The 288,358-nt window shown below is 37.8% G+C and overlaps 6 protein-coding genes, 1 long non-coding RNA gene, 1 other non-coding gene and 2 pseudogenes across 23 annotated transcripts in view; 4 read left to right on the forward strand and 6 right to left on the reverse strand.

Annotated features, from left to right (window-relative positions):
• Positions 1-47,643: 47,643 nt before the first annotated feature.
• On the reverse strand, positions 47,644-50,538 carry LOC147823090 (uncharacterized). 4 transcript variants are annotated; one of them, XR_015444520.1, is made up of 4 exons: positions 50,476-50,538; positions 50,082-50,226; positions 48,157-48,334; positions 47,644-47,787 (listed from the first exon to the last, which is right to left on the reverse strand). It is a non-coding gene; the product is annotated as an uncharacterized LOC147823090 (long non-coding RNA). The 4 variants fall into 4 exon arrangements; XR_015444519.1 differs by having other exon boundaries at positions 50,070-50,226; XR_015444518.1 differs by having other exon boundaries at positions 48,157-48,346; positions 50,070-50,226.
• Positions 50,539-50,609: 71 nt separating this feature from the next.
• Positions 50,610-61,792, forward strand: Prdx6 (peroxiredoxin 6). The gene is made up of 5 exons (XM_004853421.4): positions 50,610-50,822; positions 54,984-55,140; positions 58,161-58,307; positions 59,036-59,182; positions 60,771-61,792. The coding sequence occupies exons 1-5, from the start codon at positions 50,728-50,730 to the stop codon at positions 60,897-60,899; spliced, it is 675 nt and encodes a 224-aa protein (XP_004853478.1). The 5' UTR covers positions 50,610-50,727; the 3' UTR covers positions 60,900-61,792.
• Positions 61,793-75,711: 13,919 nt separating this feature from the next.
• Slc9c2 (solute carrier family 9 member C2 (putative)) lies at positions 75,712-163,374 on the reverse strand. Of its 3 annotated transcripts, XM_021265410.2 has the most exons (28): positions 160,669-163,374; positions 159,422-159,626; positions 156,963-157,063; positions 153,258-153,386; positions 148,602-148,767; positions 142,969-143,085; positions 140,863-141,024; positions 137,672-137,771; positions 137,185-137,328; positions 130,833-131,001; positions 128,537-128,618; positions 126,991-127,157; positions 126,110-126,217; positions 121,894-121,991; positions 120,797-120,916; positions 118,687-118,885; positions 115,501-115,689; positions 112,860-113,009; positions 106,200-106,251; positions 104,394-104,542; positions 98,360-98,485; positions 88,578-88,676; positions 85,678-85,845; positions 84,345-84,476; positions 81,926-82,111; positions 80,049-80,130; positions 78,213-78,268; positions 75,712-76,291 (listed from the first exon to the last, which is right to left on the reverse strand). In XM_021265410.2, the coding sequence occupies exons 2-28, from the start codon at positions 159,567-159,569 to the stop codon at positions 76,256-76,258; spliced, it is 3,435 nt and encodes a 1,144-aa protein (XP_021121069.1). In that variant the 5' UTR covers positions 159,570-159,626; positions 160,669-163,374; the 3' UTR covers positions 75,712-76,255. The 3 variants fall into 3 exon arrangements, with proteins under 3 accessions (XP_021121069.1, XP_087050454.1, XP_087050455.1); XM_087194328.1 differs by lacking the exons at positions 78,213-78,268; positions 80,049-80,130; XM_087194329.1 differs by lacking the exons at positions 148,602-148,767; positions 156,963-157,063; positions 159,422-159,626; positions 160,669-163,374.
• On the forward strand, positions 131,114-131,831 carry LOC110350885 (KATNB1-like protein 1 pseudogene; annotated as a pseudogene).
• Positions 163,375-163,493: 119 nt separating the features above from the next.
• On the reverse strand, positions 163,494-199,174 carry Ankrd45 (ankyrin repeat domain 45). 4 transcript variants are annotated; one of them, XR_015444521.1, is made up of 8 exons: positions 199,058-199,157; positions 196,678-196,744; positions 192,157-192,493; positions 185,286-185,453; positions 175,152-175,246; positions 169,727-169,865; positions 165,413-165,542; positions 163,494-163,802 (listed from the first exon to the last, which is right to left on the reverse strand). XR_015444521.1 is itself a non-coding variant. In XM_087194331.1 (7 exons), exons 1-7 carry the CDS (start codon positions 199,087-199,089, stop codon positions 165,532-165,534), a joined length of 849 nt encoding a protein of 282 aa, XP_087050457.1. In that variant the 5' UTR covers positions 199,090-199,157; the 3' UTR covers positions 163,494-165,531. The 4 variants fall into 4 exon arrangements, 3 of the variants coding, with proteins under 3 accessions (XP_087050457.1, XP_087050456.1, XP_004853476.1); XM_087194331.1 differs by having other exon boundaries at positions 163,494-165,542; XM_087194330.1 differs by having other exon boundaries at positions 163,494-166,869; positions 199,058-199,145.
• On the forward strand, positions 181,836-186,347 carry Tex50 (testis expressed 50). Of its 2 annotated transcripts, XM_004853418.3 has the most exons (3): positions 181,842-182,238; positions 183,314-183,509; positions 185,963-186,347. In XM_004853418.3, exons 1-3 carry the CDS (start codon positions 181,915-181,917, stop codon positions 186,052-186,054), a joined length of 612 nt encoding a protein of 203 aa, XP_004853475.1. In that variant the 5' UTR covers positions 181,842-181,914; the 3' UTR covers positions 186,055-186,347. The 2 variants fall into 2 exon arrangements, with proteins under 2 accessions (XP_087050458.1, XP_004853475.1); XM_087194332.1 differs by lacking the exon at positions 185,963-186,347 and having other exon boundaries at positions 181,836-182,238; positions 183,314-183,523.
• Positions 195,279-195,385, reverse strand: LOC147823091 (U6 spliceosomal RNA). Its single transcript, XR_015444599.1, has one exon. It is a non-coding gene; the product is annotated as a U6 spliceosomal RNA (small nuclear RNA).
• Positions 199,175-218,706: 19,532 nt separating the features above from the next.
• Klhl20 (kelch like family member 20) lies at positions 218,707-267,830 on the forward strand. Of its 3 annotated transcripts, none has more exons than XM_004853416.4 (12): positions 218,707-218,862; positions 219,796-219,859; positions 235,690-236,263; positions 245,689-245,847; positions 246,899-246,993; positions 249,700-249,815; positions 252,238-252,421; positions 256,281-256,424; positions 257,540-257,673; positions 258,624-258,832; positions 262,669-262,775; positions 266,114-267,830. In XM_004853416.4, exons 2-12 carry the CDS (start codon positions 219,837-219,839, stop codon positions 266,196-266,198), a joined length of 1,830 nt encoding a protein of 609 aa, XP_004853473.2. In that variant the 5' UTR covers positions 218,707-218,862; positions 219,796-219,836; the 3' UTR covers positions 266,199-267,830. The 3 variants fall into 3 exon arrangements, with proteins under 3 accessions (XP_004853473.2, XP_004853474.1, XP_087050460.1); XM_004853417.4 differs by having other exon boundaries at positions 218,739-219,087; XM_087194334.1 differs by lacking the exons at positions 218,707-218,862; positions 219,796-219,859 and adding an exon at positions 219,891-219,909.
• Positions 267,831-274,472: 6,642 nt separating this feature from the next.
• Positions 274,473-275,871, reverse strand: LOC101698875 (ubiquitin carboxyl-terminal hydrolase isozyme L5 pseudogene; annotated as a pseudogene).
• Positions 275,872-284,303: 8,432 nt separating this feature from the next.
• The window catches only part of Cenpl (centromere protein L), a 17,640-nt gene continuing 13,585 nt past the window's right edge, over positions 284,304-288,358 (reverse strand). For all 5 annotated transcript variants that reach the window (XM_021265406.2, XM_087194343.1, XM_021265405.2 and 2 more), the window contains 2 exons: positions 287,150-287,692; positions 284,304-285,301 (listed from right to left, as the gene is read on the reverse strand). In XM_021265406.2, the coding sequence (XP_021121065.1) occupies positions 285,230-285,301; positions 287,150-287,692 (615 nt within the window). In that variant the 3' untranslated portion in view covers positions 284,304-285,229. The remainder of the gene's footprint in view (positions 285,302-287,149; positions 287,693-288,358) is intronic.

Here is a 288,358-nt window from a genome sequence, read left to right on the forward strand (position 1 = left end):
ATATCATCAACAAATAATGAGAGTTTAACTTCTTCCTTTCCTATCTTCATTCCTTTTATTTCTCTCTCTTTTCTAATTGCTGTGGCTAATGTTTCCAGAATTATATTGAACAGGAATGATGATAGTGGGCATCCTTGGCTTGTTCCTGATTTTAGCGTGAAAGTTCTCAGTTTTTGACCATTTAGTACAATGTTGGCTGTTGGTTTTTCATAGACAGCCTTAATCAGGTTGAGATAAAGACTTTCTATTCCAATTTTTGTAGCGTTTTTATCATGAATGGGTGTTGGATTTTTTCAAATGCCTTTTCTGCATCTATTGAGATGATCATATGGTTTTTGTCCTTGACTCTGTTAATATAGTGTATTACATTTATTGATTTATGAATGTAGAACCATCCTTGCATCCCTGTGATAAATCCAACTTGGTCAGGGTGTATGATCTTCTTGATGACCCTCTGTATTCTGTTTGCCAGTATCTTGTTGAGGATTTTTGCATCTATGTTCATTAGGGAGATAGGCCTGTATTCTCTTTTGGGGTTGGGTCTTTCCTTGGTTTTGGAATCAAAGTAACACTTGCTTCTAGGAATGAATTTGTAAGCCTTGCTTCCCTTTCAATTTCCTTGATAAGTTTAAAGAGTAATGGCAATAGTTCTTTAAATGTCTTGTAGAATTCAGCAGTGAAGCCATCAGGAACTGGGTTTTTCTCTGTTGGTAAATTTTTTATTACATTTTCAATTTCACCCATTGTAATTGGGATGTTTAGAATTTCTATATCTTCTTCATTTAACTTTGGCAATTCTTGTGTATCTAGGAATCTGTCCATTTCTTCTGTGACTTCCATTTCATTAGAGTACAGGTTCTCAAAGTAGGTATTGATGATCCTCTGGATTTCTGCTGGATCTGTTGTGACTTCATCTTTTTCATTCTTAATTGCATGGATTTGAGCCTTTTCTTTCCTTTTTTTGATAAGGTTGGCTAAAGGTTTATCAATTTTTGTTTATTCTTTCAAAAAACCAACTCTTTGATTCATTGATTTTCTGTATCATTCTCTTAGTCTCCATTGCATTGATTTCTGCCCTGATCTTTATAATTTCCTCTCTTGTACTAGCTTTGGATTCATTATGCTCTTCTTTTTCTAGGAGCTTGAGGTTCTGCATTAGGTTATTTATCTGAGTTCTCTCTGTTTTCCTAATATGGGCATTCACTGCTATGAATTTCCTGCGTAGTACTGCTTTCATTGCATCCCATAGATTCCTGTATGTTGTACTGGCATTATCATTTACTTGTAGAAACTGTCTAATTTCTTCTTTAATTTCCTCTGTGACCCATTGGTTGTTTAGGAGGGTGTTATTCAATTTCCATATGTTTGTGGGAGTTTTGCAGTTTCTTATGTTATTGATCTCCAATTTTATTGCACTATGGTGTGATAATATACAGGGGGTAACTTTAATTCTTTTACATTTACTTAGACACGTCCTATGAGCTAGGCTGTGGTCTATTTTGGAGAATGACCCATGTGGAGCTGAAAAGAATGTGTATTCTGATTTTGTGGGGTGGAACACTCTGTAAACATCTGTTAAGTCTATTTGTTCAATAACTTTGTTCAGTTCTAGAATTTCCTTGTTAATTGTTTGTCTAGATTATCTGTCTATTTGTGATAGTGGGGTATTGAGGTCCCCCACTACAATTGTATTAGTCCTTATTTGGTTTTTCATGTCCATTAATATTTGTTTGGTATAGTTGGGGGCATTTATATTTGGTGCATATATATTTAAGACTGTCATCTCTTCCTCTTGGATTGTTCCCTTCACAAGGATGTAGTGACCATCTTTGTCTCTCTTAATTAGTTTTGGTTTGAAATCTACTTTGTCTGCAAATAAGATTGCTTTGCCTGCTTTTTTCTGGGTTCCTGTCGCATGGAGAAGTTTTCTATCCTTTTACTTTCAGTCTATGAATTTCCTTTTGAGTTAGGTGTGTTTCTTATATACAACATATTGCTGCATTTTGCTTCTTCATCCATTCTGTCAGTCTGTTTCTTTTGATTGGTGAATTGAGGCCGTTAACATTGATAGTTATAATTCATAGATATTGACTCATCCTTGTCATGATGTTTTACTGTTGTTGGCTCTTTTATTTCTTATTTTTTCTGCCTTTCCCTTTAGATTCTTACCTTGCCTGGTGACTTCCCTCTGTTGGGCTTCATGGAGTTGTGACCTTCATTGTCTTTTTCTAGGATATTGCTTAGAATTGTTTGGAGTGCTGCTTTGGTGTTCATGAATTTTCTCAGGTGTTCTTTGTCATGGAAGTATCTAATTTCCCCATCGATTTTGAAAGATAATTTTGCAGGATACAACAGTCTAGGTTGGAAGTTATTTTCTTATAGGGCTTGAAATACTTCACTCCAGGCTCTCCTTGATTTGAGGGTTAGTGTTGAAAAATCTGCCGTGATTCTGATGGGCTTTCCTTTGTAGGTGATTTGTTTCTTTTCTCTAAATGTCTGTCGGATTTTGTTCTTCTGTTGGGTTTCTGGGATCTTAACTATTATATGTCTATGTATAGATGTTTTTTAATCATCGCTAGTTGGAGTTCTATATGCCTCACTTATCTGTATGTCCAATTCTCCACCTTTATCTGGGAAGTTTTCTATTACTTCTGTGAACAGTTTTTTTATGTCAATTGTACTTTCTCTTGCTTTTTTGTGGAACTCCTATCAGTCTTATGTTATTCTTCTTTGCATCGTCTAGCAATTGCTGGATTGATTTCTCGTGGTCCCTTAGTATTTTTAAGAAATCTCTGTTTTCATGGTCCTTAACCACAATCCTGTCTTCTATATCTGATATTCTATCTTCAGATTTCCTTAATCTGCTCTGCATGCTTTCAATGGAGTTTTGAATCTCCTGAATATCTGTTTGAATCTGTTTCATGGATTCCATTTCTTTCTTATGTTGGGCAATCATGGTTTCCATTTCTTTCTTGTGCTGGGCATTCATGGCTTCCAGCATATTTCTGATCTCATCTATTTTTTTATCTGTTTCTGTTCTAGAGCCTATAATCATGTCTTTCACTTTCTCACCACCTCTGTAGTTATCTCAGAGATTATTTCTATTTTGAATTTTTCTAGAGCCTCATTCATCTGTTTTGTTACTTTCTGTGCTATCAGTTCAGGGTGTCCAGGTGGTTGATTATCTGACTTTTCCACCTCGTTTCCCCCAGAATTTGCTTTTTGTGGGGTGGAAGTCTGAGTTTGTGCCTTACTTAAGTGTCTTCTCATTTTTCTTTTTGGTACTGTCCTTGGTTTAGTTCCTGGGTTGATACTTTGAAGTTGTTTATTGTAAGTATCTTTGTTGATGTATTTAGAACCCTTATGGAATGATTGCTTTTCAGAGCTGTCTTCCAGATATAGCTGGTCTTTAGGTTTTGAGTCTCTAATGACTCTGAGGCTATCTCATTTTCATTATACCAGGAAGGAAAACTGATTAGATCAATCACAACTCCTTAGCCCAAGTGATACAATCAGCAACACAATAGCATCAAGTACCTCTTAGATAATGACAATTTGTGGTAGTTATTAATCTATCACCTTTAACTGCGTGAATTGAATGAAAATCAAGGACCAACCCAACATATGTTTATAGTGAATAAACTCTTCAATATAGCAACTTTACCCTTCGGAATGAGGAGTTAGAGGGAGTTGGGGAGGGAGGGATAGGTAGGTAGAAGGATAGAGGAAGCTTACCAGTGAGGCCAGAGGACACAGGTGAGAGAAGGAAAGAGAAGACAAGAAAAATAAAGAAGAAATATGAATTAGGGCCAGAACAGGAACACAAAGGGAGATGAAGAACAATGTGGGACAGCAAGGGAGTGAGGGAGAGAGAGAGAGAAAGAAAAGAGAAAAGAGAGAAAAATAAAAGTTTTAAAAGAGTAGAAAAAGAAGGAAAAAATTACAAATAAGAGTAAAAAATAATGGTAATTTTGAAAATAACAAATAAAAGATAAAAATGAAGGGCCTCCTTCAGGGTATGTCTCTGCTGTCACAATAGATAACTTGGGCAGCAGTGTGCAGATATAAGTCAATGAGTTGCAGACCTGTGAGATTCAGGCAGATTTCTGGCTGGAAGTCCCAAGTTGAGCTCCCTGTCCTCCTGCAGGTTTGAACTCTGCAAGGTTCTATCGCAGGTTCCAGCCCCCCTTTCCTTGAAGATAGTCCAGGTTCTGATGGGAGGTTATGATCCCTCCAACCTACCAAGTACAGTGGTCTGGTTTGCCTTTATTGCAGAGATTCTCTTCAGTTTTCCAGCAGGCTTCAGTTATCATCAGGAAGCCTGAGAAAGGCCCTCTCTCTCTTGTTCACTTCTGCAGCTCCGGACAATGGCCTTTATGTCCCCCTGTGCCTCTGTAGTGTGGGACCAGGTAGCGGCTCCTGGTCACAAGTGGACGTGGCCAGCTGGACAGAGCTGGGCTCAGTCAGTCCTGGGTGCTCTGCCCAGGCGGCTCCACCAGTGCGGCTCCACAGGCAGTTGGTGGGCGTACCCAAGGCAGCCATTTGAGTTTTTTGAGATGTTGAATAATTCAGCACATATTTATCAGTTAGTTGTATTTTTGCCTTGTGAACTTTGTATTTTGCCCATTTTCTATATTAAGAATAATAATACTTTGACTTACTAGGTAATTTGTAATATATAATTTGCCTTTTAATTTTGTTTATTATATATTCTGACTGCCATACATAACTTAAAATTTTTTCATCCTTTGCAAATGTAGTCTTTGTGGTTTCAATAGCATGAAAGTTTAGGAAATATAAATATTTAGGAAATCTAATTCAAATATCATATAATATTTGTATATATTTTTTCTATTCACTTGCTTTATATCTCATGTTTAAAATTCTTTCTTTTCTAATATGATACTGGGGATCAGGGCTTTACATGTGCTAAGCACGTACTCACATTTAAATTTTAATTCCCTAATCCACATGGAATTTATATCACTTTGTGATGTGAACTATAGACTGGGTTTTCTTTTGAATGCTAAGGGTGGGTTAGTTTTTCTGTCAATTGAACCATGACATCTTTATGGGGCTTATTCTATGCCAAAACCATTTAGTTTACTTAGTAATTTTTTTATTTGTTTGTTTGAAGTACATGATGTTTACATTCCTTATAGGGAATTGGTATATGTACATGACACATCTTAAATCCTTTTTCTACCCTCCCCCTTCCATCCATCTCTTGATTCCTTTTTTTTTTTTTTTTTTGACATGTTGCACTGCTTAGTAATTTTTAAGGACAGAATTTCTTGTCCTCACATTCCTCAGCTAAGTAATAAAATATTCTCATTATAAAAGGAATTTAAGTAATTATAGCTAGTAGTTGGTATAGCTTGGATCTGGACTGTACTCTAAAAGTCCATGTGTTAAAGATTTGCTTCCTAGTTTGGCACTAGTGGGAAGTAGTGGAAACTTTAAGAGGTGGAGCCTAGTTTACGGAGACATGAACTAGTTCACCGAAGTCACAACATCAAAGGGGATTGTGGACACTGGTCTCTTTGTCTCTCTCTCTCTCTCTCTCTCTCTCTCTCTCTCTCTCTCTCTCTCTCTCCCTCCATCCAAGCCATGAAGTGAGGTGATGATATTCTGCCTCACCACAGGTCAAAGCAACACAGCCATTCAGTCATGGACTGAAACTTCTGAAACTATGAGCCAAAATATGCTTTTTTCTCTTTATAAGTTAATTAATCTCAGATATTTGTTAGAATAATGGAACGCTGACTGGCACACTAGTGTATCTAACAGGATACATTTTACTTTAAAGAATGATGAATACTTCAGCCAACTAGTGTCAATTTTCGGAAAGGCTGTGTAGAGTTAAGCAAGTTATTTTACCCAGCACAGTCTAAAAATGGGTTGCTAAAATTCACTTGGAAGTATCAATCACCCAAAGGTACATATTATGAATTTTTAACCACAAATTTGGAATTCTTACAAAAGAGCTGTTCGATTTAAAGAAAATACAACCCTCTGAGAACATCAACATGTTTGGCAGATGTGACCCAAGATTCTAGAAGCATACTATCTACACAGCAAAATCAAGGAACAGGAAAACTGTCTCTCAGAACCAGATATGGTTGCAATAAACAACATCAAATGTGATGTCTGAAAACCTGGACTGGAGTCCTTGCACAATCTCCAGGTTTGACCTTGATTAAATCACTTAAAGAGTCTCAATTTTCTCTCTTATGAAATGAGTGACCCCATGGGATTATTGCAAGAAATGAGAAAAATCTGGTTGTAGGCATTGTGTAAGCTGTAAAGCATTGTTCAGTCACTGGTAGTCATTAATTCACTTGCCTGATCTAATTTTTAATATTCTACTCCTCTTGCTGTGGAGGAGTTGGTGGCACCTGCTGCCCTTGGCTGAGGAAGCACTGTCTGGATTCCCACTGCTTCCTCGACAATCACACCCTGCTTCCAGCCTGCAGCATTCCCAGACAGTGTGCACACTAGCTTAAGTGTAGGGCCTTCAGGAAATTAGGTGCTGCCTCTAAGGAGGAAACAAAAGAATGACATTTTTTGAGCATCTACCATATGCCATATGCTGAAACGTTGTGCTAGTAAAATAGAAATGGGTAAGGACCACCCTTATTCTTTTCTTGTAATTATCTTCTGCTTGGACCAGGCTTGTGAGATCAGTGATGAAACAACATTCAGCACAGGCCAAGCATGTGTTCAAAGCAGTAACTGCATTTCCACCCTTGGGAAGTGTTCGGAGTGACTGGGACAGGGAGAGAATATTACATGAAAATTAGGTCGGGATCGATGGAATACTGGTACAATGATTCAAAGGTTGAACTGGTTCAAAGACCTGCTTGTGCAATTGGTAAGACTTTAACACTCTTTATATGCAAAAAGTTTATTCCATCTCTTTTTCTCTCTCTTAGGTGCCTTTATTTCTTCTTTTCTCCTTCCTTTTATCAGATTGCAGCTTTCTGCCCTTTAGAAGTCCCAGCATCTCCACAGGTCCTTTTTTAACTGATGCATAATAACTGTAATGATTTGGGGGGCACAGAGTGATGATCCCATACACATACACAATGTATAATGGTCAAATCAGAGCAATTAGCACTTCCATCTCCTGAAACATTTAGCATTTCTCTGAGCTTCAACCTTTGAACTCTTCTTTTCTAGTTTTTATGTCAAATATATAATAAATTGTGGTAAACTATAGTCAATCTATTGAACTGCCTAAGACTGAAACTCATTCCTCCTGCCTAATTATATTTTGGTACACATTTTCCCACCTCCCTCTACCCTTCCTCTCCTCTGCCCATCCTAGCTTTTAGAGAACACTATTCTACCTTTCACTGCTAGGAGATCAACTTTTTGCTTCCAGGTGTGAGGAAGAATGTGCAATATTTGACTTTCTCCACAGGTCAGTTTGAAACTAATTTTTTCCGATTGAAAAAGTAACTAAACATATAATTTTTAAAATTCAGGTACTACAAAAGATTATACAATAAAATGGAACTCTTCCACCCAAGAGTAATCACTGTCCTTTTTTCCTTCCATAAATTTCCCCTGTGTACATGTAGGGGCAGAATTGGGTTTTTAAGGTCAGAGAGAATCTCCTGCACATTAAAAAAAAAAAAAAAATGGCAGTTTCCTGTTTTGTAAGTGGTATTCAGTTAGTTAACCCTGAAATTTTTTTTTTTTTTTTTTTTTTTGGGTACCGGGGATCAAACTCAGGTCCTTGCGCTTGCGGGGCAGGTGGCAGAACCACTGAGCTAAATCCCCAGCTCACCCTGAAAATTTTAAAAACTAGTTTTAAATAGCATTTAAGTTAAACCTACTTTAAAATTTTTAAATCTTTTAAACACTTCCATTCAAATTAAGATTATTCTTGTTCTATTTTTAAATTCAATAACATTGGTATAAAATGGTAATTTTGGTTTTTTACCACTTCTTAGACATTTAAAATTGTGTCTGCAAGTTTAATGTATTTGGTCATTCCAACCCCTTCTAATTCCTGACAGGGCAATCTTAGAAGCAGAAAACTAGCCAGGGATGGTGGCACTCGTGAGCCTGAGGCAAGAGGACTACTCCAAGTTGGAGGCCAGCCTGGGCTACATAGTGAGTTCAAGGTAGTGAAACCCAGTCTCCAAAATAATAAAAATTAAAACAAAACAAAAAGAAGCAGAAAACTGTCATTCCACTTGAGCTACTCCTATGAATCTAAAAAACAAACATAAATGTGACCTATCAGGTCATTCCAAACATGTAATCATTTGTTATGAATTTAACCTTTTTATATATTTCAAGTTATAGTCATTAATGTAATATAAAACACTTGGAAATATTTTATATTAAAATCACAACTGAATGTTTGATGATAATGACAACTTTTCAATAATCTTCAATAATTAACAAGAGAATCTTACCACATAGATTATCAGATTATTCTTAATTTAGTAAAAAATGTTAATAGCAAGTGTTTGTTTTACTCCTAGATGTGGTTTGAATCTTGTGTTCCCCAAAGATCCATGTGTTGGTCCCCAGCTTCGTATTCTTGGGACGTGGAAGAACCTGTGAGAGGTGGGGTCCAGCAGGAGGTCTTTGGGGCATCTTCGGGTCCCTGAGGGAGTGGGGACTCTGGTCTTCCTCTTTTGCTCCCCAGCCATGAGGTAAGCGATTTTCCTCGGCCACACACTCCCCACCCACTACTGCCACCAGGACCCCACGGAGACCCAAGACCAACAGGTCTGACTGATCAGAGACTAGAACCATAAAAGGGAAAAAACACCTTCCTCTTTATAACTTGGGTATTTGGTATAGGAATAAATTTACTTATGCACCTTCCCAGAATGGCAGGATCCTCTAGCAAACAAAATTTTCCTTCCAGGAGTTGCTGAGGTCACTCAGCCAGATTCAGAGCTCAGATTGGATCATGGATTCAGGTTTTGATCCAAAATTCTGGATAAGAGGCCAGAACCAGGGCTGGGCTAACCTTTGAAGATGTCTCTATCCAGGTCGTGATAAAGTCAAAGCAGTCAAGAGGAATTGTGGAGGGCAGGGACACGATTAGAAGTGTGCCTTTAAGATATGACTCTGGAGATTCATGAGTCATGGTCATGTCTCGGCACACTATCCCCCCCACACCATCTGACAGGTATGTACCTGCCTCAGGCACAGTCATGGGAAATTTTTCTTTTTTTTTGTTTGCCACATGTGAGGCTGTGCTTCTTGCTGGCTGCAACCTTGGGAGCTCCTGGTAAGATAAGCTAGTCACCAGAGCAGGGAAGTGTCTTTGGGAGCAGCCTGGGGTGAAGACCCCATGGAGCTGTGGACCAGTCTTGCAGACCCAGCTTCCCACACTACCTTTCCACCCTGCTTCCCCTGAGGTGTTGTGTCGGTGGGAGAGGGCAAAGGAGAACCTTACAGCTCCACAAGCCTCTCTTGGTTTATCAGAGCCTCACTTCCTAGCCACTGGCTTGTAATGACAAGGGAAGCACGTTGCTCCCACTCGGAATCTGTGTCCCAAGTCATTATGATAATGATAATAAAGATGATGACAACTGCAGGCAACAGGCCATAGTCCTCCTCAGACACTTGACTTTCTGCTGTCAGCATGGTCTCTCCAATAATCTTTCCAACTGAATGACCTATGACAAATGAATGGTGAAGCTCGAATCTTCCTCCCAGGCTCTCGGCAAGGTCTTATCTAGATGTCACCATTTCAGATAGGCCTGCCCTGAGCACCCTGCCCCGTCTCCTTACCTCATCTTATTTTCTTTCATCATGTTTAACACAGTCCACAGTCCTTAACTCCTCTAGGCACTGAAGGGGCTCATCCCTTCCTAATGCTTGACTCATCCCCTCTCTATGGAGGCCTCTCCAAGGTGCATCCCTTAGACCAGCTGTTTTACTGCCTTTCTGTTCTGTATTTTCAGCTTCCTATAGGACAATTTCACTTACTGGCTCAGAATAGGCCAGGGCCAGTAGCTGGGCTGCATATGGCCTATATGTTTGTTGCTAGATCAATCTTTGCAACAGTGAAGGAATTAATTGACAGCTTGCTTTCTGAAACTGTGAACATATTGCCACAAATTCTGCTAGTAAGTGGTCTGTACTACTTAGCACAATCCACTTGGAAGATTCACTGAGAGAGTCTGATGGGAAAAGGTGGCAGAGAAGGTAAACTCGGACTGTGTTAGGTATGTGGTAGTCTAGTCATCATGTCTGATATTGCTTATAAAAATTCAAAGTATTTCATAGCCATTAAATAAATTTTGTGAACTTTCATCTGCCCATCTCCTTATCTCATTTTAAAAGCCCTGTAAACATGATCCAATGTAAATGGCAAATAGTAATTATGATCATGTTTCTAGATTTTTAATGTATCTATTGTAAGTCCTATGTATTTTATAACTTCTCTTTGCTTACCTAAAGTTAAAATATCTTTCATTCTCTAGGTACTGATTCATAAAAATGTGGCATGTTTTGGCCCCCAAAAAAAGTGTTTAGTGTTTTCATCATTTACACGTGTTGTTTCCTAGATGTTTTTAATTCTTCTACCTTTCCATAAAATCTCAGTTTGATCCACTTAACCTTGAAGGATATTTCCTAAAATAAATATTTCATAGTTAACCACATCTTAAAAGTGTGAGTTCAGTGAAGAAGGACTTACCTTCATTTAAGATAATTGCCTTGTATTTCATGGGATCTCTTTCCTGCATTTCAAGGCTATTCACGCTAACCCTCCATCAAATATTATTTCATTATTATATGGAAAGCATTCTGCTAGCTGTTGTAGCAAAGGTGAGTAAAGGAGAATCCTTTCCATCAAGGAAGCAAAAAAAAAAAAAAAAATGATGGTTGAAACAAACGGAAACAGTTTGCATTAAGAAATGCCTTAAAGGGCCGGGGATTTAGCTCAGTGGTTTCGCCACCTGCTGCGCAAGCACAAGGACCGGAGTTCAATCCCCAGTACCGAAAAAAAGAAAAAAGAAAAGAAAGAAAGATATGCCTTAAAACAAAGAAATGCCTTAAAACATGGTATAAAATGATAGATTAGTTGAAAGATAATTTGAAAATTTGACAGGAAAGGAGTAGATTGCAAGCAAGATATCAACATGAAGTTGAACAAATTGTAAAGTGTTTAGTAGAAAGTCATGAGACAACATTGCTTTGTGAGTCATGTATACAGGGTTTGGATGCATAAAATGTATTTTAGGCTTCAGGAAGAAAACTGTTGCCTTTGTGGGACATGGATTGGCAAGCAAAGGGAATTACTGAAGGCAGGGTGATGGCTTGACTCCTACTACTATTACCATGCTCCCATTGTAAGATCATAGGGTTCTTTAAAAAAAGAGAGAGAAGTGGATGGATCTCACCAGTAACTCAGAATAAACTGGACTTGATGATTATTGAATGATAAAGAAAGAGTTCAAGGTGACCCTGAAGTCTTAAATAGGTAATGGTTTTTGCAATAAGGAATACAGATAAGGGTAAGAATAAAAAAATATTCTGGGAGTGCTGCAAGAAGGAAGTAGGCACGTCTAAGGGGTGGTGTGCTGCTGCTGCTGCTCTCTTGTTCCCAAACAAGAAAGTCAACCTATGCACGTGTCTTCCTACTGCTAAGTTCAGTGGCACCATAAGGGTGGGTTGAGCTAGGCTATAGTGTGAATACCTACACCAAGGAAACTTGCAAATGCTACAGTCGGCCTGCCTCTCTCCACATGACTGAGTTTACCAGCACACCACTGCCTAGGAGGCTTCTCCGTAGACCCGGCAAGAGGGCCAATGGCTTGATCTAGGGCAACCGCAGTGGAGGCGAAGGCACACACGTGGATTTGAAAAGAAATTTGAAGAGGGAATTGGGAGGATTGATTACAGGATTTAAGGTTGGTGCTTAGGTAGAGGGGAAAGATGAGGATATCCTCATGGTTGGATGAATATGTGCATGTGGAATATTTTGAGACAATATTTTGAGTTTGACTACAAGACAGAGAATGTTGTGGGCTCCAACAGTGAGGTGATTTTGAGGCTACACACATCTCGGTTTTCAGTCACCCTTGACCTGGTCTCAGTCCACTCCTCCTGACTCACCCACCTGGGCTGTTCTCCTCTCTGCCCTAGATTCCAACCCCACCTTCCATATTTCAGTCTCCTTTAGAAGACTCTTTCAGCCTTGGGTCCCTCCCACACCCTGTTCTCTGCCCAGAATGTTCTTATCACAGCTCTCTGCGTGGCTGGCTTACTTTCTCCTTCAAATTCTTGCTAATAGAGGACTCTAAGTGCTTGAAGTATCTCTCTTGCCAACCTTATCCACCATCACAGCACCTGATTTGTTTCCTTCCTAGCATTTATCATAATTTTTCCTTTTTTGATTACATAATGAATATATTTATTGTTAGGAGTTGGTACATATACATATCACATCTTAATCCTTTTTATTTCCCTTTCCCCTCTCTTCCTCCCTGTCTCTCCATCCCTAGATCACTTTCAATCTCCAATAGATCTACCTCCCTGTTTCCTGTCATCTATCCTTTACTTTGCTCTTTGAGTTATTTATACTTTCAGTTTCTCATGTAAGAGAAACCTTGTACTATTTAGCTGTCTTCATCTGATTTATTTCACTTGGTATTATAGTCTCAAGGTGCATCCATTTGTCTACAAATGTCTCAAATTTATCCTTTGTGACTGAGTAGTACCCCATTGTGTACATTTCCCATATCTTATTTATTTATTCATCTGGCAATGGATATATCACAACTTATAATCATGTGTTTATCTGTCTACTTGTTTGTTCTGTCTCCCTCATTGAATTATAAACCTTTTTCAAAATATTCATCTCTGAGTCCCTAGCATGTAACATAATTTCCTGAATGAATAAATAAATAAGCAAGGAAGTTGATAACCGAGACCAGTTGTACCACCTCTACAGTGTGGATCTCTAGATGTCTGTAATAAAAATCTTTCTGTGAGAAAAGTGAAGATGCTGCACATGGCTCATCCACAGAACAGGGTGATGACAGGCAGGGGCAGGGCCAGGCCTGGGGCCAGTCACACGGCCTGGGCTCTCTCACTTCCCAGGGTCTAGATCTAGCTAAAACAGGGAAGTTTTCACTGTGCCAGTGACAAGTTAATGAAGACCTACAGGATGTGTATGGTAGTTTCTGCTCACATTTACATTTCTATGAATTCTTACATTAATGGTAAACTATGAAGGGCAGAGCTCACTATTTGTGCAGTGACAAAGAAGCCGGAAGGTCAGTGCATTGCCCAAGTTCCTGGGGATGACAAATATAAACTGAATCAAAGTCCAGGCCATCTGTCTTCAAATTCAGAGCTCTTTGCACTGTTTCCATTTAGCACGTATTTTCACATACCTACTATGTGACAAATAAATCGGGGCGGGGGGGTGGTCCCACAGGAAATATAAAACACAATCCGTGGCCTAATAGAATTAAACTATTGCACCCAGAAACAAGATGACACCGCCCCACTCCATTCACAGGAGCTGAGAGGCCTGGCTAGAGGTACAGGTTGGAAGAGCAACAGAGGTGAATCTTAGCTCTGCAGACCCAGTCTAGAGAAATAGACCGAGTACACTGTGTCCCAGCCAAGTTCATCTCCTTGCCTTTCACTGATGAAGACATTCCAGAACAAATAACTTGTTTTCTAATCAACAACACGATGTACACACAAATGGCAGCAGAATTCTCCTCGCTCCATTTACTCCATGATTGGTCTTGTATGCTCTTGTTTCTTCTGCCCTCTTCCACCCACAACATTCAATTCTTAGTGACTCAGCAGCATGCAACACTTTTCATCTCCTGAAACCCCTAATGTTCCAAAATTAAGACTGCCATGGTAAATCACAGCCGCCTTCCTTTCAGCACTGTGCTGGCAGCCCAACCTCTGACTGCTGCAGCAGGTGCTAAAGGGGACACTGGTGGCCTCTATCTTAGTGACTCCTCTGCCTTCCCCTCAGAGGGTGGAAATGCCCTGAGTGACAGCCACAGTCCTGCCACCCTTCACAGAAGTCAGAAGAAAGAAACAACAAAAGGAAATAAGAGAGTAAAGTTGAGAGTGATCAGAAGTTAAATACCACCAAGTATTGCTGGAGGTGCCTTCAGTCAGGGACACCTAGGACTCAGCCTAGGTCAGTCAGAAACGAAGCTACTGAATGATACACCAGCTTTGCTTAGGGCGGGAAGTAGCGGCACAATCCCTCCTCCATCACTTCCACCAAACATATGCCTAGTAAAAAGTCCGGGAAATCTACCCTCCTCCTGGGTGAGGAACAGTTCTGTCCATTCTTAATTCCACCTTGCTTGAAGATGACGCTAGTCTTCCAGATTGCAGGAGACAGAGTTGTCTGAAAGCAGAAGCGTCAAAAAACACATAATTTTCATCCTGGTAGACTATTGGTCCTTGTTCCCTTCTTATTCAAGTTAGAACCAAGCATTTTTCTCAAAGAAGATAAATAATTGATACAGTAGTAAAGCCTCCCATTGAAGTGTCTGTTCTCATTTTATTTGCTTTATTTACATTGTGTACTCCTCACACCAAGTCCAAAATAGACTAAAATCAGATTTATTTTTAAATAAACATTGTCTTCAGATGCAATCTACAGACATTGTGAAATGTGGCATTCTAAATTTCTCTTTAAATTAATCTATCAGTTTCTAAACCCAGGCTATATTTCCATTATTCTAATACAAATTACTAATCTGATAAATTAATACATCTTGAGATCTAAGTAATTTTGTCAAAGGCTAAAGATGTTCAAAATCCCTTGCAAAAATATCCTGACTGGCAAAAATAAAAAATAAAGATGAAAGTAAAACCAAAAGCTACTTCTCAAAATATGTCTTGCTGCTGCTAACACTGTAGGGTACTGGTCAGAACAGGGTCACCTCCTCTCCAGCCAAAGCAGCTGGACTCTGACCACCACCTGCACCCCTAAGCCCAGCAGGCTCCTCAACTTTCAGTCTACTCTAGCTTTGCTTCCACCCACCTTTTCCAGGGTTTCCCTCCCTGTTTCTTTTGCTTCTCTTCCTTTTCCTCTTTTTCATTCCTTTCATCTCCCTTCTCCCCCCTCCCATCTTCCTTACTGTTTCTTTTTCTTCCCTTGCATTTTTTTTCTCAGTGCATTTTGGTTATACAGATAATGGGGTTCATTTGGCAGATTTCTACATGGAGTAACATACTTTAATCATTTCCCCCCATCACCCCACCCTATGCCACCCTCCCTCCTAGTTCACATATGGGGGGTTCGATGTGTATAATGTGTTTTGATCATATTCATCTCTCCATTATTTGCCCTCATTCCCCTTTCCTCCTTCTTATACCCTTTTTTAGATTCCATAATTAGGGAGAACTTGCAATATTAGTTTTTTAGTCTGGCTTACCTCATTCAACATCATGGTCTCCCAATCCATCCATTTTTCTGCAAATGACAGATTTTCATTCTTTTTATGGCTGAATGATACTCCCTTGTGTGTATATGCCACATTTATTTATCCATTTATCTGTTGATGGGCATCTAGGCTGATTTCATATCTTGGCTATTACATATTGTGCCACAATAAAAATGGATCTGCAGGTAGCCCTATCATATGATGACCTTAATTCCTTCATGTATATATACCAAGGAGTGGTGTAGCCAGTATAGAGCTAAGAATGGTAGCTCTATTTTTAATTTTATGAGGAATCTCTATACTGATTTCCATAGTAGCAGTACTAATTTACATTCACACCAGCAGGGTAGCAATGCTTCTCTTTCCCTGCATTCTTGATAACATTTATTATTATTTTATTGTTGATGATAGATATTCTGACTGGAATGAGAAGGAATCTCAATGTAGGTTTGATTTGCATTTCTCTAATGGCTAAAGATGTTGAACTTTTTCATACACAGTACTTATTGGCCATTTGCACTACTTTTTAGAACTGTCTGTTCAATTTTTTTGTTCATTTGTTTATTGGGCTATTTGGGTTTTTTGTTGTCAAGGAGTTTTTTAGTTCTTTATATATTCTAGAGATTGACTCTTTGTCAGAAGAGTAGCTGAAAAAGATTTTCTCCTATTTTATTGACTGTCTCTTCATTCTGTTGATTGTTTCCCTCACTGTGCAGAGACTTTTTTTTTTTTTTTGCAGAGACTTTTTAATCCAATGCAGTCCCATTTGTTGATTCTCACTCTGACTTTCTGTGCTGCTAGAGTCCTGTTCAGGAAGTCTTTGCCTTGCCTATGCCTTCAAATGTTTCTCCTATATTTTCTTTCAGTAGTTTCAGAGTTTCAAGTCTTATACCTAGCTCTTTAATCTCTTTTGAACTGATTTTGGGATCTACTTTAGGGATCTAGTTTTGGGATCTAGTTTCAATCTTCTACACATATATTTTCGGTTTTTCCAAAATCATTTGTTAAAGAGGCTCTCTTTTGTCCAATGTATTTTGGGCTCATCTGTCCAGAATTAGATGGCTGCAGTTCCATGGGTTTGTTTCTGTGTCTTCTACTCTGTTCCATTGATCTACATGTCCATTTTTGTGCCAGTACCATACTATGGGGTTTTGGGGGGGGGCAGGGGGGATTACAATGGCTCTGTAGTATAATTTGAAATTAGCTATTGGGATGTGTCCAGCTTTGCTCTTTTTGCTTAGAATTTTTTAGGTGATTCTGGTTTTTTTGTGCTTCCATGTGAATATTAAGATTTTTTTTCTAGTTTTTTTGTTTTGTATTTTTTGTTTGTTTGTTTGTTTTTGGTTTTTGGTTTTTGTACCAGGGATCAAACTTGGGACCTTGCGCTTGCGAGGCAGGTGGCAGAGCCACTGAGCTAAATCCCTGGCCCCTTTTTTTCTAGTTTTATGAAGAATGTCATTGGTATTTTGGTGGGAGTTGCAATGAATCTGGACATTGCTTTTGGTAATATGATCGTTTTAACAACATTAATTCTGCCATTCCAGGAACATGGGCAGTCTTTCCATCTCTCAGTGTCTTCTTCAATGTTCTGAAATTTGCATTATAGAGGTCTTTTACCTGTGTGGTTAGATTGATACCTAGATATTTTTGAAATTGTTTTCCTGATTTCTGTCTCAGCTAGTTCATTATTGGTGTATAGAAAAGCTACTGATTTTTTTAATGTTGATTTTATATCCTGCTACTTTGCTGTCTGTATTAGCTCTAAAAGTCTTTTGGTGGAGTCTTTCTAAGTATAGGATCATTTCATCTGAAAACAAAGATAATTTGACTTCTTCCTTTCTTATTTGTATTCCTTTTATTTGCTTTCTCTTGCCTAATTGCTACAGGTAAAATTTCAAATACTATACAGACATTCGTTGGCTCACAACCAAGTTTCATTCCTATGACTAGGTCTTTAAATGAACTGGTCGCTAAATGGGGACCTGTATATAGCATGTACATTACAATGTTCAGAACAAAGAAATGGTCAAAGAAAACTCCAACTTGATGACTTTGCTTTTATTTGCATACCTCTTACATGCAGTACTGTAATGTATAACAGAACATAAAACTACAGTATTGTACGGTACAGTACAATCAGCTAAAATCACAGTTCAGTGCTGTACTGCAGAAGAAGCCACCATAAGGCTACACTGTTGCTCACCCTCCTGCGTCCTAAGTCCAAGCAGTCATTAAATGGGTAGGTCATTAAACAAGGAATATCTGTGCTGAATAACAATGATGAGAGTGGATTTTGCTGCCTTGTTTCCTCCCTTCTCTTCTCTTTTCCCATTTTTGTCTCATATTTATTTCCTCTCCATGTTTGTGCTTCCCCTCTCTTGCCATTAAAAGGCTACAAAATTGGGGCCAGGGATTTAGCTCAGTGGCACCGTGCCTGCCTCACAAGCGCAAGGTCCTGAGTTCAATCCCCAGTACCAAAAAAAAAAGGCTACAAAATTAAATCCAAAGATAAATCATTATTCCTTGTTTGGGGAATTCTTGTTTTTCCTTTTCAATGTGGGTGCTTTGAACATTTTCTATTTTCCACTTTTTTATGTGTGAGTGTACAAGGCTGTGTGTTTGTGCCTACATTGTTCTTGATGTTCCCCCTAAAGATTAGTGGACCCTGAAGGAAAAGAAGGAGTCCTCACTCTAGCTATTTTGGACAAATCCTCTCAAATATGCTTGAACTTAATCTGTGTATAAAGATTGTACTTCTTCAAACAAAAATACCTTCTCTGAGCCTATAATGCACCAAACATTGCATCTACCACCAGCTCATCACCTTTGCCAAGGCCCTCTGACATCTTGTACCTTCATCTCACCTCCAGTAACTTCTACTTCATGCATGATGATTTAATCATTGTTCCTCAGCACAAATCATCTTAGCTTCATTTGATCAGGCTGTTCTCTACTGAAATGACATTTTGCTTTTCTCCTTCCCAAATCTTGTCCACTTTTCAGAGACTCACTCAGATCCTTTTCCTTCCTTGGGGTCTTTTCTGACATCTCAAGCTTCAGGGTCAGCCTCAAGTTTAACTGCAAGTTTCGTAACCTGTATTCCATGCATGCACACCCAGTGTATACTTTCTTCCCAAACAGATTTCTAGATCTTAAAGGAATGTGTTAGAACGTGCCTTTCTGTAACAAAGTACCTAAGATAACTTACAAAGAGAAAGGTTTATTTGGGCACACAGTTCTGGAAATTCCAACCTATCATCAGCTGACCTTGTTGCTTTTGGGCCTGTGGCAAAGCAGCACATCACAGCAGGGAGTGTGCAGAGGAGCAAAACCATTCACCCATGGCCAGGAGAGAAAGAAAAGAAAGGGGATGGGGATCCACTGTCCCCTTTGTGGGCACACTCCCAGTGACCAGAAGTTCTCCCACGAGGCCTCACCTGCGAAGGTCACCTCTGTTTAATAATGCCACTCTGGGAACCAGCCCTTTAACGTGCAGTCATTTGAGGGATATTTGAGATCCAAACTACAGTAATTGGTCTCTGTTTCTATTAGCTCTTCTCAGCATAGGTTTTACTTCATCTATCTTGGTATTGGACACCTACTAAGACCTCAGTAAACACCTTCTATTCTCTGAAAAGGGCAACTGTTGAGTTGTTTCCCTAACTTTATCCCTAAGTTATCCACATCCCACTGATTCACCAACAAAAGGAATGATTATACTCAAGGATGATTTTCACCCAATATTTACCTCTACATCCCTACCAGATGGTAAATTCCTTCGCCCCCCCTATTCAGTGTCTCTATTCCTCCATTCCAACCATTCAACCCTTCCCCTTGGTGTCCCCTACATCTCTCTCCAATCCAGCAACCAAGAGTGGTTTTAAATGTACCTGAAGTTTTGCTTTTACTCAGGTATGGTGAGGTCAAAAAAATCAAGAGATGATTACCAATGAAAAAATAGTTGCTACTCACAGTTCCCAAGATGATAAGTTCCCAAGGGGCTTTTCACGAAATGCAAGTTTATATGGGGCGGTGCCCAGGTGAGGCAGGGAGCAGAAGGCTCTAAGGAAAAGCCTGGGCTAAAGCCCTTATTGTGCTTTTGCAGGAAGGAACAGATGAGGCAGGAAGAGCAGATTTGGGCTTGGATAGTTTGAACGATTTCATCACATAGCGGGCTACAGGAGTGCTCCCTAATTATCCACTGTCTGTCCTGGAGTGGTTTAGGGCAAGGGGATAGTTTCCTAGATTCCAGGATTCTGATAAAGAAGGTATATGGAAATACACCTTGGGATTGATTGATTTGTATATCAAAGGTATGCAAGTTATTTGCTATCTCCAGGAATTAGCTAACCCTGAGAAAGGCAGATTCTCCCAGGTCTGCAAGGTCCAAAGGTGCCAAAGGATCATGAAATGCAGAAGAAAAAGATAATTAATGCAAAGAGGATAATGCGCAGCACAACAAGGGGTGTGTCTCCCACAGACTTGCCCCAACATTTGTTGTGCCTTGGGCCAGAATACACAGAGAGGCTCTCTCATAAAAGTCCAAATGCTGTAAAATTACAAATCAAGCTCAGTTTTAAACAAAATACATTCAATCTCCTTCCTTGACAATTTATATCATTTATATTCTTGATAATCCCTGTCCAGGATCCTAATTGTAATCATGGGAATCTGACTCACTTCCATAGTATAAAAAGTTTAACCCAAATTGTTATTTTACTTATGATGTGATGGCAGGAGTTAATAAAATACGCAGTTTCTTTGCTTTGGATTCGAATTCAAGTTCATTTGATAACACTATGTACAAGCATATTGAGTAGTAAGTTTGCTTGACAGTTATGCTATTGATTATTATCTACATTGAAAAGCTAAGTTAATGTATTTGGGAAAAATAACTGATAAATTAAAACAAGAGCTGATATTTTCAATGAAAAGTAAATTCAACAAAACTTTGGTGAATATGACACCACCACTCCCAAAAAGAAGAGAGGGAAACGTGTACATAACATCATATATAGAGAGTACAACCACAATATGGTGAACATTCTAAAGCATTTAAGATGTAAACATAATGTAAAATTACACTAAATTTGAATCTTTAAAAAGTTATTTAGTAAGGTTACCAAAATTAAAGGGGTTAGAAAAGAAATCTATAACCTGAGAAGAAACTGAAAACATTGGCTCCAAACTTTCAGATCTGAAGGTTTATCATACCGTATAAAAATAGGTATGGGCCAGGGATTTAGCTCAGTGCTGCTGATGCCAGCCCTGCAAACGCAAGGTCCTGAGTTTGATCCTGGGTCACCAAAAAAAAAAAAAAATAGGTACAGTAACTCCAGGTATTTAAAGTGGTTTGCACACAAAACAATAAAAGAGACAATTCATGAATTTTAGAATGTGAGCTTAATGCTAATACCAAAATTTAAAACAAGTAAACCATTAACTTCTCTCAGTTACAAATACAGCTATAAAAATCCCACAAAAATATTGGCAAGCCAAAGCCAGTGGTGTATTTCAAGGTCAAATACACCAAGAAAAGTGCATTTCTTTTTTAAACTGAAAGGTTAGTTAAATCAAAAAAAAAAATCATATGATTAGCTCAACAGATGCTTACAATTCATCTGTTAAAATTCAATATCCATTCTTATAAAAGGCTAAGTTAGAAGAAATGTTCCATAATGTAATAAATGACCAAAGTAATGGCATCATTAAAGTTGTGAAAAGATAAAAATACCCACTATCGAGGGCAGACTGGTACAACCACTGTGGAAATCAGTATGGAGATACCTCAAACAACTAGGGCTAGAGGTCCCATTTGACCTAGCTATTCCCCTGCTGGGTATCTTCCCAAAAGTATTAAAGGAATCATACCACAGTGATATATGTGCACCCATGTTTATAGCGGCACAGTTTGCCATAGCTAAAGCTTGGAAACAGCCCAAGTGCCCAGCAACTGGAAGCTGGATAAAGATGTGGGGGTTTTTTTATAAAATAGAGTACTACTCAGCCATAAAGAATGAGAAACTAGAGACATTTATAGCTAAATGGATGCATATTGAAGCCATACTCTTAAGTGAAATAAATAGGACACATATGTGTAAATACCAAATAGTTTCTCTACTGTGAGAAACTGAAAGTGTAAATAAGGATTAAAATGATTAAAATGAATAATTGACAATTTGAAATAGGAAGGAAAGGTCCAAAGACAAAGGGGTGAAGGGAGGGGAAGGGGAAAGGAAAGAAGGAAAAGGAAAAATTATGAGAAAAGAAAAAAAATGGAAATGAAATCTATGTAAATAGGGAAGGGTGGAGCGGGTGAAGGGCGCACAGGTAATGGGGAAAAAATAAGAACCAAAATACATCATGTACAGGTACAAGCACCCAATGATAAATGTAAATGTATTGTATACCTAAAATATACCAATAAGATAATTTAAGAAAAAAAATGAAAAAATACCCACTATCACTGCTGTTTTCAATATTGTTTCACAGATTGTCTTACAATACAATAAGAAATATTAATGATATATAGATTGAAAAGGAAAAGATCAAATTACTTTCTGCTGACATTATTATTTCACAATCAGAAAAGCCAAGAGAATAAACTGAGAACAAGTAAACTAAAAAAAGATTTTAGTATGATAGCCATCTGTGAAAAAACTGTATACAAATAAATGGATTTCCTGTAACAGAAATAACCAATTTTTTAAAAATGGAAACAAATCCTTTTCATAAAGGCAACTACAAAGAGACAGAACAACTTTGAGTAAATATGACAAGAAATATGAAATCCCCATATAAATAAAATTGTTTTATCGATAAAAATTTAAAAACAGAATAACCTACCAAGTCTTCAACTATGATTATGGATTTATCTATTTCTGTATAGATTTTGGATCTATTTCTGTTTCAAGTTTTCACTTTAGAAAGGAATTTGAATTATAGAAAATTTGTGTTTCTAAAATTAAAAATAGAAAGAATTTCCCAATAAACAATCCACCCAAAAAGGAACACTTCATGTTAGTCAGTATTTCTGAGTGAAATTTTAAATTTTAAAATTTAAGTTCTATTTCTTAGAAAAAATTGAAATCATACAAAATGTATTCTAGGATTATAATGGAGTTAAATCAGAAATTAATAAAATATAGATATCAAGTAAACCTCCAAATAGTTGGAAATCAACATCTTTCTAAATTACCCATGGGTCAAAGGGAAAGCCAAAAAGGAAATTAGAAAAAAATGAATGAAAATGAAAATATAGCATGATCAAAATTTGTAGGAGGAACTAAAAGCAGTGATTTAGGGAAATTCATAGCATTAAATGCTTATATTGGGAAAAAAATCTCACATCAATGATCTAAGCTTGAACCTTAAAAAACAAGAAAAAGGAGACTATAAAGAGTTCTGCAAGACACTCAATGTCATAACCAGAGACATTCAAACTGCAAAACAGGATGAAAATTTTGTTGCCTCTATGCTGTGGACACCAAAATTTCCCTAAGATGTCCAAACAAAATTCTGCATTAAAATAATACTCTTATTCTCTTAGCCTTTCCTTACTTTTGCCTATTTTTTTCACTCAGCAGGATAATTATGTAATTAGAACTTCACAATTAGTAGCTTGTGCGGGTAACTTGCAAAATGTCACTCCCTGCCTTACTCTAACCAGTCTTAGGATGCAGGTGATATCATTACTACCTACTTGAACAGGGAGAAATCTGTGCTGACACTTGTGGTACATGGATGAACACATAGGGTATTATAGAGACTCCACTGCAAGGAATGTACAAACAGGAAGCTTGGTTAAAATAGACTCTTTAACTTGGTCATTCTTTGATCTGTTCTGTTGCACTTGGTTTGGTTCATGGGGACCCTGACTAAGAAGTGTTTTTCAAACTCTTGGTATCATCCTCCTAATAATCACAATAGTAGACTTCTTTGTGCATCGTATTCTCTCAAAAGTTCTGAATAATTGCATGCAGCAATCTATAGAACATCAAATGGTCTCTGTTTGACTAGAATGTAAAAACCTAATCAAAAAAGGGAAATTGTCAGACAAAATTAAGAGAAATTGTTCTGGACTGAGCTTCTGCCCACAGACTAAACCCAACCAAAATGGAATCACTTATGGTAAATGCAATACAATGAAGATGCTAGAATCCAAAACAGATTAGTTCTTTTCTTGAAATCAGAGGTTTGAGCCTACCTGAGTCAACATAATGAAAAAGCTCCTTCTGATTTAACTTCCAAAAGTTGTAACCTAAAGTAACCTGATGTTGACCAGGTTTCTTCCTACTATTGATTTCTTTTTTTCCACCCTACAAAGTCCACTGTTCTATTGCCCAGTGGGAACTGAGACCAAAGAATTCCATAGATGATGTTTATAGAGTGGGGTTTTTTTTAACAGCTAACTGCAATTTTAATTCACCTAAGTATTGGTATCAAAATCTTAAGAAATCAGTGTTACAGCATTGGTTTTCAACAATAAGCATTTATAGTTGTAGTAAAATAAAGCTTCACAAAGTTAAATGTCCTTAGCATTTAATTTAACCTAACCCTTTATGGTCGACCACAGTGGTAATGCTTTGCTCTTCCCTTAAGTATTTCTTCTTAAAGCGAAATGCTAGTGTGGGCCCCAGAAGATCCCAGCCTGGCCTCAGTCTGGGAACCTTGGAATAAAACACTCACTATCAACACAAGCAGGGCTCACAACAAAGGAGACATACAAGTTCATCCTGTGACCAACTTTGTCTCTCTTTCTTTTGTTTTTTGAGACAGGGTCTCACTCTGTAGTCCAGGCTGGATTTGAACTCGCTGTGTAGCCCAGGCTGGCTGAAAACTCACCAGCAATCCCTCTGTTTCAGACTCCCGGGTGCTCAGACTCCAGGTGTGTGCCATCTGCCTGCCGACCAACACAGTCTAAGCCCCTGCTTTCTTTGTGCTTTCCTTTGGCCTCACCACTTCAGAAAACTCTGAACATCATTGGTTGAATGGCAGCTCTATCACCCAGAAACTATGTTTCTATACCTGGGAAACTGCAGACACATCTTGGTGAACGGGAGCCAATAATAATGAACATATTAAATATTTTTTAAAGTTTTTGTAGTGTTTGGATTCAACACAGGACCTCACACATGCCAGATAAGTGCTTTACCACTAAGCTATACCTCCAGACCTGAAAACGTTTTACACTTTTTTAGTTTTGTGATGGGTTCTTGCTATATTGTTCAGGCTAGTCTAGAACCTGCAGGCTGAAGCAGTCCTCCTGCCTCAGCCTCCCAAGTGGCTAGGACTACAGGCATGAACCACTGCACCTCACTGATGATTTTTTTTTAAATCTTTGTTTATGCTAAGATCTATATTCTCATGAATTAAGTCTCAAAGCCAAGATGTTCTTAGTAAATGGAGCTTCCCAATAAACTGAAGGGAGAAGCCTAGTAAGTGGAACATCATGGGGTGCAGGGTGTCATCACAGAGGATGAGAAAGACACATTGTCCTTCTATCCACGCTTGCAGGATGGGCTGGGCGATAGACACGGGGACATGTGTGCACAGTGACCCTACCTGCAGATACAAGGGGGAGCCAAGCATGGAGCCCTGCCTGCAATCCCAGCGCTCTGGGGGGCTGAGGCAGGAGGACTGTAAATTCAAGTCCAAATTGGGCAAATCCACTTAGTGAGAACTTTTTTCAAATAAAAAATAAACAAAGGGCTGGGAACGTAGCTCAGTGCACAGGCCCTACATTCAATCCCTAGTACCACAAAAAGAAACAAAAAAGACACACGGGCTATGGTAGAGTCCAATAGCCAGTGAGCCATTGCGAAGCATTCGCCTAAGGCTCGTGTGGTGAGAGTCAACAGCACAAAAAGGCAGTTATGACACACAGGGCCTTGTGCTAAGCTGGCTAGGCTTAGTCATTTTGGACCTTTCCTAGGGAGTTTATCCACTTTCCAGACTCTTCCACAGAGTGCACAGACACAACAGGCTCTGTCCTAAATGCTGTGCAGACACGCGTGCACTCGACCCTCATAACCGCCTCGAGGTAACAGGTAGGACCTTCCTCTCATTTCCCACAAGAAACAGGCACAGAGAGATGCAGCAACTTGCCCAAAATCACAAAGCTTGACCATGTTGATCTTGGATTTGAGAGAAGGAATAATGATTTTTCCCTAAGAATTTCTCCTGGGAAGAGATATTTGACCTAGAAAAATCCCAGCAATCTGCCTGAGGAAAGAAAAAGCAACCAGAACTGGTAGCCCACCTGCTCAGCACACCCTGAGGATACAATCTCTACAACAACAATGCATTTTTTGTTTGTTGGGGGGGGGGGTCTCACTGTCTCCATAGGTAGCCCAGGCTGGCCTTGGACTTGTGGTGATCTTTCTGTCTCAGCCTCCCACCATGCTACCATGCTGGCAGACAATGTATTTTTAACAAGACAGAGAAGTGCACAGATGAATCCAGGGTTTCTCCCATTCTCAGTAAAGGCCTTTGGCAGGTGCAGTTTGTTTTGAAATGTTTGTGCAAAATCACACTAATCAACACTGCCTACTGGGTAAGCCAGCTATGAGCCGATTCAAGACAACTTGCTTCTCTACCACAGAGTCTGGCATAAAAAAGGCAGTAAATAAATAGTAAGTTGACTATAAAAAGTATTTTCAAGTAGGACTTAAGAATAACCTTGGAGGCACTTCTTAGAAGTTGTCAAATTTATTTCAAAAAAGATTTTTGTGATATGCTTTCTATACCCTTTTAAATTCTGTAAAATCTGTGGTAATGTCCTCCAAATTTTTATATTGTAATTTTTTTAAATGTATAATTGATATTGTATAATAGGAAGAAAAGGTCTAAAGGAGTAGGGGAAGTGGGAGGGGTCGGGAAAAGGAAAGAAGGGAAAAGAAAAAATATGAGAAAAGGAAAAAAATGGAAACAAAGTCTTTGCAAATAGGGAAGGGTGGAGGGGGTGAAGGGAGGGCAGGGGAATGGGGAAAGAGCAAGAGCCAAGATACATCATGTAAAGGTCCAAGATCCCAATGATGAATGTAACTGTATTTTATACCTAAAATGTACCGATAAACTTAATGGAAAGAAAAAAAAGAATAACCTTGGATATCCCAATTCACTATTTTGGCATACTCTTTAATTCTTTGCTTTATGTGAGAAAGTGTACCCTTGAGGTAATCACAACATTCTTTTTTTTTCAGAAATGAAGGATCATTCTTCTTCTTAAAACTCTTCATGGATTTTGGAAATTCTTTCATGTTCCCACATCCTCTTCCCAATGTTTTGTTTTGTTTGGTTTTGGTTTTGGTTTTGGGGTTTGGTTGGTTGGTTGGTTGGTTGGTTGGTTTTTTAAGACAGGGCCTCGCTATGTAGCTCAGGATGGCCTCAAACTCATGGCGATCCTCCCACGCTTCCGTGGTGGACCAGGACTGAGCCTGAAGACCCCTGGCCAGGCTAAGAAGTTAACTTCGGGTACAGCCAACCCTCTACTTTAGTAAGGACTGGAGGAGACGCTGGTGACACCTGCAAGACTGTCACTTGGTTACTCGCTGGCTGTGTCACGTTACAGACCCTCGGAAATGACTGGCTCACAGCACAGGAACATCATACCAGCCCCTCAGCTCTGCAGCACCCAGTACCCTTCCACCTGCCAAGCCACCTCCAGGTGGGAGCACATACGGTCCAAATCAAGTCCACACCAAGTGCACAAGCACAGACCTTGGGCCCTGCTCCAAGAGCATGCATCACAGCCCGGCCTCTGGCTTCGGTCCTCAGACAGCCTCCACCGCCCTCCCAGCCTTGCTCATCTGTATACAGCGAATTTTTAAATTGAGAGGTTAACCAAAAGGCAAGAAGCAGGATTGCTACATTTACTCTAAAGCTTTCCCATGCATTTTTTGTTGTTGTTGTTGTTTTTTGGTACCAGGGATCGAACTCAGGTCCTTGCGCTTGCAAGGCAAGTGACAGAACCACTGAGCTAAATCTCCGGCCCTCCCATGCATATTTTATGTTTGACCTGAAGGGAACTATGCTTGAACACAGGGAACTTTACCTAGCTTGATGTGTAAAAAGACTGAAACCTACTCTTAAAACAGGCAGCTAAGACTCAGCCAATCACAAGAGGGTTCATTCAAACCACATTCAAATAGGACAGATGTAAGATATAACCAATCATGGGCTGGGGATTTAGTTCAGTGGCACCATGCCTGCCTCGAAAGTGTAAGGACCTAAATTTGATCACCGTACCAAAAAAAAAAAAAAAAAGATATAACCAATCAGTTTGTCCCTATCTCCCTTCTGTTTTCTATATGTCACTTCCTTTTCTCAGGCTATAAATGTAACCTGCCTATTTAGTGAGGTGAATCTTTCTGAACTATTTTTGAACTAGACAGCTGCTTAATTTTAGAGTTACAATTAAAGCTAATTAAAATGTACAGAAGAAGCACAAGGAAAGAAAGAGGAGGAGGCAGAAAGGAGAAAGAAGAAGAAAAAGAGAAGAGCAAAACAAGCCCAAAGCAAGCAGTAGAAAGGAAATGACTGAGAACAGAAACCAAAGATACTGACAGAAGAAAAACAATAAAGAAAATGAAGCCAGAGCCGGGGATTTAGCTCAGTGGTTCCAGCGCCTGCCTTGAAAGTGCAAGGTTCCAAGTTTGATCCCTGGTACCAAAAAAAAAAAAAAGAAAATGAAGCCAAAAGCTGATTCTTTTAAGTTTTCATTACAATTGATACTTGGGATGAACAAGAAAAATGGGACAAAAATTTCCAACATACAGGATGAAAGAAAGATTATCACTACTAATCCCATGAACAATTTAAAAGGTAATAAGAGAATACTATGAAAAATCCCGAGTTTATAAATTTGACAGCATAGATGAAGTAGACCAAATTTCTTCAAAAAACAAACTACCAAATTTACTTAGGAAGAAACAGGTGAATTTCTATTAAACAAATCTAATTTTTTAATATATACACAATATAGCTATATAAAAGAAATTGAATTTGTAGTTGAAAGCCTTCCATAGTGGATAGTCTAGGCCCAGATGACTTAGAAGTCTAGAAAACATTAATGGAAGAAATATCAATTCTACACAATCATTATCAGAACAAGAAGAGAGAGGAACACTCTTTATTTCAGTTTATGAGGTTGGCATTACTCTATAAAACCAATGACATTATAGTTTTTAAAAATTAAATCAATATTACTCATGAATAGAGATACAAAAATCTTACAAAATATCAGGAAATTGAATCCAGCAATATATTAAAAGGATTATATGTCATGACAAAGTCAGGTTTATTTTAAGAACATAAAGCTCATTCAACATTTGAAAAGTAATAGGTGTAACTCAGCATATCAACAAGCTAAAGAAGAATAACCACACAAGCATCTTACTGGATGCAGAAAAAAAAAAAAAACAGAACAAACCCAATATTCATTCATGACTTGAAAAATAAAAACTTTAGCAAAAGAAGCAAAAACAAGAAATAAAAAGGAACTTACCCTAATAACAGGCATCTATGAAACACCTACAGCTAACTTCATAGTCAATGATAAAAATCTAAATGTTTTCCCCTAAGATTAGGAACAAGAGACAGTAACTTGGTCTTTTCACACTATTAAACAATGTACTAAAAGCCAGCATAAGGCAATAAAAAAGTAAAGTACATATATATTGGAAGAGAAGGAGCAAAAAATCTTTACTCATACATATTATTTGTCTATGTAGAAAATGTCAAAGAATCTACAAAAAAATCTCCTGAAACTAATAAATGATTTGGCAAGGTGGCAGGATACATATAAATCAACACAGAAAAGTCAATTATATTCCATATACCAGTAATGAACAGTTGAAATTTGAAGTAAAAAATATCATTTATAATACCACCAAAAATGAGAGAAGTACTTAGCTATAAACCTAATAAAATATGTGCATAATCTGTCTGCTGAATCAAAAGATTGAGGAAAGAAATCAAAGACTAAATAAATATAGGTATACATAGTATCATGATTAGATGATTCAATATTGTTAAGATGTCAATCCTGACTTTGTACCTGCCTCACCTCATGGCTTTGCTGTATAAAACACCTCTGAAAAGCAGGGTGGGTGGGCAACCCACTTTCCAGTCCCCCTTCTGTCTCTTTTAGACAGAAGTTTTCTCTGAATAAATTGTTCCTACTCTTCACCTCTGTTGTTCCTAGAATTCATTCTTCAATTTTAGAGAACATAAGTTTGCATTTTGGATGTCTAATAGGTTTGGGAGTTACATCTATTCCCCCTATAACATTTTGGAGGTTCCACTGAGATTACTTTATGAAGCTTGCTGCTTGCTGCCTTGCTGCCTCTACCATCTACTGCCATGGACTGTTTCACTTCTGTGATGCCCCTCTGCCATGCTGCCCTGCCTTAAAGCCAGACAACTATGAACTGAAATCTCTACAAACTGTCAGCTGCTATGAGAGTGAACCCATTGTACAGCTGGCCCTCCTGGAAGACCTTCTTCAGTGACTACACTAGAGGTCTGCAGAAGAAATAAGGCATTTTAAGAGAAGGTGAGCCAGTCCCAGCAACTGGAAGGAAGCTCACCCACTGCCATCCCATGCTCCTAGGGCAGAGAGGGTGAGCCACATGGGTAGCAGAAGCACCCCATTCCCCCCGTGGAAATGAGAAGACACATAAACAAGCCTCAAAAACAGACTTCTGGGTCACCTACAGCAACCCCAAAGGGAAAAGAGATGGAACAATCTGATTCTCAACTACCTGGACTCCCTGAACTGGCAACAAAAAATGATCTGGGAAAAATGAAATCAGAAATAATTACTCAGATAACAGCAAAGATTGTGCTCATAGTGCAAGACATGATTAATAAATCTAGAGAGGACACAGATAAAAAAAATAGAGGATCTGAGGAACATGATGGAATCCCAACATAGGAAACAAATGGAATCCATAAAACAGATGCAAACAGATTTCCAGGAGATTAAAAACTCCATCAAAAGTCTGCACAGCAGAATAAACCAATGTGAGGATAGAATTTCAGATATAGAAGATAAGATTGCAATTAGTGACCAGGAAAAGAAAAATTGCTTTAAAATTGTAAAGGAATACAAGAAATCAATCCAGCAGCTGCTAGTTGATGCAAAGAAGAATAACATAAGACTGATTGGAGTCAATGAAGAAACAGGAGAGAATGCAGATGACATAAAAAAAAACTGTTCACAGAAGTGATGGCAGAAAACTTCCCAAGCACGGGAAAAGAACTTGACATACAGATAAGGGAGGCATATAAGACTCCAACTAGCCTTGATCAAAAAAAATCTACACATAGTCATATAATAGTTAGGATTCCAGAAATCCAACAGAAGAACAAAATTCTACAAGCAGTGAGAGAAAAGAAACAAATCACATACAAAGGAAAGCCCATCAGAATCACAGCAGACTTCTCAATGCAAACCCTCAAGGCAAGAAGAGCTTGGAGTGATATATTTCAAGCCCTAAAGGAACACAGCCTCCAACTCAGATTGATGTACCCTGCAAAACCATCTTTCAAAATTGATGGAGAAATAAGATACTTTCATGATAAAGAGCACCTCAGGAACTTCATGAATATCAAACCGGCACTCCAAAAAATTTTAGACAATAACCTAGGAAAAGACAATGAGGATCACAACCCCAGGAAGCACAGCAGAATGAATCCATTGGGCATGACAAATTAAATGCAAAGGGGGGGAATCCAACAAAAAGAAAAAGTCATGACAAGGCTTTTAAAACTTTTAACTTCATCTCCCTAATGAGTGTATAATTCAATCTTGTTATTGTACTGATTAGTATTTTTCTGATTCTAGAATTGCACACCTTTCCTTGTGCTATACTGGCTATTTATCATCTTCTTATGTCTACTTTTTAATTGGGTTGTCTATTAATGAGCTCTAAGAATTCTTTATATATTCTGGTCATAGGTTATATGCATTGTAAATATGGTCTATTTAAGGACTACTTTTAATTTTAATGATGTCATTTAAAGTTCTAAATTTTGATGGAATCTCATTTATCAATTTTTTTCTTTTATACATCATGTCTTTTGTATCCTAGGTAGTTCTTGCCTACCCTGAATTCATAAACATTTTCCCTTATAATTTCTTCTTAAAGTTTTATATTTTTAGGCTTCCATATTTAGGTTCATAGATCCCTTCAAGTTATTTTCATGTATGGAAATAAAGAGTTGAGGTTAATTTTTTATATACGGATACCAGGTGTTCTAGTGCCATTTGCTGAAAACACTATCTCTTCCTCGGCTCTTGAATCGAGTTTATATTCTATAAAATGCTAATGTTCAATAATCTTTCAAAACTCAGTGGACCATATATGTGTGGTTCTATTTCTAGACTCTGTTTTATTCCAATGATCTATATGTCTTTCCTTACACCAACACTGCCTTGATTACTGTAGCTTTAGAATAAGTCTTAAAATTAGGTACTAAAGGTCTTCCAACACTGTTTTTGTTTTGTTTTGTTTTGTTTTTAACTTTTCTAGGTCCTTTGTACTCCTACATAACTTTTAAATTTCAATATCCAATTCTTCATTTATAGCAAGTATACACAGACTTGAATGTTTATATATACCTTGTGTTTTCTAATCCTGCTAAATTCAAATACAAGTTCTAGGAGCTCCTAGAGATTTCTTAGTATTTTCTCTGTAGATGATCATTTCATCTACATATAAAGATTTTGCTTCTACCTTGACAATCCTATCCTAGTTGTGTCATTTTATTGCCAGACTATTTTGGTTTAGGCCTATGTTTCAAAGTTTAATGGACAGATAATGAGTAAGCATATCTGCCCTTGTTCCCCACCTTAAGGAGAAAGCATTGTATCTTCTCCATTCATATAAGGCATTCTCACTGGAAGTATGGCGTACATGTCTTTAATCTGTTGAGAAGGTTCTGTTCTACTTCTAGTCTCCTGATAGCTTTTACCATGAACAGCCGTAGAATTTAGTCCAATACTTTTTCTCCAACTAGTGACAGGATCATATGGCTTTTTCCTTTCCTCTGTTAAAATGATGACTTTTGGGGGCAGACCTTCCAATGCTGAACCAACACTGCCATCCCTATAACAAAACCACTTTCTACATACTGCCAGATCTGACTTCTAATAGTTAGTTTTGTTAAACAAATTTCTATCTACGTTCATACTTTTTTCTTCTATTAGCTTTATCTAGTTTTAAGATTAGCAGAATGTTGAGTTCCTAAAATGAGGGGAGAAGTGTTCCTTCTTTTTTCTGCTTTACTTGTTTGATATAATTTATCAATTAAAATGTATATGAGCCTGCTGTTGTCATATAGGTAGGTTTTCAAGCTAGGAATATACTTTCTTTAATAGGTGCTATTCAAATTTTATATTTCCTCCAGAGTTAGTTTCATTAATTTGTCTTCCAAGATACTTCTTAGAAGTTGTCAAATTTATTTCAAAGATTTTTGTAATATGCTTTCTATATCCTTTTAAATTCTGTAAAATCTGTGGTAATGCCTCCTAGATCTTGATATTGTAATTTTAAAAATGTATAATTGATATTGTGTAACAGGAAGAAAAGGTCTAAAGGAGCAGGGGAAGTGGGAGGGGTAGGGGAAAGGAAAAAAGGGAAAAGAAAAAGTATGAGAAAAGGAAAAAAAATGGAAACAAAGTCTTTGCAAATAGGGAAAGGTGGAGGGGGTGAAGGGAGGGCAAGGGAAGGGGAAAAAATAAAAACCAAGATACTCATGTAAAGGTACAAGATGCCAATGATGAATGTAACTGTATTTTATACCTAAAATGTACCAATAAACTTAATGGGAAAAAAAAGATGTCAATCCTCTCTAAACCAATCTGTAGAGTCAGTGCTATCTCAATCAAAATTCAGTCATACTTTTTTGTAGATTCAGACAAGCTGATTCAAATTTTATGTGGAAAAACGAAGGAACCAGGATGCCAAAAAGAGAAAAACAATGTTAGAAGTCTCATATCACCTCATTTTAAGACTTACAGCAGTCAAGATAGTGTGATTTTAGCAAACAGATAGAAATATAGATCAATGACATAAAACTGAAAGTCCAAAGATAAACCATTTTATTGTGGTCAACTGACTTTTGACAAAGGTGCAAAAGGAACTTAATGGATAAATTATAGTATTTTCAACACATAGTGCTGGAACACTTGGACATTTCAATGCAAACAAGTGCATGGATGGACAGACAGGAAGGTAAGTGAGTAGACAAGATAGGCACATGCTTACTACATACATTCTCTTGAAATATAAGCCTGACTTGTACTTTATACCTTACACAAAATTAACTCAAAATGGATCAAAACCTAAATATAAAATCTAAAGCTAAAACATTTCTAGAAAAAAAGTTAACTTGCCCTTTTATTTCTAAGAACTTTCTCTGTTTTTCCCCCTCAAAATTCTAGGACTACTTCAGGTGGACCGTGTGACTCACAAAATGGAGGATCCCCACTCTCCTCAAAACTACTCCAGGGGCTGGGGATTTGGCCTCAAGGGCACAAGGTCCTGAGTTCGATCCCCAGTACCAGAAAAAAAAAAACCTACTCCAAATGCTCCTTACTGCCACCAGCCCCATAATTATGTAGGGTCAAATTTCAGTGTGTGCCAGTATCTTGGAATGGGCAGCAGGTCTCTGAGTATAACTCAGGCACTGAGCCCAGTTCCCAGAATTGCCTCTTCTTTGTTTGATTAAGTAGGAAGTTACTACTTGCTCTGCAGAGTATGGGCCAGTATAAGCTAAAGGTTGTAAGCTCATAAGCACCTGTTATGAAACAGCCCAAGGTGTGTCTGATACCTCTCATCCCTGGCCTTGTTTTCAATGGTTGCTTCCTTCTCTGATCTAGTTTCTGGCTCCACTTTAGGACCCAAAGCTGAAATACACAAATCAATCCCAGCTTGAAAAGGAAGGTGAAAAAGTCAATATTATTTGTTTGTTCTTGCACAATGTGTCCACCTGACCACTGAGCTATCTAGCTTAGCTTCTTAGTTTTCATTCATTGCTATAGGTAAATATTTATTAAATAAGCACAAGAGATCATTTCAGCAGGCAAAAACATCATGTGCTGGGAAGCCTTGAGAAAATACAAGGCCAAAGTCCCCTGGTGTTCAAGAGGTTCTTCTAGATTAATACGAAGCACATACCTTTATGTTTTCACAAATTATCTTTACTAGAGCAATTTCAAACTCTTTTCATTTCAGTGCACACCTTTGTGTAATTAAAATTTTCAGAGTCCAAATGGGCAAGATAGTTGGGCAGAGAGAATTCCCTAAAACTAAAATTGTTTCAGGGAGAAGGAGGGGTTGTATACAGGCTGAAAAATAGACAAAGGTAGACTTTGAAAGAGAGGATGATTAGAGCTTTGAGTCCAACATTCTGAAAGTAACCTTAGTAGGAAATCTAGCATTGCTCGTGCTATCCTTGTGCCCCCAATCTTCCCCAAAACAAGAACTGTTAGTGTCAAAGACCAGGCATGCAGCCCAATTTTTCTAGAGGGACTTGAAACCTATATCTTCCTGATTTCAGTTAGCTGAATTTTAGTAGAAAAAAAAAACGTTTTATTATATACTCTAATAGTATTTTTTTTTAAAAAAGGATGGGAAAATGGGGAAAGAGAATGGCAAAAGATGAGAAAATAGAGAAGAATTTAGAGAAGAGAACATTTTATTAGAAGCTTTTTGAGGCTTTATATCAACACCTTCTGCACAAAGAGCAAAATGTTTGTTGAATGAAAGGATGAGTCAGTAGAGAAAAGGTACACAAATAATTTAACTTTTCAAATAGTATTAAATAAGTCTGTTTAAATATTTCATAAATCTATCTATATACAAAATGGTGATACCAATGACATTTCTTCTCAATTCCCCCAAACAGTATAAGTACTTGCAATTGTTTATCCTCTGTTATAAATGCTTCTCTGTGAACAGCCACTTATCCTACCCCAACTCCCTTTCTGATCACAGTCTTGATCTCAAAGACGGGACAATGCAACAGGGCAAAACTACCAAATGCCCACTAGACCTGCAACATTGACTTGGTTTTCAGAATCTGTGGTTTGGCTCTCAACTACTCTGAGATAGAAATAAAGGCTGAGTAGTTACTTACAAGAACTGACTCCATACTTAAGAAGGCATATGAGGGCCGGGGATTTAGCTCAGTGGTTCTGCTGCCTGCCTCACAAACACAAGGACCCAAGTTCTATCTCCAGTACCAAAAAAAAAAAAGAAGAAGAAAAAGAAAACATATGAAAGTATAAACCAACAATAAAAGATTAAATTCTGAGCCTCCACCAGTCAAAATTACACAAAAGGTTTTGATTGTCCATTGTGAAATAAACCTATCTGACCAGAGGACTTTTCCAAAGGAGTACCAGTCATTTGATGAGCCAGCAAAATACTCTGCTTGCTTAGCCTTGATTGTTTAGCCCTCTGTAAAAGGAAAGAATTTAGTTTACAGACACTTGAGCTCAGTTGCTAAGGGCTAAGACAAACCCACACACCTCCTCCTCAGAACATAAAGAGATTCTCTCTTTCAACACCCTAATCCCAGCCATTTGCTAAATCTCAGAGCTCAGAAAGCTGAGGAGGACAAATCTCAGAGATAAAAAAGATTGCCTCTCAAATGCCTCATTTCTTTCACCCAAGATTTCCATGCCACTCAAGTATCACCCATACAGTAAGAAAGGTAGAAGTGTGTTTATTTTGCAACTGGAAAAGTGAGGAGACAATGCTAACAAGTCCAGAATTGGACAATAATCACTATGGAATCCTTTCTTCAGAAAGAATTCTTCTACTTAACATGACCTCTAAAATTTAGTTTATGAAACCATGATTTTGAAAGAGACTCCTTTAGGCTGGGAGGTTGTCTTGGCCCGTACTCCCTGGGTAGAGCACATAATGATTCCAACAGTGATATTGCCTACAGAGAAACTTTAGATAGATAAATCCAAGAAATGTATCCTGAGGAAAACCAGCACTTGGAAGAGAAGGGATGAAACCATGAGAGTAAACAGAAGAGAGGAAAAACGGGAGAGTTTGGTTTGTGGAAGCAGAGAAAGAAGTGTTTGCAAAAAACATGAAGTCAATTGTCAAATGAATTGAAAGTGAAGAACAGCTTCCACTGGATTTAAAGAGATGAGTTTCAGTGTGTAGAAGAGGAGAGAGAGATGAATGGAGAGGTGAGTTGTAACAAGAGGAAATGTTGGCTCCAGGCAGAACTTTTAAACATGAAAAAAATAATAAAACTGAGTTGTCCCACATGGCAGCCACTAGCCACAAGGGGCTGCGAAGCACCTGAAATGCAGGTCACTTCTCTTTACCAGCCCCTTCCATCCCTCTCACTCTGCCCAGAGCCAACCCACACCCCCACACTGCCTTCTAACAGCACTGATTGATACTGGCTCCTTTTGTACTTTATGTACAAGAGATCAAACAATATGATCTCTTCCCTGTCTCACTTTTTTGACCTAACATTATGTTTGTGAGCTGTATCCACATTTTTGTATGTAGCTACAGATGCTCCATCCTTCTTGCTGTTTAATAGTTCATCATGCAGCTATATTACATTTCACTGCCTTTCAAATATGAATGGGTGCTTTTAATTTTAATTATTATGAACATTATTCCCATGAATATTCTAGAATAATCTTTTGGCAAATATGCATCCAATTTCTGATCATATACAATGAGTGATCAAAATATATAAAATTTTAAAACACCCTATTTTTTATCATACTGCATCTGTTTTGCCTACTTTGTGAGAAGAAATTATTGGGCTTTTAAGAATGTTTTTCAGTTTCATCAATAAGAATGTAACATCCACCTCTTATCTTAATGACAGGCATTGGGCTGATCCTCAACTGATTCTGACTGGGTAGTTAAAATAGACTATGACCACCATCAGATTTGATCAGTAGACCTGTTACACAAGTTGGAAGATCACTCCTGGATAGGCCTAACTTATTATTCAAAAGAAAGTTGATTTGATTTGAGAGCTAAGGAAGATACATATACTCATGCTCAATGTATCCTGTTGCCTGCCTTACTTTCCTCCCACCTCTTCTACATAATTATTTTCAAAAATGATCACAAAATAAGATTATAATAACAGAAAAGAAAAACTGAAATTTCTTATATTGAATATTATATATTTATAATGAATGAGATATGCACTCATTTTGCAGTATTAAAACCTGCTTCTAGTTTTTAAATGTTTAAATAAAAAATAAAATAAATCTGACAGTATAAAGAAAAAGACAGCCACTATATATTCAACACATTTTTATATACCTAACACTTTCAACTTTTTACTTCGTTTAGTGATGTTATTTTTTTTATTGTTTTCTTTAATTCTAAAGCCATAACTAAGCCAGGCATGGTGGAACAAGCCTGTAATCCCAATACTGGGGAGGCCAAGGCAGCAGGATCACTGTAAGTTCAAGGCCAGTCTGGGCTACATAGTGAGTTCCAGGCCATCTCAACTGCACAGAAAGAGCTTGCCTCAATAAACCAAAAAAAGAGCCTGCTGCAGACAGGCAGGTCTGCCCATGCCCGGCCCAGGTCCCGAGTCGCGCAGAAGATGCCAAATCACCCTGCTGCAGACAGGCAGGTCTGCCCATGCCCTACCGAGGTCCTGAGTCCCGCAGAAGACACCGAATCACCCCGCTGCAGACAGGCAGCCACCTGGTTCCACACTACGAAGATGCAGAGGACACCAGACCACCAGACCAAGGTACTGAGTCCCGCTGCTCCCAGCCCAGAGGTAGGGGCTTCTGAGCCACCATCCCACTGCTCCTGGTCCAGAGGAAGGGGCTTCCCAGCCACCATCCCTCCAGCTGCTCCCAGCCCACAGGAAAGGGCTTTTGGGTCACCATCCCTACCACTGCCTGGCCCCTGTCCCACCTCTCTCAGCTCAGAGGAGGTAATCCGTGCAGGTGCTAACAGCCCCCCCCCCAGTTGAAATGAGAAAACACATAAATAAGTCTCAAAACCAGACTTCCAGATCACCTAGAGCAACCCCAAAGGGAAATGAGATGGAACACTCTGATACTCAACCACCTGGACCCACTGAACTGGCAACAAAAGGGAATCTAGAAAAAATGAAATCAGAAATAATTTCTCAGATAACAGGAGAAATTGTGCCCCTAGTGCAAGACATGATTAATAAATCTAGAGAGGACCTGAGGAACATGATGGAATCCCAAAATAAGAAACAAATGGAATCCATAAAACAGATGCCAACAGATTTCCAGGACATGAAAAACTCCACTGAAAGTCTACACAGCAGAATGAGCCAATGTGAGGACAGAATTTCAGATATAGAAGATAAGATTGCAATTAGTGACCAGGAAAAGAAAAATTATTTCAAAATTATAAGGGAACATGAGAAATCAATCCAGCAGCTGCTAGATGATGCAAAGAAGAATAACATAAGACTGATTGGGCTCAATGAAGAAACAGGAGAGAGTGCAGATGACATAAAAAATCTCTTCACATAAATAATGACAGAAAACTTCCCAAGCAGGGGAAAAGAGCTTGACACACAGATAAGTGAGGCATATAGGACTCCAAATAGCCTTGATCAAAAAAAATCTACACATAGGCATATAATTGTTAAAATTCCAGAAACACAACAGAAGAACAAAGTTCTACAAGCAGTTAGAGAAAAGAAACAAATCACATACAAAGGAAAGCCCATCAGAATCACAGCAGACTTCTCAATACAAACCATCAAGGCAAGAAGACCTTGGAGTGACATATTCCAAGGACTAAAAGAAAACAGCTTCCAACCCAGATTGATGTACCCTGGAAAACTATCTTTCAAAATGGATGGAGAAATAAGATACTTTCATGACAAAGAGCACCTTAGGCACTTTATGAATACCAAACCAGCACTCCAAAGAATTTTACACAATATCCTAGGAACAGACATTGAGGATCACAACCCCAGGAAGGAAAGCAGAATGAGCCCATCTGGCATGACAAGAAATTAAATGTAAAGGGGGGGAAGCCAACAAAAAGAAAAAGTCATGGCAATGACAACTCAATACGTTTCAGTTATAACTATCAATGTTAATGGTCTCAATTCACCAATCAAAAGAAATAGACTGGCAGAATGGGTCAAGAAGCAAAATCCAACAATATGCTGCATACAAGAAACACACTTCATTCAAAAGGAAACTCATAGACTGAAAGGTAAATGGTGGAAAACAATACTCCATGCGACAGGAACCTGAAAAAAAGCAGGAGTAGCTATCCTCTTTGCAGATCAAGTAGATTTCAAACCAACACTGATTAAGAGAGATGAAGAAGGACACTACATCCTTGTAAAGGGAAGAATCCAAGAGGAAGAGATGACAATCATAAATATCTATGCACCAAACACTAGTGCACCCAACTATATAAAACAAATACTAACGGACATGAAAAGTCATATATGCACTAATACAATTGTCATGGGGGACCTCAATACCCCACTGTCACAAATAGATCAACTAGACTAAAAATAAGTACTGAAATACTAGAACTCAATCGAACTCTTGAACAAATGAACTTAACAGATGTTTACAAAGTCTTCCACCCCACAAAATCAGAATACACATTCTTCTCAGCTGCACATGGGTCATTCTCCAAAAGAGACCACATACTCACACATAGAACATATTTAAGCAAGTGCAAAGAAACTGAAGTTATCCCCTGTATATTATCAGACCATAGTGCAATGAAATTGGAGATCCATAGCAAAAGAAATTCAAAAAATTTCATAAACACGTGGAAATTGAACAACACACTTCTGAATAACCAATGGGTCACAGAGGAAATTAAAGAAGATATCAAGACAGTTCCTTCAATTCAATGACAATGACAACACAACATATCGGAATCTATGGGACACAATGAGAGCAGTCTTCCGAGGGAAATTCATAGCAGTGAATACGCATATTAGGAAAACAGAATGAGCCCAATTAAACAATCTGATGCTGAACCTCAAGCTTCTAGAAAAAGAAGAGCAGGACAACCCCAAAGCTCATACAAGGCAGGAAATTATAAAGATCAGAGGAGAAATGAATGCAATGGAGACTAAGAGAACAATACAAAAAATCAATGAAGCCAAGAGTCGGTTCTTCGAAAGAATCAACAAAATTGACAAACCTTTAGCCAACCTTGTCAGAAAAAGGAAAGGCCCAAATCCATGCAATTAGGAATGAAAAGGGTGAAATGACAACAGACCCAGCAGAAATACAGAGGATCATCAATACCTACTTCCACAACCTATACGCCAATAAGACGGAAAACACAGAAGAAATGGACAGATTCCTAGATACATATGAATTACCAAAGTTGAACGAAGAAGACTTAAAAATTCTCAACAACCCAATATCAACCAATGAAATTGAAAATATAATTAAAAACTTACCAACTAAGAAAAGCCCGGGCCCTGATGGCTTCACTGCTGAATTCTACAAGACATTTAGAGAGGAACTGCTGCCACGACTGTTTAAACTCTTCAATGAAATTGAAAGGGAAGCAATACTCCCAAATTCATTCCTGGAAGCAAGCATCACCTTGATCCCCAAAGAATAGAAAGACTCAACCAAAAAAGAGAACTATAGGCCAATCTCACTAATGAACAAATAGATGCAAAAATCCTTAATAAGATAATGGCAAACAGAATGCAGAAAATCATCAAGAAGATCATACACCCTGATCGAGTAGGATTCATCCCAGGGATGCAGGGATGGTTCAACATATGAAAATCAATCAATGTAATACACTATATTAATAGAGCCAAGGACAAAAACCATATGATTATCTCCATAGATGCAGAAAAAGCATTTGACAAAATCCAACATGCATTTATGATAAAAACCCTACAAAAAATTGGAATAGATGGTCTCTACCTCAAACTGATAAAAGCCATCTATGAAAAACCAACAGCCAATATCATACTAAATGGTCAAAAACTGAAATCCTTCACACTAAAATCAGGAACAAGACAAGGATGTCCACTATCACCATTCTTGTTCAATACAGTTCTGGAAACATTAGCCATGGCAATTAGACAAGAGAAAGAAATATAGGAATAAAGATAGGTAATGAAGAAGTCAAATTGTCATTATTTCCAGATGACATGATACTCTATATAGAAGACCCCAAGAACACCACCAAAAGTCTTCTAGACTCAATAACCAAATTCAGTCAAGTAGCTGGTTACAAGGTCAACACACAAAAATCAATAGCTTTCCTCTACACCAATGACAGACTCACTGAGAGAAAAATAGGGCAAATAATTCCTTTCACAATAGCATCCAAAAAAATGAAATACCTAGGAATCATCCTAACAAAAGAAATCAAAGACCTCTTCTCTGAAAACTATGGCACTCTGAAAAGAGAGCTTGAAGATGATATCAGAAAATGGACAGATATCCCCTGCTTCTGGGTAGGAAGGATTAATATAGTGAAAATGGCCATACTTCCAAAACTGCTATATAGATTTAATGCAATTCCAATTGAGATCCCAGCAGCATACTTCATAGACCTCGAGAAAACAATCCAAAAATTCATTTGGAACAAGAAGAGACCCAGAATAGCAAAAGCAATGCTAGGTAACAGAGACATGGCAGGGGGTATCACAACCCCCAATGTGCAACTATACTACAAAGCTACTGTGATAAAAAACAGCATGGTACTGGCAAAGAAACAGACTTGAGGACCAGTGGAACAGATTAGAAGATGCAGAAACAACGCCAGACACACTCAGCTATCTCATCTTCGATAAAGGAGCCAAACACCCTCACTGGAGGAAAGATAGCCTCTTTAATAAATGGTGCTGGAAAAATTGGGCTTCAACTTGCCAAAGATTAAAACTAGACCTATATCTCTCACCATGCACTAAACTAAAATCAAAATGGATTAAAGATCTAAATATTAAAATAGAAACTCTGAACCAGTTGGAACAGAGGTTAGGTAGAACCCTTGCAGACATTGGTGTAGGAAAAGATTTTATGAACAAAACCTCAGTTGCCCGTGAACTAGCACAAACAATCAACAAGTGGGATCTCTTCTTATTAAAAGGCTTCTGCACAGCAAGAGAAACCACCAGCAGTGTGAAGAGACAACCCACAATGTGGGAAAAAATCTTCACCTGCTCTTCCTCAGACAAAGGTCTACTCTCTCCAATCTATAAAGAACTTAGAAAGATCAGACCTCCCAAATTTAAAGACCCAATCCGAAAATGGGCATCTGAAATGAACAGACATTTCTCAGACAAAGAAGTAGAAATAGCAAAGAAATACATGAAAAGATGTTCAGCATCACTGGTCATTGGAGAGATGCAAATGAAAACAATGCTGAGATTCCATTTCACTCCAGAAAGAATGGCTGCTACCATGAAATCAACCAATAACAAATGCTGGCGGGGCTGTGGGGAAAGAGGAACCCTGCTCCACTGCTGGCGGGAGTGTAGACTGGTGCAAGCACTGTGGAAATCAGCATGGAGATACCTCAAAGAACTAGGACTGGAAGTCCCATTTGACCCCACTCTTCCACTGCTGGGGATCTTCCCCAAAGAATTAAAAGAATCATACCACAGTGATATATGTGTGCCCATGTTCATAGCAGCATAGTTTGTGATAGCTAAAACTTGGAAACAGCCCAAATGCCCATCAACTGGAGACTGGATAAAGAAAATGTGGTTTTTTTATAAAATGGAGTACTACTCAGCCATAAAAAATGAGAAATTACAGACATTTATAGCTAAGTGGATGCACATTGAGGAGATACTCTTAAGTGAAATAAATAGGACACACATGAATAAATACCAAATAGTTTCTCTGGTGTGAGAAACTGAAAGTGTAAATAAGGACTAAATGTATAATAGGTAATGTGAAATAGGAAGAAAAGGGGCAAAGGGGAAGGAAGTGGGAGGGCTAGGGGAAAGGATAGAAGGGAATGGGATTAATATGAGAAAATGGAAAAATAGGAACAAAATCTTTGTAAATAGGAAGGAATGGGGGGGGATTGAAGGGAGGGCTGGGCAAGGGTGAAAAATAAGAACCAAGAGAGATTATGTAAAGGTGCAAATTTCCAATGATGAATGTCATTATATTGTATACCTAAAATGTACCAATGATTGGAATGAATAATTGATAATGTATAATAGGAAGAAAAGGTCCAAAGGGGTAGGCGTAGTGGGAGGGGCAAGGGAAAGGAAAGGAGGGAAAGGAAAAATTATGAGAAATGGAAAAAATGGAAATAAAGTCTTTGTAAATAGGGAAGGGTGGAGGGCATGAAGGGAGGGCTAGGAATGGGAAAAAAATAAGAACCAAGATGCATTATGTAAAGGTACAATTCCCAATGAGAAATGTAATTGTGTTGTATACCTACAATGTACCAATAAAAGAATTTAATTTAAAAAACCAAAAAAAAAAATAATAAAGCCATAACTAACAACTCCAAAGTAAGAATAAATGTCAGCATTAGATATACAAATCTAATAAAATATTTCATATATGAACTAAAATTTGCACTTACCAACCTCCCTCAAAAAAACTATTGTACTATTTTACTGTTTTACATTTTTAAAATAATTTTGTTTTTAAATTATGATTTTAAAACCCTAAAGATTTACTCTCAGCAATTTTTCAGTGTATAGTTAGTGTTAAGTATATTCATGTTGTACTCCAGATCTCAAGAACTTTTTCATCTCACAAAACAAAAATTCTATATGCAGTAAGCAAATCCAATTTCCCACTCCCTCCAGTTCCTGGCAACCGCCATTTTACTTCTCATGTCTATGAATTTGACTACTCTGTCTACCTCATATAAGTGGAATCATATAGTATTTGTCCTTCTGTAACTGGCTTATGTAATTTTGCATAATATACTCAAAGTTCATCTGTATCACAGTATGTGTCAGAATTTCCTTCTTTTTTGGCTGAATAATACTTCATTCTATGTATATGTCATACTTTGCTTATCCATTCATCCACTGGTGGACATTAGGTTGCTGCCATCCCTTAGCTATTGTGAATAATGCTGCATTGAACACACCTCATGCAAATATCTCTTCAGGATACTGCTTCCAGTTTTTTAGGGCCTATATTCAAAAATGGAATTGCTGGATCATATAGTAATTCAATTTTTAATTGCTTGATGAGCTAGAGTGGCTTCACCATTTTACATTTCCAACAGTGCACAGGGTTTCAATTTCTCCACAACCTCACCAACACTTGTTATTTTGGTACCGGGGATCTAACTCAGGTCCTTGCACTTGCACAGCAGGAGATGAAACCACTGAGCTAAATCCCCAGCCAACACTTGTTATTTTGACAGCAGCCATTCTAAAAAGTGTGAGGTGATATCACATTGTGGCTTTAATTCACGCTTCCCCAGTGATTATTGATGCTGAGCATTTTTCATAGGTTTATTAGTCATTTATATATCTCCATTGGAGAAATGTCTACTCAGGCCCTTTGCCCATTTTTAAATGGATTATCTGTGGTTTTGTCATTGAGTTGTAGCTGCTCTTTTTGGATATTAATCTCTTGTCCCACACATGATTTACAAATATTTCTCCCACTCTAATTTCATCCTGTTGATTGTGTCCTTTGAGACTTAGAAGTTGTTAAATTTGATACAGTCTCATTTGTCTATTTTTGCTCTTATCATCTATGCACTTGGTGTCATTTCCAAGAAATCATTACCAAATCCTATGTCATAAAGCTTTTCCTCTATACTTTCTCTTAGGAATTTTCATGCTATTAATTTTTTACATTTACTTCTTTAATCTATTTTGAGTCTATTTTTACATATAAGGGTCTAACTTCATTCTTTTGTGGGTAGATAACCAGTTTTCACAGCACCATCTGTTGAAGACACTATCTTGTTCCCATTGAGTGATCTTGGCACCCATGTTAAAGATAATTTGACCCTATATTTGACGGTTTACTTATGGTATATCTTTTCTATTGGCCTACAGGTCAGTCTTTAATACACTATTTTGATTATGGTAGCTTTGTAATATGTTTTAAAATCAGAAAGTGTAAAGTCTCAAATGTTCTTTTTTTTCAAGATTTTTTTAGTTATTCAGGGTCCTTAGTATTCTATACAAATATTAGGATAGATTTTTCTATTTTTGAAAAAAAGTGAACTTAAGGTTTTCTTTGTTTTGTTTTGTGTTATTGTTTTTTTGTTTGTTTTGTTTTGTTTCTGGTACTAATGCTTGAATCCAGAGCCTTTGCACTGAGCTACATTCCCCAATCCTTTATGCTTATGTTTTATTTTGAGACAGATTCTCACTAAGTTGCAAAATTGCCTGGGCTGAGCTCAAATCTGAGATCCTCCTACATCAGCTTCCAGAGTGCTAGGATTGCAGGTGTGTACCAATGTGCCCAGTTTGAGTTTTGTTTTTGGGGGGTACTAGGGATTGAACCCAGAGTCTTGTGCATGCCGAGCAAGCTACATTCCCAGCCTCTTTTGAATTTTGAGATAAGGTCTCACTAAGTTCCCCAGGCTGGCCTTGAATGTTCAATCTTCCTGTCTCAGCTTCCTGAATAGCTGAGATTACAGGTGTACACCACTACACCTGGCCAGATTTCGAGAGGAATTGCATTGAATTTTCAGATTGCTTTGAATAATATTAACATAGTAATATTGACTTCCAATCTATAAACATGGACATCTTACTTTTATTTATATCTGCTTTACTTTCTTCTAACAATGTAGATTTAAAAACACAAAAATTCCCAGTGCTCACTCAGAATGAAATAACTTAAGTGGCCTTACTTTAATTTTACAAACATTAACTTATTGTTATTTATTTCAAGTCTATTGTTTAAATGCATGAAGTATGCATTTAACTGAAAGACAGTTTGAACCATATTCAAATTACTCTTAACATGAATGAGGTTGCATATTTTCATGATTGAGTATACATCAAGGAATGCTCCAAATTAATTTATATGCAGAACACACAGCTTATTAAAAAATAATCAATTTAAATGTCCTGATCTGGAGCTTATATACGCATTATAAAATCATCAGTAAATGCAGCAATTTTGCCATGGTGGCAAACCTATGGCACATGTACCACAGAGGGCTATTTATTTCATTGAAAGCTCTAAAACGTTTGTCATCACTGGTTGAGAATTTAGACCCATAAGAAGATTCAGGAATAGCTTATCATCAACATTATTTGGAACTGCCAAGTCTTGGTGATAATAACAAGCAGACTAATGTCATTATTATCATCTTTGAACTGTCAGACAATAAATAGTTTTATTGCCTGTATCCAGGCATATTTCCCCCTTGCCTTCCTTTAGTTCACCCCAACACTAGCCCTCAGAGTTGGAGTCTGCCAGCTAGTTGGCTGTTGGTATCCAATGCCACTTTAGTGATCAGGTGGGTTACCTGGTGCTCTCCGGCATCAGTCATCTGCTGCTCTGCATCTAGAGTTCCTGCCACTCCCCACTCTATTCTCCTGGCTGTCAGGATTTGTGCTTATTCTCTTATCTGACCATCTTTCAGCTTCTAACCTGACTATAAGCTATTGACTGAATCTATGCTCTTGAATTCCAGTCACAAAGACAGGATCCAAAAATCAAGCCCTATGTGCCAGGTGCCCTTCTAGGGGGCCTGTTAGCCACTTTGCACACTGATTGTCTTTGAGTCAGACAGCCAGTCCTGTGCAATCATTGATGACCAGGAATGGCAGGGCCATGTGGCCCTTTCCTTAGAAAAGAACCTGTGCAAGACAGGCCTTCAAATAGGGTTCCTCTCCAAAACATGTTCTTTTCTCCCACTGTTCCTTCCCCTCTTTCCCCAGCTCTTGTGACTTTGCTGTCTGCTTTCTCTCTTTTTTCTTCCTCTTTCCCCTTCCTCTCTTTCTTCTATGACGGTCTCTACAGATATAGAGATTTGAAACTTCACAATTTTAAAGGCACTGTCAACTGTGTAAAAATTATAAATTCTTTCCTTGGTAGCACGGACCTCTTTTGGTTAGCTAAGAGCAAATGAGAGAACTGGCTCACTTAACTTACCAAGAAAATTTAACTTTTCAAGAAAATTTCAACTAGGCTTTTGGTCTAGTTATTTAAGTATTATATCATACTTTTAAGTTGAGTCTTATAACCTTTTATGAGCAAAATTTTTATCCTAAAAATTATTGTGAAATAAATAGGCAGTAAACTTCCACTGTGCTTTATTTGGGAAAAGAAACATCAGAAGTTACACCTCTAAAGCTGGTCTGAGAGTTATTCATCATCCTGCTGTCTTTCACCTTTACTTGTACATTTTCTGCTTTGGTTACTTTCTGCATTGTTGAAGTCCTGTTGTAGATATAATAAGGAAGAAGGACCACATTAGACATGAGAAATAAGAGCAGTAGAGGTACCAGGTCACTCACACAGCAGATCAATAGCACTACCTTAAAATGCTTGGACAGTTTCATGTGCCCTAACAAAAAAACATGCTCCCCTCATCCTAATATTAATTTTGGGTTTCAAATGTCTCCTACCACATGCACAAGGATTTTTATCTAGCTACAGTTTTACTCCCAGCTGTAGGGTTTCATGAAATTTTGCTGTTGTGGCTGCAGGAAGGTAGCCAAATGTTTCCCTAATAATTAGTGCAATCTAGTCCTCATGCTCATTATGTCTAACAGATCATAAATACTTATCAGTAAGATATGGCCAAACCTTTGGGGTTCACAGCCTAGTGAGGGAGATATTCATCACACTGCATTGTTGTTCTTCCAAATGGTCATCGCCAACCCTTTCTCCTTTTCTTCACAGAAGTAAGGACAGAAGAGACTAGGTGAACTGGCAAAGATTTATATTCCTCTGAAAGTCCCTACAATTCTTTCTTCTTATCCATCTGGAGACAAAACTAAAGACATCAGTGTTCTCTCCAACCATTTAAGCTGCTTGAAAACATTATGGTTTTTTTCACAGTCATTAGCCCCTCTTTTGGTACCCTAGCTCTCCCTTTTCCACATTCAGGCCCTCTCTGGCATACCTCCTGCGTCCCTTTTTTTGTCTTCCTTTCTCATTCCATTTCTCACCAGTCCTTGGGAAAATCATGTTAATGTTCCCCCTCTGGAATGGGCCTCTCCTCAGAGTACCTACCATGGGTTTAGGTCAGAGGTTAAACTCAAGTACCTAAGTGTTGTTCCGATTTTGTTCACATATTAAGTACATGGAAACATTCTCTACTTTTACAAAGTAATGTGCTATACTTGGTTTTTCCTTGAAACAGGTGACCCTCTTTCATTTTTTAGAATTTTTACAGCGATATAGAGGCAAGAACTATTTCATTTCCCTCCTAATTCTAAGCTAATGTCAGTAGGTGGTCGAGGTCCTTCCTAATAATAGGAAACATGCAGAGTCTACAAAGGCTACCCTCCAGCTACTGTGGAACGTGGGCCTGGTTGCTAGATCTTCTGACTTTTCAAGAGACAGAAATCCAGGTTTTTGTGAAAAAAATTATGTTGCTAAAATGTTAGCCAACTAATTTAAAAGGATTTAAAATGTTGCAAAGGCTAAAGCAAACAAGTCCACAGAATACAGGAGCTTGACCTGTATGCAGCTTCTGACACTATAAATTCTCACAGGCATTTATCTTATATTTACTTGCTTTGCAACAGACAGTTGTATAATTATGCCTTTGCTAGAGACCAGTAATTTTTTTCGTATTCCTTTCATGTATTTATGTTGTATCCTCTTTTCTAGCCCATCTCTACAATGTATAGTTAATAATCCCTTAAAATCAAACTATCCTTTCCAATTCTTCTTTCTCCCCTTAGAAAGGAATTACAGTGCTTTCAAAACCAAAGCTTCAAATCAAATTATGAATTAAATTATATTAGTTTTAAAGAGTTTTCTAAATGGCTAAAAATTTTACCAATAATCTTACTGCCAACCTTCCTTCAGTGGAGAAGTGACTGAGTATGTATAACTGCATGAACACACACATACACACAGAGCACAGCGCTATGATGAAAACTCAGATCAAGGTATACAAAACAAGTTACTACTCCCCACACAGTCATGCACCTTCCTTAAGGGAGCCCCCTTCCTGGGAGCCTCCTCTGAACTCCCACCTCTGGCACCTTCCCCTCTCAGACATACCCTACATTGTATCATAATTGCATTGTATCATAATTGCACAGCATAGGGCCTAGCACACAGTAGACAGAGTTAAGAGTTATTGCGTAAGCCATTATTATCATCAAAATAAGTTACTATTTTCAGAGCAGGTACTATGCACTGAGTAGTTTGCCTCTATTGTCCTGAGGGCTTTCCCAGTCCAGACCACAAAATCCAAAGCAGCCCCCAGTCATCCTCTCTAGAACACAGCCTGACTAGGACTTATGGCTCTCTAAAATAGTCTTAACTATGTGCAGATTGTCATCTGTCACCTGTCAGTAGAAAGTGCTAGAACAAAAATGTCATCCACCTCATGCTTGGCACACAGAAGGGAAATTAATGGGTCTAAACATCTGGCCTCCTGAGGTGAGGGTGTACTTGCACACAGCAGGTCCCAACAAGTTCTGTTTTAAACTATATATTCAGATTTCAAGATAATTGTGTTAAATATTTGGTTACATTACCCAGGTACTGACATAGACGTGGGAATTTCTGCCGCAGTAAGAAAAACCACTTCCTATAACGTAGCGTCCTCTACACGTCTGGGCCTTGCCACATCCTGACAAGGACAAGACTCTCAGGCAAAGGTGGCTGGGGCAGTGCGCACCCCAGACGCTCACACTAAAAGAGAAGAGCGAGTCGGGGTCGGCCGCCGGCGGGAGCGCAGCGGGGTCTGATTGGGACAGTGTGGTGCCCTGGCGGCCGCCGGGCGGGCCCCTGACTCTCCGCCTCAAGAGACCCCTGGTGCTCCGCCTCCTTTTATCCCGAAATCCCACCATCCCAATACACAAGGTTTGATCGTCAAGGTTCCCCGAGCTTCCAGGAATACCGGGCCTCAATACCCACTAGCTGCGAGCCCAGGAAACCCACCTGACCGAGCTCCAAGTGGTCCCGCTAGAGACGCGCCCGCCTCCCGAGGCCCCGCCCCATTCCCCGCCCAGCCGCTCCGGCCCCGCCTCTCCCAGACGCCCTGACTGGGCCCGCCCTGCCTCGCCCCGCCCCGGTCCCGCCCATCCGCCAGAGCCTCCCAAAGTCTCTCCGCGCGAGCCACCCGCTCAGTTGTTGCGGCGGCTGCGCCTTCTTTGCCTACGCCTTCTTTGCCTACGCCTCGCTACTGCCGCCATGCCCGGAGGGCTTCTTCTCGGGGACGAGGCTCCCAACTTCGAAGCCAACACCACCATCGGCCGCATCCATTTCCACGACTTTCTGGGAGACTCGTAAGTGGCCCCGCCCTGGCCTCCGTGCGCGGGGACTCGGCGGTGCCTTCCCCAGCTCTCCCTCCCGTCCTGCGCGGCCACGGCCTTGGCCCTGGCGTGGCTGGGCTGGCTTGGGAAAGGGAGGCGACACTGGCTTCCGCAGGCCTGGGAACGTGCAGAGAAGGGCTTGCTGTCCTTTACACTGGGTTTGGTCACCTGTCCGAGGAGTGCGGCGGGCTGAGGCCCGGTGGGCAAGGGCAGGGGGTTATGGGCGGCCACTGCCCGGGACTCCTGCCCGGGGTCGCACCTTCCTCCCGCCTCGCTCAACTCTGGAATTTGCTCCCTGGAGAAGCCGGTTGCCTAAGGCTAAAGTTGTAGGAGGGCATGTTAGGGAGGCCCCCAACGTGTTATCTGAGGTTTCTGCCTGTTGCAGTGGTATTTACAGACTTCTGGACACAAAATGTAACATTTAAAACCACCAGCTGCCAAGTAAGTGGCTGACATTTTGTCCAGAGCCGCCTCCAATGGCCAAGATAGGATTTGATGTAACACCTTTCAGGGGAACCAATAACATTGTGTGTGTAGTGTGTCCTTCATTCCAGAACTTGCAGCAATTTGAGGGAAGGGGTGTTCAGCTGCAGTGACTTATCTTGCCAGGGTAGGCCGGTTCTGGCGCCAGGAGACGCGTACCTCCCCACGTCCAGGCCCTTTTGTTTGCCAGCAATCCCCTCCCCCTCCTGCCTTGCATCCAGCACACGGGCTTGCCATTGAGAGCAGATTGGTGACCTGTAACAGTCTTACCATAATGAGAAGTAAGTCGGTGTTACCCTTGCTGATAGCTCCTGAATCAGCAAACTGCAAGTTGCTAAGTTTCAGTAAGAAGTCTTAATTACATTACGGTTCTGCAGCGCCAGGTCCCACCACACTGGTGCTCCCAGGCTGAACAATTCCTCCTGGCTTTGTGTCCTTTTTATATATCCAGGATCCTGGCATATATTCGTAGAGAGACTGAGAGAGAAGCTTATGAAATTAATCATTGACTGGACAGGGCTGTACAGAAAATCTGGGAGAGATTCTTACACATCAAGCCTAATCAACCCTTTACAATCTCTTAAGTCCGTTTCCCAGCTACTGAGTGAGAGAAAATCAAGCTTTGCAAAAGGTAGCAGGGGGGTGATAAATGGAACTCAGGCCTCGCAAGCAGAAGACTTTAGGAATACAAATGATGTCTAGTCTCATACTCAGAATCTAGATATTAACATTTCTCCAAAACTCCATAGGATTTTCACAGTGTGTTCCTACCCATTTCTGTCTACAACCCTCACCTCCAGGCAACAAAATCTTGCCAGAGCTCTTAATTTTTGTATGGATTAGGGATCAGTATTGACATGAAGCATATTTACCATAGCAACATTTATAAATGCTGTCACTGTTAAAGCTAACCATATCTTTTGGGTCTTTGTATTTTGTTTGTTGACCTCTGGATCTAGCTAGCTTTGATTTAACCTTCTCGGGGAGCCACCAGTAGGAAGATGAGAAAAATATCTATTGTATATACAAGGTTTGCTTAGGTATTCCCTGCCCTGTCTGGAAAGAACTTTCAACCCTTTGTGTCACTGTAACTTGTGGATTTTTGGCTAGTTTTTCCAAACTCCATTCCATATATTTCAGGGGTACACTAATTTCTAATCCAGGTTATCTTCAAAGGAAAACAGTTAAAATACTGTAATTTCAAACGTTAGAGTTAATCTATCCCACCTGTGATGTTTGGAAACAACTAAAAGGATTTGGGTTCTGCATTTGGTGAGTTTACTGAGCCTTACTACAATTTCTGTGTGTGGTAGCAGCTTCTTCATAGCACAGCTTCAGTGAGCAGAACTCCTTTACCAGGATTTTTCTGGGCTCAGTAAATGGAGACCATTCTCTTAAAAGGAGGAAACCTTTTGTCTTTTGAAAATGAGGAAGGAAGGAAATGGATAATGTAATTGAATTACACTTAAGAGCAGCAGTCTGGAAACAGTGGGGAAGGTAGGCCTAGGTAAGACGTTCTTGGAATTTACCCTGTTTCTAGCTCTAGCCCTATGGTAGACTGAAGTTTGTCTTCTGAGGGAGGGGAGGATGTGAAACAGCTTAAAACCAGTTCCCCAGCATGATTCAGCAAAACAGCTTGTATTGGTCCACCCTGAAAAGTCTTTCTCATTCATTGCCCCTTTGTCAACACAGAAAGAAATGGCCAGTTCCACCCCTACCCTCTCCCATTCTGGGAATTTTGAGGCTCTTGTGACCCTTAAATAGGTCACTCCCATAGAATCTGAGCTCAAAATTGTACTCATAGCTAGATTACTTATTTCAAAATATATAAGTCCCTCGTGTTCCCCTTTATTAAAAACAAGCATACCACATACCTCTCTGTTTCCTCCCAGTCTTGCCCTAAGACCTCTCATCCTTTTTGTAAGGTCTTTTCCTTTACTAAAGCCTTGGGAGTTGAATGTTATATGTGTGTGACAAGATTTGGATGGGAAGGTAGTGCCTCTGTCAGCTTTGTTTGTTATGCTTAGTGAAACATGCCAAAATTTTAGTAGATCAGACTACACTTGGCGATCTGGCCTAAAATCTTGACACTTGATGGCTTAAGCCAATGGAAGTATAGAGAACTGAATGTTAAACTTTCTTTTACGGTTGAAATAGTTTCTGTGGACACGGAGAAGAAAATGGTACTCTAGAGTTTCTTGGAATGTTTCTTGGTAACTCAGCTTGAAGCACGCCCCAAATCTATACATGTTTAACCTGAGACACTGATAATTTAGATATTTGTGTTTACCTAAGAATTATAGTAGCTGTAGCAATCTCCATAGTAGGCTTTCAGTTTTTCTACCTGCTTGGTCTAAAACAAGAAGAAAAAGACACTGCAGATGAAGAGATGGATAAAACTGGAAAAGTGTTGTTGCTTTGTCCCCTTGGGTGTCCTTTTTGGCAGGTTACTTTACAAAGATTTTTATATCCCCTCGATTCAAAAAGCCAAGTGCCAGCCTTAATGTTACTTATAAATAGAGCATAGAAACTTGTTTGTTCCAGTTACATAATCTGTTTATTCTTAAAAATCAGGCATCTGCTTGGATTCAGGGCATATTGAGGACTGAACATTAAGATCTGTGCTAGAAAAAAAAATAGGTTAGAAAAGAAAAAGAAGAAATAAAAAGCTATTTTAAGCTACTTGGCTTGAGTAACAGATTTTATTAGCTGAAAAGGAGTCAGGGAGGCTCCATAGTTATTAAAAGAACCAACACCCTAAAATTAATCTTTTTTTTTTTTTTTGGTACCGGGGATCAAACTTGGGTCCTTCGGCTTGCGAAATCCCCGGCCCTAAAATTAATCTTTTTAAATACTTATCATCTTGAATTTTGTGTCATTGATTGAACTGACCTGTCAATGTAGGCTTTCTGGAGGGAAGATTAAAATGGACTTCTCAACTGAAAAGTTTAAAAGGTTACAAGCATTTATTTAAAAACAAAAGCCAAGCTATCCTGGCTTTCTTCCCAAAAGCCCACCCTGCTTTTCCAAGGTGTCCTTTTATCTTGCTTTTTCCTCTTTTCCTCAACCCAAGCTCACTCTGCAGAGCCAGTTTCTTACTCACTCTTCACTTCTACTTTTTCAAATAAACTTTGCCACTGCTTTTTACACATTTCATTCACTTCTTTGTTCAAGACAAGAAGAACCTGGAATCTAACACCAGAAGGAGAGGCGAGCAAACCAGAATCCAGTAACCGTTTAATTGGCGAGCCACCTTTAGAAGGAGCTATCCGATAACATTTCATAGCCAGTAGATTCTGATAACAACCAGACGTGGTGGCACACATCTGTAATCTCCGCACTCTGGAAGGCTGAGGCAGAAGGATCCCAAGTTTGAGCCCAGCCTGGGCAACTTAGTGACTTAGTGAGACCTTGTCTCAAAATAACAAATAAAAAAAGGGCTGGGTATGTAGCTCAGTGCAAAGGCCCAGGATACCACAAAAACAAAACGACCGTAAATACATACATACATACATACATAAAAATATATATTGTTTTGTTCTGTTCCATTTTTAAAAAATAAAAGCTGATTTTAAATGCAAATGTTGCTTTTCCTTCTGTATAATGTTGGCAATTGTTCATTCAGTTGTGACCTTCTTTTCTGTTTTTCAGATGGGGCATCCTCTTCTCCCACCCACGGGACTTTACCCCTGTGTGCACCACAGAGCTTGGCAGAGCAGCAAAGCTGGCACCAGAGTTTGCCAAGAGGAATGTTAAGTTGATTGCCCTTTCAATAGACAGTGTTGAGGACCATCTTGCCTGGAGCAAGGTATATACTTCTGTAATATGTGAAATATATTTTTGTCTTCCTTTCCTGTTTCCTTCCACACAACTCCTAAAATCCTTGAAATCTTCCAAGTAAGCAGTGTCTTTTTGTATGCTAATGAGTTGACTGACAGCTGACATGCCTTGGGTAGCCTCAGAGGCATTCAGGCAGGTCTTGGAAGGAACAAGGCAAGATTAAAGGGTTGGGACTTAGAGGGGCTTAAGGTTGAGCTGATCACTAAAGGCCAGTGATTTAACTATTCATGCCTACGCAGTGAAGCTTGCATAAGAACCCAAAAACATTGGATTCCTGGAGCTTCTGGGTAGCTAAACACATGGACATTCCTGGAGGGTGGTATGCCTGGAGAGGTAAGAAGCTCCAAACCTCACCCTATGCATCTTTTCATCTATGCCTTTGTAAACATAAGTCTTTCCTTGAGTTCTGTGAGATACTCTGGTAAATAAGCAACACCAAGGAGTAGGTCATGGGCATTCCAGTTTATAGCCCATCAGTCAGAAGCACAAGTACAGCAACCTGGAGCTTGCAGTTGGCATTGGAAGTGGAGAGGCAGTCTTGTGGGCCGCAACCTGTGGTATCTGACACTACTATCCAGCTAGAGAGGGTCCAAACTGAGCTGAATTAAGAGGGCACCCAGCAGGTGTCCAGTGAAGAATTGGTTGGTTGTTGGGTGGAAAATCTCAGCCACTTCTTGGTGACCAGAGGTCACAGAAGTCATGTGTTATTTGGGTTTTTTTCCTCTGTGTCATCAGAAATATTGATTGGTATAGGCTTTGAGCCTAAGGTATATAAGAATTATAGAGAGTAGCTTATTGTTGTTTTCTTAGATAAAAGTACAAGGAAACCTCAGGTTCACAATTAACTAGTTATTTGAAAATCTGGCTTGGACTTCATAGTAACCTGAGTGATCAGTTCTCAACCACCATTTTTCTTGACCTGCCTGCAGCGTTCAGCCCAGCTGATCACTATATCCTGAAATATGTTCCATGGCTGGCTTCCTGGATGCCACATCTTTGCAGTTGATGCTCATGCTTAGCCTGGTTTTTGATCATCATCTCTCAACTCCTAGTTTATGCTGAAATTGCCTTGAACTAGCTCTTGGACCGCTTTTCCATCTCTCTTCTTTTTCTTGGTAAGCTTATTCCCTCATATCTTTGAGTAATACCTGTATGCTCAGATTTCCATCTCTGGCCAGATACTACTGGCCCCCAGGTTGGTAAAACCACTGCTTATGCAGGATCTGCTCTGGGCTATGCAGTCTTCTCAAACTTAGTTTGTTGAAATTTGGGCCCTACTCTTCCTCCCAGCATCTTGCTCATCTCAGCTAATGGCAACTACATTTTTTGTAGTTGATCAGGGTGAAAGTCCAGAAAGCCATTTTAACTCCTTTTTTTTCACATCACTTCTGATTCGTCCACAAACTTCTTGACTCTGCCTGCAAAGTATATCCAGGCTCATGTCTGGAAATCCTGCTCCCCAGGTATGTCTTTGTGGCTTGGCCTTAGCCTCTAGTTATGTAGGAAACTTCAGGTTCATTAACGTCACTTTTATCTGATCTCTGTTGAGAAGAGCAAGAAGGTTTTGTGTCTACTATGCCATTAACCCCCTCTTTTACTTTCAGGGTCCCACGTGAATGTAAAATAGACCTTTTCTGAAATCCAATTTTAAATCCTCTTTTCATTACTTCCTCAAACTACCACACAAAGTTCGTCACTCCTGTATAATAGTTTATGCATGATCTTGCCTACATGTTCCATTAGTGTTGTTCTCCACAGAATGCCTTCCATTTCCCAGTGAAGTCTTACCCGTCCTTCAAGAGCTCAGGAGAACTTTACCCCTTTCTTGAAGCCTTTCCCAGTTCAGCAGTCCTATGTTAGCATATGTGCATTTTTAGCGCCACTTAAACATTACAGTCTTGTATCTGCTATACTACTTCATATAGGGATTAGAAGTTCCTTTGACGTTAGAGCCATGTCTACGTATCTGTATTCCACATATGCTTAATATAAGAATTATGTCAATACTTGATCAAATAATGAAACTAGTTTTTTTTCCTCGGAAAAATCCTCCAGGGCCTGGGACTTAGCTCAGTGGTTCCGCCGCCTGCCTCGCAAGTGCAAGGACCTGAGTTCAATCCCCGGTACCAAAGAAAACCCCTCCAGGTTTAAGAAAAGTTGAAATAAATGAATAAATAAAGTTTTATTAGGGAAGGAGGGAAGTACATCATTTTCTTTTAGTTCAGACTTAAAATGCTTTTCACCCATTTACTTTTTACTTGTCCTTAACATATACATTCACCTCTCCATTCTTATATTTGCTTTAAGTTTTGTGACCTCCCACACACACAAACCCCCCTCGTTTCTCAGTGTCTGTCTTCTAGCCTAGGGTCTAAGTCAGGGTGTTTTTGAGGCAAGGGCCAAATCCACAGAATTTTCTTTACATGCAGCATTATTTCTAGATGTCTGGACCTAATAAACCCATTGTTTCTGATGTTTTTAATAGGATTTGAGTATCCAGAGTTGCCTTGTATTGGAGTCATATTAAATCTTTATTAGTCACCTTTTAAAGAGTTTACTGATGATTTCTCAAAGCAGTAAATGCATGTTGAATTTAAGAAAATTGTGTGTGGAAGGGTTTTGGTCTGGGCATACTGTACTCTGCTATTATTCCTGCCATTAAATTATTGAGAGAAATGTTCATTCTTGTTTGTTTGTTTGTTTGTTTTTTGAGACAGCATCTCGCTATGTAGTTCGGGCTGGTCTTAAACTCACTGTGTAGCCCAGGCTGGCCTCAAACTCATGGGAATCCTGCCTCAGCCTCCCAAGTACTGGGATTACAGGCATGTGTCACCATGCCCGACTTCATTCATTTTTTAATTAAAATTGCTCAGAGAAATTATCATAATTATGACTTTCTTCCCTGTCTTGCAAGGTGATGGCTATTGACTCATGAAATTCAGAAATGTGTCAGGTTTAGAATTCTTTCTCCTTTTTCCTGCCTTTCAGGATATCAATGCTTACAACGGTGATGAGCCCACAGAAAAGTTACCTTTTCCCATCATTGATGATAAGAATCGGGACCTTGCCATCCTGTTGGGCATGCTGGACCCAGCAGAGAAGGATGAAAAGGGCATGCCTGTGACAGCTCGTGTGGTGAGTCCTAGCAGTCCACTTGGTAGTCAGCAGGGCTGATCAGGCTTTATGTAATTACTTGACCTGACTAGAGGAAATCGAGGAATATCTACAATTATTAAACAACTGTACTGATGATATTATTATTATCAGTAATGCTGATGCAAAGTGGCAAAAATATTCAGCTAAATTTTCAAACTAGTTAATCCATTACTCTCAGAAACCTACAGAAACCTAAGTAATTTATCCTAAGATGCAATATAGAATTAATAAACCTTTTCTGTAGCTCTCCTGAGAGATCTGTCTTTAAAGTGGTGCGCCATATCCTTCTTCATAGATCAGCTCACTTTTTTCATTGTTTGTTCTGTCCTCTACCCAGTAAAAAACAAATTCACTCCCTCATCTGCATGAATGTACAGTTATTTGAGACCCAGCATCAACTCCAGTTACTATTATTTTTATGAGGATCATCCCTAGTTGGAATAGTACTGTACCTTTGTGGGGCCTTTCCCAGGTTAAACTTATGTATCCATTTTTCTTACTGAGAGAGCCAGGGCCAAATATAATTTCCTTCTAAGTATTGAAGTAATGGGAAAGAAAATTATACTTTGTAGGTGATTTGTTTTGTTTCTGTTTTTATTTTTATAACCTTGCATGTTTTTAATGACTACGGAACTTTCTGAGTAGCTTTAATTTCAAAAGCACTGGAAGGAACTCTTCCTAATTATGCCTCTTGATGTGCTTTGCAGGTATTTGTTTTTGGTCCTGACAAGAAACTGAAGCTGTCCATCCTCTATCCAGCTACCACTGGCAGAAACTTCGATGAGATTCTCAGAGTAGTTATCTCTCTCCAGCTGACAGCAGAAAAGAGGGTTGCCACCCCTGTTGATTGGAAGGTAAAGATATTAAAAGGGCAGATACTCAACTTGTCTGGAAGGCCTAAAGTACCAGTGTCTAAATGGTTACCTCCAGGGTCAGTGTTACCTAGAACTAAGTTTGTAGCAGTCAAGTAGGGAGGATTTTTCCTCACGGCTGAGTTTAAGATTTGCTGAGGTCTTTCACAACTTAAAAAACACAACTTCTCCCTACTGCTTCCTGACTTGTAGAGAATTTGGACAAATTGGTCAGAATGATTCTTTTTCCCTATGTAAGTTGAACAGTCCTAATCCTAAACTCCAAAGTGCTCTGAAGTCTTGAAATTTCTTGAGGGTATCATGGAATTTCAGAATTCACATTTGGGGGTGGGGAAACTCAATTAGTGAAGTCTATACAAATATTCCAGAATCTGAAATATTCCTCTTCCTAAGCATTTCAAATTAAGGGATACTCAGACTATAAAAGATTTTTTAAAACACATTTTTTTTTCTGGCACTGGGGATTGAACTGAGGACGTTGTGCTTGCCAGGCAAGCATCGTGCCACTGAGCTACATCCCCAGCCCTAAAACACTCTTTATCTAACCATTCCCTGATGCCAAAATATTTATAGCAAAACCTTGATTGCCTATTTTTTTAAGTCATGGATATAAAATTATTGGTGTGTTAATGTTATGAAGCATTGTATTTCTCCTAAGCTTCAGTCTTTTAAATGTGCAGAAGTCTCTAAAATTTGTTCATAAACTTGCAATCCCTTAAAATCTTTTTAAATGTGTAGGACATAGATAATATCCTAAAGAGTATCCTCATGTTGCCACATTTTTAAAAATATGCTTTCCTGAATACCAGGAGTTAAATAGTTGGTTAGTTGGTTTTTCTGACAGGCAAATTATTTAAATTCTGTATCCAGTAAGGGAACACAAACTTATTGACCCCAAGCAGTGCACACTGAGGATCTAGCAGTGAATGAAGTTCTTGCCTTCATACTTACATCCCAGTGGGTAGGCACAAACTATACAAGTCTGTGGGCTATTGAATGATGATGAAGGTGCTACAGAAAATAGTCAAGTGGGGTGGGAGAGTTGGTTTTATATTTGACTGTCAAGGAATTTCAAGGAATGCCTTTGGGAAGGAACCTTTGGAAAGGATAGGAAGTGGGTGACCAAGCCATGCCCAGTAGTGAAGGATGAGCACCAGAGGCAGCTTTACCTGCAGTGAGGACTAGAAGGAAGCCAGTGTACCTGTGAAAGGAGGTGAGTTGAAGAAGTAGAGATGAGAGGAGGCCAGATTCAATCCACGGGGCCTGTAGTCCATGGACAGACTTCAAGTTAATCTTTGAAGTGTGATAGCAAGCCATTGCTGGGTTTAAAACAGGACTGTCTCTGGTTAAGATGGGGAATCTTAAGATAGTAATCTGCTATCTTAAGATAGTAATCTGCAGAAAAGTGTCAAAGACAAACTTGTGAAAACAAAACCCCTCAGAGACAAGAGAATAAAAAGATACTCAGTTATTCTCATTAGCACCTGTACTACTTTTCCAAAGTTAATTCTTGGAATACCTTTTAGCATTACTGTGAGTTTGAATTTCAATTTTCAATGTCTTTCAATAGGATGGAGATAGTGTGATGGTCCTTCCAACCATCCCTGAAGAGGAAGCCAAAACACTTTTCCCTAAAGGAGTCTTCACCAAAGAACTCCCATCTGGCAAGAAATACCTCCGCTACACTCCCCAGCCTTAGATGTGAGAAGCTGAGGCTGTAGCTACTTGCTCAGCATAGTGAGCCAGAAGATGCCAGCTGCCAATCATGGTCTCCTGCAACAGTTCCATAAGAACATCCTAGTGTGATTCAGCCAAGGTCTTTAGATTGCTATACTACTGGCTTATTAAATGGAAGTGGCACTAAAATTTTCTTGGGATTCTTTACTCTGTGCCTTCACCAGCACTCTGTCCTGTTCATATATCTCAGCATTCTGCGGCTGGCTAGCTCTCCTCGACATTTACTCTATATTTGAGACAAATCTTATTGGATCTCTGCAGGGTTTATGATCAACAAGGTAGTATTTGTTGATGGTTGAGGAAGCTTACCTTGCTCCATCCTCCATCACAGAATGACTATCATTTTTGTAGCTGTCTTAATCAAATCTTCTGTTCCCATTTTGGAGAGCAACAAAACTTGAAATTCACCTTCCTCTGTAAATAAGTGTGTAGTCCAGGGACTCAGAGTAACTCAGATATTCTTTAACATTCAGTCTTTTGATGAAAGCTGGAGAAGAGAACTTTTCAATTCTGTATCTTTCTAGTAGATAACTAAAATTCAGGTGGGGGATAATATTTTACCAAAAAAAATTTTTGTGATAAATTTCTGTGAAAGGAGGAAGGCTGCAGAAAAGGCTTCCTTTCTGGGCAGGGAGATGCACCTGAAGGCATGAGCATAGGTGCCATGTGCCTTTCACCAAGTATTGCCATATATTAGCCTGCTCTCTGAAGGTTTGTGCATGGAGAGGAGCACGCCTTGTGAAAAGAGGAGAGGATAACTGAGAATGTGTTATAGTACTCTTCTTGCAGTGGGTTGCTATTTTCTGGATTTTGCTTTCTGGGGATCAATAAATAAAATCCTTTGTTGAAACTGGATCAGAGAACTCTCTTGTCTCATTTTAAAATACTAATTTAAACTCATGCTGTGAAGGGCAGTGGCTTCCTTCTGGCTAGGATTGGCATGAGCAGTTTCTCCAAAGACAGATATATAAAATGTCTTATAATAAAACGGAGAAAAAGCTAAATAACATGATTTCCACACATATCTTAGCCCACTTCTCACTTTCTTCCTTTATGTTATTTGCTTGGCTCACATAATCCCATGACTAATTTCTGGTATAAAAATCACAATCAAACCTAATGCCTTAATGAGGTAGCTGGACTTAAAGATACAAGCTTTGAGGATAACGATACATCTACTTCTCACTGCCCTGAACTCACAGTCTCTCAGACTTGTATTACATCATGTTAATAAGTCTTGGGTTTCCAAAGAGGTCTCTCACTCATGAGTCTCAGTCTATAGGCACATACAACAAAGAACCATAGACCAAGTGGCTTAAACAATAAAGGTTTATTAGTTCTGCAGGCTGAGACGTCCAAAATCAAGGCAAATCCCTTGTCTGGTGAAAGCCTGCTCCCTGGCTTGTAGAGAGGACCATATTTTTATTGAATAGAATAATGTAGAACATGAACCTTAGCTATGTGCGTAACAGCTCATTAAGCCTTTAGACTCCTTGATTTCTGTACATGTAAAATTTGGGTGATGCTAAGAAGACTGAAAAGGAAGGTGAAAATCCCAGGGGATTTGCTGGCCTGAAGATTGAGAAGAGCTGGTCACCTACTATTGCCCAACTTGGTATGTTTTGCTTCTCAAGAACGGTTAACATTACTGTCCCCTGGTATCTTCTGACCATTCCCTAACTCTGTCTCCTGTCATTTCCTTAGCATTAGGTTCCTCACTGCTCCCTTCCCCTTGACATTTGCCCTCTAGTCCTTGTCTCATGGAGAGTCACCTTTCTTTTGTTGATCATTCAAAGCTTCAATCTCCAGTGTTAATTACTTAAAATTGAGTCTTACACTCATTCACTGATGGAGCATTTCCCATTAGCAAATTCAAAATCAAATTCATCAACTTTTTCCCCAACATTGTAAACTTACTGCCCCACACCACTCACTGTCTATGCTATATACATGATGCTGTCACTAAAAATGTTGAAAGAGTTCAAAGAAAAGAGGTCATGTACCCTCAAGTTCAATTCTAGTGCTTTCATTGAACTGCCTTGAAACCATGAGACTATAAGTACCCCTTTCCAAATATAAAGTATTCCATAATGAATTTTTTTCAAGGTAGAAGTGATCCTAAGTACATTCTTAAATACATGATTGGGCAGAGGAAGTTCCCTTGAGAACTGCTGCCCTCACTTTCCATAAAATGAATGTTAGGCATCCATTGATTTACTCTGTGAATTAATGTAAAACCATCATGGCTCTAAGGGGAAAGAAGGATTTGAGAGGCATTTCACGTGACTTCTCAACAATATGGAAATGCCTTAGCTAAAACAGTCTTTAAGATACACAAAGTAATTTGTGGCTCCTAGTCTGGTTAAAACTGGTCTTACCTCTTTAGCCAAGGCTAAAGATGTTAAGAGAAAAGTTTAGCAAATGGACAGGAGAAAGAATGGTCTTGTCTAAAGGACTAAGTCATGATGCCAATTCCTGCATGCAGTGCAGTGGTATAGTGATTAATATTTACTCCAATGTCCATTGACCCTACCTCTTTGAAGCCATGCAAATTGAAGAAATACAACTTTGTGGGTTATAGGGCATATTAGCTGGTGAAAAGGTCCTTGCCACCCTCTTGTCACTGACTGGTTCAGAATGAGCATGTGTTTCACTTCATGCCCATGAGACAAACAGAAGATTGTTGGAGGTATCTAGGAGAATTCTTTTTCTGAGGAATAATTTAAAACTTTTCCTTTTGTTTTTGTCCCCTCCTGGATTCAAACGAGAAAACAAAGTGCTAATTGCTGTTAGTGGCAATCTTAACAACCTTGGAGTAGGGGAACCAATCCCAGAAAGTTGAAAAGGTAAATAGCAGAGAAGAAAGGAAAAAACTCTGGTCTCTGGTAATTTTTACTGAGTCTACCAACTGCAAACCTGTCCTACCTTATAATAAACTTCCTCAGTGCCTAAGCCTTTTGGAGTTGGATTTTCTGGTACTTGAAGCCCAAGTTCTGAATATACAGTAATACGCCTCCTAAGCAAAACTGTACCGCAGACATCTGTTTTCTCCTACATCTATACCACCTACACTGGTAAGCCTCAAACTTCTGTATGCACTAAGTTAGCCAAGGAGCACATTGATGTGCAAAAGCCCAGGGGCCCATCCCCAGAGCTGGGCACCACAAGTAGCACTAACTCCATTTTTAACTACCCAGAGGACAGCAGTACAGAAAGTTCCTCACCAATATCCACGCCCCTCTTAGGCCTGATGAAGAACACCCACGTTGTATTAAAGTAGCAGGGTAAGATGCCAGTTCTTCTCAAGATGAGTCTTGAGACAGTTGGGACAGTTCTGGCCTAGGTGGTGGGGTCCCTTCCTGACCCAAGAGCCAAAGCTTCATAAGGAGAAACTCCCTGCCTTGCTCCTGAAAAGCCAATGGAATGCTTGCCGTGAGGACAAAACGCCAAGGATGGAGGAGGAGGCTGGAAGGAGCCCAATCTATAATTCTGTCTCAGGCAGCTACATGAGTGCTATCTGGATTTCCAGACATCTTGTTACAGGATATAACCTAATGTAATATGCAGCCACACTTGGTATTTCCTGACACACAAACACTGAAAACCGCCAAAAGACACTGCCCAGAGAAGGGTTTTTTTTTCTTAGTTTATTAATACCCATTTGCAGTACATGTTTACATTCCTTGTGTGGACTTGGTACATGTACATAACACATCTTAATTTCTTTTTCATTCTCTTTCCCTTCTCTCCCTCCTCAACCCAACCCTTGCCCTTTTGTACATGTTTTCAGCACATAATGTTTGCATTACTCGTGTAGAGTTGGTACACATACACAACACCTCCAATTCCTTTTATTCAACCCTTATCCCTTCCCTCCATAACCCTCTTCCCATCTCTTGATCCCCTTCCGCTTTGAGAAAAATTGATCTCCCTACTTTCTATTATCTGTCTTTTATTTTGCTCTTTATTTTTACTCTGGGTTTCTCATATAAGAAACCATGTGATAGTTAAGCTTGTGTATCTGATTTATTTCACTTAACATGATGGCCTCAAGGCTGCCGTTCCACTGCTCCAAGCCCAGAGAAAGGGGCTTCCAGGCCGCTGTTCCACCACTCCCAGCCCAGAGGTTGGGGCTCCTGGACCAGCATTCCACCACTCCCAGCTCAGAGGAGGTGAGCCACGTGGGCGCCAACAGCACCACCACCACCACCTCTGTTGAAATGAGAAGACATGTAAACAAGTCTCAAAACCAAACTTCCAGATCACCTACATCAACCCCAAAGGGAAATGAGATGCAATACTCTAATACTCAACCACATAGACTCCCTAAACTGGCAAAAAAAGAGGATCTGGACAAAAAGGAAATCAGAAATAATTTCTCAGATAACAGCAGAGATTGTGCTCATGGTGGAAGACATGATTAATAAATCTAGAGAGGAGCTGAGGAACATGACGGAATCCCAACATCGGAAACAAATGGAATGCATAAAACAGACACAAAGAGATTTCCAGAAGATTAAAAACTCCATTGAAATATTACACAGAAGAATTAGCCAATGTGAGAACAGAATTTCAGATATAGAAGATAAGATTGCAATTAGTGACCAGGAAAAGAAAAATTGCTTCAAAATTGTAAGGGACATGAGAAATCAATCCAGCAGCTGCTAGATGGTGCAAAGAATAACATAAGACTGATTGGAGTCAATGAAGAAACAGGAGAAAGTACAGAGCAAATAACAAAACTATTCACAGAAGTAATGGCAGAAAACTTCCCAACCATGAGAAAAGAACTTGACATACAGATAAGTGAGGCATATAGGACTCCAAATAGCCTTGATCAAAAAAAAAAAAAAATCTACACATAGGCATATAATTGTTAAAAGTACAGAAACCCAACAGAAGAACAAAGTTCAACAAGCAGTTACAGAAAAGAAACAAATCACATACAAAGGAAAGCCCATCAGAATCACAGAAGACTTCTCAATGCAAACCATCAAGGCCAAACGAGCTTCGAGTGACATATTCCAAGCCCTAAAGGAAAACAGCCTCCAACCCAGATTAATGTACCCTGCAAAATGATCTTTCAAAATTGATGGAGAAATAAGGTACTTCCATGACAAAGAGCACCTTAGGAACTTCATGAATACCAAACCAGCACTCCAAAAAATTTTTGACAATATACTAGGAAAAGACAATGAGGATCAAAACCCCAGGAAGCCCATCAAAATGAATCCATTGGGCATGACAAGAAATTAAATGCAAAGGGGGAGAATCCAACAAAAAGAAAAAGTCATGACAATGATAAGTCAATACATATCTGTTATAACCATCAATGTTAATGGTCTCAATTCACCAATCAAAAGAAATAGTCTAGCAGAATGGGTCAAGAAGCAAAATCCAACAACATGCTGCATATAAGAAACACACGTAATTCAAAAAGAAACTCATAGATTGAAAGTTAAAGGGTAGAAAACAATACTCCATGAGACGGGAACCCGAGAAAAAGCAGGAGTAGCTCTCGTCTTGGCAGATCAAGTAGATTTCAAATCAACACTGATTAAGAGAGACAAAGGAGGACACTACATCTTTGTACAGGGAACAATCCAAGAGGAAGATATGACAATCATAAATATCTATGCACCAAACACTACTGTGCCCAACTATATAAAACAAATACTAACAGACATGAAAAGTCATATATGCACTAATAAATACAATAGTAGTGGGGGACCTCAATACCCCACTGTAACAAATAGATAGATCAACTAGACAAAAAATAGGCAACAAAATACTAGAACTCAATCAAACTCTTGAACAAATGAATTTAACAGATGTTTACAGAGTGTTCTACCCCACAATATCAGAATACACATTCATTTCAGCTGCACATGGGTCACTCTCCAAAATAGAACACATACTCACTCATAGAACATGTTTAACTAAGTGCAAAGGAATTGAAGTTATCCCCTGTATATTATCAGACCACAGTGCAATGAAATTGGAGATCCATAGCAAAAGAAACCACAAAAATTTCATAAACACATGGAAATTGAACAACATACTTCTGAATAACCAATGGTTTACAGAGGAAATTAAAGAAGAAATCAGACAGTTTCTTCAATTAAATGACAATGACAATACAACATATCAAAAGCTATAGGACACAATGAAAGCAGTCTTACGAGGGAAATTCATAGCAGGGAAAACACATACTAGGAAAACAGAGTGAGTCCAATTAAACAACCTGATGCTGAACCTCAAGCTTCTAGAAAACGAAGAGCAGGGCAAACCCAAAGCTCCTACAAGGGAGGAAATTATAAAGATCAGAGCAGAAATCAATGCAATGGAGGCTAAGAGAATGATAAAAAAAAAAAATCAATGTAGCCAAGAGTTGGTTCTTCAAAAGAATAAACAAAATTGACAAACCCTTAGCCAACCTCATTAGAAAAAGGAAAGAAAAGGCCCAAATCCATGCAGTTAGGAATGAAAAGGATGAAATAACAATGGAACCAACAGAAATCCAGAGGATTATCAATACCTACTTGGAGAAACTATATGCCAATAAGATGGAAAACACAGAAGGAATGGACAGATTCCTCGATATGTATGAATTACCAAAGTTGAACGAAGATAACCTAAAACTTCTAAATGACCCAGTATCAATCAATGAAATTGAAAACATAATTTAAAAACTTATCGACCAAGAAAAATCCAGGTCCTAATGGCTTTACTGCTGAATTCTACAAGACATTTAGAGAGGAACTACTGCCACCACTGTTTAAACCCTTCAATGAAATTGAAAGGGAAGCAATACTCCCAAATTCATTCCTGGAAGCAAGCATCACCTTGATCCCCAAAGCAGAGAAAGACCCAACTGAAAAAGAGAACTATAGGTCAATCTCACTAGTGAATATAGATGCAAAAAATCCTTCATAAGATACTGGCTAATAGAATGCAGACACTCATACACCTTGAGCAAGTGGGATTCATCCCAGGGATGCAGGGATGGTGCAACATAGGTAAATCAATCAATGTAATGCACTATATCAATAGAGCCAGGGACAAAAACCATATGATCATCCCCATAGATGCAGAAAAAGCATTTGACAAAATCCAACACACATTTATGATAAAAACCCTACAAAAATTAGAATAGATGATTTCTACTTCAATCTGATAAAAGCCATCTATGAAAAACCAACAGCCAATATCATACTAAATGGTCAAAAACCAAAATCCTTCACACTAAAATCAGGAACAAGACAAGGATGTCCACTGTCACCATTCTTGTTCAATATAGTTTTGGAAACATTAGCCATGGCAATTAGACAAGAGAAAAAAATAAAAGGAATAAAAATAGGAAATGAAGAAGTCAAATTGTCATTATTTGCAGATGACATGATACTGTATAGAGAAGGCTCCAAGAACTCCATCAAAAGTCTTCTAGACTTAATAACAAAATTCAGTAGAGTACTGGGTACAAGGTCAACACACAAAAATCAATAGCTTTCCTCTACATGAACAACAGACTCACTGAGACAGAAATAGGGCAAACAATTCCTTTCACAATAGCATCCAAAAAACAGAAATACCTAGGAATCAACCTAATGAAAGATATCAAAGACCTCTACTCTGAAAACTATAGCACTCTGAAAAGAGAGATTGAAGATGATATCAGAAAATGGAAAGACAACCCCTGCTCCTGGGTAGGAAGGATCAACATAGAGAAAATGGCCATACTTCCAAAACTGCTATATAGATTCAATGCAATCCCAAATGAAATCCCAGAAGCATACTTCATGGAGCTCAAGAAAACAATCCAAAAATTCATTTGGAACAAGAAGAGACCCAGAATAGCAGAAGCTATTCTAGGTAACAGAAACATGGCAGGGGGTATCACAATCCCAACTTGAAACTATACTACAAAGCTACTATGACAAAAACAGCATGGCACTGGCAAAGAAACAGACCTGAGTACCAGTGGAACAGATTAGAAGATGCAAAAACAACTCCAGACACACTCAGCCACCTCATCTTTGACAAAGGAGCCAAACACCCTCACTGGAGGAAAGATAGCCTCTTTAATAAATGGTGCTGGACATGAATAAGTACTGAATAGTTTCTCTGGTGTGAGAAACTGAAAGTGTAAATAAGGACTAAATGCTTAATAGGTAGTGTGAAATAGGAAGAAAAGGGACAAAGGGGAAGGAAGTGGGAGGGATAGGGGAAAGGATAGGAGGGATAGGGGAAAGGATAGAAGGGAATGGGATTAATATGAGAAAATGGAAAAATAGGAACAAAATCTTTGTAAATAGGGAGGAATGGAGGGGTTGAAAGGAGGGCCGGGCAAGGGTGAAAAATAAGAACCAAGAGAGACTATGTAAAGGTGCAAATTTCCAATGATGAATGTCATTATATTGTATACCTAAAATGTACCAATTATTAGAATGAATAATTGATAATGTAAAATAGGAAGAAAAGGTCCAAAGGGGTAGGGGTAGTGGGAGGGGCAGGGGAAAGGAAAGAAGGGAAAGGAAAAATGCTGAGAAATGGAAAAAATGGAAATAAAGTCTTTGTAAATAGGGAAGGGTGGAGAGGGTGAAGGGAGGGCTAGGAATGGGGAAAAAATAAGAATCAAGATGCATTATGTAAAGGTACAATTCCCAATGAGAAATGTAATTGTGTTGTATACCTACAATGTACCAATACAAGAATTTAATAAAAAAAATACATTTTAACCAAGTAAAAAAATAAATAAATAAATAAAAATTTAAAAAAATAAATGGTGCTGGAAAAATTGGGTTTCAACTTGTCAAAGATTAAAACTAGACCTATATCTCTTACCATGCACTAAACTAAAATCAAAATGGATTAAAGGTCTAAATATTAAAATAGAAATGCTGAACCAGCTGGAACAGAGGTTAGGTAGAACTCTTGAAGACATTGGTATAGGAACAGATTTTATGAACAAAACCCCAGTTGCCCGTGAACTAGCACAATCAACAAGTAGGATCTCTTCTTATTAAAAAGCTTCTGCACAGCAAGAGAAACCACCAGCAGTGTGAAGAGACAACCCACAATGTGGGAAAAAAATCTTCACCTGCTGTTCCTCAGATGAAGGCCTACTATCTCAAATCTATAAAGCATATAAAAAGATCAGACCTCCCAAATTTAAAGACCCAATCCAAAAATGGACATCTGAATTGAAGAGATATTTCTCACGTAAAGAAGTAGACATGGCAAATGAAAAAATGTTCAACATCACTGGTCATTCGAGAGATGCAGATGAAAACAACACTGAGATTCCACCTCACCCCAGTAAGAATGGCTGCTATCATGAAATCCACCAATAACAAATGCTGGCCAGGCTGTGGGGAAAGAGCAACCCTGCTCCACTGCTGGTGGGAGTGTAGACTGGTGCAAGCACTGTGGAAATCAGTATGGAGGTACCTCAAAGAACTAGGCCTGGAAGTCCCATTTGACCCAGCTATTCCCCTGCTGGCTATCTTCCCCAAAGAATTAAAAGAATCATACCACAGTGATATATGTGCACCCATGTTCATAGCAGCACAATTTGTAATAGCTGAAACTTGGAAGCAGCCCAAATGCCCATCAACTGGAGACTGGATAAAGAAAATGTGTATTTTTTTATATAAAATGGAGTACTACTCAGCTATAAAAAATGAGAAATTAGAGACATTTAAAGCTAAATGGATGCACATTGAGGCAATACTCTTAAGTGAAATAAATAGGACGCACGTGTAAATACCTAATAGTTTCTCTAGTGTGAGAAACTGAAAGTGTAAATAAGGACTAAAAGGTATAATAGATAAGGTGAAATAGAAAGAAAAGGGGCAAAGGGGAAGGGGAAATGGGAGGGGTAGGGGAAAGGAAAGAAGGGAATGGAATTAATATGAGAAAATGGAATCAAACTCTTTGTAAATAGGGAGGGATGGAGGGGTGGGATGGAGGGGTTGAAGGGAGGGCGGGGGAAGGGGGAAAGATAAGAACCAAGAGAGATTATGTAAAGGTGCAGATTTCCAATGATGAATCTCATTACATTGTATACCTAAATTGTACCAATGATGAAAATGAATAATTGATAATGCAAAATAGAAAGAAAAGGTCTAAAGGCATAGGGGTAGTGGGAGGGGTAGGGAAATGGAAAAAATGGAAACAAAGTCTTTGTAAATAGGGAAGGGTGGAGGGGATGAAGGGTGGGGAATGGGGAAAAAAATAAAAACCAAGATACATCATATAAAGGTGCAAGTTCCCAATGAGAAATGTAAATGTATTGCATACCTAAAATGAACGAATAAAAGAATTTAAGGGGAAAAAAAAGAAAGAAAACAAAGTATTATGGTCTCAAGGTACATCTATTTTCCTCCAAATGACTCAAGTTTATCTTTATTTATGGCAGAGAAGTACTCCATAGTGTGTAAATACCACATTTTCATTATCCATTCATCTGCTAATGGATGTATGGGCCACTTTCAAGATTTAGCTATTATGAAGTGTGCTGCTATAAACACGAGTGTGTATGTGTCTCTGTAATATGATGTCATTAATTCTTTCAGGAAGATGCATAGAGGAGGAATAGCTGGGTCAAATGGAATTACTAGTTTTAGTTTTTTGAGGAATCTCCATACTAATTTCCATGTGATTGTACTAGTTTACTTTCCCAGCAACACTGTAGAAGAATTCCTTTTTCCCCTGCAGCCTCACCAGCATTGGTTATTATTTGATCTCTTAATGATATCAGGCCATTCTTTCTGGGGTAAGGTGGGATCTCAGTGTTTCTTTAATGTCCAGGGATGTTGAGCTAAAAAAAAAAAGTGAAAATAGAAGGAAAGAATGGAAACAAAGCTTTGTACATAGGGAGGGGAGAGGGCTGGAGGGGAGGAATGGGATAAAACAAAATTTATTTTTAAAAACCAGCATGGTACTGGCACAAAAACAGATATGAGGATCAGTGGAACAGAATAGAGGATGCAGAAACAACTCCAAGTGCATTCAACTATTTGATCGTCAACAGAGAGGCCAAAAACATACACTAGAGGAAAGATAGCCTCTTTAATACATGGTGTTGGAAAAACTGGCTATCCATAAGCAGAAGATTGACTATAGATCCATATCTTTTATTATGTACTAAACTAAAATCAAAATGGATCAAAGAAGTAAATTTTAAACCAGAAACAACCTGCTAGAAGACAAGATAAGTAAAACTCTTGAAGCATAAACATAGGAAAGGACTTTATGAACAGAACCCCAGTAGCCCAGGAAATAATTCTGAGAATCAAAAAATGGGATCCTATTAAATTAAAAAACTTTTTCACAGCAGAGGGAACAACCAACAAAATGAAAAGACAACCTAAAGAATGGGAAAAAAAATGCCAGTTATTCCTCAGACAGAGAACTCATATCTAGAATACATAAAGAACTCAAACAAATTAAACCCCCAAAATGAAAGCCCCAATAAAAAAAAATGGGCAAGAAAATAAGTAAATCCTTCACAGAAGTACAGATGACCAATAAATACCTTCTATTTTCACTTTTTTCTTGTCCCTTCCTTTCTTCCTCCTCCTCCCTTGTTCCCCTTCCCATTTGAACACTTTGTTCCCATTTCCCAACATCCATTATACATTTCAGTACTTATTTCCACTTCTGGTTTCTCACACCAGAGAAACAATATGATATTTAAACGTGTGTGTTCGATTTATTTCACACTAGGAGTATGATTTCAAGGTCCATTCATTTAGCTATAAATGTCTCAAACTCATCCTTCTTTATGGCAGAGTAGTACTCCATTGTATAAAAAAAATTTTTCTTTATCCATTTTTCAGTTGATGGGCAATTGGGCTGTTTCCAAAATTTAGCTATTACAAACTGTGCTGCTATAAACATGGGTGCACATTTATCACTGTGGTGTGACATTTTTAATTCTTTCAGGAAGATACCAAAAAGAGGTATAACTGGGTCATGGAACCTCTAGTTTTAGTTTTTTGAGAAATCTCCACACTGATTTCCACAGTGGTTGTACCAGTCTACATTCCTACCAGCAGTGGAGCAGGGTTCATTTTTCCCTACAGCCCCTCCAGCATTTGTTATTGGTTGATTCCTTGATAGCAGCCATTCTTTCTGGAATGAGATGGAATCTCAGCATTGTTTTCATTTGCATTTCACGAATGACCAATGATGTTGAACATTTTTTCATGTATTTATTTGCTGTTTCTAATTCTTCATCTGAGAAGTGTCTTTTCATTTCACATGCCATTTTTGGATTGGGTCTTTAAATTTGGGGCTCTGACTTTCTTGAGTTTTTTATATATTCTAGATAATAATCCTTTATCTGATGAATAGTAAAAAAATTTTCCCATGCTGTAGGTTGTCTCTTCACTCTGTTGGTGGTTTCTCTTGCTGTACAAAAGCTCTTTAATAAGATGAGGTCCCACTTGTTGATTCTTTGTAGTGTTTCCCATGTGGTCTGGGTTTTGTTCATGAAGTCTTTGCCTACACCATGCTGTTTTTATCACAGTAGCTTTGCGATATAACTTCAAGTCCAGGCTTGTGATCCCTCCTGTTTTGCTCTTCTTCCCCAAGATTGCTTTTGTGGTACTTGTTCCATGTGAATTTTAGGATTGCTTTCTCCAGTTCTATGAAGAATGCTGTTGGAATTTTGATTGGTATTGCATTATATTTGTATATCAATTTTGGAAATACAGTATGACCATTTTGACTATATTGGTTCTGTCTATACAGGAATAGGGAAGGAATATCATTCCCATTTTTGGATGTTTTCTTCAATTTCCTTTTTCAGAGTACCATAGTTTTCATTATAGAGGTTTTCCCTTCCTTAGTTAATTCCTAAGCATTTAATTTTTCTTGGTGCTACTGTGAATGGTATTTTTCCCTAATTTCTTTATCAATGAGTTCATTTTATTAGTGTACAGGAATGCTATTGATTTTTGTGTGTTGATTTTCTATCATACTACATTACTGGATTTGGTTATTAATTCTAAGGGTCTTTTGGAGGACCTCCTATGTAGAGGATCATGTCACCTGCAAATAACAATGATTTGACTTTTTCCTTTCCTATACATAGCCTTTTTATTTCTTTTTCTTGCCTAATTGCTCTTGCTAATGTTTTGAGTACTTTGTTGAACAGGAGTGATGACAGAGGACATCTTTGTCTTGTTACTGATTACAGAGGAAGAATGTACAGTTTTTTCCTCATTTAATATGATGTTGGAAGTAGGTTTGTCATAAACGGTTTTTATTAGATTGAAGTAAGCCCCTTCTATACCTATGTTCTTCACTGTTTTTATCATGAAAGGATGCTTGGTTTTCGTCAAAGGTTTTTTTCTTCATCTGCTGAGATGATCTTGTGATTTTTATCCTTGCTTCTATTTATGAGATATATTACATGTATTGATTTGTATATGTTAAACCATTTTTGCATTCCTGGATGAAGCCTACTTGATCATCATGCATGATCTTTTTGATGACTCATTGCATTCTGTTTCTCAGTATCTTGGTGAGGATTTTTGCATCTGTATTCATTAAAGAGACTGATCTATAGTTCTCTTTTTTGGTTAGATACTCTGTTTTGGAATCAGGGTAATGGTAGCTTCCAGGAATGACTTTGGGAGTACTCATTCCCTTTCGATTTCATTAAAAAGCCTGAGAAGTATTAGTGTTAGAACTTCCCTCAAGTTTTTGTAGAATTCAGCAGTGAACCCATCTGAACCAGGGCTTTTCTTAGTTGGTAGGTTATTTATTACCACTTCAATTTCATTACCTGCTGTGAATTGCACTCAGGGCCTCGCACTTGCTAGGCAGGCACTTGCCTGGCAGGTGCTGTGCCGCTGAGCTACATCCCTGGCCCTATTCTGGGTTTTTAAAACTTCTTGGTTCATTCTTGGTAATTCATATGTATGTAGGATCCATTTCTTCCAAATTCTCCAATTTATTGGCATACAGGTTTGCAAAGAGTTGTTAGTAATGTTTTTCATTTCCTCAATATCCATTGTGATTTCACCTTTTTCATTTCTAATTGCAATGATTTGGGTTTTTTGTCTCTCCTTTTTTTTGTTGTTAGATTGGCTAAGCATTTGTCTATGTTGTTTATTCTTTTAAAGAACCAACTCTTTGATCATTAATTCTTTGAGTTGTTTGGTTTGGTTTTGTTGGTATCAATTTCATTGATTTCTGCCCTGATATTTATAATTTCCTTCCTTGTACTTGCTTTGGGTCTGGACTGTTCTTGTTTTTCTAGAACCTTGAGGTGCATTGTTAGGCTTTTTATTTGGCCTCACTCTATTTTTTCGATGTGTGCATTCACAGCTATAAACTTCCCTCTTAGAATTGCTTTCATTGTGTCCCATATATTCTTGCCTGTTGTACTGGCATTATCATTTAGTTCTAGAAAGTGTCTTATTTCTTCCTTGATTCCTTCTGTAACCCATTGTTTAGTTAAGAGTATACTGGTTAGTTTCCTTTCCTTTGCATGACTGAGAAGGTTTCTTTTTTTTTTTTTTTTTTTGTACTGGAGATCGAACTCAGGTCCTTGCGCTTGTGAGGCAGGTGGCGGAACCACTGAGCTAAAGCCCTGGCCCATGAGAAGGTTTCTAAATGCTTTGAGAGCTTGATTGTTCTTCTTGTATTTCCTTTTATTCTTACCCACTATAGTGATTTTCCCTAAAGTATAGTGTATTTTTTTAAAGTCTTATAAGGATGAAAAATAAATAACATATGCTAAAAAATTAATATCATCCATAATGTTCAATTTTATTTGACTTTTAAAAATAAATTGAAAAGTGACATTAAATAATACTATGTAATGCAAGAATGTTAATTCCTCCTAAACTTTGCTTTTAGTAACCAAGATTGTAGAACATAGTTCCACTTTTCAACACTTACTGAACTTTGGAGGGAAGAAAAACTGTACTCTGGAAAATATCAGGGTGGCACTAAGTATAGCAATTTCACAAAAATTACAGATCTTCTGCTATAGTAGTACATTAATAATGTAATACAGTTAATAATTTATTGTAACTAGCTCTTGGGTAGAAGCAGGGTTTCATTTGGTAGCCTGTAAGTTTTACAGCCTCTTAACCTTAAAATTTTGAACATCTCAACTACACTGCACATATTTAAAATCAGAGTTTTTAAACCAGTACATCAATTACTTATAAAATAAATGCAGCAATAAACTATTTCACCAGTTTCAAGTAAATTCCTTGCCAGGTAATCCTTCAGCATTCAAGCCAGGATGTTAGCTTAGTCTTTAATCTGACTCCACACATCATATTTGTATCATTAACGTGGTTTTCTGAAATGATGTCCGGTTTTGTACTATAAAAGAAAGTCAAAAGACAAATATTAGAATATGAGCAGTTTAGGAAAAACTTCTTACCTGTTAAAAAGAACCAGAAAATATATTGAACAGTTCCTATTTTATAATCTGAAACACTCCCCCTTAAGAGACCTTATATATTAAAGGCTTTAAGTGATGCCCTATAATAAATTACATGTGTATCTCCACCTTGTAAAGAGATACTGTATCAATTCAATTAGTCTATCAAAGGAGTGCTTAAGGAAAAGAGAAGTGCTATCAAAGTTAAATTCCAGTTAACTTTGTGGTTGATTACAGAATAACTACAATTTTTTTTCATACACTGGACAAAAGAGAATTTTTTTTAAATAATGGGGCCTCTGAAACTGGAATGTAACTCAGTGTGAAAGCACTTGCCTAGGATGAGTGGGGCCCTGGATTTTATCCCCAGTACAGCAAATAATAGTGATCATGATGATGATGATGGCAACAACAGAGCCTGGGAAAGTTAGTAAAAAATGAGAAGCTCAATTATTTGACTCTCAGTTAGTTTTCTTACTTGGGAAATATACTCCCTTTAAAAGAAAAGAGAAAATGGCATTGGAAAAGCTACCTAAAAAGGACTAAGTTGCTTTATTTAAAGGAACTATTACCCATGACCTTGACCAGTGCCACTGTCCTTCCCCTAACAAAACACTGCAAACTACCTTGATGATCATAAATGACAATGGCAAACTAAAAATTCTTTTAGAAAGTCTTAGGGTTGCTCTCTGGTCTCAAACGGGATTTAAAAAAAGGACTTCTCTCTTAAAGCTGCACTTTTGGAGAAAATCATTTCTTTTAGAGGCATGTTTATTTGGGGTGACTTGGCATGTAACTGTTAGAAATTGGGGGAGAGATGATGTCGAAGGTCCCTGAAGCTCATCCTTAGTGCCATCACTGCCACACGACCCACTTCTGCATTTGCCTAGCACTATGTTGCCCTGTCCTGCTCCTCCACTCCACCCAGGAGTGCACACAGGCCCAAGTGAGCCCTGTTCAGGGATCTAGCAGATCCCTAGAGGCATGAGCAGGGTAGGCAGCCTCCACCACCCTACCAGACTTGCCCCTACTCTACCCAGTGTGATAAGTCCCTTTTTTTTGCCAGTTCTACACTTGATCTTAGCCAAAAGGCCGAGAAGCGATCTCTCTCCCCAGTTCTAGACATGGCTCTCAACACTACTCAAATTTCTCTAAATTAACTGTGATAGCTACAGAAAATAGAAGATGTTTGGGTAAAAATCTATATGGCTTTCCATTTGTAAAAAAGGTTTTGAAGTCCCTTGTTTTATCTTAATAACTGATGCAAATTTGCTATCCTACTCCATAATGTTCTTTAATATAAAGTGTTTAAATAACCTAAGAGTCAAAATATCTTCAAGTAAAACTAATACTCTAAGAAGATGCCCATGGTCAGTGTGTGGCTCTACACACTCCCAGCATAGCACCCATACATTGAAAGGGAGAAGCATAGACATTTAGACACTGATGTCTAAATCTATACATGCTATATAGCCCTCCTTATTCCTAATCCCAAAGATTCTTACTTTGTAAATTAAATACAAAGGGAAGAGAATGAAAAAGGGAGAAATTGGGCCTGGGATTTAGCTCAGTGGTGACGCACCTGCCTCGTAAGGACAAGGTCCTGAGTTCAATCCCCAGTACAGGGAGTGAGGCAAAATTATAAAAATATTCTAAATACTCAAAATGTTCAGAAATATTCTGTAGTTTTAATTTCTAAATAATCCAGATGACCTTTATCTCAATTTGTCCAAAAAACAAGTTGCAGTGAGGAGTGTTTCTACCACCTGCATTTTACTCCTTGACTTCACAATTTATTTTAGCTCTCCACTTTAATATTCACAATAAGAAAAATCTATTCCAATTGCCAACTTTGTTTACCTTATCTGTTTTCTTCGACTGATATTCTTTCTTGACTGTGCGCAAACCAGGGTTTACTGAGGTAAATCAAACACATGCATTGAGCAAAAAAAATCAAATTAGGAATTTAAGGGTAAAGGGAGCAGGAGAATATTTTGAAATATCAATTTTGCTTTATAAGTTTCCCCTTTCCCTTCCTCTTTTCCAATGAATTCTCTACTTTCTTCCTTTAGAGGTTCTTAGTAGGCTCCCAAAAGCCCAATACAAGAGCCAAAAACATCAAATGAGACTAGGAATATACAATGGAATATGCTGTGTCAAGGTGAGAGAGGGCAGTGTGGACAGTGGCACACAGGAGAGCATCTGCCCCCTACAGAAACCAGCTCATTCTCAGCTAACTTTTGTTTTATATGGGAATGAGGGCTGTGTGTTGGCAGACCTTCTCAATTCTCATGAAAACTTCAAACTCTGCATTTTTAAAATGCAAAACTTCTATCTGTTTCTATATGGCAACCAATTCTTAAAGAAAATATGTGTGGGTGGCAAACCCATCTACTGGCTAGATCCAGTCCGTGGGCTTACCATTTGTGACTCCCGTCTAAACCTACAGGAATACAGTGATGTATTTCCCTCGATCTAAAAATAATTCCAAAGGGCCTGATGAAAGTGGGAGGCCCTAGTGCCAAGAACAGCAGGGACCTCTACCCTGCTTCCTGGCACCACCTCTGATTCAATCACCCTGAGAGTGCCCCAAGGCCCTAAACCTCCAGACTGACCAGACACCTGAAATCCAAAGTGGTTTGAAAACAGTAATTCAGCAGAACTTGAGAGACTACATGGGCTGAGGTAATGGTCATTTCAGTGATGCCAGCTTGGACAGTCCCCAAAGCAGGGGGACATCCCTAAATTGTGGTGCTGCATAGGGCTCCAGAAGAGTGGATGGAATCTGAGCCATAAGAATCTCTGATGTTCAAATTGTTGCTAAGGAAAAAGCAAAACTATTTAATGCCTGTTTGTTCTCTTCACAAGGCTGGAAGCCTTGTTAGGCTTTCTCACCAACCAGCACTTGGCATGGTGTGCACCACACAGTGGAGTTGCATCATTTAAGAATTATGGAAATGAGATGGTGAGATATAAAATTTTAACAAAATCTCACTTTTATGCATATAATTAGAAATCAGGCAAATCCTCCTCCCAAATTAACAATTCATTAAGAATTGCATAATATCTTAACTACCAGGTCTTGTGAATTATAAACACTGAGATGATGCAGATTCAAATTACAAATCAATGCCAATTCTGTGTATTCAAGCTAGGGCAGCTGGAAGTGTACAGACACTGAGCATTGAATGAAATGCTTTGCAACACGATACTTGAAGGTGGATGCTAATAAACAATGAGTGGCTGCAGTTACCTAAAGCAAGTCATTTGACTGGTGGTCGTGACTTAGTTTGGAATACTCAATGAATGTGTGTCAGACTCCATATTCCCTTCTGGAAGCAAACCAGTTCCCCATCCCGGGCCCACTATGGGACTGCCTGTCCTCTCCCGGTCCTGCACTGGCCCACAGTGCTATGTGTCTCCAGGACAGGAAGAGAGTACAGTAGAAAAGCTGCTTTCCTCTAGAAAGCATATGGAGGAGGCCCATAAAAGAGGAAGAAGCCATGTGAATTTGAGTATCTGGAAGTCTCTGATGACCTCTCAGAAGCAATCTGGCAACCAGCTTGGGCCTGAAATGGGGTCTAATGATTAACCCTCACAGTGCCCTCTCAAATCACTTTCTGGGAATTAAGTGAATTTTACATGTACTGAAGCCCCTTCTCAATGGCTTTCCTACCTCTAAAAGGCTACCCTTACCTAAGGAACTCCTATGATCAGCTGTGCTGGCCTCAGATGATTGAATTATCAGCAGCTTGCTTACATCTGCAGTTCCCTGAATCTAAAGGAAAAAACCCTAAATTAGTTAAAAGGAGCATTATTTGATCCCTAAGCTGGCTGCTTCCCGATCTTTCCAAAGAATATAAAGAAGCCAAAACCTAGAACTTGGTCTCCAACATAAACCCTGTCTTTTTCTTGGAGAAGCAAATTATGAGTATTTGTAGACAACAGAATTGAATTTCTACACCTTACCTGAACTACACTGGAAATTTCCAGCTTGTAAAGAGGAGAATCCCCAGAAAACAATGAGTTACTTTTATTCCTGCATGAAGATCAAGGATTTAAAGCCCAGTCTTCCCAGGGTAGCAGGAACTGTCTTCCTTTCTTACAGCTTTTGCTCCACAAGCCACAAACTCTGTGTCCCAGAATCCACGTAATAAGCAAGCAATAATTACAGATATCATTTCTGAATATCATTTAATCCTCACAACTAACCTACAAAAATGACTTCTGCCATTATCCCCAGCTTGCTAAGGAGAAAACTGAACATCAGAATGGGGGAGCAGTGTCCCATACATATCCATGCACCTGGTAAGCACAGAGGTCAAGATTTAATCCCAAGTTTGCCTGACCCCGCACCTGGTCTCTTTAACAAATTAGATAGTAAATATTGCTCCTTTGGTCACCTCACCTCTCATCCCCACCCATTGTTTCAAAGCCTCTAAATTATTGAAAGGTGCAAAGTAAGAATGTTATGAAAGGGGAAAAAAATCACTTACCAACTTTCCTAGGACACAAAGTTTCATTTACATGATTTAAATAGAAAAAAACAGCTTCTCCTGAGAAGAAACTTAGTAAAAGCCATCGACTCTCTCAGAGCCTCTTAGTCCTCCCCGTCATCAGCCCCTAACTCTAACCCTGACATTGTGCCACAGGCCCAAAAGCAGGTGGCTTGGCCCATTAGGGACCTTGTTTCTTCTACTTTCCCCACACCCTTTATGCCCTAGGGCAGCGGTGGTGAACCTATGGCATGCATGCTGCAGCAGACTGTTTATATCACTGAAAGCTCTACAAGGTTCACCATCCCTGCCCAGGGTGTATACATTTTCCTCCATCCTCACTTACAGAGGTGCGGGATGAGGAGGCCCAGGGCCCAGTGCATACCACTATCAAGATGCACCTATCACCCCTAGTGTGACCACAAAGTAATACAGCCACTACTCAACAAACGTCTCATCAACCACTGCAGAAACTTCCAGAGCTACAGTAGCATATGGCATCATTGTTTTGGTGTCAATTTGGAAAAAATGCACTGTACCCCCTCCTTCCTCTGTGAAGATTCAGCCTTTGAAGATTCACACTTGAACAGATTCCTTGCCTTCTTCACACACCCTTGTGAGGGGCACCTGTACCAACACAGAACCCTGGTATGTTTCTACTGTTTTGTTAAGGGCAGGTAAGAACTGCAAGATCTTCCAGGTTCAATTTTTTTTTTGAGGTGGTTGAATGAAGTTCTTTTTATTTGTTTGCCTTTTTATTTATTGGATTTATTTTCTCTTAAGGTCTTTATAATTTTATATATCTTTTAATTTTTAATTGACATGTAATAATTGTAGATTTTCATGAGGTACAGTGGGACATTTCAATACATGCATACAATGTGTGTAAATGATCAGACCAGGGTAAGTGGCATATCCATCAACTCAAACATTGATCGTTTCTCCATATTAGGAACATTCAAAATTCTCTCTGTTAGCTATTTTGTAATACACAATTAATTGTTGTTATTTGACTTTTAAAGTCACTTATGGAACACCACAAAAAGAAAATGACCCTGTAGAAATGATGCTTCTTACCTGCTCACAGGTTTTAGGTATAATGCAAGGTGCAAGATAGGGCTCCTCCGTCTCACTATTTATCACATTGCCATACACGATAATAACAAGTTTCATGGTCACGTTGTTAAGAGTCATTTCATTATAGATTAGTAAATTCTCCACATAGGCATGTTTGCTCATCACACACTTCTGAAAATCTAAGTCCTACAACAAAATTACATATCTTTCTGCAGATCATACAAATTGATGCATGGTATAGAGAAGAAAATAAATGAGTGATCTATCCTAATTCTTTCATAGTGTCAGAAGGCATATTGACCCTGGTTCCAACAGACATAACTTATTTAGAGGTTGGAATGGCCTCTGACAAGTTTCCAAATTCAACGGTTTTATGATAGTAGATGAGGTTGCCAAGCACTGATTTGTGACTGTCCCACCAGCTGCAGCAGGGTGGTCAGCTCTGCCTTGTTGAGTTCTTATCTACACCACACCAGGCTTAAAGATTCATAGGTTTTCCCTAGCAGTAAACAAACAAGCCATTTCACAGTTAAGCAAACAATAACAAAAAGCCAAAATTAAAGCAAGACAGAGTCTAAATGTTATTTTGAGGCTCAGAATCACAGATTTTATTTATTGATCTATTTATTGTTTATTTGAATCACAGACTTTAGAGCTGGAAGGGAGCTGTTATGGATTGAGACTTCCCTACCACCAAAGTTCTTATGTTGAAATCCTGACCCTTGGTGCCTCAGAATGTTACCTTATCTGGAAATATGGTCAATACAGATGCGATTAGTTAAGATGAAGCCATACAGCAATGGGGCGAGGGGGGGGTCCCTAATTCAAAATAACTAATGTTATCATTAACAGATAAAGTCTGGAGACAGATTTGCATTTAGGGAGAAGACTTGAAGGCAGCCTTCTACAAACCAAGGAAGGAGCCCTGGACCAGATTCTCCCTAATCTGCAGCTCTCTAATCTTTATTTCCTATTTCTAGACCAGTATGTGGTACTTCAATACAGCTGCACTAGCAAATTAACACTAGAGCTTAGTTAGCAGTCAGTGCTACAGTAGGAATGAGCTGGGCAGTGCCCAGACAGGGGCCGTCAGCCTCATCTGAACATCTCCACCCCTTGGGTGTCAGTCACTGACCAGCAAATCAAACTCCCACATGCTGAGAGCACCAGCACAGCTGGGCCACTAAGAACATAAGAAAATTAGCAAACTTTCTATCTAGAATTTTCCAGTCAGGAAAATATTAAAAATAAGCTGTTTACCTTTGAAACTACATATATAATCTGAGGTTTGTAACTTGGGGTCAAAAGAGTATAATTTCATCAGTGCCAGAGTGTTCTAAACTCTTAACTGGCCAGTTTCTTCATAAAAAGACTAAAAGGAAATAAACCCAAGCACTCAGTAGAAAGTCTGGGGAATAAGATTGGGGGCATAAGGTCATTATTAATTTTTAATGTTTTATATCTGTATTTTCTCATTTATATGATGACTTTATGTTGTTTGTGAATTTTTAAGTATATATATATATATGTATATATATATATATATATATGTATATATATATATGGCATTCACCTTATCACTGAGTTAAATCTTCTCCACTGGTCCTAATTTTCCTCTCCAAGGAAAAAGGGAAAGAAAACAGTCTCAATCTCCTTACCCTTCCACTAAAATTTTTCTGGAAGTTACTATTGTCACAGAAAAAATAAAGCCGATGGACCTGTATGACGTGCTAACTTTGTTTTTTTCTTCTCTGTACCAGGGATTGAACTCAGGACCTTGCACTTGCAAGGCAGGCACGGCACCACTGAGCTGCATCCCCAGCCTACATGCTAACTTTTTAACACAACATTTATATCCAGTCGCTCAGCTCAGTGAGTATTGTTGAACTTCATGTCTGTCACTCCCCCAGATTCCAACTCATAGTTTGGTTGAGAATAATTATTAGATAAGATACAAATACAGAATTATAAATTGTGCCAATCCAGGAACAGACTTGAACCACTACTCTTGGGAAGGAAGATTCATGGAAGGGGCTTAGTTATCTCAACAAAGACTTTGAAAAGGTAGAAGATTTATGTTAAGGTAGGTATAGTAGACCATAAGAAACACCAGCTTGAGTAGTCATTAACTTGTTCTGGTTATTGGTATGCTTGGCTTGGAGTTATCTTCCTACCGAACATCTTTTAAATCTGTCTTTTTATTCCTTTAGGGATGATGTAGGTAGCCTGGGAAAATCAACTGTGACAAAGAGTGACGACGTGTAGGAAATCAGAATAAAAGAGTGGATAAAATTCTAGCGTCTTATTTTAGAAAACCAGACACAACCTTCCTTGCTATCTTTATCTGGAAAATATGGAATACATTTTATAAAGAATACAGTAACTAAAAGTTCATTCACACTTTAATCATGCAACTTACCTCATCAGCTATATTTGGTTCAAAATACTGATAAGCAATATGGAGAGCAAGATTGAGCCATATTTTATATTCCAGGGAAGGCCAGAAGATATCAAAGCCTTCATATAAATCCTCCACTGAGATAAAGAAGGCCTGAAATGAAAAGATACCAGGCCACAGCCAGCTGCATTTGGAACTAAATTATAAGATCATCATAAAACAAGATGCCTGCATATTTAACCTTCTGAAAAACTGATGATCAGCTATAGCATGACTATGATATTTTCCCATTTAACAGCAATTGTATTGTGGAAAAGTTGTTTGTTATGTATAGATGATAAAATTTATGGTCCAATTAAGCTACAACTTACTAGGCCAGAAACATTCATATTAACCAATACATAGGCTGAGAATTGGGGTTTATGAGCCCCAAACTCAGGAACCAAGCTCTACAAACTTTTATTGTCCCAGTAGGTGAATCCACAGTAGTAGCTATTTAGTTATAGTATTTGTTTCTGGATGCAAACAGGTTACTTAACTAAAAAAGTCCACTTTCATAATTCAAGTTAAATGACCCTTAATGAATCCATTCAGCCTTGTGACTAAATTCATTCCTTTAGTCCGCTTCCAGAAAGGAAATGATATAAAATTGGTAAGACAACAATCCCTTCTGCTCCACATACCCTTAAGCCCCTGAATCCTGTTCAATTGTATCTAACACCACTATCCCCCACAAATGTTGAGAACTTTAGCGAAGTACTAGGAACTTCGGTTCATGTCTATTTGAATTCTCTACATCTATTAAAACACCAGACCACTTATTTATTGAACAGATAACTTCTTACTTGGCAAGTGAAAAATGAAAGGAAGGAAATTTAAAAGCAAGCTAATATTCTTTTAAAACACTGCTTTCAGGATGGTGGCCCATTATTGAGCATCTATATGTCCCAGGCCTACATAGATACTTTTCTAATTTTTAAAACATCAAAAAGTGGGTATTCTCTCTACTTAATAAACAAGAAAATTAAGACACAAGAGGGATAAGTAATTCACAGAGGTCCTACAGCCGGAAGTGGTAGAGCTCAGCATAGGCCTGTAAATGAAATATGAAAGCTGCCTTCTCAGCTACTCTACACTGCCTCCCTGGTTGGGTGACTAAATAAACTACCAGAATCCAAAGAAAGAAAAAATACTGGGGCAGGGGTTTAGCTCAGTGGCACTGCACCTGTCTCACAAGCACAAGGTCCTGAATTTGATTCTGTACCAAAAAAATTAAAAAAAGAGAAAAGATACTGACATCCTTATTACTGGAGGAAGAATTAACTAGTAAGCCAGATAAGAACAATTGCCTTACCTGTAGCGTAGTTTCGCAGATGGCGGTATACTTAACTTCCTCCCTGAGCAGACAGCTCAGCTCTCCGAGGACCTCCCCACTAGTGCAGTACTCTGTAAACAGGGTTTCCTGCATTACATCAAGCCGCTTCATACAGTCTATGCCAAAGGTAGGAGACGAGCTATGCAACTGCAACGCAGGGGGAAATGTGCAAAGGGAAATAAAACATTCAAAATTCTGTGAATAAGCGATAGGAACTCCCACTATTTCTTACAATTATTCCAAGAAAAGGTAAAGATTCTTTGTGAATTCTGTCAGGTGTGAAGAAAAAACTAGCCTTCGCTAAAGCTATGGTTCCTTTTACATTCCGACTCCTCAAGGTAAAGATTTTTTTTCATATGAAAATGGGATTTGAATGCAGATTAAATGGCATAACATATTGACTTAATACTCTTTTAAAAATTACAACGAGGGGCCGGGGATTTGACTCAGTGGTTCTGCCGCCTGCCTCGAAAGGACAAGGACCGGAGTTCAATTCCCCGGTACCAAAAAAAAAAATTACAACTAATCTCTTCATGTTTCTACCACCGTGTTATGGCTTGTGTTTAGATGTCCCCACAAAGCCTCATGTGGTCATAAGTGGGGCTTTTTCAGAGGTGGCTGGATCCAGTGTGTGATGCTGGGATTGAATCACTGTGCAATGCTAGGCTCAAGGACACTAGGATTAAGGGTGTGAGTGCTGCCCACCCTAAGAAGTCTGGATAGATACAAATCTGAAATCCAGATTGTGGATTAAATTAAAATGTGTTTAAAACTGTAGGAAGAGATGTAGATAGAGACTAGGCTGGAGCTCATCAGTGGTTTGGGAAGGAAGAGTCACTGAGATCAAAGGAGAGAAGGGTATGTTTCCAGTAGAAGCACATACAGCTATGTACAGTACCCAGTACTCCATAGTGTGATAAATAACTGCTACTGTTTTAGGTACTCATCATAACATGGTGTGTTTTTCATCCTTTAGAGCATAATCCTACTTATATTAAAAAGTTTACTGTAAAACAGTGTGCTGCTATGCCAGTGGTAGCCTCATGTATCTCATGTTTAGCTGCGTATTTGGATAATATCAAGGGGCCATCACAGATGCTTGACGTATAACTTTTCAGTTTGCACTTAGAAGATGGCACTCTGTGTGGTATTTTGCGATACACAGATGAAATTGCCTAATAACATATTTCTCAGATTATATTTCCATCACGTGTCACATGACTGTATTGAAATTTAAATTTTTAAAAATTGGGCCTATGTGGAGTCTACTAGTTAATTAGAATTTTTTCTCCAGACCACTATTTGTTCAATATTAGTTTTGAAAATCTTTTTAAAACAAATCACATCTTCTGATGTCTTGTTAATGTTTGAGGTTTTTTTTTAATTATATGGAAAAATGTTTAAGTGCTTTTCAGTTTTGCTTTGGTTGAGTTCTATTACATTTGAATATTATTATAGTTTTTTTCCCTTCCACTGCTTTTCTTTGAATAATTTTAATTTTTGTATATGTGTGTGTTTAGTGAATGATAATAAAGTTATACATTAAAAAAATTATGAAATCCAAAATGCTCCAAAATGAGTGCCGACATGACACTACACGAGGAAACAATCCACACCTGACCTCTTAAAACTGGTCTCAATCAAAATACTGGCACACTAAAAATATAGTATAAAATTACCATCAGCCTATATGTGTAAGGTGTACATAAAAGCAAACAAATTTAATCTTAAACTTGGGTCTTAGCCCCAGAATATCTATTTCAAAATCTGAAAATAATCTAAAATCCAAAACACTCTAGTTCCAAGCATTTTTTGGATGCTCAACTAGAATAGATTCAATTTAATTATTTTGTTCCTCATTCCATCTCCTTTATCCCTTCACCAGGGAATAAGCTTCAAGATGGCAGAGACTTTTGCTGATTTAGTGAACCCTGGGCCTAGAATAAACAGTATCTGCTCCATGGTAGTAATAAAGTATATGTTTGTCAAATAAACGAATGAATGAAACTGCTCAGAATAGTGCCAGATACTTAATTAGTGCTACATTGTGTTGGCATTATTTTATCATAACAGTTTGTTTCCATGATATTTTTAGGATCTGAAAAGCTCATTCTAAAATCAGAAAGTCAAACATATTATTTTCTCTGTGATAAGACTTGTCACATAAGACTATCATCTAAGGTTGGAGCTCATCTCTATATTCAGTTACTGAGGTATTAGCAAGACAATGTAGAGGACTCTTGTCCCAATCCCTCTCTCTCTCACACACGCACACTCTCTCTCTCTCTCTCTCCTTCTCTCTCTCTCTCTCTCTCTCTCTCTCTCTCTCTCACACACACACACACACACACACACACACACACACACACCTCCTACTGGACTGGCCTGATTAAAAGTTGTATTTTTGCTCTTCGTCCTACTTGACCTCTCTAAGGGTCTGATTGCAGCTCATCTCCTCCCTCGTTCCTAAACTCTCATGTCCTTTAGGTAAGTAATTTAAACCACTCTAAGTATTATTTCCTTGTCTGAACCTCCTAAAAAATATTGCTTCCCCTCAGGATTTTTGTGAAGAATAAGTAATAACTACAATATTTTGTAAAACAGTAAGCACATTCAGCTGTTAAGATTCTTATGCTTACTCTAGACAGGAATAGTTTCATTTGGCTCATAAATTACTCCTGACTTGACAAGTATATATGAATACTTTTTCTCTTTTTTCAATCCAGACTGGCCTTGAACTTACTATGTAGCCTACGCTGGCCTCAAACTCATGGCCATCCTCCTACCTCGGCCTCCCAAGTTCTGGAATTTCAGGCATGCACTACCATGATTGACTTATTTCAAAATACATTTTAAGTAAAGAATCAATAGTTTCTTACACTTGCCATTCCTGAAATAATTAGGTAGATTCCTAGTGGAATTTCACCTTCTTTACAAATAACATCTCCATAGTCAAAATAGACAAGTTTGGCTCTTTCCTGTGTGGAGGAGAGGGGTAGAAAAGAGAAAGAAGGGAAGGAAGGATCAACACAGAAGTTTCATACTGTACTTTTCTAAATAGAAATAAGATTTTAAAGCTAAAACTGGTTTTCAAGTAACATAAAAATACAAACTATATTCCTGGTTTGTTAATAAATGACAACATGCAGAGGTACCACAATAATTTTTAGAAATACAGAGATAAGCAACCAAACTATAAATTCTGTGATTAGTACCTAGTACAGTGCAATAAATGATATAAACACTGAATAAATATTTATAGAACCAATGATTAAGTTAATGAATAAAAACATTTTTAGCCATCATTTGGAGCTTGGACTATGGCAAGCGAAACAAATTTCCTGCCTCCAGATCTTTTACTTAGATTGTGTAGATGTTTACAATAAACTGTAATGATTATGACAAACAGGACAGGAGGTGATACTATCGAGTAGTACAGAAAGCACAGAACCTCTTGGCTGTTCAATGGGATCTTTACAGAGGAAGTAATAACTAAACTGAGACGAGAAAGAGAAATACCAACTAGAAGATTCACAATATGCAAAGACCCAGAAGCAAACATAATGTCTACAGTTGAGGTAACTGAAAAAAAATTCAATATGCCTCAAGCAGGAAGTCATAGAAATCACAGGCCTCAAGGTCTAGGGTCCACTCTTCCTTAGAGACTCACACAACATTCTAATTTCTTTTAAAATCAGAAGAGGAAAAGGAAAATAAAAAACTTTTAGGTTGAGAAAAATGTTTTAATATATTCATTTTTATACTAATACAGACAAAGTACAATTTTTAAATACATTTTGATGGAGGAAGAGGCCCAGTGAGGCAAACTTGCCAAGGGCCCACAAGGGTCACAGTGCAGCCCTCCCTGGTAGAGACCAGGCTGGAGAGGGGGCCAGGGCCAGGCCTTGAAGGGTCTTGTGGACTTAATAAAGAGTTTGGCTCTTTTTAAAACAGGGGAGGGGCCACTGAAGGGATTGTAACAGAATTATGGTGACAGAATGGCTTTTGGGGGGGGGGGGTACCAGGGATCGAATTCTGGTCCTTGCACTTGCACAGCAGGTGGTGAAACCACTGAGCTAAATCCCCAGCCAGAATGGCATTTTTGAAAGATGCCAAATTATCCATAGTGGTTATCTCAGGGCCAGAGAGCAAGGTAGAAGGGGAATAGATCTGATTTTTCACTTTACATAGTTCTGAATTCTTCGACAATGATACAATTTTTAAAAAGAAAAAATAAACACCTCTCAGATACTTTCTTCCACGTCTAAGCCCACTCCACTCTGATTTATTTGGGATCTACTTTCCAAACTACCGACAGCAGCCCCTGCCCCTGAGGGTTTCCCCTCCACTCGACAGCCACACTTGTACACCTGAAGGCTGACAGCTGATTCAAGTTAAACCAGTTGGATTTCTTCCTCAAGAATCTTGACAGACTCAGAGTCTGGACATGGGAGCTTAGAATGGAGTTACGCAGTAGAGGAAGAGTCCTCAAATTCCTGTCACTGATCTCCCAGAGGTGACCTGGCCCCACTTTGCTCAGCATCAGTTAGTGTTATAAACTGAATGTTTCTGTCTGTCTAGAATTCATGTTTTGAAATCTTAAACCCTTATGTGATGCTATTTAGAGCTGGACTTTGGGAAATGATTAGGTCATGAGGATGGAGCCCTTGTGTATGAAATTATAAAAGAGACTCAGAGAGCTCCCTTGTCCTTTCTGCCATGTGAGGACACAATTAGGTGATTATTTATGAACCCAGATGCAGGCCCTCACCAGACAACAAATTTGCCTGTGCCTTCATCTCGAACTTTCCAGCCTCCAGAACTGTAAGAAATGAATTTCTGATGGTTCTGATGTTTTGAAGCCATTCAGTCCCTGGTACTTTGTAAACTCTTTGTTTACATATACCACCACAGTACCTTTTCGGTAAATTTTCCTTTGCTTAAACTAGTTGAGGTAAGTCTCTGTCACTTTCAACCAAGAGTCTTAGTTTAACTAAATTTGAAATCAAATTCAAAAGAAAATTTAAATTTTCTGTCACAAAGAGAAAGATATAAAAGAAATCAGATATTCAAAATTATAGAGCCTTGACATGATTTCTTTCTAGAAAGCAAAAAAAAAATCTCTATGATGGGAAAACAAACACCTTATATCTCTAGTTGTCTAATATCACAAAGTATTGCACAACCAAACTTGTAATAAACCAAATACCATGCATTGTCACAGAGTTTTTCTGATTCCAAAAATATTAACCAGTTGATGAGAAAGCTGTAACATAGTAGTCATTCGAAACTAAAGCCTCAAAATTGTGGTCCATGGTTCACATCCTGCCCCTGAGTGTACATTTTTTGGCATACACAATGTTTTAAAATTTTTAATTGGTTGCCAAACATTTTAATTTGGAAATTTCACCAAAAAAATTCTTATTATGGTTTTATTGGGAAAAGAAAAAAATCTGACCTCAACATTATTAAATCCAATTGTCATTTTCATTGTTAACATTATTTGAGCTCTTAGTCTCATTTTACATAGCTGATCACTTTATGTTTCGTTTTTTTCTTAATCTTATTTTATTGGTACATTTTAGGTATACAATATAATGACATTCATCATTGGAAATTTGAACCTTTACATACTATCTTGGTTCTTATTTTTCCCCCTTCCCCTACCCTCTCTTTAACCCCTCCATCCCTCCCTATTTACAAAGACTTTGTTTCCATTTTTTCATTTTCTCATATTGATTCCATTCCCTTCTTTCCTTTCCCCTACCCCTCCCACTTCCCCTTCCCCTTTGCCCCTTTTCTTCCTATTTCACATTATGTATTATACCTTTTAGTCCTTATTTACACTTTCAATTTCTCACACAAGAGAAACTATTCAGTATTTATACATGTGGGTCCTATTTATTTCACTTAAGAGTATCACCTCAATGTGCACCCATTTAGCTATAAATGTCTCTAAGTTCTCAATTTTTATGCTGAGTAGTACTCAGTTTTATTTTAAAAACCACATTTTCTTTATCCAGTCTCCAGTTGATGGGCATTTGGGCTGTTTCCAAGTTTTAGCTATTACAAATTGTGCGGCTATGAACATGGGTGCACATGTATCACTGTGGTATGATTCTTTTAATTCTTTGGGGAAGATAGCCAGCACGGGAATAGCTGGGTCAAATGGGACCTCTAGCCCTAGCTCTTTGCGGTAGCTCCATACTGATTTCCACAGTGGTTGCACCAGTCTACACTCCCACCAGCAGTGGAGCAGGGTGCCTCTTTCCCCACAGCCCTGCCAGCATTTGTTATTCGTTGATTTCTTGATAGCAGCCATCCTTTCTTGGGTGAGGTGGAATCTGTGTTGTTTTCATTTGAATCTCTCGAATGACCAGTGATGTTGAACATTTTTTCATATGTTTATTTGCTATTTCTCCTTCTTTGTCTGAGAAATGCCTGTTCATCTCAGATGCCCATTTTTGGATTGAGTCTTTAAGTTTGGGAGGTCTGATTCTTTTAAGTTCTTTATAGATTCTAGATAGTAGACCTTTGTCTGAGGAACAGCAAATGAAAATTTTTTCCCACATTTTGGGTTGTTTCTTCACTCTGTTGATGGCTTCTCTTGCTGTGCAGAAGCTTTTTAATAAGAAGAGATCCCACTTGTTGATTGTTTGTGCTAGTTCACAGGCAACTGAGGTTTTGTTCATAAAATCTTTTCCTACACCAATGTCTTCAAGAGTTCTACCTAACTCTTGAGCCAGTTCAGCATTTCTATTTTAATATTTAGATCTTTAATCCATTTCAATTTTAGTTTAGTGCATGGTGAGACATATAGGTCTAGTTTTAATCTTTGGCAAGTTGAAGCCCAAGTTTTCCAGCACCATTTATTAAAGAGGCTATCTTTCCTCCAGTGAGAGTGTTTGGCTCCTTTGTCAAAGATGAGGTGGCTCAGTGTGTCTGGAGTTGTTTTTCCATCTTCTAATCTGTTCCACTGGTCCTCAAGTCTGTTTCCTTGCCAATACCATGCTGTTTTTATCACAGTAGCTTAGTAATATAGTTTCAAAGTAGGGGTTGTAATATCCCCTGCCATGTCTCTATTGCCTAGAGTTGCTTTTGCTTTTCTAGGTCTCTTCTTGTTCCAAATGAATTTTTGGATTGTTTTCTCAAGGTCCATGAAGTATGCTGCTGGGATTTCAATTGGGATTGCACTGAATCGATATAGTAGTTTCGGAAATATGGCCATTTTCACTATGTTGATCCTCCCTACCCAGGACCAGGGAATGTCTTTCCATTTTCTGATATCATCTTCAATCTCTCTTTTCAGAGTGCTATAGTTTTCAGAGAAGAGGTCTTTGATTTCTTTTGTTAGGTTGATTCCTAGGTATTTCAGTTTTTGGATGCTATTGTGAAAGAAATTGTTTGCACTATTTTTCTCTCAGTGAGTCTGTTGTTCCTGTAGAGGAAAGCAATTGATTTTTTTGTGTTGACCTTGTATCCAACTACTTTACTGAATTTTGTTATTAAGTCTAGAAGACTTTTGGTGGAGTTCTTGGGGTCTTCTATATAGAGTATCATGTCATCTGCAAATAATGACAATTTGACTTCTTCATTTCCTATTTTTATTCCTTTTATTTTTTTCTCTTGTCTAATTGCCATGGCTAATGTTTCCAGAACTATATTGAACAAGAATGGTGATAGTGGACATCCTTGTCTTGTTCCTGATTTTAGTGTGAAGGATTTCAGTTTTTGACCATTTAGTATGATACTGGCTGTTGGTTTTTCATAGATGGCTTTTATCAGATTGAGGTAGAGATCCTTTATTCCAATTTTTGCAGGGTTTTTATCATAAATGCATGTTGGATTTTGTAAAATGCTTTTTCTGCATCTATTGAGATGATCATACGGTTTTTGTCTTAGACTCTGTTGATATAATGTATTACATTGATTGATTTGCATATGTGAACCAACCCTGCATTCCTGGGATGAATCTCACTTTGTCAGGGTGTATGATCTTCTTGATGATCTTCTGCATTCTATTTGCCAGTATCTTATTAAGAATTTTTGCATCTGTAGTGAGATTGGCCTATAGTTCATCTTTTTTGGTTGGGTCTTTCTCTGCTTTGAGGATAAGGGAGATGCTTGCTTCCAGGAATAAATTCAGCAGTATTGCTTCCCTTTCAATTTCATTGAAGAGTTTAAACAGTAGTGGCAGTGGCTCCTTTCTAAATGTCTTGTAGAATTCAGTGGTGAAGCCATCAGGACCTGGGCTTTTCTTAGTTGGTAAGCTTTTAATTATGTTTTCAACTTCATTGATTGATATTGGGTTGTTTAGAATTTTTAGGTCTTCTTCGTTCAACTTTGGTAATTCATATGTATCCAGGAATCTGTCCATTTCCTCTGTGTTTTCCATCTTATCGGTGTATAGATTCTCAAAGTAGGTGTAACGATCCTCTGGATTTCTGCTAAGTCCATTGCAATTTCATCCTTTTCATTCCTAATTGCATTTGGGCCTTTTCTTTCCTTTTTCTGATAACATTGGCTAAAGGTTTGTCAATTTTGTTTATTCTTTTGAAGAATCAACTCTTGGCTTCATTGATTTTTTTGTATCATTCTCTTAGTCTCCATTGCATTGATTTCTGCTCTGATCTTTATAATTTCCTCCCTTGTATGAGCTTTGGGTTTTTTCCTGCTGTTCTTTTCCTAGAAGCTTGAGGTTCAGCATCTGGTTTTTTAATTGGGCTCATTCTGTTTTCCTAATATGAGCATTCAGTGCTATGAATTTCCCTTGTAAGACTGCTTTCATTGTGTCCCATAGATTCTGATATGTTGCATTGTCATTGTCACTTATTTGAAGGAACTGTCTGATTTCTTCTTTAATTTCCTCTGTGACCTATCAGTTATTCAGAAGTGTGTTGTTCAATTTTCATGTGTATATGAAATTTTTGTGATTTCTTTTGCTATGGATCTCCAATTTCATCACACTATGGTCTGATAATATACAGGTGATGACTTCAATTACTTTGCACTTACTTAAACATGCAGAACAACCCGTGTGCAGCTGAAAAGAATGTGTATTCTGATTTTGTGGGGTGGAAGACTCTGTAAACACCTGTTAAGTTCATTTGTTCAAGAGTTTCATTGAGTTCTAGTATTTCATTGCTTGTTTTTTGTCTAGTTGATCTATCTACTTGTGACAGTGGGGTATTGAGGTCCCCCACTACTACTGTGTTAGTGTTTATATGATTTTTCATGTCTGTTTTTTGTCTAGTTGTTGTATCTATTTGTGACTGGGGGATATTGAGGTCCCCCACTACTACTGTATTAGTGTTTATATGATTTTTCATGTCTGTTAGTATATGTTTGATATAGTTTGGCATGCTAGTGTTTGGTGCATAGATATTTATGATTGTCATCTCTTCCTCTTGGGTTGTTCCCTTTACAAGGATGTAGTGTCCTTCTTTGTCTCTCTTAATCAGTGTTGGTTTGAAATCCACTTGATTTGCAAGAGGATAGCTATTCCTGCTTTTTAGGGGGTTCCTGTTGCATGGCGTATTGTTTATCACCCTTTAACTTTCAGTCTATGAGATTTTTTTTGAATTAAGTGTACTTCTTGTATGCAGCATATTGTTGGATCTTGCTTCTTGACCCATTCTGCCAGTCTATTTCTTTTGATTGGTGAGTTGAGACCATTAACGTTGATGGTTATAACCGATATGTATTGACATACTGTTGTCATGACTTTTTCTTTTTGTTGGATTGTCCCCCTTTGCGTTTAATCTCTGGTCGCGCCCAATGGATTCATTTTGCTGGGCTTCCTGGGGTTTTGATCCTCATTGTGTTTTCCTAGGATATTATCAAAAATTTTTTGGAGTGCTGCTTTGGTATTCATAAAGTTCCTCAGGCGCTCTTTCTCATGAAAGTATCTTATTTCACCATCAATTTTGAAAGATAATTTTGCAGGGTACATCAATCTGGGTTGGAGGCTGTTTTCCTTTAGGGCTTGAAATATGTCACTCCAAGCTCCTCTTGCCTTGAGGTTTCTCCACTGAGAAGTCTGCTGTGATTCTGATGGGCTTTCCTTTGTATGTGATTTCTTTCTTTTCTCTCACTGCTTGTAGAATTTTGTTCTTCTGTTGGGTTTCTGGAATCTTAACAATTATATGCCTATGTGTAGATTTTTTTTGATCAAAGCTATTTGGGGTCCCATATGCCTCACTTATCTATATGTTAAGTTCTTTTCCCCTGCTGGGGAAGTTTTCTGCCATTACTTCTGTGAAGAGTTTTTTTATGTCATCTGCACTCGCTCCTGTTTCTTCATTGACTCTGATCAGTCTTATGTTATTCTTCTTTGCATTGTCTAGCAGCTGCTGGATTGATTTCCCATGGTCCCTTACTATTTTAAAGCAATTTTTCTTTTCCTGGTCACTAATTGCAATCTTATCTTCTATATCTGAAATTCTGTCCTCACATTGGCTCATTCTGCTGTGTAGACTTTCAGTGGAGTTTTTAATCTTCTGGAAATCTGTTTGCATCTGTTTTATGGATTCCATTTGTTTCCTATGTTGGGATTCCATCATATTCCTGAACTCCTCTCTAGATTTATTAATCATCTCTTGCACTATGAGCACAATCTCTGCTGTTATCTGAGAAATTATTTCTGATTTCATTTTTTCTAGATACTCCTTTTTTCCAGTTCAGGGAGTCCAGGTGATTTAGTATCAGAGTGTTCCATCTAGTTTCCCTTTGGGGTTGCTGTAGGTGATCTGGAAGTCTGGTTTTGAGGCTTGTTTATGTGTCTTCTCATTTTTATGGGCTGGGGATGCTGCTCACCTCCTCTGTGTTGGGAGCAGTGGTACATTGGGCTGGAAGCCTTCTGCTCTGTGCTGGGAGCAGTGGCACACCAGCTCGGAAGTCTCCTCCTCTGTCCACTTTCTCTTTCTTAAAAGGAGACACCGTTCAAGACATCACCCACCTAACAGATTGTTCCTCAGTTCTTTCTATCAATTCTTCCTCCCTGCCCTCCTCTAAATGCTGGGCATCTCAGGATGCATTCCTTGGTTGTCTGTCCTCTATCCACATTTACTCTTTAAGTTATCTCATCAACTATCATTAGCTTAAATATTACTTCTATACTGAAAACTCGAAAGTGTCTTTCTCCAATCTTGGCATCCCATCTGAATTCAAGTCCTGTACCTTATCTTGAATGTCTAACTCAAAAGTACACTTGGATGTCTAAAATCTTTCTGAAACTTAACTCTCTTGGAATCAAACTTTTGGCCCCTGTCATATAAATCTTCTCTTTCCCACCTCAGTAAATTGAAACTATGTTTTATTTTAAGATTAAAATCCGAGACGTTTCTCCCTCCCTCTCTTTTCCTCTTTATTCCTCTTCCTCCTCTTCCTTCTTGTACTCTTCTTACTTTTCATCCTTCTTATTCTTTCTCTCTCCTTTCACTTCTCTCCTCTCTTTCTCCATCTTCAAAATATATCAAGTCTGACCACTTCTCACCACTTTCACTAGTCCAACTTGCCATTGTCTCTTCCATCCCTTATTGTAATTGTCTCCTAACTTGTCTCCCTGGCTTGCCCTTGACCTCTTATAGCTTATTCTCAACATGGCAGCAGAGTGTCACTCTGATATCTAATATCATGTCATTTCTCAGCATAAAACTTTCCAATCCCTTTCCATTCAGCTCAGTGTAAACACCAAAGTCCATACAGTGGCATAAAACATTTTACACAATCAAGCTTTCTGCAACTGCTGAATACATCTCCATCCATCACTGTTGCTATCACAGGGACCTTTGTGGTACTCCTTAAACACATGAGGCACCTCTGCCTCAGGGCCTTGCACCAGCTCTTCCCTTTGCCCAGAATGCTCTTCTCCAAGACATCTACATGCCTTGCTTCCTTATTTCTTTCAAACATCTTTGAATGTCACCTTATGAGAGCCCCTTTCTGACCACTTATGTAAAATGACTATGTCATCATATTTGCTTTTCTCGTCTTATTTTTTTCCATAGTTCTTCTCACCCCCGATACAATATACATTTATGTGTTGGCTTGTATTTTGTCCATCTTCATCCATGTAATATAAAGCCTATGACAGTAGGGACTTCATCTGTTTACTGCCATATCCTAAAGCTTACAACAGTCTCTGATATATAGAGGATATTTGATAGATATTTGTTGAAGAGAGCCAGATTCCTACAGCAAAATTCAGCTAATTTTATACAGAGCATAAACTCTTAAATACACTGCAATCCTCACTGTTCCCTAGTTGGTTTTACTTTTATATTATCTGCCTGGCCTGTTTAATAATTTAAAATTGAGACCCTCATTGTAAAAAAATAAAATGTTTCTTTCAGAGTATGTACCTGGAAGTCTAGTACTGTACAGCATAAAATAAAATAGGTTTGGTGATAATCAGGGACCATAGATAGCTCTTTTTAAGTAGGCAAACTACTGTGGAAAAACTATCTCCCCTTTAGTTTCAGAAAGAAATCTGCTCTTCCTTTGGGCTTTGCTGGGCCTCCATTTTAGTTTTCCCTGAATTGTCAGTACAGGATTTGTGCTTTGAATGTGCTTTTCTGTTAATCTTGCATTAGGTAGTGGAAAAAAATAGGGAAGAAAATGTAGATCATATTTGAGCCAGAATAGAAAATAGAATCCTTACCTTGAAGAACTCAATGAGAACATCTTTATTTTCCAGCCAAACAATATTAGAGAGGTATTGACCAGGAGTAGGAGGTGGGGCTACTGTTGGAAAACTATTCAGGGCTTTGATTTTGTTAAGAAATACCTGAAAGCAAACAAGATGATGGTGATCAGGTCCTACAACAGAAAATGGACACTAGGCAAAAACTAAGGAAATCTAAATTTAACCTTGAGTTTGACTCATACCTTCTTGAACCCTGTGTAAATCCTCTTTTGCCTCTATTCTCTTCTATTTTCTATATTCACTGATTTATTTACTTAGATCAAATTTGTTATTTTATAATCCAGTTAACATTGTATCTTACCTTGCCTCAAGCTTCAGTTTTCAAATTTTATATTGATTACCATACAACCTACTGCAACGTTCTCTCAAATTTTCTTGTGTGGGTATGATTTGCTTCTCTAAATCCTTCTAATTGGAGAAAATACAGTTCCAGCCAAAGGCCTCTGAGAAGCCTTCTCTAGCTTCTCTGAGGTAATAGAAAATCTTTTTATTTCTCATATTCCCATAGCTTTGCATATATGTCTCCATTGTAGAACTCATTACATTGTAGGGTTATTTTTTACTTATCTGTATCATCCTTCATGTTACCTGGCTATTATTGGTTGGATAAATAGCTAAGTGAAAACAAAGAAGAGCACAAGGTCTTGGGGTCTGTGTTGCAGTCATTAAGCTTTCCAATCTGAAGAGTTCAAGACATGTTTTAGTGTGTTTTAGTGTGTTTCCAATGTATACTTTGTCCGTTGAATTGAATAAACTTGCCTGTCTCTTTATAGCCTGGGATAGATAATTATGTCTTTTCTGCTCATAATTAGGCAATTATTGGTCATTTATTGAGTAACAGGTGATTATTTTTTCTAAACAAACATATAGGAGAAAATAAGTCTGTCTATTCATATGCACTATTATTTATTTATCTTAATTCAATTGTCATAGACAGACTTCAACATGATAAATGAAAAAAATAAATACAAACCACAATGTTTTAGAGCTGTAACTTGAGAAACATTATAAAGTAGGCCTTTTCTTCCCTCAGATAGACATTAAGGCAAACTCATATTGTCCATTTAGTGATGAGATAGACCACCAGAGGAGAAAGCTATTTTGTCCCACATGCATTTCTCTTCTGAGGCCAGAAAGAAGGGACAAAGTCCAGGAAATGAACAGAGTCACAGTGTACTGTGGGCCAAGACTCAGAGCTACAGTGACAAGGAAGAGCAGGTAGCATCTAGGAACAGTGTGTCGCTGGGCAACACAGACAGAATCTGGGACCAGAACTTCCATCATTCTGACACATGCTACCAAGACACCACTGAGAATAGGCCTGACAGGAAATGGAGAATCTTTTTCCATAGGGAATGGAAAGCTTTATTCAAGTTCCTTCCTAAAGCCTGACCACATTACTACTGTGGGTTCTGTAAGACACTCTGTGTTCTTTTAATAAGTCCCCAATCCTATTTCTCTTTTTTTTCTTTTCCCATTAAGTTTATTGGTACATTTTAGGTATAAAATACAGTTATATTCATCATTGGGATCTTGTACCATTACATGAGTATCTTGGTTCTTATTTTTTTCCCCTTCTCCTGCCCTCCCTTCACCCCCTCCACCCTTCCCTATTTGCAAAGACCTTGTTTCCATTTTTTTCCCTTTCTCATATTTTTTCTTTTCCCTTCTTTCCTTTCCCCTATCCCTCCCACTTCCCCTGCTCCTTTAGACCTTTTCTTCCTATTACACAATATCAATTATACATTTTTAAAATTACAATATCAAGATCTAGGAGACATTACCACAGATTTTACGGAATTTAAAAGGATATAGAAAGCATATTAAAAAATCTTTTTTGAAATAAATTTGACAACTTCTAAGAAGTACCTTGGAGGACAAATTAATGAAACTAACTCTGGAGGAAATATAAAATTTGAATAGCACCTATTAAAGAAAGTATATTCCTAGCTTGAAAACCTACCTATATGACAACAACAGGCTCATATACATTTTAACTGATAAATTATATCAAAAAATTAAAGCAGAAAAAAGAAAGAACACTTCTCCCTTCATTTTAGGAAATCAACATTGTGCTAATCCTAAAACTGGATAAAGATAATAGAAGGAAAAAGTATGAACATAGATGAAAATTTGTTTAACAAAACAAACTATTAGAAATCAGATCTGGCAGTGTGTAGAAAGTGGTTTTATTATAGGGATGGCAATGTTGGTTCAGCATTGGAAGATCCACCCCCAAAAGTAATCATTTTAACAGAGGAAAGGAAAAAGCTATATGATCTTGTCAGTAGTTGTAGAAAAAGTATTGGACTAAATTCTATAGCTGTTCATGGTAAAAGCTATCAGGACACTAGAAGTAGAACAGAACCTTCTCAACAGATTAAAGACATGTACTCCATACTTCCAGCAAAAACGCCTTGTATGAATGAAGAAGATACAATGCTTTCTCCATAAGATGGGGAACAAGGGCAGATATGACTATTCTTCATCTGTCCATTAAACTTTGAAACATAGGCCCAAACCAAAATAGTCTGGCAATAAAATGACTCAATTAGGATAGAATTGGCAAGGTAGAAGCAAAATCTTTATCTGTAGATGAAATGATCATCTGCAGAGAAAATACTAAGAAATCTCTAAGGAGCCACTAGAACTTGTATTTGAATTTAGCAGGATTAGAAAACACAAGGTATATATAAAAATTCAGGTCTATGTATTCTTGCTATAAATGAAGAATTGGATATTGAAATTTAAGTTATGTAGGAGTACAAAAGACCTAGAAAAGTAAAAAGAAAAAAAGCATTGTTGGAAGACATTTATTACCTAATTTTAAGACTTCCTCTAAAGGTACAGTAATCAAGGCAGTGTTGGTGTAAGGAAAGACATATAGATCATTGGAATAAAACAGAGAATCTAGAAATAGAACCACTGATATATGGTCCACTGAGTTTTGAAAGATTATTTAGCATTAACATTTTGTAGAATATAAACTCAATTCAAGAGCAGAAGAAAAGATAATGTTTTCAGCAAATGGCACTAGAACACCTGGTATCCATATATAAAAAATTAACCTCAACCCTTTATTTACATACATAAAAATAACTTGAATGGATCTATGAACCTAAATATTAAAGACTAAAAATATAAAACATTAAAAAGAAATTATAAGAGAAAATGTTTATGAATTTAGGGTAGGCAAGAACTTCCTAGGACACAAAAAACATGATGTATAAAAGAAAAAAATGCATAAATGAGATTCCATCAATATTTAGAGCTTTAAATGACATCATTAAAATGAAAAGTAGTCCTTAAACAGACCATATTTCCAATGCATATAACCTATGACCAGAATATATAAAGAACTCTTACAGCTCATTAATAGACAACCCAATTAAAAAGACACAAGAAGATGATAAATAGCCAGTACAGCACAAGGAAAGGTGTGCAACACTAGAATCAGAAAAATACTAATCAGTACAATAACGAGATTGAATTATACACTCATTAGGGAGATGAAGCTAAAAGTTTTTAAAAGCCTTGTCATGACTTTTTCTTTTTGTTGGATTCTCCCTCTTTGCTTTTAATCTGTCACGCCCAACAGATTCGTTCTGCTGTGCTTCCTGGGGTTGTGATCCTCATTGTCTTTTCCTAGGATATTGTCTAAAATGTTTTGGAGTGCTGGTTTGATATTCATGAAGTTCCTGAGGTGCTCTTTATCATGAAAGTATCTTATTTCTCCATCAATTTTGAAAGATAGTTTTGCAGGGTACATCAATCTGGGTTGGAGGCTGTTTTCCTTTGGAGCTTGAAATACATAACTCCAAGCTCTTCTTGCCTTGAGGGTTTGCACTGAGAAATCTTCTGTGATTCTGATGTGCTTTCCTTTGTATGTGATTTGTTTCTTTTCTCTCACTGCTTGTAGAATTTTGTTCTTCTGTTGGGTTTCTGGAATCCTATATATTATATGCCTGTGTAGATTTTTTTTGATCAAGGCTAGTTGGAGTCCTGTATGCCTCACTTATCTATATGTCAAGTTCTTTTCCCCTGCTTGGGAAGTTTTCTGCCATCACTTCTGTGAACAGTTTTTTTACATCATCTGCACTCTCTCCTGTTTCTTTGTTGACTCCAATCAGTCTTACGTTATTCTTCTTTGCATCATCCAGTAGCTACTGGATTGATTTCTCATGGTCCCTTATAATTTTAAAGTAATTTTTCTTTTCCTGGTCACTAATTGCAATCTTATCTTCTATATCTGAAATTCTGTCCTCACATTTGTTCATTCTGCTGCATAGACTGTCAAAGGAGTTTTTAATCTCCTGGAAATCTCTTTGTATCTGTTTTATGGATTCCATTTGTTTTCTATGTAGGGATTCCATCATGTTCCTCAGCTCCTCTATTTTGTTATCTGTGTCCTCTCTAGATTTATTAATCATTTCTTGCACTATGAGCACAATCTGCTGTTATCTGAGAAATTATTTCTGATTTCATTTTTTCCAGATCCTCTTTTGTTGCAAATTCAGGGAATCCAGGTTTTTGCGTATCAGATTGTTCCATCTCTTTTCCCTTTGGTGTTGCTGTAGGTGACCTGGAAGTCTGTTTTCGAGGCTTGTGTATGTGTTTTCTCATTTTGATGGGGGGGCAGGTGGGGGGGACAGTGCTACTGGCACCCTCGCAGCTCACCTCCTCTGCCCTGTGAGAGGTGGAATGGTGGCCAGAGAGCCTCCTCCTGGGCACTGAGATTCGCTCACCTCCTCTGCCCTGTAAGCGGTAGAATCGTAACTGCTAAGCACTAAATTTCAATTCTCAGTCTCAGCACAATGCTCTCTCTTCAATGATCTATGCTGATACGTAAGTATTTTATTTCCAAGTATTTTCATTCACTTTAAACAGAGAAAGTAGGGCCGGGGATTTAGCTCAGTGGTTCTGCCACCCGCCTCAAAAGTGCAAGGTCCCGAGTTCGATCCCCAGTACCCAAAAAAACCCCAAATAAACAAAAACAAAAAAACAATACAGAGAAAGTATTAGAGGTGATCACGCTCATCTACACTACTGTTTTTCAAATTGAGGGCTTTAATCCATTACTGTGTAGGTCATGAAATCAATTCAACAAATGACAAATGAAACTTTAAAAAAAAAAAAAAAAAGAGCTGAGAAGACATAACAAGACATTACAAGCTGAATATCCCTTACCTGAAATGCTCGGGAAAAGAAATAGCTCAGATTTTTTCAGATTCTGGAATACTTGCATATAAATAATGTGCTATCTTAGGGGTAGGACTGCAGTCTAAACATGAATTTCATTTATGTTCTATAAAGGCTTTTTACATAGCTTGTTGCACATTGGTTAGTGTTGCTGCTGCTTGTCTTCTGTTCTGCGATGCCCCGCTGGCGGGCCACCCTGACTTGGAGTCAGCTTGATATGGACTGAAAACTCTACAAACTCAATGACAAAACTGAAACAAAGAGTTTGAGAGCATTGGAATTAGATCTTCCTTGAAGTTCTTGTAGAATTCATTGGTAAATCCATCAAGTCTTGGGCTTCTCTTCATAGAGATAATCATTATCGCATGTCCCGGGTGCCCGGCAGGCTCGGGCAATGCGTCCGGCGCTCGCTGGGCCCGGGACGCGCCAAGCCCAGTCCCGCCGAGGACTGGCCGCGTCCCTGCGCCGCCCGGGCCGCCCCGCCTGGAGCTGCGTGCGCCTCGGCGCCCGGCCCCCCCCGCCCCACCCCCACCCCCGATCCTATTTCTTTACTAAACCTAGCTCCAACTTTACTAAACTTGCAGCCAAGTCGTTTTGAGTAATAGCATCTACCGGCCAGCATGGACATTGGTTGTCCTTGGCATTAACAAGGGCTGCAGGCTATTACAGAGGTTACAACTGTGGTTAAACACCTTGTCTGATCAGCCTCCTTTATACTTTTGTGAAAGTAATAGTGCAGGCTGGGGTGCTGGGTTGATGGAATCAAGCAGCATAGGAATTGCCTTATTACCTTATTCATACTGTTGGCCTCATGTCTATCCATAATACCTCTTGACCAAAGGAAGGTGAGACGTTTCTGAGCTTTAGCAAACACTCTCCGGACTGCCTGCTTGGTCTTTAAAGCAATGACAACATCACGATTCTCATGCTCGATGAGTCCTGAGGAAAATTTAACTTGGTAAACAATATGCAATAACACCAAGGATAACCAATGTTTGTATAATAGTTTATAGTTTCCAAAGCATTTACACAATATCTTTTCATTCTAGTATCACACAGAACCCGTGAGGCTGGTAGGATAAAAGTTATTTTCGTCTGCGTTATATGGATACGAAAATTGAAAACTAGCTTCCCCACCAGCTAAGGGAAAATCAGTCTCTCTGCCATGCTCCCACAGCATCTCCTACATATTTCTAGGATGCAACTCATTATAGTATTACTCCCTGCCTCATCCTCTGTATTACATCATTTTTGTTGGTTAGATAAATAAACGACTAAATGAAAGAATGAAAGAGCCCCTGGACTTTGACTGGTGGATCTTTCTGAGCGCAAGTCACCTATTCTTTCTACTCTACTAAACATGAGAAATTATGGATTAGAATGAGGCAACGTTCAAATATCATCTATTTCATCTCGGGAATCCTAACATTGAGTACAATGCCTGATATACGGAAGGTTCTCACACATTTTTTCATTGACATGAGCTGGCCAGCAAAATTAAATGATCAAGAGCATAGGTTTTAGTGTTAGATATATCTGGGTTGATGGAGTGACTCACCACTTACTGGCAATGTGGCCTCAGGCAAGTTAATTATAAGATTAAACGAGATAATGCATATAAAGCACTTTATAATCCCTGACTTAATAAGCATTCCATAATCAGTTGCATTAATCATATGGAAAGAGGCACTCCATTTCACAGGACTAAATCAATAAAATGTTCTAATATTCTATACTGATCTAAAACATAATACAGAAGTTCCTAGGCCCCTCTTCTTTAAAATCACAGAAATAAAAATCTGCCAATACATGAATGGTGACAATGGGTCCTGGGTTTTCTGAAATGGTGCCAAAATATTCTGACCTATTTTCTCCAAATTTACAATTTCATTCAATAGATGCTGTTCTTTCCATTTAGATTTGGAAAATATGGCCTCTATAACCCTATATGGCATCTTATAATGAGCACAAAATGTTCCTACTTTCTTCAGGTCCAATTGTTAAGAGCTCATGATATGCCAGGTGCTTCTGCACCCACTGAGGGCCTGACCATAGTCCACTTAAAGGAAAGCAGACCCAATACACTTAGCACAAAATCCTTAGGCTCCTGCTGTGTGTTTCAAGTAAAGTTCAGTGACAACAGATGTTCAAGAAACAGCATTCCTGTTGCCCTACCCTCTGGAGTATCCTTACAAAAACAAAACATTTTGTCAAAGGCAACCTCCATGTGTCTTTTTCTTACAACTTTAAGGACTCTAGACTTGCTACATTAATACACTCCCATGCTCCTCTTATTCTTTCTTCTATATTCCCACAGCAAACAAAATAGGACTCCCTTAATTTTCTACATTACCTATTTTCATGTTTTCACCTATTTTTACCTTTTTACCTATTTTTCATGCTTTCAGACGCAACTTTTTTCAGTGTCCAGATCTACCCATACTTTCTTTCCCTTTCTTGGCCAATTACATGTGCTCACAAAAAACTGGTTTAATGAATGAATGAATGAATAAAAATCCACAAACTTTTCTTCCCCCAGTTAATTTTTGGAACCGTAAGGTATTATTTCAGGAAACCAGATACTCCAACAACTTACCAAGCTCTTTGATAGCATCTTGTTTGTTTTTTTCCAAAATGTCATGCAATTTCTATAAGAAATTAAGAAAAACATGCATTTCTAATTGCGTCAAGTGCATTTCTGGCTTTAATTTTTTTTTTTTTTTTTTGGTACTGGGGATCAAACTCAGGACCTTGAGCTTGCAAGGCAGGCATGGTACCACTAAGCTAAATCCCCAGCCCCCTGGCTTTAAATTTTAATGAAAAGAAGTTTGGCAGAGAAAATTTCACTTAGTTTGATTTAGGACAACTATGTGTCTCAATTCTTCCCTCTCGTCAATTTTACTGCTTTTCCTGTGCTGAGACCCAAATTGCAATGACTATTGTGCAGTCAGTATTTCACATAGTTATGGTATCTAACAGTTCCCAAAAAGAATTATATCCACTCCACTGTGCAACACTCAGAATTCTCACAAGCAGAGCCCGATTTGGGGAACCAGTCTGTGAGGAGCACCAAAAACAAATGGAATAACAAGAAAATAAATTGTCAGTTAGTACCTTCCTGTAGTAACTCCTTACCTAGCTGAAGAAATCACTCTAAGGCTAACCAATCAGTCCTACAACAGACACTTGCTGGCTGCTCATTATGTCCCAGGCATTGCTCCTCATGAAGCTTACTCTATGGCTTTAAGTCTTTCTGGAGCATATATTTGTCCACACCAACAGTTCTGTGACAGTACAACTGACAAAGACTGTTCTATAGAGCTATTACAGGTGTCTGAAACTCTGCACTCAGATAATGCATGGCACAGTGCTACTTATAGGAAACAACTGGTCTGTTGTTTAACCCAAGTTTGTTTGTTTGGAGTTAGAAAAATCTCATGTAATAGATCCCTCATTTTGAATACAAGAATGAGCTACACAATTTTTATCAAACTGTTTCTTCTCTCTTAATAACATTGAGGAGTCAATATGGGGGAGGTACCAAGCAATTAGACTACCCATGGCACCAGTGCAGCCAAGTCTCTCATACTGAACTGGCTCCTGCTACAAAGAGACTATAATCATGGAAGGAGAGACATAGGCTAATTCTGCAAAGGTAAGCTGTCATAGGCCAGTTTCAAAATCAAGTCACTTTCAGAACACCACTAAAAAGCCACTTAAATCAAAAAGCCACTTAAATCTGTATTGAAGTTTCCTTCAAAAATGTCAAAGGAGATTTATTTTATCCCTAATATGTCAAGGCAACTGCTCCCAAATCTTGGTATCTTCTGCCAAACTCCTCAAAACATGCTCTTAACACATCTCATTGGCTCTTGTTTCTCTTCTCTCATCTTCCTGCTTTTAAAGTCCTTTTTCCCAAGACTCTACATTCTTCTAATATAGATCAATCTAGCCTTAGGACGGCTCTTTCCATTTTATTTTCCATCTTCAAGGTAAATCAACAGGATAGAATTCTGTTACACATTAATGTTTGATCCAATAAAGGCAGGTAACTACACAGCCTCCTTCCCTCTTCTGACCTCAATAAGGAAAGTGCTTCACTTTCCTGGCTAAGAGCCTGAGGTAACTAACACTCAAAATCAGCACCAAAGCCAGGAGACATAAACTCCAGCCCACCCATGGCGCTGTACAGCACACACAATCACTACCATTACAGCTGTAGTAATTAGTAGTTAACTTCATTGTCAGTTTCAAAATCAAGAGGTTGGGTTGAGAAAAATCCCTTTCAATTATTGATACTGTTCAGTTTAGGCCTTCATTTACCCGTACAAAAATGTAACTAAAATCACCAGACACTGGGGGGTAGAAAGCAGAAAGAAAGACAGGAACCCGAAACAACATATATATACATATAAAGAGCAAAATAGAAGATAAATAGGATATAGGGAGAAGTTCAATTAATTCTATAAATTACCAATTCCATTGTTTCAAATATTGTAATATATATGCTAATTTTTTCACTTATACAGCACTACTAGATTCTCTTAGTTCTTTGAAAAGAAAATTTTGTGCTATTACCTGTTTGTTCTTTAAAAGAGAGAGTATTTTTGTCTATATCATGTACACTGAGTAACTACTTTCAAGATTGATACAGTGTACTATTGATATTTTCTCATTATTTTGTTATGAAATTTTGTTTTATTTTTTCATAAAATGAAAAAGAGTGAACCTCACAGAAGCAGAACTAACAGAGGAAACAAATTTTTAAAATAAATAGATTCAAGGCCAGGCATGGTGGTCCATGCATGTAATGCCAGCACCGAGGCAGGAGGATTGCCACATATTTGAGGCAGGCTTGGGCTACATAATAAGTCCAAGGCCAGCCTGAACTACACAGTGAGACCCTCTCTCAGAACTCAAAACAACCCTGCTGGGTATTTTCCCAAAAGAATTAAAAGAAGCATACCACAGAGATACGTGTGTACCCATATTTATAGCGGCACAGTTTGTAATAGCTAAAGCTTGGAAACAGCCCAAATGCCCACCAACTGGAAGCTGAATAAAGAAGATGTGGTTTTTTTATAAAATAGAGTACTACTCAGCCATAAAGAATGAGGAACTAGAGTCATTTACAGCTAAATGGATGCATATTGAGGCCATACTCTTAAGTGAAATAAATAGAACACACATGTGTAAATACCGAATAGTTTCTCTAGCGTGAGAAACTGAGAGTGTAAATAAGGACTAAAAGGATTAATAACTAGCAATTGATACTTTAAAATAGGAAAAGGTCCAAAGGGGTAGGGGTGGTGGGAAGAGATGAGGAAAGGGAAAAATGGAAAGGAAAAATTATGAGAAAAGAAAAAAACATGGAAATGAAGTCTATGTAAATAGGGAAGGGTGGAGGGGTGAAGGGCTCACAGGGAATGGGGAAAAAATAAGAACCAAGCTACATCATGTACAGGTACAAACACCCAATGATAAATGTAAACTTATTGTATACCTAAAATGTACCAATAAAGGAATTTAAGAAAAAAAAACTCAAAACAAGAAAGAAAGAAAGAAAAAGATTCAAGAAATATTATATTAAATTTTTTAAAAAATAAAAGGAAATAGTTGCTGTGAAAAAGAAGCAATTGTAATTCTCGAAGATCAAAAAGTGGCTGTCAAAAATTTTCAAAAGGTTTAGTAAGTGAACTAAACAGCAGAATAATCACAACCAAAAACTAATTTAATAACCTGGAAAATCAAGTTGAGGGATTCTCACTCCAAAGAGCAAGAAGTTGAAAGTTATAAGAAACTGAAACAGAGACTAAATCCAGAAATTAAAAAATCTGTTTAAACACAGGGAAGGAAATTTAAAAGTAGTGGAAGAAATGGGAGAATCTTCAGGTCAGAAGCCCCAAGTGCTATGTGGAATAATTTTTTTAAAAATCACACCTGGACATATCCTGATGAAATTTCAGAACTCAAAAGATAAAGAGAGAAAATCCTAAAAGCCTCCAGAGAGAGAAAAAAGCCAGAGCAAAAATAAAATCGAACTTATATCAGAACCTCTAAAGACACAGGGACAATGTCTTCAAGTTTTGAGCAAAGGAAATGATTTTTTGAGAGTCAAACTAGTATTTATAATAGCAAAATAAAAAAATAATTTTGGACATATAAGTACAAACATCTAATGAAGAAAATACAAGCATAATCAACATAATAACATGAAGAGTAGTAAAGAATAGAAGGTTCACATGGGACTCAAGAAAAAGTGGCTAAGAATACAACAAGAAGAAAGAAAAGACATTTAGGAAAAATGTTTCTTAATCTATTTGTTTCATTGAGGAGAGTTTCAGTAGTAAACTTCTACTGGCCTGAGATTATATTTACTTTTTATGAATTGAATCTGATAGTTTCTGTAAGTGAATAATTTTATATGCTCATAAGAAAAAGATTTTTAAAATTTCCATTTATAGACATTTATTTAAAAGAATGAAGACTTAATGATACTTATAAAACATAAATGTTATAAATATTTTCTCTATAAAGATAATAGCTCCAACTGGATAAAGAAAATGTGGTTTTTTAATAAAATGGAGTATTACTCAGCCATAAAAAATGAGAAATTAGAGACATTTATAGCTAAATGGATGCAGACTGAGGAGATACTCTTAAGTGAAATAAATAGGACACACGTGTAAATACTGAATAGTTTCTCTAGTGTGAGAAACTGAAAGTGTAAATAAGGACTAAAAGGTATAATAGATAATGTGAAATAGGAAGAAAAGGGGCAAAGGGGAAGGGGAAGTGGGAGGGGTAGGGGAAAGGAAAGAAGGGAATGGAATTAATATGAGAAAATGGAAAAATAGGAACAAAATCTTTGTAAATAGGGAGGAATGGAGGGGTTGAAGGGAGGGCTGGGCAAGGGTGAAAAATAAGAACCAAGAGAGACTATGTAAAGGTGCAAATTTCCAATGATGAATGTCATTATATTGTATACCTAAAATGTACCAAGGATTAGAATGAATAATCGACAATGCAAAATAGGAAGAAAAGGTCCAAAGGGGTAGGGGTAGTGGGAGGGGCAGGGGAAAGGAAAGAAGGGAAAGGAAAAATGATGAAAAATGGAAAAAATGGAAACAAAGTCTTTGTAAATAGGGAAGGGTGGAGGGCGTGAAGGGAGAGCTGGGAATGGGGAAAAAATAAGAACCAAGATGCATAGTGTAAAGGTACAATTCCCAATGAGAAATGTAAATGCGTTGTATACCTAAAATGTACCAATAAAAGAATTTAAGTAATAATAAAAATAATAATAATAATAACAATAATAATAATAATAATAATAATAATAGCTCCAGGGCTGGGGATTTAGTTTAGTGGTTTCACCGCCTGCTGTGCAAGTGCAAGGACCCGAGTTTGATCCCGGTACCAAAAAAAAAACAGTAGCTCCAAAAATGTAAGATGCAGAGAAAAAGCAAAGCGTAAAGGAGAGGAATGTTCTAACCTCCTTATACTTTATAGTGGATAGTACATAAACAGTTTAAAAATAATAAATCAAAAGTTAAGTGCATATGCTTATTATTTAAATTATCAGGGCAAGAAGTAGAGGAATTTAACACAGGAAAGGTTACTAGGGGCTGTATCTTGGTAACGGTAGACTAAAGCACTGGGAGGGATACCATTTTTCCCCACAAATAGGGCTTTTCATCACTGCTAAAATCTGAATTTTACACAGGTCTTGGACTGCTGGCTCATATCAAACAGCTCTTTGAACTTGAGCTCCCTGCTTTTTGTCTCATCGCCAGTAGCTATTCCAAAACCACTACCTTCACATGAAGCCCCATGAGCTCCCAATTCAAACGTGGGATTCTTCAGCATCTTTCACTTTTCTAATGAAGGTATATCATAAAGAGGATAAAAGAGATTGGCCATTCTTTTCTATATCTTTTTCAATATTGTCTGGAGTCAATTTATTAACCACTTCGTTCAAGTCATTTATCTGCAGCATCCTAGGCATAATTTCTATCATCTTCTTTCAGATCTGAGAGACTTAGAGACACAGAGCATAACAGTCTTCCCTACCTAATTAGTAAAACCAACACAGAACAAGCAATGCAAATAACATAGTCATCTTGACATCAAGAGCTTCTATCATGCCCTGCCATTTTTTGATCACGGAGCACACTGTCCAGTGCCATCAAAGTTACGTAGTTTTGGCCCTGAACATCCTCAACAGTCAGCTTGAGTTTTCTAAATGCAACATCTTCCTTCTGCAGATTAGCAAGACTCACTTCAAACATACAACTACTGAGGCCATCAGATGTGATTTTGGTTCATTGAGTTCTCCTGACTAGTGTTTTCACAACACTTCTTTTACCGGAGAGAACGCATTCTTTCACATCATACGAGTCTTTCTCAGAAGAGGGCTCTCTTCTTGGCTCTGTTTGCCACCTTCTGTAAGGTACTTGTTCTTTCCAACTGCAGTGGTGCTGCTCAGAAAGCCAAAAAGCTTGAGAGGGGCTGCTTTACTTCTGTTGTTACATTGTTTTTCAACTTGTAAAATTATGAGGGACTTTTTAAATTTTTACTTCTTTTGTTTTGCATTCAAAGACCTTACCCAGTGGGCCAAGAGGAGTCGCTAAATATTCTGAAACAGAAATTACATACAAAATTTAAAATAGTTTTTTTTGGAACATTATTAAATTGCAAAGAGAGGCCTGGCATGGAGCCTGGGGTGAGGGAGGCTGGTTAGTAGATGATCCTCTCCATCTCTGAGCTTCCATTTGGTACTCGCTGTGTACTGCATGAAATGAGGAGCATCTTGAATGGCAAAAAAATAGATGCTTCTATTCACCCACTCTACAGTACCATTTTAAGATTTAATTGACAAATCTTTGTTCTCTTTTCCTCTCTTTCTCTCCACTTATGACTTACCCTTTAGATGAAGACGTGTTAAGTCTCAACTCTTGCATAAAGCCTTTTCCCAGTGCCCTATCACTGAGAGCAAATTTCAAAGATAGACTCTCTTCCTTATTCTACACTCAATAAATAAGTCATTTATTTTCTGCTATGAGAAATATAAAGATCCAAGATTGTTCTCCCCTACTGCCCCTTGTACTACATAATAAACAATTGAATTCCCTTCAATTATTGGAATTTGTGTATTTGGTCAAATACATGTAGAAATAATCTTAAAATAAATCACTTATTGATATATAAGTAACAGCCCCACCAAAAAAAAAAAAAATGACCAGCACTTGTTTCTCACCTGATACACTGATTCATGGCCAGAAATTTGTTTTACTAAAAGTTTGGCATCTTCTTGACTTTTGACATAGCCTTTTGTAATAGTATACATCAAGCTGAGATGCTTTTTGATATGTCCATCTATAATATTTATCAGTACTGGTATTACTATCTGGAATAATAGAGGCAGCAGAAAACTTGTAAGTTTCAACAGAACAAGCACCCAGAAACTTGTTAGAAATGCAGATTCTGAGCTGCATCCCAGTCCTCTAAGGTGGGTCCCAGCAATCAGTTTTGTTTTCTTTTTCAACAAATTCTCCTGGCAATTCTGTGCAAACTTGGGTTGGAGATCTACTCTTTAACGAAAGTAAAGTTTAATGAATAACTTTAGATGGAGTCTCTAGCACACACCTTTCCATCATTCTCTGTGCTCCCATGTTTCAGGAAACAAAAGGGGAAAACTCATAAACTGATTCTTAATTACCAACCGAATAAATCATTTCTCTGCACCTTACTCTTCACTTGTAAAATAAGGAATTTGGGATATCTAAGATCTTTCTTACCTTCAAATTTCTCCAATCCTAGGCTAAGAAAGGCTAGGATAGTGACCTAAGAGAATGAGATTTTAAATATAAACCTCTGTAGGTTTAAATGCCACCTGTTCTATTCACCAACTCTGTGACCTTGAGCAAGCTACTTAGTGACTTTGAGGACTCTGTTTACTCAAGTGTAAGATGAAGACAGTGACATTAAGTACCAGAACTCCAATGGAGTTGTCTCAGTTCATAGCCAGGGAGGTTCCCACAGAGTTCTGTCCCAGCCCTGGGGCAGATGGTGAGGAACTGGGTAACAAGGAAGAAAAAACTGAACAGGAAAATAGCATGCAGTGAAGTGAAGGAATTACAAGAGCAGAGAAAGGAGACTTTCTTTAGCTTCTATTTTGATTGTGAAATGCTGTGCAAAGGGAAAGCTATTTAGAGGACTCTTTCGCAGCTTGCCTCTGTGGGGCACTGACACCCCTGACCTGTCCCGTTGAGCATCTGGTACAGGTCCCGATGTTCTCCCAAGCTTTCCAATGCAGATTTCTTTTCAAGGCTACTGCACATTGTACTAAGTCCAGCTGTTAGGGCACCTAACTTTACGTAGTGGTGACATCTGCCTCACAGAGCTGTTAAAATAGTTTAACTAGATAATGTATTTAAAATGCTTTATTCAGTCCTTGGCAAATAGAAGTGCTCGACACAAAAGCTGACCATAACAATATTGATTCCTTAAATCTACTCCATTGAGATTTGTCCAGAGCATGCTTAACAGATAGGCCAACTGGTTCAGAATCCTTGCTGACCACATTCTAAATAGATTTGGCTTTGATACTAATACACCTTTAAATCTTTATTCCATTTAAAATTGTTCTCACTAAGTATTGCTTCCAAAATACTTACCTTACATTTATATGCATATCTGTATGAAAACTGGTTACCTGAGAAAATTCTCTTTCATTTTAAGTCTTTGGCTCACTTCTGATCTCTAGAGGAGTCGTAATTTACATGAGCACTTAGCTCTAAACTCAGCTCAAAAATCAAAGATCATAGAATCAAAATTGCCCATGATAGCAGGTTTTGCATGTACGTACAACTCTGTACAGCAATTCTTATGAACACTAAAGTTTAGTAACAGTAATGTTGATTAAAGGAAAGAACAGAGGAGAAAATCTAAAACACAAGCTGGCCATTCAAATAATTCTGGGATTTTTTTAAGATTTGGGGAAAATGATAGCAAATTTCTCAGACGAATAGGCACTAGGTAGAGGATTCTAATGTATGCATTTTGCCATTTGGGTCTAGAGCAAGTTTTTTAATTTTAATTCTCTATAATTTCATTTCATACTAATAATCTCTTTTGATGTGATAAATATTAAAAACAAAACTTGAAATAGCAAGTGAAACCTTATAGCTTGCAGGTTAAATGCTTATATAATGTATCTCCATGGGAAAGAGAAAAAAGAAGGCATAAAGAGTTGAGACTGAAAATACAAAAATCTACTTTCAGAGTTCAAGCCAGACCCATGGAAAGAAGGAATAATAATTGTAAGCCACAGTAAAAGGAAACTCCACAAGCAGCATGCCACATGAGTGTGGGGCTACAGAGAAAATATTTTTGTTTTATAGTTTGGACAATAAGAACAAATATTACCAAACTTTGAAGAGCTTATTTCTAAACCACCCTGCTTCTAGTGTCATTCATATTTTTATTCATTCTTCAACAAATACTTCTTAAGTACTTAACTATATTCCATAGGTCACACCAAAACAAGAAGGCCCCACCTCATGGAAAGCAGGTACAATATATAGTAAACATGTGATGAGTGTTTTGGGGAGAAAAATAAAAGTTAAGCAGCTGGAGGGGGACTGAGAGGATGCAAAGCTGGGGTGCAGAGGTGAGCTGCCATTTTTCATGGGACAGTTAGGAAGGTCAGATTTGTCAAGGTCAGATTGGAGCAATGGCTTAAAGGAGGCAAGAGAATGAATCAAGCAGATTCCTACTGAAAGAGATTTCCAGAAGAGACAACTCCTTCTCTCATTTTACTCAAAACAACAAGGTTTCTTAAATAATTTAATAAATAAAGTAGGAAAAATACAAGATTTTAAAATACAAAGTCTTACCTTGAAGAGAGGAAAAAGCCTAATTATTCTTAAATACCCTAATGTCACTGTTAACTGGATAAGAAACAAGTTGCCTGGTCTCAAGGTGACAAAGTATAAACAAAAGACATCAGTGAGTCCAACAAACATGATAATAAAATCCAATATATTCCAATGTTGTTGAAAATATTTATTTCTCAAAATGATTATCTGTTTAGAAAACAAAAAGAATATATGTCATTTTGTAGCACCTACACATTGATGGAGGGGGGAAAGCTTCAAAACTAACAGTTATGTCCTCAGCCACAAATGATTTGTATTCCAAAAGCTGTGCTTTAAGTTTATTCATTTGAAATTCCTAAAAATTCTTTTTAATCACCAATATCAAATTTTTAATGTGACTGAGTCTGGAGTGCCCAAAAAAGAAATTTAAAATAACAATAAACAGGCTCATTGTAATGTCATTAATAATAATCTATGAAAACAGTAACCATCTTTGAAGCATTTATCTCGTAGTTTAACATTACAACAAGGACCTAACAAGCCAATTTGATTTTTGTTGTCGTTATTGTTGTTTTTAAATTTTTATTTTTGTTAGTTTATGTCTGCAGTACATAATGATTATATTCACTGTGCACAGTTGAGACATGTACATAACATATCTTAATTTTTTTTTGTCCCGGGGTCAAACTCAGGACCTTGCACTTTTGAGGCAGGCAGGGGCACCACTGAACTAAATCCCTGGCCATCTTAATTCTTTTTTCATCAACCTTTTTCTCCTCCCCACCTCCATTTCTCGGTCAGCTTCCCTTTTGTAAAATCTCAATCTCCCTCTTTCTTAGTATCTGCCTTTTATTTTGCTCTTTAATTTATTCATAATTGGGTTTCTCAAGTAAGAGAAACCATGCAACATTTAAGCTTGTGTGTCTGATTTATTTCACTTAACATTACAGTCTCAAGGTGCATCTATTTTCCTACACAAGACTCCTACAATATCCTTCTTTATAGCAGAGTAATATTCCATTTTATATAAATATCACATTTTCTTTATGTATTCATCTGCTGATGGACAAATAAGACACTTCCAAAATTTAACTATTATGAGTTGTGCTGCTATAAATAGGAATGCATGTATTACTGTAGTATGATATCTTCAACTCTTTCAGGAAGATACATAGAACAGGAACAGCTGGGTGAAATAAGTTTTTTAATTTTATTTTTTTGAAGAATCTCCATTCTGACTTCTATAGTGGTTATGCTAGTTCACATTCCTACAAACAGTGTAGAAGGGTCTCTTCCCCCACCCCAGCCTCACAAGCATCTTTTATTATTTGATTTCTTTTTAATTTATTAGTGCATTGTGTAGTACATGATGTTTACATTCCTTGGGAGAAGTTGGTACATGTACATAACACATCTTAATCCTTTTATTCATCCCCTTTCCCTTCCTTCTCCCTGCCTCCTCTGCCTGTCCCTTGACCCTCTTCTTTTTCTTGTACATGTTTCCAGTACGTGATGTTTATAGTCCTTGTGTGGAGTTGGTAGCTGTACACAACATGTCCCAATCCCTTTTTTTTTATCCCTTCCTTCTTTCCCCCTCCCTGCATCTCTTGATCCCCTTCCCTTTAGAGAACAATTTATCTCCCTGTTTCCTACTATTTATTGTGGAGATCAGACGGGAAGAATGAGGCCTAATTGGCCTCCTCAGTGAACACTGAGAAGAAAGAAGGCATGCAAGCGTGCTGACACGCTGCAGGGAAAAGTAAAAACACCTGAGGTTAAGTTGTTTCCCTGAAGAAGAACCACGGCAGGTAGGAGACAGATGAATCCCGTGGGACCCTAATTGCTTGTGCCCATGTCTGAGGAAATAGAGCCAAGATGTGCTAGTCACTCGGGGCTCTATGTCAAAGGGAGACATGAACCCCCGGCCCCCTAAATTTTAACCGGTTTCTGTGTCTCTTTATTTTTCATTCTCATCACCCTATGGTCAGGCACGAGTTCAGCTTGTAGGCTGGTTCCTACAGTTTATCTTTTATTTTGCTCTTTATTTTTACTGAGTTTCTCATACAAGAGAAACCATGTGATATTTAAGCTTGCGTGTCTGATTTACTTCACTCGACATTACAGTCTCAAGGTGCATTCATTTTCCTACAAATGATTCAAGTTTTTTCTTTATGGCCAAGTAGCACTCCATTGTGTGAAACATCACATTTTCTTTACCCATTCATCTGTTGATGGACATATGGGCTGCTTCCAAGATTTAGCTATTATGAATTGTACTGCTATAAACATGGGTGTGTATGTATCATTGTGTTTTTTTTAATGTATCATTGTAATATGATGTCTTTAACTCTTTTGGGAATATACCTAGAAGGAGAATAGCTGGGTCAAATGGAGTTTCTAGTTTCAGTTTTTTGAGGACTCTCTGTGCTAATTTCCACAGTGGTTGTATTAGTTTACACTCTCATCAGTGGTGGAGAAAGTTTCTTTTTTCCCCTGCAGCCTCACCAGCATTTGTTATTGTTTGACTTCCTAATGATGGCCATTCTTTCTGGGATAAGATGGAATCTCAGTGTCTTAATTTGCATTTCTCTAATAGCCAGCGATGTTAAGCATTTGTTCATGTATTTATCAGTCATTTGTTCTTCTTTTTATGAGAAGTGTTCATTTATTTCAGTTGCCTATATTTGATTAGGTCTTTCATTTTGGGGAATCTTATTTTTTTTTTTTTAGTTCTTTACATATTCTAGATATGAATCCTCTGAGGAATAGGTGGCAAGAAGTTTTGCCCATTTTGTTGAATGTTTCCCTTGCTGTGAAAAATCTTTTTTATTTGATATGATCCCATTTGTTGATTCTTGGTGTTACACAAATTTGGTTTTATTCAAATTTTGGTTTTATTTCTTGCAAAAGTATTTGAGGGAAATACTTACGTCTGTTTTTTCAAATTTCAGTTACCTGGCCCTTGAGATCAGGTACCTGATCCCACTTTTATGATTTTTGTCTGATATCTAAAACTGTGACTATTGTACTGATTTCCTTATTAAACTCAGAAAATTCAAGAAGGTTACTAAAATTCCAGGATCCCATTAAATGTATTAACAAATGGTGTCTGGCATTCATTTCAATAATACAAAAAAACAGAGCTAAGCTATCTGAATTGTTCTTACTACATAATATATAATACATTTATATTTTAAATAGTACCTTCAATGCTGACTGTAGTACATATAAAGATAAAAAATACTCATTTATTGAATGCAGTGCTGACACATTTAACTCTCTTGCCATTGGCCATAGATGCATTATGAGAGGATAAATATTCATGAATGTTATAATATATGCTGCATATTCAAATTCTTCTGAAAATACAATGTGGTATACAAGTAAGATAAATCTATTACTCCTGAAAATAATAAGATCAAATAAAATGTGAGATCATTTAAAAGTATAAAATTAAGAGTTGAAGTTCAATATTTGTTTAAACAAATTATTAAAACTAATTTGAAAAGATTATAAATAATATATAACAATAACTAAGGACAAATACATATTATCTGTACATAAATATAGTAATGAAGAAATATAAAAATATGATCCTTGTTAAGCTATATCAGAGATGGGGTGCATTTTTAAAATCAAGGCCATAGGACATAGAAAACAATACAAATATTCATAAATCAAAAGCAAAAAATGAAATTTAGAAGAAAATGAGTTACAAATCAGCATTTGCAAAAATTAAGGATAGGATTTAGCTCAGTGTTTCGCCACCTGCTGCGCAAGTGCAAGGACCTGAGTTCAATCCCCAGTACCAAAACAAAAAAAACCCCAAAAATTAAGGATAGGAAAAAATATTCTACTCAATAATTACCATAGTATTTACTTCTTAAAACTTTCCAATCTAAAATGGAGTCTAACAAAAACAGGTTCCACAGGTATATGTTAAGATCCCAGGAATTTATGTTAATATTTTTAAATTTCTTCTTAAATTTGTTATATTTAAGAAAAAGAAAGCAAAAAAATTATTAGCTATTTTTTTCCTTAAATTCTTCTATTGGTACATTTTAGGTATACAATACATTTACATTTATCATTGGGAACTTGTACCTTTACATGATGTATCTTGGTTCTTATTTTTTCCCCATTCCCTGCCCTCCCTTCACCCCCTCCACCCTTCCCTATTTACAAAGACTTTGTTTCCATTTTTTCATTTTCTCATGTTAATTCCATTCCCTTCTTTCCTTTCCCCTGTCCCTCCCACTTCCTTCCCCTTTGCCCCTTTTCTTCCTATTTCACATTATCTATTATACCTTTTAGTCCTTATTTACACTTTCAGTTTCTCACACAAGAGAAACTATTCAGTATTTACACATGTGTGTCCTATTTATTTCACTTAAGAGTATCTCCTCAGTGCGCATCCATTTAGCTATAAATGTCTCTAATTTCTCATTTTTTATGGCTGAGTAGTACTCAATTTTATATAAAAAAAAAATACACATTTTCTTGATCCAGTCTCCAGTTGATGGGCATTTGGGCTGCTTCCAAGTTTTAGCTATTATACATTGTGCTGCTATGAACATGAATACACATATATCACTGTGGTATGATTCTTTTAATTCTTTGGGGAAGATAGCCAGCAGGGGAATAGCTGAGTCAAATGGGACTTCCAGTCCTAGTTCTTTGAGGTATCTCCATACTGATTTCCACAGTGGTATTAGCTATTGTTATAAAAGCGTAAGAGCCACTAAAGATTTAGCAGTGTTAGTGTTCCTTGCATGTTCTTGCTTTGACATCTTCTACCGATCAAAAGAATCTTATTTTCCTGCTCCAAAAATTATATAAGCTCACAATTTACATAACAAAGTAGAGTCTATCCAAATTAGGTAAAATCTGCATTTTGTGATGTTTTGAAAAATTGATGACAGATATTATTAAGACCATGTTATATTTTTCCTAATTGTAGACATTAACATCACTGCCCCCTGAAACCGATGAAAATTAAACAGGGCTAGATCTAGTCCACCATTAGGGATTTCTCACTCTTGCTCTGTTATACCTAAAAGAATATGCAAGCAACCCAGTATGGCCCCAAATACCATCCTTTTCTTCTTCCTGCCCACGTTTTAATAGCAGTATCAATGAACCTGCTAAAACAGAATGGAAAAAGAGAAGCAAGCATTCTCTTCCATCACCACTGAATAGAAGTTGACCATAATGTTAGTTTCATTTTAACAAGAAAAATCAAAGCATTCTATTCTGAAAATGTAGAGATATAATATTTTCACTTACATTGCTAATATAGGTTCATAGTACTTACCCAGGTAAAACAAAAGTTCCTCTTTCTTTATGGTATTCCAGGTAAGTTAATATGTTTTTAAACATTATAAGCCAACTTCTACTTCTTACATAAGTTGAAACATCATAAATACTCATGAATCTAACAAAGAAAAATATATATACATGCTATAAAAAAGGAGTGCTATACTTGGGGGTAATATAAAAATTAAAGTTATGCTAGATATAAATTTAATATGTTCACTCACTCCCAAACCTCTGCATCCATCCCCCCATGAATGGTACAGGAATATTTTTAGCATGAGACTCTTGTCACCCTGTTCCAAGGATCATTCCTCACCTGAGGTAGAACATAGTTAAATCTTCTCTAGACCAGTCTTTTGGGGTTCTGGTATCAAGCTTCCTTTTGTCATATGTTGCCTAGCCCAAGCCTCTACAAAAATCTCCAGGCCCTACTCTCCTGAAGGTAGTCCTAGGGATTGACAATAGCTCTCCCAAAGAGATTACAAGGCTGCTGAAAGGTTCACTATCACCAAACCAGTATTTCCTATCACTACCTCACGCCTTTGTCTTGGAACAGCCATAATCTAACGTTTCTAATGCTTGTCAATACTGTGACCAGATGCTGATATATCACTAAGGCACTGAGCTTTTCCCACCAAATTCACGGCATCTATCAACACCAGTTAAGCCAATTCCTCCAGTGCCTACTCCACTCCAGGGAGCAGTCTAATAGTGTAATCCAGTCCTCTGTACCTCCTCTACCCAATAACTTAGTGATGATGATATGGAGGCAAAATAATAATAATTGTAGTTCAAGTTCTATAGCTTTTCAATAATGGATCCCCTAATTTCTTACCTAAATGACATCGCTGTCAGAACTTTCTCCAAACTCCCTAATGTCATGAAAGTTATGAAACTGCATGGAGGAAATGTGCAAAGAAGAAAAAACAGATGGATGATAGATAGATGGATGGATGAATGGATGAACAGTTAGATGAAAATGAATAGATGAGATAATACATTGGTCAATCTGGACATGTAATTCTTAGTTTCTGCATTCTTCTTCACATACCCATTCATTTTTGGAGATAGCAATTAAAGAAGTTTTAAACTTACTTTCCTTGGATGAGGCAATAGATTTTGGTAGCACCAATTAATATCCGGGCTGCCTCTACTCCGATGATTCCATCGTTGCACTGTTTTTCAAAGCTACTCTAAACATACAATTTTAATCAAAAATTACAAAGGATCAAAATATAAATGTATTGTACTCTTCCTAGTCCTTATATAACCTTCACTATTACTGAAATCAATAAAATTGGCCCTTTTAACCCATAGGTTCTGCATCCATGAATCCTATTGATAACAAATTGAAAATATTCAGGAGAAAAATTGAATTTGTAGTGAACATATACAGACTTTTTTTCTTATCACTATCCCCCCATTAATAAGTATTACCTTACACAGCATTTGCATTGTGCCAGGTATTATGAGTAATCCAGAGATAATTTAAAGTACAAATGAAGACACGCATAGGTGGGTTACATGCAAATACTATGCCATTTTTAAAATTTTTATTAATACATATTTGCAGTATACAGTGATTATATTCATCATGAGGAGTTAGAACACCTACATAACACGGCTTAATACTCGTGCATGGGGTGTCTTAGAACCAATCCATTTTGGATACACAGGGATAACTCCATATAAAAATATACTATTAAGAAAAATTGCTTCATTTTTTCTGGGGTTTTTTTGGTACCAGGGATCAAACTCAGGACCTTGGCCTTGACAGGCAGGTGTGGCGCCACTGAGCTAAATCTCCGGCCCACTTCATTTTATCTTTGAATGGTTTTCTTAAGAGTTCCTTCTGCTGCGGCATTCTTCCTGCTTTTATGACTTTTATATCTGCCAGACTCCTCAGTGAGCTACTTTTACTGTTTTTATCCCTTTAACCTAGGAGTTTCTTGAGACAGATAAATCTATTATTTTTCTTATAGCTTCTCCTTCTTTATTCTCAGCCACACTCATGATTTTAACACTATAAATGAATGCTCTTCAAATTTACAATCTTCCTCCAAAACCTTTTACCACCAATTCTTTAGATTCAAGAATTTTAACTGAGGCTGGACATCTTCCCCTGGGCCAGTGTCCTAGAAGCCAGCCAGCACTAGCTGCCAAACCTGTGAGGGACATCATGGACCCTCCAGCCACAGTTGCACTGTGAGAGGACCATAGACGCATGACTGATTCCAGGAGGAATCAAGAAAATCATCCAATCCACAGAACCAAGGGAAATAAGAAACCATTGTTGTTTCTAGTCAGTACATTTTAGTGTTTGCTACACAGCAAAGCTAACTAAAACAGAAATCAGTAGCAACTATAGTGAGCCTCCATAACAAAAAGCTAAAACTCGTGGCATTTACTATGGGACTGCACAGTGGGCAGAAGCTGGACAGGCACAATGAGTGAGACCTGGAAGGGCAGTCAAGTAACTGCTGTAGGAGGCTGCAGAGAGGTAGCTGTGCCATGCAATTACAGCACACTCAGTAAGACTGTCACCTGAGGCAGCTCGCTAGTTTGAATATGTACCTAATAAATGAGCTTGCTAAAGGGAATTCTAGATTTCTGGTCCCCTGGAAATATTAGGACTGTAGATTTATTTTTATCTCCATGTGACATGAGAGATAAACCAAAGAGAAACAGTTCAGTCTGCAAGCAAAATTATACAGGCCATAATGTGTCAAATTGAAAACTAAACCTGTTTCTCATCTATAACTCCTCTAGCTGGCAAAAGACCTAGGAGTAAAAACCAAATCTGGAGTGCTGCCAATAAAATATAGCCTCTGCTTCAAGATCAATTTAAGGATGTATCTGCAGATATTTTCTAGCACCAGTAAACAATTTAAAGTGGTATTTAGTCTTCCCTTTCAACAAGATTAAAGAGCTTCTCAACTCTTATCTGTATTGTCTGACACATAGCCTGTCTGAAAAGAAATGGGGGGATGAAGTGGACTGTAATCAGAGTTATTGAAAATGCATACAGTTTTTTAAGAAACTGTACCAAGCTGGAATAAAAAGGACAGAGATGAATATGGTTATGAATATGAATATGAGCCCTTCAATTTCTTATTGGCAGAAATAAGACCAACAAAGTCACTCAGCTACAGGAATGGTTTATTTCTTACAGGAATGGAAAGAATGGAGAGAGTTGGTACATTTGCCCCCTGGATTTCATAGCTGTCATGGATCAGTGATTTCTTTTTTGCTTATTTGTTTGTTTTGTTTTGTTTTTAGAGACAAGGTCTCACTATGTAGCTCATGATGGCTTTGAACTCACTATGTAGCCCAGGATGGTCTTGAACTCGCAGCGATCCTCCAGCCTTAGCCTCCCAAGTGCTGAGACTATAGACATGCACCACCATGCCCACCTCGTGATTTCTAAGTATTTCCCCTTCTTATTATCACTGAAGTTGGGTGTGTAGGGGACAGATATGCTAATCTTTTAGTTCACAGGTCTCTAGATAAAGAGAAGTCATACTGAAGGAGATGCAACCAAGAAGCCTCTCACTTGGACCAAATGCAGATCAGGAGATACTGGACTCTGAGCCTGACAACATAATAAGATGAAGCTTTGAAGGGTCTTGGAAAAGGCCAAGTATCTTCTGAATGCAGGAAGAGTAGAAAAACTTGCAGCCAATGGGTAAAGTGTGCCACATTCATATGATCACAAATTCTTTGCCTCTCTTATCAACAGGCTGAGTCTACTGTCCCACTCTTTGGATTGACATGGCCTCTTTCCCAAGTCTGGCAGTTAGGTACTGGCTCTTGGCTATGTGCACTTGCTTTTCCTCTGCATGTCCTTCCATTGTGCAGAGGCTAGGCCAGCTCCGCCTTACCACAATCAAGTCTGAGAATATTTCATATTAACGAGTTATTTAGGCACATTATCTGCCCCCCCCAAAAAAGGAATATCTATAAGAATGAAAATAAATTTTCTACCAAGAAGAAATTGTTCTTCAACAGAAAAAAAAAAATGAAAGAAAAGAAGACAGAATTTGTAGATTAAGAGAGAATTAAAGGAGATACCAGTGGATTGCAGTGTATGGACTTCACTGGGATCCAATTTGAAAATATAAATTTATAAAAATAAGCATTTATCACATATGTAAGACAACTGAAAGTTTTATCAACTTGTTATTTGATGTTATTAACTATTAATTTTAAGTGTATTATTAGTATTTTACTACTTTTAAAGACTAAATTTTAGAGATGAATTTTGAAGTATTTACAGATCAAGTGATACGACATTTAGGATTTGACATCAAAATAGTATGGAAGGTGGGTGACTGAGGGTACAGGTGGGAATTGGTCACATGCAGATGGTTTCTAAGGCTAGATGATATTTGGGGGTTTAGTACACTATCTTATGTATTTTTGTGTATTTTAGAAATTTTTCACAACAATGAGTTTTTAAAAGAAAGTGAAAAAGATCTCTGGGCATAAGTATATTGTATACTACTATACTGACTGACTCATCAAAATATAATCCTAAATTAAAATGTGTCACCTGATAAGTTTACTTAAACTTGATTTTATCTTGTAATCTCTTTATGTTTATATGAGAATTACAACATTTTAAGAGACATTTTAGTTCACCAGATGTATTTTAATGCATTACATTACTAAGAGTTAAATAAACCTGTCAGCCGAGGGTGGTGGTACACACCTATGATCATAGCACTAAGGAGGCTGAGGCAGGAAGATTGCCATGAGTTCAAGGCCAGTCTGGGCTACATAATGAATTCAAGGCTAGCCTGAAATGAACTATACACCAAGACCCTGTCTCAAAAATCAATCAATCAATCAATCAATAAATAAGCACTCGAGAGAATTTTGTATAAAAAAGCTGAAATATGTTAAATTGCTAAAAGCAGTCTCAAATATTTAAAGATGTTTAATTGTATAAGTATGTAAATGGCATCAGTCCTTATTCTAAGGATCCCCAAAAGTAACTGCTAAACCATGCTGTTCTAAAAATAATGAGGTTTTGGCCCAGGATTTAGCTCAGTGGTTCCTTCGCCTGCCTCGCAAGCACAAGGTCCCGAGTTTGATCCCCAGCACCAAAAAAAAAAAAATAATGAGGTTTTTGTCTTGAATCTGAAAGCCTAAGAAAAAGGTGTTTTGTTTTTAATTTTGTCTAAACTTTAATAAATCAAACATTAATTTTAGACTATTAGTAAGAAGAAATATTTGTTCCAGGCACCAGAAAACTGTAAGGATTAAAGGTATGGAAATTTTTTAAATAGATTATGTGAACAATACCAACCATTTGTATCATAGCTACATGCAATTTGGCTTCTTCTAGTAAAACTTCATCCATTGGGCACTCATCTCTGCTAGCACTTGAAAGATGGGAAGACTGAAGAGTATCAGGCTAAGTTGCAAAACATAAAGAGTTCAAGTTAAAATAAATAAAAGTTGTAAGAAGATAGCAAGTGCTATATGCAACAAAAATTTCAATAATTCAAATCCAAATTGCTAAAATTACAGGCTAAGTATAACTTGGGTAACCTTTTTTTCATATAAGAAGTGGTTTCAATTGTGGTGAAATATTCTTTTGGAGAGTTTGGCGGTTTGTTTTGGTTTTGGAGGTTTTTTCGATATTGTTTTTGGTTTTGGTTTTTGAGACAGGGTCTCACTATGTAGCTCAAGGTGGCCTTGAACTCACTATGTAGCCCAGGCTGGCTTCAAACCATGGTGATGCTTCTGCCTCGCCTCTGGAGTGCTGGTCTTTTGGAGAGATTTAATGCCAAATGCTTCTCCAAACCTGTCCTTCTTTGACTACTCTCTAAATCAGCCTGTGATTTCTCCTTTTTATAATAATTACACGGGGAGAGAACTCTCGTCTCTGAACCCATAGGAAACACCATCTTAGCAGAGCCCGTGGGTTGGTTTTCAGCCAGCCAGTTTGCAAAAGCATCCATTTTCCTGCTATTTTTGTCAATAAAGATGATCACCAAGACTTTGTCTTTAGAGACAGAATTCAAAAAAGTCATTTCACCAAGATAGCAAAGCTAGGAAATATCTCCCCTCAGTTTTCTGACATTTAGTTAACAGAAATGGGTTTTTTATTAAAGATTGAAATGAGACCAGGAGATCAAGAGAGGGAAAGGAAGTTTGTTTTTTTTTTGCTAGGTATCAACTCACAGGAATAATGTATTCAATCTTTGTTTTTTCTTCTACTAAAGTCCAATTAACATTTGTCAAAAGTTTCTCCGTTTTAAATAAAGTTATTGTATTCTGTAAAATCTGTTTTATGTGATGAGTGACATTTTGTATAACCCTTTGTCTTGGGAGGGAAATCGCACTCAGACCTGTGATAAAGAAGAGCAAAGGCCTTAACACACTACAGTGGAAACTGAAAAGGAAAGACAAAGACAGTCATAGGATGAGTCAGAGAAATTCTGAACTCACCTGCATAGCCACACCAGAGCAACTTCAGCAACAACAATTTTTTATTAAACATTTTCCCAAGAAATTATCCAACTACCTGTTTCCTCTTGGCTATATAATTCAGCTTTATCTGACTCAACTGCTAAAGACTTTCTACTTCAAGGCACCTACCAGCACCTCTCAGAAGGTAGAGAACTACCTGTGCCTCCTACAAATACAAGGGCTGCTTAGGAAACTATGGCAATCCCTTGGCTCCTCTCCCTAGCCACAAAATCAGATTGGCCTACGAATCTGCACTTTAACAAGTTCTCCACTTGTTTCCTACACATCATGAAATATAAAGGCCCCTACAATAAAATCCCTCAAATTTAACATCTCTGTTTCCTGGTGAGGAAATCGGAATATTCAAAACTTGTAGCTCTTTGTATTTTCTTGAGGTACAAATTTGAAGTTAGAGTTCTCAGGTTTGCTTACCAAAGAGAAGAATTTAATGAATGACCTTTGCCTACTCATTCCATTCCACCTCGGTGAAGCTGTTCTATCTTTGTAATTGCACATGAAATGTCTCACAGAGTTAAAATGGTGTCTTTTTAATATTTTATTTTAAATTAAAAATAATATTACATGTTTGCAATACATGAAGTTTCCATCCATCTTAGGGAGCAGGTACATGTACATAGCACTTCTTGATTCTTTTTTATTCCCCTTCCCCTCCCCACCCACCTTCCTTCTGTCATCTCTAAATTCCCTTTCCCCATTTTCACTATTGTTGTCATTATATTTAGTTCTTGTTTATGATATACAATGTTTGCATTTACTGTGGGTACCCGTACATGACACACCTTAAATCTTTTTACTCCCCAGTTCCCTCCCTTCCTCCTCTCACTCTCAGTCTCTTGGACCACTTCTCACTTGCAAAAGCTCTGTCTCCCTGTTTTCTTCTATCTATCCTTTATTTTGTTCTTTATTTACACTTTGCCTTACTCAAATGGGAGATACCATGTGGTATTTAAACATATGCCTCCAAAAATAAAAAAAATAAACATATGCCTCCACCTTATTTTGCTTAACATTATATTTCTAGATGTATCCATTTTCCTACAAATGTCTAAAATTTTTCCTTCTTTACAGCTGAGTAATATTCCTTTATGTATAGATACCATATTTTCTTTATCCATTCATCTGTTGACGGACATACAGACTGTCTCCAGGATTTAGCTATTATGAATTGTGCTGCTATAAACACAAGTATGCATGTATTGCTCTAATACGATGTCTTTAGAATGGTCATCTGCCTTACCTAATGTCTTAGCTGACTTAGTCATCATGTATGAGTTTATTCCCATAGTCAACAATGATATTGCTTGTACAAAGAGTATAAACTAAAACAAAGCATACAAATGGTTAGAACCAAAAGATTAAATAAGTTTTACAAAGATAATCATTATCCATTTAACCACCAACAAAATTCTACTTTAATCTATATTTTTAATCCTGTCTTTGATAAGTAAAGTAAAAAGGATGCTTTGTGGCATTACATGAATACAACATACTGATGCAGAAATTAATTTCCAATCAAAATGAGAACATAAAAATAGATTTGTAGACTCTGAGATAAGGACACCAAGAAAAGCTTTGCACACTGCCCATCCAGGCAGCAGCCACACAAAGCCAGCAAGGTTGTTGCTGTCACAGAGGTGGCTGGAGAACTGGAGGGCTGGGGTTAGGGCCCAGCCACAGCAGGCAGTGGTGTTGGTGGCTGGGTAAGGACGTAAGCTGACCCCCAGAACTCCTGCAGCTGAACCAGGCCCTGAAGGAGCATGTGGGAGCTGTGGTGGGGTCAGAGAAGGTGCTGTGCACCAACAAAAATATACAAAGCCTTGGCTTTGCCATTTATTAGCCACGTGGTCTGGGGCCTGGAGCCTCGGCGCCCTTCATTGAAAAATGCAGTTAGGGGCCAGGGATTTAGCTCAGTGGTTTCGCCACCTGCTGTGCAAGGGCAAGGATCCGAGTTCGATCCCCGGTACCAAAAACAAAACACAAAACAAAAAATGCAGTTAGTAGCGATATCACCTCCAGTGTGTTTCCCAGACTTGGCTGATGACAGCCACCTGTCCTAGAGTGCTTGTTAAGCATACTGACTCCCGGGCCCTTCTCTGAAGATTTTGATTCTTTAGGTCTAGGATGGAGCAAAGGGGATTCATAATATCAGACAGAATTAGGAAACACTGTAAAATGACACTCAAATGTTAATTACCATCCTATTAACTTGGTTTTGGGCCAATTCATTACACAAAAGGGAATTGAAAGCTCTTAAATGTTGGTTACTTTTCATTTGGAACATGGAAGGACGAGTCTTTGCAAAGCTGCCAATTTACCTGGACTCCAAATTAATTTCCAGACCAGGCCCATGGATATAAATCCTCAGGAAAGATGTGGTGAGGAACATAATACTCTATTAAAAAAGCACTTCTTCTTTTGAGAGTTAGAGCACCTGAGTTCTTTCCCATCATGCTATACACAGACGGCTATTCTGTTTTGACTTCTCCACATGCAAGATGAAGAGCTTGACAGTTTTTCCCAAAAAGAAGGTATTTGAAAAATGCTGTATTCCTTGGGCCTTCTGGGTAAGAGCCAAATACCAAAGACAAGAAAATCTCAAGCTGGAAATCAGACAATATCAGGAAACCCTGTACATTACCACCACATTCCCTGATAAGTGGGAAGGTGGTCTTGAGTTTACAGTATCCAAATGATTTTCCCCTTCCCAAGAGCAAGTTGGAGGATTTCTGACTGGGAGCTGGTGGGGTGCTAGTCCTGGAGATTTCTATCACCTTCTCTACCTTACTTCCAGTCCATCACTGGACTGAGGAGGCACCTACACCCTGCCCACAGATGCACTGGGCTCTTTGGAGCTTTCCTGGAGAGTCACAGAGCCGCACTACCAGCCTGCCAGAGGAGAAAGGCTTTGAGAAAGAGTGGAAAGGAAACAAGTTTTCTTTTTCACTCAGATAATGGAATCTTTGGCTTGAACTTTTAAAATTAGTCCTGATGATACAAATATTACTAGATCATCAATGCAATTATTTATTATAAAATATTTATCTTATGTATAAAATCTTTCTCCCATTAATGTACTTAACGTTATTCAAGTTTCTGTTCTAATATCTGTAGGGATTATAATGCTCTCCATAAGGGTATTTTTTCAATGCTTTCTGATAGATATTAAAAAAGTAGCATCTGTATGCTCAGTAACATTTATTGTGCATTTATGAAGCACCAGGTATTTTACTGAGCACCATCTCAGTCTCAGCTGAGCAACAGTGTATCTTCCCCACGGTCACTGATCTTGTAAACGATGGAATCAGGATTAGAAGCCAAGTCTATCTAAAACTTCTGTCCTTAGCCAGTACAGTGTTTTGGTCCCTTTCACACTATCAACATAAATAAATTTTTCTCTGAGTTCCATTCTGCTTAAAAAGAATGCATTTTTAAAGTCTAATTTGAAGCTAGCTTATTTTCTTATTGGGTACAGTGACAAGTGCTACAAATAAATTAAAGATGAGTAAATAAACATGAGACATTATTTTTCCTACCATATGTGGAGCCTCTACTTTTTGTTCAGCCAGATTGTAAATATCAGGAGCCAAGAGTAAGCTATAAATTCCTCTAATTCCAGACCAGGAGATAACAATTCCCAATCGCCAATTGTATTCATGACTCAAATGCATCAAAATAGGACTCACTAAAATAGTAGTAATCATCCTACACAGAAAAAGAAACATTAAAGGTAAACAAATCACAACTTATGTTACTTATGTTGAAACTATGTACTCAATGCTAAATTTCATATAAAATTTATATGAAAGAGAAGACAATGCAGTTTATTGGTGTCATTCAAGCTTGCTGAAACTAAATCTGCTTTCTAAATATTATATGAGTGTGAAAATAATACTAGAGTGTGGCAAGCAAATAAAGAATATATAAACTGGTTTGCACAGGTCACCTGCCCGAAAAATTATGCCACAATAGTTGAACATATTGGGTTCAATATGTTCTGGCTCTTCACAGTGATTCTGGCTCTTCACAGACAGAAAGCTCATCATCAGAATACAGTGGGGTTTTCTGCGAAATTTCTCTGAGGACCATGAAACAATGGCCCAAGTTTTGTTCAGCAGGAATTTGAGATTAAATGTAGCTTTCACTTTCTGGAGAAAGAGAAACATAAGTGAATTTGTCACTTATTTGGTGAGAACAAAAGATCTTGGAATTGTGGTAGATTGCACACTTCATGTGCTCACCGACAGTTTACACAAAGAAATACAACATATCTCACTTGGCTGTTGTGTAGACTTGTTGCCTCACGTAAAATCATTACTTAAAAGCAAATTTGAAAAATGTGTAGCAGTTGGTTTAAATTGACTTCATGAAATAATAAAATGGTGGTAGTCAGAACTACCCAAATTATATATGATAGAAATATTCAGAATTTAAAACAACAATTAAGTAGACTGTGGAAACTGGAAAACCATCTTACTTTGGCTCCAGGATCTACTAGCAATATAGTTAAGGATATAGATGCTATGAAATGTTAGAGATGCACTGAAGGATGATACTTCAACTTCAATGAAGTGCTTTATGAAGATTGTTCCCCTTTGCTGCATTGGGGAGCTATGGTTATTTGGTAGCATTGTTTAAAAACTACTGGGCCTTAATGCAATCCTGCATATAAATAATTTATACTATGTGAAAAAATAAGACCAAACTTATTACTAGGAACCACAGAGACCAATCATCAGTTGTTTTGTGTGTTTAATTTTTAAAAACCACTTAAATGTGTGCAGCTATTTTCTTATATTGAAAAGACTTTGAAAGTTTAAGACATTATAGTAAATAATCACTATTAAATTTTTTGTACACACTGAAATACAAGTGAATACCAAATGCCTTAATTATTAATAAGCTAGTGTGTTATGATACCAATATCTGGGTTTTTTTAAACCAACCATGCTTCTGGCATAAAATCATGAAATTAAGTCAGGGGCTTATATTAATATAGTATGTTGTTGCTAAAACATATTCTCCACCATTTTTAAAACTTGAGAATATTGTTAGTATCTCTGATTTTTTTTGCCAGAATCTTCACATCATGTATCTATGTATTATCGCTGTATAAAGAAAAATATGAACATGTATTTGTATGAATATTTAACTGGAAATATCCATGGAATTAGAGAACTTATATTCACTTTTTATTGTATATAGATCTCTAATATTTGCCATTTCTGATTTACCAGAACATTTATCTGATTTATCATTAACACTACTCTATTGTGTACTGTTTGTATTCAGATAGGAAATTCCTACAGGAAAACTTCTTCAAAGAGCATTGACAAGATAATGTGTTCCCTGAAAGGCCATAAAATGGCCAGATTCAGAAATTGGAGTTGAAAGATGTACAGATTATGGCCAAAAGGTAAAATTATCATAGAGATATTAATAAACTTAATCCAACCAAGATTTTCTTGCAATCTCATAAAAATCATACACAATTAACTTCAATTTGTGCCTTCATGCTCTCTAAGTCATTTTTCTATAAGATCCTATAGAATCTGTCTTTAGGGTATCAGTACTGTACTTCAGATGATTTAGAACAAGTGAGATTTCAGCAAAAGTAAAATCAGACATATCTCATCCTCAAAAACCATATTGTGAATCAGTTGCTCAGCTAGGAATCATACAAGCCAATTTAGAGAATTCCTGTTTTTGAGAAACAGAAAATCTATATTCGGCATCTATATACTATATAGTTAATTTGGGCAAACTCTTCTGCTTTGCATTCAAATCTTTTTCAAAGAGACTCTTACCCTTTCAGTCTTACTAAATAATTTTTCCATGAAATATCATTGACTTTGGTGGATTTATTTTATATGTAGTCAGGTAAATTCATGCCAACCCAGTGACCTCTCAGGTCAGTTCTGAATTATTAGGTACAGTCTAGTGTGTGCACATATAGAAGCAATATCAGAGGTAGCTATACATATATACATTACACTATACATTTGATATGTACATATAGTTACATGTTGATACATGTGACAATACATCATAATCCATATATTATTACTATTTTATATTCTAACTTTAAATTTTTATTTTTAAGTATAAATACCTAAGTACTGTTATAATTACTAAATTATATGTCCACTACAACTCTGTAGAGGAAAAAATTGATCCAGATCATATATGTCACTGTCCAACTCAGAAAGTGGCCCACATATCCAATGCCTATTGTAGAAAATTCAGAGCTCCCTTGACATATTAACTTTAGCATCAAAGAGGCCAAATTAATCTTTGCCAAAGTGTTAAATCTATTGTACTATTCACAAATCCTAAGGTCTAAATTTTTTACTGTTTTAATGAGTTTCATAATTTTTATTTTTCTGATTGTCAAAAATGCAAATAATCTTACAAATGTGTAGCTTTCAGTCTACCTTCCAATGTTACTAATATCAAATGTCCTTTGAAGCTTTCCCATCTAGTAGAGTCTATTAACAGATTCATAACAATTTTCTGTTAGTCTTAAAATTGAACAAATCTAGGGTGAATAATTTGATAAAAGGGAAGTGAAAGATTCTTTTGTCCACAATTCATACCCCTCAGTAGTTGGGCGTTTTGGTTGCTTCTAACTTTTCATTACTATGAACACCACTCCAGTGAAGGCCTTTTGAATAAAGCATTGCTTGTATTTTAAATTTTACAATAGTTTCATGGGATACAATTGGTATGCAAATATCTGCACATGCTTAATGTATACAATTTGATGAGCACTTTGTCTACAATTTCAATCCCAATCTTAGAAGCGGTGTGATGGTTGATTTCAGGTGTCCACTGGACGAGATTAGAGTAGCTGGAGAGCTGATGAGGCATTGCTGCCACATGTGCCTCTGAGAGTGCTTCCAGTGGAGATCAACATCAGTGAACTAGGTGGGGAAGATTCAACCTTAATGTGGGACCCAGGTAGAACAAAGAAGACAGAGGAAAAGGTGATTTCCCCTCTCTCCTGCAGTAGGACACTCTTCTCTGGCCCTTGTATATCAGTGTTCCAGGCTCTCCAGCCTTTGAACTCTAGGACTTACACCAGCATTTCTGATGGGCTCTCAGGCCTTTGATCTTGGATTGAGAATTACATTATCAGTTTCTCTGATCCTGAGCTTTTTAGTTTTGAACTGAGCCCTGCTACTGACTCCCAGGGTCACCAAGTTATAGATGGCTTCCCATGGGACTTGGCCTCCAATGTTACATGAGCCAGTTTCCCTACAAATCCTATTTTGTGTATCCGTGTCTGTATCATCTGTATCTATATCTGTGTCTCCTATTGGTTCTGTCAGCCTGGAGAACCCAGACTAACACAAATGGAATGTGAACATTTATGAGATTTTTGATATGTATTATGTATGTATTTATTTAATCGTTCAAAAAAGTATAAAAACCTCTTCAAGAATCTTAAGATGTTGTCAAGATCAAGACAGCTGATGCTTTCTCTCAAGGGTTATGTTACATTGGGAGGACAAACATTAAATCATTAACTATTAAGTATTCTGTAATACTTGCCCTAAGCACTGCAGAGGAGAATTATATAGTGCTGAAGAATGCAGACTGGTGGTATCTACCTACTGTGATGGCAATGGCAGGGGAGGGTAAGCAGCAGCGAGGCCTTCCCGATGAAGCGCCCCATTTACTCTGACATTTGAAGAATGAATGGGCACTAGCAGTAAGGGTGAACGACAGTGGAGCAGAGACTTTGGAAAGTGCCCAAAAAGACAAGTATCTGACAGATGTCCTGCTTGTATGGAGTGAAAAGAACAAGGAACAGAGAAAATTCAGGGTGGCTAGTGAGGGGACAGACCAGAAGAGTCCTTCTTATCACGTCCCCAAAGGGCCATATTTATGACTTTTGAAACCACTGATTTTATGACTGAAGAACAAGGCCACTTTTCATTTTATTTCTTTAATTTCTACTGAGTTAGAGATTTTTAAATGTTTTAGTGATTTGGTTTTTTTCCTGGTATAAACTTCTCATGCTCTTTATAAATAATTGTATTGGAGATCTAGTTACTTTTCTTTAAAATTTGTATGAATTGGGTTTTCATTATTTTACCTTTGTTTTAAATTATAAAAGTAATGCATGAATGTTGCAAAAATTCAAGTAGTAAAGGAAGTGTATACAATTTTTAAAAACCAAATCCCTCCACAAATTGCATTCCCCAGAGGAAGGTAACTACCCTCAAGGAAGTTTTCTTAGCCCCAAAAAACAATGATGCGTGGATCTTTTATTTTTTCATAATTACCCCATCACTTCATCTCCTGCTCTCCCCTCATCTCTGCTTCGATGACCAAGGCTTCCTTGCAGTTTCCTGACGTGCCAGGCTGGCTCCCTTAGGGTTTGCCCACTGATGAGCATCTGCCCAAAAAGCCTTCCTGATCCTTGCTTCACTCTCTGGCCTCTTTCATGTCTTTACTTTGTCACTTTCTAAATGAGGCTACCCTGACCACCCTATTGAAGATACAGCTCACTATCACCTGCTTGCTTTATTTTTCACAATCTTTATCACTTTCTATTACATAATATTCACTACTTAATGTGTTTTCCCTCACCGGAAGCCTCTACTATAATGTAAACTCCCTATTAGCATACTTTTTCAGGACTGCTTTGACCATTCAAGGGTCCTAAGTGCCGAGAACAATCCTTGGCATTTAGTACATGCTGGATAAATAAAAACATACAGTGCTTTGTTTTTATTCTTTAATTTTATTTAACATGTTTTGTTCTAAAATCTACTGATAATTTCGCTTGGGAATCCTTTCACTGCTTTAAAGTTTCAAAAGTTCTTTCTCATCCTGAGAAAATAAGAAGAGCTCTAATAATAATAGAAACTAACTTTGGTGAGCATTTATTCTGTGCCAGGCAGGGTGCTAAAGTCTTAGACCTGTAATCCTCTTAGCTACCTCTGAGATAGCTCTATAATTAAGCCCATCTTACAAATAGGTACAGTAAAATTTCAATTAGGTTACTTTTCAAAATCACATAGTCATAGAAACAAAGCTAACAAGTGTAGAGGATGGAAGTTAGACCAAAGATAAACGCACATGTTATGCTAGGAAACAATAATCAATTTTAATATGATTTTTCAAGAGATCCAGACATAGAAATAGAACAGATAAAAAGATGACTACTGATTTGACCACCACACAGATTCAGCATGTGGCCACCAAGGTTAGACCCAACATGGATGGGGCAGGAGTAGAGGTGGCAGGTAGAATAACGTAAGAGTAAATATCTGAGCTCATGCAGTGCCTTGGAGTCAGTAAAAGCAAGTTTCCATGAGGATATATTATAAAATAAGCTCCATTGACCACTACTTTGTGTGGCAATGATGTTGTCCTCAATTCTTACAGGAAATAAAGCTATCGCAAACAAGCATTGGCATTCTAGAGGCATGTTCACAGAGCCAGACCTCACTGACTTTATCATAGCTACTGATCACAATAAATGACAATGAAAGTCAAGGAGAATATTAAGAGCCATTATTCTCGTTCAGTGGTGCTCAAACTTTAGCCTTGAGTCAAAACCACCGAGAGAACATGTTAAAACTCTTCCCTGGCTCTCATCTCCAAAGAATCAACTCAGTAGACCCGGAATTTGCATTTCTGTCAAACTCAAGGGTGACACAGATGCCACTAGTCTACCCTGTCTCATTTCACAGACCTTGAAAAACAAATACTTTCCTGGGGTTGCAGAGCAGCTATAGTCAAGGCCATGACAACAGAGCAGGTTTCCTGACTCCATGTCAAGAATGTTTTCATTTTTTGCTGTACACCTCCCAGTTCTAATCCTGGGCTAAATTACCAGGCTCAGAAAAACAAACTTTAAAATATAATTATTACCTTACAAAATTCACTGTCACAAATAAGATGAGAGTGAAAACTAGAGTGTGAAATTTGAAATGCTCAATTTCTCCACATCCAATCACAATGCCAAAGAAAGCATATATTAAATGTCCATATACAGATGAAAACATCATTAGGAATCTAGGATGAATACAAAGGAAATGACAGTTTAAGCAATGCATTTAAACAAAGGAAGAAAATGATTATTTCTTTAAATCCACAATTGAAAGTAAAATCTATCAAAGAGTTATATTAAAAAAAAACTATGATCTCTGAGCTACTGGCACTTCATTCATAATGAAAATATTAATTAATGTCAACAATTACTGGTACCTTAAGTTCTTTGCAAATGTAACTCACAACAAAATTTAAAGGTTTTTTAAAAAGTTATATAAAGGGAATTTTAGTAGTACCCTCAAAGGCATAACCTCTTAAACACTTAACTTCTACGAGATCTGTATTAAATACAGAATAGGAAACTTACTTAGTAATTACATGTTCCATATTTGCTTTAAAGCTTAAGGAATCTAAATTAAGTCCCACTGTGATCAAAGCAACAAGGCCTGACATTCCAAAATATTCCACTGGGGAGAGAAAAAAAAATGAGTAAAATTAAATGCATTTAAATCTGCACACTGAGGTACTTTATTTTGAGTGAAGAAGTGGTGGAAAATTTGAGAGTAGTATTTCTTACTTATAAAGCTATCTCAAGGGATTTCCCTAATCTTGTGGATCAGGGATAGCAAGCTTTTTATTGTAAAGGGCCAGACAGTAAATATCTAACTTTCTCGGGGGAATATGGCATCTGTCACAACTACTTACTCAGCTGTTGTAGTGCAAAAGGTAGCCATAGACAGTATACAAGCAAATGAGTATGCGATAAAACTTTATTTATAGACACTAAAATTTGAATTTCATATAATCTTCACATACCATAAAATATTCCCTTCTTTTATTCTTTTGTAGACCACTTTAAAATGTAAAAGCCATTCTTCGCTAATAGATTGTCCAAACCAAGTCTATTTGACCCCATCTGCCAACCCCAGATTGTCACTGAGGATAGGAATAATGGAAAAGTAGTATAACTGTCTCTGTGTGGCACCACAGGGGCACTGTGCTGCTCGGGCTAGGAGTCGTAGGCCAAGCTCAGTGTTGGTACCTGGAGTTCTGGAAGCTTGCTTTTCTTTTGCCTCCCTAACTGAAGTGGTAATCTGGGCTCTAAACAGATTTCTAAGTGTATTCTGGGGCAAGAAAAATAACCATGAAGAATGTTAGAATACCATAAATACCAACACTCCTAGGCTGTAGTCTCTTCAAATAGCACGTTATAAACAGACAAAAAGCTAAAGAAAGAACATGAAAAATAGAAGTGGAAGAACTTCTGGAACAGAACAAAGTTGGTTGCTATTAGACTGTGACCTTCCTTTTCTCCTTTGAGTTCTTTCATTTGTAAAATAGGTGTAGTTGTATAATTGTTGTGAAAGTTAAATCAGATTCGGTAAAAATTGCTTGGCGCACTTTTGTAGCAATGAATAAATGATAATCATTATTACTGTGCTATTAATTTGTCCATTCACTTACTCCTTAGTAAATTAATACTGTTTGTTGCTTTGTAGAGTATTTTATTATTCCTTTCACTTATCTAATCACTTAAGTTCACTTTATATTTTTTATTTGCTTACTTAACTGAGTTTAACTTATACAGCCAATGACAGCAAAACCAGTAGTGCCAAAAACTGTGAGATAGTGAAACTGTCCCTCCAAATCTTAATTTCAATTCTTTCTCATTTGTATGACTGGGTTTTGAATACCTTTGGGGCATACATTTGATTTGAATTGAACTGAGTTGAATTGGCCAAGCTTTTTGGTTGCATACCTAAATGACCATAAGGAATCCTTATTGCTTAATTAGATGATAACCTCATCCCAACTTGGAAAGTTGTATGTCAAAACTGAGAGCCTTCTAATGTGGAAATGATGCTAAAATATTCTAAGGAACCCCATCCTCCCACTCTGCTCTTAACTCACACCTGTAGGCCTCTATTTTGGAGGATGTCAAGCACTGGCTGGAAACGCCATTTTTTTAAGAAGGAAAAGGGAAAAGAATTAACGTTATTTAACTGCCATACTTTGAACCCAGTGGTGTTCTGGTAAATGTTTTAAACAAGCTATGGGGTTGGGGGAATCCCCGATTTGTAGTGTCTTCCAGTATCTGTGGTATAAAGATTCCCGCCATGGCCAATTTCATGACCATGAATATAGAGTTGGGAAGAAATGTGCATAATCAGCTCTTGCATGCCCACAGGAGCTATCTATCTACAGCTCACCAGCATAAGCAAGTCACATAACACACATTAGCTCACTAATGCCTGCCTCTAACTAATACCCTCTACAAAGTAGATGTGATTGGCCACTTTTACAGATGAAGATACTTAAGCTTAGTGAGGTTAATTATCCAGTGTCAATGAACTAATAAATTGTGGAGCCTAGGGCCAGGGATTTAACTCAGTGGTTTCGCCGCCTGCTGCGCAAGTTCAAGGACCAGAGTTCGATCCCCGGTACCAAAAAAAAAAAAATTGTGGCGCCTCGGTTTGAAACAACTCCATCTAACTCCAAAGCTCTTGGAGGACTAAAATCAATTTATTTAGCCAACGTCTGTTGTTACTGTCAGGCATATGGCAAGCTCTGAGCTTGGCTGAGAGGAGATGGAACAAATAAAAAAGGAACTAAGGAGTGGACTCCACCTCAAGGAACTCACGGTCTGATAGAGAATGGAAAGACTAATGTTTCCAGTGATTTAAGACATCCATAAAAGCTTCACAGGAGAAAAAAGAAATGAAGAAGTTGAAGGAAATGAGTCTCTAGTGAATGTTTTTTATAATTTGACTGATTCAGAGCAATGAGCAAACCTCCCCCCTACCCACCACAACAATTTGTCTGTAGAAGAAGCAGTGCTTTTAGATAACTGAAAGTGAAAAGAGAAATAATTAACCTTTAAGGTTTTTAAGGCATGGAAGCTGCTGCACTGAGAGAGGAGACAGATTGGCCTTAGTTACTATGGTTCTTGGGGACCTTGCTCTGGCTGGTAAACACTTTAATTTTTACTAGCTGAAAGTCCACCCATGCTGGGCACTCTTACTCCTGTAATTATTTCACTTTCTTGCCTCTCTTCCAGACATAAATATATGTGATTTCTGCCTCTTCTTTCCTGCTTCTTGGTTCAGAAGAGGACTACTACTTCAACAGCCTCGTCAGGTTATGACCAATTGAATTTAAAAGCCTGCTGAGCTGAAAAGCCCTCAGGAGCATCTCTCAGAACTTTCTCATGTTACAGATGAATTGCTCAGGGTCAGCACAGGAATGAGCTCAGTGCTTATTCCTCTTCCAGAGGACTACTAGTGACTACTTGTGAGGTCAAAGGATACAGCACAAGAGGAAGGAAAGTAATCAGAGATGAATGGAAAGAGAACAGGACATGAAGTTGCAATAAAGAAGGTGTTAAGATAACAGAAAAAAGCAGCAGATGACAGTAAAATAATATGAAAAGACACATGGACAGATCACAAAAAGGAAACATTGTTGAGGAAAAGTAACTGGAATCAAAATAAAGCCAAAAATCAAAATTTATAAAGTTTACTTTGAGGACAGCATTTTTTGTATTTGTGTCTGCCTTACCGATGTAGAAAGTCATGTACACCAATGAAAAGCTGAGAATGATATTAGTCAATGAATTGTTAAAAGGGTCAGTCAATATAAACTCAATGACTCTTGCACACCAATATCCACATATGATGCTTCCACAAATGTCCAAGATGACTCCCACAGCTACATGTAGCTCTATAAAAAAGAAGCAAACAAAGAATTCAGCAATGAGTCCAATTTCATTCCTTGATGGCACTTTGGTTTGCTCTTGAGATTTTGAATGGGGTCCTTATTCTTTAGCAATATGAGCTTCCCATAAAATATAGATTAAGGTTTACTCATCCCAAGACAGAATATTCAAAAACAGAAGATTCAAATATGCTCAGGAGGCAGTCAAGGAGCATAAATGTGAAAACCCCGTGACAAATTAGACAGTGAATACCCAAACAACAGAAAACCCATGTTGGGGATGTAACTCAATAGTAATGGCTAGCATGCATGAGGCCCTTGCTTTAATCACTAGCACTGGAGAAAAAAAGATTACCAAATTCAAAAACTTTTAGAATTAAGTGTACTAGTAAGCTTTCCTGTTGCTAGGACAAAATACCTGACACCAGCAATTTAAAAGAGGAGAAATTTATTTGGTTCAGTTTCAGAGGTTCAGTCCATGACTGCCTAGCTCCAAGGCAGAAATATCATGGTAGAAGGCCATGGTGGAGCGAAACTGCTCTCTTCATAGCAGCTGGGAACCAAAGCTCAGGGGAAGGACACCAGAGAAGAAGGGGCCAGGAACTAGATACAAGTCGCATCTCCATGATTTCCCTGGACACACCCAAACCTGTGGTTCCCTAATTCCCCAGGCAACTCTCAAACCAGTCAAGTTGACACTCAAGATTAAGCATCACACTGTGTCAGGACTAAGCAAATCATACCCAGGGTCCCTGGGTTTGCAACTCCTACCCCTAGTCCAGAGAGATTTTGAGAAAGGGAGAAGCAAATTTTTCATTAGTCGTAATAACCGTCAGTGCTAATGGCAGTAAGCAGATAAGTATCAGGAGAGTCCTAAATAATAAAAAACTAGATGGCAAAAACTATCATACTCTAAGTGCCTAGAGTTCCTTCATCAAGAAGCACTGAAAGGTCCTCCAAAGGCTCCTATGCTCAGAGGTGGGGCCTGGCCGGAAGAGGTGAGTCACTGGGGTGTGGCCTGGAGGGGTGTATTCTTGTCCCCAGCTCCTCCCTTCTCTCTCTGCTTCCTGGCTGCTATAGGTTGAGCAGCTTTCCTCTGTCATGCCCCTTCTTCCACCCTGCTGTTTCTGCCTTGGATCCAGTCAATCATGGCCTGAACCCATTAAAAACCATAAGCCAGGGCCCAGGGATTTAGCTCGGTGGTTCCGCCGCCTGCCTCGCAAGCTCAAGGACCCGAGTTTGATCCCCGGTACCAAAAAAAGAAAAAAAGAAAAGAAAAGAAACATCGCAAACACTCCCTTACCTACCAATACTCGTTTCTCCTTTTGTACATCCCCTCCTTTTGCAGCTATCACAAATATAAATCATGAGAGCATAGTTTCACCCTTTATGCTGCGATTTCCTTTTTCCTTTCTTCTCTGCTAGTTCCACGTCTGGAAAACTAGCATGGCAACATATTCTGCATCCCGGTGATAGCCACATATGGCTATGTCACTTCTCGAATCTTCTCCCCAGGACTGCATGAACCTTCCTGCTTTTACCCTCAGATTCAAATACAGGATCATGCCAATGCTTAACATCCACTCACTGAGATCCAGATTGATCCAGAAAAGAGGTAAAATGTGACAGATGATACAATCGTGTATGTGTACATGCATACCCACATGTATATTGAGGGAGATGAAATCATTTTTAATGTTTTTTTCCCTTTGGTGTCCAAGAAAATACCTAGATGGTAACTATTTTCTTGTTACCTAATGTATCATTTTAATTGGTCCAAGGATCAAGTATAGAGAAAGTGAAGACATCTTGAACATATTTTAATTTCAGTAAGTCAGAAAATGTATTTTATGCATTTTAATTTCAATACATTAGGAAAGACATCTTGAATGGATTTGAATTTCAAAAGAATGATTTTAGAAAATATATAGACACCAGAAATGCTCTTACCTCTAAACATGTTAATATCATCTGTGCCACCTCGAAAAATTCCAAAAAAAATATGCATGACACTACAATGGATCAGTGTTTCACCTCTAAGGAAATCAGTATGCATTTTAGAAATGCCTGGAAAAGAAATATAAAATACAATTTAATGTGGCACTTGAAAACTGTGCTCTGGCATTAGAAACATAAAAAACAGGAATAAGGGGTCAGGGATTTAGATCAGTGGTTCTGCCGCTTGCCTCGCAAGCACAAGGACCCAAGTTCGATCTCCAGTACCAAAAAAAAAAAAAAAAAAAAAACAGGAATAAGATGGAGGAAAAGAACCTAACTGGGATGCAAGACAGTCACAATCACCATTTTTTAATTTCTCCATTGTCTCTTCTGAATTTCCAGGGATGATGGAACATGGTAATAGTACCCCTTTTGCCCATGGCCTTTGCCATGCTTGCGCTTCAAGATGAGATAAATCTTAGGACACCACATTTAGCTTGAATAAACATGAATTTGACTCCAAAAGAACCTCATTTTAGAAATAAGTATAAGCTATGAGCCAGCAATTATGCTCCTAGGTAGATATCCAAGATAATTTAAAATGTATGTCCACACAAAGATCTGTACATGAATATTCATAGCAGCATTACTCATAATAGGGAAAAAAGAGGAGACAACTCCGTGCCTAACAGCTGATGAATGGATAAACAGATTTGGCATATCCCTGCAGTGGGACATTATTCCTCCACAGAAGGAAAGCAGTGCTTACTAATACATGATACAACATTCCTGAACCTTGAAAACACTAAAGGAAAGAAGCCAGACACAAAACCCACATACAATAACCCTTCTTTATCTGTGGTTTTGTTTTCCATAGTTTCAGTTACCTGAAGTTAGTAATGATCCAAAAATATTAAACAGAGAATTCAATAAATAATGATTGGTAAGTTTTAAGTAACTTATTACAAAATAATAAGCTATAAAATTGTCACTTTCATAGACCATTATTAGTTATCGTTATTAATCCCCTTGATGTGCATAATTTATAAATTAAACTTTATCATAGGTATGTATGTATTAGACAAAACCTATTATACACCGGGTTCAGTAATATCCACAGTTTCAGGCATCCCCTGGAGATCATAGAAATGTATCTCTCATAAATAAGGAAGCTCTTTGATATTGTACGGTTTGATTTATACAAAGTAGCTAGAACAGACAAATACACAGAGACCAAAAAAATACTACATGTTACCAGGGAGGTGATAGATTAGAACTTCGGCAACCAAATTTCCATCTGAGAGCATTTTCTCTCTGCCTGAAGGGCTTCCTGTAACATTTCTTGTAACACAGGTTTGCTGGCAAGAAATTCTTTCAGCTTTAGTATGTTAAAGAAAGTCTCTATTTCACCTTCCCTTTAAGATATGTTCATTGAGTGTAGAATTCTACATTGGCAGTATTGTGTTTTCGTTTTCTATAAATGTTACTGCATGTTCTTTTGGTTTGCATTTTTTCTAAAGAGACTTTTATCATCTTTACTGTAATTCTGCTGTATAAATGTTAACACTGTTATGGTGCTCCTCTGGATATAATGTGCATTTTTCTCTGGCTGCTTTTAAATTTTTATTTTTCCTTGGTCTTAAGGGCTTTGGCTTTTATGTTCTTTGTGTTTATTGGGTTTATTGAGATTCTTAAATCTATTCCTTTAGTTTTTATCAAATTTAGAAATTTTTTATGCATTACTTATTCAACATTTTGGTTCCTCCCTCTCCCCTCTTTAAGGGACTCATCTATTAGATCACTTGAAGTTGTCCCACAGCTCACTGGTTCTAGGGGGGGTTTTTTCCCAATGTTTTTCTCTCTAAGCTTCACTTAGGATGCTTTTTATCACTATACCTCCAAATTCATTAATCCTCCCTTCTACAGTATCTAATCTAATCTAGAATTTTTAAATCCCCAACACTCTGATTTTCATCTTTAAAAGTTTGATTTAGGTTTCCTTTATATCTACAATGTCCACTAGTACATTAAAAAGCCAGCTCTCCAAAATTTAAAAAGTGCTTGCCAATTCCATTTAAAAACACCTCCACTATGGTCAATTCTAAGCTACCAATCTTTTAACAACTGGCTTGCAAAATTCTTAATTAACAATTGACTATTATAAGCTGAAATGAGCAGGTTCTACAGTATACTCAATTTTTCCTTTTACCTTTTGAACATATGGGATATGAAGATAATAACTTTTTTTAGACCAGATCTTGTTAAAGTTTTCACCACACTGTCCTAGAAACCTTGAGATCAAGCGACCTTCCTGCCTCAGCCTCTCACATAGCTGGGACTACAGGCAGGCAGGCACAAACATGGCCCACTTCTGATCACTGTTTTAATGTTTCTGTCTACTAATTCTATCATCTGCATCATTGTTGGGTCTTCCACTTATTATTTGAGTACATTTTTTTTCTTTGAGACAGGGTCTCGTTACGTAGCCTGTATCCAGGCAGGCCTCGAACTCAAGGCAATCCTCCTGCCTCAGCCTCCCAAGTGCTGAGATTATAGGCATGTGCCACCATGCCTGGCTATTTGTGTACTTTATATAGGTCATATTTTCCTGCTTGTTTTCATACCTGATAATTTTCTATTAGATTAGAGACATATATCTTACTAGATGTCGTATAGTTTTGAATTCCTATAGTCTTGAGCTTTGTTCCAGAATCCAGTTAAATTTCTTAGGAACAACATGAACCTTTTGAGTCTTCCTTTTAAGCATTTTTTGGGTTTTTTTTGTTTTTTTGGTACCGGGGATCAAACTCAGGTCCTTACACTTGCGGAGCAGGTGGCTGAACCACTGAACTAAATCCCGGACCAAATGTAATCTTTTTTTTTTTCTTTTTTTTGGGTACCGGGGATCAAACTTGGGACCTTGCGCTTGCGAGGCAGGTGGCGAAACCACTGAGCTAAATCCCCGGCTCCTTTTAAGCTTTGATAGGTAGCACCAGAGAAGCCTTTAAGGTTAATTCTCCTCACTATTGAGACAATAACTTTCTGAGTCCTCTACCTGATGTCCCATAAATCATGAGGAGGTTTTTTTTTCCCCCCATTCAGGCAGAAGGAAACCAGAAGAGAATACAAATGTTCCTCCTTTAATGATCTACCTGCTTGGACTTACATCCTGTCTTTTTCTTTTTTTACAGTTCTGTACTTCTTGTTTATAGAGCCTCAGTGTCTTTTTTGTACACCACACCTTGTTTATACAGTACTATAATTTTTGCTGATTGTTCTGTGTAGTACAGTACTGCAGTTTTATATTCCATTATACATTATAGCACTGTGTGTAAGATTATGGATGCAAATAAAAGCAGCGTCCTCAAGTTGGACTTTCCTTTGACCATTTCTTTGTTCCAAATATTGTAATGTACATACGATACACAGGTCCTCACTTAACAACCAATTCACTTAATGACCTAATGGCAAGGACAGAACTCCATCATGAAACAAGGAGTGCCTGTAGCCTGTCGTATTTTAGACACATTCACTAAGTATGTTGTGCAACTAAACCAAGCATTCATGAAAAGACAAATGTCTTCAAAATATATATTATTTCCATGCCTGATACTGGAGAAAAACAAGCTACCTGACACTTTTTGGAAATTGAGGCAAAACAAACAACCTCATGAGGTTTCTTTTTTTCCTCAATCTCCAAAAAATACATGGTTTGCTTGTTTTGATCCAAAAGAGAGTGATGTGGAGCCCAGTCTTATGAGGCCTGTTGGTCATGTATGATACAGGTAGGACAACTATGCCAAAGGGCCACAAAAAATTACCAGCACTGGGGACGCTGAGGCAGGAGGATCACCATGAGTTCGAAGCCAGCCAGGGCCACAAAGGCCAACCTAAACTACACAACAAGACCTTGTCTCAAAAAAACCATGAAGTAAACTGCTTTGAAGAAAAAAACCACTTATCTAATTCACATGAAGGAACTATACGGTAGCCCTGCCAACACCAAAAATAAATGAGAACACTTTTCTGCATAAAAATAAATCAAATTTGCCTCTTACTAAGAAAAAATGCTACTGGATCCAGAATTCATTCAGGCATGTCCGAACTTTCAGCTTGCCTGGGCTACCCTGAGTAAAAAAGAATTGTCCTGGGCTTTCTATTTTATACTTGTTATTATAATATTTTTAAAAAGAAGACAAACAGCCTTCAGGGCAAAATGTTAGTTCTACATTAAGCCAATAAAGAAGTGAAGAGTAATTAAGAGATTTACTCTTTTAAAATGCCCATTAATCAAAACCAAAATGCCATATAATGTTATTCCATAAAGAAAATATCAAAAGCTGTCCAAATGCCCTCAGCAATTTTGTCTTAAAGAAATAGAAAACTTTCCATTATACTCCTTTTTTAAAAAATTGAATATGGAAACCATATTAAGTAACATTAATGGTTTTCTATAATAACCATATGCAGTCAAGAGATTGCAAAAAAAAGAGGCAGAAGGAGAATGAAGTAATAAAGCAAATGCCAAGTACAAATAGCTGAAAGAAAAATAATAGATAAAGAAAAGTCTGGGAAAATTATACTTAGGAGAACAAAGAACACAAAAACAGACTCTGAGGAATAAAACTACCTTGCAATGATTTAAAACGTCATCACCAACAGTGTCTAAATCCCTCTTATGTTTTTCCAACTGTATATGAAATGAATGTAAAAATAGAAATAGTGCTTGCTGAAAAGATGGACAGTTTCTCAGTGCAATCATAGGGTAACATCTTTGCTCTAAACACAACTGATACTTTAAAGTTGGCTAGGAAAAGATATTTTGAGTCAAATACAGAAACCATAGAATCCAACTATTTAATATTTTTACTACTATGTTGATAAAACACGACAATAGGGTGACATTTTAGAGTGAAATCACCTTTTACCTTGCCAAGAAAGATGAGTAATAATATAAAACCTCAAACCATGTTAAGAATAATCTTTTATTTAATGAATACATTTGGGTGCCAGACTATATCCTTACCCCTGTTCTTTCAAATAAACTCCACCAGCTGCCCATCCAGAGATCCTCCAAAATGGAGACTGTTTTAATAAGAGATAAAGACTTACAGTGGATCCTCAAGTTATGAACAGCCTGACATACGAACAACTCGGGTTAATTAGGTTAATGGACCTAATTCTGCCTCTTGTTATCTATACTGTGTACCCAGGTAAACATCCAGATCTCAGCTGTATAGACTTACAACCAACTTGAGTTACAACCAGCCCTTGAGAACAGATCGAGTTCATAAGTCAAGGGTCCAGTGTATTAGAGGTCTTTATCAGCAAAGAAACTCACCAAAGCCTTGTGGCTTTGAATTCAGTGGCATAGAATAAGAATGCCAATGTTTGTTGCCTTCTTAAAAAATTGTATTTCCCACCTGAAAGCTTCCTGTGAGATATAATTAATACTATTTATGTCAGATCTTTAGTGACTGTCTTATCTGCTCTTGCTCCTTCAAGTCAGTCGGTGCTCTAGCCTTAAGAAAGAAAGTGCTAAATCTTACTCTGCTGGATTCACAATTCATGCAAGACATATAATGAAAAGAAAATAATATATCCTCATATCTCTAAGAGAAGGAAAAGAAATAAATATGACATACCAATAGTTTCTAGTGAGTTCCCAGAATGAAGAGGATCTATAATGACAAGGGCAATGCTAAAGAATATGCAACACTGCAAATCCCATGAACTTTCGTTGAATCTCATTACCACATATACAATTATGACAAGTTCAGCAAAAATGCTAATCAGTCCAGTTAACAAGACCTGCAAACCAATTCATAACATAGTTTAGATTTAACATCCAATGATAGGATGACTGCATTTACTTGTGTCTTAAGAATCAGATCTTGGTTATATTTTTAACTGACATAAATAATTACATATAATATTTTAACTGATATATAATAATTACATGGGGTACAAAGTATACAGTGTGTAACAATCAAATTAGGGTAATTAGTTCTCCATCATCTCAAATATTTGTTTCTTTGCATTGGAAACACAAAATCCTTTCTTCCAGTTATTTTTAAATACTGTATGTAATAAATTATTTCTAACTATAGTCATCTTCCTATGCTGGAGTCTAATTCACCTGGCTAACTGTATTTTTGTACCCATTAACTAACATTTCTCTAATCCTCCCAATTTTTTCTTCCAACCTCTTGTAACTACTATTCTCTACTTTTATGAGATCAACTTTTTTAACTTCCACATATAAATAAGAACGTGTGATAGTCATCTTTCAGTGCCTGGCTTATTTCACTTAACATAATTTCCTCCAGTTCCATCCAGGTTGCTGCAAGTGACAGGATGTCATTTTTTATTGCTATAATATCATCACATTGTGTACATTCCATCCAGACCTTGGCGAATGCAGACACCTCTTCAGCATACTGATTTCTGACTTTATTTTTTTTTTTTTTTTTTTTATTTATTTATTTCTCTCTCTTTCTTTCTTTTTTGTTTGTTTGGATGCTGCTGGAAAATATTCCAGTTTTAGTTCTTTCAGGAACCTCCACATTGTTTTCCGTGATGGCTGAATACCAATACACATTCCCACCAACAATGTATAAGATCTCTGCTTGCTCCACGGTTTCACCAGCATTTGTTAATTTTGTCTTTTTGATCAAGATAACCATTCTAACTGTGGTGAAAGGACATCTCACTGTGGTTTTGTTTGCACTTCCCTGATGATTAGTGATGTGGAGTATTTTTTCATATTCTTGTTGGCAATTTGCATATCTTCTTTGGAAAAATATCTATTCCGATTACTTGGCCATTTTTAATTGAATGATTTGGGGGGTTGAGCATTTAATTGAGTTCTATAGTCTGAGTAGTAATCCCTTGTTAGATGAATAGCTTACAAATATTTTCTCCCATTCTGCACATTGCCTCTTCACTTTATTGATTGTTTTCTTTGCTGTGCAGAAATCTTTCATTTGATATGATTCCACAATTTTCATTTAACTTCATTTGCCTAGTTTTGCTTGTGTTGCTTATGCTTTTGAGGTTTCAATCTTTGTGCATACCAATGTTCTGAATCATTTCTCTTGTGGTTTCTTTCAGTAGTTTCATAGTGTCAGGTCTTACTTTTAAATCTTTGACTATTTTGAGAGTTTTTAAATGGCAGGCTATAGGTATCTAATTTTATTCTTCTGTACATGAATATCCAGTCTACCTAGCACTATTTTATTGAAGAGAACAGTCCTTTCTCCACTGAAAGTTTTCAGTGCCTTTGTCAGAAAATTAGTTAGTGACAAATATATGGATTTGTTTCTGGGATTTCTGTTCTATTGGTCTATGTGTATTTTTATGCCAGTACTATGCTGTTTTAGTTAGCTTTGAAATATGTTTTGAAGTCAATACTTCCAGCTCCCCCCACCCCACAACTGTTTTTGGCTATTCAGCTTCTTTTGGGCTACCATACAAATTTTGGATTTTTTTCTATTTCTTTGAAGAATGCATTTCAAATTTTGATAAAGACTGCATTCAATCTGTCAACACTTTGACTAGTATAACCATATTAATAACATTAATTCAAGCCATGAATATAGGATATCCTTCCTTTTTATGTGTCTTCAATCAGTGTTTTATAGCTTTCACTTAGAGATTTTTTACCTCCTTGGTTAAATTTATTTCTAGGGGATTTTTGTTGTTCATTTATTTTGTAGCTATTGCAAAGGGATTGCTTTCTTTCTTTTTTCCAGCTAGTTCATTATTGGAATATAGAAATCCAACTGATTTTTGTATGTTGATATTTTTACCCTGTAAGATTACTGAATTTATCAGTTCTAACAGTTTTTGGTAGAGACTTTAGATATATCTCCATATAAGAGTATGTTGTCTACAAACAGATAATTTGACTACCTCCTTTTTAATCTGATATCCTTAATTTCTTTCTTTTGCCTAAGTACTCTGGCTAGGAGTTTCTTTGTTATATATCTTATACAGTCATTCTGGACGATAACTTCTAAGTCTCTTTTTAATCACACCAATGAACTAAAAGATTTTGTAAAAAACAGAAATTTTCAAGTTGCATAAAATAAAAATCCAAATATATACTATCAAAAAGATATCTAAACATAAGAACAATAAAATCTTGAAAATAAAAGGATGAAACAATTGTTGGCCAACTTAACTAAAATAATGCTGGTATAACTATAGTAATACCAAGTAAAATTGATTTAAAGGAAAAAATATTATTTCAGAATACAAGAGTAATTGAATAACAAGAAAAATTAACTGTGAAAATAATGCTTATAAGTGCTTAGTAACAACTTGTATTTATATGAAGTAAAATCTGACAGAATTGCAAGGAAAAATTAATAAATCCACGGGCACAGTGGAAACTTGTTAGATTGAGTTGAAAAACAATATTGGCCAATTCTTGAAAGACTGAATTTCATAATTAACAAAACAATCTACTGAACAAATTTAGACCTCTGAACTTAACAATTAGAGAATATTCATTTTTATAAAGCAAACATGGAACTTTTAGGAAAATTTAACATGTACCAGCCTATGAAGCAAATCTCCATAAATCACAAAACTTACACACACATTCCCTGACCACAATCTGATGACAGAAATAATAAACTAATATTTGAAAAATTCCAAACAACTTCTAAATAATTAATGGGTAAAAGTCTAATAAAATTTAGAATTGAATGATAATAAAAACCACTAAAAGTCAAAAAAATTTAAAACTATAAATACACAAAATACCCCCAAAAAGCTAATAAATCAATGAATATTAACTGTAGATGTTAGAACAGAACAAAGCCAAAGCAAGTAAAATGTTCTCTAAAAACACATGAGTGCAGCAAGCATAATTAAGAGAGAAAAAAAGCAAGCTAAGTGAAAACAGAGGCAAATTTACAGGTGAAGTGGAGATGAAGTCATGTATGGGAACCAGAATCTAGGTTCTGACATTTATCATCTTGTCATTTCCGGACTTCAATTTGTTCCTTTGCAAAATGGGGATGGGAGAGCGAGGCAGGGCTGCGGCTCAGCAGGCCGGCCCGGCCGGAGGCCTCGGGACTCGGCTGTGGCGCGCTGCCTGAGCGTCAGCGTGCTCCATGGGCAGCAGCCAGGGCCGCGATGACAGACTACAGCGAGGAGCAGAGAAACGAACTGGAGGCTCTGGAGTCCATCTACTCCGACTGCTTCACAGAAACTCTGGAGTTGCGGCCAGGGCTCTTCAGTATTATCAGAAAATACACCCAGCTTCACCATCACTGTAACATCTGAGGCTGAGAAAATGATGAAACTGTCCAGACTGCCCTCAAGTTTACATACAGTGAAAAATACCCAGATGAAGCTCCTCTTTATGAAATATTTCCCCAGGAAAACCTAGAGGATAATGACGTCATAGACATTTTTAAATTATTAGCATTACAGGCTGAGGAAAATCTTGGTGTGGTCATGATCTTTACTCTAGTGACAGCAGTGCAAGAAAAATTAAAGGAAATGGTAGATCAGATAAAAACAAGAAGAGAGGAAGAAAAGAAACTAAAAGAAAAAGAAGCAGAAGAAGCAGAGAAGCAATTATTCCACGGCACCCCGGTTACAATTGAGAATTTCTTATGCTGGAAAGCCAAGTTTGATGCAGAACTCTTGGAAATTAAAAAGAAACAGATAAAAGAAGAAGAGCAAGCAGGAAAAAATAAATTAAGTGGCAAACAGCTGTTTGAAAACGATCATAATCTTGACACATCTGCTATCCAGTTCTTGGAGGATGCTGGAAATAATGTGGAAGTAGATGAGTCTTTGTTCCAGGAACTGGGTGACTTGGAACTGGAGGATGTTGAGGACGACCCAGACTACAACCCTGCTGGCCCAGGGAGTGACTCACAGGACCGATGGACCATCTCCGGAGAGCTCCACAGCCACAGCAACTGTGGCTGTGCTGAGAGGCTTTTAATTTTCCTTTCTTTTTTTTCTAAGAAAAAATAACTCTCAGGAGAATATTCTTCTGATAACTTTCACCAGTGAACTTAATAAACTGACCATAAAACTTCAAGAAAAAAAATGGGGATGATTTTTACTCAGTGTCTCGTCACAGTGGTGCCTCAACAAATATTAGTTCCTTCTCCTTCTCCTCGACTCTCTTTAATTAGTGATTCTTCAAAACCAAGAGCATAAAACAACTAAAAACGTGAGATTTATGAATGATTAATTTTTATATAGTTATATTTTCTATCAACATGTATAAGCAAGCAATGACAGTAATTTGTTTTAAAACGTGTTCTTACCTGCCAAAATACATTCTTCAGTATATAAAAGTCCAATTCCAATGAAACCATAAATGTAATTAAAGGTATAAAATAACAATAAAGTGAAAAGCTTGGTGTTCTTAGAAGAGGGTAAATAAGTTCACGCACCTAGAACAACAAAGATAAACAAGAAATTAATTTACTGCCATTTTCAAATAATAGACATTAGGTCAATGCTGTATCAATCAAAACAAATTTTAGAATATTCTCATTGGTAGCTAATGAGAGATTATCTACAAGGTCAGTCTCAGGAGTCTTGTGGTAGATTTCTTAGTCTAACTCTTCAAATGGATAGTTATATACTTCCATTCACCAGAGAACTGTGCAATTTTTGATACATTGCCACATTACTTGTGGCATGTAATTAGTATTTTCATAAATGGTATTCCTACCACTGATGAAACCTGAGATAATTTTGGGTGATTCACAAATAAATATTTTTTGACTGCTAGATGTTTATTTTAATTTGCTTTAAGCAGGGAAAATAATCTTGTAGGTACTTGCAGTTTCACAGAAATTTACTTAAGACTGAAAAATCAGTCAGTGAAGAAAAATAATACTTAGATAATATTATAGTTGGTTACATAAGACATAAATCAGGGGGATCATACATAGGTTGATTGAAAACTCAGCAATGATAGAAGTGTTGCAGATATTCCCTCCTAAAAAGTTCATTTGGAAATAGTTTCACCTTCATTATGTAACCTCTCTGTGCCTCAGTATCCTCCTCTACAAATGGAAATAGAGTACTATTTCCATTGAGTTCCCTTAAGAATGAATGGATGAATGAATAAATTCAAAAGTTAATGAATAATTAATAAATACAAAGCACTGAAAAGACAGTCTGGAAAAAGATGACAGTAGGAATAGTGGTATTTCAGAAGACTAAGATTGTACAACCCTAGATAAGTACAGTCAATTCCTCCGTTAAAAAATAAAATAAAATAAAGCAATGGAGGGTAGGGGGTGTGATTCTGTTGTAGAGCAATTGTTTAGCAAGCCGAGGTTTCAATCTGCAATATGGGGATGTGGGAGTGACACAGATTATTAATTGATCACATTGCTATGCAGTTGAAATCACGAGTTAACAAATGAATACATTTTTCTTGTGTCTGTACTATATGATGCATGTTTTACCCTTAATCTGACAGAGAAGAGTAACCGTGCTTCAGCATAAAAAATAACTACTACCTTGGATAAAGAAGATGTGGGGTTTTTTTATAAAATGGAGTACTACTCACCTCTAAAGAATGATAAACTAGAGGCATTTATAGCTAAATGGATGCACACTGAAGCCATATTCTTAAGTGAAATAAATAAGACACACATGTGTAAATACTGAATAGTTTCTCTGGTGTGAAGAACTGCAAGAGTAAATGAGGACCAAAATGTATAGTACATAATAGAAAATAGGAAGAAATGGTCCAAAGGGGAAGGGGAACTAAGGGAGGTGGGATGGGGGAAAGGTAAGAAGGGAAGGAAAAAATATGAGAAGGAAAAAACAAAAACAATGTTTTTGTAAATAGGGAGGGATGGAGGGGTGGAGGGGTGGAAGGGAAGGGGAATGGGGAAAAAGCAAGAACCTAGATATATCATGTGCAGGTACAAATTTCCAATGATGAATGTGATCATAATGTATACCTAAAATGTACCAATAAACGTAATGGAATTTGAAAAAAAATAACTATTGCCTTTTTTCATAGATCTCTGCAACTGGTAAAGATAACAGAAGGGAAGAATCCAGTGTATCTACTGGGAAAATAAACCAGAGCAAGGTCCAAAGGACCCAAAAATGCAAATGAATTTTCTTCACTTCCAAACCACTGCTTTATTTTAAGATTTCCTCATGTATGTCTCCTTTATATTGTGTGTGTGTGTGTGTTTCCATTTGCAAAAATTTTTAGGGGGACTTCCAGGAAAATGGTGGAGTGGTAAGCAACAATCAGCCCCTCTAAGATTCAGAATCCAGACACTGGAAAACAACTTGGGAAAGAAAAAAGGGGGGAATAGATGCCTGGCAATCAGGAAGGATCTGACAGGAAAATTAAAATCTATAGAGAAATTGAAAAGACAGAACACAACACAGGAAGTGGAAGAACAATCTGTACTTTCTCCCTAGCTTCCAACTTGTGGCTCCCAAGAAAAGAAAACCAAATCTATAGAGACAAAGTGAAAGCAGGAGGCTCCAGAGGGCTTCAGGGAGAAACACAGCAGTGGAATGAACTGGATGATGCTGTGAGCTGCAACAGCAGGTAAGTGACTCCAATCTAAGCACCTCTCATACCCCCCAGAGAGACTTGGATCAGACATCATTCCAGGGAGAGGTTGACTGAAGCTGGGACTCAGAGCAGTCACGGGATGGCTTCAGTTCAGGCCTCCCAGTGTTACGTTTCCACAGTGACTGGATGAGGAACAGAGACCGCTAGGGTCAGGGAGCCATGGTCAGGCTGGCAAGAGACACCCTGAAGAGTTTAAACTTAAGAACGCAGGCCCCACCCCTATGTCCAGAGGCCACGCTCAGCCTGAATTGCTCTGGGTTTGAAAGTTGCAGAATTGGTGCCTTCACCATAATCCTATTGCCTGCAGGTGCCCGCAGTTTGTCCTCAGGATAAAATTGCCGTATTGAGTGGATATTTACTGTATACGATTTTTTTATTTGTCTTAGTTTTTTTATGTAACTATAAATCTTGTTTCTTTGTTAAAAGCAGCAAATTAATAGTTATCACAGTGTCATTTCCCAGTCTGTGCATGATGATATTATTATTACTGATTGTACTACTTTAGCCAAAGTGACATAGTTGTCATGATCAATTGATCTTCCTTGTATGCCAATACCAGATTATCTGGGGTTCATAAATAATGCTGTGGTCCAATACCAAAGAATTAGGTGCTAGGCCAAACAGGCTGCAGCCTTTCATCCCTAATAAAATGAAGAGGCAGGATCCTGGAACAGACTAAAAAGCCAGCCACATCTAGAAGACATCCCTGAAAAGTAGTCATTTCCTCTTGATTCTAGTAGTAAACAAAACAGATAAGTCCATAGCAAATTTTACCAAAATAAGGAAAGAAAAGACCCAAATCCATGTTATTAGAAATGAAAATGGCAAAATCAAAACAGATTCTGCCAAATTACTTTGAGAACCTGTATTCTAGTAAAATGAAAAATTGAGAAGAAATGATTTTTCTTATATGAGAAACTCAATATACAAAGTGAAAAATAAATGACAGACAATAGGAAATAAAGAAAGTTATCGTAATTCAACGTGGGCAATGTATTTGAAAGTATATCTTGTTTTAGCATAACTGTTTTACGTGTTTTATGGTTTTTGGCCTGTTACCGTGGCTGTTAATTTGTATGTCTGATAAGTAACTTTATAAGGATTTATAAGACAAATAAATAAGTATAATGCTGGCAAAAAATCAAGGATGAAGGGAAAGGGGGAAAAAAGGAATTGAGGTGTATTCTGTACATGTACCAGTTCCCCGCAATGAACATAATCATCATGTACTGCAAACATCGACTAACAAAAATTTTAAAATATTTAATAGCAGGTGAAATTACTTAAATATCTGTTCACGTTAAAACCATTTCACACATTTGGAGATGAGGTGGAAGTGGACCTTGTTTTTGGTATCTATCCTTTAATGTATTGTCTAATTTATTATAATTATATTATACAGTACCTCAACAAAATAGTAGGCCAGTTGTCCTAACACAAATCCTAATAGAGAAAGAATTGTCAAGACAATGAAGTCATGATTCTTTAAAAGCACCTTCAAAATACCTTTAAAAAAAGAGAATGTATGTCATTTAAACATAACTCATCATTTCAAAATGATAATTACCTGGATTTAATCATTACCCATTATATACTTGTAACAGATTATATTGTACCTCATAAATATGTACATCTATTGTTTCAATTAAAAATAACCTTATTAAAAGAAAAATGACACTTTACAGTTTTAAAACAATTTAATATTCACCCTCTAATTTCTGGTACCAGGATCAAACTCAGGACCTTGCACTTGTGAAGCAGGCGCCAGAACCACTGAGCTAAATCCCCAGCCTATTCACCCTCTAATTTTGAGCATTCTGAGTGTCACTTTTTTCACTTTTTTTTTTTTGGTACCGGGGATCGAACTCGAGTCCTTGCGCTTGCGCAGCAGGTGGTGAAACCACTGAGCTAAATCCCCGGCCCATGTCACATTATTTTTTTTTTTTTACCCTCTAAATATTTATTTTAGTGTTTTCTTTTCTAAAAACAAAGAATTCTTTAATCACAATAAAATGTTCGGAATTAGAAAGTTAACATTGCCTCAAAACTATCAAATCAGTAGACTATATTGTCTGAGTCTCACATTATTATAGATGAATAGTTAATGATTGTGACAAATACTGTTAAGTATAAGCCACATATAAAAAGGCATCTCTCACTGGTGAATTTTAAAAATACTGAGGCATCAGCAGCTTTCCATTTGCCCACCCAGTGACATGTTAGGATCACTGTGTAGGTGTCTTCCTAATGGACCAATGGTGAGATCATTTTAAAACCCAGCCTAATATCAACACATTTCATCTTGTATTAATAAATATTTGTTCTAGAGCTAAAACAACACATGTTCTATAATCTTCCTGAAAATCAGAAATTCTTTTGACTCTAACCATAAGGAAAATTGCCTTCACCACACAAGGAACAAAAGGCATTCATTATCTCTAGCTACATTTTCTTCCCTTGAAACCCTTAGGACTCTGCCCAAGATTATTCATTTCATTCTCTCCAGAGGCAATAATATTATTAATATTAATATAATATTGTGCTGGGGATTTAGCTCAGTGGTTCTGGCGCCTCCCTGCCAAGCACAAGGACCCAAGTTTGGTCCCCAGTACCAAAAGAAAAAAAAACCTAATATAATATTAGTTTATGCACAGGGTGAGATTCATTGGCATCCCAGATTCTGTACTTCTTGCCTCACAGCTGTAGGTCAAGCTAAATCAGTAAATGTTTATTCGATACTTCTTATATGTAAGGACAGGCAAAATGTTTTTTGCAAAACTTCTGCAATATCCTTTACTGATGGACCACTTGTTCCCATTTATTCATCATATTTCAGAACTAATGAAGCTAATAGTCATCAGCACCTTGGGAGTACCAAAAGGGACCAAGATCCTTACTGAGTATTTTAAAGACCTTCAAAGAGAACATTTTCACTCCCTGATCCAATAGGTAAAACTGAAGTTCTTTGCACATATTTGCCTCATTATTTGTTCATTTATATATAGTATTCCTAATTCCAGAAAAGAGCAGCTGACATTTTTCTCCAAATAAATTTTCTTTTGGGGCCAGGGATTTAGCTCAGTAGTTCCACTGCCTGCCTCACAAGCACAAGGTTCCGAGTTCGATCCTTGGTACCAAAAAAAACCACACCAAAACTAAATTTTCTTTTACAAGGATCCAGGAACTGTTCTCTAATCACGAGAGTTGAATTGTGGAATAATGCTGCTGTGTTATTGAATATGTTACTCTATCTGCATGAATACCATTCACTATCTCTTTTGAATTCTTAATCACTGTTTAGGAGGCCCTTACTAGTGAAGTTCCTTCTGGGAGCTGAGGTGGTTGGTTCATTGTCCTTGAAGAAAAATCAGATCAAAAGCCATTAGAAAGTGGACAGAATTAATGACATCAACTACATGAACTGTGAGTTGTATATCAGAGCTCTTTGTCTATTTGCCCCAGTTGTCTCCTCTCATCTCAGGTATTTGGACAGGTTAAGCCTTCAAGGCAGGCTGTGTAAGTTTGTCCCTCCTTGATACCAGAGAATCTCGGTAATATCTTTCTGGTTATATCTAACACATTGAATCGTAGGTATTTGCCAGTCTCCCACATGAGAGGACTCCATGAGGTTAAGGACTGGCTCACTCTCTTTATGTGCCTACCACATTGCCGTGCTCAGCAAACGTTACTGAATGAAGGGACAAAAATAGATACTATTTAAAATTGAATGAGGCTATACTGACAGAATTCACTTCATCTTGAAATTTCATTGGCCTCTTCTTTTGATGTAGTTGTGATCACTTTCTACATGCAAAAAAAGCTCAAAGGGCAGTGGACAGATAAATTTTAAAAACAACCACCTACCTCCCAAAACACTAATGGCACATATGAGCAGTGGGAAATTTTGCTTTGTTACAAGGTAATCAGGTGGATTTCCGCAAAGTAAATCAGATTTGGAACTGTCTCCTTGTGACCAAAAGGAAGTATTCATTTTTTTCCATTGTTTTTCCATAACTTGATGGATTCACATCTATTATTACTGACACCTTTACCACTTCAGACTAACCTGCTATAATACACAAAAAGAGAAACATGAGACCAAGACCCAATTCACCCATACTCCTACCTAAGATTAAACCACACAGATCTGAGCATGTCTCTTCTTGTCATAAGGCACGTGTTAATACCTCTTGCTCTACCTCTTGCCCCAAGAATATTTTATAGGAACAACAACAGCAGTGTTGATGTTTCTTCCTCATACTGCTACCTATCAAACAGGACATAGGGTATATTGATAATTGTACTAACTATTATCATGATGTGGTAATGATATGTCCCCACTGAACAGTGAGTTTCTCAAAGGCAAAGGCTAAATATTGACTTTTATTAAGGCTATGCACATAGTCTGTAGCACGATAGGCTCTTGATAAATATTTGATGAGCTAAACTCTGAGGGAAGAGGAGCAAGGATAAATGTTATGCTCCTCATTCTCTATGGGTCCAAATCTTTCTAGAATTCCATTTTACTACTCCAACCCCAGGACTCCTTTGTCTCAGCTTCCTCCAAATCAAAAATGACAAATGGGAAGCAAGGTCAAAATTGGGTCACAACAGTTAAGTGTGGGAGTGAGGATGGGTGAGAATAATCTAAAAGCAAAAAATAAGACTAAGGTTGAAGTTTGGTCACTGGTACCTTTGACTGAATTAGAAAAAGTCCCTCTTCCTCAGAGTAGCAAAGCCTGAAAACATGCACAATGCTTGGCACATGAATTATAGGCTGGATTCCAACCCCAGTGCCTTAGCTGGTGCCCTGGGTAGGAAACAAACTACACAAATGTATGTGGTGGTCCTGAGAAAGACTTGGGCTGTTCTATTTTTCCTTCTTAACCTCAGAACTCCTACAAATTTTTTAAGTAGCAGCAATACTATTAAAGTTCATCTGTGGTCCACCACTGTAATTGTTTGGTCTACAGGGCACAGTGATTTTGCTATGAAGCATGAAGTGGACTAAAAATCGACAAAACATTACATCTTCAAACCTTCACCTGTCCCTCAAGTAGCCCTTCATGTCCTCGGCTCTTCAAACTCTTCTAACCCCACATATTAACTACCTTTAAATCAAGTTCTCCAAACTACCAAGAGATGGTTCTTCCAAACCTAAGCTGCTTCTGAGTTGAAATCAAGGTGAAGGCTCTCAAAATCTCAGAACAAAGCTCAGCTCTGCATCTGTTTGCCAAGGACAGCACTGCCAACTAACACAAGGGGCAAAGCAGTTTCCAAGCCTACCTTCCATTGGTTTCTTGCCAGCCTGGATCTGTTCTGATTGGCTACTCCATTATCCCCACCACCAATCCAGAAGAAGCTGTTATCGACTTAAAGGGAAACCTGCATTTCTTAATGTTCAAGCTGTTATATACAACAACTGTTTTAACTGATTTCCCTTGCTGACATAATAGCTGAAATGGTCAAAGACATCAATCATGCAGGCAAAATATATATGTGTGTGTGTGTGTGTGTGTGTGTGATATATATATAAAATTTTTAATGACAACTCTATCCAGTTCAGCCCTAGCCCTGTTTAACACTGCCTTGTCTCTTCTCTCATTTTCAGTCAGTCTTTTCCAATTTTTTTTACTTTTCAACATCTCTCATTCCCCCTTTCCTCCTTCCCATTTTTCATTGATTTTGGTCCTCAATTTGAAGAAATAAATAGTGCCACCTATTCTCTCAGGGAGGGAAAATATATTGCCCTGCTGGACACGGTGACACACACTTGTAATTTCAACACTCTGAGAGGCTGAAGCAGAAAGATACCAAGTGCAAGCCCAGTTTGGATAACTTACTGACTTGGCAAGATCCTGTTCAAAATGGGAGATATATAAAAGGGATGGAGTGTAGCTCAGTGCAGAAGCCCTGGGTTCAATTTCCCCAGCACTGGGGGCAGGAGGACAACAAGCATGCATCCCCCAATTCTGTGATGCCTAACATACTTTTTGCCTCAAATCTAATTACCAGAAACATTTACAGTATGAATTTTTTAGTGAATATTAATCAACTTGTAGGTTACTTTCAAGGAAGAATTATTTTGTGACTAGGAAAAATCTAGTCTGTCATTCTTATGCTTCATAAATCAAGGTTGCTGCATATTCTTTTCCCCAAGGAGAAAGTCACAGCAGGAAGATTACTACACTTATTATCAATCTTTTCTATTATTTAGGTATTAGAAAAACTTTGATCAGGAAAAGTCCCAATTCCTAGATAGAAGTCCAGTTGACAGTTGTGTCTGACCCTGACCACTTTGGCATCAACACACCGGCCCCCAAAATATTCTCTACAACTTTTTTTTTGTTTTGTACCAGGGATGGAACCCAGGACCTTGCACTTGCAAGGCAGGTGGTGGAACCACTGAGCTAAATCCCCGGCAATCTACAACTTCATTTTTGTACAGAATGGTGTGGTTCCGTTAAGCCACTGGACCCGTTCCTATCAAATGACTGAGACTGTGTTAAAGAAAGTCACTCATAGGCTCTCTCCTGAGACACACATGCCTTATCCTTTCCCATTCGGCCTTAACTCATCTGATGGCCAATTTAACTGTGCTTTCCCCCATTTTCATCTTCACTTGATCTATACTAGTAGTCACGTTGATTTCTCTCAGGCATTAAGTTTGCACTTCCTCAAATCATTTTGCCTAATCTCCTTCCAGTTCTATGTCATTCCTGTCCTTCTACTGTCCCTCAGGTTCTTTTCATCTAACCCCTATAGGTAAGTCTCCTGTAGTTTCAATTTAAGTTTCAAAATCCAGATTCACCAAATCCTCACACTTCAGAAAAACTTGGATAAAATGTAGAGAGTCAGCCCTGGCTTACATGTAGTCCTCAAACCTAGAGATAGGACATAACCAAAATACAGAGACAAGAAAATTTCTCTTTGCCACAAACTTTCCCTAGAGCTCGTTTTAAAAAGACATAATAAATTTCTAGTTCATCAATTTTTGTAAAGCCAGCAGACTTTGATAGCTTTGGAGAGTTAAGGGCTGAGGCTGTCCCATGGGCTTCCTCTCCGCCCGCTCTTCTGATAGCAGATGATGGGACTGTGACTGAGGTAGGCACACAACATAGATGGCTGTGTAGTTTCCCAGGCCCCTAACACTATGATTGGCTCAGGAATGGGAGTGGGACTCAGAAAAGACCAATCAGATGATTCCTTGGGCAGATATACACAGTTACTGAGAGAGCACTGTTCTCTATTTGGGGTTAGCTGTGCTCATGGTTGCCTAGTGCACCTATAGCCCATCTTCCCAAATGCATGAAGAAAGTCCACTTAAGATCTCAAAGTTTCTATGAGGCATCATCTAGCTCTTAACAAATAACTCTAGAATTCCTTCCCAGCTTTTACCTCTTTCCAGAAGTTATTTCTTAGTTCAAAAACTTTTTTCCATCTAGAAAGGTTGTGAATGAGAAGTAGTTTTGTTTTCAAATCAAATACTGGCTCCTTTATGTTTCTTTTGCAGTTTATATGAAAGTTGAAATGTTTCTTTTCTCAGCTCATCTCTTTCTTCACATTTTACAAGCCAAGTCGCACTGGAATGCTCTCTGGAAATTCTCAGCAGGATCATTAAGTTCATTACTTAAATAATTGTGGCCAAACTTATTTTAATCTCATAACAAGGCCCTTTTTTCTTTCAGCTTCCAACATTTTCCTAACCGTCCTGTAAACTTCCACAGACAGCCTCCCAGAGGTTGTTAATACTCCACTTGAGGCCTGTAGCCTTTAACTCACACCTCCCTCTAGACCTTCCTGGCTTAGGCCTCCGTCCAGTCCCAAAGCTTGTGCCATCTATTTCAGGTTTTGTTACACTCATTTCTCACTCCTAGGTTCTAAAATGTGTATGTTATACACTGCTGTGTAACAAAGAAACACAAAACTTAGTAACTTAAAACAAAAACAATTATTTATTTAGCTCTCAAGTCTGCAATTCCAGCAGTGCTCAGCAGACAAACTTTGTGTCCACTCTGTAAGGCATTAGCTGGGTAACTTGACTGGAGATCCACTTTCAAGATGACTCAGTCATATGCCTGGCACATTGAGGATGACAGCTGGCTGGAGCCCAGCCAAGGCTGTAGCTTCAGATCCTTTCCATGTGGGTCTCTCCAGTGGCTGGAGAACGAGGCAGAAGCCACGGCACCTTTTATAATCTTAGTCTTGGAACATCACATAGAACCACTTTCACTATAGTACAGGCCTACACAGGTTCAAGAGGAGAGAACGGAGATGCATCTCTCTATGTGAGGAAGGTTGCGATCACACTGTAAAAAGCACATCTGAGAAGGGAGATGGGGCCATCTTGGAATATTAGCATGAAGACTAGGATAACTGTCAGTCTTTTACAAGATGGGTATTATGCTAACAATCTAACAAATAACAATCTGCCTGCTTTGCTTAGTCTAGAGTGGTAGCTTTCAAAGGCCGGACCATAGGTCAGTTCTGATTCATGACAAAAGTTCCATCATATACGGCAAAGTGAGGAAAATCAAATATAAAGTTCTATAATAAAGCTTAATTTTTCCATGTTAAAGGTAAGGTCTTACACTGAGATCCTATCTTCCCTACATTTTTGGCGTTAAAATGTCTTTTATTACATGATAATAGGTACTAGTTTTCTTAAAAGGGTATATCAATCTCCTCCCTTTATTTTTTTATATTTTTCTGATCAATGAAACCCAAAACTCTAAAGAATCACTTTCTAAAAGTTATCATAGCACTAAATTTAGCCTTTGACTGACTACCTCTCAACTACTGTGGATGCATTTTTTAAATTACTAGTAGGTACTCTGAATACTAATTACTCTGTAGAAGTTTACAAAAAGCCATGCAGCTACCCAAGTAACACTCAGACTCAAAGCATAAGGGAATTTTAACCGTCCTAGGTATCTATTAATTTTGTGCAACAATAGGTAACAACAAATACTATATCTCTCAAAAGGTTATAGATTTATAGATGTAAATAAATGTCAGATCCTCGCATCACCAGAATCTCTGAAAGAAGATCCAGAAATCCCTTGGTAATCACTAGGTTCACAGGCTTGAAAAATGATATGACATTCAAGATGAAGGCTTAGGAAATAGAAAGTTAGAAAACAGACACAGAGCCATAGTGTGGGATGTGTGGCTTGCCTGTTAGGGGGGTAGGAGTTGAAATGGGGCACTAGCGTAAGCAAGGTATAGAGATAAAGTTGGGAGACATTTTTATAAAGGTGAACAAGCTCTATGAATGAATGAAGAGGTAGTGAGTTCTATGAAGAAAGGTAGAACTAAAAGTGAATTTATGTAACTATTATTTACTTATTTACTATCTTACAGACTCTTTAGGTATAACAAAGTTGCTACCATTAAAAGGTTCACAATTCACATGCAGAGACAAACACAAACAATTAACCAGCTATTGGCACTAAGGGTGCCCCAAAGAAGAAATGATTAGTTCTTTGTAGTAATAGGGATAGAGAAGTGGAGAATTATGAATTGCTTCACCTGGGGGTCGGGACTGAATTTTGAGAGGTTCCCACAGCTGGGGGCAAGATGAGGAAGAGAAGCTGGTGAAGGGATTAGAAAAGCAGATTGTGAGAAAGTAGAGGTGTCGCGATTGGCATCAAGGTGCCACTATAAGAACTTTAACAAACAGAGCATTGGCAAATATATCAAGAGCTACAAAGAGTTTGAGGATAAATACTGAAAAATAAGTATAAAAAGGAGAGAGAGGTTGATTATAGAGGGTCTCTAGAAATGCCACAGTCTTATTTGGGAATCTTAGAAGCAAAATCCAGGGTTCCTTCCCTACTCATCAGGAATACTCACCTGGAAAGTAATGTTGTATTCAAGATCAGGCTCAGAAAATGCAGAATTAAGAGTAGAAATAACAAAAATGGCATCTGGCCTCTTCCTAAATTATTGCAGTGCTGAAGGACATTGGACTTCTAGAAATGTCCTGTATTAAGAAAATGGAGCAAAGATATCTTTCTTTGTACTTCTCCAAAAGCAACCAGAAGGCCTATCAGAGAGAAGGGTAAAAGTTATTGCCCTGTTCTTCTGCTTAAGGAAATTGAAACTGAATTGCTTGTACATTAAAAAAAAAACTCAAGGGCCGGAGATTTAGCTCAGTGGTTTCGCCGCCTGCCTTGCAAGCACAAGGGCCAGAGTTCAATCCCCAGTACCAAAAAAAAAACCCTCAAAACTTAAAACTTTGGGAAACATTTTAAATGGTTATCTCAAAACCATGGTTGAGACAATGTCAAGTGACAAAGTATCACTGAATTAGTCATTTATTTTTCCTCTTCCCTAAAATGAAAAACTAGCTTGCAGAGCAAAACAAAGAAGAGACAGTCGTAAAAACAAAGAATATCCTTTAAATATTTTCTTTCCTATAAAACTTTCCCAGAAAGTGACAAAGTAATAGAAGGTTCAGGGGCTTCATTAAATAAACCGGAAAAAAAAGACTTTCCAAATCACCAATAGGAAGCCAAGTATGATTTCCTAAACCCTAGGAAATAGAAAATGAAACAGGAAAGAAAATGTCATGGAGTCCGGTTATAGCATCTATATTGCCAAACCTACAGAATAGGACAAAACTTCTAAACATAAAACTATACAGATTTGTGTTTATTAATGTAGAGATACAAAGAGGTTAAAGATAAATATGGGTTTTACTCAGAGACTAGATCCAACTTACAGGTGGATTTTAATTTGAACATAAAAAAGTAACAGTTATAGCCTGAGGACCCTGATCTAAACAATTCTTAATATTTCCTTACTCCAGAATGTCATTTGTAAGATTTCTTTTTGAAAGCGCAAGAACAAAATTTTTTTCCTCTGGAAATAACCAAATATGTCTTTTTAAAATGGAACCCTCCATTTGAATAGAAATTTTTGTCTCAGTTACACAGAAAATCATGAGACTCTCTACGTGGTTTCTAAAGACCCCATGTGGTCTTTGCGAGTGATTTGTACCCAAGTGCTTTCCTGAAGGAGTGCCTGAAACTCATATGGGGCTGCACTTGGAGGACCAGAGACAAGACTGGGGTGTTGGCAGAAACACTCTGAACCTGGTAAAACCAAGCAAGGGTGACTGAATCTTGAACATTCGATATAATTTCATGTTGATTTTCCTGACTTCAATTGGCATGAATAGGTTTGTCTTTACTGATATTAGAAGAAAATGTGGCCTTTTACAAAATATATGTTCAGCAGAAGGTATAATCTTGATTTCTCTTCTGGCTATGGCTTAGTTTATAATAGATTTGATATTTTCGCTTGACCTGAAAGAAAAGAGATTTTTTAAATTACATTTAATTAGCTTGTGATAAAAAACAAAATGAAGCCAGTTTTTAAAATAATGGGGTCCAGGGATTTAGCTCAGTGGTCCTGGTGCCTGCCTCGAAAGTGCAAGGTCCTGAGTTCGATCCCCGGCACTCCCCCCCAAAATAAATAAATAAATAAATAAAATAATGGGCATGAAATAAGTATGTCCCAGCTGAAACCAGCCATTAGTTGAATCTTGCCGTTACTGGTATATCAGTTCAAATATTCTTCCCCATATATATATATATATATATATATATATATATATATATATATATATATATATAGCTATGAGATTATATTTCCCATATAATCGCTGTTATTGTTCCTAATTTGGCTATGGACCAGGATAACTGAATAAATTGCCGAACCTCTAAGTTTTTGTTATTTTATTGTAAAATGTAGGATCATTTCAGAGGTTCTATTAAGATCTAAATCTTACCTCAGTGAAAGTACTTAGAAGGGATGTAGTAACCGAGGGGACTTAGGAGGAAGGGCAATTTTTCTTCAGAGGAGAGAGGGAGGGAGAGAGGGTTGTTGAGCAAGGCCCATGGTAGTGGTGCCGGTGGGATTCGAATCATCTAACCAATAACTCAGGTTAATCATCTCACTCCTGGAATACACTGATCTCACTTTCTGAGTCTCCTCTCCCTCCAATCCATTTTATGAGAAAAGCCAGATTACTTAATCCCTCTTAATCTTACTTCATCCCTCTTCTCTTCTACTCTAAAGGCTTTTAATGATATCACAGTCCCCACAAAATAAAGCCCAAACTTCTAAGTTTACAATTCAGTGCTTTAAAAATACAATGATCACAAATTAACTTTGCAATCTTTTTTTTTTGGTACTGGGGATCGAACTCAGGACCTTTTGCTTGCAATCTTATTTTCTACCATGCCTTAATACAGACTTAATTACAATCAGCCACATAGGTACTGGTCACTTTCTTATCTCATATGTGATATTCTGTCACACTACCTACACTGGGTTAAATGTCTGAAACTTTTAAAATCCATGACCCCTTTTGATGAACCTAAAAATATTAGATACTAGATATCCAAATGCAAAACAAGGAAAATGGACCCCATCTCACACCAAAAAAAAAACTCAAAATGGATCACAGAGATAAATGTAAGAGTTAAAACTATAAAAACTCTTAGAAGAAAATGTAGAACTAAGTCTTGGTAAACTTGGATTGGGCAATGATTTTTGAAATATTAAACTGACAACCAACAAAAGGAAATTAAATATATTTGGACTTCTTCACAATAAAAATCATTTGTCCTTCAAAAGACAGTTAAGAAAATGAGGAGGGCATAGTGGTACACATAGATAACCAGCTTCTCAGGAGGCTGAGATAGAAGGATGGTGAGTTTAAGGCCAGCTTGGGAAGTATGGTAAGACTCTAACTAAAAAAATTTAAAAAATGAAAAGACAATGCAAAGAATGGGAGAAAATATCAGAATCATATTTCTGATAAGGGATTTGTATACACAATATATACAATAAAGAACTCCCATGATAAAAATACAACCTGATATAGAAATCAAAAATAAACATTTCTTCAAAAAAAATAAGTGACCAATAAACACACGAAAAGATGTTTATTAGTAATAATTAGGAAATGCAAATCAGAACTATAGTAAGACACCACTACTTACCCACTAGGATGGTGAAAAATATTTTTTAAAGACAGTAACAAACGTTGACAAAGACATGGAGAAATTGAAATCCTCATGTACTGCTTATGTGAATTTAAAATGTAAGTTTGTCAGTTCCTCAAAAGGTTAGACAAAAAGTTGCCATATGATCCAGCAATTCTTTTATTTATACAACAAAAAAAATGAAAATATGTGGCCACACAAATATCAACAGTTCTTAGCAGCATTATCCAGAGTAGCCAAAAGAATGGAAATCCAAATGTTCCCTGATGAGGGCCAGGGATTTAGCTCAGTGGTTCCAGCACTTGCCTCATAAGCGCAAGGTCCCGAGTTCATGTCCCGGTATCAAAAAAACCCAAGCCAAACACAAAACAACAACATGTCCATTACAAATGTTCCCTGACTGGGCCAGGGATTTAGCTCAGTGGTTTCGTCGCCTGCTGTGCAAGCACAAGGGCTCCAGTTCGATCCCCAGTACCAAAAAAAAAAAAAAAAAAATGTTCCCTGACTAATAGATGGATTAAATTTGTATCAATACAATGGAATATTACTAAGGAATGAAGGACTGATACAAGTTACAAAATGGAGGAACCTTAAACACATTATACTAAGTGACAGAAGCCAACCACAAAAGGCAGCACATTTTATTGTTCTATTTTTCAAATATTCAAAAGAGTCAAATTCATAGGGAACAAACAGATTAATCATTACCAGAGCTTGGGGGAGAGAGGAATATAGTGTCTTTTAGCAGGTGTAGGGTTTCTTTGGGGGGTAGTAAAATGAACTAAAATGTGGTAATTATATAACTTTGTGAATATACTGAATTATAACGCTGAAAATTCTTTTTCAAATTCTGCCTCTCTCCCAGGAGGACATTCTCTATTGAGAATCATTGGTCAAAATCAAAGACAGTAATCATAGAAAATGTAATGACTGATGATGACAATATCAAGATTGGTACTGGGCATTTCCTATAAAAGAATCTAGTTACTAGTTATTCCTAATAATGAAATGGGAGCTGTATCACAGGGTTAGTGCTTCTAACAAAGTTGATGCCTGCTTAAGAAGACTGCTAAAAACACAGTACCTTCAATAACATTGAACCTAATCCTCATCTTTTCTGACATTCAAACTATCTTTACCTAATACTTACGGGATGTAGCCATTTTTGTGAAGATAGGGGTCACAATATCTTCCAAGTGTTTTCTCTGCTCAAAAAGCTCATTAATGGAAGCTTCTGGATGAGTTTCCAACCACTCATTTTTTACACGGCATGCATTGAGGATGGTGTTCTAGGAACAAAAATAAAGAATTTACTTTCCATTTATTTACTGAAAAATAAACTCTACAGTTTCTCTATCAAGTGCTTCTGTGGGCATGGGAATGTTCTCTATCTGCTCTGCCCAGGGTAGTATCCATTAGATATACTCAGCTATTGAATACTAGAGATGTGGGTAGTGTGACTGAGAAACTGAACTTTAAATTTTATTTAATTTTAAATAATTCAAACTTAAATAGCCACATGTGGCTGGTGGAAACTAAACTGAAAAGTACTGCTCTGACATCAGTGGAAGGTGAGTTACTAAAACTCACCATCAAGATTCAAGAACCCTTGCACCAGTTTACACTTTCTCCCTAATTCTTTATTCTCATTGAACTCTGTCACAAAACAAAAGCTTGCAAAGGCTGGAAAAGAATAGGTACATGGTAGGAGCTGCATGCAACTCAATAGACAATGCTGATACTTTATTCCCTGTCAGATAGTTCACTGCAGGAAAAGTTCAAGAAATTTGAGAAAAGCTCTACTCCACTGAAAAGCTCGCCTTTTGCACGTGCGCAGTAAACTTCTGATGTCTGAAGATGTTTATAATACTATACCTCATAAATATGTACAAATATAATATGTCAATCAAAAAATTAAAAAGTAGAGAAGAAAAAGATGTTTATTGTACTATGGTTTATAAGAATAAAGAGAAATGAATAAATAATGGTATGTCTTCTCATGCTATTAAATAATGAGCAGTGATACATACAGAAGTATGCTGAAAAAAGTGAATGGAAAAGAGAAAACTATTAAGTTTGTTTTATATTTTTTTGTTTTTTCTGATTATTACTGTATGTATACATTTTCTTGTTCAGATAACCAAGTTTCTAAAAATTAAAGCTAAAAGGTTTTCTAGCAACTAGTTTAAAAAAACACTATTCCTTTGTACCAAGAAAATTTTGTTTTGCAGATCTAATGGCTCCAGTAGCTATTTTGATAGAACTTTTTCTATATTTTGTTTGTTTCACAAGAAATTTTTTGTTTGTTTGTTTGTTTGTTTTTGATACCGGGGATCGAACTCAGGTCCTTGCGCTTGTGCAGCAGGCGGCGAAACCACTGAGCTAAATCCCTGGCCCTCATAAGAAATTTTGTAGAGTGATTTTTAGATTCAAGTGCAATGTGTAATTTATCAAATTCTTAGACTTGCTTATTTCCTTTTAGCAATAGCTAATTCTCTTTCATCTAAATTATGTCAGAGAAAATTCACAGAACACTTTTCATGAAATAATTTAAAACTAAAACACAGGATACTTTGACCATATTTAATTCATGTACATCAAAATCAATATAGTTCACAGGCAATTAGATATGATAATATGGCAAGTTGGCTTTACCATTAGCTATCTTTATAGCTTCAACTTTTTCCCCATTATGGAAATTTTGTTATATTAAAAATATATAATATATGTATATATACTAGAATGCATAATGTATAGCTAAGATTTGAAGCAAAATAATGAAATGAGTAACAGTGGACCCTACTAAGCAATGAAAGAAACTGCCAGTAGTACTAACACAAGTTCTGTGTCCCTCCCTGTATTAGTCAGCTTTCTCATTGCTGAGACACAATACCCAACACCCAAAACTTAAAGAGGGAGAGGTTTAATTTAGCTCACAGGAGAGCTTGCCCGTCTTCAGGAGATCCAGTACACGATCAGTAGGCTCCAAGGCAGAAGCATCACGACAGAGGGCATGGCAAAGCAAAGCTGCTTAGTTCATGGTGGGCAAAAAGCAGAAGGAAGAGTGCCAGAGAGGACTGGGAGAGGAACCATATACAGTACCCAAGACCACAACTCCATGACCAATCTGACAAAACCAGGAGTATGCTTTACTAAACAGCTAGCCATTTCTTAATCCAGTGAAGCTGACATATCAAAATTAATCATCATAATCCACCCCTTCTCAATATCACCCAAACATATCTCCCTAAACCACACCTAATCTCCAAATAAAGACAATAGCAAGTTCACAATTCCACCTAACATAATACAACTATCCTGAGTACAACTGGAAATGCAATAATCCCTTCCCCAAAACCTCCACAGTTCCAGCATTTTTTTTAAAAAAAGTCCAAGTCTCCTCTGAGACTTAAGGAAAATTCTTAGCTGTGAAACTATAAAAATTAAAAACAAGTTATATAATCCCAAGGTACAATGCAAGAGTCCCATTCCAAAAGGGAAGAATAGGTAGATAGAAAAGAATAAGACCAAAGCAAGATCAAAACCCAGCAGGGCAAACTTTAGGTCCTGTAGCTCCATATCCAGGACACAAAGTCTAGAAAAGCAGATCTTGGCATTGTCCATGTGATGCTGGTTTGTCAGGCATGCAGAATACAAGAATTTGTAGAGTCAGGGAAGGTTCCACCTAGATTTCAAAGAAAGACCTGGGAAGGCAATCAAGGAGTCTCTATGAGGACATGTGTGAAGCAGTGGGAATGTACTGAAGGTGTTATGGAGACCCTAGGAAACTGGAGATACCAGGAACATGGAATATCAATTTTTCCTTTTTAATAAAGAATAAAAATACATTAAAATCCCAAAAACAGAATACTTGAAATTTACAGTTCAAATTCAAATTAGCAGAGTATTAGATATTTATAAAACTATATCTTAATATTTATATAAATAAAAATATTTATAAAGTTGCATGTAATTTTACAGAATTGACAAAAGAATGACTCAAAAATAGAAGAATTTTCCTTCATTCCTAAATGAAAGTATGTCCAACAGAAACTGTGAAGATTTTGAGACTTGGTACAAACACCTTATCTTTGTGTGCACAAAAGAACTAACATGTGACAAGGGCTCATCAGCCTACTCAAGACTGGAGCTGAGCCTGGGGCTATTGCTTCCTCCCCCACGTAACAGGGTAGTGACTTGGAACTTTGACCTCTGCCAGCATATTTTGCAATTCTAGAATATTCCAAAAATGTTGTTGAAAGATCTTCGCTTCATGTAGACCCTTGGGACTGTTCAACAGTCCAGCCTGTTTGGACCCAGTGGTTTTCAGTGTTACCTGACTTATTCTTTGGGAATAACTTGTGCTTCAGAAAGGCCAGACAACCCTGTTGAGGTTCCACATGCCCATCCTTGGGGACAAAGTTTAGCAAGGAGACAGTTTCCCTTACAGCCTTTAAGACATCAGCAGGTAATATCACCAGTTTCCAGGACATAAACCAGGAAACCATCAGACAAGACATCAGGAAGCAGAAAATGGACAAGGAGAAGATGGAGCATGGAGGCTGTGACCCAGCTTCTGCTAGGCAGGGCCCAGTAGCATCACTGCCTGAGTGGGTAGAGAGGCCTGGCCAACCTGTACTTTCTGGGAACATCACAGCAAGTGACATTTAGGCAAAGGTGCTAACACTATGGCTGTGTCTCAGCATGTGATTTGTGGTATAATGTAGGTGAACTTACAGTAAAGGATCTAGAATCCTAACGAGTGAATTAAAATATGGGCCCTACTAACTACTATATTAACAAGTTGACTCGTGTAATCTTGTGGAGATAATAGATGATGCTGGTTTGTTTAATATCCAATCAAATATATACATTCAAGAAAATATTTTTTTAACTTTTTAATTTTTATTAGTACATGTTTGCAGTACATAATGAAAAACCAACAAGTGGTACCCATGCTACAGTTTGGATGTTCAGTTGTCTTGAAATTTCCTCCAAAAGATAAATTAGTCCACCATCTATAATCTGAGTCTCCTGCAAAGTCTCATCATATAGCCAAAATGTAGACAAATTTTCTGCCAGAGTATAACACACATGGCCTATAGTACAAATACCAATGGAGTCTTTGTTCCCAACTGAAAGCTCCTGAGCCTGGCTTTTAGCATCCTTTTTTTTTTTTTTTTTTTTGGTACTGGGGATCGAACTCAGGACCTTGCACTTGTGAGGCAGGCGGTGGAACCACTGAGTTAAATCCCCAGCCCAACCATCCATATTCTTGTTAGCATTCTGGCCTTCTTTTTTTCCTGTACTGAACCCCAGGCCTTTTGCACTGAGCCACATATCCAGCCTTTTTTATATGTTTTTTTAAATTTTTTTTTGAGACAAGGTCTTGCTATTTAGTTCAAACTGTCCTTGAACTCACTGTGTAGCCCAGGCTGGCTTCAAACTCACAATGATCCTCCTGCCTCAGGCTCCCAAGTTCTGGGACTACAGGTATGTGCACCATGCCTGGCAGCTCTGTGGTCTTCTGAGCTCCAGCCTGTCACTCATAGGCTCTGCTTACTGCATTCTAAGGCTTCTCTAGCCCACATCTCACCACCTTTCCAAACTCCTCTAGCAGACCAGTCTGAAGGCTTCCAAACCACATGGTCAGGTAGTCACATCCACCACCCCACACCTCTGTACTGATTTTCTGTGTCAGTCAGCTTTCTTGTCATTGAGACACAATACCCCAAAACCACAACTTAAAAAAGAGGATTAATTTAGCTTAAGAGTTTCAGAAGATTCAGTACATGATCAGCAGGCTGCAAGGCAGAAATATCATGGCAGAAGGGCATGGAAAAGCAAAGGTGCTTAGTTCATGGCAGCCAGGAAGCAGAGCAGGGGAAGAGTGCGGGACAGGAATGAGCAAAGGACAATATATAGTATCCAAGGTCATGCTAGGCGTGTCTTAATCCAATGAAGTTGACATATCAAAATTAATGTTCATATTCTCCAACTCCCCACTGCCTGCCTCCAAGAGATAAGTATAATCTCTTAATAAACTTTCCTTGTATTTTTTCGGGTTTGGTGACAGGTGCCTATAATCCCAGAACTTGGGAGGCTGAAGCAAGAGGTTTACTGCAAGTTCAGGCCAACCTCAGGGCTACATAGCGAGTTCAAGGCCAGCCTGAACTACATAGTGAGACCCTGTCTCAAAAAAAACAAAGAAAAGAAAAGCTTTGTTTTTTAAAATAGTTTTACCCTCATATGTAGGTATCCCTAAATAATATAATGTGTTGTTTGTTTTTGACCTTTATAGAAATCCATGTAGTCTTTAGTGATTATTTTCCACTCAACACTATATTTCTAACATTCATCCTGCTGTCAGATCAGACTATCCCTTACCAGTAGTTTATGAAGGAAAGGACAGAGAGATGGAAGAAATTGGGGAATGAGAATAGAGGGCAGGAGGGAGGAGAGGAAACAGGAGGAAGGAAGAAGACTATCACCTACCTCTAGAACACTAATGTAGAAATTAAGATGTAAGACAAAATTCTCAAAAGACTTTCAGAACAATAATCACAATACAGTACCTTGTCTTCCTTAAGGAGCTTCCCTGGTCCCTTTTCTGAGTCAGTAATGGTTAAGGAAACTTTTGCAATATATTTTTTCAAAGCCAGTCTGGCATCTAAAAGAACAGGACACCAAAACACACAATGATAAAACAAAGATTTTTAAAAGCACTCAACTCTTTTTAAAGTACATTACATATCCAGAACTTTACAAAGATTATGTGTAAGACATTCACTGTGGTTGTTTTCGCTGAATTCCAGAAAAATAATGCTCAACCAGCACATCACATAGGAGCACTCATTATGTTCCTAGAATTGTGCTAAAATTTTTGAAGAACAAAGGAAATATAAAACATGAGACCTGATCCCAAAGAGAACCTATCTATTAAAATGTCTACTCTAAAGAAACAACAAAAAATATTTCCAATAGACAAACTGATCTTTGCTTTACTCTTAATATTTCACACAAAAAATTTTTTTAAGTTTTCTTCTTTTAAAAAAGTACTTAAAATAATTACATTCACAGTAATGTTATCACGAAATTTGTAAGATCTTTTTAAATAAAACTAATACTTTAATGAGAGAACTAAGACTCAAATAGAGGTGCTTACCATATTCCTGGACAGAAAAACTGAATGCTATAATTGTAGATTAGTCCCAAATTAATTTAAATGTTGATGTATTTGTTTTGTGAGGCTGCTACATTAAATAACCACAAATTCGGTGGCTTAAAATGACAGAAATTTATCCTCTTACATTTCTAGAGGCCAGAAATCTGAAATTTACCTAAATTGACCTAAAGGCAACATGTTGTCAGGGCTGGTTCCTTCTGCTAACTCTGAGGAGAGAATGTATTTCTTGTCTTTTTTAATTTCCAGTGGCTACTTAAATTCCTTGGCTTGTGGCCCCTTACTCCATCTTCACATATATCATTCTGATCTCTTCCATCAGCAAATCACCTTCTCTTCTTTGTCAAACCTTCTACCTTCCATTTATAAGGACACCATGATTACATTAGGGTCCCACCTGGATAATCCAGGATAATCTCTCAAGAATTTTAAGAAGGCAGCTCTTGGGAGGCTGAGGCAGTAGGATCACTGTGCGTTCAAAGCCAGCCTGGGCTACATAGTGAGACCCTGTCCTGTCTCGAAAAACAAAGAATCTTAAGAATCTGTGAAGCCCTTTTTGTCATATAGAGTAAGATTTGCAGGCAGGATTAGAACTTGGATATCTTTAAGAGCTGTCATTAACCCTACCACAGTCTTCCCGCTTGCTCCCTCAGAATTCACATCTATCCCAAATGCAAGATACATTCATTCCCCCAAATGTTACCACAATACCAACTCCCACCCAAACTCTCATTTAAATATCACAACTCAGAAGCCTCAAACCTTCAGCTCTACATCATCTAAACAACTTATAGGTGAAGGTATGGGGATTTAGCTCAGTGGATCCATGGCCTGCCTCACAAGTGGAAGGTCCTGGGTTCTATCCCCGGTACCCCCCCAAAAAAACAAAAAAAACTTATAGGTGAGACTTTTTGAGTATGCCATCCTGGGGCAAAATTCTTCTTCATCCATGGACCTGTTAAACTAGAAGAAACAAGTTATCTTCTTCTAAACAACAGTAGAACAAGAATAGAATTAGTTATAGACACTGCCATTCAAAAAGGGAGAGAATGGAAGGAAGAAAGGCATTACCAGTCCCAGACAATATGAAATACAACAAGACCAATTCCATTAGGTCCCAAGGTCTGGGAATAATCTTCTGTGACTTGAGACTCTGCCCTTGGGTCCTGAGCCTTTGCCCTGGGGACCTGAGGTTTCATCTGCTCAGTCATCCTTCCTTTCTCATGAAATGTATCATGTGCTTGCAACTGAATAGTTTTATTAGCCTGTTCCCTGCCTACACATGTTTGGGAGTCCAGTATCCTTTTTTCATCTTGTCCTCTCTTTGTTTGCCTAAAGCAGTGTTTCTTCTGGTATAACATTCTCAAAAACAAGGTGAGTCTCCTGGCACATCAGAGAGATTCACTTATTAAACAAGAGTCCCCTCCACAGGTCTTTCATGGATAATCTTATTTCTACCCCTGGCTTCTGGAGAGACAGCTGAGAGAACCCACAAGCCTCACTCCTAATGTCTGCAGCACTAGCAAAAAGACATCTCGCCATATTGCTGGCTTTCTCTCCAGAGCATACTTTCCTGACAGTGAATTTCTTAATTTTAGCTTCTATGTTAGTCAGATTTCTGATACTATAACAAAATGCCTAAGATAATCCATTTATGAAGAGAGGTTTACTTCAGCTCACAGTTTCAGAGGCTTTAGTCCATGGCTGGTTGGCTCTGTTGCTTTAGGGTCTCTGGTGAAGCATTATATTATAGAAAGGAACATGTGAGAGCAAAGCCATTCACCCCATGGCCAGCAGCAAGTGAATAGCAGAAGACAAACCTGGGGCCCCATTTGCCCCTTCAAGGGTACACCCCCAATGACTGGAAAGCCTCCCACTAGGCCCCACCCACTACAGGTTCCACAAATTTCCAAGAGCACCAAGCTGGGAATCAAGCCTTAACATATGGGGCTTTGTGGAAACTGTTCCAAACATAGCCGTGCCTTTTGTGATCTGGATAGGCTGAGACTTTTCCAAATCATCAAGCCCTCTTTCACTTTTGCTTAATAGTTCTTCCCTCAAGTTATCTCTTTCACAGTTTTCTATAAACATCAAGAAACAAATCAGATTAACCTTTCTTGCTTGGGAATCTCTTCAGCTAAATATCCAGGTTAATCCTTGCAAGTTCTGCTTTCCATATAATGGCAGGGGGACCAGGGATTTAGCTCAGGGGTTCTGCTGCCTGCCTCGCAAGTGCAAGGACCTGAGTGAGTTTGATCCCCAGTACAAAAGAAAAAAGACACCCACATAATGGCAGGAATATTACAGCTAAGCTTTCTGCTGCTATGTAAAAGACTGCCTTACCTGCAGTTTCCAATAACATGTTCTCCACTTTCTACCATTCTGTTTGTGATAATTTATGTGTTTTTTAATACAAAGTAGGCTTTCTCTACCGTGCTCCTCACTCCCTTCTGAGACCTCAACAGCAGTATCTTTAATGTCCATAGTTCTGCCAACAGATTGTTCGGGACAATCTTGGCTTTTTCTATCATGCAGCTTGAAATTCTTCCAGTCATCTAACCATTACTCAATTTCAAAGCCACTTCCACATTTGTTATAGAAGTGACCCATTTTCAGGTACCAAAATATATACAACTTTCCACGTCTCTCTGGTGGATTAATTAATGGTCAGCTTGCGTGGGAATGCCCAGCTGAACTGAATCAGCACGCTCCTGTGTGTGGAAGACCCACCTGAAGATTATTGCCACATAAAAGGAGAACGGGAAAGGAAGATTGCATGCTGCTGATTTTCCCCAGAAGGGCCTTGCTCCCGAGTCCTGGAGGCCTCCACTGCGGTTCCCCTACGGGGGCTGCCCTAGGCACCAAACAGCATCTCACCTCCCCCCTACCTCTACCCTCAGAAGGGCAGAAGCTGCTGAGCTTTGCCTGCTATTCTCTTCGGAGGGGCCCCAGTCTTCCCCTTCACCTGGGCATCATCTCCTGATTCTCTACATAGACTCTCTAGCCCTCAGGACTGGCCCCTTCCATCGGAGACTCCTCAGCCTTCTGATGCAGACTCATAGGGGACATTGCCTGGTCCCCAGGCCCTCAGCTGGAGTCTTTGGATCTCCAGCGCACAGAGAGATCTCTGCGCTCTTTTTCACTTGACTTTTGGGTGAATATTATTTTAAAAATCCTATAAATTATGTGTCCTGTATTAAACCTATTCCCTGGTAAACCCTACAACATCTGCTATAACAAATTATAACAAGGGCTGGGGATTTAGCTCAGTGATTCCGCCGCCAGCCTCGCAGGTGCAAGGTCCCAAGTTCGATCCCTGGTACAAAAAAAAAAGAACTGTGTACAAATTATCACAAACTTCGTGACTAAAAACAACAATAATTTATTCTTTTATAGTTCTGAAAGTCAGAAGTCCAAAATCAGCTTCACCACTGGAGGGGGATAGTTTCTAAAGGGTAAATCTTTGCTTGCCTTTTTTCCAGCTTCTAGTACCTGTCTGGGCTCCTTGGCTTGTGGCTCCCTCTTTATACCTTCCAAACACATCACCTCACTCTCTTCTCACATTATCATATCACCTTTTCTTTATCAAGTATCCCTCTATAACCCTCTATAAAGACACTGATTAACAGTTAGTGTTAACCAAGGTAAGACAGGGCAATTTCTCCACCTCTAAATCTTTAATTTAATCACATCTACAAAGTCTTTTTTGTCATATAATATTAAAAGTTTCTGGGCTGGGGATTTAGCTCAGTGGTTTTGCCACCTGCTGCGCAAGCACAAAGACCCGAGTTCGATCCCCGGTACCAAAAAAAAAAAGTTTCCAGTGATTGGAAGCTGAACCTTTACAGACATTATCTGGCCTACCACTGTCGGTACATAAAAATGCCATGAAATTCCAAACAGGAATACTTCAGAGACTGGATGAAATCATGCTAAAGCTCTGTTACCTTTAGCCCCTAAAAATCTCTTTAAGCTTCATTTGAACATCATAAAAGTACCTTCCTTTGTCAAATTCTGGCCCATTATTGAAGTAGTATTGATAATTATGGACTAGCTAACTGGTCTTATTGCTTCCAACTCTTCACAGCTTCAAATCTGTCTTTCATGTTGCCAGCATAATTAATTTCCTACACTGGAATCCAGAGTTTAGGCTCTGCTTCTTCTAGTTGGGTAACCTGAAGTCACTGGTGAATTCAAAATTTCAATACAAGACAGAATTTAGGGGATAAGTTTGTTGGAAAAGGAATGAAAGGGCTTTTCACAAAGCTGCATCCGCATAACAAGAACACTTTTCATTCAAAGCACATATTTAGGTGGATAAGCTGGCAGAGAAAGGAGCCTATTTGCAAGCATTCTCTAATTACCACCATACCTTACCATTCATGACCTCAGTTTTCTCATCTGTAAAATGGGAGTATCTTAGTATAGTCCTCAAAGAGCAACTGTGAGGATTATAGTACCATATATTATAGTATACAGTACAATGCATAATGTAGTATAGCATATGGTGTATATATAACGTATCCAAATATCTCAGCAAAGTCAAAGTACCTGTACACAGTGAAGCACTCAATAAATTTATTATTTTGTCACTACTCAAAACTCTGTAAACTATTCCATACTGCCAACTGAACAAAATATGGGGCCCTCTAAGATCAATATAGCCATGAACTATTTTTCCAGCTTTATCTCCTCCAGTATTCACTCAGAGATTCTATCCATAGTTTATCCCTACTCCCTAGGCCCCAGCCCCACCCATGTGAGCTCCCTTCTTCAGTTCCTTCAGGTCACTTCTCAGCCCTTGCCTTATCAAAAATGTCTCTCTTGGGCCGGGGATTTAGCTCAGTGGTTCTGCCACCTGCTTCGCAAGCACATGGACCCGAATTCGATTCCTGGCACCAAAAAGAAAAAAGAAAAAAAATGTTTCTCTTAATTTCACTCCAAAAAAAAGGGCTAGGGATTTATCTCAGTGGTTCTGGCGCCTGCCTCGCAAGCGCAAGGTCCCAAGTTCGATCCCCGGTACCAAAAAAACCAAAAAACAAAAAATAACACAGCTGAGCATGATGGTGTATGTCTATAAGCCCAGTGCTTTAGAAGGCTGAGCAGTTTTGAGCCCAGCCTGGGCAACTTAGCAAAACCCTGTTAGAACAAAGCAAGGAAGACAGAAAAGACAGAGACAGACAGACAGAGAGGGGGCGGGGGGGAGACCGCAAGCGCTGGGAATGTAGCTCAGTGTGACAGAACCACAAAAAAACAAAAACAAAAAACCATACTGATTCGCTTGCTGGCAACTTCTCAGTACCCTTACGATTCTATTTTTCTCCACTGTACTCCACAGATAATATAGATATAATTATATTCTGTACTAAGTCGCAAGCTCCATGAAGGTAAATATTCTGATTTTCTGCTTTGTTCTGAGATGTATATGTACTCTCCAGTCCTAGTACAGTATTTAGCCTGTAATAGGCACTCAATAAACATTCATGTATGAATGTTTACACAGAATGTCTTGGTAATTCTGAGATGCTCTCTGCACTGTCACCTACCAAAATTCTACTCATTCTTCAAGTCCAAATCAAATATACTTTCATGAAACTTGTTTTCCCAAGTAGAATTCATTGCTCTTTCAACAGTTACATGTTTTTTATTTTATTTAGATCTCATTTCACTCCTTTTATAATTTTATTATTACTTTGGCTTTTGCTTTTACCTATAGACTGTAAGCTCCTTAAAAGCAAAATCTGTACCCCTTCTTTCTGTCACATGTGATACCACCTCACCATCTTGTCTTTTTCCATATACCATGTCACCTTACTCCTCATTCACTACGTGGCAGCATCTCATCAACTCTGAGGAAATGTGAGTAAACTTTTTCCATGAGATTCTATTAATATGAGTACACTTTAATGATTGACTGTATTAGCTAACAAAATATTAATACATTCTTCATTTTAAAGAAAACTGGAGATGCTCAAAGCAAAAAAAGCAACAAAAAGTATCTGTAAGAAAGCTAAGGTGATTGGTTAGGTGACATCTGTGGCTTTTTATGATGTCACTATGACTGGTATGTTATAATAGCCATCACTGAACATGTTTCTGCTCTGTCTGTGACCAGTTTTTTAACTGCAGACTTGCTTCCCAACTGAGAAAGAAAGATGGCCAATGCAGTAGCATCCTTGACTTTCTCTCTGTTGTTTATCTTCCTCTTCAAGGGCAGCCTCTGCATCTGCGATGGGACAGCATGGACAAAAGTGGGGTGGGAAATCTTCCCGGAAGAAGTTCACCATCTCCAGGTTAAGACCTTCCGGCCTCAGTGTCCACCTCACCCTCTGACCAAGCTGTGCCGCAGCTTTGTTACCTGGGACATATTTCAGACTTGTCTACACTTCATTTTTACTTTAGCACAAGCTCTCTTTTTAATGATGTCTGTTTTATCTGTGCACTACCTGTGGATGAAATGGAAGAAGCACCAAAGAAAGGTGAATTCATGATTCAAAGTGTGATAGTTATAAAATTGAGAAGTGTTTGGAACATAAAATTATCCATTTCTTTTTTTTTTAAGAGGAGGGCATTCCTTTTTGCAGCCTCTCCTTGTATCTACCATGTGTTTGCACACACTAGTGCTCAACAAATCTGCAGTGAATTAAAAGGTCCTTAAAATTTTTAGTTCACATCAAAAAAAAAAAGCAGTGAACTGTAGTGCAGAATGTATAAGAAGTGAAGCCCTCTGTGCCCTTAGCTAAGTCATTCGCTCTTAGCTTCCTCATAAAATGAAGACTTGGAGGCCTGGGATTTAGCTCAGTGGTTCTGCCGCCTGCTTCACAATCACAAGGTCCAGAGTTCGATCCCTGGTATCAAAAAAAAGAATGAAGAATTGGGACAAGAGGTGGCTTAGATGCTTCTGGATTTATCTAAGAAAGCTAAGTACAAAAGTTGGCATGTACTTTTTAAATGGGCTGTACACTGATTTACAATGTTAGGTAATTTCCTGGGAAATAGAATTCTTAAACTAATTTGCCACTTTGCCAACAGATGGCACCACAGTTTGAGCCAGCCTTAAAAGCCCACTGACCAAAAAGAAAACAATCTTGACCTTCAAAACAATTTATATATCATAAATGTTTTCATATTTTTAAAATGACTATGATGTGGACATAAGGGGATCTGGGGATGGGGGAGAGGGGAGAGCCAGAGGGGAAGTGGAAGTAAAACTGATTAAAATGCAATATTATGTACCACAAACATACACGGTACCAATAAAAACCAAAAAATAAAATAATTGTGATTCACTTTATTCATTATAAGAAAAGTTTTTATAATATTCAGAATACTCTAACTATAGAAAGTACCAATTAAACATTTTTTGATGGTGACTAGAATCTTGTATGATATAGAAAAGTATTTATTCCGTACTTATATAGGTGACTTCTATAGTAACCTTTCTTTGTATAAAGAATTAATGTATGCATTTTAGTAAAATTTTTTACATGTTCAGAATATAAATTTAATGTGGACTAAAATAAGTTCTACCATTTGTTTTTCTCCTTTCCGCAGAAAAAACAAGATACTTTAGATAAAGTTGAAAATGATCTAAATACCTCATCCTTCTATGACATTCACCAAATGCTTTGCAAACTGCTGGCCATCTCATCAACAATGAAAGAGTACCTGAACCAGGTGCCCCAGTGCTCTTCCTCTAAGAAAATTAAGCATCACAAATTAAAGAAGAATAGTGAAGAACCACCACAAGGTAAAAGATTCTAAACATATGCATACAAAAATGTAGCTAAGTCAGATACAGAGATTACAAAAGAAATCTATTGAGAGGACTTTCTGAGGACAAAATGACTCTCTGGGGGGCCTTGATAATTCTTTTGCCATAATCTTTACCAAAATTTTTCACAAATGCATTTCTTTCCAACTAAAGAAAGAATTCATACTTACTACAGTGGCTCCCGGAATAAAATGAAAACAGCCTAGTCTGGCATTGAAGAGTATAGTCTAGCTGTAATTACAAAAGCAGCATTTCTCAAGTGCTGACCTCATGACAGGTATTGTGTTAGTGTTTGACAACACCTAATTTACTTTTCACCACAACCCTCAGTCATTATTGGCTCCCTCTTCCAGAAAGAAAGCCAATATATAGCAAATTTAAATATTTTCTCCAAAGTCATATAGGTTTCAAGTGAAGACACTACTATTCTAACTCAAGAAATCTCAAGAAGCCATGTACTTAATCATTTTTATTATTCCACTTATGCTGAACTATGACTTATTCCTCCAGTGAGGCAATCTTGTCACTGTCCCTACCATGCTACTTTCATTCCCAACTCTAAGATTGTGCTTATATCCTTTTCTCTTCCATTGCATATTCAAGTCCCATCCATTCTCCAAGCTCCAGCTCAACCCCAACACGCTGACTTCACATTCTCTGACAACCCCATAGCATGGACTGCCTATCTGCCAATGTTCACCCTTAATCACAATCTTTCTGATAATGTTATATACCTGTTAAGTGTGTTTATAGATTATCATCACCCAAGAATGTCCAGAAGCCAAGAACAACCAATTGTACCTACAACAATAATGACATATTCAAAAATAGGCATTCAATAAATGCTTGCTAAAGGCATGAATTCAGATAACAATACAGAATGAATGCAGTGAACTTTATAAGTATTAGTTTTTAAGCTGATGTTTGCATACATACAAAGTTACACAGGTTTACATTCCTGAAATCTCCTTAAGCTATGCTTTACAGGGTTGCAGGCATTAGCAAAATATTAGCAACACTCAAAGTAACATATACTTTTTTTGAACTTTATATTAAAGTATAATATACATCTAGAAAGGTGAAAACGTTGTAAGTGTACAGCTCAAAGAATTTTCATAAATGAATGTGTCTATGTAGCCAACAACTAAATTAAGAAAATGATGTTACATCCCAGAAATCCTCCCATGCCACAAAGGTACTTATTTTCTGATTATTAACACTACAGATTAACTTTATCTAAACAAATATTTTTTAAATCACTATTTTTTTTATTAAATTCTTTTATTGGTACATTGTAGGTATACAACACAATTACATTTCTCATTGGGAACTGTACCTTTACATAATGCTTCTTGGTTCTTATTTTCTCCCTTAAATCACTATTATAATGTTCCCTATCTGTAGAATCAAATGTGCTACTGAAATATCTTTAAGTATTTAAGAAATGCTCCACTTTGCCTGGGCTGCTCAGAAAACAGCCTTGGACATATGTTATACATGTAGCCTTATAGAAAATTATTGATTAAGTTGTTAGAAATTAGTAAATCAATAAGCTTCCAATATACACAGTTCCTATTAAGCACAACGTTTTAGGCCAATAGCAAAACATCTGGGGGAAAGGCAAATTTTATTATTGCTAATAGTGACTGTGGTTTTATCTACAAATAAAACATCTAGCTGGAAGCTGGAAATGTTTATCATCACTTGCCATCAACACCAATCAGTTTGTTAATACCATGTGAGCTTCCTTACCTGCCCAGTCCAGAAATTCAACACACTCCGTCTGGGAGTACCGAGCAGCAACATCTCGAGCTTTCTCTTCCCGGAAGTTCAAAGCTTCTATATCAACATCCAGCTCCACTAGTGCTTTCAAAGTTTCCAAACGACCCCAGGCTGCAGCGCAGTGTAAGAGTGTGTACCCTAACAAATAAAGGAAGATGGTCTGGTCAAATAGACTAGGGGTGATCCCCAACTTAGCATGGTTCAACATGATTTTTCAACTTTATAATTGTGCAACTGACAGGCATTAAGTCGAAACCATACTTGGAGTTTTGATCCTCAGCCTTTTCCAAGGCAAGCAATATGTGGTAAGTCTGGGCAGCAACAGGGAACCACAGCTTCCAGTGAGCCACACAATCACAAAGATAAACAATGGATACTCTCCAGTGTATGCTGTTGCTAAACTATGAATAGATTGGATATATTAGATGCATTTTCCACTTCTGGTATTTTATGAATCTATTTATGACCTCATCATAATTCAAGGCAAATCTTTACATTATTCTAGGCTATTTTATGCAGTAGATTATAATCACAATCAAATATTAAACAGTTACTATGGGCCAGCCACTAAGTGTGTCATATATAGCAAACTCATTTAGCTTTATAAACTGTATGGTATTAGAATTGTTATAATTCTCATTTTACAGGTAAGAAAACTAAAGTCCATCAGTTTTTAAAAACTCTCCCAAGAAACCCAGCCAATAATGATGGACACAAGATACCAACACAGGAAGCCTGAAGCCTGAGCCCTTTCCCAACATCAGCTGAGGGAGATGGCATGCTCCCCAGCAGTCGTCTATTTTGGACCAACTGAACCTATGATTTTAAGGAATTTTCATAGAACTCTCAAACTAGATTAATAGTAATACAACCATGAAAATTAACTACAACTGCGAATGCTTTGGTTTGAAAATTAATCATTTTAATTAAAGCTGAAATTAAGACGTACTAAATTAAAAACTAATTTCTTATACTTACTGAGGGGACTACCTTGGGGTAGAATTGTAAAGGTGAAAAATAAAGGATGCAGCTTTAAAATCGTTTCGTACTGATTCTGTAAAAGTTGAATCAAAGACCACTGTATTAACTTACTGTTTTGAGAGACCCCAGTTAAACTGGGATTCAAGACATCTAGCAACCCTACTCTAACAGGAAATGAAGAGGAGGTGGATGTAGGGGTTTACAGTGCACCTTTCACAGGATACTCTTTCACCTGGCGGGAGACCTGCCAGTGCCTTGTTGTGTGATCTGCAACTAGAAGTTCTCTCACACAGGAAGCCTGCAGGGTGGCGATGTCCTTGTGGCTCCTGTCTGATCCATGTCCAGTTTATGACTACCTGACCATCACCAGACAAAAGAGCCTGACGATGAGCACTGCTGCAGGGAAAACTCAGCCTTGAGTGGCCCCTAATTCTCCAAGTGGAAGGTGCAAATTCAATACACCACCACATTAGGAAACAAGTTCAAAGGTTTTCTGTTTTTGTTTTTGGTACCAGGGATCGAACTCCGGTCCTTGCGCTTGAGCAGCAGGCGACAAAACCACTGAGCTAAATCCCCAGCCAAGTTCAAAGGCTTTTATTTAGAGATCCTGAGGGTGTAATGAGTCAGGAGGGGCCCCCTCTTTCCCAAGTCATGCAAGGCAGGAGTAAAAAGGTAGAAAAAAGAAAAGTGTGACAACTAGCAGTATATATAAGAGAATATATATAGAATATATATATTCTATATATATATGAATAGGATGTGAATAACTTTAAATCTGTGGGCAAATGCCTCAACAGTCTGTTTTAAAAAGGAAGCAGTGGAAAAGTGAGGAGTCCAGTGTTCTAGGCAGAAGAGCTGCCTCCAAGATTTTATCTCTGGCCACCAGCTGGCCCCCTTCTGGTACAATGTAGATCTGGTGTCAAGGGTGACTAAGCTTTGTTTCTGGTGTGAGAAAATTAAACATATTCAAAATGGATGCTGGTACAAAATAAAATTATAACAATGCACCATACTTTCCCATGCGGATACATTTATGACTCACTTAACTGGCCAAAGCATGTACTAAGTACTACCACAAGAAAACGTGACCAAAACAATGAATTAGTAAGATGATCTACAGAGCACAAGACACCTTGTGTGCACTTCATTTAATCTTTCCAATAACCCGAAGAGATAGATATCATTACCTCCACCAGAGTATACAATGGAAAGTGCTGGTCACAGAGGCTGTACCTAGTGGGGGTTGGTTGGGTCAGTGAGGGTGTGGCCATCAAAAGGAAGTAGGATCCTTCTCTCAGGACCATGAGTTACTTCTTGTGAGAGGACTGTTACAAAAAGAGCAAGCCTGGCCCCTTAACCTGCCTTTCTGTCTGACCATGTGATCTCTTCTTCTTGCACATGCCCCTACCATGTGCCATCCAGTAAGAGGTCCTCACCAGAGCCCAGGTGGGCCAAAACCGGCACCATGCCTTTGGGTCTCTGGAACTGGAGTTGCAAGTGTCAGGTTTTCTGTCCCAGTGACAGGAAAGCTAACTAGTACATCCCTCCAAAAAAAGTCCAGGGCCAGGGATTAAGCTCAGCGACACTGCACCTGCCTCACAAGTGCAAGGTCCTGAGTTTGATCCCTGGTACCAAAAAGAGAAAAAAGTCCACAACTTATTCTTTAAACAACTATACTTTTACTAGAGGGACTGAGAAAGTACACTAGAAAAGAGCAAGCAAGTGGCAACATCCATGCAGAGTGCAAAAACCAAGATAGAGCCGTAGAGAGCAAAGCACCCTGCATCTTCAAAACTGTCTCTTGCCTGGATCATCTTGGAGTCATGATGGACTTCTGATAGCGAAAGGTAAGCAGTAGTCCCCACTGCTGCTGCAGACTATACAGGAGACTCTCCAGCCATCACACTCCCCAAACTGAGTTTGGAGAGTTGCCCAAAATTTACAAAGCGGTACTGCAGGAGCCCACATGGTAAACCCTCCATGGCCTAAGCTTCTACACTTTGGCACCGTCTTGAAACTGGGGCTACTGTTACAGTACCTCCTGCCTAGAGGCTGGTATCCACACCATATCTCTATCCTGAGATTCCAGTGTTATTCCACTGTGTTCACACACAGGTGGCCACAGCAGCAGGACTTTTGCTACTCAGAGCAAGAGAACCCTGGAAAACCAAGACCCAGGCTTCCAAATTCATATGACAACCCCCGACTCACATACCAGGAAACAGGCGGGCTTGAGGAAGTTGACACATGGCTAGTGGTCTGCATGGTTGCAGCACAGAACTCAGGGCTCTGTTTGCTTTCCCCACCTAGCAACAAGTTCAGGGACACGCTTCTGCGTGAGCATTTGCCATGTCTCTAGGTACATGCACATGGAGGCTCAGGAACAAGTGCACCTCACCCGCCCACAGGCTCCAACCTGGCTGGAGAGAGCGGGCTGAGAGTACACAGAATACAGCCATTAAAGGCCATGGAGTGAATACAGCCCTGAGCCAGGCAACATAGCACGGACAGGGCCCGCCCAGCTGGAAAGGGAGAGCAGGACTCAGTGTTCACACACAACAGCCTGTTAAGTGGGTGTGGAAACACAACAGGTCCCAGCTGCAATCCACTTTCCCTCCCTCATATCTGACAGATTATAATACTACACGTTGTGAAAAGAAACTGTATCCATTTTGTCCCTTGAAGTGGATAAATTTTTTTGACTCACTTCTCTTTTTATTTGTTTTTTTGGGGGGGTGGTTTGTGGTGTTCTTTCGATTTTTTTCTTGTAATTTCCTTTTTTTAAATTTTTTGTTACATCTAATAGTTTGTTTTACCTAATTCTATTTACTTTCCTTCATTCTTTAACTGGATTTTTATCTCACTTTTCTCTCCTCCTCATTTTACTTTCCTTTTTTTAATTTTAATTTTTCTTCAATTCTCCCTTTCCCCCACCTCCATTTTTATTATAATTACTATTAAACTTTATTAATTTTGGCCTTTTAGTTTATCTCTATTATTGCTGATTTCTTTTCTATTGTTAATGGTGATATTATTAATGGTGATTATAATGTTGACATAATGGTTACTGTATGTCAATTATTTTAATTGGTTTTTACTGTATGTTGATATCTGGTTTGTCTTTTTGCCATTACCATTACTTCAGTTTGTCTCCTCCCTGAGTGGTGGTGGGTATCTAGCCCTCAAAAAAAGACTGGATACTGGGCCGGGGATTTGGCTCAGTGGTGCTGCCACCTGCCTTGTAAGCACAAGGTACCGAGTTCAAACCCCGGTACCAAAAAAAAAAAAAAAAAAGATTGGATACTAAGACCCTCAAATAAAAATGAAAAAGATATCCATCCTAGTGGATGCACAAAGCTCTACAGAGAATCACAAGAAGAATGAAAAACAAGGTAATATGACTTTTCACCAGTAACTGATACAAGATATTGAAGTTGATGAAATGCCAACCAATTCAAAAGACTAATTGATAAAAGCATTAATGATTTCAAGGAGGACACAAATAAACAGCTTAATTAATTAAGGAAGAAAATGTAGGGTATTAAGGAAGAATACAACAAAGAGATAAAGATTCTGAAGAAAAGCCAATCAGAAATTCTGGAAATAAATAAATCAAATCAAAAACTTAGTGAAAACCAATAAACAGGACCAAGCAGAAGACAGAATTTCAGGGCTTGAAGGCTGAGGAATTATTACACACAGATACTAATAAAGAAAAAAAAGCAAAGTATGAACAAAACTTGCAGGAATTCTAGGACATAGTTAAAAGACCAAACTTTTTTTTTTTTTTTTTTTTGAGGCAGGGTCTCACTATGTAGCCCAGGCTGGCCTTGAACTCATAGCAATCCTCCTGTCTCAGCCTCCCGAGTGCTGGGTAAAAGATCAAACTTAACAAATTTTCTATGTAGAAGAGGGTAATGTAATAGAAAATGTATTTAATGAAATGATTACAAAGAACTTTCCAAAGCTTTGGAAAGATATAGACATCCAGATTCAGGAGGCACTTAGAACCCCAAATAAGCATGACCAGAAAAGAAACTTGCTATGGCACATTTTAGTTAAAACGGCAAGTGTACAGAACAAAACAAATACTAGCAAGTTTATGGGGAAAAGGAAGCCTTCTACACTGTTGGTGGGAATGTAAACTAGTACAACTTCTATGGAAATTAGTGTGGAGATACCTCAAAAGAAAAAAAAACCAAAAATAAGAATTCTATTTGACTCAGTTATACCTCTTCTAGGTATCTTCCAAAAGAGTTAAAGATATATATTACAGTGATACACACATATTCATGTTTATAACAGCACAACTCATAATAGCTAAATTTTGGAACCAGCCTATCAGCCCACCAACAAATCAATAGATTTAAAAAATACACAAAATATACACAATGGAGTGCTATTTGCCCATAAAGATAAATTTGAGTCATTTGTAAGACCATAATGCTGTTAATTAATGATACTGAGGGCATGTTTCTTATATTATTACAAATGCATTAAACTAACTTTTGGGGAGGATTGAACCCAGGGTTTTTACACTAAGCTACATCTCCAGCCCCTTCTTATTTTTTATTTTGCAACAGGCTCTCATTAAAGTTACTCAGTTGCCCAGGCTCCCAGAGAGCTGCAATTACACATCTGGCTTTAAACTAGGGTTTTAATTTTAGTTGTATTCTGTAAGTGATCCTGTTGACACTTAAACATTCATAATTTCCATTGTCTCTCCTGTGACAAACACATGATTTAAAGTGTGTATTTAGGGCCGGGGATTTAGCTCAGTGCTTTCGCCACCTGCCTCGCAAGCACAAGGTCCAGAGTTCTATCCCTGGTACCAAAAAAAAAAAAAAAAAAAAGCAAAAAGATAAAGTGTGTATTTAGCTGGGCATGGTGGTACACACCTTAATCTCCAAACTCAAACACTGAGGCAAGAGGACTGCAAGTCTGGAGGCCAGCCTGAGCTACATAGCAAGACCTTGTCTCAAATAAATAAATAAATTTAAAGTATGTATTTGTTTCCAAAATTAGAGAGTATTTTCAGTCATCCTTTTTTTACCTTTTCCTAATTTTATTTTGTGGTGGTCAGAGACAAAGACTGCATGCTACAAATTACTTGATATTTGTTGAGCTTTCCTTTACGGCTCAACATATGACCAAATTGTTAAAATGCTCCATATGACTGTGAAGAGAATTTATAGTTTTTATTTGCTGGAGATGACTGTTTTACTTTGTACCAGGACGATGTACCATATCTGCATGAAAAAAAACTAATTATTGAATTAAATAATAACTGCTAAAAACTAATAAATCTTCAAATGAAAGAAATCAATATTATTTTGTATATTTACTATATACCTATTTTCTATGTGCCAAGCACTGTGATATTTCTCTTCTTTAACCTTCCTGACACTCTATAAGGAAAATAAAAATATCATCTTCATTTTGCAAATCAAGAAACAAAGATGTTTTAAAAGGTTGGAAACAAGGTGTGGTGGTGCATGCCTGTGATCCCAGCACTCAGGAGGCTGAGACAGGAAGGTCACCATGAGTTCAAGACCAGCCTGGGCTACCTAGTGAGTTCAAGACTAGCATAACCATATAGCAAGAATGTCTCCAAAAAAAAAAAACCAGATTAGGTAACTTGCCAAATCACACAGTTAATTAACAGTAAAGTCTGTGTTCTTAAATACTATGCTATACAATAACAACATTGATATATTTATATGTATATATCATGCATACCTTCACTCAGACATATATAAAGTATAAGACAGGCACATCCCAATTATCCAACCATAATGACAGTACATGGTATCATTAGATAGTGATTGATAATACTGATGAGAGATGAAAGACAAAATACCTCTGGCAGTTTTTTCATTCAGATTCACACCATATTTTGCCAAAGCTCTAATTACATCACTCTGCCCGGCCATGCAAGCTGCATACAACAAATTTCTCCCAACAATATCCTCTTCCAAGAGTAGCTGCATGGCATCCTTGTGATGAGGATTTTCAGGATCCTCAAAAATCTTCTGCAAACCTTCTACATCCCCTGTGAGAGCAGGTTTTGTAAGGGGGTTCTTGATGCCTGTTTCTTCTGGTTCTTGGGATTCTTCTTCTTCCTGTGAGAAAAATAGTGATTTTTCTGAACTCTCTGACTCTAGCTGTGCTTCTGGCTCCATTAATTCCACAAATACCTAAGACCAAAAAGAAAAGTTATAGAAATCTACTCAAACATATCCGTATGTATTTATTTATTTTATCAGACCACTGACAATATAGATGGGATGAAAATCTTTAACTACTTGAAAATCATAATGAAATAAGATACTTCAGCCAATAAAATTTACTGTGCGTAAGTTGCCTAAGTATATACTGAAATGCTAAATGCTTGATATAGACAGTAAATTCAACAGGAACAGAAGAAAAAGGTGAAAGTGAGCTAAATTCATTAGGAAAAGATTGAAAAAGAATGTTTAAGAGACTACCTGCCTAAACAAGGCTCCTTCTTAGAGAGGAGAAATACAAATGGGCCACTGGAGCCAAATTATGAAGACTTTTAAAAAATCAGGCACTGATATTTAGACAGAATCTGTTCTGTCAGTAATACTGAAAGCTTACTGAGCATTGTGTAGCTATTTATGTAAACCACAAAAGTGACAATCAAATTTACCTCCCGCCCTCAACAACTTACTATTTCAGGAAAGAAAATATGACAGGCATAAAAATGTATGGTGTAAGGAAGGTGACAAATGGTAGGTACCATGACCGATGAAATGCTATGGGAGTTTAGAAGAGACAAAAATCAACTCCAGCAGAATTAATCAAGTGACACTTAATAGCGCTCCCTTTCGCAGGATATGTCTCAAATTGGGAATGATTAATAGAAAAATACCATGGTCTCCTCATATATACAAGAATGTTGTGGTATCACTGTCCACAACAGCAAAACATCTTAAGGGGAAAACCAATGCCCAAGAAAAGGACCATAAACTGATATATTCATACAAAATGGTGGATAGCAGTTGAGATGAAGTGACATATCACGTGGTAAGAAAAGAAATGGGATAAGAGTGAAAAGAGAATTGTAATAGTCATTTTAAATTGGTAGAATGAGGGCCCGGGGATTTAGCTCAGTGGTGCCACCACCTGCCTCACAAGTACAAGGTCCTAAATTTGATCCCCAGTACGAAAAAAAAAGTCCACTTAAATTGGTAGAATGTTAGAATCTTCTCTAGCTACTGCACCCCTACATTAACATCTTTCTTCTACAAATATATATGTTATAAGATATTGACATTAGGAACTTTTTATTATAGATAATAGAAAAGCCAAATAAGATTGACTTGTATGTAGGGTTTTTTCCTCACATAACAAGAAATTTAAATATAAGAATTGTTCACCAGCTCAAAAATTTAGATCCAAGCTATTGTTATCATTCTATCCCATCATACTCTCCACAACACTGGGACCAAATATTATCTCTGAGGTTGTTGAATCCAATTCCTTCATCTTACAGAAGAAATATAGTGGAAACTTAAAATCTTTTTTTGGTGTTTGGCACATAACTCTCCACCCTCTTATACACACTCACACTTCTATGCATGCCTGTGCCTTCCTTAAAGCATTGTTAATTCTTTTTTAGAGAATTCCTCTCAAGGAAGATAAAATTAACTTCCCACTACAGAAGACAAAGAGGCAAGGTCCTCCTTCTCTATACCTCAGCACAAGCCTGGGGACAGGCACGCGACTGGGTTCAGCCAAACAATCTTTCAGTACCAGGGAACAAGGGATACAAGGCCAGGAAGGTCACTCATCACAGATGTTACGGTAGCGTGCTGCTCCAACTTCCTGCCATGAGAACATGCTACGGCTCTTGTGGTCTGTCCCTCCAGAGCTCCCTTGGTTCCTGTTCATTTCCAGCCTCCCAGTGATTACATGGCCCCGTTACAGAGCTCAGATGCAGAATAATAGTTGTCTTCCCCAAGGTCTAATCTCCTCTTCTTTGGGGATAAAACTCCACATTCTTTTCTTTTAACCAGGTTTTTTAAACCAATCTTTGCAATGGAATAGACTATTTCTTAGTCTTTCTTGAAACTTAATGCGGCCATAAGTGCAAGAAGTAAATAATAAGACACAGATAGATAGATATCTTTACTATATACAGTATAATCTACTGATTCTATTTTTTAAAGCCAAGTGCCACCTACCAAATCAATTTTATGACCCATTAAATGGGTTGCAACACACAACATGAAAATAAAAACATTAATTTTGAGAATTTACCATGGAGACCATACAGGAACTCAATGAGAAGGCCTCTAAGGGCACTGTGTTTATGTCTAATAGCTTTGGTGACTTTTGTCCCAATATAGCCAAGACAGTTTCAGTTACATCTGCTCCACTGGTATAATTCTTTTTTTTTTTTATTAGAACCTTTTATTCACCCAAAGCATTTACTACTTGGGAATACAAAAAGATTGTCAAGATGAGCCCGGTATTGGACAGAACACTAAACACAGATACAAAAATATGGTAAATATAACCTAAGAAGGTAGCAACAGGGTATGTTACACATAGAATATAAACAAAACAGACTTGAGGCATGTTATAGTGAGGATTCTGTTTGAATGACAAAGGCTAAGGCTGTTTATAATTCCCTTATTAGTCCCCTTAAAAAGGGTCTAGGGAAACTAGCCTGTGCCTCATTCCAAACCCACCATTTTTCCCTCTTCTGACCAGGTGAGGATAGTGCGTGTAGTGTACCTCTGATGGAGAGCAACAAAGCATCATCTCTGAAGCGGGGGACTAGAACTTCACCAGACACCAAAGCTGCCAGCACTTTGTTCTAGAATTTCCTAGCCTCCAGAATGCAAACATTTAACCTTCTATTGTTGGAGAGATTAAATAAAAGGGGGTGGGTTGTGGTATTGTGTTGCAAACATGCACCACCTTCCCACGAGGACTGTGATCATTAGGTAAAAAAATATGGAACGCTTCACGAATCTGCGTGTCATCCTTGTGCAGGGGCCATGCTAATCTTCTCTGTATCGTTCCAATTTTAGTATATGTGCTGCCAAAGCAAGCACTCCACTGGTATAATTCTTAATAGCATCTACTTTTCATTCTCAAAAGTGTCCATTAGTACTAGACATTTGGTCACACTATTAATAGCAGTTGTGATCTTCTGGAACATTTCTGCTAAGGCCATTCATCCAAACATTGAGAACAAAGGCAGGCTATGTTTGAAATGCCTTTCCTCACTGAACCTGCAGGGGCCCAGGCATGAGACCTTAAAGATGCTGAGAAACTCCTATTTGTGTTTCAGAAGTATTGCTGCTACTGGGCTTAGAATAGCTTTTTATCTCTTTCATTCCAGGTTCCCAAATCCTATTTAGGCCAACCTATAAAACCACCTTTTTCTTAAAACTCCCCTTAACTCCTCTCTTGAAATCACCTTGTTCCTCTAAACTCCAAAAGCCATGATATATAGTTTGTAGCATACAACTTGTCAAACATGGTATTATTTTATTTTTATTATCATTATTAATACATATAATTGTACAAGCCAATGGGATTACTCATGATATTTCCTGTGGATGGACATGGTATATCATGTCCATCCACCTTTCTACTCTCAGCCAGGTGTATTATATTATTTTCTAATTATCTGAAGTTTGTAAGACATCTACCCAGATTGCTGGGGCAAGGGACAAGCTTTATGTTTCTTTTGAGCCACTTTCAGACCTATCACAATTTTGTAATTTATCCTGCTTTTGAAAACAGTTTCAAGAGATGCCCAGGATCTCTTTGTTTGGTACCAGGGATCGAACTCACGACCCTGCTCTTCAAGGCAGGCGGTGCAGTGCCACTGAGCTAAATCCCTGGCCCGAAAGTCAGCATTTTCATTGAAAAGAAAGTTTTGTGCTAATATCTGTCTTTTCTTTGTAAGAATCTTTTTTGTCCATATCTTGTACTCTGAGTAACGACTTTGAAGATAATGATACAAAGTATATTAATTATTGTTATTCTTATTTTGTTATGAAATTTTGTTTTATTTTTACATAAAGTAAAAAAGAAAATATTTAGCACAAAACATACTAACATATGAAAAATGGGCATAACTAAATGAACCATTATTTTACCGACTGCTGTACTCCTTTACAAAATCTACCTCATTTCCCACCATTTTAAATGTTACAAAATCAGGCATGAGTAAAAGATATATTCAAAGTATAAGATAAATGGCAACCTATTCGGGATCCCTCCTATCTCTCAGGAGCTATTCGTATTCTCCATTCTTATTATTATTCCTAATCTCAATAAATTTTCCTACTCTTAAAAAAAAAGTATAAGATAAGCCAGGCATGGTGGTACGCACCCATAGTTCCAGCTGCTGAGGAGGCTGAGACAGGAGGATCACCTGAGTCCAGGAGTTCAGAGCCAACCTGGGCAACATAGTGAGACCAAGTCTCTTTAAAAAATCAAGTTAAAAAAAAAAAAAAAAGTTTAACACAGGTCAATAGGTTTTAATGTTTCACAGTATGAAAAAGTTTATCGATGTGGCTTCAGGTTCCGCATTGCAATTAACTTTAATAAACAAGTTTTGTCAAGTTTTCAAGTTTTGGAGCAGTCACCAAAAAAATGTTCAACTATCAAAAAATGCTATTAAAATACTCCCTTTCTCAATTATAGATATTATATATTATATTATAATTTTATATATTTATTATATTAGGTATATTTTTAACTCAAAGAACATATTGCAACAAACTGACTGCAGAAGCAAACATGTGAATTTATCTCTTTTAAGTCAGAAATTAACGACATTTGGAAAAATGTAAAACAATGCCATTTTCTAATTTTTTTGCTTGAGAAAAATTATGTCATGAGAAATAATGTAATTCGTGTTAACAGGTGTTTATTTTTGTTATTTTTAAAGGAATATTAAACATTTTTAGATTGCTAGTTTAATTCCTAATTCTGTCTAATACTAAAGCTCCTTGAGATCACTAATACTTGAGAGCGTAACGGAGTCCTAAGGCCCCTGCTTTAGGACGCACTCGAGACCGAGATCAGCAGTCTTGCCTTCGGTTAAGAGCTGTAGCAGGGCCAGGAGGCTCTGTAGGAGGGAAGACTGTTGTGGCAAACACTCCAGCCAGGCCTGAAGGGAAGTCACAGCAGGAGCCAGTGCAACTGAGTGGGCCAGGAAGGCTCACTGGGTCCTGAACAAACTTGTTCAAAGGCACATGAGCCACAGGTCATAACCACAAATGCTGTACGGCCAAGGGGCACCCACTGGTACCAGGAATGTTGCCCCAGAGCACAGATGGCAAAGAGAACCAAACATTGCCCCATAATTGATTTCATGAGCCGTCCACATCCATCCATATACCCAGGGCACCATCTCAAGGAGGGAGTCAGAGAAGTTAGCTAAGAACCGCAGCATCTTTATATGAGAGAAATCAAACACTAGCTGAAGAAATAAGCTACTTATTAATGTGTTAATTTAGTAGTCATTAAATTAATTTTCTCTGCCCAGACAAATAATATCACGAAATAAAATTGTAACCCTGCTAATACGACACAAGTTTCACGGAGAACATGAGGATGGGAAGGAGAGAGGGAAGGCTGGAGCTATGAAGGGAGCATGGTATAGTTTTAATCCTGTCTCATTATTTATTATATGACTTTTCTGAAATGAGGACACAACCTGTCCTGCCTTACTAAGTGACTGTGGGAAAACAAGTCTAGAGCCTTTTAACTATCCAGTGTGAACACTTCTGAAGCTGCTGGGGCAAAAGTAATAAAAGAATCATATAGGTCAAGGTCCCTGTCCCAAAGGCCTACTGGAAAAGACACTGTAAATCAGCAATAACAAGTGAGATATGGGATATATGATGGTAAGCAATGTTTTGAGAGTAAAGACATCTACATCAGACTCAAGGTGGGGAGGTCCCACAACGGCTTCCCAGGAGAGGTGACACTTTTGATATCCAAGAGTGGAAGGAGTCTGTTTATTGTGGTACTAAGAAGGCACTGAGCTACAGCCCCAGCCCCCAGCCCCTTTTTGACAGGGTCTTGCTAAATTGCTAAATTGCCCAGGCTGGATTTGAACTCGGATCCTCCTGCCTCAGCCTCCCAGGCAAAGTGGAAGTCATCTAAAAAGGACAATCCAAGCAACGAGAAGCGCATAAACAACGGGCAAGAAGGCGGATTGAGGAAGCAGATCCTGAAGGGTCTTTTAAATCAATTCTTGTTTTTTTATTTGTTTTGTTTTGTTTTTTTCTTTTGGTACGAGCGATCGAACTCGGGTCCTTGCGCTTGCGCAGCAGGCCGCGAAACCACTGAGCTAAATCCCAGGTCCTATGCTTTTTTTTTCAAATGTGGTCTCTTAAGGATGTTAGGTTCCAGCCCCAGGAGACTCTTCACCTCCCATCCCTGCAGCTCTGGGCGCCCAGCTTGCACAAAGGGAAGGCCTGTGGAGCAGGACACAGTGAGAGTCCTGCTGCGCGAAAGCGGAGGTCTCGCAGCGAGGGCGTTGACCACTCCTGGGCTCGGGAGTTTAGGGTCCCTCGAGGCCGCCCGCGGGGTACAGACGGTGTGCAAAGCTCTCGTCGGACCCAGAAGCTAAGGACACCGCGGTTGAAACCCATGCCCTCCGAATCCTGCCCAAGCAGCCCGGAGAGCAGATGCCCGTCTGCCCGGTCCCAACCCGCCCAGCGCCCACCCCGGGCCTCGGCCCCACGACCCAGACTCACCGCTCGCTGGGACCCGCTTCCGCGGTTACCATGGTGACCCCGGAGCGGCGGCCCCGCCCCCGGCGCAGAGGTTCCGGCTGCGCGCGAAGGTCAAGGCTGCCGAGAGGCGGTGCGCAGCAGCTGAAAACCGAGAGGAATTCATCAAAATGATTGAAATCAGTGTGTTCGGATGGTGACATGAGGGTTTTTTCTTCATTTTGTAAATTTGCCGTAATATACTTACTTTACAATTTTTAAAAGTGTAAAAATAAGGTATCCACGTTGCTTGGCGGCACGTTAGTCTTATCTTTGGCCTTTAAATGGAAGCATTTTCTGGAATATGAGGATGCATTCTAAAATCTAAGAACGATTGTAATTATAACAGTCGGCTTGGTTTTCTGGTTGTTGGAGATCTTTCTCCTGTGGTTATGGTCATTGTCACCTACAAGGAACATTTCCTGACCCCTCACAAGTGCCAACTAGATAAGAACAGAGAGCATTTGGAAATTAGATCTCTCTTGATTCAAGAATCTAAGATCCACTGCACAACTGGGGGAGAGGGAAGAACTAAAGTATAAAGAAACCAGCAGAGAAATGCTGATTGCCCTGTGAATCATATAAATGTTCATAAGGATCACAAACTGAAGATCAGAAAGTTTTGTGGTTGTATTGGTCAGTTTTAACATTGCTGGGAAAAGATGCCTGACATACACAAATTGAAGGAGGAAATAATTGTTTGGCTCAGGGTTTCAGAGGGCTCAGTCCATGGTTAGGAGCACCAATGCAGAAGCATCAAGGCAGGAGGGCACAATGGAGCAAAGCTGCTCACTTCACAGTGGAAGGGAAGCAGAGCACAGGGGAGGCGCATCAGTGACAGATACCCTCCAATGTATAATCGTTACAAGGATTATACCAAATATGTCTAGGGTATGTTGAAACATTCCTTCAACATATTGTGTGAGGAAGTTTGCGACATATTGTTGGAATATGTATATTCCAATTATACAGTCAGGAACTGGAGAAATGACTTAGATGGACCTGCAGACCCATTGGACTTTCTGTGAGCCAGATCTTGGACACTATTCTATTTATTGACACTTATCTTCTCCCACTCTAACAGGAGACCTCTGGTGTTGCTTCAAATCTGAGGGCATCAGTGTCAATTTAAACCCTAATTCCAAACATCTTAGAAAGTTTCAGCATTTCCACTTCCTCAAGGTGTGTTTACTGAATAAATTACTTTTAAATCTCCTGAAAAAGGACTGGGGAAATCATGTCTCTACAGAGTTGTCATGGTGTTCCAGGTCCTTCCTTCTAGGGATAGGCCTCTCCATCCATCAGAAGGCTCTGGATTCACAAATGGCTCGGGTCTAGAAGCAGCAAGGAATTCTGGCATTTTATTGGAATCACTCTTAGCCTCCTGATCAGCCATACTTAATTTATTTTGTTTATACAGTTCAGCTGCTGTTTTTTTTGTAACTAGGATTGCTATGTTCCATTAGCCATTTCTAGAGCTCTCTATAGAGTCCCCCTCTTCTGTTTTGACCTTCCTACTCATTCAGTAAATGCACCTTCCTGGCTTCTGAGGATTATATGATGCCACCATCATCTATTGGGGAGGGAGGAGGGGGTGGTCCTATTATCCCCATTGCAATTAGTAAATGCAGTTCTGTAACAAGATCTCCGACCATCAAACCAGGTCTACAGAGGAGAGCCACCACAGAACCTATTAGTGATTCTGGTACCCTTTCAACAACACCTTCCTTATTACCTCAGTAAATGGACCATCCTGTGTGGTCTAATGGATGTTCTGGCCATATGTAGTACATGCACTTTAGCATGCTTACTTCTTTGAGCATTCTAATCCCTTCTTCTATTGCCTTGCATAGTAATCCTGGCATCCATTTCATATGGCCACCACTTTCCCACGCTTATAGGAGCCATTCGAGTGGCATGTCTGCACTAATTTTCATGCAAGCTGTTAAATCCTGAATCCCAGGAAACTGTTCCTAGATTAATTAAATCCCCCTTATTCAACTTTATATTCTTCCCTCCTCTTTGATCCAGCATCCTCAGAATTCAGTGCCATGTGAATTCTTCCAGGTCCTCAGCTCTTTGGGGATATAATCCCTATTACAGATTTAATTCTTTCTCCCTAACAATTCATATCCTAAAATGTTAACCCTTAGTACCTTGACTGTATGTAGAGAAAGGGAAGTCATTAGGGTGAGCCCTAATTCAATATAAGATGTCCTTGCAAGATGAAGAAATTTAGGCAAAGACACAATCAGAGAGATGATGTGGAGACAGGAAGAAGGTAGCCATCCATGGCCCTGGGATAGACACTTCCCATGCAGCCTCCTTGAAAGAACCAACCCTGCTGAAACTGGGATCTGGGACTCCTAGCCTCCAGAACTGTGAGAAAATTAGTTTCAGTTGTTTAAGCCTCAGCCATTTCAACTCCAGCAAACAATACTTTCCCTTTCCTCCATTGTCAGACACAAGTTATGTTAAGTTGTGACTTAATTCTCGTTAATTGTCTAGTGGCAAAAAGGAGGGAAGATGGGGCTGATCTGGGAGGACTCGTGTCAGGCAGTGGAGAGGCCTCTATATCTTCAATCAAAGAAAGGGGCACTATCCCGAAGGAGAAGCAGGCCACTTTCTAGCCTCAGAGTTCAGGGAACTTTGGGAATTGAAGACTATGGAGTGCACGAGCCCAAATGTCTGCAGCCTATATGTTAAGGTCTTGTTCTTTCCCAACCAACACCTTACTCTTAGCATTACAGACTTGCTGATATTCAGAATTTAATCTTCTTTGAGACTCTGCTATACTTGTACTTAAGTAATGGACCTGATCCTCAGCTTTTCCCATCCTCTACTTGCAGAAAATCAGTCTGTTATTCATTTATTTATTTACCAAAGATGTACTTTGGTTTTCATGCTTAGTATTTAATTGCCAAATTAATCATTCTCAACCTTTCAATAGATTTCTTCAAAGTTTCAAATGATCATACACGTAGCATCACCCCATCCATGTGTCTTCTTTATATCTCAAACACCTAATACATTGCACCCACTGGAGTATTTCTTCCTACCAGAGTATACAGTTCACTAATAATGAACATTGTAACAATTGCAATCCAGTTGTGCCAGGAAATGTCTGTGTTGTTTTTGCCACCAATAATGATAGTCTCTTTGTTAGCCTGGAAACAGGTAAATCCAACATGAAAATCCCTTTATCGTGACTGTTGTCTTAACCACTCCTGATGCCAAGTGTCACAGTGGGGCTCCCCAGGAAGCATATTCTGAGATGGAGTTTAATATGCAGAAAATTGTTAGTGCTCATGGAATCAACAACTGTGAGAAGGGCCAGAAATAGCCAAAGGGAAAAGTTTGGCTCCAATGTAGTCTCAGCAGAGGCTTCAGAGGCCCCTCTGAGCTGGAAAGCACTTCAGATCTGTTCCAAGTGAGACAAGAGGACTGTGCCTTTATCTTTTCTTTTTGCAGTACTGGGGATTGCATTCCTCCAGGAATGAGGATGTCTAGGTAGCTCATTATAGCACTAACTTTATGCCACCAATTTGACAGGCACTTAAGTTTATTTATTTTTCAATATTCTGGAATTGTTTTTTTCTCTCTTTGACTAAATTTTGTTGTAAAATTGTTAAAGACATTTAAATAAAGTGGCCTTAATTTTATTAAAATAAAAATGTTTTAACAGATAATTTTACTTAAATAAAAATAGATTTTCCTTATGATTTTTAATAAAAGAAATATAAATACTTTCAAAGAAATACTGCTCCCATCCCTAACCTTTCTACCCTCATTCCTCCATTCCCCTACATATAATCATTTTTATTAATTCTTCATTTAGTTTTCCATTTTAAAATATGTAAATAAAAATTTTAAATATAAGTAAATACATACATATTCACATATTTCTAGGCCTTTCTTAAACAAAGTTAGCTATAAACTATGTAAGTTATACTATAAATGCTTCACCTGGCACTACAGTTTCAATGTGGAATGTCCCCCAAAAGTCCACATATTAAAATCCTGTTCCCTGGGAGGAGCTACAGTACTGGGAGGTGTTGGAGCCTTTGGCAGGTGGGGCTTTTGGGAGGTCCTTAGATCACTGGCGTCACACCCCTGAAGGGGATTTTTTGATTACCTGCTTGTGCAGCCTTTCCCTTTGCCTACTGGCCATAAAGTGAGCAGTTTTGTTGCACCACAGACTCCTGCCATGATGTGCTGCTTCGCCACAGGCTCAAAAACAATGGGGCCAATTGACTATGGACTGGAAGCTCCAAAACTGTAAGCCAAAATAAAACTTTTCTCTTTTAAGTGAATTATTCCAAGCATTTCATTCTAGTGATGAAAAGTTGACTAAACACTTAATTTTAATCACTTAACCATATACCTGAAGAGTATGCTATAAGAGTATTAAGAGGGGCCAGGGATTTAGCTCAGTGCTGCCGCCGCCAGCCTTGCGGCAAAAAAAAAAAAAAAAGTACTAAGGGATCATCCTCACTTCTTTTTATAGCTGCATAGTCTTCATTATATGTGTAGCCCATAGTTTATTTTATCAGTTTCCTATTGAGAGGATTTTTTGCTCTTACAGAGAATCTCACAGTGATTCACTGATGCATAACTTTTTAATTTTATTTTTATTTTTTTAATTTTTGCAAGTGTTCCCTTGGGATAACAGAATTGCTAGGTTTAAAAAAACACAGAATTACTAGATGCAGATGTAATTTTACTAGATCTTGCCAAACCGCCTTCCATAGAAGCTTTATTATTTTTGTACACACGCCAACCACAAATGAAAGTGCCTTCCTGCCTACAGGGAACAAAGCAGGTTTTTCAAGTTTTTATTTTTGCCTACATGATAGGTGAGAAATGTGACTCAATATTGCTATAATTTATGTTTATCTTATTATGAGGAAGATTGAATATTTTTTCAAATGATTAAGAGTATTTTATTTTTCTGGGAATTGGCTGATTATTTATTTCGCCCACTGAATATGTTTTTCTCCATTTTTGGAGCCATTTATATTACATTATGAACCCTTTATGATAGATAGAGAGATGATAGATAAAATATTTTTCTAATTATTATTTGCTTTTTACTTCATTTATCTCTTTCCCATGGAAAAGTTTTTATGCAGTCAAATTTACCAGTCTTTTTCTTCTGGTCATTGAGTCATGGTCAGGTAAATGTTTCTCCATTCTTAAGAAATATATGCAAGTTTTTACACTATTTTTACGCTATTGTTATTTATATTTAGATTCTTGATGATACATGTGATTATTGTAGGCCATAAAGACTCAAAGACTCACCCTTCTTACCCCAATTTGTAGCAACTCAAAGGGCCACCTCAGCCCTGCGAATTACTCACAGGGGCTTCAGAGGTCTTCATTGAGACTGTAATGGAAAAAAGAATGAGCCAAATGTTTTGTTTTCTGTAGTTGTATCAGCAATATTTTTTGTTTTTGTTTTTGTTTTTCTTTAGTTCTTTTATGGGTACATTTTAGGTATACAGTTTGTTTACATTTATCATTGGGTGTTTGTACCTGTATATGATATATCTTGGTTCTTATTTTTTTCCCCATTGCCTGTGTGCCTTTCACCCCCTCCACCCTTGCCTATTTACATAGATTTCATTTCCATTTTTTTTTCTTTTCTTACAGTTTTTCCTTTCCCTCTTTTCCTTTCCTGTTCCCCTCCCTTCACTCCTTTGTCTTTGGACCTTTTTTCCTATTTCAAATTATCAATTATTCATTTTAATCATTTTAACCCTTGTTTACACTATCAGTTTCTCACTCTAGAGAAACCATTTGGTATTTACACATGTGTCCTATTTATTTCACTTAAGAGTATGGCCTCGATATGCATCCATTTAGCTATAAATGACTCCAGTTTTTCATTCTTTATGGCTGAGTAGTACTCCACTTTATTTTAAAAACCACATTTTCTTTATCCGGTTTCCAGTTGATGGGCACTTGGGCTGCTTCCAAGCTTTACCTATTACAAACTGTGCCGCTATGAACATGGGTGCACATATATCACTGTGGTATGATTCTTTTAATTCTTTGGGGAAGATACCCAGCAGGGGAATAGCTGGGTCAAATGGGACCTCTAGTCCTAGTTCTTTGAGGTATCTCCACACTGACTTCCACAGTGGTTGCACCAGTCTGCACTCCCACCAACAATGGAGAAGGGTTCCTTTCTCCCCACAACCCCACCAGCATTTGTTATTTGTTGATTTCTTGATAGGAGCCATTCTTTCTGGGGTGAGGTGACATCTCAGTGTTGTTTTCATCTGCATCTCTCAAATGACGAGTGATGTTGAACATGTTTTCATATATTTGTTTGCTGCTTTTACTTCTCTGTCTGAGAAATGTCTGTTCATTTCAGATGCCCGTTTTTGAATTGAGTCTGTGAATTTGTGGGGTCTGATTTTTTTCAATTCTTTATATATTCTAGACAGTTGTCCTTTGTCTGAAATGCAGCTGCTAAAATTTTTTTCCCATATTGTAGGTTGTCTGTTGGCTCTGTTGGTGGTTTCTTTTGCAGTGTAGAAGCTTTTTTTTTGTAGAAGTTTTTTAATAAGGTGAGATCCCAGTTGTTGATTCTTTCTGCTAGTTCCTCTGCTGCTGAGGTTTTGTTCATGAAGTCTTTTCCTATGCCAATGTCTTCAAGAGTTCTACCTAACTTATCTTCCAGCAAGTTTAGTGTTTCTGTCTTAATATTTATATCTTTAATCCACTTCTATCTTAGTTTAGTGCATGGTGATAGGTATGGGTCTAGTTTTAATCTTTGGCAGGTTGAAATCCAGTTTTTCCAACACCATTTATTAAATAGGCTATCTTTCCTCCAATGAGGGTGGTTGGCTCCTTTGTCAAAGATGAGGTGGCTGAGCATGTCTGTAGTTGTTTCTGCATCTTCTAATCTATTCCACTGATCCTCAGGTCTGTTCCTTTGCCAGTACCATGCTGATTTTATCACAGTAGCTTTGTAGTATAGTTTCAAGTTGGGGATTGTGATACCCCCAGCCATGTCTCTGTTGCTTAGAATTGCTTTAGCTATTCTAGGTCTCTTATGGTTCCAAGTGAATTTTTGGATTGTTTTCTCTAGTTCTGTGAAGTATATTGTTGGAATTTCAATTGGCATTGCATTGAATCTATATGGTAGTTTTGGAAGTATGGCCTTTTTCACTATATTGGTTCTTCCTACCCAGGAGCAAGGGATGTCTTTCCATTTCTTGTATCCTCTTCTATCTCTTTTTTCAGAGTGCTGTAGTTTTCAGTGTAGAGGTCTTTTGCTTCCTTTGTTAGATTGATTCCTAGATATTTCATTTTTTTGGATGCTATTGTAAAAGGAATTGTTTCCCTAATTTCTCTCTCAGTGAGTCTGTTATTTGTGTACAAGAAGGCTATTGTTTTTTGAGTGTTGACCTTGTATCCAGCTACTCTACTGAATCTATCAATTAAGTCTAGAAGTCTTCTGGCGGAGTATTTTGGGTATCCTATGTAAAGTATCATATAGTCAGCAAATAATGACAGTTTAACTTCTTCCTTTCCTATCTTTATTCCTTTTATTTCTGTCTCTTTTCTAATTGCTGTGGCTAATGTTTCCAGAACAATATTGAACAGGGGTTGTGATAGTGGGCATCCTTGTCTTGTTCCTGATTTTAGCATGAAAGTTTTCAGGTTTTGACCATTTAATATGATGTTGGCTGTTGGATTTTCATAGATAGCCTTATTCAAGTTAAGATAAAGACCTTCTATTCCAATTTGCTGTAGGGTTTTTATCATGAATGGGTGCTAGAATTTGTCGAATGCTTTTTCTGCATCTATTGAGATGATCATATGGTTTTTGTCCTTGACTCTGTTAATACGGTGTATTACATTTATTGATTTACGAATGTTGAACCATCCTTGCATCGCTGGGATAAATCCGACTTGGTCAGGGTGTATGATCTTCTTGATGACCCTCGGCATTCTGTTTGCCAGTATCTTGTTGAGAATTTTTGGATCTATGTTCATTCGGGAGATTGGCCTGTAGTGCTCTTTTTGGGTTGGGTCTTTCCCTGGTTTTGGAATCAAAATAACACTTGCTTCCAGGAATGAATTTGGAAGTATTGCTTCCCTTTCAATTTCCTTGATGAGGGGGCTGGGGATTTAGCTCAGTGGTTCCGCCGTCTGCCTCACAAGTGCAAGGACCTGAGTTTGATCCCCAGTACCAAAAAAAGAAAAAAAAGGAGCTTGACAATTTCCTTGATGAGTTTAAAGAGTAATGGCGTTAGTTCTTCTTTAAATGTCTTGTAAAATTCAGCAGTGAAGGCATCCGGACCTGGGCTTTTCTTTATTGGTAAATCTTTTATTACATTTTCAATTTCACTCATTGTAATTGGGGTGTTTAGAATTTCTATATCTTCTTCATTTAACTTTGGCAATTCGTATGTATCTAGGAATCTTCCCATTTCTTCTGTGTTTGCCATTTTATTGGAGTAGAGGTTTTCAAAGCAGGTATTGATGATCCTCTGGATTTCTGTTGGTTCTGTTGTGACTTCACCTTTTTCATTCTTAATTACATGTATTTGTGCCTTTTCTTTCCTTTTTTTGATAAGGTTGGCTAAAGGTTTATCAATTTTTGTTTATTCTTTCAAAAAACCAGCTCTTTGATTCATTGATTTTCTGTATCATTCTCTTAGTCTCCATTGCATTGATTTCTGCCCTGATCTTTATAATTTCCTCTCTTGTACTAGCTTTGGATTCGTTATGCTCTTCTTTTTCTAGGAGCTTGAGGTTCTGCATTAGGTTATTTATCTGAGTTCTCTCTGTTTTCCTAATATGGGCATTCACTGCTATGAATTTCCTGTATAGAACTGCTTTCATTGTGTCCCATAGATTCCTGTATGTTGTACTGGCATTATCCATTACTTGTAGAAACTGTCTAATTTCTTCTTTAATTTCCTCTGTGACCCATTGGTTGTTCAGGAGGGTATTATTCAGTTTCCATGTGTTTGTTGGGGGTTTGCAGTTTCTTATGTTATTGATCTCCAATTTTATTGCACTATGGTCTGATAATATACAGGGGGTAACTTCAATTCTTTTACATTTACTTAGACATGTCCTATGGGCTAGCATGTGGTCTATTCTGGAGAATGACCTGTGTGCAGCCGAAAAGAATGTATATTCTGATTTTGTGGGGTGGAACACTGTGTAAACATCTATTAAGTCCATTTGTTCAATAGCTTGGTTCAGTTCCAGAATTTCCTTGTTAATTTTTTGTCTAGATGATCTGTCTATTTGTGATAGTGGGATATTGGGGTCCCCCACTACAATTGTGTTAGTGTTTATTTGGTTTTTCATGTCTATTAATATTTGTTTTGTATAGTTGGGGGCATTCGTATTTGGTGCATATATATTTAGGATTGTCATCTCTTCCTCTTGGATTGTTCCCTTCACAAGGACGTAGTGACCATCTTTGTCTCTCTTAATTAGTTTTGGTTTGAAATCTACTTTGTCTGCAAATAAGATTGCTACCCCTGCTTTATTCTGGGTTCCTGTGGTGTGATGAATTGTTTTCCATCCTTTTGCTTTCAGTCTATGAGTTTCTTTTTGAGTTAGGTGTGTTTCTTGTATACAGCATATTGTTGCATTTTCCTTTTTAATCCATTCTGCCAGTCTATTTCTTTTGATTGGTGAATTGAGGCCATTAACATTGAGAGTTATAATCGATAGATATTGATTTATCCTTGTCATGATGTTTTATTTTTATTGGCTCTTTTATTTCTTATTTTTTTCACCCTTTCCCTTTAGTCTCTTACCTTGCCTGGTGGCTTCCCTCTGTTGGGCCTCAAGTAGTTGTGGCCATCATTGCTTTGTTTAGAATTGCTTGTAGTGCTGGTTTGGAGTTCATGAAATTTCTCAGGTGACTTCCCCCTTCCCCTGCCCTCCCTTCAACCCCTCCATCCCTCCCTATTTACAACAAGTGTGTTTCCATTTTTTCATTTTCTTATATTAATTCCATTCCCTTTCCTTTCCCCTACCCCTCCCACTTCCCCTTTCCCTTTGTCCCTTTTCTTCCTATTTCACATTATCTATTATACCTTTTAGTCTTTATTTACACTTTTTCAGTATCTCACACCAGAGAAACTCTTCAGTATTTACACATGTGCATCCTGTTTATTTCACTTAAGAGTATAGCCTCAATGTGCATCAGTTTAGCTATACATGTCTCTGATTTCTCCTTTTTATGGCTGAGTAGTACTCCATTTATTTTTTTAAAAACACATTTTCTTTATCCATTCTCCAGTTGATGGGCATTTGAGATGCTTCCAAGTTTTAGCTATTACAAACTGTGCTGCTACGAACATGGGTGCACATATATCACTGTGGTATGATTCTTTTAATTCTTTGGGGAAGATACCCAGCAGGGGAATAGCGGGGTCAAATGGGACTTCCAGTCCTAGTTCTTTGAGGTATCTCCATACTGATTTCCAAAGTGGTTGCACCAGTCTACACTCCCACTCGCAGTGGAGCGGGGTTCCTCTTTCCCCACACCCCTGCCATCATTTGTTATTGGTTGATTTCATGATAGCAGCCATTCTTTCTGGAGTGAGGTGGAATCTCAGTGTTGTTTTCATTTGCATCTCTCGAGTGACCAGTGATGTTGAACACTTTTTCCTATGTTTATTTGCTATTTCTACTTCTTTGTCTGAGAAATGTTGGTTCATTTCAGATGTCCATTTTCAGATTGGGTCTTTCAATTTAGGAGGTCTGATTTTTTTAAGTTCTTTATAGATTCGAGATCATAGACCTTTGTCTAAGGAACAGCAGGAGAAGTTTTTTCCCACATTATGGGTTGTCTCATCACACTGTTGGTGGTTGCTCTTGCTGTGTAGAAGCTTTTTAATAAGAAGAGATCCCACTTGTTAATTGTTTGTGCTAGTTCACGAGCAACTGAGGTTTTGCTCATAAAATCTTTTCCTACACCAATGTCTTCAAGAGTTCTACCTAACCCCTGTTCCAGGCAATTCAGCGTTTCTATTTTAATATTGAGACCTTTAATCCATTTTGATTGTAGTTTAGTGCATGGTGAGAGATATAGGTCAAGTTTTAATCTTTGCCAAGTTGAAACCAAATTTTTCTAGGACCATTTATTAAAGAGGCTATCTTTCCTCCAGTGAGGGTGTTTGGCTCCTTTATCTAATACAAGATGACTGAGTTGTTTTGGCATCTTCTAATCTGTTCCACTGGTCCTCAGGTATGTTTCTTTGCCAGTACCATGCTGTTTTTATCACAGTAGCTTTGTAGTATAGTTTCAAGTTGGGGATTGTGATACCCCCCTGCCATGTCTCTTTTGCCTAGAATTGCTTTTGCTATTCTGGGTCTCTTCTTGTTCCAAATGAATTTTTGGATTGTTTTCTCAAAGTCCATGAAATATGCTGCTGGGATTTCAATTGGGATTGCATTGAACCTATATAGCAGTTATGGAAGTATGGCCATTTTCACTATATTGATCCTTCCTACCCAGGAGCAGGAGATGTCTTTCAATTTTCTGATCTCATCTTCAATCTCTCTTTTCAGAGTGCTGTAGATTTCAGAAAAGAGGTCTTTGATTTCTTTCATTCGGTTGATTCCTAGGTATTTCAGTTTTTGGATGCTATTGTGAAAGGAATTGTTTGCCCTATTTCTGTCTCAGTGAGTCTGTTTTTCATGTTCAAGAGAGCTACTGACTTTTGTGTGTTGACCTTGTATCCAGCTACTCTACTGAATTTGGTTATTAGGTCTAGAAGACTTTTGGTGGAGTTCTTGGGGTCTTCTATATAGAGTATCATATCATCTGCAAATACTGACAAGTTGACTTCTTCATTTCCCATCTTTATTCCTTTTCTTTCTCTTCTCTAATTGCCATGGCTAATGTTTCCAAAACTATATTGAACAAGAGTGGTGATAGTGGACATCCTTGTCTTGTTTCTGATTTTAGTGTGAAGGGTTTTAGTTTTTGACCATTTAGCATGATATTGGCTGTTGGTTTTTCATAGTTGGCTTTTATCAGATTGAGGTAGAGACCATCTATTCCAATTTTTTGTAGGGTTTTTATCATAAATCCGTGTTGGATTTTGTCAAATGCTTTTTCTGCATCTATTGAGATGATCATATGGTTTTTGTCCCTGGCTCTATTGATATAGTGTATTATATTGATTGATTTGCATATGTGAACCAACTCTGCATTCCTGGGATGAATCCCACTTGGTCAGGGTGTATGATCTTCTTGATGATCTTCTGCATTCTATTTGCCTGTATCTTAATAAGAATTTTTACATCTGTGTTCATTAGTGAGATTTGTGAGATTGGCCTATAATTTCTCTTTTATGGTTGGATCTTTCTCTGCTTCGGGGATCAAGGTGATGCTTGCTTCTAGGAATGAATTTGGGAGTATTGCTTCCCTTTCAATTTCATTGAAGAGTTTAAACAGTAGTGGCACCAGTTCCTCTCTAAATGTCTTGTAGAATTCATCAGTGAACCCATCAGGACCTGGGCTTTTCTTAGTTGGTAACTTTTTAATTATGTTTTCAATATCATTGGTTGATATTGGGTTGTTTAGAATTTTTAGGTCTACTTTGTTCAACTTTGGTAATTCATACATATCCAGGAATCTGTCTATTTCTTCTGTGTTTTCCATCTTAATGGCGTATAGGTTCTAGAAGTAGGTATTGATGATCCTCTAGATTTCTGCTGGGTCTGTTGTAATTTCACCCTTTTCATTCCTAATTGCATGAATTTGGGCCTTTTCTTTCCTTTTTCTGATAAGCTTGGCTAAGGGTTTGTCAATTTTGTTTATTCTTTCGAGGAACCAACTCTTGGCTTCATTAATTTTTTGTATTGTTCTCCTAGTCTCCATTGAATTGATTTCTGCTCTGATCTTTATAATTTCCTCCCTTTGTTTGAGGTTTGGGTTTGTCCTGCTCTTCTTTTTCTAGAAGCTTGAGGTTCAGCATCAGGTTGTTTAATTGGGCTCACTCTGTTTTGCTAATATATGTATTCGCTGCTATGAATTTCCCTCATAAGACTGCTTTCATTGTGTCCTATAGATTCTGATATATTGTATTATCACTGTCATTTAATTGAAGGAACTATCTGATTTCTTCTTTAATTTCCTCTGTGACCCATTGGTTATTCAGAAATGTGTTGTTCAGTTTCCATGTGTTTATGTAATTTTTGTGGTTTCTTTTGGTATTGATCTCCAATTTCATTGCACTGTGGTCTGATAATATACAGGAGATAATTTCAATTCCTTTGGACTTAGTTAAACATGTTCTATGAGTGAGTATGTGGTCTATTTTAGAGAACGACCTGTGTGCAGATGAAAAGAATTTGTATTCTGATTTTGTAGGATGGAACACTCTGTAAACACCTGTTAAATTCATTTGTTCAAGAGTTTGACTGAGTTCTAGTATTTCATTACTTATTTTTTGTCTAGTTGATGTATCTATTTTGTGACAGTGGGGTACTGAGGTCCCCCACTACTCTGGTATTAGTGCATATATGACTTTTCATGTCTGTTAGTATTTGTTTTATATAGTTGGGCACACTAGTGTTTGGTGCACAGATATTTATGATTGTCATCTCTTCCTCTTGGACTGTTCCCTTTACAAGGATGTAGTATGCTTCTTTGTCTCTCTTAATCAGTGTGGGTTTGAAATCCACTTGATCTGCAAAGAAGATAGCTACTCCTGCTTTTTGGGGGGGTTCCAGTCAAATGGAATATTGTTTTCCACCCTTTAACTTTCAGTCTATGAGTTTCTTTTTGAATTTAGTGTGTTTCTTGTATGTAGCATATTGTTGGATTTTGCTTCTTGACCCATTCTGCCAGTCATTTCTTTTGATTGATGAATTGAGACCATTAACATTGATGGTTATAACTGATACGTATTGACTTATCATTGTCATGACTTTTTCTTTTTGTTGGATTCTCCCCCTTTACATTTAATTTCTTGTCACGCCCCATGGGTTCATTCTGCTGTGTTTCCTAGTGTTGTGATCCTCATTGTCTTTTCCTAGGATTTTGTCTAAAATTTTTTGGATTGCTGGTTTAATATTCATGAAGTTCCTCAGGAGCTCTTTGTCATGAAAGTATCTTATTTCTCCATCCATTTTGAAAGATAGTTTTGCAGGGTACATCAATCTGGGTTGGAGGCTGTTTTCCTTTAGGGTTTGGAATATGTCACCCCAAGCTCTTCTTGCCTTGAGGGTTTGTGTTGAGAAGTCTGCTGTGATTCTGATGGGCTTTCCTTTGTATGTGATTTGTTTCTTTTCTCTCATTGCTTGTATAACTTTGTTCTCCTGTTGGGTTTCTGGAATCTTAACAAGTATATGCCTATGTGTAGATTTTTTTTTTGATCAAGGCTATTGCAGTCCTATATGCCTCACTTATCTGTATGTCAAGTTCTTTTCCCCTGTTTTGGAAGTTTTCTGCCATTACTTCTGTGAACAGGTTTTTTATGTCATCTGCACTCTCTCCTATTTCTTCGTTGACTCCAATCAGTCTTATGTTATTCTTCTTTGCATCGTCTAGCAGCTGCTGGATTGATTTCTCATGGTCCCTTACAATTTTGAAGCAGCTTTTCTTTTCCTGGTCACTAATTGCAATCTTATCTTCTATGTCTGAAATTCTGTCCTTAAATTGGCTCATTCTGTAGACTTTCAATGGAGTTTTTAATCTCCTGGAAATCTGTGTGTATCTGTTTTATGGATTCCATTTGTTTCCTATGTTGGGATTCCATCATGTTCCTCAGATCCTCTATTTTTTTATCTGTGTCCTCTCTAGATTTATTAAACATGTCTTGCACTATGGGCACAATCTCTGCTGTTATCTGAGAAATTATTTCTGTTTTCATTTTTTCCAGATCCTCTTTTGTTGCCAGTTCAGGGAGTCCAGGTGGTTGAGTATCAGAGCTGTTCCATCTCATTTCCCTTTGGGGTTGCTGTAGGTGATCTGGAAGTCTGTTTTTGAGGCTTGTTTACATGTCTTCTCATTTCAATGGAGGGCGGTCCTGTTGGCACCCACATGGCTCACCTATGCTGTACTGGGAGCAGTGGAATGGCAGCCCAGAAGCCTCTTCCTCTGGACTGGGAGTGGTGGAATGGTGGCCCTGAAGCCCCTTCCTCTGGGCTGGGAGGGGTGGAACAACAGCCTCTTTCATATTTTTTTAAAGTCTACTTTTGCTTCTTTCAGGAGTGTTTTACAGTTTTGCACATATAGGTTTCATATAACTAGTAACTCTTGACTCAGATTGGTAAGGGCTTGAATTTCATGTCATGAGAAAACTGAAGATTAACTAAAATAACCATATGATTGCTTGAGATCACAGAGCCAGCACTGGTACCCAGGTCTTCTGGCTGCCATTAGAGTGTTTTCCACTATACCACCTATTTTGTGTTGTTATACCAAAATACCCAAGGCTGTAACTTTATAAAGAAAAGAAGTTTGTTTACCTTATGATTCTGGTGACTGGAAGATCCAAATAGCATGATGTCTGCTGCTGGTGAACTCCCTCTCACACCCCCACTGCATTGCAATATGGCAATGACAGATGGGAAATGGTCATGTGCAAAAGGGACCAAGTGCATGGCCAGAGAACAGCAAGGGCCATCTTAAAGGCTACCCATTACACTTTCCCTTACCCACTACACCAGACGTGGGTCCCCTGCTAAATGTTTTCTTAGAACCCTGTAGGTCATTTTCAATTATATCTCAACTGTAATTAACCAATTAGCTATATGACTCATGGTTTAACTTTATAATGTCTAACTCCTCAAGAATGAAAATTCCACAACACAGAACACACAAGATGTAATTTCTAATTGAAAGACTATGAGTTAAACTCAACAACCCATGAAAATTATTTGGCTATTGCCACTGCCTCACACCCAATTGAGGTAAAATCAATTTTAGGCATACAGTATTTTCAACAGGAAATTTGAGTTCCCCAAGGGCATAGTATTATTAGCATGACAGTAATCTTGTAATTATTGCAAATGCCAGGTTTGCCATATGCATATTTCTAAATAGAGTTCTCTAGGCCTTAACTTAAATAGAAATTGATTCACATTGAACTGCTCCACTCTAAAAAGAAATAGAGTAGCAGAAGCCCAAGTCAGGTTGTTGTGGGTTGGAAAGTAAATCATAGATTTACAAAAATAGAATGGACTGCTCTTATCCTAGCCAGCAGCTTAAAAATCAAACTTTGGTTAGCATTATTTCTTGACATTGTTGTACTTTTCTCATTATTATAATTTATAACAATAAACAATTTAAAGTATAATTCATATTTGAAAAGAAGCTGTATTTTACTATAGGCAATTCACACAAGGGAAACAGTGCCAGCTTCACATATAAAAAGATGTTTCAATAGTAATCAGAGAAGCATACATCCTACCCATTTTATACACATCAGATTGACAAGACCAAACTTAAAGTTGGAAAACACCACATATATGAATAATATGGACCAGTAAGAACCCCAAACCCTTCCTGCAGAAGAGGCAACATGACACTGTGCCTGGAACCACAGACTATAGAGTCATTGTGCATGGTATCAAAGCCTTGGCTCTGCCTCTTAGTTGCTGTCTATTCCAGAGAGGCATTTCCCAGGAACAACTGACTTTGGGCAAGTTGTGTAATATGTTGGTGGCTTCTGCAAAATCTGAAAGATGAGACTAGATCCTTCCTCAAGAGAAATGGTATGAGTATTGATGAGCTATATAATATGCTATATTAAGTATTTGCTAATATTATTAAAACAGACAACCACTTCAGAGAACAATTTGACTAGTGCCACATATAGTAAAAAGTTAAACCTGTGCATAGCATACTCAGCAATTTTATTTGCTGAGGCAAATAAAATTGGGGCACATTCTCGAAAAACTCTTATAGGTGTACAAAAGGAAGCACATGCAAGAACTTATATTGCAGCATTGTTTGTAATAGAGAAAACTAGAATTAGATAAAATATCCATCTGTAGGTATTTCATAGAAACCCAGTCCTGATGTATGAGAACTGCCCACCAGAGAAGGAAGGTGCTGGAGAGCAAAGAAACAGCAAATAAGTCTGGTGTTGTACAAGGTGTGTTTTATTAGGGACTTATGGACATATCTTGAGTGGCAGTGTGACACCCCGAAGAAGGTTCTGTTATGGTCTATAACTAGATATTCCCCAAAGCTTCATGTTCATGTGCCCACAGATGGGGCATTTAGGAGGTGACTGGGATCACAGGGACATGATACTTATCAATGAATTAGCCCACTGATGAGTTTATAGCTGAATGTGATGTTGGGAGGTGATGCCTGGTCAAGAAGCCGGGTTACCAGAGAAGGTGAGGGATGGTCTAGAAAGGTATATCTCCCCATCTTCTCCCTTGATTTCACTCTGCTTCCAGCCACCATGCCATGAAGATACTTTTCTTCTGTAATGCCCTACTGCCATGCTGTCCTGCCTTGGAGCCAGCAGATTATGGACTGAAATTTCTACAAATTGTGAGCCAAAATAAACCTTTCCTCCTTTAAATTGTGGATATCAGGTATTGTATCTCAACAATAAGTGACTGAGACATATGCTAATCTAGACAAAGGTGGGCAATAGCCCTGGCTAGACTGTACCTGGCCTCTTTCAAAAGCTGTTAATATGTTAAACATCGGTGCAGAGACAGTCTTGGCATCAGGGGCCAGCACAACGTGCTCAGCTGACTATCCTGATGACTTCGTCTTATAGGGTCCAGGGTGTGTGCTAGAGTCAGCTGGTGGGCAAAATGGTAGTTACAACCATGATGGCTGTAGTTATAACAATCTTGACCCTACAGTAGGGTTATGTATTTTTTTAATCTGTGGTATAGTCATATAATGGAATACTATGTGGTGAAAAGAAATCAGTGCAGTGGTTCTCAAACTTATGCTTTACAGCCACCTGGATAATATGTTAGAACACAGGTAATGGCTCCTTCCATAGTTTCCGATGCAGTAGTTCTGTGGTGAAACCCAAGATTTGCATTTCTCAAGTGATGTTGATACTACTGGTCTAGGACCACACTTTAAGAATCACTGAATTGGACTTTCATCGATCAACATGACAAATCTTACACACAGAATGTTGAGTGGAAAAATAAAATTGCAGAATAATCCATATACTTTAGTACCATTTATACAGTTTTAAAACATGGAAAATAATTTTACTGCATGTGTATATATCACATACACACAAGTATATGGCCAAGTTCACAAAGGTAGTCAGTCATAGGACTAGAATTTGAAACTATGGTTGTCTGGAACTAAAGACCATTCATTTCCCATCACAAGCTTATTACAAAGAGGTATTTTTTTCCCCTTCAAAAACAACAGGGTTAAGTATAGATTTCATGTCAAGAACAACTAAAGAAAATCTGGCTAATATCTCAGAATAGTTATCAAAAAATCAGTCTTTTCTTGATATGCCCCCACTTTACACTTGTATTATGTGTTTATTTTCTAAATATAGAGTAAAAATTAGGTGACATATGCTATGGGAAAATCTGGAGTAAAAGACAGATTGGAAAAAAATATTTTCTTGCCCAACACTAAAGTGAGTCCACATAAATAGATAAAGAAAATGTGTTATTCATACACAGTGGAGTACTACTCTGCCATAAAGGATAAGGTTGTTATTTGTAGGAATATGGATGCACCTTGAGACCATAATGTTGAGTGAAATAAATCAGACACATGAAGTTAAATATCACATGGTTTCTCTTATAGGAGAACCGCCCCCCCCCAAAAAAAAATGAAGAGCAAGATAAATGATAGATAATAGGAATTAGGGAGATAAATCTTTTGCAAATAGGAAGGAGACCTAGAGGAAGGGGACCTAGAGGTGGAGGTAGAGAAGGGGAAGGGGGTGAGAAAAGCATTGAGATGTGTTATGTACATGTACCAACTCCCCATGAGGAATATAATCATTATGTACTGCAAACATGTACTAATAAGAAATAAAAGCTGAAAAAAAAATAAGTGGTGGTGAAGACCAAGCAAAAAGGGCACGCTGGCACTGCAGTAGAGTCCTGTATAAAACACTGGCTGGCTGAAAACTCTATTGTAGGAAATCTGGAGTCAGGTCTCTTTCTGATTTGTCTGTGTATCCTCAGCACCTCCATATAGTAGCGTCCTAATAGATATATGTCACATATGTATATATATATATATATATATATATACATATATATATGTATATACACACACACACACACACACACACACACACACACATACATGATGTGTGTGTGTCAATAATTCAATCCACAATCAAGGACAACATTGTGCCAGAAGAGGGCACACCAGTTACACACAAATCAAAATTCCTACTCTTCCGTAACTATTACCATCTTTCTGTTACCTTTGTTGGGAGTAGGAAGAAAGGAAAAAAGAAAGAAAGGAAGTTTCAGTATTTAAATACTGCCAGTTCATCAGTAAACTAAGTGATCATCCTCGAGGTACAAGAAATTGGATCTGAGGACAGGAAGTCTTTTAAGGTTACCAGGATCCCTAGCAAAGGGCGCGGCTACTTCCGGAGCCGCGTCGGAACGGCTTGCTGGGCTATGTGGGTTTTGGCCGGGAGGATTTAGTCAAAGGACCGCTTCCTGCGAGTGGCTAGGGGCGGTTGCAAAGAAAGGAAATAGCTCCAAGAGCTGCATCTTGCTTGCGGTAGCGGCGGCAGAGGCGGAGGCAGAGAGAGGAGGGCGGAGGAGGCAGAGGAGGCTGTTGCAGAAAAAAAGTGTCAGAGCCAGTAAGTGAGCTGCCTTAGAGCTGTGGGCCGAAGACAGCGCTCCAAGCCTAGCTTTGCAAATGAGTAATTCCAAGTTAAGAAGCTGTCGGATGGGGTCAGGGCAGTGCTTTGTCAGTCGCCTGTCAGTAGGCGCCGCCGAAAAGAGGCTTTTGGGGCTCCGGGGCCGGGCCTCGCGGGGAGCCAGACTGCGCTTTTGCTGACTGACAGCCCTATCCTGAAACCGGGGTAGGTGCTGGGCTGTCTTGCTTGGGACACTAGGGTCTGCACCCCAGAGAGCTTCCCCAGGCAGCTCCTGGAATTTGGGGGGAGGAAGTAGGTTACTTATGCGTCCCTTTTAACCCTCGGATCCTGGCGAGATCCTGCCAAGTGGGTGTTGACCAGTGTTTCGGGAACTAAAGGAAGGACTCGTAGAGTGTTAGTCTGGAGCCTTACTTCCCGGCTACCCCGGCAGTCGGAAGCGGAGTTGCTTGTTTTGAAAGGCACATGCCGCCTCCTGCTCCTGTCACTTTCGGACAAGTTAACCACCTTAAGATTGGTTGTTAAACCAATATATTCCCTTACCGATACGTCAGATTAGTACTGCCATGGGTATCAGATTATTGCTCAGTAAATATACTCTGTAAATATACTTGATGGCGAAGTCAAAATTAAATGCCTCCAAGCACTTTTTGAAAAGACACAAGACCGACCTAGCAAGCAAACTATTCAGTGCACTTTTCCTCGCTTTCGCTTATAGTCGTTTTAGCAGGCAGAGTAAATTAATAGTCATTTTAAAGGACTAGATTCTGTTGTGCCTGTGCATCTGCAAAAGAACTGGGTATATTGGAATATAATTCTTGATGACTGACGAAATGAGTGAAGTAATTACAAAAGTTGTTGCTGGAAAAAATCAGAAATAGCTTTTATTAAGTTACTGCTTTTCTATTGTTTTAGGTTCGGCTTTAGAGTGTGGTAAGGGGTGCTTTTCATGGTGCATGGAAGGAAAGCCAATGCGCAGGTAGGCATTTAGGAAGAAAAGTGTGGGCTTCACTGATTGAAATTCAGCAGGTAATAATTCAAGGCTTCATTTAAATGTTTTCAATAAGTTCTCAAACCTTAGTAAATTCTGCTCAGAATGAATGATTCTTACTCCAAAATCAAAAGTAATGTCAAATTAAGAGCTTTTTAATACAACGAAGTATGGAAGTTAGATTGCTAAAGAGTTCTGTAAATTTTATGTAGTTAACATTTAAATTTTCCTTTTGCGTAGTAATTGTTGTGATAAATAAGTTTACTATGATACTCTCTTAGTTTATTATCATTTTAATTCCTGATAGAATATTGATGGCTCTGTTGCCACATAAGAATAATACTCATTTATAATACACTGTACTACATGCCTACTTATGGTTTTAGTTATTTCACTAATATTCAATAATACATTTGTTCTATTCATTAAAATAGCTGCATTGCATGGCAGATGCTTTAAGGACTAAAGAAGATATGAAAAATAGAAGCATGTGGGGAAATATAGACAAATATATTCCCTCCCAACTCTAGAATTGAGTAATGCTTTTTTCTCATCTGTTCTAACAGATGAGTCTAGAATCTTATTGAAACAGAATTAGCACACTTGTATTTCCTCAGTGTTTAAACTCATTTTATAGTTATCGAAGGCTTTTTTTTTCGTACTGGGGATCGAACTCTGGTCCTTGCACTTGCGCAGCAGGCGGCGAAACCACTGCCCTAAATCCTTGGCTCAGAAACCCTTTTAATGGAAGAAACATTTCATGATGAGGATATGACTTAGACCTAGATCAAGAACTAGAATGTATATCCTTTTCCAGATCTGTTATTGATTTATCCATTGACCTTTAGCTGTTCACCTCTATACTTTAGTTTCCTTCTACAATATATCTGACCAAGATATTGGGAATGAATGAATATGAAATCTTCAAGTGAAAAGATGTTATTGAGGGGACAAATTTCATTATCTTATTTTTATCTTACCCTATAGTAAGAATAATATTTGACTGTAAGGTACATGAAGAAATTAACAACACATATTAAATGCTTCATCACTTCAGAATCCAACACTATTGCAAAAGCCACTGATTGCTACTCATCCTCAGCTACCATAAATATCATATCTTATATAATGCTAAAATAAGAGCTTTTTTTTTTTAAAGAAAGGCAGAGTGTGGGAGTGTGTTTGGTTTATTAGTAATTTCTGTATAAAATACTCACTTAATCACTCTTACCTGTTCTTTTTTTCTTGCTTTATTACATAATGCTGTCAGTTATTCAAAATCACGTTGGATAATTCTAATGCCATAATTAAGTTATAGTTCTTTCTTTATGTCCATCACTTGGCCAAAGGCTAACCTATCCAGTGCTCTCTGGTCATTATTTTTCCCAATGCCTACAGTAAGTTATCGTCACACTTACCCACCCTTCCCTTGTTGCACTAACATTTTTGCTGCTGCAACTCAGAAAACAGTCTCTATAATGTTGGGCCTATACTCGGTTGCTGTTAAAGAAGTCTTGGATAAGAAGTAATGGTTTATATTGAGATTATTTGAATACATGTCCACTCTCCCTACTAAAATGTGAGCTCTCTGAGTCATGTATGTCTTCAGATGTTTGTACCGCCTGGCACCTAGTGGTTACTGAGTAACTGAATGAACAGTTTCTGCAGATTTTTCCCTGCCAAAAAAAGGTTCTATGAACGAGAAAAGAGTGAGATTATTATTATTTGTTTTTGGTTCCGGGGATCGACCTCAGGTCCTTGTGCTTATGCAGTAGGCAGCAAAACCACTGAGCTAAATCCCCGGTCTGAGTGAGAATATTTTTAAAGGTATTCTTTTTATGTCTTTTCCATTCAAAATTATCTGTAATTGTACACATTTATGGGATACAGTGTGATAATTCATTATATGTGTACAATGTATAATGATCAAATCAAGGTAATTATCAGTTCCTTCTAATGTAAATTAGTAAGACCATTATGGAAAGCAGTATGGAAGTTCCTCAAAACACTAAAATTAGGGCCGGGGATTTAGCTCAGTGGTTTCGCTACCTGCTGCGCAAGCGCAAGGACCCAAGTTCGATCCCCAGTGCCAAAAAAACCCAAAAAACAAAACACTAAAATTAGAACTACTGCCAGGCATGGTGGCACACACCTGTAATCCTAACACTCAGAAGACTGAGACTGGAGGATTACTACAAGTTCGAGGCCAGCCTGAGCTACATAATGAGCTCAAGACCAGCTTGAACTACATGGTGAGCCCCTGTCTCAAAAAAATAATAAAATTAGAACTACTATTTGATCCAACTATCTCACTACTGGATCTATATCCAAAGAAAATTAAATCAATATATCAAAGAGACAGCTGCATTCCAGTGTATATTACAGCACTATTCACAGCATCAAAGATAAGTAATCAACTGAGGTATCCATCAGTGGATGAATGACTAAAGAAAATGTAGTATATGTACACAAAGAAATATTATAGCCAAAGCAATAAAACCCTGTCATTGCAGCAACAAGATGAAACCGGAAGACATTATGTTAAGTGAAATAAGGCAGACACAAAAATACAAATACTGCATAGTCTCACTCAAATGTGGAAACTAAAGAGATGATTTCATAGAAGTAGAGAATAGAATAGTGGCTGGGAGGGGGAGGGGATGCGGGGAGGTTGGATAGTGGGTACCAAAATTAGATAGGAGGAAGAAGTTCCAGTGTTTATGGAACACTCAGTGGGATAACTATGGTTTCCAACAATGTATTGTATGTTTCATAAGGAACTAAAAGAGAGGAGTTCAAAGATTCCCAACACACACCAAAAAAATGATAAATGTTTAAGGTATTCTAGTTCTTATCTATAAAAGTTTCTTCTTTCCTTAAATATATAAATTAGACATAGCCTGATGTTATTAGAAATTGGTTTACTCACTCACCAACCATTTATATACTGCCTGTTCCATGCCTGTATACTGCTTATATACAGTGGGAAACAGGCATCATAATACTACAGGATGTTTAATAGAGATATATAACAAAAAGGGGAACCTCTGCTCTGGTGACAGAGAAGAGCACAAAGATGGTGATATTTGAGCTGACTCTTCTGGAAAAGATAAGAATTTACTTCTAAAGAAGGGAGTTAAGGGGGCCGGGGATTTAGCTCAGTGGTTCCGCCACCTGCCTCACAAGTGCAAGGTCCTGAGTTCGATCCCCGGTACCCACCCCACCCCACCCCAAAAAAGAAGTTAATGCCTGGGTAATGTAGCTCAGTGGTAGAGCACTTGTCTAACATGTACAAGCCCCTGGGTTCAATCCCCAGTACTGGAAAAAAAAAAAGTTAATTAAAAACACCGTAAACAGAAGAAAGTTTGTACAAAAACAAGCCCAAGACCCAGAAGTGTCTGAGATATATACAATGGTGAGTATGTCTGGAGTATAAGGTATAGGGAGGAAGAAATAGAAACAGGAAAAAACATCATGCGTCCATGATTGCAACCATGGGAAAGAATTTTGCCTCTATCCTTTAGATACTTAAGAGCCAGTGAAACCCAGGCATGGTAGCACACATTTGTGATTCCAGCACTCTGGAGGCTGAGGCAGAAGGATCACTATGATTTTGAGGCCGGCCTGGACTGGACTACATTATATGAGTTCAAGGCCAGCTTGAACAACATAGGGAGACCCTATTTCAAACAAAACAAAAAGAGCCAGTGGACCTTGTTATATAAATCAGGCCTTGGGCTGATTTTTAGGCACTTAAAGAATAGACAGGAAAGAAGGAAGAGATTATGCCAAAGAAATTAATTTAAAGGAGTTGTGATAGTTTAAATGAAAGATGATGACTACCTAAGGTAAATCTATGGCCATGGACATTGAGAGAAGAGGATGGAATTTGTTTAATAATAAAATCAAAAGGATTTGATAAATGTGGAATGAGGAAAATACAGTGATATAATGACTCCAAAGATTTGGCTTTGAAAACTGAATGCCACCATAATGTGATTAAAAACCACAAGAAGATGTAGAGGCTTGAATAAGCCAAGAATAGATTCTGTTTCAAACACTTTGAAATTATTCTGTCTAGGGCTAGTGATTGTCAGTGGTAGAACACTTACAAAGCATGCATGAGGCCTGGGTTCAGTCCTCAGTCCTTGGGGGGAAAACGTTAGCCAGATAGAAATATCCAGCACATGATTAGATTGTGGGTCTGAGACAGAAGAAAGATTTGGGCTAGAACTTTTTTTAAAAATGTGAATCTCCAAAATGCATGTGGTTCCTCAAGCTTTAGGCATGAATGAGGGTAGAATACCAAGAGAGGAGAAGCCTAGGGAGTACCAGAGGTGTTTAAGGTGGGCCTAAGGAAGATCCAGTAGAGATTCTAAAATGGTCAGGAAGTTTTATGTTTTCTGGGTCTTATTTCATTATATCTGAGTTTTAGTATATGTGCTGCTGAAGCGAGCACAATATCTGGGTTTTTATTGATAATTTTTTGCCCACAGTGAAAATCGGATGAACTGTTCCTTGAGTTCAGTTTCAAAAAACAAAAAAGTACTATTCAGATCTCATACCTTTATATTTTTCTTATGCTGGCCATTCTAAAAGACATGCTTAAAACTCGTAGAAGATAAACTTGCTTGATTTGCTGTTCCCTAGTGTGGCATGTACTAAAGATGGGCTTGTTCAACATGTCTTCCTTTTCTCCCTTTGCTAGGGCCACAAGAAAATTAAATACTGTGCTTGATTTCTTAGTCTTCACATTTGGGGATGGCTGTGTTACACGGTAGTGCCAGTGAGATGTTAGCAGAATTCGCTGAGAGGCATTCTAGGGTGGTTTTTGCTGTCCTCACACGGAGACCAACTTGCTTGTGTGGCTATTTGTCCTTCCTATTTCCTCTCGTCTTGATCACTGAGCCAAAGCTTACACTCATTTTATCCAATAAGTAGTGATGAAATGTCTTGGGGGCTAAAGTATTCTTAACCTATTTTCAGATAAGAAACAGGCAGCCTGGCTTTCTGGTTTGGAATCAGGTAAGACAGATACTTCTTAGTGGGTACCCTCTGGTAAGCAGAACTGGCACTTTGAGAGACTGTGTTTTGAGGATTTGATCACTCAATTCTCTCTTTCTGTGCAAGTATATTTCATGTATAAATGAGGGTCTGCTCAACTGAATCTTTTCTAAGGATGGCCTATTACTTTCCAAATTAAAACAGAATATTTTGAAGTATAAAAGGAGAGATAATAGGGAGCACAATTCTAGTCTAAGGAAAGATTCTGCAAATGTTTGGACTAGGACATGAACTGATCATAATTGCTTTAGGATCAAAAAGTATGTTTCCTAAACTTTTTATTGTGCTTGATTTTAACATTAGCCACTTATAGAAAATGATTCTTTAATTAAGACTATTACTATAGGAGTAATAGATCTAGTAAATGTGTGATTTGATAATTCTGAAATTTGAACTTGATTCATTCATTTAGAGCAGATAGAATTTTATTTTCTTAGCAAGATATAAAATTCCCTTGGTAAATGTGAAGTATTACTTAACATATTTGTTTTTTGCTTTGTGCTTCCTACGTGGACATGATTTGATAATTCTCATTGTTATTTTAGGAGATACCAGTATTCAAGGGATGATCTGTCCATTTACCTTTCCTCCATTTCATTGCCTTTTTTTTTTTTTTTTTTTTTTGGTGGTGGTGGTACTAGAGGCTGAACCCAGGGCCTTCACACTGAGCTGCATCTTTAGCCCCTTTTCATTTTCCGAGACAGGATCTTGCTAAGTTGCCCTAGTTGGGCTCCAACTTTTGATCCTCCTGCTTCAGCCTCCCCAAGTGCTGGGATTATAGGCAAGCACCGCCATGCTTGGCTATTTGCCTTATATTCTTAAACTGCTATGACTTTAATTTTCACTTATTCTAGCAGTTTATTGTTGTCATCACTCAGAAAACCTCTCTGAAATCTTAAGTCTTAATTACTTGTTCCTTGTCCATAGCCTCTTGACTGGCTGTTATTTCTCTTCTTCAAAATCAACGTAGCTTTACCTTTTTCTTTTTCCTAGTCATCACTCACCTCCTTAGTGTATGACATTTCCCAACCCTAGATTAATCCAGGAATTTATATTCTCTGAGCTAGTCTGTTGAGTACTGCTGAATAAAACCAGCCATGGGGAATACCAGCTACTATTTTTATATGATCTTTAACATGACTTAGACAAGCAGGATTATCCAACAGTATTTATGTGAGTCCCTAGTCCTTGCTTCCTCTTTCCCCACAGCAAAAATACTTCACATCCTTACCTATTCTCATGATCCCATCACCACTCCTCTCGCTGGCAGCAAATGACCTACTCTCCCACTTTTTTAATTTCACAGGAAAATATAGATGCCATCAGGTATGAATTTCCCCAACTTCCTGATGACTTCCTTCCCCCAAATAGATGTATCTACTTCTTCATTATGTTTCTTTTTTTTGGTACTGGGAATTGAACTCGGGACCTTCTGCTTGGTGAGGCAGGCGGCAGCACCACTGATCTAAATCTCCGGCCCTCTTCATTATGTTTCTTTTCCCATCCCTTTTCTCTGATCTTCTAAGGTAAGCTCTTCTTTTAAATCCATTTCGTCTGTATTTTGTTTCTCTACACTCCCCTTCTTGAATGGAGTTGTTATAGCTTGTATCTAGATGTCCCCCCAAAGCCTCAGGCACTCATAGGTGGGGCTTTTTGGAGGTGCCTGGATATAGGGTGTGTGATGCTGAGATCCAGGATCCAATGCTAGGATTAAGAGTGTGAGTGCTATCCGCCCTAAGAGTGGGTAGCCAGGATAAGATACAAGGGACAAAAAGAGAGTTGTCCCTGGTTGCTTTTGCTACCTTCTGCCTGCCACGAACTATTTCTCCTCTGCTAACCCCCTCTGCCATGCCACCCTGCCTTGGAGCCAACCGATGATGGTCTGAAACCTCTACATACTGTGAGCCAAATAAACCTTTCCTCCTTTTACTTTTGGGTGTGGGGTATTTTGTCTTAGCAATGAGAAAAAAGTAACCAAGACAGGAGTGCTGCTTTACTCTGCTCTCCTTTCCTTATGTTTTTAAACTTCTTTGGGTTCTTTGTATCAATATTTATTAATTTTCCAGTCTTTCCCCTCTTTAAGCAAAGAGACACAGTACTGTATATCTCTTCACCATTGGAAGTAACAGAAAGAGTGCAGTCAATCAATACAGTGACCTTTTATTTGCATGGTGTTGTATGTGATAAGGGCTGAGGTAGGCTGAGCATCAGGTTGGTTTATGCAATAGCTTCATAATGCCAAATTCTTTCTTTTTCTCCAGTATCAGCTTCTTCTAACCTAGAATTGACTTCCCATTCCTTACCACCATTACCAATGCTACATTTTTCCTTGTTAATGCCCATCAAAAGAAACTCCCTGAATCATGGAATGTAAGTCTTTTCCTTTAGTTTGTTGTCCATCTTAGATAAGGAAATGCCATCAGCTAATTGATTTAAGAAAACTGAAAATTCATCCTTGAAGCTGGGTAGCGTCAGTTTTCCCTATAGCCTATGCAGAATAGAAGAACAAAATCACAGTTATTTTAAAGCTTGAAACAGTTGTTGGTAAAATATGCTAATACTAGAATTTATTTTGAACTCATGCTTTTCATTTGTATTAAAAGAATACAGGGGGCCAGGGATTTAGCTCAGTGGTTTCGCCGCCTGCTGTGCAAGTGGAAGGACCCAAGTTCAATCCCCAGTACCTAAAAAAAAAAAAAAAAAATACAAACATCTGCTGAAGTTATTGTTCCTAGATTTTATCCTGTTTAGTTCTTTTTAAAATTTTTTAATAATATATATTTGCCATAATAACAATCATATTCATCTAAGGGAATTTGTACCTGTATATAATATGTCTTAATTCTTTTTTATTCCCATTTCCCTCCCCTCCTGTCCATCCTTCTTCCCCTCCGCATTTACAATATCCTCTTTAATTCTAAGACTGATTTTTTTCAAAATTGATAGAGAAGGGAGAAGGCAAAAGCTCTGTTTTGTCTTCCTTGTTTGTTAACTGTGGATAGGGAATAATTCTTTCATTTGCTTTTTTCAATCTTAAAATACATATATATTAGCCTAGCAAATCAAGTTAATAATGTTGTTTGAATTCAGTTTCTTTCCCTTAATATTGGTAATCTTACTAGTACATATTAGGATAGAAACCCACAGATCAAAAAAGTAAGTAATTTGAGACCTTGTAGTTTCTCTAATTAAATTTTTACTTGGACAATAAAGCTTGCTCCCCCAAGCCTTTAATTAAAACCTTTCCTAGGATTCTGCTCTGCCCTAGGAAGCATTTCACACATCAGTTCACTGCCTCATCCTTCGAGTTTTTAGAGCATTTATTCCATCAAACTGAATGAAATTGTGAATATATGTGTAACGAGGTATGAACACAATCTGTTTCTTGGTCTCTTATAATGTTCCTTCAAAGGCACTCAGAAAAAAATACTTTCTGCCAGTAAAACTCTTTGAACATGCTGAAAATGATGGAGGATGTGAGCTTAAATTTTTTAAAATACACATTTACACTGTGCATGGTGGCCTGTAATCCCAGCACTTGGGAGGCTGGGGCAGGAGGATAGCCATGAATTTGTGTCCAGCCTAGGCTACACAGTGAGTCCTAGCCCACCCTGAACTACAGAGCGAGGCTTGTCTCAAAATAGCAATCATTGGGCTGGGGATTTAGCTCAGTGGTTTCACCGCCTGCTGCACAAGTGCAAGGACCCGAGTTCGATCCCTGGTACCAAAAAAAAAAAGACATCAAAAAAAAAAACCCCACACGTTTATAAATATAAACAGCAGAAACAAGAGGGAATCCAACTTTCAGAATTGTACCTCTCAGCCTCCTAATGATTCCTGTTCTTGTGCCCTCTCATTATTCTCCTAGAAAAGCAGCATACTCCAATCAGGTGGCCTTGGGCTTGTTTTTATTCCCATCCAAGAATAAAAGCCACATAGACCAAATTGCCAATATTTCCATTTCAAATATTCAGTCCAGTTGCCTAAGACACCTTGTAATAATAAAGCACAGAATTTGGAATCAGAGGACCTACATTCAGACAAATCTCAGCATTGCCATTCCTTGTAGGGTAAGTGCAGTTGTTCCCACATACACATGATAGTCTGAAGAATCAGAGAGGTTTAGTAATTTTGTCAAGCTTATACCTAATAAATGATGGAATGATGGAACGTAGCTTTAACCTACATTTGCCTGGCTACAAACCTAGTATTCTTTCATGAGAACTAGGTAAGAAAGTTTAGAGAACAAACCCAATTCATTCACAAGGGCTGGTTGTAACTCAAGTTGGTCAATTGCCTTCAAAGTCTCTCTCCTGTATAATTTTAGACCACACTTTCTTCCAAGCAGAACTCAATGTCCTTAGAGAGAAATTGGCCCAAGATTTCTCAACCCCACACAGGAAAGGATGTTGTAATGCTCCTTCCAGAACCCTTTAAGGGTTAAATCTGTATCTGAGACCATCGGGAAGCATAGGCAGCCAGCATTCAGGTCATAACTCAAGACTGTTGATAAGTTAAAACTAAAATTCCACTTGTAACCTAGATTGTTCAAATGTCAGGCTGGTCATAACTCAAGGGTCCACTGTAGTTTATTTTGCCAAGAAGAAAAGTGTACTTCATTAAGAACCATTTAATAGACATTACACACACAAAAGCAGTAATAGCACAGGGTATGTATATGTTTTGCTATGGTATATTTTGAAAAGCTAAAAAGATATGTAGAAATTAGCTTATCTACATTGTACCTAGGTGAAGTAAAAATATCTGAGGTCAACAATAGTATCTAATTAATTAATGTTAATTTTATAGCATTAGAATTGCAACAATAGCACTTATATTTTAACATTTCATACCAATATTATAGGAATTTTTAAATTGCTTTTCTGTATTTTATGGTGGTTTTTTTAAAGAAACTTGATTGTACTACATTTAAGCATGTGATTTATTCTTTTAGAACTTACCACATACAAGGCAGTTAAGCACTGTTGTTAAAAGCTTGCCTGGTTGTTTAGGTGGGTGGTAAAATTATCCTTTAACTGCACAGCTTTATGTTTCAGTCTTTAAATTGTCAAACATAAACAGTACTGTTTGTAACTAGACTTCAGGAATTGTGAACAGTTTGTACTCTAGAATGTAGAATTACTGGTAGGCTGAGGGCAAGTATAGAAAAATTTAATCTATAAATATGTACTTTGAAAAAAATGAGTTGCTGCTGGAGAAAGGAAAAACCATGTTCTTCATTCTCACATTATGCCTTGGTAATGTATGTGTAGTCTTTTCCTCCTAGAATGTCCTTTTATTAGATTTTCCTCTCCTTCCCAAGGGACTCTTTTGAATACTCCAGCATGTTTTTATTTTTATTTTTATTAGTACATGTTTGCAGTACTTAATGATTGCATTCCTTGTGGGAAGTTGGTACCTGCACAGAACGCACCTTCATTCTCTTCCCATCCCCTGCCCCTCCCTCCATATCATGGTTCCCTCCCATTTGTAAAAGATGTTTCCCTATTTCCTGTTATCTATTTTTTATTTTGTTTTTTATTTATAATTTGGGTTTCTCGCATAAGAGAAACCATGTGAAACTTATTTAAGCTAGTGTGTCTGATTTATTTCATTTAACATTATGGTCTCAAAGTACATCCATTTTCCTACAAATGACTCAAGTTATCCTTCTTTATAGCAAAGTAGTACTCCACTGTGTATAAATACCACATTTTCTTTTTCCATTCATCTGTTAATGGGCATATGGGCCACTTTTAAGATTTAGTTTACTATGAATTGTATTGCTATAAACATGGGTACGCATGTACCACTATAATATGATGTCTTTAACTCTTTTGAGACAATACCTAGAAGGGGAATAGCTAGATTGAATGGAATTTCTATTTATAGTTTTGTGAGGACTCTCCATACTGATTTCCACCATGGTTTCCTAGTTTACATTCCCACCAGTAATGTAAAAGGATTCCTTTTTACCTGCAGCCCCGCCAACATTTGTCATCATGTGATTTCCTGATGATGGCCATTCTTTTTGGAGTAAGATGGAATCTCACTGTTGTTTGAGTTGGCATTTCTCTAATAGATATTGAACATTTTTTATGTATTTATTTTCTATTTGTACTTCCAGTAAGTCAACACCTTTGCATTTTATTGTACTATCAGTTCTTATCAGTGCCACAACTCCAAAGGTAGCAAACTGGTCGGGGTATATCCTGTGCAGACCAGCAATTTGACTATGTCAGTGTAGTCATAGGTAATTAGAGTCTGGGAGAGAGCCGGGTGAGGCTGAAGCAGTGACCAAAATATTTGTGTTACCCGCTCCTTTTTTAAGTACATAGTTCCTTTGGATGAATTATCCATCAGAGGACTATTTAAAGAATCTAGAATCAGATATAGAAATATAATGACCTGGAGCATGGAAGTGAGATATTTCACTTAAGCTCTGGGAAAATCCAGTGTGATATTCCTATTTTACAGCAAAATACACACCCCTGTAGTAATCTAACAGCTTATACCTTTCAGATAGATCCAGGATCACCCTCATGTTAATATTTCATACATTTTGCCTTTCTGAACTACATTTTTAAAAGTGTATTGAGATATAATTGATATATAAATGAACATGTTTAATGTATACATTTTGTTGAGTTTAAACCTATGATACCATCACCGCCATCAAGGTACTAAACACAACTGTTACCCTTCAAAATTCCCTTGTCTGAACTATATTTTTGTCCTTGATGCCCTCTTTCTGGTTATCTCCCCATATAGGTAATTAGGTTCCCTAGTTGTCCCTTTGTACACCTTTGAATAGTCCATAGCAAAACACTTTGTATGTTCTGAGCAATTAGTAAATATTTGTGAAATGTTTGTTAAAAGAATAATTACCATTTTAACTTAACATAGATTCTCTTTTCTCTGCATATTTATTTAGTTTGGTAATTATGGAAATCCTTTTTTTCCAGTCCTGGGGATTGTTAAACCAAGGGCTTCATGCATGGTAGACAAGGATTCTGCCGATATAGGGGAAATAGTATAACTCCCAACCTGCGAGATGTCAGATACAGCAAGTTCATGTTCCCCAAAAATCGAAGAATGAATTCTAAGGAATGACAGATGTTAAGAGTAGGAAAAAATGATTGAGAGAGACAGCTCCTGAGAGACAGGAGGGGACCTGAAAGTGGGTTGCCTACTAGCCCACTTCTCAAAGGAAGTTTTATAGAGCAAAATCACAAGGTGGGTACAACATGGGTCAAAACTATGATCAACCAGTAAGATTACAAGTACAGTGCCTTAGGTAATATTGATCCAGTGGGGAAGCAGGTCACGGAGCAAAGGTACATGGAAAGAACAAGGACCTTTTTAGGAAGGGATGGACCGGGAGGTCCTGGTCACCCTTCTGGGTGACTGATTTTCATCTGGACTTTATTGGACCAAATGATACCAATTATAGTATAATCTTCAATTTATTGCTTATCTCTTGGAGAGGAATGTAGGCCTGGTCATTTCATCTTTCTTTCTTGAGGCCTGGCCTTCAACAAATGCTCCTCCAGCCGCAGTTGTAAGGTGTTCTCACTTTCTGCACTGACTCCTCCGAGGGCCCGGCCCTTCCTGTCTGACGGCCCTAGCACATTTCTACCTAATTGAGTTGATTATACCCCTAACCCCTAAATATCTTAGCTCTAATTACTTATCGGTAATGTAAGCTTGTGGCTTCTACCTAGTAAGTTAGCACCTTTCCACATATGAACTAAGAATATGTTAGGTAGAATAACTTGTTTAAAGGTAATAAACCTTTGACTATATTTTAGAAATAAAGATAATACTGAAAATTTCTTACCATCTCAGTTATTTTTAGCTGGAAGAGCTCAGCTCTGTTATGCTTATTTCCTTAAATCTAAAATCTATTTTGCAGGCCCCTTTTTTCCAAATTATGTGACTTTTCTGGTATTTAATTAATGAAGTTCTTCATGATAACTGAATCCAAACAACTTGTATTTATTTAGTGCAGTTTCCTTGACGTTTAAGGAGCTTGGATAATCAATAAGAAAAAAAAACCTATTTGAATTGCTAAGTAATCCTACAAACTCTTCCCTCCTTCCCCAGAACTCTCATGAATCACAGTTATTAAATATCCACACTCCTCAGGAGATAGCTGTGGCTTATCCAAAAGCTTCAGGAGACCTGCTCTGCTACAGAAAGCTTTATGGTCTTGAGTAAGTCACCTAACCAAACCAGTTTCTTCACTTATAAAAGGAAGATATCTATTATGCTAGATGATCCAGCCATCCGTTTTGTTTCACATCTAGATGTCCACTCTTCAAATCTGGCTAACAGATTATGCCAAGTGAAGAACAGCAGTTTTCATGTTAAAGACAGCATCAATTTATAAAATTGGGGATATATATATCCCCAATCCTGTAATGCAATGTTCACTAAATTTGAGTAATTTATAGACCTGCCCCCTCTTTTCTTTAGATCATTTTTAAAGGAAAATAGTAATTATGGCAGCCTCTTTAACAGTTTGGCCACACATGCTTAAATATACAGGAAATACCTAACTTAGCAGATTTCCACAGTGACATATACAAGTGGTCCCCCAAGCTCCAGCTATCAGCTCAACCTAAAATGTTTATTTTAAAACCCAAAATAGGAGGGAAAAAAAAACAAAAATAGGGCCAGGGATTTAGCTTAGTGGCGCCACACCTGCCTCAGAACACAAGGTCCTGAATTCGATCCCCGATACAAAAAAAAAAAAAACAGCAACAAATAATAGACTAACCCAGAAGGAAAGAGATGTACTTTTCCTTCTCCCTTCTTGTACCTTTCAGCCCTTGTGGCTCAGGACCATAAAACTTTGGCCAGAACTATGTTCTTAAACTTGTTATATAACCTGCAGATATATAAATTTATGTATGTTCACACATTGAAACATATGTAACTAAATGGAATGTATGCCATTGTTTTCTTATGCTGTTTCATGTTTTAATGCTGCTTATGAGGCACCAAATTTTACAACTAAATCTTCTCCCTATTTATAATACTTATTATAGAAAATTCCAAACCTCTAGACAGACAATATGAAATTAAAATTTTAGAAAATGACTTATTTAAAAATTAAAGAATGCAATGAATGGATAAAGAAGATGTAGTTTTGTTTTGTTTTGTTTTTTGTATGGGGATTGAACTCGGGACCTTGCACTTGCGAGGCAGGTGCTGGAACAACTGAGCTAAATCCCTGGCCCAAAGTTGTAGTTTTTTAATACAATGGAGTACTACTCTGCCATAAAGAAGGATAAATTGAAACATTTCTAGCTAAATGGATGCAGCTTGAGACCATACTCTTAAGTGAAATAAATTAGACACACACACACACACACATATATATATATATATACACACACACACACCACATTGTTTCTCTGGTGTGAGAAACCAAAAATATAAATAAGGACCAAAATATATAAAAGATATTGGGAAATGAGAAGAAAATGTTCCAATGAGAAGGGGAACAAGGGAGCGGGGAGAGAGAAAAGAAAGAAGGAACAAGAAAAAAAAAGAATAGAAGGAAAAAATGCAAGCAAAGCTTTTGTAAATAAGGAGGGGAAGAGGAGTGGAAGGGAGAGGAGGGGAATGGGAAAAAAGGAAGAAGCAAGATACATCACGTACAGGTACAAATTCCCTATGATGAATGTTATCATTGTGTATATCTAAAATGCACTGGCCTGGGGATTTAGCTCAGTGGTTCCACCGCCTGCCTCCCAAGTGCAAGGTCCTGAGTTTGATCCCCAGTCCCAAAAAAAAATGTACCAATAAAATTTAAAAATAGTTTAAAGAAAAAAATAAAAATAGAAGAATGTCTGTGGACTTATACCTCTCTTCTGTAAGCCTCACTGATTCAGATCGATTTGGTAATTTGATATATGTAGTAATTTTAAATGGGGCTACTTCAGGTCCAACCCGAACTCCATAGTAAGACCTGTCTCAAAAAAATAAAAATAAAACAAATATTTTAAACAAATAAATTGTAATATCTGTTTCAATAAATGTGGTGAAAATTCCTATGTAGAATAATGACACCTGATCACAATTTCTTTACCTAGTAGCTGGCAAGTTCCTTTGACTTCAGCTTTAGATGATTTCTAATTTTTGTTAAATAATAAAAAAATTTACAGAGTCAAGGAAATATAGTATTAAATATAAGTTTAATTTTTGGACCCTGGCTTATTTTCTTTGTGATCTTCTCATGCAAATAGAGCTGTATTTTACAAATTTTGTGCTGACCTGTACACAATGGCTTTAAAAGTTTTTAGAAAACTGTAACTATCACCCAGTGAAAATGATAAACATCAGCGTTTCAGAAAAATAGTAAATATCAAGATTTGGGGTAAGCCAGATTTAGAAATTAAAGTATATAGAGCTGTTTTATGCAGAGAAAATCATTTATAAATGTTTTTCATAAACTATTAATGTTGTACGAAATGTGACCCAAGACACACTGGGATTAAAAAAAGAATTATCCTTTATGAGATTGTGTAGTGAGAGTTCTCTAACTTAGAATTAGTATCATTTATCCTTTAAGAGGTTTTGAAGATGTTTAGAGATTCTAGAGTTATTAGAAAAGGAGTTCTTTGGGCACACAGTTCCCATTCGGTGATTGCAGACTTCCTTACCTGTGGATGGATGAGCACTTTAGGCAGAAGAGAACTTCTAATGGTGTTGCCATGTCTTCTCCCTCCGCCTCATTCCTGTAGGTGTACCAGCATTCGACCAGGAGAGACTGGAATGGATGTAACAAGTCGCTGCACCCTTGGAGACCCCAACAAACTTCCAGAAGGGGTTCCCCAACCTGCCCGCATGCCCTATATTTCAGACAAGCACCCTCGACAAACCTTGGAAGTGATTAACCTTCTGAGAAAGCACCGGGAGTTATGCGATGTGGTACTAGTTGTGGGCGCTAAGAAGATATATGCGCATCGAGTCATTCTGTCGGCCTGTAGTCCCTACTTCCGAGCTATGTTTACAGGAGAATTGGCGGAGAGCCGTCAGACAGAAGTGGTGATCCGAGACATAGACGAGAGGGCTATGGAACTACTGATTGACTTTGCGTATACCTCCCAGATAACTGTAGAAGAAGGCAATGTTCAGACCCTCTTGCCAGCTGCTTGTCTCCTCCAGCTCGCAGAAATACAGGAAGCCTGTTGTGAATTCTTAAAGAGACAATTAGATCCTTCTAACTGCCTAGGCATTCGGGCTTTTGCTGACACACATTCTTGCCGTGAGTTGCTAAGGATAGCAGACAAGTTCACTCAACATAACTTTCAAGAGGTGAGTTGTACTTGGTGGTTTGAATGCATTTATAACCTATTTTTCATAAGATCAGTATGAGTTCACATTCTACTAACTTTGGCTTGGATATTTACAGCTGGTTCTAACTTATAATGTTACCAAAAAATATTATAAATTCTAAGCCTGGTTTTTATTTTAAAAGCTAATTTTGTATTCTCTCAGCAAAAGCTGTTTCTCCCTGGCCATATTCATAAAAGGCTATTGTATAAGCTAAAATACAGTTCATTGATTTATAAGATCTGTGCCTGATAGGCTAGCTGGTCTAAGTTAACATAAAGTACTTCCTTCCTGAATTATTCAGCAGAATAAATTATAGCTAGAGGTTATTTGGTGAACTAATCATAAAAAGTGAATTTAGATGATCTCAAAAGAATTTTCATTAACTCTTTTTCATTTATCCATTAACAAATATTTATAAAGCTACTGTGTTTCATCCACTGTGCTTGGGAACATAGACTATAGTAGTGAAAAGAAACCCAGTCTTTACTCGAGTTTATAGTCTAGTTAATCTAGTTTCTGATGCATAATCATATACATAATTAATTATAATTAGTGGATGCTACAGAGAAGCATCCCTGAATGATTTAAAAGTGCACAAAAAGGGGCCAGGGATTTAGCTCAGTGGTTCCACTGCCTGCCTTGCAAGCACAAGCTCCCGAGTTTGATCCCTGGTACCAAAACAAACAACAACAACAAAAAGTGTACAGAAAGATTAACTTTGGTTCTGGAACAGTTCATGCCAGATCCTGAGACATCAATAAGCATAACTGATTTGAAGAAGTGAAAAACCCAAGTGAGACCCAGATAGCTAGGAGGAAGGTGTCATATATAAAGAACTCACAGAAAAAAGAGGGCCCTATCACACTAGAGTTGATAAACTATGTTAAGAATTTAAGATTTAATCTTTTAAAATAATAGAAAACTATTAAAGTATTTAAGCAAAAAAAAGACATGGTCAGGGCCAGGGATTTAGCTCAGTGGTTCTACCACCTACCTCGCAAGCACAAGGTTCTGAGTTCGAACCCCAATACTCCAAAAAAAAAAAAAAAAGGCATAGTCCATCTTACACTTTAATATCACTCCTTTGTCTACCAGTATAACCTCCAATGGATCAAAGACTTAAACACACAAAATGAAAAACATGAAAATATTAGATGACGTAAGCGATTCCTTCATAATCTTAAAGAAGGACTTTCTGACGGACAAATCAGAAAGAATAGAAAATAAAACAGATTTGACCACATAAAACAAAATTTTCTACATGGTAGAACAAAGCTACAATACTAACTGAAACGTCAAAGACAAACTGAAGGAAAATCCTTGCAATTGATATCACAGACAAAGGTTAATCTACTTAATATATCAAGACCTCCTTTTGGTCAATAACCGAGACCAGTGAGCTAAACGAAAAATGGGCAGTAAACAAAAAAACAAATTCAAATTGCCCTTAAATATCTCAAAGTGCTCAAGTTTGTTCAAAATAACTGAAACAAAAAATTAAAACTATACTACCATGCCAAAGTACCATTTTTTATTGATCGTATTACAGATATCTCAAAGTTTGATTGTGTACCCTGTTGAGAAGACCATTGGGAAATAGATATATTGGTGGCATAAATATTAATTGCCACAACCCTTTTAAAAGGAAACTTGGTGGTATCAATCAAAATTATACACTTTTTGCATATAGTTTTTGACTCAGTACTCTCCCTTCTGGGAATTTGTATGACAGATAATGGAGAATAGAACAGTTTGACAAGGTAAATCATATGTCCTTTTTTCAGTATTGTGATAGTTAGCTGTTGTGTCAACTTGAGTAAGAAATGCCCAGTTGATTGGATTAGCATAGTTCTGGGTGTGGCTGAATAGTTACTGAAGAGACAAAACCCACCCTGGGTGTGAGTGGCACCAACCAAAAGGCTTATGGCCTGAATGGAATAAAAAAGGGAACGAAGAAGTAGTAGCTTCTGTTTCTTCCGAAGAGCTCCAGTCTTTGCCTTTGCCTTCACCTTTGCTTTGGATGTCAGTGTAGACTCTTTAGCCTTCCCCCACAGACCCTTTGGCCTACTGATATGGACTCACATGGGACTCTACAGGGAGCTCCAGGCCTTTGACATTTGACAGCCCTTTTGCACTCTTCCATACCTGACTCCACAGATGGCCATTGTCAGCTTAGCTTGTAAATCCTTAGGTATTTATAAATCTTATATTTAATCTGTTTCTCTAGTGAGCACTGACTGATACGGATATGTACAGTTTGAAATGCCTGTGAGATAGCTAAGTAAAGATTTTTTTTTTTTTTAGTACCGGAGATCAAACTTGGGTCCTTGCACTTGCAAGGCAGGCAGCGGAACCACTGAGCTAAATCCCCAGCCCTAAGTAAAGATATTGTACAAGCAACTGTTTGTAGGAGTCTGTTCCTTAGAAGAGAGATTAGGCTGAAATTAAAATTTAGGAATATTAACAAGCCATGACCTCATCCTTTTTAAGCAGAATATAACCTAGGAAGGGTAAAGGAAAAAATGAACACGTTCAATTGCATAAAAATGTAAAATGTTTTATATGCTATATATTCTAGGAAGCTTCTGAAAATTAGTATTAGGGCAAAAGGCCCTAAAAATATTAAGGCATTACAAACATTTTGGTACTAGAGAAAGAACAAATTGGGGCATTTGAAAAGAATCCAGAAGTAGGCATTTTAACCCAGTGGAAGAAAGTGGAATTATTTAATAAATGTCATTAGGATAAATTGCAATTTGGGGGAAATTATAAATACCTTAAACAGATTAAAATTCTAATAGATAATTTAAATCTAAAAAAAGTTTTAAAGTTCTGGAAAATAGCACTGTCAGGGAATGAAGATCTTAGCAGGATATAACCCAGAAACCATTAAGAAAGAGATTAATAAATTTAATTTTAAAAAGTTAAGATTTTGTTGTTCTTTTTTTTGGTACCAGGGATCGAACTCGGGTCCCTCCGCTTACAAGGCAGGTGGCAGAAACACTGAACTAAATCCCTGGCCCTTTTTTTTTGTTCTTTATAACAATAAAAAGTACCGTAACTGAAGATTGATGCCAAACTCAGAAAACCTATTTGGAACACAACAGAAAAAGCACTAATTCCCATAAAGCTCTTACATATTTAGTAAATAAAAAATAGGCAAAGTGTGTGAATGAGCAATGTATAAAAAATTCAAATAGGGGCCAGGTTCAGTGGTTCTGCCACCTGCCTCGCAAGCACAAGGTCCCGAGTTCGATCCGTAATACTGGAAAAAAAATTTCAAATAGATAAGTAACATGTGAAGAAATGCCCAGCCTCACCTATTATTAAAGAAATAAGCATTAAAATAAGATACTGGGCCAGGGATTTAGCTCAGTGGTTCCGCCGCCTGCCTCGCAAGCGCAAGGACCCGAGTTCGATCCCCGGTACCAAAAAAATAAATAAATAAAATAAAATAAAATACTTATCAGACTGAATAGATTTGTAAATTTTATTTGAAAAAATCCAAATTTTTAAGAAATTGTAGAAATAAAATAAAATTTTCATATATCCTTTCCCAAAATTCACCATTTGTTAACATTTTGCCTCATTTGCTTTGTCATTCTCTGGTATATAAATTTTTTCTGAATAATTAGTGTATACATATATGACATTCCTTTATTCTCAAACACTGCTTTATTCCCTTCATATTCCTTTACTCCTAAACACCTATTATGATGGTTGCAAATTGGTGATTTTTTAAACTCCTATTTCCTATTTACATTCTTTTACAAAAAAAGGACTTCGTTGTCCCTCATTGGTGCTTGAATTATTAGCACTATATTCATGGGTTTAATCTGCCTATATGCATGGGACCCTGAATTAATCTTCAGCACCACCCCAAAAAAAGCACTGCCTTAGAATCTTTTGGGGTGATGATAATGTTCTGAAACATCTTCATTGTGGTCACAATTACCTTTATCAAAACTCATTGAATGTTATGTTTAAAATAAATAAAGTTTATTTTAGAAATACCCTGCTTTACCCATAACTTTAAGATCTAAGGTATTCACAAATATCAGGAGATATTCTTTTTTTTTTTGGTACCAGGGATCGAACTCGGGTCCTTGCGCTTGCACAGCAGGTGGTGAAACCACTGAGCTAAATCCCCAGCTGGAGTTATTCTTAATAGTAGAGAAAGTTCTGAAATCTTCCAGTTCTAGCTTTGCCTTCAAAATCAATTTTATATGCCATGATGAAACCCTAGTGAGGAAACTACCTGTCATCATGGATAGAATGGGTCCATGTAAGTGCAAAAAAAGATCACCATTTGGGATTTAACAGTTATAACTCATTTAAATTCCTTTCTTTTAAATCTTTTAAATCTATATCTAATTTCCTTCCATTTCATTAGACCCAGATGAATTCATATAGTATTATTCTTGTCTAAATTTTAAAACTGTCTGTAAACTCAACAATGCTAAATTCACCATATACTTCTGTTAGAATAACTCTAGATGACTTGCATATTCATCCCTGTTAGTTTTCAGCTTTATTCAGTCTTGAAATAGCATCTGCATTCACCTGAAGAAACTCAGTAAGCCAATTACCATAATGGCATGGGGCTTAAAGTTCAAATCTCCTCTAAACTCTTATTTAAGAACAGATGTTTTGAAGGATTATTTTCTTTTTCTTTTTTTCCTTTTCTTTTTTTTTTTTTTTTTTTGGTACAGGGGATGGAACTCAGGACCTTGCACTTGCAAGGCAGGTGTGGTGCCACTGAGCTAAATCCCTCACCCAGAGCATCATTTTCTTAACTTGATCATTTTGTTAAAGAATTTACTTCATTCCTAGATTTACTGTAATGCTATATCACTAATCTCTTTTTCTTGGTGGAAGAAAAAGAAGTATAATTTTAACTAGACTTTATCTATCAAGAGTTATTTTTACTTTCTGTTCTTGCTTGGTGGGAGATACTTTCTCACACATTTTCATGTCTTTCTACTATCTTATGTTTCCATTAAGTATGTTAATATCACAGTGGTTTATTCATAAACTTTAATCTTGGTTAGCATAGCCATTTATGTAATATTCAGTTTTTAATAAGTATGTTGAAAAATTTTATACTCTGATAAGATTTAAATATAAATTTTGGAAGACTTCCTTTAAATTTTGGACACCATTGCTAAAATAGCCATTAAAAGGATTGCAATACAAAGTTCAGAAGAAACAGTGCTGAGTAATCAAGAAAATGTCTCCACTTGTACTTAAGTGAAAAAACAGAAAAATAAGAAAGGAGAAGGTAAGATGCAGCCATGGATAAAGTCTTGTAAGCTATGAAGACCAACACTCCTAGTAGAACTAGACCCCAAATTTGGCTTTCGATATTATAGCCCACCCTCCACCCCACCAACATAGTGTTGCCAGGTAAAATGCAGTATTCCTACTTAAATGTAAAGTCCAAGCAGCAAATAATTTGTAGTATAACTTGTCCAAATTTATGTGCTAAATCTGGAAACCATGCCCGAGAGAGTAAAATGCAACCAATTTAATTACCAAGTTGTCTAAGCAACCTCAGTGTTATTTATGGTTTATATCTAGATGTCCCTCCAAAATCTCATGTGCTCTTAGGTGAGACTTTGGGGAGGTAATTGGATCATGGACTGCATACTCATCAGTGGATTAGTCACTGATAAGTTTATATCTAACTGTGATGTTGGGAGGTGAAACCTGGTTGGAGGAAGTGGGTCACGGAGAGGGCAGTGACATGGAAAGGCATTTCCCCTACCTTAAGACTCTGCTTCCTGCCTGCCATACCATGAGCAGTTCCCCTCTGCCATGCCACCCTGTCTTGGAGCCAGCAGACTAGGGACTGAAACCTCTACAAACTGAGCCAAAATAAATCTTTTCTTCTGTAGGTTGTAGGACTCAGGTGTTGATTCTCAGTGATAAAGTAACTAAGATGGGCCAGAGATTTAGCTCAGTGGCACCTCGCCTGCCTTGCAAGTGCAAGGTACTGAGTTCGATCCCTGGTACAAAAAAAAAAGTAACTAAGATACTCAGCTAAAATTAAAGGTAACTAATTTATTTCCTGAACCCTACAAAGTCTCTCATAATTTGCAGACTTGTGCCATTAAAAAATATAACTGACCTGCCTCACAAGCACAAGGTCCCAAGTTTGATCCCTGGTACCCCCCCAAAAAAATATAACTGACCTTGTACCCCTTTGCTGTTTTGATATCTGCACTTTTTTTGTAATAAGTTAGTTTTTAAGAAACATTCTTAAATCAAATATTCAAATTATTATGACATATCTCATTTCCTGATAAATATTCTGACTCTTTGATGAGCATGAAAATAACTGTCCCAAGAAAAATCCATTGTCTGCATTAGAAGCAGCACAGTAGGAATTTGAGCTCTTAACCATATCCTGCCTGCATTAATAGGCATCACATATAGCACACAACCTCCTGAATGACAGAAAAAACCACATAGAGGATAGCAGTAACTGTTTCCTTTGCCTGCCTCTTTTACTCTATGTCTTGATAAATAGACTTAAAAGATTTTGGAATTTGTGATTGGCCTGGGCAACAAGATAATGTCATTGTTGTCTTTTCATCTCCATTCTGACAGTTTCCTAGACTTGGGGAAAGATAAATTATGGGTGGCTTTATAGTTCCACATAGACTATATATCAGAATAGTTTGGTTCTCGGAGGCCTTCATTGTTCTAATTCTCTCCAGTTATATTCATGCTTGCACAATTACTGACATCCTTAATCTCTTTTGTAAACTGACACTTTAATATTTTTGCCCTAAACATTGCCCTTCTAGCAACTATTGTATCTCTCTGAAAGTTTTTCCTGATGTTTTGGAGTTTTATTGTGGTGTAGTTAATTTGGCTTGTTCTTAATATGCATTTTGGAAGACTTCCTTTAATTTTTGGACCCCATTGCTAAAAAGAGCCAATAAAAAGATCATAATACCAGAGTTCAGAAGGAATAGTGCTAAGTAATTAAGAAAATGCCTCCACTTGAAACAGATATATCAATATCCACAGAAGAGCTAGAAAATGCTAAACATCTTACAGTAGAGTGCATTAAAGACATGCTGGGTAATAAAGTAATGTTGGAGCATTTGGAAGATTTCTGGGTGTTGAGATAGTTCATGGAAATGTGTAAACTAAATTGACCACAAAATGAAATTACTGAAGTGAATGCAAAACAATAGAAATTCTCACAATGCAGGAAAAAGGCAAAAGTAGTCAGAAGACTAAAGAGAACCCAGGTATGTTGACACAAGCCTGTAATCCCAGCATTCGGGAGGCTAAGGCAAGAGTATTGCCAAAGTTCAGAAGCCAGTCTAGGCTACATAGCTAGCTCAAGGCCATCCCGAACTACATAGTGAAACCCTTTTTGTAAATAAAAACAAAAGGGAGAGGGGCCTGGGATTTAGTTCAATGGCCCTGCAGCTGCCTCCCAAGCACAAGGTCCTGAGTTCGATCACTGTTACAGCAAAAAAAAAAAAAAAAAGAGAGAGAAGGAGAGAAAAGCCAACAAGTTCAGTCAGTCCAGGAGATACAAATCTGAACACCTGAAGCAAAGGACAGTACAAATGGGGCTGAAATAATAATTAAGGAACTAAATGAAGAAAATTTTCCAGAACTGAAAAACAAAGTAGACCTACAAATGTAAAAGGATCTAGTGTGCCTTTAAATTTTAATGAAAAAAAACAACAGCTAGACATATCCTAGTGACTTTTTAAAATTTTAAGGATAAAGGAAAAAAATCTCACAAATACCTAGACAGAAAAAGCAGGTTACCTCTAAAAGGGGCAAAAGTCAGGCTGACCTTAGATTTTTCCTCTTGGAATTCTAAATGGCAGGAGACAATAGAACAATATCTACAGAGTTTTAAGGGAAAATAATTTTGCACCAAGAATTATATACCCTGCCAAATTACTATTTCTGTATGAAGGTAACTAGAAGACATTGTCAGATATCCAGTGGTTAGGAAAGTCTATCAACCAAGAACCTTCTCTGAAATTTTGCCAAATGATTTATTGTACCCAACAGAGAACAAGAATTTAAAAGAAAGAATAAGAAAGTGTATGAAAAAATTGATAGTAAGCATTAAAATTAGTTAAGCACAAAGTCTAAAATTATCACATATAAGGTAATAAAACTAAATGCAAAAATAGATTTTTAAGCTAGATCTAAAATTTTCAGTGTATGTAATTCTAAACTGTCAAAAAGTATGCCAAAAAAAACCCCAAAAAACAAGTATGCCAAATAGTGTATTGGGCAAATAAATACTGTTATTTTTGCCATGCAGTATTATAGTTAAAGATGCATGTTGTTAAGCCAAATGTGTATAAAATTTGCACTTGATTTTAGCCAAAAGGCCGAGAAGCACTTAAAATAAAGATACTTTGTCACTGTGGACAGGACAAGTACAGTAAATATTCTAAATGTTAATCTGGCAAAATTGGAAAATGGTAGTTTTATTTTTCTTGTTTAATTACAAAGGAAAAAACTGGCAAGTTTGTCCCTAATGTTAATACTGATAGTGTAAGAAGAAAATTTCCAAAGCACGGGGTTGGAAAAAAGTAGACAAAACTTTGTTTGATGTGCTGTATTGGAAAAAATGGTAGTTACTGTTTCATATAGTAGTTCTTATAAGTCAATTTGTTATTGATTTGTGAACAAAAAAACACATTCCAAGTTTTTGGAATTAAAAAGTGAAAAACCAAGAAAAAGTAGCAAAGAAAAATGGCAAGGAAGCATTAAAATTAGCATAAAAGAATTGACAGAGATAGCAGTGAGTTATTCTCAAACTGGTTAAATCCTTGGTGAAAAAGATCCAAATTGAGTCAAAAATCAGTCTCTGACCCACAATGTTCACATTTATGTAAGATAAATGCTAAAAGTGATTATAGAAACCCTTAAGGTCATAGAAATGGAGATCAACATTTTTATTAGGCAGAAATCTGGATGTTTGTTACAAGGTATTTTACATGTAAGAAACTAGTAAATAACATGGCATTCATATGTAAGATCAATACATATATTTGAAAACATGCATTTGAAATTAGTGGATTTCATGTACTTATATTCATTGAATAATCCTTTAGTTAAAAAGAATACATGTAGCAAAAATATGAATTTTTATTTTGATCTTTAGTTTTTAAGGAAAAATGTTATTTTTCTTAAATTACTGAAATCACAAATGATTATATTTGCTGGATTTTAATCGTATCATCTGTGCTTTTCTTTTTTGTCTTTTTAAACCTTTCCTCTGGCATCATTTTAAACTTTAGCACCATTGTAGAGCACAGTTTTACATTATAACCTGAAAGAATACTGAGATAACAAATTAAATGTGCTCATAGCGTTTTTTTCTTCTATCCTCACCTAACTTTGAACAGGTAATGGAGAGTGAAGAGTTCATGTTACTTCCAGCCAATCAACTCATTGATATAATATCTAGTGATGAGCTAAATGTTCGCAGTGAAGAACAAGTATTCAACGCAGTGATGGCCTGGGTCAAATACAGTATTCAAGAAAGACGCCCTCAGTTACCCCAGGTAAAAATAGAAATGCTCCTCTAAGAAAACTAACTGCTTTGTACTAGAAGAAACATTTCTGTACTTGTCTTGCAGAAATGCTGTAGTTATTGCTCTCTTGTATTAGACCGTAAGAAAATCTGTGTTTCCAAATAATCAAGGGAGTGTTAGAAGCATTTTGATTAATTGTCATTGTGAACTTTTTGCCCCTTTACCTCCCTTCTCTTTTGGATTCATTTTATATTTGAGCTATGGTGCAATTCAAAACTTAAATTATATAAAATGGACAAAAAAAGCAAGGTCTGTCTATCTATATCTATATCTATTAATTTGGAAATCCTGCCACACTTTGAACAGTAAAGAGATGAATGGGAGCATGAGCAGTCACTGAGTAAAATGTTTAAGACTCATTCTTCTCTTTAGAACTACACCGTAGTCCCCTCCTTATCCGCAGAGGATACATTCTGAGATACTCAGCAGAAGTCTGAAGCCTTCAAGCCCTATCTGTACTTTTTCCTACATATACATACCTATGGTAAAGTTTGATTTATAAATTAGGCACATAAGAGATTGACAACAGTGAATAATATGGAAAAATTATAGTAACATGCTGTAATAAAAGTTACTTAAAACTTAGAAATTATTTATTTCTGAAATTTTTCATTTAGTATTTCTGACCAAGGTTGACTACCAGTAGCTGAAACCACAGAAAATGAAATTGTAGAGGAGGGACTACTGTGTTCTTTAGCAGTGTAACAACGTATTCTTCCAGATTGTTAGTAATTTGAGTCTAGTTATAGAAAAGTTTATAAGACATTGCTGAAAGCTTAAAGTAGCATTCTAACATGAAATTAGTATGCTTTCAATTTCTAGTTACTCTATGTTACTTAATTGGTGGTTAGAATAAATTTTAATTTTAGTATTTATGCTCTCCATCCTTCTTCCTAATTTATCATGTTCAGTTAGATCTCTCATCACTTTGAAGCACAATATGGGGACCATGGGTTGTGTTTTCTCTTAAATATCTTGTAGGTGGGAGCTCGTGCATCTAATAGTGTTTATTATCTCATAGGTGCTGCAGCATGTTCGTTTGCCTTTGCTTAGTCCAAAGTTCCTGGTGGGCACAGTAGGCTCTGATCCCCTCATTAAAAGTGACGAAGAATGCAGGTATGAGTGGCCCTGGATGGGAAAAACCAGTGGCTGAGCGTTTCTATGTAATTTTAACCTCCTTAAATGGTATTGCTTCTAAAATATTGTATTTCTTAGTGCTAAAACTACGGCATTATTTTAATAGGTTTTCTTCTGGACTAGAGTCAAGAGGAGGGGAAGGAAGGAGAGCAAACTGAACGTCCAGTACTTCATTCCATTCATTTTTTATGTGTGGTGCTTATTGGTATAGAAGTAGCAATAGAGAGGTAGATTTCTAAGATGATAGTGCAAACTTGGATTTGAAGAAGCAATTCTCTGCCATGTTTACCTTGACATAAATACTGCTGACTCTGTGTCAGTGAGCACTTTTCCTTCCCTCATGTGTGTCTCCTCAGGGAATAGGACCAGCCTTGCTTTCTAAGATTGCGGACAGTTAAAGATCTGTCATCTCCTAAAGTAGCTTTGGAAAGATTTCCATTTGAGCTAGTTTCCAAATTTTTTTACCACCTCACCAGAAAAAAGAAAAAGCCTAAGGGCTGGGGATTTAGCTCAGTGGTTCCACCACCTGCCTCGCAAGTCCAAGGTCCCAAGTTCAATCCCCGGCACCCCCCCAAAAAAAGGAAAAAGCCTATATTACTAGGCTAACTCTGTAATATATACAGTTTAATAAGTTAATTTATCAGTTTTGACACTTTAAGATTTAGATTCAATATAAAACCATTTGGCTTTTTTTTTTTTTTTTTTTTTGGTGGTACTGGGGATCAAACTCAGGACCTTACACTTGCAAGGCAGGTGCGGTGCGACTGAGCTAAACACCCGGCCCTCATTTGGCATTCTTAATGGTTTTTTTGCCCAGATGTTCCAAATATAAAAGTGAAAGAACAAGTCACTGCTCAGAATTCCTCAAACTACACTGATCTTCTCCCTTGATGATTAAAGCAATTATTCTAGAGCTGAGGTGAAATGTACATGTTCATTGTATTTCTTCTACAATCTGAAGCCTGTTCCTTTAACAGGAGATGTTACATAAGGTTTTAGGTGTTTGGCTTTTACATTTTCAAAAAGAGACAAATGACAATACCCCCTGAATATTTGCAATATAGCAGAAAGTAAAACTAAGCTGAAATCTGAGGAACAAGTATATGAATGTCCCTCCTCATTAAGCATTAATCAAATTGTATTGATTCTAATGCAGAAAGTAAAAGTAGTTGTGAAAACACTTTTAAAAGAAGACCTTTCTTGATATCCTAACATCACTATTTATTAATTGTATGACCTTAGGCAAATTATTTTAACCTCTTTGTACTGAAGCCTCTTTGGCTATAAAGTAGGAATAATAATAGTGCCTGTTCCATACAGGCCTTTTGTGAAGATCAAATGAGTTAATACATATTAAATAACTATATATATATATACATATATATACATATATATACACACACACACACACACACATATATATATATATATATATAAAGAACTTAAAACTGGGGCTAGTAGTTGTATTATTACATTTTTTTTTTTTGCCTTGCTAAGTATTAGCATTGAGATAATCTTTTCTAGGAACTCTTGACTGACTTAAAAACTGGCTGTTAGGAGATCAAAATATTTTAAGTATGGGAAGGTAGAAAAAAACCTTAATTATTGAATTACTAATGTTTGTGTGTATGTGTGTGTTTAGAACAGATAAGTTTAGAAGGGGCTTTAGCAAAACCTTATGTTGGAAAGTGCAGTATTGAGTCATACATGGGACTAGTCCAGCAGGAGTACATTACTCTTTGTAGCAGAGTGACAAGAGAAATGAAAATATAAAATGCTTTAGGAAACACTTTGAGTTGAGGAAAAACAAAATTTACACTGATCAGGCACTGAATACTTAAAGGACTCAAGTGAAATAAGTATAGACATAATAGTTTATTTTAGGATATTGTATTTAACAAGTGTAATTGTCAGATTCTTAAAATACCTTAATTAAAAGAAATTTTTGTTCAGCTCAGTAGACTTCTTGAGATTAATATGTTCCTGCCGGATTGAACCAGTGATGATGGTACATGCTTGACTGTCCCATTGGGCAGCCTGTACCACTGCTGATGCAAACTGATTTAATCACTTTTATCTGTCTTTTTACTAATAAAATTAATAAAAAGCCACCCAGTGGGACAGTCATGCATGTACCACCAGTGGTTCAAGCCACTCCATAGCGAGACATACAGATTATGGCCTAATTATGAACGTGTTAATCCATTAATATAATAACAGATAGTAAATTAGTACTAAGTGATTTTACACTGTTTCTTTTTAGTAAGCAATATTTGACCCAGTTTATTACTGTATTTAATTTAGCAAATAGCTTTTGGCTGATGTGCTATTTTTCCATTATCCAACAGAATCTAATAAAACTCATTAAAAAGTAGTGACTATGTAGGCTGGTAATCTAGTTGTAGTTTTTAGTTTTTCATAAAATATTTAGAGCTGTACATATGTTGAGCCTTAAGCTAAATTTACACTGAGCTATAAAGTCATTATGGAAATACCAACCAGTTTACAATTTGTAGTGTAACTATCATTGTTTCATGTTTGTGCTAATTTTAATATTGTCTGCCATTTATGATTTGGTTTGATTTATACTTGCTCTCCTTTGCCAACCTACATTTTCCTAAACTGTAATGAGACTTGACTGACAATGTTAGACGTTTAGAAAAAAGGCAATTTTTTTTTCTGCAGAGATCTGGTAGATGAGGCTAAAAACTACCTCCTGTTGCCTCAAGAACGACCATTAATGCAAGGACCAAGAACAAGGCCACGGAAACCTATCCGATGTGGAGAAGTACTCTTTGCAGGTTTAAATCTTAATATACTGTGACTAAGCTAAATATTTTCCCACATAATTTGAATAACCATTTGAGCAGTAGTGACATCTGCTGACGTAAGAAACTGTCATGATAAATCAAAATAAGTACCTTGACTCTTAACCCATGATCCAAAAGAATGCTCTTTTATATACATCTAAAAATATCATGCAGTGAATGGTTTTTGAAATTAGTCACATATATTAATTTGTTAATATTAATTTACCGATGTACAGGTCACTTCATAACTTCATGGAGTTGCCAAAAAAAAAAATCTTAGATTAACATTTACACTTTTCTAGCTGTGTTGACCTAGGTTGAACCCAAGACAACTTGCTGTATTGTATTATTTTACTCCTACTGTCTGCCACTAAATCTTTGAGATCTTTCAATTTCAGACGTTTCCATTCTAGCCATGTAAATCAGTTCCTTGTTCACCTGAACAGGGGCTTTCTCCACTGTGTATTAAAACTTTTTATAAGAACAGTATTCCCTACTTCAAAGATCAAAAATGCCCCAAAATCTTTACTAAAAACGTTTTGGATTTTGAAGCATTTTCACATTTCAGATTTTCAAATTAAGGATGCTTAGCTAATTAAAAAAATAAAAAAACTATGCAAATAATCCAAAATTTGAGAAATTCCAAAATCTGAAACAATCCTGGTCCCAGACATTTCATATAAGAGGTACTCAATGTGTACTAGTTTGTTTAGATTCCTGATTCATGGAGCTATCGGAGACCTATCTTAGTCTTTCTATTTAATCATCCAAGTTTCAATAAGGGAATATTTTTCTTCAAGTATGTTGCTTAACACAAACTGAAAATTCTCGGGGCTGGGACCTCCATTTTGCTAATTGTAGAGTGTAAGTCTCCATGGTCTACCATAACCAAATGGAAGCTGGAAGTCCAAACTCAGAGTGCTGGCAAAGTTGACATTTGATAAGGCCTGTCTCCTCATGCCTTCCCCTCCATCTCCACATGCCTCTTTTTTTGTGTGCAGAGGTGTAAAGAGAGAGCTCTCTGGTGTCTCTCCCTTGTGCAAGGACTCTAGTCCTGTAGGATAATGACCCTATCCCTATAACTTCATTTAACCATAATTTCCTCTTTAATGGCCTGTCTCCAAATAGAGTCACATGAAGCTTTGGCTTTAATATTTGAATTTTGAGGAGAGGCAGTTTACTCCATAATACCCAGTTATGTCATTGTTTGCTGCCTTGGAAATCATAAGGCACAAAAAAATCACAATGGTGCAGTAATATTAAACAGACTTTTTTTCTTGTTTCCCAGAGTCACAGGAAAAATTTAAATTTGGCTTCCTAAAAGCCTGTTTTTTCCTTCGGTGTTGAAGAGCACCATTTATAAAGTGATGTTTATTTGATATAGACTCATACAATCCATTTTAAAATTGTGCCTAATTAATGATTAGGGTATTTGATTGGTCTCGGGTGTTATAAACTCATATTTTCAGCCTAGTGTTATTTTAGAATTTAGGATGCTTTCCCTGTTACTGAAATTCCATGGATTTATCAATTACAGAATTCAAATTTAAGAAAATGACTATACACAAAACTTGCCATGATTTAGTATTGAATATTTTTATTCAATTTGTTCTTGTTTTTGTTTTTTTAAGACAGAGTCATGCTATGTAGTTCAGGCTGGCCTTGAACTCACTATGGTGCCCAGGCTGGCCTCAAACTCATGGCAGTCCTCCTGCCTCAACCTCCAGAGTGCTGAGGTTACAGGCCTGTACCACCATGCCCAGCTGAATATTCTTATTTAAATTAAACCATAATAAAATAAAATTTATGTATCATTGAGATTTGAAATAAAGTGAACTCTTAAATTTCGTCTGGAAGATGCCCTTTTAGCCTGGCATAGGATGTTTTGAGGTGACCATACCTTTATGCTTAATTTTTTAAGCTACAAAATCTAGCTCTTATTTGGATTGAGAAAGAAAAATTTTGTAGATAAACCAGGCATGGTGGTGCACACCTGTAATGCCTGCACTCAGGAGGGTGAGACGGGAGGATCACCATAAGTTTGAAGCCAGTCTGAACTACATAGCAAGACTCTTGTCTCCAAAAAAATTGTTTTCAGTAAATAAGCCATAATCACACTTTTTTTCAAGTGTCACTCAGAAAACCTTAATGGAACTCAATTTGAAACTGTTTCTCTGAATATTACTCACTGTGCTCAGTCTGGCATAACAGAATAGCATAGTCTGGGTGAGTAAGTGAAACAAGAGATTTGCTTGCTCACAGTCCTAGAGACTAGAAATCCCAGGTTCTAGCCAGCTCGATTTCTGGATACTGCAATCTGTATTTTAGCCTGCATGGCCCCCAGTGAGCTTAGCAGTGAGACGCTCTGTGCTTTAGGGCAGGTGTTCTCTTAACCATTTCTGTTCCTTCCCAGTTGGCGGTTGGTGTAGTGGAGATGCCATTTCCAGTGTGGAGCGATACGATCCACAGACCAATGAATGGCGAATGGTAGCTTCAATGAGCAAAAGACGATGTGGAGTTGGGGTCAGTGTCCTGGATGACCTGTTATATGCAGTAGGAGGCCATGATGGATCCTCTTATCTCAATAGTGTTGAAAGGTAAGGTTCATTTGAAATTTTTCTCTACTATTCCTATAGTTTCATTTGGGATGTTAGTTAAGAAATGTGATTTCTCGATATGCAACCATTTAGCTATAAATGACTCTAGTTTTTCATTCTTTATGGCTGAGTAGTACTCCATTTTATTAAAAAAACCACATCTTCTTTATCCAGTTTCCAGTTGATGGGCACTTGAGCTGCTTCCAAGCTTTAGCTATTACAAACTGTGCTGCTGTGAACATGGGTGCACATATATCACTGTGGTATGATTCTTTTTATTCTTTTGGGAAGATACCCAGCAAGGGAATAGCTGGGTCAAATAGGACCTCTAGTTCTAGTTCTTTGAGGTGTCTCCATACTGACTTCCACAGAGGTTGCACCAGTCTGCACTCCCACCAACAATGGTGAAGGGTTCCTTTCTCCCCACAACCCCGCCAGCATTTGTTACTTGTTGATTTCTTGATAGCGGCCATTCTTTCTGGGGTGAGGTGACATCTCAGTGTTGTTTTCATCTGCGTCTCTCAAATGACGAGTGATGTTGAACATGTTTTCATATATTTGTTTGCTGCCTTTACTTCCTTGTCTGAGAAATGTCTGTTCATTTCAGATGCCCATTTTTGAATTGGGTCTTTGAATTTGGAGGTCTGATTTTTTTCAATTCTTTATATATTCTAGATAGTAGTCCTTTGTCTGAGGTACAGCTGCTAAAAATTTTTTCCCATATTGTCGGTTGTCTGTTAGCTCTGTTGGTGGTTTCTTTTGCAGTGCAGAAGCTTTTTAATAAGATGAGATCCCAGTTGTTGATTCTTTCTGCTAGTTCCCATGCTGCTGAGGTTTTGTTCATGAAGTCTTTTCCTATGCCAGTGTCTTCAAGAGTTCTATCTAACTTATCTTCCAGCAAGTTTAGTGTTTCTGTCTTAATATTTATATCTTTAATCCACTTCGATCTTAGTTTAGTGCATGGTGATAGGTATGGGTCTAGTTTTAATCTTTGGCAGGTTGAAATCCAGTTTTTCCAACACCATTTATTAAATAGGCTATCTTTCCTCCAATGAGGGTGGTTGGCTCCTTTGTCAAAGATGAGGTGGCTGAGCATGTCTGTAGTTGTTTCTGCATCTTCTAATCTATTCCACTGATCCTCAGGTCTGTTCCTTTGCCAGTACCATGCTGATTTTATCACAGTAGCTTTGTAGTATAGTTTCAAGTTGGGGATTGTGATACCCCCAGCCATGTCTCTGTTGCTTAGAATTGCTTTAGCTATTCTAGGTCTCTTATGGTTCCAAGTGAATTTTTGGATTGTTTTCTCTAGTTCTGTGAAGTATATTGTGGGAATTTCAATTGGCATTGCATTGAATCTATATGGTAGTTTTGGAAGTATGGCCTTTTTCACTATATTGGTTCTTCCTACCCAGTAGCAAGGGATGTCTTTCCATTTCTTGTATCCTCTTCAATCTCTTTTTTCAGAGTGCTGTAGTTTTCAGTGTAGAGGTCTTTTGCTTCCTTTGTTAGATTGATTCCTAGATATTTCATTTTTTTGGATGCTATTGTAAAAGGAATTGTTTCCCTAATTTCTCTCTCAGTGAGTCTGTTATTTGTGTACAAGAAGGCTATTGTTTTTTGAGTGTTGACCTTGTATCCAGCTACTCTACTGAATCTATCAATTAAGTCTAGAAGTCTTCTGGTGGAGTTTTTTGGGTCTTTTATGTAAAGTATCATATCGTCAGCTAATAATGACAGTTTAACTTCTTTTCCTATCTTTATTCCTTTTATTTCTTTCTCTTTTCTAATTGCTATGGCTAATGTTTCCAGAACGATATTGAACAGGAGTGGTGATAGTGGGCATCCTTGTCTTGTTCCTGATTTTAGCATGAAAGTTTTCAGGTTTTGACCATTTAATATGATGTTGGCTGTTGGTTTTCTCATAGATAGCCTTAATCAGGTTAAGATAAAGACCTTCTATTCCAATTTTCTGTAGAGTTTTTATCATGAATGGGTGCTAGAATTTGTCAAATGCCTTTTCTGCATCTATTGAGATGATCATATGGTTTTTGTCCTTGACTCTGTTAATACGGTGTATTACATTTATTGATTTACAATATCAAGGCCATACTCTTTAGTGAAATAAATAGGACACACGTGTAAATACCAAATAGTTTCTCTAGAGAAACTGATAGTGTAAACAAGGGTTAAAATGATTAAAATGAATAATTGATAATTTGAAATAGGAAAAAAGGCCCAAAGACAAAGGAGTGAAGGGAGGGGAATGGGAAAGGAAAAGGGGGAAAGGAAAAACTATGAGAAAAGAAAAAAAATGGAAATGAAATCTATGTAAATAGGGAAGGGTGGAGGGGGTGAAGGGCACACAGGTAATGGAGAAAAAAATAAGAACCAAGATATATCATGTACAGGTACAAACACCCAATGACAAATGTAAATGAATTGTATACCTAAAATGTACCAATAAAAGAACTAAAATAAAAAAGAAATGTGATTTCTTTGTATTATGTGTGTCACCTCAGTTGGCATCTTAGATCACCTCCCATTGGACACCACCGTGCCATAAACATGCAGCCTCAGACCCAACAAATTGCTTGCAATTCTTCTTTCGTACCCATTTTCTCTGTGTATGTGTGCTGTTCTTTCTTAACTGGAATATCCTTGCTCCTTTAAGACTCAGATGTTACTTCCTCCATTAAACCTGCTGTGGCCATAAGAATGAGTTAGTTACTCATTCCTCTGTTCTTTTGTAAGTATGTAGAATGTGCTGGTACATATCCCATTGTACTGTAGTTGTTTGCTGATGTTTTCCCCCATAGTCTCCATCACAGTGTTTGAAACATTGCAAACTGACAGTGACTGATACACCATACACATTGAAAACATACTGATATGACATACACATTGATAAAACATGCACACTGAACCAGGCATAGCAGTGCACGCCTATGATCTCAGCACTCTGGAAGCTGAGGCAGGAGGATCACTCTGAGTTCATGGCCACTGTAGGCTACATAATGAGTTTAAGCAAGATCTTGTCTCAAACAAAATGAAAAAAGACAAAAATTGACTCAGCTACAAAAAAAGGAATTTCGATGTTTTGTTCTTGTATTGTTGGGAATTGAAGCAAAAGCCTTGTGCAAGCTAAGCAAGCACTGAGAGCTACACTCTTAGCCTGACAAGTACAGTGGACTCTTGACTTTCAAACTCTGTCAGTTCCCGAGGGCTGGTTGTAACTAAGTCAGTACAGCTGAGATCTGGATGTTTACCTGGGTACTCGCTGCAGATAACAAGAGCCAGATGAGTCTTCCATTAATCTAATTAACCCAAGCTGTTTGTATTATCAGGCTGGTGGTAACTTGAGGGTCCACCACTATCCTTTTTTTTTTTTTGTACCAGGATTGAACTCAGAACCTTGTGCTTACAATGCAGGCACGGTGTCACTGAGCTAAATTCCCAACCCCATTGTACGATTTTTAATAGCAAAGTATCAGAAATGGCCTAAGGATACATCAGTAGGAATATGATTAAATAATGGATGGCACATATAATAAAATAGTTCCCAGGAAAGAGCTATACTAGCATAAATAGATCTCAAAAATATATTGAAAGAAAAAAAGTGTCTACTACTGTGGAGTACTATTTATGTAAAGAAAAATGCTTACATATACAGAAATATGTATTTGGGTTCATCATATATAGCTACTTAAAAAATAAAAATATGTTATATTTGTATAGTTATTAATCAGCCCATACTTTGGGGAAGGAATACATATCCTGTAGATCCTTTGATTTGAAATCCGGACACATAGCCCAGCTTCTGTTATGTAAACCAACTCTGCCCTTGATGTGTTCTTTGCAGATATGACCCCAAAACAAACCAATGGAGCAGTGACGTGGCCCCCACGAGCACCTGCAGGACGAGTGTGGGTGTGGCAGTACTCGGTGGTTTCCTCTATGCTGTCGGGGGCCAAGATGGTGTGTCTTGCCTCAATATTGTTGAGAGGTAAATTTTTCAAAACGTCATTTTCAGGTTTTCTGGTTTTTTGTTTGTTTATAAAAAAGACATGTTAGGTGCTCGCTTCGGCAGCACATATACTAAAAAAGACATGTTAGGCTCTATAAAAGAAACAATTATAGCTGAGTTTAGAACTTTAAGGGATCCACTATTCAGCAGATTTCCCATAGGCTTTCAGGAAAAAAGTTTTTACTTAATAGTAAAATCTAGAGAGATGAAAGATATAAAAATATTTTTTAAATTTTTTTTCTGCTTTTGTATTTTTTTCTTTAACACATTATTGGACAGATTAATTGATTTCACTGTGACATTTCCTCATATGCACATATCTTGGCAATTTACGTTTATGGTGAACAATATGACGTTTTGAAGTATGTCTGCCTTGTTGAATGGCTAAGTCAAGCTGATTAACATATATGCTCCCTCACATACCATTTTCTGTGGTGAATACACTTAAATTCTATTTTCATAGTAATTTACAAGTATACAATTTATTGTTATTATTTAACTATAGTCACCGTATTGTACATTAGAGCTTATTCCTAAAATTTTAGCCTGGCCCGTTGGTGCACACCTGTAATCTCAGCACTCAGAAGGCTGAGGCAAGAGCATCACCACAAGTTTGAGGCCAGCCTGGGCTACGTAGTGAGTTCAAGACCAGCCTGAACTGCATGGCAAAATCTTATCTCAAAAAAGAAAGGAAGGAAGGAAGGAAGGAAAGAAAGAAAGAAATTGTATATCCTCTGACTAGCATCTAATCCTCCCATCCTCCCACTTACCCTGTAGGTAGTAGACCTCATTCTACTGTCTGTTTCTATTTCTCCTTTGGATTTCACACATAAGTAAGATCATACAGTACTTGTTTTTTTGTGCCTGACTTATTTCACATGCCATAATGTCCTCCAGGTTCATCCATGTTGTCACAAATAAGATTTCTGTCTTTTTAAGGGTGAATAGTATTCATGTGTGTGTGTACACCTACCCCACATTTTTTTAACTATGGCAAATCTATGTTGCCAGTGTATCTTTAGTGTGATTTCAGACTTGTAGAAATGACTTCATTTAGTAAGAACATGCGTTCAGCCCAGTTTCTCTCCCTGCAGGTACGACCCGAAGGAGAACAAGTGGACTCGGGTGGCTTCTATGAGTACCAGAAGACTAGGTGTGGCGGTGGCTGTGTTGGGAGGGTTCTTATATGCTGTCGGTGGCTCTGATGGAACATCTCCACTCAACACAGGTTTGTTCCCCTCAAAGGCAGTCTAAAAGCAGCACATTTTCCTGAGGGGACTCTGCCTAAAGTATAAAAAGTCCAGGTTGTCCTATATTTTATTAGAAAAATATTTTATTTTCCCTCTAAGAGAATACAGCTCACAGTTCCTGCAGCCATGAGAATAATACATTCCCAAAGTGATTCTTTCTTCCTCTGCTTACCAACTGCTAGAAATATGTAATGAATAAAAGGAATACTTTCTGAATATAATTATTTCCCCTTCCCCACATCCCCCACCTTGCCTCAAAAAGAAAAAAGATTATAATTAAAAATAAAACCTTAGAGGGCAGGGGTTTTAGCTCAGTGGTGCTGCACCTGCCTCACCAGCACAAGGTCCTGAGTTTGGTCCCCAGTACTGCAAAAAATAAATAAAAAATAAAACCTTAGAACTAAAAACTGATTTGTTAACCCTTTTATTCAGAGATAATGGGTATTTTTCCCAAAGGATATTGTCAGTATGGCATTCCCATCAGATTCATTGTCGCATATCTTGTCTCCTCTTCAATGGCTTAAACTGCACTAGATTATAGGCAAGTGTATACGAGAGGACAGAATTGTCTGGCTGTAAATCAGTAGTGGTGAGTAATACCCTTTAAAATTATATAGTCGTCTAATTCCCCCACTAAAGCTAAGGAGTATGAGGCTGAGGGTTTTGTAGCTAATTAGTCCTACAGCCAAAACTAGAGCTCAAGCTCCTTGACTCCAGCACATGCCCTTCCGCCATAGCATGCTGTACCCAGAGGAAACCAGCCCTGAGGAGAGTAACGTGATAATCTTCCAAGGGCCTGCAAGTCCTCCTCAGAAGCCCAAGTCAGACTGCTTGTTGAAAATATGTATTATCACAGTGGCTATAAAGAAAACTAGAGGTGAGAGGCGGTGGTCAGTTGGTCACTCCCTGGGCTTTCTCATCCCTGCAGTGGAACGCTACAATCCTCAAGAAAACAGATGGCACACCATAGCCCCTATGGGGACCCGGCGGAAACACCTGGGCTGTGCGGTGTATCAGGACATGATCTACGCCGTGGGAGGGAGAGACGACACCACAGAGCTCAGCAGTGCTGAGAGGTACAATCCCAGGACTAACCAGTGGTCTCCAGTAGTGGCCATGACATCCCGGCGCAGTGGAGTAAGTGCCCCACTCCTGAGCAACCAGCGCTAAGATGCTCCAGTCTGTAAAAGATAATACACTGAGGCAGTGAGGAGGTGAACTACTAGTGCCTACCTTTTTCTTTTTCGTTTTCAGTTATTTCATTTGATGCTATTGGGATGCTTTTAGGCAAAAGCTTCCTGCTAGTTTGTTTTGGGTTTTGTGGGGTTTTGTTTTGTTTTTTTTTAGACAGGGTCTCACTATGTAGTTCAGGCTTCCTTGAACTCACTATGTAGTATAGGCTGGCCTCGAACTCACAGCATTCCTACTGCTTCAGCCTCCTGTGTGCTGGAACTTCAGGTGTGCACCACCACGCCTGGCTCCCACTAGTTGTTTTGTTTGTTTTTTGAACACAATGTTTTTCAGGTTGGCCTTGAACTATGTACACCAGGCTGGCCTCAAACTCGCAATGATCCTCCTGCCTCAGCCTCCAGAGTGCTGGGATTACAGGCATGTGCCATCATGCCCAGTTCCTCCTGCTAATTTTATACAAGGAAAAAGAAAAACTGAAGCAGAATGAGGTGACACAGACCTCTAACCCCAGCACTTTGGGAGGCTAAGGTGGAAACATCACAAGTTCAAGGCTAGCCTGGGCCATTTAGCAATTTACTAAGACCTGTCTCAGAATAAAAAATTTAAAAAGACTTGGGGATGTAGTTCAGTGTGAATGCCCTGGCCTCCAGCCCCTGTACTCAAAAAAAAAAAAAAATTAGAAGAAAGAAAAAGAAAGAACTTTTTTATTGCTTTTAACTCCAGTAGTTAAATATCTTATATCCATTTATATCTTTAATTAGACAATTTTTTTTTTGGTACAGGGATCAAACTCGGGTCCTTGCGCTTGTGAGGCAGGCGGCAGAACCACTAGACAATTCATTTTTTATAATTTATCTTGTTTCACTTGCTTCTCGGGAAGCCATCTCCCCCTATGATTCACTACCTTATCTAACTTTGTATCTGTCAGAGCTAAGTATACCTATGTGACATTGTGAGTGATATCCCAAGTAGTTTGCATGCTAATATAAATACGTAGGCAAGAACACACCTCTGCCACTCTCGGGCTGGGGAGTCTGTCCCATCCGTACTGCACGCCAGGTGTCCCTGACCCACGTCATGTCCCATGAGTGTCACCTTTTGACTTCCCTGGGCCACACTGAGTTAAGAGGAATTATCTTAGGTTGCATAAAATGTATAATATGATTAGTATAAAGTAACAAAACTTTCCTTATTTAAGAGTAACTTATTAAATTATTTTACAAAATAACATAGCAAGTAATAAGGGATTTAGCTCAGTGGTTCCACAAGCGCAAAGTCCCGAGTTCGATCCCCGGTACCAAAAACAAAACAAAACAAAACAAAAAACATAGCAAGTAACAATGCTGTTATGAGTAGTTGCTGGTTTTACTTGCCAGGTCACACAAGCTCTTGATTTGGATTTGACTGCAGGGCAGCTGCAGGAGGCAGAGTCAGCACTGTGCTGCGCCCTCCCCGCACAGCACTCTGGTCCCCTACACAGTCTGTGCTTGAGCACCACGCAGACAAGTCAGGAAAAATACAGCTAACAGTCACATAGTAGTATTAAGAGGTTATGACCTTGTGGGACCTCATTCCTAGCTGTTCAGGGCCACACACCCGTCTCGACTGTGAATGACCTGTGACTAAAGGACTTCCAGGTGGAGGATAGAATTCATCCATCCTGGAACATTTGGCGCAGTGAAATGGACTCCATTAACCACTGATCACACCAGCCATCTTTCCACAACAGGAAGAAGCAGCAAGAGTAACCAGAGTCTCCATGACCTGAAGAGAGAAGGGAATGAGTTCTGATTTGCATAAATCAGGACACGCTGCTGGAAGGTGTCAGGAATCAAAGCATTCACATATCTGTGGCTTTTTACTACTGGCAACTAACAACTTCTGAGTCACATCCCTGTTATTTTCACTGCTACATGCTGTTGATTAGATTTTCACTCAGCAAGTATTTATTAATTGCTTGCTGTGCAGAGAAACCAAAAATGAGTAAGGTACGGTTCCTCTCAGTGGGAACTCAGTTCCCCCTTTAGTGAAGGAAATTGAAATGCTTACAGCTATCTATCGTAAATAAGTCCTGAAGTAGTAGTGTATGTACTAGAGGAGAACGTGGGAGGATCTCCTTAGTGCTTTGGGGCAGTAAGAAGGCCGGAAGCAGTGAAGAGCTTAGCAGAGTCACATAGAAGCAGTGTTGTGAAGGAAAAATAAGGTTTTCTAGAAGAGGGATGAAAAACACTAGCCAATCAAGCAATAACACATGCTGACAGGGCTTTGGGAAAAAAGGGATCCATCTCCACTGTTGTTGGGAGTGTAACCTGGTACAATCACTGTGGAAATCAGTGTGGAGATTCCTCAGAAAAACTAAAACTAGAGGTTCCATTTGACTCAGCTATTCCCCTCTTTGGTATTTCCTGAAAGAATTAAAAAGCATTGGACCACAGCAGTATATACACACCCATGACTATAGCAGCACAGTTTGTAATAGCTGAATCTTGGAAACAGCCCAGATGCCCATCAGTGGATGAATGGATAAAGAAAATGTGGTTTTTTTATACAATAGAGTACTACACTATCATAAAGAAGGATAAGCAAGACATTTTTAGGTAAACAGATGCACCTTGAGAACATAATTTTAAGTGAAATAAATTGGACACACAAGTTTAAATATTTCATTGTTTCTCTTCTGTGAGAAACCAAAAGGGTAAATAAGAACCAAAATGGATGATAGATACTGGAAAGTAGGAAGAAAATGTTCAAATCGAAAAAGGACCAAGGGAGGGGGAAAGAAGGAATGGAAAAGGAAACAAAAAGAATAGAAAAAATGGAAACAAACTTTTTTTTGTAAAAGGGGAGGGGAAGAAGAGTTGAGAAAAGAGGGATGAGGAAAAAAGAATCAAGATATAGTATGTACAGGTACAAATTCCCTGTGATGAATGTGATCATTATGTTTATCAGAAGTGTACCACTTGGCCCAGGGATGTAGCTCAGCGGCACAGTGCCTGCCTAGGAAATGAGAGGTCCTGAGTTCAGTTCCCAGTATCCCCCCCAAAAAAGTGTACCAATTAATTTTTTTAAAAACACCCACCAGGGAGCAATATGTATGAAAGTATGGAAGAGTGAAAAATGTATGATCTGTCTAGAAACTAGCAGTTAATCAAAGAGTGATGACATGGTTAGATGTGTATTTTTAAAAGGGAGTTTTAGTAGCAATTTAAAAAGTAGATTAGGCGAATACCAGAGGACATTAGAGCAGTTTGGAGTTTGTTTGTTTGTTTTTGTTTATTTGTTCATTTGTCTCTTGTGTTGCCTGGGCTGTTCTTAAACTTTGGGCTCAAGTGATTCTCCTGCCTCAGCCTCCTGGATAGCTGGCACCACAGGTGTGTATCACCATACCAGCTTAGGTTGGAGGTTCTCACTCACTCCTAGTGAATGCTTTTTCTGAAATTTAAGAAATTGGGCCTGGGATTTAGTTCAGTGGTTCCGCCGCCTGCCTCACAAGTTCAAAGTCCCGAGTTCGATCCCCAGTACCAAATAAATAAATAAATAAATAAATAAAATTTAAGAAATGAATGTTTTGAACTCTGTGTATATATTGTAATTGATTATGTAATTTTATGGTCCCCCATAATTTCATATATTTTTGTTGTTACTGTTTTTCCTCTGTGTTCAAGTAAACCCGAATGTAAACACCATAAAGAATTAAAGAACTTTATCTAGAAACCCATGCAGAATTCCCCGTACTGTAATTGTCTAGCATCTTCAGCAGCGCCTGTGTCTTGGTTCCATAGGTTGGTCTGGCAGTGGTCAATGGACAGCTCATGGCAGTAGGAGGTTTTGACGGCACGACGTACTTGAAGACCATCGAAGTTTTTGATCCTGATGCCAATACATGGAGGTAACCTTTAGGCTGTGTTGCAAGTCTCCTCACTGTTGACTTGAAATCATAGCCCGGGGTAGCCCATGACCATAGGAATTGGGGTGGCTGGTGTATTGAAATCCCTCATCGGACTTGGAAGAGGGCTAGACTGACCCAGATTGGATGGCTCATTTCAATTTGATTGCTAAAGTGGCTGGTATTTTCCAAAATTCTCTTTGGTGACTGTCCAGTCTTAAAATTAGAGGTGGGAAAAAAATGTCATTTCTAGTCCCACCCTGTTCAGCAGAGGATATCAAGGCACTGAAAAAAATGATCTACCTGAGAGAGTTAGAGTTAGAATTAGAACCTAGATCTTTGGCTTCTGAAATGTCAAGGCACATTTTTGTTGCTTTTGAAGGAAGCCTTATAAGCAAAGACAAATTTTTCAGTCATTTTTTTAAATAGTATTTTATTGCATTTTAAAACCTGTTTGTTTTTTTCCTTGCACTTTTATAATCTACTTATTGGTTGTTCTCTTTTGAAATCTAGTAAATTGTGGCAGTCAGCTTTGTAGAGCAAAGCTACCTCTTATTTAAAAGAAATTAACTGTGTTAAGCTTTATACATTTAATTTTACATTGCTTTTAAATTCTTAATTCTCAGGGCTGGGGTTATAGTTCAGTGGTAGACTGTGTGCCTGGAATGCATGAGGCCCCGAGTTCAGTCCCCAGTCCCCAGCACTGAAAGGGAAAAAAAGAAAAAAAAAAGAAAGAAAGCTTAAATGTCACCATGATGGCACATGCCTGTAATCCCAGCACTCTGGGAAGCTGAAGCAGAAGGATCACAATTTGAGCCTAGTCAGCCTGGGCAACTAACTTAGCGATATAGTGACACCCTGTCTCAAAAATAAAATTATTTTTAAAAGGGCTGGGGCTGTAGCTCTGTGCAAAGGCCCTGGGTTCATCTAAATTCACATAGATGACACTTCCATTTATTTAAATATTCGTAACTTTTATAAACTTAGCAAACTCCTTTTAAATCTTTGAATATTTGTACTTAATCACTAGCTCTAAATCTTTACTTGGTAAAACATTTTATATTAGATTCACAAGACTAATCTGATGGATGCTCTAAAATGCCAAATCGTAGCCAACCCCAGTCTCAAGTCCCTGTTCTGGCGCCAGCTGTAGCGACCCACCCAGCCAGCCCCCAGTCCCAGGTCCCTCCTGCCCCAGACACCACCCATGGGCAGCCAGCCCACTCCTCCCAGCTTTCCCCACCCAGGCGCCATTTGTGGGGGACCTAGACCCACTACTTTGTTCTCCCTGACCCTGAGGCGAACGAGGATGAATGGCAGAGACACTGAGTCAGTTTTAACACGCAGGCAGCCAGGGGGTGCTCACCTTAGTAGGCAGAGGAGCCACCCCGCCACCCCCGTCTGGCTCATCTTGCCTTTATTCACCCAAACACAGGTACAAGCAAACAAAGTAACACAAGGTTCATCTGCTTTCCAATGCCATGAGTACATGCTCAGGTGAACAACCTAACCTCAGCTGTCTTAACTTTTCCCTGGAACCTGTAATACACAGTCACCCCTGAGTGCAGCCTTTCTCTTTTGTGCTCACATAGGAGGCCAGTTAGGCCTCAATTCTCCTCTGGCCTCCCACACCAGATGCTCTTAAATGTTACAAGAATTTAAAATGCTAAATATAGTTGGTTCTCAAACTTATTAAAAATTTTAATACTATGAGGTTGTACTTCATAGCTCTTCCAAATTAGTCTTCCAAGGAAGGTTTTGCCTTCCAAGCAGTTAGTTGTTTTCTTCTCAATAAATTGGGCTTCCTTGCCTCAGCAAGGACACCAACTCAAAATGGCTGAGGTTGTACATCAAGCAGAGATGTCAGTCTGAACAAGAGGTCTCAGCAGCAGCCATTCTGAGAGTTTCCTCATGCCTTGACGGACAGCCGAGCACTGCCTTAGTCACATTCTAGAAGAGGCAGCCTCTGAGACCATTCCCACTGGATCCCAGTGAAACATTTTCCAGCCACCTGTTTACGCAACTGTTTTTTTATATTCTTCATCTTTGGACAAACCACAACTCTTATAGATCTTGAATGACTTGCTTTGCATTTTGCATGTTCCTCACAGTTCTATATGGCTCAGTAGTTAACAATACCATAGTCAGACTAATGACAGCATAATACTTTTTGCTCTAACATCACATTTTCACAGCCCTATTCATTAAAGATTTCCCGAGTATTCCAAGCCCTGGGCTTACAAAAGTGAGCAAAACAGAACTCTCTGCCCTCCTGGAACTGGCAGTGTAGTAAGGGGGACCAAGAGTATCATGCCAGGGAGTGGAAATGCTACAAGAATAGCAAGAGAGGAGGGCAAGGGAGCACGTTACCGAGAAAGGCATCACTCTAAGGTAGCATTTGGGCAAAACCAAATACAGCTACGGGATAGATGATGTTAGGTTTTCATGAGTAGGAGCCCCCTACTTGTGGTATATTTACTTCCATGGAGAGTTTTCTTTTCTTTTCTTTTTTTTTTTTGGTACCGGTGATCGAACTTGGGTCCTTGCGCTTGCGCAGCAGGCAGTGAAACCACTGAGCTAAATCCCTGGCCCGTGTTTTCTATTTTTAATGGGAATTTTCAGTAAACTTAATCTGGGTAGTCACCCAAATTTATTTTGCCACTTATATAATCTGATTTAGTAAGGACTTATTTTTCAATAACTGTCACTAAGTAGAATTAGTAATGCATGCTGAAGTTAGGTTCATGAGATTCTTGAGGAACAGCTATAGAAAGATTAATATATATTTTTGCAATTATATGTCCCAAACTTAAAGCCAATTTTATCTCACTGCTGATTGAAGATCTAGTATTCTTTTCCATGAAAGCTTTTATTATGACCTTGTTCATATACTGCAGACTCAATGCTGACACTATCTGCTCATACCTAGTTTGTTCCATGCAGAATTCTAGGAGGCTTACAAGAGTACAAAGATAAAGCTATAAAAATAATTGAGGAAGTTCAGGAAGGGAAAATGTAGATGGGAAAATAATACAGCCAGGGCCAGAAATAAACACAACAATATAATTGTTTAACAATTATGTGATTGTTAGAAGCCAGTCTAGGTGTAAAATTCTCATGGTGTTCCTTACTTTTTAAACAGTGAGAGCTTTTTACTCTGTGTCTGAAATAATTCTGGTAATTACCAGCACTCAATGCTGGCTTCTAATCTTTGGAAGAATTATATGAAGTTGAAAATAGTAGTCATGATATAAAACATAGAAACATGTTTTATTAATATCTTAGATCTAGAAGCAGGGCTTTTTCCAGTGGAAAAAATCTAATTTTCTCTGTCTTTGCAGGTTATATGGCGGGATGAATTACCGTCGGCTGGGAGGTGGTGTAGGAGTTATTAAAATGACACATTGTGAATCCCACATATGGTGAACATGTAGGAGACAGTCTTGTATGTGCTTCTCTGTATTCTGGAGACCTTTGACTTTGAAGCTTTGTGCAGTTTGAGAAAACATTAGAACAAATTTTATTCTTTGCTGGTGCCTCAACATATGGAAATACAAGTCTAATGACACTATTTCACCTGCAAGATGCCACCTTTACACAGTAATTTTCAACTTTGTGTAGAAGACTATTTATTTTTTGTTTTGTTTTAATTTATCATAGTGTTTTGGTTTTGGAGTTTTTGCTTGGGCTTTGTTTTTTTGTTGTTTTTTTTTTACTTATCCTTCCTCCCACAAAAAGAGAGAGAGAGAAAAAGAAAACCCAAGCATCACTGGGCATTGTGGCACACTCTGGTAATCCCAGTACACAAGAGGCTGAGGCAGGAGTACCAAGAGTTCAAGACCAGCCTTGGCTACACAGGGGATTTGAAGCCAGCCTAGACTACATAGTGAGACCTTGTCTCAGAAAAAAAAAAAAATTCAAAGCGAAACTTACTTTGGAAGGTATTGATTTAATTTTGAACATACTGATAAGGCCAGAAGGGCTATGTATAATCTGGTTAGTTCTACTAGACACTCCATCCATCCAACTCCACTACTACAAGGATTAAGGAGAAAGATAAGTATGAACAATGTATTAGCTATTCATCATCCTTGGACTACACCAGAAGACTTGAAAATGTAAAAGAAATAAACACATCATACTAAATAATGAAGGCAGAAGGAATATCAAATCAGTAAAAGCAGGGCTCTAATGCTACAGTTTTCTTCAGTGGAAGCTGATAACTTGTTTACTTCTAAATGACCTTGTTTTCACTTTAGTTAAAATCTTTTTTAAAAATATTCCCATGGAGTTTCTGCTAGTTCTAGAGTTCTGCTCAGTGCCTCTGTTAAAACAGCGTATGAGTCTCATTCGCTGTCTCAAGAACCACCCCAATATAATCATATGCAGCTCTGCAAGAGTTTTTGCTCACAATGTTGCTGAGTGAAGCAACTTTCCTTCCGATTTCCTTGTCTCTACCAAGGAGTAGAAGGGAGAAATATCCTTTCCCCGGGAGCCAGTCCTGTACGCAGTTTGCGCTTGATGCTCCTGCCTGGTGCAGCTGAGGCTTACTTTCAATAACAGCCTCCTAGAGAATGAAGTCTTCACTTCATGAATAGCACATGTTGCTGAGTGTAAGACCACTTGAGGCATTTTATCAATATCTAGGTTCTTTTATGCAAACTATGTATCATTATCTTCATTCTGTAAAGCCACTGTTAATTCTCTCAAATTGCACTTTCTGATGAAAAGTTAAAAATTGTAAGGAAATAAATGGTAACGATTTAGTGGTGAATTTTTTTTTTCTTCATTATATTCATAGATCAGTTCTTTTCAATGCATTTTGCAGGAAAACCTTTAAGACTTTAACTGCAACCAAAAGGAATAAACTTCACCTCCCTCTCCCTTACAAAAAAAATGTTTGGCAACTTTTGTGTTTACATTTAAAGATCATTTGCACCTTTTTCAAGGGAAAAAAGTATTTGGTAAATAATTGTTTACATGTATCATTTATGCTTTTTCTAGCATGTATAACTTTTTAAAATAAAGGTAGTACTTACCATGAAATTTTTTTGATTACTGCTTTTTTTAATGCCTGTTCTTTTGCTATTTAATTTGTATTTTTTGGTTTCTGTATCATTTATATTGATTTTATGTAAGGTTATAAGTGCTTGGGCTGGCGAGCGCAAGGTCCTGAGTTCAATCCCCAGTAGCAAAAAAAAAAATTATAATGGGTGGGGATTTAGCTCAGTGGTGTCATCACCTACTGTGCAAGGGCAAGGACCTGAGTTTGATCCCCAGTACCAAAAAAAAAAATTATAAGTGCTTTCAGTATAATGGGATAAAGGGCTTGCCCACTAAAATTAAGACTTTATTATATATTTCATATTACCTAACCCTTAAATATATTTTCTCATCTGAAACTTAGAATCATAGAATCTTGAGCTGGATGGACATTGATTTAGTCCAAACCCATTTATTACAATGATCTAAGTCTGAAAACGAAGGAAATCTGTCATAATTAATGATAGAACTGACATTAGATGTCTGTTTCCCAAACTCTATTCTCTTTCTCCTTCTGTGGGGAATACAACAGTCAGAATACAAAAAGGCCACTACATGGCCTGGACCTAAATATAACAAACTGCTATAGTTTGGGTCTGAAATGTGGTACAAACGGTGTACCAGAGACTATGTGGACACAGGCTTTGTGTAAGCAAAAAGGCTGATTTCTGTCTGAGTGCAGACAGGCTGAGATCGAGAAAGATGTCAGCAATTGGCCAGAGAAGAAGTTAAGTTTTCATAGGGTTTTGGGATGGGTTTGTAACCCTAAGGAACCTGGGATGGCATGCTTGGGGTCAAAGTTCCAGTGACAGTCAGTGCAGGTGTGTAGATAATATCAGACTTTTCAGTGCTGGGGAGATTGTGTCCTGTCCTAAATTTTCTTTATGGCCATCTGTTTTGTTTACTGAAGGCAGCATGGCCCTTTAGTGGTTTCCTGTTGGTTGTGAAGGGCAGTATGTTTGCTGAGAGGGTCCCACTCAAATGAGGCATGACAAAATGTCCCCCAAAGTCCTGTGCTTTAGAAGCTTGGTCCTCAGACAGTGTGCTATTGGGAGGTCATGGAACCTTTAAAGAAGTGGGGCCTACTTGGAAGAAGTTAGGTCACTGGGGGACTTCTTTTCAAAGAGGATACTAGGACCCCTAGAGAAAAGGAAAGAAATAACCAACAACAAACAAAATTCTAGGAATTAATCTCTCCATTAGTCAGAAAGTTCCCAGGGAGAGCAGTTGGTATGCCAGTGATTCAAGAGTAGAGAAATGGGATTGGGATGTGGCTCCCTGTAGAGTACTTTCCTAACACACAGAAGATCCTGGTTATGACACCCGTGCATCTTGCATATGCAAATACACACACACACACACACACACACACACACACACACACACACACACACACACACAAACAGACCCAGAACTGCAACACTGGCCAAAGTTTTCATTGGCAATTGTCTTGGAGTTTTTCTGCTCCTGTGCAGGCACTGCAGTTTTACTATGAAATGAAATGCAGTTTTACTATGAAATGAAATATATTCTGTAAAAGCCATAGCTATAAAGTAGAATTGTCTATTAATGTATGTGCATACCAATTTCCACATTCTATAAAGTTGGACCGGGCATGAGGACACACTCCTTAATCCCAGCACTTGGGAGGCTGAGGCAGGATTGCCAAGAGTTTGAGGCCAATGTGGACTATACAGTGAGTTCAAGACCAGCCTGGATTATGCAAGACCCTGTCTAAAAAAGAAAAAGGTTGGGATGGGGATTGGTCAGCATTCATCTTCATTTTATAAATAAATCCACTGAAGCCTGGAAATCTTAAAATATCATGATACCATAGGAGCTGAACCTCCTCCCACAGAGGCAAATTCACATCCCAATTCCCATTCCTTTTTGCGCTATACTACTCTCCACATTCCTATTTCTAATATGATTGTTTCTCAGTTCTGTTGCATAATGTTCTACTTTCAGATATTTGCCACTGCAGATACTTTTTCTGTGAAAATGAACAAGGCCTCCTGAGCAAGCTGTGAAAAGCCTTTCAAAATTTGTTAGCCTAGGCTGGGCCTGGTGGATGCACACCTGTAATCCCAGCACTCCAGAGGCTGAGGCGGGAGGATCCCTGCAAGTTTGAGGCCATCTGAAACTATAAAATGAGATCCTGCATCAAAAAAGTGAAACAAAACAAAAAAATGCATTAGCTTAGCAAACAAATGGGAAAAGAAAAAGGGGGTAAGGAAAGAAATAGGGGAGAAGAAAGAGATAAGCAGGAGGCATAAATGACACAGTAAACCTGTGTATCACTGCCTAGTTGTATATGTAAGTAGTTTGTGACAAGTGGCTTTGTAAATTGCTCTGAGGGCTCTTCTATTCTGTAAATGATTGAAATGACAAAACTCTTCAATTGTCTTCTATGTTCTTAGTAGTGATCTTTCAGTTATTTGGCCACTTAAGGTAGTATTAGAAAAAAAGTATAATTTTATGGCAAGGATGTCTGCATTTTTGCCAATATGTCAAAGGAAAACAGCACAAATATGGGATAAAATTATATATATTGTTGGTCTACCTGTGGATATGTCTATGCCAGAAAAAATGCAGACCCTCTGATGCATGGGCATTCTTGTGTTGTTTTGAAATTAATGAATGGCTTATTATTGGAACACCACACATTATATACAGGTAGTTATTATTCGAGTATACCCCTATCACAAGAACTTTTACAAAAAGAAATGTATTTTTGAGAACATTATAGCCAAATCAAAACTTTTTGCCAGTACAAGCAAAAACACAGCAAAATCATAAACTTTGAAAATTGTTCTGGTGTAAAATTCGTTAAATGGACTGATAAGAGAACTATTTGTATGTGAACAACTTGTAATAATCATACATGTACACTGATCACCAGAAAACCTGGAAACATATAACCTGATCTTGTCTCTGATTACAATAATGCAAAGAAATACATTGATTTAGCAGACCAGACGTCATATTACAGTTCCTTAAGAAAATATTTTTTTTAGGGCCAGGGATTTAGCTCAGTGGTGCCACCACCTGCCTCGCAAGTCCAAGGTCCTGAGTTTGATCCCTGGTACCAAACATATATATATTTTTTTAATTGGAATGAATAATGTTAACATTTATATTTGAGCAGTAATTATTCAAATTCAAGCAACTAACTAGATTTGGTAATTTATGGGCTTTTTATTAATGTTATTAGTAAAACGACCAATAAAAGTGGTTAGATCTGTTTGTACCACCAGTGGGTCCAAGCCATCCAATAGGACAGTCATGTATGTATCACCGGTGGTTCAAGCTGGCAGGAATGTGTTAATCCACTGATGAATTCACAGCTGGATATGCTGTAGGAGGTGGGAGCCTAATGATTCCTTGGTTCACGAATTTAATTCTTTCCACGATTCCAGTCCCAAACCCTGGAAAGAAACTATCCACTCAAATCCTTCAATGTGGAGGAATTTTTTGAACTCATTTCTCTTTTTTGTGTTTTGATATGGCGGGGGGGGATTCCTTTTTCTTTTTTGTTGTTACTTTTACCTAGTTTACTTTCTTATTCTTTAATTGGACATTTTTATCTCTTTTCTCTCAATTTCTTTCTTTTTAAAATTTTATTTCTTCTTCCATTTTTCCCTTTTCCTACCTTTCCATTATTTGTATTATTATTATCCTTTATTAATTTTTAGCTTTTTAATGTTATCATTGATTTCTTTTCTATTGACATTGGTGTTATAGATTTTGCTTTTACTGGGCCTTTACTGTATATATGTCAATACCTGGTTTGTCTTTGTATCAACGTTACCACTCATGATTTCTACTGTTTGTTTGTTTTGTTTTTTTGGTACTGGGGATCAAACTTGGGACCTTGTGCTTGCGAGGCAGGTGGCGGAACCACTGAGCTAAATCCCTGGCCCTGATTTCTACTGTTAATGGTATAGTTGTTGCTTTTGATTGATTTTTCACTGTATGTCAATATGTATCTGTTTGTCTTTGTGTCATTACTGAAGTTTCTTTTATACTCTCAGTGGTGGTGATCAAGTCCTCAAAAGAAAGCTGGAAACTAATAAGACCTTTGAATAAAAATGGAAGAGATATCTGTAATGGTTTATATTTAACATGTCCCCAAAGCCTCATGTGCTCCCAGGTGGGGCTTTTGGGAGCGACTGGATTGTGATTCTGGATCATGGGCCTGATAACTAGATCAGTCCACTTATTGGATTAGCATAGTTCTGGGTGTGGCTGAATGAATTTACTGAAGACAGAAGACCCACTCTGGGTGTGAATGGCACCAACCAAAAAGCTTGTAGTCTGGATAGAAAAAAAGGGAAAGGGAGGCTTGCTGCTGCTTCCTGCCTGCCATACCGTGGACTGTTTCTCTCCTGCCATGCCACTCTGCTGTGGAGCCAGCTTGTAGAGGACTGTAATATTGATTATGCCCAAAGCAGGCTGTAAAGAGTTAACCCCACAATTGGCTTCTCTTGAGAAGTGAGTCTGGCTGAAGCCTATGTGCCAAGGTCAGAGTAGCTCACACCCAAATTCTGTTCCCACAACTAAACCTTCAGACTGGAATAGAAGGACAATTTTCTAATTACAATCATATATTTTATCTATTCTGCTCCTAATTTGAGAATGCTTTGTCTTGTCCTTTATGAGCCTTGTTTACATTAATTTCCATAGAAACCACACATCACCTTTACCCCAATTGATTGCCAATAAAAGTAAGTGCCTGGGACTGTCCAGTGCCTTTGTTGGTTGCACTGGCATTGGTTGTCCTGGCACCCCACTTTCTCTCGCTTAGTTCTGTCTCTTAGTGTATTCTTTTTTTTTTTTTTTTTTGGACAAGTCATACTTCTTTATTCACAAGCAGAAATAACCATGAAGCGTCACAATGCATTTGTAATGATTAAAGAAGCAGACAAAATAAATCATTCTTAAACTATAGAAATCCTTAGCAAGGAACTTTATCAGAATTAGACAAGAAAAAACCCTTACATCTATTAACCTAGTTTTATAAAGCTACTTTACAAATGTCATTTAATACTAGTTACTCTTATTAACTGTATCTTTCCATGATGAATTTTTAATTTTGATGGACTTGAATTCTGGATCTTTTAAAGGGTACTGCTTTCTGTGACCTAGGAAACCTTTGGCTGCTCACATATCACAAAGATATTCACCTATGTTTTCTACAAATAAAAGGTTTATACTTTTTAGCTATTACATTTAGCTCTATGATCCAACTCAAATTCATTTTGGTGAGGTAGTGGAGTCATAGTTCATTTTGTCCAATATGGATATTCAGCTACTTTATTCTGGCTCCATTTGTTGAAAAGATTCTCCTTCCCCGTTGGATTGCTTTGTCACCTTTGTTAAAGATCAAATGATCAGAAAAATATAAATCTGGTTTTAGGTCCTCTCTTCTATTCCACTGATTTATTTGATTACTAGATGCTACTTTCTACAATAATCCTTGTATTGCTTTACAGAATTTAAACCTCAATAAAATATAGAAATAAAAAGTAAATGAATAAAATCAAAATGAGCCTAAGACAATTTTTGAAAATTGTATGACAGCTCCGTAAGACTCCGTAATTACTATTGTATCAAGAGCAAAATATATTGACCCACAAATAACTGAAAAACTACATATTCTTATTACCTTTAACTGAAATTATATATGAAAAATATTTCATTAATTTTTCTTCTCAGTTTCCTCCCAGGTTTCCTCCCATTGGTTCTAAGTCATTCAATAATACCACAATTATTAAGCTGTAAAACAATCCTTTAAAAAGTCATGTGTTAAAGCTGGAAGATGGGTACACATTCTACCTAACAAAATAAATTATGTTAAATTTATTTTACAATAAATAATAAGATGTTTAAAAGGCCACATATCAACTTTAAAAACATGCTTGGTAAAGAAAAAAGTAGACTATTTCCTTTATAAAAAGTTTTATAAAATTTCCTTTGAAATTCAACTTGGAAAAGAAGCTTAAGAACAAGAATATACTACAATATTAATTTATAAAATAAAAACCCGAGCAACTCCCAAAAGAGAAAAAATAATTCATTATGAACAAATTGTACATGACTCTTAGAAACTGTAGGCTCTACTAATTTTGTTCAAATTAGCATAGAAGGTTCTCTACTACCACTGCCATGTTTTTTTTAAAGCAGACAACCTGAACTGTCAAACCTATAACTTTCAATAAAGATACAGCTAACAGCATGAATAAAGGTTTCCAAATGCAGAGAAACACCAAAATTCTTTAAGGTTTACAATTTGTTCTTAACCTGAAATTCTGTTTTGAAGTAATATCCAGACTTCTCTAGATAATTACACAATTAACTCCAAACACTTTAAGAAAGTTTGGTAAAATAAAATTGGAGTATTTAGTACCTTTTCTATTGGCATCAGTGAAAATCACTAGAAACTGTAGTTTCATTCTTTTCAAATGATCTGCATGAAAATCAAATAACTAGTAAAAGATAAAATTCAGTTTTAAGAGTCTCAAAACATATCAAAGACAGAAATATTGATTTTTCCATTAATAAGAAACAGAAGATCCAACTTAATTTAGAGCTGACATTTATAAATTGGAAGCTAAAAAAAAGCAAAATATCAATTAGAACAGTAACAAGTAGAGAATATCATTTGTGCATTTCCAAGGTTCTTGACTACAGTTATATATCCAGAGTACCAACAAGAGTTCTCAGCTCCAATGTCAAATAATAGAATTTGGCCAAGCACTCTTAGTATCACTTTTATTTAATATGTACTACATGCACATGATGCAGGTGGGGAAAAAGTTTATGGATCCATGCATTACAGACAAGACAGACTGGTACTTTTGCCAAACGTGCACTGAGTCAATTAGGACATTGCTCAAAGTTCCTTAGACTTAATGGTTTCCAGGAGAATAAGTTTAGACGCAGAGCTGTGTACACATCCCAAAGTATCCTCTTCATTTAGTTTCCTGAGCTTTTTTTGCATTCTGTTTCTCTTTTGCCTTTTCTACAAGTGGTATTAATTGCTGGTGTTCTCCTAAAGTCTTTAACAATTCCATAATGAATGGCAGATAATTGTGCTTCCTTCTGATATTTTCAATCTTGTATCTTTTCAATTTTTGTACTTCTTCTTCAATAAGCATCTGGTTTTTGGCAACTTCTGACTGAATAGCACTTAACATATTATTACCCTGATCTGTATCCATAGGTTCCTCCTCTGCAAGTTGTCTTTGTAACTCTGCTATCTTCTGTTCATGTATCGTTTTTCTGTCAGACACAATAGCCATTAAGTTAAATCAAATTTCACCTTCACTGTACTTTTGTATCCTTTTTTCTATGACTGGCCTTATTGCACTAATCCAGTCATCTTGATTGCATGCACCTAAATCAATCGGTCCTTCTCTTAATCCATCCAATTCATATAGCCTTCCATTAATAGGAACATAGCTGACAAAGTGAAAAGCATCTTCTTCTTTGGCCGATGTCTTTGCATCGAATTCAAACATTTGTTGTCTGGCAAAACTGTTGTGCACTTGTCGAATCACATCTGAATTGCTCAATGCCAAACCTTTCATAGCCTCATCAAAACTTTGTGAAAATTCTTTAAACTCTGACAATGTCTCTCCTAAATGGACATCTTGATGGGTACAGTTCAACAGCATACTGACAATGGCTTGAGTAGCACAAGCATTATTAATTACCTGCTTGGCAAAAAAATATTGTGTCAAGTCTGGAGTCCTGAACCACAGAGCCTGCTGGTTCTTCTCCTGGTTGCCACTTGAAAAGAAAAATTAACCCATGAACCGGCTTTAATTTTTCAAAATTCTCAGGCTCTAAACTCCATATTTCTTCTACTTGGGCACCTCGGCAACCGAATCCTTTAATGAGCTCGGTGAAGACCCCGGGGTCGCTTTCCATGAGGCACCACTCCCCGGCATTGCCCGTCATGGCCCTGGACACACACCGCCCCGCTCCACTCTCGCACTCGGGGCCGCCCCCCGTAACCAGCTGCCACCGGCCAGTTCTCTGCAAACCCTCCGAGGAGCTAGCCAGCCCCACGTCACCTCTTAGTGTATTCTTTTTCTCAAGCCTGCATCACACACTGGGCAGGTGGGTACTGGAACCTGACTACAGGAAAGCTCCACCACCAGCTCACTATGAACTGAAACTTTTACAAGCTGTAAGCTTAAAAAGAATATATATATGAATATATATGAATATATATGAATATATATGAATATATATATGAATATATATGAATATATATGAATATATATATATATATCTTGTGGGTGTAAGGTATTTTATCTCAGCAACAAGAAAGTAACTAAGACAATATCCAATCTGACAGGTGCACAAATATCAATACAGAAATACCAGAAGTATGAAAAAAACAAGGCTACATGACTCCTCCAAATGTCCATAATTTGTTGAGAATGGAATGTAAAGATAGTTAAGTGGATGTAATGCTGACAAAGAATTCAAAAGACTGATTCATAAAGTGATTAATGACTTCAAAGAGGTTACAAATAAACAGTTCAATAAGGAAGACAATGCAGGATATTGAGGGACAATTCAACCAAGATATTGAGAGTCTAAAGAAAAAGCAAGCAGAAATCTTGCAAATGAAATGCATAATAAATCAAATTAAAAAGCTCAGTGGAAAGCCTCACCAATAGAAAGAATCATGTAAAAGACAGAATTTCAGGGCTTAAAGACATTGCTGAGAAATTAGTACACACAAATACTAAAAAAAGAAAAAAATGAGAAATTATGAACAAAACAGCCAAAAACTCTGAGACAGTTCAAAGACCAAACTTACACATTTTTACTGTAGAAGAGGGCTCTAATATAGACTAATGGCACAGAAAAACTATTTCATGAAGTAATAACAAAAAAAAATCCCAAATCTTGGGAAAAATATGGACATCAAGATAAAAGGACAGAACACCAAACAGGCATGACCAGAAAAGAACCTCATTAGGATAAAATATAGTTAAAATGGAAGGGTACAGAACGAGAAAAGAATATTGAAAGCTGCAAGAGAGAAACACCAAGTCACTTACAGAGGCAAGTCCATCAGAATAACTTCAGAAACCTCTGCAGAAATCCTAAAGGGTAGGAAAGCATGGAATGATTTATTTCAAGCCTTGAAATATAAATTGCCTTCCTAGTGTACCATATCCAGCAAAACTATCTTTCAAAAGTGAACGAGGTGGGCTGGGAATTTAGCTCAGTAGTTCTGCCGCCTGCCTCGCATGTGCAAGGTCCCAGTACCAAAAAAAAAAAAAAAACTCAAACAGGAATAGAAGCCTTCCAAGATAAGCATAAACTGACCCAGGCATGGTGGTACATATCTGTAATCCTAGGACTCAGGAGACTGAGGCAGGAGGATTGCCTCAAGTTCAAGACCAGCCTGGGCTACATAGTGAGTTCAAGAAAACTTCTACTCTGCTGGTGGGAATGTAAATTAGTACAGCCTCTATGGAAATCAGTATGGGGTTCTTCAAAGAATGAAAAATAGAGCTACCATTTGATCCAGCTACACCACTCTTTGGTACATACTCAGAGGAATTAAGGTAGCATACTATAGGAATACCTGCAAATAAAATAAATACATAAAAAAGAATACCTACATGTCTGTTTATTCCAGCACAATTCACAATAGCCAACATATGGAACCAGCCTAGGTGCCCCGTCAACATGGATAAAAACTATTATGGTATATATACACAATGCAGTGTTACTCCACCATAAAAAACAAAATCATGTCATTTAAGCAGAAAAATGGATGGATCTGAAGACCATCATGTTGAACAAAATTAGCCAGACTCAGACAAACATTGCATGTTTTGCCTAATATGTGGAATCTAAAAAAGATGACAAGAAAATAGAAGGGAGACTATTACTAGACAGGAGGAAGGGAATAAAGGGGAGGCAGAGGGAGTAAGAGTGGGAATGGGAAGATGAATATGATAAAAATATATTAAATATACTATATGAGGGGAGTGCCAGGTGAGGCAGTAATGAAGAATATGATCACAGTATGTTATGTACACATATAAATCAGACCCATTAATCTGTATAACCAATAAAAAGTTTTTAAATAATAAAAGATTGAGGGCTGGGGATTTAGCTCAGTGGTTCTGCCACCTGCCTTACAAGTGTAAGGTCCTGAGTTCAATCCTCGTTACCAAAAAGAAGATTGAAAATTAAGAAGTAGGGTCAGGGATTTAGCTCAGTGGTGCCACGCCTACCTTGAAAGCACAAGGTCCTGAATTCAATCCCTGGTACCACAAAGAAAAAAAAAAAAAATCAAGAAGTAAAACTATCTTTATTCACAGAGGACATGAACTTTGAATATAGAAAATTCTAAGGAATTTAGTGGGAAAAACTACAAGAATAAACAACTTCAGCAAAGTCACAGGATACAAGAGCAATATACAAAATGAATTGTTTCTCTGTACAAACAACTGTGAAAATGAAAGAAAAATTCCATTGTCAATATTATCAAAAAGAATAAAATGCTTAGGAATTTAACAAAAAAAATGCAGCACTTTTATATGGAAAGCTACAAAACTTGGTTGAAAGAAATTAAAGATTTAAATGAATGGAAAGACATCTCATGTTCAAAGTGGAAGATATAACAGTACTTCCCAAACTGATCAGCTGATTCAAACTCCCAGCTAAGCCCAGCATGGTGGCACACACCTGTAATCCCAGCACTTGAGAGGCTGAGGCAGGATTGCCCTGAATTCAAGGCCAGCCTACACAGTGAGTTCAAGACGAGCATAGTGAGACCTTGTCTCAAAAAAACAGTAACAATATTAATAAGATGACTGAATGTGATTTAAGTGTCTCTGCTATTCTTTCTTTCCTAGGATAGACCCCAATAGAATATAGTATACCCAAAATACCATAATTTTTAAATTTTTTTATTTTTTGTGATACATAATCACATTTAATTTCAGGAATTGGTACATATACATATTGGATCTTGATCATTTCTACTCCCCTTTCTTCTCCACCCTGCCTCCTTCCCCCACAATTTAAAAGTACTAAAAACAATGTGAGTAGGCCATCTGTTTTCAATTTTTAGGGTGTTTTTTCCTTGCTAGAGGTGGAACCCAGGGCCTCGGGCATTCATGCCAGGTAAGTGCTCCATCACGGGGCCACACGCTGACACTGGCTCATCCTTCTTTTGTCTGCAAGATTGTATAACAGACCAATCACTTGTATTGCAGAAAAACGTTGGGAACAGAAATTTAATTTAAAAGGTTGTTGGTAATTATTTTGTATCTTTTTAGCAAAAACAGAACTGAGGAAAGAAGTTAACGGCCTGAGCATTGAGGTAAAGATGGATAGAGACAAGCAGTTGGAGTTAATAAAGTCAGAGCACAGCTCTTTCTTCATGTCCTTAAATTGTTGCTTAAGCTTTTCATTGACATTTTGCGAAAAATCATTAAGTCAATTTTTGATTAATTTAGGCTTTTAGATGCCTCTGTATGCCAAGAATGCCTTCCATTGTTTTCAAGGGGTTTCTGATCCTTCTTTCCTAAGGTGCCTCAGAAGTATTTTCTTTCCCCAGCACAGGGGATCAAATCTCAGGACCTACACACTCTGGCAAGCATTCTACCAATCTGCTACCTATAAATACATAATTTTATTTCTACATCTCCTATCTATAAATACATAATTTTATTCAACTAAAACCTTCTCTGTTATGGTAACATTACTTCTGGTTTATCTTGGGTTTCTCATTTGTTTGTTTTAGACAAGTTTCTCACTATGTAGTCCAGGCTGCCCTTGGACTTGCTATGAAGTTGCTGGCATCAAATTTGTGATTCTCCTGCCTCAGCCTCCTGAGTGCTAGAATTACAGGCATACACCACCATGCTTGGGTTTTTATTTTTCCTTTTTGATCTAATTTTGTTATGTAATTATATAAAACACATGGTTTCAAATTATAACAAGGAATATTTACATCTTAATTTCATTCCTATTACCTTTACCCAGTTCATTCCTTTCCTCTGTAAACATATTTACTAGTTTTTTGGTTTATCTTTTTATTGCCCTTTGAAAACTCAAGAAAATACACACATGCACTCATATTTCCTGTGTCCTTTAGATAAAATGTGGCATACTGTTCACTCTGTCTACACCTTGCTTTTCTGTATAACATATTGTGGGGATTACTCCATAGGGGCACAGATAGATATCTTCCTCAATCCTTTTTATAGTTGCAAAAACTTATTTTGCAGCTATATTATATTTTATTCAAACAGGCACTGCTGATAGGGTTTCAGTGCTCCTTTTGCAAACACTATAATAAATAAACCTTCATTCTGTATTTTTGCCAGTAAATTTTTGGGATACTCCTAGAAGGTAAGTGCATACATAAATTTGTATTGATACTGCTAACTTCTCCAAAGGGATTGTTAGTTACAATAATCTTTTAACTATTTCCCTTTTACACTCTTGTCTACCTACAACCAATTCTCCCTCTTATCTTACAATGCTCCTGCTTAATCCTTCAGTGGCTTCTCACTGCATTTAGGATAAAACCCCTCTCTTCACAACACCTGTAAAAATGTAGAGCATAGTCAGGTGTGATGACCCATGCCTCTGATCCCAGTGCTCAAGAGGCTGAAGCAGGAAGATCATCACAAGTCTGAGGCCAGCCTGAACTACACAGCGCGACCCTGCCTCAAAAAACAAAAAGTCAAACCAAAATTTAAAAATGTAAGAGCATGAGCATCTTGTCTTGGTATCAAGTTAGAATTAGGTTTAGCTACAAGCAACAGAGATCCAAACTAACAATAGTTTTAAGGAGACAGAATTTTACTTCTAAAACAAGTTCAGTAGAAGACCATCCAACCCTGGCATGGTGTTCAGCCTCAAAAATTCTTCAGGACACAGTTTGGTGTGTCTTACTCAAGTTGACAGAATCAGTTGGAAAAACAGAATTGAACTGAGGGACATTTGCCACTTCCTGATCTGGTAGAAAGGTGGAGTACACAGTTGTGTATGTAAAAGCAGAGAGAAGAGCAGCTTTGGAGGAATGCCAGTAACATCTGTCCCTGAAGGTGGTAATTCTAAAGAGGAAATTAATAGATTGGGAGTATGTGAACTCAACTTTGGATGATGGAGAAATGCTGTGGCTGCCATCCTGGAGCATGCGCCCATGGATCGAGATGGGTCCCCAGACAACAGCGCCACATAGCACCCCCACTGAGAGCCATGCAGAGGCTGAGTCTAAGCAGATATTCCAAAAGAAAGACTAGGGCCTGGCACAAAATCATGGAGAATGAGGCTGTCAGCCACAAGAACAGAATTCCTGATGAAGACCAGGTTTGGTGTAGTCAAAACTGAGTCTCTCCCATCTATCAGGGAAGTGATGAAGAAGAGTAGCAAAGCAGACAGGCTGGATTGGGAAGACACATGAGAATGTACACAGCAGCAGCAGAAATTTAGTAAGTGCTGGAATTGTTTGGATTTATGAGGTACTCTCAAATATGCACCTCTATTATAATATGTATCTGACGTATATTTCCAGATAACTAAAATAGTAATACTATGATGTAATATTTACTAATTTCCATGATAGAAGCACGGTTCTAAGCCTAATACTCTCTAGTCATGCCATATCCTTGGGGTTGGGAAGATTCAGAAGTACAGTATCCCTAGACACATCAAAGGATTTCCTTTGTTTAATCAATATCATCTATTACACTTTGGGTATGAAAGTTCAAGTCAGTGACAGATGAACTTAGGCAATAGATTAAGCAATCCTGCAGTGCTGTGAATACGAGTGGGGTCCTGGAACACCATGGATGTCATCAATAGGTCATAGAACCCTGCTGAGGCCTTAGTGATAACTGGTATCATACCAACAAGGATATCATAATGAGCGTTACGAAGGAGAAGAAAAAACACCAGCAGAAACTCTTAAAACGACCTGTGAAGAAGTCAAGGGGTACAAGAGGAAAGTTGGATTTACAAGATGTTCTGCAGGGTAGAGCCAAGGTACTGGCCCAAACTCTAGGCCACAAAGCGGCAGGCAGTTCTTCCTCAACCTCAGGGAACTTCTCCCATGAAGACAAATTCTTGGATGCAGAACTGCACAACTCTCCAGAGGATGCCGCTGAGACACATGAGATGGTCCCAAGTTCAAATCTGGATGCAGGAGAGAATTTCTCAGTCCCAGAACATTTGCTGTGCATCCCTTCTTCAAGCAAGTGCATTCCTATGGACCAGGATGGTCCTGGATCCTCCAAGAGGCTTTTAAATCAAGATTTGATGGAGAGGGAGAATTTCTCCTTCATGGAACATTCCCACTTACCTTCCTCCTTGGCCAATAACCCCTCAGAGTCTGCAACATCTACTGAAAAGAAAAGAGTCCTGAATGTTTACTATAAGCCTGTCCCAACGAAAAGGGGTATGGCTTCCTTGGGGGATACAGAAGATTTGGAGCCCCCCACAAAGATGACAAGAATAGCAATAATTGCCTTTCCTGAGAAGATCCCTTCAAAAGCCAGCCTCTCTCATATGTGCCTAAGAGACGTCCTAACTGACAGTGAAAATGGCTTGCATGGGGAAGGCCAAGAGGAAAGGGAAGAGGCTGAGAAGTCACCTGAGCATCTGGCCCGGGATTCGGTGCTGGAGGACCTGTACAGTGGCTTTAGGTACATGGGCTGCTGCCAGGTCTTCCCCAATATGCGGATGCTTAAGAAACACCTGGAGGATGGGGTTGAGGGTGGTGGTTCATGTCTTAGTCTTGCATTTGCCAAACTAAAGAACAAAATGAAGCAAAGCAAGAGAATCACAGAGGAGGAGAATAGGAATATAACAACATCTGGAGGTGATATGGAGATACTTTTCAGGTTCTTGTTAGTTTTGGCTTTTTGTAGTTTTTTGTTTTACTATTATAATAAATAGAAATTAAATCATTAAAAAAAAAATTCTTCAGGACACGAGCTCAAGGCCATGCTCTGCCATCCCTATGACCTGACCTGCATCCCCATGACCTAACTGAGCACTACAGTATGAGTCATTACATCAACCTTCCAGGCAGCAAAGCTGGACACAGAGATGAAAAAGAAAAGGGGCAAGGAAGGCAGGCACAGTGGTGCATGGCTGTCATCCCAGCCTCTCTGGAGGCTGAGGCCAAGTTCAAGGTCACCCTGGGCAACTTAGACTCTATCCCAAATGTTTTTAAAAAAGGGGGTCTGGTAGGCTCGATATAGCTAAGTAGTTGAGTCTGAGTTCAATCCTCAATACAAAAGGGGAGAGATCACAAAGTGTACACACACCAGCTGTTGTTTGTTTTTTGAGAGTCTTGCAATGTAGTCCAGGCTGGCCTTGAACTTCCAATCCTCCTGACTCAGCCTTGGGTGCTGGGGCTACAACTGTACACCACTACACCCAGTTGTCCGCTGCTTTTTTAAAGATTTTTAGATACTCTATTCGTATCCCCTGGGTTAGATTTACTGATAGGACTATCCCTACCTAAACAAAAGGCTGGAAAATGTCATCTTTATTTCTGGGCGGCCAGGCACCCCAGCCAAAAACTGGGTGATGGAACACCACGAAAGACTCTGCCGCATAACCTCATCAGTTCATCTCATACAGTTCCAGGCACCCTTTGTCACTACAGTAAGCCACACTGTCTGCTCCATTCCTTACACTAGCCAAGCTCTTTCCTTTCCCAGGGCATTTCCTCCAGTTGTTTCATGAGCCGCAAACACCCTTCTGCAGGCCTACACCAGGCTGACTCCTGCTCGTCTTTCAATGTCACCCAGATGTCACCCCTCACGGAGCCCTTCTTACCCTGCAAGAAACAGGTCCAACCAGTCAGTGTTTCAGGTTGCACTGCCTTATTTTCTTCATGGCATTGGTCTTTTGACTTCTTTCACTAGAATTTAATTTCCACAAGCCAGGGCGCTTTTCTGTCTTCTTCACTCCCACATCCTTATTCCCAACACATACGAACATGTCTGGCTCCATAACCCATACTTTCCCGACTACCTCTGTTGTTTCTAGTATAGCTGAAATAACACCATTCCAGAAGTTAATCTTTGATTTTATAATGACAATCTATTAGTTTCTTTCAAACAAGATCTTTAAAAGCACTGTTTCTAAAACAAAATTTATACTTAGTGAGTAAAAAGAAGAGACTGAGATATAATATCATGGTCAAGTCTTAGGTTGCTTGATCGGTTTTCATCTGTAAAATCAGTGTTGATTAAAATTCACTTAATCTACAGGTATTTACCAAGCACTGTTAAAAAGCATAAAAGGTAAGCAAGATAACTTCTCTCAAAAGGAGCACACAGATGCCTTCCAACACTACAATATGTATAATCCTATATGATTGTTGGTTTGTATCCTGAGCTACAGAAAAAGCCTAATACTTCCCAACACTGAGACACTAATTAAAAGACATCATTAAGACACTGAGAAACACACTGCTTCATTTTAAAAGTATTTAATTCAACATTGCAATAAAAATCTGACAGTATTAATAATAGCAGCACATTAATGGCTAAAAAGATATCTATTAATTTTTTTTCCCCAGTACTACGAAATGAACCCAGGGCCTTCCCACTGAACTACATCCTCAGCCCTTTTAAAAATCTTTTTTGTTTTTGTTTGGTTTTTTTGAGACAAGGTCTCACTATATAATTCAGGCTGGCGTTGAACTTACTATGAGGCCCAGACTGGCCTCAAACTTGGGACAATCCTCCTGCCTGAGCCTCCTGAGTGCTGAGATTACAAGCATGTGTCACCATGCTGGGCTTATCTTTTTTATTTTGAGATACAGTCTGTTACCCTGCTGGGCTCAAACCTGTGATGTTCCTGCCTCAGCCTCCCAGAGTGCTGGCACTGCGGTCATGCTTCACCACACACAGCTCTATTCATCTTTATTGCCCTTTTCAGGGGACTTTGATGGCCAGTTCTCTACAGCAAAACAATGCAAGGAAAATGTCTTTAGAAGACAAAAAGTTCTGTCAGTGCAAGGCTAAAATACTTACACGTCATTAAAGGTTTTAAAGATCTCAGCACAAATATCCAATATTAAATACATCTCATTTGAATCCTAAAAATTTAACATAGTAAACATTTTTTTAAAAAGATGAACAAAAATTAACATTTTCTAGAAAATGGCACCCCAGATCATCATGACTAGTCCTTGAGCACACAGCTGTGACTCCCCACGACCACATTCAGTGTTCTAGATCCTTCCTGGCTTCCATTCAAGCAACTTCAAAGGCATCATGAAGAGACAGATGCAGAGACAGATCCCACTTCTCTTTCGGTCCCTCTCAACATAGCAACTAGGCAAAGAATCAGTGAAAATGGGTATATAATCCACAACATACAGTCCACACAAGGCCTCATTCAATTTGAAAAATTGCCAGTTCTGTCAAATATGCCAACACACCAATAAGGTATTTATGACACAGAATCTGCAGGGGTAAAAAATAGAAGAAGAAATTGAAAATTAGAATAGCATAACAAAGCAATTTAATATTAAGATGATCAATGTTACATCGGTGTAATTTCTGGATAATACATGAAGCTTACTTACCACATGCAATGAACTCTCATTTTTCTATTTCCCATTTTATTTCCCTTGTTTTTTAATGTTGATCTAATCAAAATTATTTCCCAGCCTACTATAGCATTATGACCTCCAGTTGATAGAGTGCTCTTACAACATAAAAAAGTGAGCATTAGGGCCGGGGATTTAGCTCAGTGGTTTCGCCACCTGCTGCTCAAGGACAAGGACGTGAGTTCAATTCCCGGTACCAAAAAAAAAAAAGTGAGCATTCATCCTTGACTCTTCTTACTATCTTACACTGTAACTTAAATGTGGCCTTAGTTTCCTTGTTTTGAAATGAAGATAAAAATACCTAACTACAAGGTTGCTGTAAAGATTAACACGTTCCCGCTGGATTGAACTACTGGTGGTACATCCATGACTATCCCATTGGACAGCTTATACCACCCAATGGGACTACCCCATGCCACCCGATGGGACAGTCATGCATGTTCCACTGGTGGTTCAGAGCCACCCAATAGCAAGATATACAAATTCTGGCCCCGACATGAACATGTTGAGGTATTTCAGGCACAGAAAGACAAACCTATGGCATGGTCTCACTTGTTTGTGGAAGCTAAGAAAGCTCATGTCATAGAGGAAGACAATACAACAGTGGCCACTAGAGGTTAGGATGGACTGACAGAAGATGGGGAGGATAGAGGTTAGATAACGGGTACCAAGATACAGTCAGATATCAGGAATCAGTTCTAGTGTCCTACATTACAGTAGGGTAACTAGAGTCTATAAAATAACTAGAAGAATCTAAAGATTCCAACACATAGCAAGGATGAAGAGATAGAAATGTGAATTGTCATGATTTCATCCTTAGACATTGTATACATGTACCTATTATACTGTGCCCCATAAATATATTATGTGTCAATTTTTAAAAATTAAAATTAAGAGGCTGGGGATTTAGCTCAGTGGTGCCGCCACCTGCCTCACAAGCACAAGGTCCCAAGTTTGATCCCTTTAAAATAATAAATAAATAAATAAATAAAATTAAGAAAGAATTAAGTCTATTAAACTCCTAACATAGTAATGAGATTACAGGAAACATTCACTGAATATATATTGTGGCTGTGTATTTGAATATATTTTAGGAACCAATTTTATTTCTGCTGTTACTTGTGATAAGTACTTCACAGAAAGTAAAACAGTATCTCTTTCCCAGTGAAGATTAAAAAGCTTAAACTATAAAGATGACACTTTATTCTGTATTTTGGATATATACTTTTCTTATCTAACCTAAAATTCCCTTGTTATTTTCAAAATTATTTCAAAAAACTTTTTTGTTTTTTAAAACAGAGTCTCATTGTACAGTTCAGACTGGCCTTGAACTCATTATGTAGCCTCGGCTGGCCACGAAGTCATGGCGATCCTCCTGCCTCAGCCTCCTAAGTGCTGGTATTACAAGGTGTGAGCCACCATGGCCAGCTCAAAATTTAGTAAGAAATAATTTCTGAGAGTTTCAAACTGACTACAGAATAATAATTCATATTATTGCCCAAGTCATTACAGCATATGCTATGTATCCTTCTATTACAAAGTTGCATCTAGAAAGCTAAAGACTTAAAGAATACAATAAACTTCTCCACTGTCTTGAACTGGCATACGTTCACATGTGCTTCTACAATGTGAATACACTGTACATTTTGAAAACCTGGCAACAATAAGGAAATATTATTTAACTGGGTTTGTTCAAACTAACCTTTATTTTTCCATCAGTATGTGCAGAAGCTACAGATGTTGAAACACGAACCAGTCTTGTGGCTGATAAATGAATTTTGAAATGCCTATGGAAATGTGAATAAAGGCAGTCCATAAATAAGTCAACTTCCTCCTGGATAACCTCCCCAGGCGTTTTGTGGACACTGTCCCACAAAGCTTTTGCATCCTCTGGATGTATTGCATAAGAAATATCCAGACTCTGAGGGCTACAGGGTACAGACCAAAAGAACTCAGTAGTAGCCATATAACGGTCCATTTTGCATGCAGTCCACATAGCAGCCATCCAGGAAAGATTAAATGCGTTGATTGCTAAAGGACTGAAGTAACAGTCAAAGGTTTTCTGAAACCAAGTTCTAATTATGGCTGTATTAGACTCTGTTCCATTTGCAAGGAATAAGGGTAGACAGGTGAAGTCTTCTGAAACAGTCTCCAGAAGACTATCTCCACATACACTGCAGAACCAGCCAGTCCATAACACTTTACCTTCTCTGTTCTGAGATGGCAACTGAGACTTTGACAGAATCTACGAAGCCAAGTAAAAGAGATTCATTAGGTTCAAAAGTATGTTTACTCCTAAATTACACCTTCTCAAAATTAGTACAATAAAAATAAGTCTGACATTTAATTTGTCCAACAAACACAAAGGAGATGGTCTCCCTAATCATTAGAGTTTATCAAAATAGTTGACATTTCTCCCAGCATTTGTATACAGTGGATATATGGCAAGGACTCTGTGCAACTAAAATGCAAAACAAGAGATGCCTATATAGCATGATCAGGTGCAATATCTTGATTTTTTTTTTTTTGGTACTGAGGATCGAACTTGGGGGCTACTGGGGATCGAACTTGGGTCCCTGCACTTGCGCAGCAGACAAGATACTGATTTAAAAAAAAACTCAATGTTAGAAGTGACTGGAAAAGGTCACCAAACCCAACATGCTTCAATTCTTCCATTGATGGAGACAACATTTCCTACAAGAACTCTTCCTATCAACTTAAAATGTTCTTTCATGTTGGGTCCTATGGTCGCCACCAGTGGTCCTGCTTGCTCCCTTTAGGACCTGTAAAACAAATAAATATAATCTTTCTTCTATAGGAGAACCCCTGCAAATATCTGATAGTCCTATTACACATATTGCCAAGTTTAATATCTCCAGTTTCTTCAACCATTCTTCCTGAGCCATCCATT

Source organism: Heterocephalus glaber, unplaced genomic scaffold (genome assembly GCF_053883595.1).
Source record: "Heterocephalus glaber isolate CG9 unplaced genomic scaffold, H.glaber_assembly_v1.0 deba00001600, whole genome shotgun sequence".
Classification (NCBI taxonomy): domain Eukaryota; kingdom Metazoa; phylum Chordata; class Mammalia; order Rodentia; family Bathyergidae; genus Heterocephalus; species Heterocephalus glaber.

What these genes read in the sequence shown, in the direction of transcription:
- Prdx6 (XM_004853421.4), top strand. Translation starts at nt 50,728, where the DNA reads ATGCCCGGAGGGCTTCTTCTCGGGGACGAGGCTCCCAACTTCGAAGCC. An exon ending in ACCATCTTGCCTGGAGCAAG is followed by an intron (nt 55,141 to 58,160) that starts GTATATACTTCT and finishes CCTGCCTTTCAG; the next exon opens with GATATCAATGCTTACAACGG. An exon ending in TGCCTGTGACAGCTCGTGTG is followed by an intron (nt 58,308 to 59,035) that starts GTGAGTCCTAGC and finishes TGTGCTTTGCAG; the next exon opens with GTATTTGTTTTTGGTCCTGA.
- Slc9c2 (XM_021265410.2), bottom strand. Translation starts at nt 159,569, where the DNA reads ATGGAAAAACAATGGAAAAAAATGAATACTTCCTTTTGGTCACAAGGA. An exon ending in GCCATGAATCAGTGTATCAG is followed by an intron (nt 106,252 to 112,859) that starts GTGAGAAACAAG and finishes AATTTCTTATAG; the next exon opens with AAATTGCATGACATTTTGGA. An exon ending in AGTCGAAGAAAACAGATAAG is followed by an intron (nt 76,292 to 78,212) that starts GTAAACAAAGTT and finishes TTTCTTTTATAG; the next exon opens with TACAAAACCGGACATCATTT.
- Tex50 (XM_004853418.3), top strand. Translation starts at nt 181,915, where the DNA reads ATGGCCAATGCAGTAGCATCCTTGACTTTCTCTCTGTTGTTTATCTTC. An exon ending in GGAAGAAGCACCAAAGAAAG is followed by an intron (nt 182,239 to 183,313) that starts GTGAATTCATGA and finishes TCCTTTCCGCAG; the next exon opens with AAAAAACAAGATACTTTAGA. An exon ending in TAGTGAAGAACCACCACAAG is followed by an intron (nt 183,510 to 185,962) that starts GTAAAAGATTCT and finishes CTCATTTTACAG; the next exon opens with GTAAGAAAACTAAAGTCCAT.
- Ankrd45 (XM_087194330.1), bottom strand. Translation starts at nt 199,089, where the DNA reads ATGGTAACCGCGGAAGCGGGTCCCAGCGAGCG. An exon ending in CTCAGCAGCTGGAACTATGG is followed by an intron (nt 192,494 to 196,677) that starts GTGCGTACCACC and finishes TTTTGGTCTTAG; the next exon opens with GTATTTGTGGAATTAATGGA. An exon ending in AGCTCCTTAAGGAAGACAAG is followed by an intron (nt 169,866 to 175,151) that starts GTACTGTATTGT and finishes TTTTGTTCCTAG; the next exon opens with AACACCATCCTCAATGCATG.
- Klhl20 (XM_004853416.4), top strand. Translation starts at nt 219,837, where the DNA reads ATGGAAGGAAAGCCAATGCGCAG. An exon ending in GACGCCCTCAGTTACCCCAG is followed by an intron (nt 245,848 to 246,898) that starts GTAAAAATAGAA and finishes ATTATCTCATAG; the next exon opens with GTGCTGCAGCATGTTCGTTT. An exon ending in TGGAGAAGTACTCTTTGCAG is followed by an intron (nt 249,816 to 252,237) that starts GTTTAAATCTTA and finishes GTTCCTTCCCAG; the next exon opens with TTGGCGGTTGGTGTAGTGGA.